A 281,830-nucleotide genomic window follows, 5' to 3' on the forward strand; every position below is an offset into this window, starting at 1 on the left:
AATATGTTTTACCATTGTACGCGTTCCTATTGATATCCACTGATATCCATCGTGCTGGACTGGCTCAGTTCACAGCTCCACTTGAAGATTTGAAAACTTGAAGACCACGAAATCCCAGAGCGTTCGAAAGAGAGTCAAAGATGTCGTGTTGGCGTCTTCCGGATTTGAAGCCGAAGACTGTTAAAGCTCCCTAACTCCTGCAATTAAATAGCACAACAATATAAGAGCAAACCCAGGAAAATGAAGAAGACGTGTGACAAAGACCCACACAACGAAGATCACCCACACGAAGAAGATCACCCACGCTGAAGACCACGCAAGCTTACGATCTAAGGAACAACACCACGCCAAAGACGAGATTGAGGTCGAGCATCAAAGCGGGAATCCAAAACCAGAGTTTTGTTTTGTTTTTTGGCTTTTTTTTTTTTTCAATATCAGTTCACATGGCATTATCCCAGATCAGCCGTTTACTCGCCATTTACACGGGATGACTAGACAAAGAAGAGATGTATAAATGGTGGTAGCGAAAAGAATGAACCGGATGGCACGTCATACTCCTACTTTTGAAAAACTTTCAAATGGTCCACTAACAGTCCAAATGACGATTTTACCCCTACTCTCGCGCAATCATTTCCTTCCCACTTTCCAAGACCTAAATCACCCCCCAGGCCCAAACACTCCTAACTTTTGGGTTACTCTTTCCCCACGAAAAATTATTAATATACAACATTTTCCATCACATATTTTACAACAACGTGTTAAACTATTCCCTTTCCAATTGCAGGAGACAATTCATATATTTTGGAATGTTCAAAGCTTTCAACGTTTCAATTACTTTCAAACCTGCTTTATGGTCTTTAAAAAATCGAAACTGTCTTGTACTCTATGTAAACAGTTTATTAAATATAAAGGGTATTTAAATCATTTATTTATAAATTGATGCAGACTTGTCAATATTGGAAAATTATAATGGTCCATATTTCAACTGCAAAGTCCTCCATAAAGTCTAAATTCTGAACCTCTCCTTCAAGCTTGTTCAACCTCAAGGTCCAGAATTCTCAGATAAGCTTTGTTCCAAGTGAAAGCAAGCAACTTTTTTCCACAGTTTCTATGGAAAAGCTTAGGTTCCACCAACTCCATACGCCTCTGTTCGCCCTTCTCTTTTCTCTCCTCCAGTTCTCATCCCTCATGTTTCTGTCCGTGGCAGATTACTCTCTCCCGGATAAGTATTTCATCAATTGCGGCTCTGCTAACAACGTCTACGCCGGCCAACGGAATTTCGTCAGGGATTTGAATTCCAGTGACTCGACTTCCAATTCCATTTCCTTTACGGATCAGAACAGTGTTGCGATGGACAGCTACCAGTCTTCAACTACATCATCCCTGTATCAGACAACAAGAATTTTTATGCAGAACTCTTCGTATGAGTTCGATACCGACACTCATGGTACTTATTTTGTTCGCCTCCATTTCTTTGCTTTCTCATCCCCAAGTACTCAAACAAATCTCTCCACAGCGCATTTTGATGTCTGGACTTCTGGGTTCTTTCTGTTGCTTAATTTCACTGCCAAAAACAATAGCAACTCTCTTATAACAGATGAATTCTTACTTAGAATACCCAATCCTAGCTAATTCGAAGTGTATTTTGTTCCCTGGGGATCATCGTTTCCATTTATAAATGCCATGGAAGTTTGCCCCTGACGATCTGATCAATGATAGAACCCGACATGTTACTGCTGCAAGAAGCACCAATGATTACAAAGGTGTGTTGTCTAAGGCTTTGCACACCATTTACAGGATAAATGTTCGAGGCCCTAAAGTCCCACCGGAAGACGGCATGCTATTGAGAAACTGGGTTCCGGACAGCGACTACATCTATAAACCAGACAGGGCAAAGGTTGTAAGCCAATATTCCAATAGCCCTAATTACCAACCGGGTTTTGCCAGTTAGTATACTACCCCTGCTATTGTTTACCAGACAACAAAAGAGATAAATAATAGTTCTAGTGTGCAATCTGAGTTTTTCAACGTAACCTGGGCCTAGGGGTGGGCTCTGACTCCGACGGAGTCGGAGTTGTCATTTCCGACCTCCGACTCTGACAAAAGTCGGAGCCGAATTTCCCCTCCGACTCCGACTCCAAACGTAGTCGGAGTCCGATTCCGATCGGAGGTCGGAGCTTCGAACTCCGATCGGAACTCCGATCGGAGTTCGGAGGGAGTTCCGAACGGAGCTCGGAGCTCGGACTCCGAACAAAATTTCCGAACTCAATTTCGGAAATTCTTTTTTTTATTATTATTTAAATTTTATTGTTCAATTTCGTTTCAAATAGTGAGCAACATATATATTTTTTTTAAAAGTGAACGATCTACAAATATTTGGTTTATTCAAGAGTTTTCAATAATTTAAATATTCGTTCTGATTTTGTTACTGAATTTTGATTATATCTTTAATTTGTTTTATGTCCGCCTGAAATTTAGCATTAAAAGTGCTCATGACTCATGAGTTGAAAATTACATAAATTTAAAATTTTATAAAAAAGAATGATGGTACGAATTTCTATAATTCGATTAATTTCAGTTGGATAATAAATTCTAAACGTTTGAGAGAGGATGGATAAGTACTAATAGAAATTATAGAATAAAGAGTACTTATCTCACGTCTTTGCTCGAGATATAACTACATAAATATAACTATATAAATAGTTTAAAAAGTAAATAACATGTATGATGTAGCCATAAGTTATAATAGTCACATTTATAACGTAATAACAATATGACTATAATTTGAAATATAACTACAATTCGATTAAACACGGATTTCACTCAAATAATTTTTGTTCCATTAGTCATGCCTGAAATGAAGATAGAAAGTAGCAATCAATAGATGAAAAAAAATTGATAATAAAAAATTGAATACGGTAAAAGAATAATTTGATTCTTACCAAGAAATGAGGTTCTCTCAACTCCATCCCAACTCTCAAGTAGTGTCCGTTCCAGACTCTCAATCATCTGTAATTATGTTAGGGTTAACAATTAGATCTATAAAATTATAAAAAGTAGAAGTTAGAAACATTAAAATAATTAAATCATCATTTAAAAGCATATAAACTTACACGATTCAAGCCTATAGCTCTCGGCATCAACGCCAATGGTATCTAGTCCAATAGGCGTTTCACTTATCCAATTCTGTGTGCAAACGAGGGCCTCCACGGTTGACGGTGACAATGAACTCCGATAAGCATCCAACACGCGACCTCCAGTGCTAAATGCCGACTCTGAGGCAACCGTAGTGACAGGAATGGCTAGCACATCTCGGGCCACGCGGGAAAGGACTGGATACTTGGTGGAATTACTTTCCACCAAGTTAATAACTGAAATACATCACTAGGTGCCTCGACAACTTCCATAAAATATCGTTCAACCTCAGATATACAATGCATAATATTCCTTGTTGACATGAGTTGATGATACTGATGTATAATACGATTGCCTCTAACCCCTACAGATGGGTCAGTATCACTTGAGGAAACTGTCAATCCTGTCAGCCTCGAATGTGAGGAGATACCAACTGCGGATGAAGGCTGAGCACTAGTACTGTAGTGATGATATAAGTCATCAACATCACTTTTTAGCAATTTAATAAACTCTGCAGCCTTCACTGCCCAGAGGATGGAATTTACCTAAAATTCTAGAACGGCCAACTTAACTCGGGGGTCAAGGATCACAGCCACAAATAGCCATCTATTTATCTTCTCAATATTCTCCCAATATTTATCATATTTGATCTTCATCCTCGTAGCCATAGCAGATAACAATCCAGCAGAGTCAGTACAACTATTTTCCAACTGGAAGTGAAGCTCTGAGAACTCGCTGAAAAATGAGTTCGCAGTCGTATATTTGGATCCAGATAGCCGCATGGTTATCTCATAAAAAGTTCTTAAAAATTCAACAAAATAACTCACACTGGTCCAATCATGTGCGTCCAGCGCACCGAGCCCCTGTCCTGCTGGCTCCAACAAAGCATACCTCAGGCCCCCATCCTCGACCTCCATCCGCTCGAATGCTTTTTGGTACTTCTGTGCCACATCCAACATCATGTATGTAGAATTCCATCGAGTCGGAACGTCCAAGCACAGCATACTAGAACATTCAATCTTCAAATCTTCTGCTATTGCCTTAAACTTGGCAAGCCTTTGAGGGGAACCCCTCACACATCGTACAATGTTGCGGACTCGGGTTATGGAATCATGAATCTCTTTTAATCCCTCAACAACTATGAGGTTAAGATGCTTTCTAGGCCAATCGTTGGAAAGATAGTGGCGGATCACTAGATTAAATCGTTCAGATCTAACTTTTATGGCTGATTTCGAAGTCTATCAGAGTAGATCTAAACTGTAATTCGTCATTTTCACATCTATTTTTCTGCTTTCATTGTTGTTTCCTTTAGTTTAGTTAAAAAAGAAAAAAAAAAAAAGATCATCGCTTAGACTTTTTTCCGTAGAGTCCTATGGGGGGTGGGGTATGAGTTTCTATTTTAGGCAGGGTGCTATCTTTTAGATGATTTGTCTATAAAGAGTTACAACAGTAGTTAAGACCATACCAATTATAAAAGAATTTGTATGCTGGTAGAATTCCAAATATAGTAATTGGCTTGTGATCTGAGAATTTTCCTGTATGTATCTAGTCATGAATGTAATTTTTCTCTAATTAATGAATGAACTCAATTTTTCATAAAAAAAATAATTTAATTTGATTTATATAGTTATCAAATCACTTTGATATAATTTTAATAATGTTTAATATATTTATTGTATCATCTCAATGTAATTTCCATATTGATAAGGACGTATGATTTATATTCAGTAACAATTAAAAAATTAAAGGTATAGCCATCAAAATTCATTTCCTTTTTTTTCTCTTCTCTATCTCTTTTTATATTATATTTTATTTTCTATCCCTTTCAACTCCATAGTATAGGAAAACAAAAAGCAAGTATAACAATCACTATAAATCAAAGAAAGAAAGCAAAAAACAAGTCAATTATGGCTATAAAAACTGCTAATGAGACAGTCCAACTGAGAACTGCGAAATGGGGGAGAAAGAAAACAATTTTACACGCTGCACTAAAGTTTCATAATCCTTTTGCAACACAATTTCCTTGATATTTTCATGTCAGGGAGTCTGTCTCCTCCTGAAACTTTTATAATATTTGCCAAGAAAATATACTTCAATTGTTTTGAAAAAGGTCTATTCATCATTTTTATTTTTTATTTTTTTTCATATTCTATCCATCAATACCTGCATATATATATATATATATAAAGGGTGGTAGCAAAACGAATGAACCGGATGGCACCTCATACTTCTACTTTTGAAAGCTTTGAAATGGTCCACTAAAAGCCCAAATGACGATTTTACCCCTACTCTCTTGCAATCATTTCCTTCCCACTTTCCAAGTCCCTGTCCTACCACACTTAACACAGTGAGTGCGCGGCAACATCAACGAAATTCAGATAAAATAAATTGAGATTAAAATTAAAAATTAAATAAAATATTATTAAATTATATTTTTTAATATTATTTTTATTTTAAAATTTAAAAAAATTGAATTATTTCTTTTATTTTATTTAAAAATTTAAAATATTATCTGGAGTAGACGGAGCAATCAGGAGGGTGGGGAGTGGGCTCCCAAATTAATGCCAAAAACTATTCCCTTCCCAATTGCAAAGACACAATTCATATATTTTGGAAAGTTCAAAGCTTTCAACGTTTCAATTACTTTCAAACCTGATTTATGGTCCCAAAAAACCGAAACTGTCCTCTACTCTATGTAAACAGTTTATTAAATATAAAGGGTATTTAAATCATTGACTTATAAATTGATGCAGACTTGTCAATATTGGAAAATTAAAATGGTCCATATTTCAACTGCAAAGTCCTCCGTAAAGGCCAAATTCCGAACCTCTCCTTCAAGCTTGTTCAACCTCAAGGTCCAGAATTCTCAGATAAGCTTTGCTCCGAGTGAAAGCAAGCAACTTTTTTCCACAGTTTCCATGGAAAAGCTTAGGTTCCACCAACTCCATACGCCTCTGTTTGCCCTTCTTTTTTATCTCCTCCACTTCTCATCCCTCCAGTTTCTATCCATGGCAGATTACTCTCTCCCAGATAAGTATTTCATCAATTGCGGCTCTGCTACCAACGTCTACACCGGCCAACGGAATTTCGTCGGGGATTTGAATTCCGGTGACTCGACTTCCAATTCCATTTCCTTTACAGATCAGAACAGAGTCGCGATTAACAGCGACCAGTCTTCAACTGCATCACCTCTGTATCAGACAGCAAGAGTTTTTTTGCACAACTCTTCGTATGAGTTCGATATCGACACTAATGGTACTTATTTTGTTCGCCTCCATTTCTTTGCTTTCTCCTCCCCAAGTACTCCAACTGATCTCTCCACAGCGCTTTTTGACGTCTGGACTTCCGGGTTCTCACTGTTGCTTAATTTCACTGCCAAAACCAGTAGCGACTCTCCTATAATAAAGGAATTCTTACTTAGCATACTCAATCCTGGCAAATTTAAAGTGTATTTTGTTCCTCGGGGATCATCGTTTGCATTTATAAATGCCATGGAAGTCTTCCTTGCCCCTGACGATCTGATCAATGATACAGCCCGACATGTTACTGCTGCAGGAAGCACCAATGATTACAAGGGTGTGCTGTCTAAGGCTTTACACACCATTTACAGGATAAATGTTGGAGGCCCTAATGTCAAACCGGAAAGCGACACGCTATTGAGAAACTGGGTTCCGGACAGCGACTACATCTATAATCCAGACAAGGCAAAGGTTGTAACCCAATCCAGTAGCCCTAATTACCAACCGGGTTTTGCCAGTCGGTATACTGCTCCTGATATTGTCTACCAGACTGCACGAAAGATGGATACCAATTCTACCACGCAAGCTGATTTTTTCAACATAACCTGGGGTTTTAATGTGCGTAAGAATGCTAGACACCTCGTTCGTGTTCACTTCTGTGACATTGTTGGGACATCAGTTAATGTTCTAAGATTCAATCTTTATATTTATGGTAGGTTCAACAAGATAATCGATTCCTACGAGTATGTTGTCGAGTTAAATATTCCATTCTATGACAAATTTATGGTTGATTCTGATGATTCGGGAACTATGAATATAAGTATAGGCCCTAGGGATGATTCTCCTGAAATAAATGCCTATCTGAATGGGCTAGAAATAATGGAGATACTGGAGACGTCGGGTTCAGTTCCTGCAGTGAGTGAGCGGAAGAACAAACATACTTTTCTTGTAGTTGTTTCGGTGCTTGGAGGGTTGGTTCTAATCTGCATTTTGGCAGTTGGATTCTTTTTGGTTTTCAAATGCAGGAAGGAAAAGCCAGGGGAAAACTCGGACTGGTCACCAATACCTGTATTTGGAGTTGGGAGTACGCACAGCAGGGCGACTGAGGGAACCACAAATGGCTCCCTTCTGCCTAATTTTAATCTCGCATTGAAGGTACCTCTTGCTGAAATCCTATATGCGACAAACAACTTCGACACGAGGTTGCTGATTGGTAAGGGTGGCTTTGGGAATGTCTATAGGGGAACTCTCAGACATGGCCAAAAAATTGCTGTGAAACGGAGTGAGCCAGGGTCAAACCAAGGCTTCCCAGAATTCCAAACGGAAATCATGGTTCTTTCCAAAATTCGCCACCGCCATCTTGTTTCCTTGATTGGGTATTGTGAGGAGAGATCTGAGATGATACTTGTCTATGAGTTCATGGAAAAGGGGACTTTAAAGGATCATATATATGCTTCAGATTTGCCTCGTTTGTCTTGGAAGCAAAGGCTTGAGATATGCATTGGTGCAGCAAGGGGTCTTCAATACCTCCACAAAGGTTCAGCTGGGGGAATAATACACCGTGATGTCAAGTCCACTAATATCTTGCTTGATGAACATTATGTTGCTAAAGTTGCGGACTTTGGCCTCTCGAAAACAGGTCCTCTTGATGAGACCCATGTCAGTACAATTGTCAAAGGCACGTTTGGTTATCTCGATCCTGAGTATATTAGGTCCCAACAGTTGACGGAAAAATCTGATGTGTATGCATTTGGAGTGGTTCTTCTCGAGGTGCTATGTGCACGGCCAGCAATTAATGCCATGCTTTCCGGGAAGCAAGTGAATTTGGCTGAATGGGCAATGCTCTGCAAGAAGGAAGGGACGCTTGAAGAGATTGTTGATCCTTCCCTCAAGGGTCAGATTGATCCAAACTCCCAAAGAAGATTTATTGAGACGGCAGAGAAATGTTTACAAGAATTAGGCGCTGATCGCCCCACCATGGATGATGTGGTCTGGGACTTGGAATATGCATTACAGCTTCAGCAAACTGCAATGCGGAGAGAACCACATGAGGACAGTGCAGTCGATGGTTTAGCAGGATTGGCATTGCCCAATGTACAGCGGTTGGCTTCATTTAGCATTACGATGGATGAAAGCGATATGCCTGTTATGATGGATGATGGCTCCTACGTTAAAGCATGTGATGTTTTCTCCCAGATGAAAATCGATGACGCCAGATAATGAAACTTGGTCTTTCTGGTCTAGTAATAACGCAACTTTTAAGTTACTTTAAGCCTTATAAGTTTGTTAGGTATGCCTTTGTGAAGTCAATTTTGAATTTTGGGTCTTGCTAGCAGTGCCTCTGATTCGAACATGTTTTAGGAGATCCTAGTTGATTTCCTCAATATTGCGGATAGCTTTTTGCTTGACTTTGGATGATGGACAGTAATGTTCCTTTTGAAGTGTTGGCACTTTCACTCTCTCCTTTTGTATTTTATTTTCTCTTAAAAATAATTGTAAAGATGTGTTATATTTCTTGGTAAGTTACCAATTCCCTGTTTAATATATATAATTTACTGGTGAATAGAAGTGGTGAGATTTTATTTTTCAGGTGCTGGGAAAAGTTCCCTGCAGTGCTCCCAACCTATAGAATACCTAAAGAGGGAGCCGGAAAACGGGATTCTCTCTTGCCCTGTCTCTCAATTCATCTTCAACACCCACTAAATCTGTTGAATATAGATCCAAAACTATCATGCACAGCAAACTCTGGATGTTGGAAACTATTTTGACAGACAGCAGTGGACGACTCCAAAGTTTGTGGAGTCATTGAGGTTTCCTGGTTGTCTTGTCTGAATTTGTTGAGACTTCAATTCCATTTGGAAGAAAAAATCTTATTTGTAGAGATACTGCATCAGAATGATATTAATGGTTATTTCCATTTCTGAGGTCGTCAAGTTTCCAGTAAATCTGCCATTGATGACTTTTTTATTGCTTAGAATCGTGTGGATCTGCACTTTAATGACAAGTTTTTTCATTTAAGTGATTAGGTTAGAATTTACCTCCAAAAAGGCGGAAGTGAAGATTAAGAACTTCGAAAATTTGGGCCAAGAAAATGAAAATGTCCTGGATTTTTTCTACTCTTGAAACAGCAACCTTAGTTCCGCTGCTAAATGAGCCTTTCCTTGAGTATTGGACCATGGTTCTTTTAAGTACTTTTAAGATTGAGAGATAAGTTGAGATCATCTCACTATTATTTATTACTATTCACAAAATTTAACTCACAAACTCACTACTATTCATAAACCATCTCATCCCATATCTCAATCCAAATGAGGCCTAGTTACCTTTCAAAAGGCGTAACGAAAACTGTTATTAAATACCCTTCAAAGTTCTGGTTCTAGATTAGAAAGAATATATACATATATGATATATATATATATATATATATATATATATATGTATGTATGTATGTATTTTACCTTTGCGTAGGTCTACACCCACCCACTGCTGGGGCTCCTGTTAGGCCATTTCAATTTTTTTCTTTATGACTTTTTAATACTTTTAAATATTTTTAACGAAAGAAAAAAATTTATAATATTATTAAACAAAACTTTCTTAATCGCTAAGTAAAAAAAAATAATAATTGAGAGCGATAGCTTGGAGCGAGATCCCTAACTTTTTCCTCTACCTTTAGCCCACCAAGCCTTTGAAGGTGCAGGTACAAAGTCCATGTAACTTGGCCTTCTATTTGGGAGTGGAGTGGCAAACTTTTCCTCCCAAAACCGCTTATAACAATACAAAGCAACATGATATTACTTGTTTTCAGGATTTTTTGGACAGTCTTCAGTCTTTTGTTTCTGATTCTCACTATTATATGATAGAATCAATGGCAAGAAAGTTTCACACTAAAACCATAAATGATCGATCGTACAACACATCAGCTTGCTGCTGTGCTGTGCATGTATTTCATTCAGTTCTAAAAGTCGGCACCAAATTATATGAATTTGGGTGGTCGAAACCTTCATAGTTTCACATCAATATCACAAAGGACATTGATTTATTGCTAATACAAGTTGGAAAATTAGTAGTGCAAACTACTCCTTGGTCCGTTGATCATGTGAAACTATATAAATGTATTCTAAATTGAAGAATACTATACATCAACCACTATTCATCCTTATACATCACATCTGACAGTTTTTTCTTTTTCTTTTTCTTTTTTTCATATGGTGTTTTTCATAGAAAGCGTTGTGTGGAATAGTAAATAGTGACTGATGAGAAGAATTTTTCTTCTAAATTTATTGTCCACCATCTTGTTAGTTGAATCTCCACTTTATACAAAGTCTAGCTCCATCTCCATCTCCATAGACAAATCTAAATAGAATTGGGATGGGATGGAAACATGAACTCAAGGACTAAAAGTGTGACTTCAACTATCCCTACAACATTTATTATTGTCCGTGAGGATTTTTTTGGACAAAATTAAAATTAATAAAAATATTGTAGAACCCACTTCAGATATCAATCTCTTTCCCGTTTAAAATTGAATAAGAAAGAATTTTGATCCCCAAACTACACCCCTACCCATCCCCCCCTCTTCCACCTTAATGTTATTGTCATTTTCCTTTGGTGGTAATTGCCACTTGTTAACAGGAAGAAATTCTCATCCCAACTAGTTAATCTCTTATTTTCTTAATTTATTTTGTTTTATTCAAGGCTGCAAATATAGATCTACAGTTCTTCGGCACCTCTTGTGAGGTACGAGCAGTACAAGATGCTTATTAGGCCGATCGTTGGAAAAATAGTGGTGGATTACAGGATCAAATTGTTCAGATCTAACTTTTATGGCTGATTTCGAAATCTATCGAAGTAGATCTAATCTGTAATTCGTCATTTTCAAATCTATATTTCTACTTTAATTGTTGTTTCCTTTTATTTAGTTAAAAAAAAAAAAAATAGGATCATCTCTTGGACATTTTGTCTGTAGAGCCCTATGGTGGGTGAGGTATGAGTCTCTGTTTTAGGTAGAATGCTATATCCTAGATGGTTTGTCTGTAGAGAGCTACAAAAGTAGTTAAGACTATATAAGTCACAAAGGAATTTGTGTACTGGTGAAACTCTAAATGCAGTAATTTGCTTGCGATTTGAGAATTTTCCTGTATATATCTGGTTATGGATGTAATTTTTCTCTGATGAATGAATGAACTCAATTTTCCATAAAAAAAAAAAAAAATTAATTTGATTTTCATAGTTATCAAATCATTTTGATATAATTTTCATAATGTTTAATATATTTATTGTCTTATCTCAATATAATTTCCATATTAATATGGATGTATGCTTTGTATTTAGTAACAATTGAGGAAGTAAAGATTTAACCAACAAAATCTCTTTCCCACTTTTTCTCTTCTCTATCTTCGTTTATATTATATTTTTTATTTTCTATCCCTTTCAACTTCAAAGTATAGGAGAACACAAAGCAAGCATAACTATCACTATAGATCAAAGAAAGAAAGCAAAAAACAAGTCAATTTATGGCTATAAAAACTGCTAATGTTAAAAAAATTTGGAACTTTAGATTTATGCACAATGAGACAATCCAACTGAGAACTGCCAAATGGAGGAGAAAGAAAACAATTTTACCCGCTGCACCAAAATTTCATAATCCATTTGCAACACAATTTCCTTGATATTTTCGGGTCAGGGAGTCTGTCTCCTCCTTAAGCTTTTATAATATTTGTCAAGAAAACATACGCCAATTGTCTTATGTCCCCTTGAGTACGTTAAAGCGTTCCATCCTCTGCCTCCAGTATTGTTACATGAGATGGTATAGTTTTCGATAAAAATTGAATAAAGTATTATTGTTAGAATATTATTTTTAATATTATTATTATTTTAAAATTTGAAAAAGTTAATTATTTATTATATTTTATGTAAAAATTTGATAAAATTATAATGATGAGATGAGATAAGATGAGATGAAACTGTTTTTATATCTAAACGAAGCCTATTTCGACATTAAGGAACGTATAGACCTAAACCCTCATAAAGGCTTAATCCCTATTCTTTAGAAACCCTGATTTCTAAATACTATTTACTGAAGTTCAATAAAAACCACCATAAATACAAGTCAAAGGTTAGATCGATACTCATGAAGATTGAAAACTAATTTATGCAACGTTAAGTCGTATCTATCTGGTACAAGTCTGATTGAATTAAATTGTTTTATTCGACGTGAGAAAGATAAACTCATTATGTAATCCTAGTTATCAGCAGGGACCTACGTTAGGACTAGGGCCCCCAAATTTTTTAAAAAACTCAAGATATATCTTATATTTTATTCATAATTCTATAAAAATAAAAAATAGTCTCCCAAAAAATTTACGATCCTGGTGTGTTCTCTAAAATTTTCTGAAATTTTAATATACTTAAGAATATCTTTCTTCATTTTCTTTTTCCTATAGTTCTAAAATTTTATATAATTTATATATTATCTATTTTCAAGGATGTGGCCTCACTAAAATTAAATTAAAAGTAAGTTTAAGAAAAATAATAACTTTATTAATATAGATCTCAAAGTTTTTTGTTATACAATATTTACATTCGTAGTATAAATCTAGAGTGAAAATACAAGAAAAATTATTTAAGATTGATTATTTATATGAAAAATCGTTGAGAGGTTTAATCCTCTAGACTTCATTGAACAAGAAAAAAATTTATTTAAGGTTTTCAATTATACCATCATATGCTTAATGTAACACGAAAATATATAGATTTTGCATGAAATTTGATAAACTAGCTTATATACTAAATGAAAAGATGACATTCTAAAAGATCACTTGATAATTTTTATAAAGAAAATAAATTCTAAATATGTCATTACAAAAATAATAATGAATTAATATTATTCCATAAAATATATATTAAGTTGTGTTTTTTAGAATTTTATTTCTCTGTGTTTATAACAAATTATTGAGATATAATTTTATGTATATTTATATTTTTATAATTTTTTATTTTTTTATTTTATATAAACGTTTCACACATTAAAAAAAGTTCATGAATCTGCTAGTTGTGTACACACTACACATACCATAGAAGATAGTTTTTTCTTGATTAAAACGAGTGGCATCATTCAGAAAATAAATAATCGTCTGATCCACCAATGCCTCCATATATAAATGGGAAAACTGGTAGATACAGTCTACCCATATAGTCAATATGTAGACGGTGCTGACATGGGAAAAACAAAAAGAATCGTTTCATTCAAAATGAAAACCGCTTGCTTCATGTTCCTCAGTTCAATGCACCGTTTCGTTCAAAAATGAAAATCGCTGTTTCTCGTTCCTCAGTTTTTCGTCTCCTCGGCTTTCCTCTTCAGTTTCCCTCCCCAATTCCCTCCCTCTCTCTGTTTCTTCCGCACGAAGTTGGTAGAAATATATATCACAAACTCTGAACTAAAGTTGGTAGAAATATATACCACAAACTGTGTTTTTCTTTTCTCTCTTCTTTAAAACATTTTCTGGATCTTAAAGCAACCCCTATTTTCCTGCTTGTGTCAAGTTTCAAGCCCCATATCTTTTCTTTCGTTCTTTCTTCCTCTGAAATAAAGTAAAATGTAAATGACAAGTACATGAGAAAAAGATGTAGGAGCTAAGGGAATCCTTCAACAAAAAGGTACAAAAACCATTTTGTTTTCTAATTTTTTGTTTCCCCAAGTAAGTACAAAAACCATCTAAACTCACCAATCTTTATTGCATATTGATTCTCAAAATTGGAAATGATCTCAAATTACAATGTGTAAATTTTTTATTGGCAGCTTAGATTATCATGTGTTCAAGTGGCATAGTTTTTCATGCTTAATTAGCAATCACAAAGATCACTCGTAAATGTGTATTTATTTGTCATGGGAGATAACCTCTGGTATGTTGAACAATCGCTCACTGGGAAAAATTGTTTCAATCATATGAGAAAAATAAAATAAAAAAGAAAACCATAAACATAAAAAAAACATGAATTATGTGTTTTTTCATAAACTTGCAATATCATGCAGCGACCAAGTCTTATGCATTTCAGAAACTTGCAATATTATGTGATTTTTTTTTTTTACACATAAACATGAATTTCATTCACACATGAATCTGCATTTCCACGGCATAAACATATGACATGGAGCTGGGTTTCCAAATACACACAGAACATATGCATTTCTGATCAATAAACTTAACCAATGTGCAATATTGTTCCTACCAACATATTTTGTCAACATACTACAAAGAAATCATGAAAATTGAACAAGAAAATATGTTTTACCATTGTACCCGTTCCTATTGATATCCACTGATATCCATCGTGCTGGACTGGCTCAGTTCACAGCTCCACTTGAAGATTTGAAAACTTGAAGACCACGAAATCCCAGAGCGTTCGAGAGAGAGTCGAAGATGTCGTGTTGGCGTCTTCCGGATTTGAAGCCGAAGACTGTTAAAGCTCCCTAACTCCTGCAATTAAATAGCACAACAATATAAGAGCAAACCCAGGAAAATGAAGAAGACGTGTGACAAAGACCCACACAACGAAGATCACCCACACGAAGAAGATCACCCACGCTGAAGACCACGCAAGCTTACGATCTAAGGAACAACACCACGCCAAAGACGAGATTGAGGTAGAGCATCAAAGCGGGAATCCAAAACCAGAGTTTTGTTTTGTTTTTTGGCTTTTTTTTTTTTTCAATATCAGTTCACATGGCATTATCCCAGATCAGCCGTTTACTCGCCATTTACACGGGATGACTGGACAAAGAAGAGATGTATAAATGGTGGTAGCGAAAAGAATGAACCGGATGGCACGTCATACTTCTACTTTTGAAAAAGCTTTCAAATGGTCCACTAACAGTCCAAATGACGATTTTACCCCTACTCTCGCGCAATCATTTCCTTCCCACTTTCCAAGACCTAAATCACCCCCAAACACTCCTAACTTTTGGGTTACTCTTTCCCCACGAAAAATTATTAATATACAACATTTTCCATCACATATTTTACAACAACGTGTTAAACTATTCCCTTTCCAATTGCAGGAGACAATTCATATATTTTGGAATGTTCAAAGCTTTCAACGTTTCATTTACTTTCAAACCTGCTTTATGGTCTTTAAAAAATCGAAACTGTCCTGTACTCTATGTAAACAGTTTATTAAATATAAAGGGTATTTAAATCATTTATTTATAAATTGATGCAGACTTGTCAATATTGGAAAATTAAAATGGTCCATATTTCAACTGCAAAGTCCTCCGTAAAGGCCAAATTCCGAACCTCTCCTTCAAGCTTGTTCAACCTCAAGGTCCAGAATTCTCAGATAAGCTTTGCTCCAAGTGAAAGCAAGCAACTTTTTTCCACAGTTTCCATGGAAAAGCTTAGGTTCCACCAACTCCATACGCCACTGTTCGCCCTTCTTTTTTCTCTCCTCCAGTTCTCATCCCTCCTGTTTCTGTCCATGGCAGATTACTCTCTCCCGGATAAGTATTTCATCAATTGCGGCTCTGCTAACAACGTCTACGCCGGCCAACGGAATTTCGTCGGGGATTTGAATTCCAGTGACTCGACTTCCAATTCCATTTCCTTTACGGATCATAACAGTGTTGCGATGGACAGCTACCAGTCTTCAACTACATCATCCCTGTATCAGACAACAAGAATTTTTATGCAGAACCCTTCGTATGAGTTCGATATCGACACTCATGGTACTTATTTTGTTCGCCTCCATTTCTTTGCTTTCTCATCCCCAAGTACTCAAACAAATCTCTCTACAGCGCTTTTTGATGTCTGGACTTCTGGGTTCTTTCTGTTGCTTAATTTCACTGCCAAAACCAATAGCAACTCTCTTATAACAGATGAATTCTTACTTAGAATACCCAATCCTGGCTAATCGAAGTGTATTTTGTTCCCTGGGGATCATCGTTTGCATTTATAAATGCCATGGAAGTCTTCCTTGCCCCTGACGATCTGATCAATGATACAACCCGACATGTTACTGCTGCAAGAAGCACCAATGATTACAAAGGTGTGCTGTCTAAGGCTTTACACACCATTTACAGGATAAATGTTGGAGGCCCTAAAGTCCCACCGGAAGACGACATGCTATTGAGAAACTGGGTTCCGGACAGCGACTACATCTATAAACCAGACAAGGCAAAGGTTGTAAGCCAATATTCCAGTAGCCCTAATTACCAACCGGGTTTTGCCAGCCAGTATACTACCCCTGCTATTGTCGGTAGACAGCAAAAGAGATAAATAATAGTTCTAGTGTGCAATCTGAGTTTTTCAACGTAACCTGGGCCTTTCAAGTGTGTAGAAGGGCTAGACACCTCGTTCGAGTTCACTTCTGCGACATTGTCGGTACAACTTAAGCTGTTCTTTCCTTCAATCTTTATATTTATAGTAAATTCATTTGGAAGGTCGATTCAATCGACTTTGACGGCACGAGTGTCCCTTTTTTCCTTGACTTTGTGGTCGATTCTGATGGCTCTGAAACGATGAATATCAGTATAGGCCCTAGGAATGATTCTACTGAAACAAATGCCTATCTGAATGGATTAGAAATAATGGAGATACAGGAGAAGCAAGGTTCAGTTCCTACAGTGAGCGTGCGCAAGAACAAACATGTCTTTCTTATACTAGGTTCAGTTCTTGGAGGGTTGGTTCTAGTCAGCATCTTCATTTCCGTCCTCTTTTTGGTTTACAAACGCAGGAATCCAAATCCCGTAGAAACTTCAGAATGGTCACCACTTCCTGTATTTGGAGGAGGGAGTTCTCACTCAGGGGAGAAGGGAAGTATACCTAATTTGAATCTCAAGTTGAAGAGACCTCTTGCTGAAATCCAATTTGCAACCAACATCTTCGACTCGAAATTGCTGATTGGTAAGGGTGGCTTTAGGAATGTCTATAGGTGAACTCTCGGGAATGGCACAAAAGTAGCTGTGAAACGGAGTGAACCAGGGTCAAACCAAGGCTTCCCAGAATTTCAAACTGAGATTATGGTTCTTTCCAAAATTCGCCACCGCCATCTTGTTTCCTTGATTGGGTATTGTGAAGAGAGGTCTGAAATGATAATTATATATGAGTTCATGGAAAATGGGACTTTAAAGGATCATCTTTATGCCTCAGATGTGCCTCGTTTGTCTTGGAAGCAAAGGCTTGAAATTTGCATTGGTGCAGCAAAGGGTCTTCAATACCTCCACAAAGGTTCAGCTGGGGGAATAATACACCGTGATGTCAAGTCCACGAATATCTTGTTTGATGAACATTATGTTGCTAAAGTTGCTGATTTTGGCCTTTCGAAAGCAGGTCCTCTTGATGAGACCCATCTCAGCACAGTTCTTAAAGGCACGATTGGTTATCTTGATCCTGAGTATATCAAGTCCCAACAGTTGACGGAAAAATCTGATGTATACGCATTTGGAATTGTTCTTCTTGAGGTATTATGTGCAAGACCAGCAATTGATTCCACACTTTAAGGAAAGCAAGTGAATTTAGCGGAATGGGCAATGTTCTGCAAGAAGGAAGGGTCGCTTGAAGAGATTGTTGATCCTTCACTCGAGGGTCAGATCCATCTAAACTCCCAAAGAAAATTTATTGAGACAGCAGAGAGATGTTTACAAGAATGCGGTGCTGATCGGCCTGCAATGGCGGATGTGTTATGGGACCTGGAATATGCATTACAGCTTCAGCAAACTGCAGTGCGGATAGAACCACATGAGGAAAGCACAATCGATGTTTCAGCTGCATTGTCGTCGCAGAATGCTGGGCGGTTTCCTTCGATTAGCACATCAAAGAGCGATGATATTGCTGTTATGTCGGATGATGGCTCCTCCTTTAAAACGAGTGATGTTTTCTCCCAGATGAGAATTGATCGATGACACCATATAATGCTATTCAAGTTTTTTAGCATCTACACTACTACTACAAACTTCGGTTAGGTGTTGCCTCTGTGAAGTACTGGTTTTTTGTATTTTGGGTTGTGTATCAATTGAGTTATGTACATTGTAAAGTTGATGTAGACTCGACTGATTGTCATTTTTAACTATAGCACTTCTTTTTTATGGGATTTCTTTGTAATTAAAATATTTTTCTTCAATTAACTTGAGAGTCTTGAAAGCTTTCCAATTCTTCTGTTGAACGTAATATCAAATCAATAATTTAATTTGATGATCGTCTCTTAAACTCTCTCTCAGAAATCCTCCAAATCGCTGGAAGAGGAGGAGGAGTCCTTCTCCTTTTTCCTTTGCCCTCTCATTCCCTCCTTTCTCTTCATTTTCCCATCTCTTTCCCTCCTATCTCCATCCCTCCTTCCCTCCTATTCTCTCTCTCCTTCTCTCATTTCTCTTATTTTCTTAATTTATTTTGTTTTCTTCAAGGCTGAAAAATAGATCTACAGTTTTCCGACACCTCTTGTGAGGCACGAGCAGCACAAGATGCTTTCTAGGCCAATTGTTGGAAAGATAGTGACGGATAACTAGATCAAATCGTTCAGATATAACTTTTATGGCTGATTTCAAAGTCTATCAGAGTATATCTAAACTGTAATTCGTCATTTTCACATCTATTTTTGTGCTTTCATTGTTGTTTCCTTTTGTTTAGTTAAAAAAGAAAAAAAAAAAAAAAAAAAAAGATTATCTCTTGGACGTATTTTCCGTAGAGTCCTATGGTAAGTGTGGTATGAGTCTCTATTTCATAATGTTTAATATATTTATTGTCTTATCTCAATGTAATTTCCATATTAATAAGGATGTATGATTTATATTAAGTAACAATTGAGAAATTAAAGGTGTAGCCATCAAAGTTCATGCACAATGAGATAGTCCAACTGAGAATTGCGAAATGGAGGAGAAAGAAAACAATTTTACACGCTGCACTAAAGTTTCATAATCCATTTGCAACACAATTTCCTTGATATTTTCATGTCAGGGAGTCTGTCTCCTACTGAAGCTTTTATAATATTTACCAAGAAAACATACTTCAATTCTTTGAAAAAAGTCTATTCATCATTTTTATACATCATACATAATTTTTTATTTTTTTTCTTATTAAATATGTAGTATATAAATAATGAGTAAAAAAGTTAAATTAGTTTAGAAAGAATTAAATAAAATAAAAATATGTATAATATATGATAATGATGAGTAATAAAAACTCTTGTATCCTGCACCCGCCGTCGTGTACACACTTCACATACCATAGAAGATAGTTTTTTCCTAATCGTACTTGATTAAAACAAGTGGCATCATTCGGAAAATAAATAATCGTCTGATCCATCAATACCTGCATATATATAAAGGGCGGTAGCAAAGCGAGTGAACCGGATGGCACCTCATACTTCTACTTTTGAAAGCTTTGAAATGGTCCACTAACAGCCCAAATGACGATTTTACCCCTACTCTCATGCAATCATTTCCTTCCCACTTTCCCAGTCCCAGTCCTACCACACTTAACACAGTGAGTGCGCGGCAACATCAACGAAATTCAGATAAAATAAATTGAGATTAAAATTAAAAATTAAATAAAATATTATCAAATTATATTTTTTAATATTATTTTTATTTTAAAATTTAAAAAAATTGAATTATTTCTTTTATTTTATTTAAAAATTTAAAATATTATCTGGAGTAGACGGAGCAATCAGGAGGGTGGGGAGTGGGCTCCCAAATTAATGCCAAAAACTATTCCCTTCCCAATTGCAAAGACACAATTCATATATTTTGGAAAGTTCAAAGCTTTCAACGTTTCAATTACTTTCAAACCTGATTTATGGTCCCAAAAAACCGAAACTGTCCTCTACTCTATGTAAACAGTTTATTAAATATAAAGGGTATTTAAATCATTGACTTATAAATTGATGCAGACTTGTCAATATTGGAAAATTAAAATGGTCCATATTTCAACTGCAAAGTCCTCCGTAAAGGCCAAATTCTGAACCTCTCCTTCAAGCTTGTTCAACCTCAAGGTCCAGAATTCTCAGATAAGCTTTGCTCCGAGTGAAAGCAAGCAACTTTTTTCCACAGTTTCCATGGAAAAGCTTAGGTTCCACCAACTCCATACGCCTCTGTTTGCCCTTCTTTTTTATCTCCTCCACTTCTCATCCCTCCAGTTTCTGTCCATGGCAGATTACTCTCTCCCAGATAAGTATTTCATCAATTGCGGCTCTGCTACCAACGTCTACACCGGCCAACGGAATTTCGTCGGGGATTTGAATTCCGGTGACTCGACTTCCAATTCCATTTCCTTTACAGATCAGAACAGAGTCGCGATTAACAGCGACCAGTCTTCAACTGCATCACCTCTGTATCAGACAGCAAGAGTTTTTTTGCACAACTCTTCGTATGAGTTCGATATCGACACTAATGGTACTTATTTTGTTCGCCTCCATTTCTTTGCTTTCTCCTCCCCAAGTACTCCAACTGATCTCTCCACAGCGCTTTTTGACGTCTGGACTTCCGGGTTCTCACTGTTGCTTAATTTCACTGCCAAAACCAGTAGCGACTCTCCTATAATAAAGGAATTCTTACTTAGCATACTCAATCCTGGCAAATTTAAAGTGTATTTTGTTCCTCGGGGATCATCGTTTGCATTTATAAATGCCATGGAAGTCTTCCTTGCCCCTGACGATCTGATCAATGATACAGCCCGACATGTTACTGCTGCAGGAAGCACCAATGATTACAAGGGTGTGCTGTCTAAGGCTTTACACACCATTTACAGGATAAATGTTGGAGGCCCTAATGTCACACCGGAAAGCGACACGCTATTGAGAAACTGGGTTCCGGACAGCGACTACATCTATAATCCAGACAAGGCAAAGGTTGTAGCCCAATCCAGTAGCCCTAGTTACAACCCGGGTTTTGCCAGTCGGTATACTGCCCCTGATCCTGTCTACCAGACTGCGCAAACGATGGATACCAATTCTACCAGGCAAGCTGATTTTTTCAACATAACCTGGGGTTTTAATGTGCGTAGGAATGCTAGACACCTCGTTCGTGTTCACTTCTGTGACATTGTCGGTATAACTCAGTTTGTTCTTTCCTTCAATCTTTATATTTATAGTAAATTCAGTCGGAAGGTCGATTCAAACGACTTTGGCGGCACGAGTGTCCCTTTTTTCCTCGACTTTGTGGTTGATTCTGATAATTCGGGAACGATGAATATCAGTATAGGCCCTAGGATTTATTCTTCTGAAACAAATGCCTATCTGAACGGGCTAGAAATAATGGAGATACTGGATACGTCGGGTTCAGTTCCTGCAGTGAGTGAGCACAAGAACAAACATGTTTTTCTTGTAGTTGTTTCGGTGCTTGGAGGGTTGGTTCTAATCGGCATTTTGGCGGTTGGCTTCTTTTTGGTTTTCAAACGCAGGAAGCAAATGCCAGGGAAAAACTCGGACTGGTCACCAATACCTGTATTTGGAGTTGGGAGTACGCACAGCAGGGCGACTGAGGGAAGCATAAATGGCTCCCCTCTGCCTAATTTTAATCTCGCATTGAAGGTACCTCTTACTGAAATCCTAGATGCGACAAACAACTTCGACACGAGGCTGCTGATTGGTAAGGGCGGCTTTGGGAATGTCTATAAGGGAACTCTCAGACATGGCCAAAAAAATTGCTGTGAAACGGAGTGAGCCAGGGTCAAACCAAGGCTTCCCAGAATTCCAAACGGAAATCATGGTTCTTTCCAAAATTCGCCACCGCCATCTTGTTTCCTTGATTGGGTATTGTGAGGAGAGATCTGAGATGATACTTGTCTATGAGTTCATGGAAAAGGGGACTTTAAAGGATCATATATATGCTTCGAATTTGCCTCGTTTGTCTTGGAAGCAAAGGCTTGAGATATGCATTGGTGCAGCAAGGGGTCTTCAATACCTCCACAAAGGTTCAGCTGGGGGAATAATACACCGTGATGTCAAGTCCACTAATATCTTGCTTGATGAACATTATGTTGCTAAAGTTGCGGACTTTGGCCTTTCGAAAACAGGTCCTCTTGATGAGACCCATGTCAGTACAATTGTCAAAGGCACGTTTGGTTATCTCGATCCTGAGTATATTAGGTCCCAACAGTTGACGGAAAAATCTGATGTGTATGCATTTGGAGTGGTTCTTCTCGAGGTGCTATGTGCACGGCCAGCAATTAATGCCATGCTTTCCGGGAAGCAAGTGAATTTGGCTGAATGGGCAATGCTCTGCAAGAAGGAAGGGACGCTTGAAGAGATTGTTGATCCTTCACTCAAGGGTCAGATTGATCCAAACTCCCAAAGAAGATTTATTGAGACGGCAGAGAAATGTTTACAAGAATTAGGCGCTGATCGCCCCACCATGGATGATGTGGTCTGGGACTTGGAATATGCATTACAGCTTCAGCAAACTGCAATGCGGAGAGAACCACATGAGGACAGCTCAGTCTTATCAGGATTGGCATTGCCCAATGTACAGCGGTTGCCTTCATTTAGCATTACGATGGATGAAAGCGATATGCCTGTTATGATGGATGATGGCTCCTACGTTGAAGCATGTGATGTTTTTTTCCCAGATGAAAATCGATGACGCCAGATAATGAAACTTGGTCTTTCTGGTCTTGTAATAACGCAACTTTTAAGTTACTTTAAGCCTTATAAGTTTCTTAGTTATGCCTTTGTGAAGTCAATTTTGAATTTTGGGTCTTGCTAGAAGTTCCTCTGATTCGAACATGTTTTAGGAGATCCTAGTTGATTTCCTCAATATTGCTGATGGCTTTTTGCTTGACTTTGGATGATGGACAGTGATGTTCCTTTTGAAGTGTTGTGACTTTCACTCTCTCCTTTTGTATTTTATTTTCTCTTAAAAATAATTGTAATGATCTGTTATATTTCTTGGTAAGTTACCAATTCCCTGTTCAATATATATAATTTACTGGTGAATAGAAGTGGAGAGATTTTATTTTTTCAGGTGCTGGGAAAAGTTCCCTGCAGTGCTCCCAACCTATAGAATACCTATAGAGGGAGCCGGAAAACAGGATTCTGTCTTGCCCTTTCTCTCAATTCATCTTCAACACCCACTAAATCTGTTGAATATAGAGCCAAAACTATCATGCACAGCAAACTCTGGATGTTGGAAACTATTTTGACAGACAGCAGTGGACGACTCCAAAGTTTGTGGAGTCATTGAGGTTTCCTGGTTGTATTGTCTGAATTTGTTGAGACTTCAATTCCATTTGGAAGAAAAAATCTTATTTGTAGAGATACTGCATCAGAATGATATTAATGGTTATTTCCATTTCCGAGGTCGTCAAGTTTCCAGTAAATCTGCCATTGATGACTTTTTTATTGCTTAGAATCGTGTGGATCTGCACTTTAATGACAAGTTTTTTTCATTTTAGTGATTAGGTTAGAATTTACCTCCAAAAAGGCGGAAGTGAAGATTAAGAACTTTGAAAATTTGGGCCAGGAAGTGAAAATGTCTTGAAACAGCAACCTTAGTTCCGCTGCTAAATGAGCCTTTCCTTTGAGTATTGGACCTTGGTTCTTTTAAGTACTTTAGGATTGAGAGATAAGTTGAGATCATCTCACTACTATTTATTATTATTTACAAAATTCAATTCACAAATTTCATTATTATTCACAAACTATATCAACTCATCTAATCTCTCAATCCAAATGAGGCCTAGTTACCCTTCAAAAGGCGTAACGAAAACTGTTATTAAATACCCTTATCGTTTTGTGAAATGGATAAGCGCTAATTTCATATGACATTATATTATTAACAGTTTTTAACTACCATAATTTTGCTCTTGGCTCTCCATTCTAAAACTGTTTTGGGTTCAAGTTCAATATAATGAGTCATTTATAAAGCCTAAAAAGCACATGAATCAGCATGCAAGATAATATCTTCACATGCTAAGAGAGAGTGTCTAAACGTTCTCTACAAAAAAATTTCAAGAATCTATACCGGTACATAAATCTTATATGGTCATATGTAAAATGTGAAAATCTCGGTTAGCAGCAAAGTTCTGGTTGTAGATTAGAAATAATATATGATATATATACATATATATTATAATATATATATATGTATGTATGTATATGTATGTATGTATGTATTTTACCTTTGGGTAGGTCTACACCCACCCACCGCTAGGGGCTGCTAGGCCATTTCAATTTTTTTTTTTTCATATTACTTTTTAATACTTCTAAATATTTTTAACAAAAGAAAAGAATTTATAATATTATTAAACAAAACTTTCTTAATCATCAAGTACAAATAAAAAATAAAAAATAAATGAGAGTGATAGCTTGGCGAAATCCTTAGCTTTTTCCTCTACCTTTAGCCCACCAAGCCTTAGAAGGTGCAGGTACAAAGTTCATGTAACTTGGGCCTTCTGTTTGGGGAGGGGAGTGGCAAACTTTTCCTCCCAAAACCGCTTATACCAATACAAAGCAACATGATATTACTTGTTTGCAGGATTTTTTGGACAGCCTGCAGTCTTTTGTTTCTGATTCTTTAAGAACAAAGGAAACAATGAACTCACTATTATATGATAGAATCAATGAAAAGAAAGTTTCGCACTAAAACCATAAATGCCTAGTCTAAAGCTGCGATTCCAACAGTACATAATTTACAAATTGCAGTATGACACAACAGTACATAAATATATATATATATATATGTTGCTAATGGCCAGAGCCTTTCCTGCTAGGTCCAGATGCCAACGTAAAGACTCCGTCCCTCACGAAAACCCGGCCGCCACCGATGCTGTCAGCACTACTTGTGCTAGTAAATGAAGCTTCTCTCACTGATTCACGGCCATCAACGGCCTTGGGATCGTCGGTCTTCCTCTTCTTGGACTCCGGTCCGAGGGTTCTACTATCCACTAGACTCGGATGTGTAAGAACTAGGATCATGATCAATACCAGCAGAACCAAAAACAGTTGCTGTCTCATTGGTGATGATGTTCCGGGGTTGGTTTCCTTGAAGCCCATGTTTTGGTAACTCTTTCAGCCTTAAATATACATATTCTCTCAAACCAAAAGGATGGAGCAGAGAAAAGATTGCGTTTTGGAATCTCCAATTTCATAAGCCAATGGCCTTTATGTAGGGAGTTGGTTTGGGTGGCCAAGGAGAAAGAACGGAGAATGACTTTCTGGGTATGGGACCCTTTTGAAGTGGGTATTTGACTCAACTTTTTTTTTCTTTTTTTGTTTTTTTCCCATTGCTAATGAGGCGCCGAGATGATTGCAAATGAATTCCACTTTTCACATTTGGGTTTTGTCCAAATTCCTACTTTACAACCGACCAATTTTGTAAACTCAGGTGATCGATCGTACAACTTGCTGCTGTGCTGTGCTGTGCTGTGCATGTATTTCATTCAGTTCTAAAAGTCGGTACCAAATTATATGAATTTAGGTGGTCGAAACCTTCATAGTTTCACACCAATATCACAAAGGACTTTGATTTATTGCTACTACAAGTAGGAAAATTAACAGTGCAAACTACTCCTTGGTCCGTTGATCATGTGAAACTATATAAAAGTATTCTAAATTGAGAAATGTTATACATCAGCTACTATTCATCTTTATACGGTTACACCCCACACTTGACAGCTTTTTCTTTTTTATTTTTTTCATTGAGTATGGGGTGTGAGGTAGTAAATAGTGACTAATAGGATGTGGGATAGTTGAACCTTCACTTTATACAGAGTCCAGCTCCATCTCCATAGACAAATCTAAACAAAATTGGAACGGAATGAGAATTCGAGGACTAAAAGTGTGATTTCAACTAGCCCTGCAACATTTATTATTGTCCAGAAGGATTTTTTGGACGGTATTAATTAAAATTAAATAAAAATATTATAGAACCCATTTTTTATATCAATCTCTTTTCCGTTTAAAATTGAATAAGAAAGAATTTTGATCCCCTAGCTACACCCCTACCCATCCCCCTCTTCCACCTTAATGTTATTGTCATTTTCCTTTGATGGTAATTGCCACTTGTTAACAGAAAGAAATTCTCATCCGCAACTAGTTAATCTCTTTTTTCCTTTTCCTTCCCAAACCATCCGATAAATCAACGGTGCCACCAAAATAAGGCTTGTCAAAGTCGATCGAGAGAACCCAAAATTGATGGATATGAAGAAAAGAGGCGATGGGTGTAAGATTCTCAACGCTTTTAGTGAAGAGAAAACAATGGAGGATCTCTCACCTGTCGAGTATGTCTCTCTTAACATTATGCTCAAATTGGTTCTCAAAGCATTTTATCTTTGCAAAGTTAAGGATGTTACTTAGGGAATGAGAATCGATAATTCAAGCAGTCCAAGATTCAGTCAATAAAATTATTATCGTAGAACGAATATTTTTTTTTTTTTTTTTTGCAAAATGATTGATGGAAATGCTTGCTGGTTGGTTTCACGCTTCCAGCTATATATGTCCTTAATTTCTCATTGGCAAGGGGACACTTGTCCTTGAACTTGGGAGTAAGATTTGGAGTGAGTTATGCTACTTTTAAACTAGTGTAAAGATACTACTTAGGCTGGTTTGATTACACAAAACTAAAATATCTCATCTCATCTCATATAATCATTATAACTTGAGTACTACTACATCCACAAAAGAATTATACAAAAACGATTTCACAAACTGACCTCATCTGATCCGTTAGATCTATTTTATAATAAAAATAAATTTATAATCTGACGAAGCACATCAAACTACCTCAGTTTGTAGGATTACTTTTATATAATCTCTTTATGGCTAGAATATTTCTCTTATAACTTTTCCAAACTCTTATACAAAATATAATAAGTAATCTAACTTTTTCAAATCTTAAAATAAAAACAATATTAATAAATTATATTATAACAATATTTTATTTAACTTTATCAAAACATATCATCTTATATGAACTACGTACGTAGCCAAATTACCAAATTAGGCTAATTAAATTCATCCAATTCGATGACTTTTTGAACTCAAGACATCCGAATTATGCAGCTCGCCCTAAAATCCTTTGTATCACTCAGGCAAAAGACCAAACCAGGCATTTGACTGAGTTGGGCAGAGGACGGGGAATGATCATGGACTGTAGTCTGTTGTTCTTTTTTCTTAATCTAATAGTTGCAACTTTAATGAATGATCAAGCTTCATATTGCATCTTATCGGTTGGTTTTTTCTAAGAGCTTGTTTTTGAGATTTCTATGATAAATCCTTTCTTATTTTGTATAAAGTTTTTTACATTGGAGTACCGTCATCGTCTTTAAAAACAAAGTCATTTTATTTAAGTCATCAAAATGAAATAAAAAATCTATTTTACCTCCCAATCTATCATCTTTTAAAAACTGATCATCAAAATAGACAAAAAATAAGTGGTATATCACGATCTTAATGATTAAATAAATAAAAAGGTCCAACTTATATTTCAGACAAAAATAACAATAGCTTGGGAGTAAAATATAATTTTTCAAATTAATTGAAAGACTGGATTTGGGCCACGTGAAGTCAAGAAACAAGGGAGAATTTGGAAAGGGATTTGGGCCTGTCTGGAAACAACAGCCTACTTTTTTTGTTTAAAAATAAAAAGATTAGCCCATAAATCAACATGAAACTAGACTTTTACTTGATATTGATCCAATATATTGGACTTTTGCTTTTAACACCGCCTCTATTTTTTTTAGTTTTGCAAAAAGATATTTATAACTGTAAATTATATAATTATCGTATAATTATTTTTAAAAAAAATAAATAAAATATAAGATTCACATAAAAGAAATTAATTTTTTAATAGTAGACTTCATTTATTTTTAAAACGAGATATTTACGTATTTCACAGTTGTATATAGAATTATTCTTTATTTTTTGTTTAAATTCTATTTCATCCACCAATGAGTGATATTTGTCAGAGAGCAAGTCCCCATAACCAAAAATTCTCCCATGAAGCTGCTACAAACAAACCAAACTGGTCCACCCCAATTAATGCCAAAAACTATCCCCTTTCCAATTGCAAGAGATATTCATATATTTAGAGAAGTTCAAAGCTTTCAACGTTTCAATTACTTTCAAAGCTGATATATGGTCTGAAAAAATCAAAATTGTCCTCTACTGTATGTAAACAGTTTATTAAATACTAGTAAAGGCGTTACGTGCAAGGCACGTATGCTCGGTTGGAAGAATAAAAAAGTCATATTAGAATATAAAAATCCTTCAGTAGAAGTAAACAACAGTAGCAATTGATCCAAAAAAAGTGTCAAAATTAAGTAAAATTAGAGAAGATTCATGATAGTTAAGTTAAGAATATAGAAATGATGTTCCTCATTTCTCATGGATATGTTAATCATAAAATTAGCGTGTGATGTAAAACAAATGAAAATAATATTATCAGTAAAAAATATCATTATAAGAACCGACTTTCTTAAAATGACCACTTGTTTAATGTTTACGTTTGCTCACTCAATAATCTCAACAAATGCTAATTACCATGACACCATATAGAAATTAATTTCTGTAAAAAAACAAAATTTCCTTTTTAGCTAGTGGCAACAACAGAAGCATTGAATCATATATTTTTACCTCTAGTTGCATAATCTCAAAAGCGAGGCTAAGATCCGCTATGGATGGTTGAAAGCCACCCAGCAAGAAGCGTCCATTCCCCTTGAGTCAAATGGAATAAGCTTGAGAAGTTGCTTGTGGATTGAGAGTAAGGTGGAGCGAAAATTTGAAAATCCGACTTCGAATCTGGTTCTGTTCTGATTCTGCTCAGGCTCCATTCCGACTACGGAGTCGGAGTCGGAGTTGGAGGTGTCACTAGACCGACTCCAATCCGATCCGACTTTACGTTCCGACTTCATCTCCGACTCCATTGTACATATGTTATAAAAATATATATTTATCTATATATTTATCATATATACTAGTATAGTTATATAACTAAAATTTGTATTGTTAAATTTAATAATATACTAGTATGGAATGATTATTATAAAATAATATAATTATACTATAATATAAATATACTAATGATAGTTTAGTATATATAAACAACATGGTATTACTACCATACAATATATATAATCAAGTATAGAAATAAGTTAGACATTAGTATTTAAATAAGTCTAGTAAATAATAAGTTAATAACACATATACTAATTTACTAAAGTATAATAACATGTAATTAGATACTAGAAATAAGTCTAGTGTATAAATAGGTTATAAATAAGTTAGACACTAGTATAATATAATAACAGGTAACACTATAGTATAATTCTAGTATAAAAATAAGTTATATATTAGTATAGAAGTAAATTAACAGTAAATGATTTAGTTTTAGTTCTTAATTTTTTCAAAAAATTGAAATTTAAAATCTCACAAAAAATTCTTTTTTAAATGGGGGCTAAATAGGAAGCTAAAAGAAAGAAGCATAAAACTGAAAGCCCAAATTCGACTCTGCTCCGACAAGTTGGAGTCAGAGTTCGGATTTGAACTGTGACAAATTTGGAGTTAGGATTGGAATCGAATATAAGGGAATCTGACTCCGACTAAATCGATACTCACCCCTAATTGAGGGGAAACCCAACTGCAGGTGCCAGTACAGTAGTAAAAACAAATAGAGCTGAAATGATCAAAGTCAAGGAAAAAAACTCTAGCCTGTCAGAAAAGAGAAAACTTGGTCAAGTGCATTGAAATGGTAAAGGATTATACAAAAATAAATCCACAAATTGACATGATTTGATGTACCACATCAAATCATATAGTTATTTTTATTGTAAAGTAGATCTAATGGATCTCATGAAGTTACATCGATTTGTGAGTTTATTTTTATATAATCTCTGTGTCTGTAGCAGTTCTCAATACCAAATGTGTACATGTATTGCCACATTTTGAAGGAATAACCAGACACAACTAATATATACAGTTGCATATTACATAGAGCTTAGGGGGGCCATGCTGATTGCTGAAGATTCAAAATAGCCCCTAAATTTTATACACAATTCTATGTATATAGAATTTGACCACCAAAAAAAAAAATTATAATTTCTATATGCCCCCTAAAATTTTTTAAAATTTCAATATTCATAGAAATGTCTCCACTTTTTTCCCATAGCTGCTGAATTTTTTTATAATTTCTATATATTATCTAATTCCAAGGGTGTGGATGAAATTAATATGGAATTTAAAGTAAAAATACAAGAAAAATTATTTAAAATTGATGATCTATATGAAAAATAGTTTAGAGGTTTTATCATTTAGACTTCATTGAGTTAAGGTCTCAATTGTAACATTTTATGCTTAATATGATACAAAAATATCTAGATTTTACATAAAACTTAATAAACTAATTTAGATACTAGAATAAAAGATGAGATTTTAAAAAATCACTTGATAATTTCTTTAAAAAAAATAATTTCTAAATATTTCATTACAAAAATAACAATGAATGAATATTATTCCATGAAATATTATCTTCAAAAATCTGAAACAGACATTAAGCTGTGTTTTTTAAATGTAAAAATCACTGAAAAAAAAATGAAAAACAAAAATCAGGAACACACCACCAACGAGGATCAAAATAACCACAAGACACAGCCATCGTAAGAGCACTAGTATTAATTTCTTTATATGTATCTCTAAAATCATATCTTCCGAAGATTGATTTTGCATATCAAGAAAAATTATCACATTGAATTATGTATCTTTAAACTAAATAATAATAAAATATTTTTTTTTATTTTTTCTTAAAATTATTATTTTTATATATTTTACAATTAGCACAATGTGCTTAAAAATACCAATTTTATATATCTAAATATTACCAATTTCATATATTAAAATGATCAATTTATCAATAAATATTAATATGTACTAAAAAACACTTTGTATCATCAACTTAATACAAATTTTATATATCAAAATTATCTTAATATAAATTACACAAAGTTGATTTTAATGAGTAGGAGAGAAAAAATAGTAAAATAATGGTTGGAGAGTGAATAATATTTTTTTAAATTTGAAGAAATACCATTCATAGCTATGTAAAATTCTGAAGATGCATAATCTAATGTAGACCAATTTAAAAAGATATTATATAAATATAAATATAAATATGAAGGTGTATAAGCATTGAGAATGCTCTAAGTTAATCGATTCCTCTCATTACTTTTTTGCACAAAAACTTCCGACACTGTTAATAACTAATAAACACGCATACGCAGGAAACGATTATGGGAGGTGTCCAGAATGGGATAACGAGGAGTATTCGGCTTTGGAGTTTAATAAAACGAGTCCTACTAGGGGCGTGGGGCCTAGCTATGAAGATTTTTATTTTTATTTTATTTTTATATTTTTTGAACATATTTAAATATTTTTAAAAAGTCTAAAAAATACATCAATATACTAAAAGTTACATCTTTAATTATTAAGTAAATAAAAAATTATAAAATAAAATAAAATATATGAACAATCAAAATAAAAGAACAAACTCATATGGCATTGGAGAAACATTACTTTGCCCTCCCATTTGTACCGCTCCATTTGACCGTTTGACAAGATTTTTTTTTTTTTATTTAGTGATTAAGGAAGTGGCTTTAAATGTATTGGTGTATTATTTTTTATTTTTTAAAAATATTTAAATATATGAAAAAAATATGAAAAAAAAAATTTACACTAGATTGTATTTCCAGCAGTAAGAGTGGGACGACATAATAGCCCACTCATGGCATAGTATCATTTTTCTAATAAAATATAAAGGTTATTTAAATCATTGACTTATAAATTGACGCAGACTTTGTCTATATTGGAAAATTATACTTCAACTGCAGACTCCAGAGTCCTCCAGAAAGGCCAAATTCTGAACCTCTCCTTCAAGCTTGTTCAATCAACCTCAAGGTCCAGAATTCTCAGATAAGCTTTGCTCTGAGTGAAAGCAAGCAATTTTTTTCCACAGTCTCCATGGAAAAGCTTAGGTTCCACAAAGTCCATACGCCTTTGTTTGCCCTTCTTTTTTTTCTCCTCCAGTTCTCATCCCTCCAGTTTCTGTCCATGGCAGATTACTCTCTCCAGATAAATATGTAGTTAATTAGCAAGATGGTTTTAGGAATATGTTGAGTGATAGTTAAGATGTTTCTAATATTGGAGTGTTTTGGGAATGATGCTAGACAAGAAGTGATACTTTTTATGAATCTTTGGCTATAAAATGTAATAACTACTAATTTTGGCATATATTTTTGGATTTGTTCAAATGGATTATTTTCGGTGGATAGCATTCTAGGATTTTAAATGATAGAATTTAGTTTTTATTTTAAAAGATAAAATTATTATTCCCTCCTCTACAGGTAAACAAAGTTAGTTTCAGATTTAGTTTGTTGCATTCATATGTCACAATTCTGTTCTTTTGAATGTCAATAATTATTTTTCAATTAAAAACATTGTGATATGAACTCGTGACAGGCCATCTTGGTTCCCATCATTTCCGATAAGAAAGAAAAAACATATTTATGAATGCTACTGAAATAAACCAATTTCAGATTTTTATACTAAATTTTTATGATACTCTAGGTTATCCTATTTTCAACACATTTTATTAACTATTTATAGACAACATTTCTAAAAAAAAATTCACACAATTGGGCAAACCTGCCTTGCACGTTGCACCACTAGCTAGCATATATACATAATACACGCATAGAGTGGGCCTTGCTTGAGAAAAACAAGAAAGATGAGCCAACTGAAGTCAACAACTCAAATACAGAAGCGTGACAACATATGCAGCAATGAGCTTTAACGGATGTTTGCATGGTGAGTTAAGATAAATAAAATAAAAGTTAAATAAAATATTATTTTTTAAAAATAATAACCTCAAGACACGGCCATCCTAAGGGAAACGATTATGGGAGGTGTCTAAAATGGGATAACGAAGGGTATTTGGCATTGGAGTTTAATAAAATATAAAGGGTATTTAAATCATTGACTTATAAATTGACGCAGACTTTGATCTCGTTTGTTTTTAGAAAATATTTCATCTCATTTTATCTCATCTCATTTTATCATTATAACTTTTCTAAATCTCTACATAAAATAAAATAAACAATTTAATTTTTTTAAATTCAAAAACAAAAAAAATATTAAAAAATATATTCTAACAATATTTTATTCAATTTTTTAACTTTAATCTCATCTTATCTCATCTCATCTCTTCAAACAAACGAGCCCTTTGTCTATGTTGGAAAATTATACTTCAACCACAGAGTCCTCCAGAAAGGCCAAATTCTGAACCTCTCCTTCAAGCTTGTTCAATCAACCTCAACGTCCAGAATTCTCAGATAAGCTTTGCTCCGAGTGAAAGCAAGCAACTTTTTTCCACAGTTTCCATGGAAAAGCTTAGGTTCCACAAAGTCCATACGCCTCTGTTTGCCCTTCTTTTTTTTCTCCTCCCGTTCTCATCCCTCCAGTTTCTGTCCATGGCAGATTACTCTCTCCCAGATAAATATGTAGTTAATTAGCAAGATGGTTTTAGGAATATGTTGAGTGATAGTTAAGATGTTTCTAATATTGGAGTGTTTTGGGAATGATGCTAGACAAGAAGTGATACTTTTTATGAATCTTTGGCTATAAAATGTAATAACTACTAATTTTGGCATATTTTTTTGGATTTGTTCAAATGGATTATTTTCGGTGCATAGCATTCTAGGATTTTAAATGATAGTATTTAGTTTTTATTTTAAAAGATAAAATTATTATTCCCTCCTCTACATGTAAACAAAGTTAGTTTCAGATTTAGTTTGTTGCATTCATATGTCACAATTCTGTTCTTTTGAGTGTCAATAATTATTTTTCAATTAAAGACTTTGTGATATGAATTTGTGATAGGCCACCTTGGTTCCCATCACTTTGGTTAAGAAAGAGAAAACATATTTATGAATGCTACTGAAATAAACAAATTTCAGATTTTTATACTAAATTTTTATGATACTCTAGATTATCCTATTTTCAACACATTTTATTAACTATTTATAGAGAACATTTCTAAAAAAAATTCACATAATTGGGCAAACCTGCCTTGCACGTTGCACCACTAGCTAGCATATATACATAATACACGCATAGAGTGGGCCTTGCTTGAGAAAAACAAGAAAGATGAGTCAACTGAAGTCAACAACTCAAATACAGAAGCGTGACAACATATGCAACAATGAGCTTTAACGGATGTTTGCATGGTGAGTTGAGATAAATAAGATAAAAGTTAAATAAAATATTATTTTTTAAAAATAATAACCTCAAGACATGGCCATCCTAAGGGAAACGATTATGGGAGGTGTCTAAAATGGGATAACGAAGGGTATTTGGCATTGGAGTTTAATAAATATAAAGGGTATTTAAATTATTGACTTATAAATTGACGCAAATTTTGACCTCGTTTGTTTTCAGAAAATATCTCATCTCATCTTATCTCATTTCATTTTATCATTATAACTTTTTCAAATCTCTACATAAAATAAAATAAATAATTTAATTTTTTTAAATTTAAAAACAAAAAAAAATATTAAAAAATATATTCTAACAATATTTTATTTAATTTTTTAATTTTAATCTCATCTCATCTCTTAAAACAAACCAACCCTTTGCCTACGTTGGAAAATTATACTTCAACCACAGAGTCCTCCAGAAAGGCCAAATTCTGAACCTCTCCTTCGAGCTTGTTCAATCACCTCAACGTCCAGAATTCTCAGATAAGCTTTGCTCCGAGTGAAAGCAAGCAACTTTTTTCCACAGTTTCCATGGAAAAGCTTAGGTTCCACAAAGTCCATACGCCTCTGTTTGCCCTTCTTTTTTTTCTCCTCTCGTTCTCATCCCTCCAGTTTCTATCCATGGCAGATTACTCTCTCCCAGATAAATATGTAGTTAATTAGCAAGATGGTTTTAGGAATATGTTGAGTGATAGTTAAGATGTTTCTAATATTGGAGTGTTTTGGGAATGATGCTAGACAAGAAGTGATACTTTTTATGAATCTTTGGCTATAAAATGTAATAACTACTAATTTTGGCATATTTTTTTGGATTTGTTCAAATGGATTATTTTCGGTGCATAGCATTCTAGGATTTTAAATGATAGTATTTAGTTTTTATTTTAAAAGATAAAATTATTATTCCCTCCTCTACATGTAAACAAAGTTAGTTTCAGATTTAGTTTGTTGCATTCATATGTCACAATTCTGTTCTTTTGAGTGTCAAAAATTATTTTTCAATTAAAGACTTTGTGATATGAATTTGTGATAGGCCACCTTGGTTCCCATCACTTCGGTTAAGAAAGAGAAAACATATTTATGAATGCTACTGAAATAAACAAATTTCAGATTTTTATACTAAATTTTTATGATACTCTAGATTATCCTATTTTCAACACATTTTATTAACTATTTATAGAGAACATTTCTAAAAAAAATTCACATAATTGGGCAAACCTGCCTTGCACGTTGCACCACTAGCTAGCATATATACATAATACACGCATAGAGTGGGCCTTGCTTGAGAAAAACAAGAAAGATGAGTCAACTGAAGTCAACAACTCAAATACAGAAGCGTGACAACATATGCAGCAATGAGCTTTAACGGATGTTTGCATGGTGAGTTGAGATAAATAAGATAAAAGTTAAATAAAATATTATTTTTTAAAAATAATAACCTCAAGACATGGCCATCCTAAGGGAAACGATTATGGGAGGTGTCTAAAATGGGATAACGAAGGGTATTTGGCATTGGAGTTTAATAAATATAAAGGGTATTTAAATTATTGACTTATAAATTGACGCAAATTTTGACCTCGTTTGTTTTCAGAAAATATCTCATCTCATCTTATCTCATTTCATTTTATCATTATAACTTTTTCAAATTTCTACATAAAATAAAATAAATAATTTAATTTTTTTAAATTTAAAAACAAAAAAAAATATTAAAAAATATATTCTAACAATATTTTATTTAATTTTTTAATTTTAATCTCATCTCATCTTTTAAAACAAACCAACCCTTTGCCTACGTTGGAAAATTATACTTCAACCACAGAGTCCTTCAGAAAGGCCAAATTCTGAACCCCTCCTTCGAGCTTGTTCAATCAACCTCAACGTCCAGAATTCTCAGATAAGCTTTGCTCCGAGTGAAAGCAAGCAACTTTTTTCCACAGTTTCCATGGAAAAGCTTAGGTTCCACCAAGTCTATACGCCTCTGTTTGCTCTTCTTCTTTTTCTCCACCAGTTCTCATCCCTCCAGTTTCTGTCCATGGCAGATTACTCTCTCCCAGATAAGTATTTCATCAATTGCGGCTCTGCTACCAACGTCTACAGCGGCCAACGGAATTTCGTCGGGGATTTGAATTCCGGTGACTCGACTTCCAATTCCATTTCCTTTACAGATCAGAACAGAGTCGCGATTAACAGCGACCAGTCTTCAACTGCATCACCTCTGTATCAGACAGCAAGAGTTTTTTTGCACAACTCTTCGTATGAGTTCGATATCGACACTAATGGTACTTATTTTGTTCGCCTCCATTTCTTTGCTTTCTCCTCCCCAAGTACTCCAACTGATCTCTCCACAGCGCTTTTTGACGTCTGGACTTCCGGGTTCTCACTGTTGCTTAATTTCACTGCCAAAACCAGTAGCGACTCTCCTATAATAAAGGAATTCTTACTTAGCATACTCAATCCTGGCAAATTTAAAGTGTATTTTGTTCCTCGGGGATCATCGTTTGCATTTATAAATGCCATGGAAGTCTTCCATGCCCCTGACGATCTGATCAATGATACAGCCCAACATGTTACCGCTGCCGGAAGCACCAATGATTACAAGGGTGTGCTGTCTAAGGCTTTACACACCATTTACAGGATAAATGTTGGAGGCCCTAAACTCACACCGGAAAACGACACGCTATTGAGAAACTGGGTTCCGGACAGAGACTACATCTATAATCCAGACAAGGCAAAGGAAGTATTCCAATCCAGTAGCCCTAGTTACAACCCGGAATCTGCCAGTCCGTATACTGCCCCTGATCTTGTCTACCAGACTGCACAAACGATGGATATCAATTCTAGCAGGCAAGCTGATTTTTTCAACATAACCTGGGGTTTTAATGTGCGTAGGAATGCTACACACCTCGTTCGTGTTCACTTCTGTGACATTGTTGGGAAAGCAGCTGCTAATCTGAGATTCAATCTTTATATTTATAGTAGGTTCAGTCGGATAATCAATTCCTACGATTCTGTTGGCCTGTTAAATATTCCATTCTATGACAAATTTGTGGTTGATTCTGATGATTCGGGAACTATGAATATCAATATAGGCCCTAGGGATGATTCTCCTGAAATAAATGCCTATCTGAATGGGCTAGAAATAATGGAGATACTGGAGACGTCGGGTTCAGTTCCTACAGTGCGTGAACGCAAGAACAAACATGTTTTTCTTGTAGTTGGTTCGGTGCTTGGAGGGTTGATTCTAATCTGCATTTTGGCAGTTGGATTCTTTTTGGTTTTCAAATGCTGGAAGCAAATGCCAGTGGAAAACTCGGACTGGACACCAATACCTATATTTGGAGTTGGGAGTACGCACAGCAAGGTGACTGAGGGAAGCATAAATGGCTCCCCTCTGCCTAATTTTAATCTCGCATTGAAGGTACCTCTTGCTGAAATCGTATCTGCGACAAACAACTTTGACACGAGGTTGCAGATTGGTAAGGGTGGCTTTGGGAATGTCTATAAGGGAACTCTCAGAAATGGCCAAAAAATTGCTGTGAAGCGGAGTGAGCCAGGGTCAAACCAAGGCTTCCCAGAATTCCAAACGGAAATCATGGTTCTTTCCAAAATTCGCCACCGCCATCTTGTTTCCTTGATTGGGTATTGTGAGGAGAGATCGGAGATGATACTTGTGTATGAGTTCATGGAAAAGGGGACTTTAAAGGATCATATATATGCTTCAGATTTGCCTCTTTTGTCTTGGAAGCAAAGGCTTGAGATATGCATTGGTGCAGCAAGGGGTCTTCAATACCTCCACAAAGGTTCAGCTGGGGGAATAATACACCGTGACGTCAAGTCCACTAATATCTTGCTTGATGAACATTATGTTGCTAAAGTTGCGGACTTTGGCCTTTCGAAAACAGGTCCTCTTGATGAAACCCATGTCAGCACAATTGTCAAAGGCACGTTTGGTTATCTCGATCCTGAGTATATTAGGTCCCAACAGTTGACGGAAAAATCTGATGTGTATGCATTTGGAGTGGTTCTTCTCGAGGTGCTATGTGCACGGCCAGCAATTAATGCCATGCTTTCCGGGAAGCAAGTAAATTTGGCTGAATGGGCAATGCTCTGCAAGAAGGAAGGGACGCTTGAAGAGATTGTTGATCCTTCACTCAAGGGTCAGATTGATCCAAACTCCCAAAGAAGATTTATTGAGACGGCAGAGAAATGTTTACAAGAATTAGGTGCTGATCGCCCCACCATGGATGATGTGGTCTGGGACTTGGAATATGCATTACTGCTTCAGCAAACTGCAATGCGGAGAGAACCACATGAGGACAGCGCAGTCGATGGTATTTCAGGATTGGCATTGCCTAACGTACAGCGGTTGCCTTCATTTAGCATTACGATGGATGGAAGTGATATGCTGTTATGATGGATGATGGCTCCTACGTTAAAGCATGTGATGTTTTTTCGCATACGAAAATCGATGACGCCAGATAATGAAACTTGGTCTTTCTGGTCTAGTAATATCGCAACTTTTAAGTTACTATAGCCTATACAAGTTTGTTAGGTATGCCTTTGTGAAGTCAATTTTGAATTTTGGGTCTTGCTAGCAGTGCCTCTGATTCGAACATGTTTTAGGAGATCCTAGTTGATTTCCTCAATATTGCTGATAGCTTTTTGCTTGACTTTGGATGATGGACAGTAATGTGCCGTTCGAAGTGTTGGGAGTTTCACTCTCTCCTTTGTATTTTATTTTCTCTTAAAAAAAATTGTAAAGATGTGCTATATTTCTTAGTAAGTTACCAATTCACTTTTGGATAGAAGTGTGGTGAGATTTTATTTTTCAGGTGCCGGGAAAAGTTCCCTGCTGTGCTCCCAGCCTATAGAATACCTAAAGAGGGAGCCTGAGAACATGATTCTCTCTTGCCTTTTCTCTCAATCCATAATTTCACTGACTCTACAAAGGGTAGTAGAAATAGGAATAGTTGATAATCAATTAAAAAGAGAGCGATAATAGATTCATGGGTTGAGCTGCAAACCTAAAAAAAATCAAATTTCTAAACATCAACATTCAACAACACCCCCCTTGTCAGTTGGGCTTCTCCTTCCTCTACTCATCTAACTTCATCTTCAACACCCACTAAGTCTGTTGAATATAGAGCCAAAACTATCATGCACAGCAAACTCTGGATGTTGGAAAGTATTAAGACAGACAGCAGTGGACAGACCAATATCTCCTGGTAGTATTGTCTGAATTTGTTGAGACTTCAATTGGCCTGGCCTGGGTCATTTCCATTGGGAAGAAAAAATCTTATTTGTAGAGATAGTGCATCAGAATGATATTGTTGATTATTTCCATTGCTGAGGTAAATCTGCCATTGGTGCCTTGTACCTGCTGTGAATCGTGTGGATCTGTTACACCCTGCACTTTTAGTTACACTTCAAATACCATTGCGAAAACTATTATATTGAATCAAATTTATTTGGAATGTCCATCTTTATTGCCTCGTGTTTTTGTAAAATCACCACTTATCCCATCTTATTTAGCATTTAGAATAAGTGATGATTTCATATGGAATTATATTCTTAACAGTTTTTAACGGTCATAATTTTCCTCTTAGCTCTCCATTAGAAAACTGTTTTTGGGTTAAGTTCAACCTAGTGAGCCATTTATAAAGCCTAAAAAGTTCATTAATCAGCACAAAAGATAATATTTTCACATACTAAGAGAGTGTCTAAAATTCAAGAATCTATATCGGTACATAAATCTTATATGCTTATATGTAAAAGGTGAAAATCTCAGCAAAGTTCTGGTTCTAGATTAGAAAGAATATTATATACATATATATATATATATATATATATATATATATATGTATGCACTACCTTTAGCCCACCCAACTTGAGAAGGTGCAGGTACAAAGTTCATGGAACTTGGACCTTCTATTTGGAAGTGGAGTGGCAAACATTCCTTCCAAAACCGCTAATAACTATACAAAGCAACTTGATATTACTTGCTTTCATGATATTTTACAACCTGCAGTAGGGGTGTAAAAATAACTCGGAAAACACAAAAACCAGTCTGGGTCCAAAACCTATTTCCGAAATGGAAACACTGGCTGGAACCGGTCCAGTTTCGGTTCCAAACATTTTTGGCCCAGACCGGTTCTATTTAATATATTTTTTTAATTTTATATATAATATATTTTATATATAATATAATTTTTATATATAATAATATAAATTATAATTATATATAAGATAATGTTATTATAATTTATAAAATAAAAGTTTAATCTTAAACATGAAAATTTAATTGGTCATATGCTTTAAACATAAAATATATATATTAAATTATTAATAACATTTTATCATAAGAAGTAAGAACCAAAAAAGAAAGAAAATCATGCAAATATTATTACTAAAATTTTGATGGCCTAATAAATTAATATTTATAATAATACTATAGTCTAATACTATATTACTATTAGTAATATACTTTAAGTCTATATATAAATTAGTATATAAATCACTACACTAAATAATCACATATAAAATAATGATATAGTAATACTAATACTAAATTACTATACTAATACTATCACTATAATAAATTACTATACTAACACTATCACTATAATGCTATCAATAATATAGTTATAATAAATTAAACTTACTATAACAATTAAAAAATACTAATATAACAATTAACAAACTCACTATAACTATAGTTATACTTATACTAATATACTTATAGTAAATCACTATAACTAATACTAATAGTCTAATATAGACTATAGTTATACTTATACTAATATAGTTATATTAATATAGACTATAGTTATACTTATACTAATATAGTTATATTAAATCACTATAATTAATACTAATATATAACTAATACTAATATATAGCTATACTAATAGTCTAATATTAATACTATTATATAGTCTAATATATTATATAGCTATAACTAGTACTAATATATATACTAATACTAATAGTCTAATATTAACTATAGTTATACTAATATAGTTATACTAAATCACTATAAATAATACTAATATATAACTAATACTAATATATAGCTATAATAATAGTCTAATATTAATACTATTATATAGTTATACTAATCACTATAACTAAATCACTATAGTCTATAACTATGTATTAAATGTATTACAAATATATATAAATTATAATTATCAATTTTTCAAACCATCAGAAAAATCATTTTAATGATCATTTAGAAAAAATGAACCAAACCAATAGGAAACGACGTCGTTTCCTCTCCAAGGACCAAGACTCCAAGTCTTCAGTTTATACGAAATTCGAATAAACCCTAAAAGCTAAAACAAAAACAAATGTGAAACGGTGCCCCTCTCTTCCAGTCTTCCTCACTCTCCGCCTCTCAGTTTTTGCCCTCTCTTCTTTGTCTCTCTACCTCACTCTATGAGTCTCTACACCTCCCCTCACGACCGTCACACATCTCGCCATCAGCACCTTTCTCAAGTTTTCAATGCTGCATTGCCCCTCTCTCAAGTCAGTGTGCCTGTAAGATTATCGATTTTTTAAGAGGATTTATTACCGATTGCCTTACATGTCATCTTTATGCTTCTTTATTTTTAATCTTTTTCCCAAATGACTGGGGCATGCTCGATCTTTTCTGATTGTTTGGCCTGATTATTAGTACAAATTATATTTTCTGCATGTAGTGTTTGGTTAGGTTCAATCGAAATATCAGTAGCCTATATATAGGAAACCATTGGGTTGGATTGAGGTCCTGGTTTTATTTTTTTTTATTGGAATAATTTAGGGTTTTGAAATTTGATCCTGGATTGTTTGCGAAATTACTTTGAAATTTGGTAGATGGTATTTTTTTTATTAGGGTTTTTGAATCCGAAATTTAGGATTTTTGCGATTGTATTTGTGTAATTGTATGTAATTGTAATTTGTAATCTGTGTAATTTATAATTGTAATTGTAATTTTTGTGATTGTGTTTGTGTAATTTTGTGATTGTTTTCTACTTGAATGACATATGTGTCATGTTTATCAATTGGGGTTAAGGATTTGAATAAACTGGGAAGGCTCAACAAAAATAAATAAAAATAAAAATAAGGAATAATAAACTCATATGAAGTATAAAGGTATAAAATGTAATGACAAATTTACAGATTTTGGAATAAAAGTATAAAACAGATTTTTTTTAAAAGCAATTTTCTTTTATAAGAAGATTTTTAATGAAAATTTTACATTTTAAAAAAATCTAAAAACCAAAAAATCAGAAAACCAGACCGAACCGAACAGGAAATCGGTAAAACCGAAGGTACCGGTTTAGGAGAGTAATTAGTACCAAATCGATTTTGAAAAATGTAAAACCGGTACATACTAATTCGATCCTAAATTTTATCCAAAATCGGACTAATTACACCCTTAACCTGCATTCTTTTGTTTCTGATTCATGAAGAACAGAGAAAGCAATGAAATCACTATTATGATCTGATAGAATCAATTAAAAGAAAGTTTCACACTAAAACCATAAATGCCTAGTCCAAGGCTTGGTTTAGTTTCACAAACCTTTGAAACCATCTCATCCCATCCCATCTCATCTCATTTGATCTCAACATCTAAACATCATTCAAATATCATTGGAAGTATAGAGGAGACGCATGAGATATTGGAGTTCTAGGCTAAAAAGGGTTTTGACATCAATGGTAGATGTAACGTCCCGTCCCCGTTGATCCGGTGAGTTGCTCTTGAAACCTAAAATCATCTCTCATAACATATTTATATACTCCAAATTCTCATAAAATACAAATTCATTAATTCAAACCAAATATATATATGTTCCTCTACCAAAATACTAAAGAAATACCTCAATAAAATAAATTAAAAACTCCACAAAGATTCAGAAATATTCATGACTCAAAATACCAAAATAACATAAAATAATAAACCTACTAAATAAGACTCTCCAATAAATACTTGCACCCTTATGCACTTTTTCCTCTACGATCATCAAATTTTGCTAATACATATTCATTATTTTGCTAACATAAAATAACTGAAACATCACATCAGAACAGAATTCTATGTTTAACCCTCGTGGTAGGGTTGTGCAAACCCCGGCAGCCAACCGAGCAGAAACAAAATGTGAAATCTTCCATTTATTCATTCTCAGAGCCTCGAGTTTGCACATAGGAAAGACCACGTAAAAATGAAAACATAAAATTTGGTACCAACCCGAACAAATACCACAGTTTTACACCAGTGGTAAGGTTAGAACATAACAGAAACAAAATGTCATGTTAGAGGTTTTCAGAAGTCACATCATATCATATCAAAGTAAAAAATATATTCGAAACACAACAAAAGCATATCATAATCATATAATTATGCCCAAATTTTTATATTAGCTCCTTGTTGCACAGTTCATAAACAAAATGTAAAAAATAAGCTCATGTCTACACCAGTCATGATAGAAAGTACTTTCTTCTTATACAAAGTCTCATGAGTAATGCAGAACACATGACTAAGATTGTTTTCAAGTTTTCCTTTCAAAACATATAATGCACATTTTTCATAAAATCAACCTCGGTCCATTTTTTTTTATTGCAAAGTCTAACATAGGAACTCCGTTTATCAGGATTTTTTCAATTTTTCAGAATTTTTTCACAACAGTGTCGAATGAATATTAATCGTCACCTATAAAATAATCACGTAACTTTTGTAAATTTTCAATCGAACACGTATTTCGGTACTTCAACTTGAAATGCTAAATTAACCTATTTTCCTAAAATTCTAAAATTCTTGTAATCCTAAATTATCGTTACTTCCCAAATTCGTCGATATCCACTTAACATTCACTTAACCTAATTCCAACTCAATCATAGCTCTATTTAAAAATCAAACCCAAACCGATACTATTGGTGTTTTGTAAAAATTACGAACTGACTCAAAATTTGACCAAAATCCACTTGAAACAATTAAACACAATCTGCCATGACTTCCAACAGAATGGCAAATATGTAATTAATAAAAAAAACTTAGAATCTTTCATTAGGAGCTATACATGTGATATTGAGGATATTTAGGTAATTATGTAATATTAGTGTAGAACCCAATGGCTAGAACTTGGAGAAGTAAACTTCTGATCAGGAACTATATCTGGTGAGGGAGGGACGGTGCATGATACTCACCGAGAAAGTAGGCTACAAAGTGGCGGCGAGGTGGTTGAGACAACAACAGTGCACTATGGAAGTGAGAGAGGAAGTGATGAGAGAAAGAGAGAGAATGGAGAGAGAGAGAGAGAGAGAGCTACCGTGAGAGAAAGAGGGACGAAGAGAGACAGTGGGGGAAGGTTCAGGTGTAGGCTTACCGAGAGGATAATGACGTACTTGGAGTGGCTTGAAGTGACTGGCGACACTTTTTGTGCAGGTGGCGACGACGTGGAGGGGGGCTAGCGACATGGGGTGGCCTGTTTGTGGTTCACAATGGGAAAATAATTCCTCTGTTTTGGGGTGGTGCAAAGAGAGCACTCTTGTTAGTCGTTTTCGGTGGCTAGGCATAGAGGTGTAGGGCGGAGGTTGGTTGAGTCAAAACTGCTCTGTTTTGGAGAGCAAAAATAGAGGTATTTGTTGTAAGCCACCTACTCGGAATTTGGTGATGGTGATGGTGATGGGTGTGCGGTAGGGTGCTAAGGAGGGAGACGACAGCAACAGAGTGGCTGAAGAGGGTTGCAACGGCAGCAACATGGTGGCTAGGAGAAATGGCTGCTGGACTTTACGCGGGAAGGACGTTCTCAACGACAATAGCTTGCTGCTGCGATTGAGGTCATGCAAGGAGGGCTTGTCATGTGGGGTTGCGGTGTGGAAAACCTTGGCAGTAGAGCTACCTTTCGATGGTGGTGGTGCAAGGTCGGCAACGTGGAGAGGCTTGGCTTTGGGGAGAAGGCTACGGCTAGACGGTGACGTTCTTGAGCATAACAAAGAAAAGGTCTAGAATGCGGCAACCCTAGTTTTAGGTTGAAGCTGATTTATGTGGAGGGTATGTGTGTGAAATGTGTAGCGTGTATATACATATATATATATATATATAGTACCTGAAAATTCTAGTGAAGGAGGAGACGTGCATGACATGGAGTCTGATTCTTGGTTCTCACAGGCTTGGGCTTTTTGACTCATTCCAAAATATTTGAGCCCACGTCTTGGATAGTATATGGAATTAATAAATGGGCTAGACTAGTTAGCATAGTCCCAATCATCTATTTGGTTTAACAGTATTTCCATGAGTCGGGTATTTAATCAACACTAATGGGCCTCAACTCAACTTCTACAATAATCCAACTTGTCCCAAAGAATTTTCGGCCCATAACTAAAAAAATAATCCACCTGATCCATAAAATATCAAATGATTTTAACCTAATTATCAAGTTCAATAGGAATCCACATCCTATAAAAATAAAATTTTAAACCCATAGCCTATCCCAAGAATTAATCATTAATCTCCAGTGGGCTTTTCATACATATTTTGTAATGATTTCGTCCGTCACAAAAGCTAAAATCTAATATAGTGAGTCAAGAAACAAGGGAGGGTTTGGGAAGGGATTTGAGCCTATATGGAAACAATAGCCTACTTTTTAGTTTAAATAAAATAAGATTAGCCATAAATTAACAAGAGACTCCGACCTTAATTTACTTGATATATTGATCCAATATATTGGACTTCTGCTTTTAACACCTCTATTTCTTTTATTCTTTGTTCAAGTTCTTTTTCATCAACCCGAGATGAGTGATCTTTGTCCAGAGAGCAAGTCCTATAACCTAATTAGTACCCTCTATCCAAAAATATTCATAAAAATATCCTTTGTTATGCTCAAAATTAAATACCAAATTCGTCTCTTCCATCATATTTTAAAATATATATATATATACTCTAATCATAAAAAGATTACATAAAATTAATTTTATAAACTGATGTGACATGATATGGTTCGTCATATTATAAAATTACTTTTATTATAAAATAAATCTGACGGATTACATGAAATTACGTCAGATTGTAGAATTAATTTTATTAATCCATTTATAGCTGTAGCACTCTTCTTTTAAAAAACCAAATATTTTCATTGGTATTTTACCATACGTAATTTATTCTCGAGTTTGGCTTATGTCCTTTTCACATTTTCCTACTATATGCAAAATAAAATAAAAACTTGAAAGAAACGTAAACATAACAACGTAGAGCCATTTCTCATTCACATGACAACAGATTATATCATGCATCATCTTTCAAAAACCGGGCCACTAGTACCATTGCATTCTACTATGACCGCTGACTAGTCTTAATGCGACTACTCCAAATTAGACCACCAATCTAGCTAACTCCTTTGTTTGGGAAAATTAATTCAGATATCATGATCAATTTCATGTAGTCCTCAGTCTCCCTAGAGGACTACTGTATATATGGGAACTTTCCGATGACTTGTGCCTTCGGCAAAACCTTACACTACTCATCAAGATATTAGATTTTCTACGCATGCACCCACCAACTTGGACTCGCAGTCTCTTATTTTCCTCCTCCATGCCTCGATATTTCTTTTCTTTTATTTTATTTTTTCCCTTGTTCCTAATATTTCAAACCAGGAACCTCCCGAGCTGTTTCCTTCAGAAGAATCCCGCTCTCTTCACCTTCCCACCAAAAACACTATAAATATGACGCTCCAAGCTCGCTCTGCTGCATACCACAGAGACTAGCTTTCTTGCATCGACAAGTTTGTATAGTGAAAAGCCTGTATCTCGTTTGCCATTCAACATGAAAACCACCTGCAAATACTATTACAGCTTCTTTGTGCTTTTTCTACTGCCTGTTTTCATGGCGACAGTACTCGAAGCTCGAGATCCCTTCAATGTCATGGAGCCTCGAAGCAATAGTAGGACTGTTGATGGAGGTCTTGAGGGTTTCTTTGATGGGTTATCTCTTGGAGCCATCAAGCAATCGGGCCCGAGCCCTGGCGCCGGACACAATTTCAAAGAACACCAGACCCTTGGAGGAATTAAGGACTCTGGTCCCAGCCCTGGTCAGGCTCACAGCCAAGTTAATGGCGCACACCATTGACTCAGCTACGTACCCTTGCAAAGATCTCTGATCTCTTTCTACGTTGATGATAATTTGGTCGCAAAAAGTTTTTTTATTGGTTCGATTATTTGTTGGGGACAAGCAAAGATTTCTTATATGGTTGGTTATTTTTTGGGTTAATATATACTCTTTTTTTTTTTTAATTCTATGATCTCATGATCTAATATTAGGGGCTTATGATATGCTTTTAGGAAAAATCTAATTGTAAGCGATTCTGCGCACTAATACGCGCACTCATTCAATATGATTGGTCAGAAAGTAGATTTTATTGAAAATAGTGTTAATTTGAATTTAGAATATGAAGACAACAATATTAATACGTAAATTAGTACGCAAACTTATTTATACATAACAAAACTCATGGTTCTAACCCTTCAGGTTAAGCGTTGAAATCTACGTAATTAACATCTCTTAAAGAAAATTTAGTGACAATTAATCCCGGTGACAGTGCAACTCCAAATCAAGATCTCTATGTCACGTCTTAACCTTTTCCACCAAGAGAAATGCAAAAAGAAAGGAATCAGAAAAATATCCATTACAACAAATACGGTATATGAAAATAAAAAATAAAAAAGAAGTAATGATATTAATAAGAGATTGACTATATATCAGCCTACACTCTCCACACACTTTACGTGGCATCACTTTTTTTTTTTTAACCTACAATGCTAGCCGCAGCACACAGTAGGCTGCTGTAAATATTTTCTCTACCAATAATATGGTTTCGAAGGGAAGAAAATAATCACGTCTTTTTTTTTCTTATACAATAATCCCATTAAGATCGGGCATTCACGTTGGACTCTCTAAAGATTTTGCCAAATTCTAGTAAAAAAAAACACATTTCCCTATTTTAGTTACTCACTTTCCTAAAGCTTCCTGAATCCTAGCTATACTATGATCTATTGTTTCTTTTTTTATTAAAATAATATTTTATTATTATTTAGCATTATTATTTTTTAACTTATTTATTTTCACGTATTCGTAATTATTTATTTTTTTTGTGCACATGTTTTGGACTTTTCATCTCTAATGAATTTTTTTTAAAATTATTTATCTCTTCAAACAAGAATATTTTCAAAGTCAGTTCTGATAATATTTTAAAAAAAATCATCTTTCCCCATATGGTCAAATTTTTTTAAAGAAAATGGATTATATCAATGGTGACATTTTTGTCAAATTTCAACTATAACAAATATAAGCAAAAAAGAAATTATAGATAATTTGAGGAAGAGTTTGTTTTCTTGGTCAAATAAAATATTTGTAAAAAATAATCTATGGATGAATAGTAAATCTCCATATTTAAGATTTTACTGTTCAAAGGTCCAGATTTTCTCCAATTATAGTCAGCGAATGTAAAGCCTTTTTGTTTTTGCTAAATTTTAGCCGAAGTGCACTTATACTCAGCCGGATGTAAATGCTAATTCCATAACGGAAAATATTTTAGATATAAAAGAATTATACAAAAGTAAATCTATAAATTGATGTGATTTGATGTGATATATCAGATTATAAAATTATTTTTATTATAAAGTAAATTTAACGGATCTCATGATATCACGATACATTAGATTTGATTACTTTATAGATTTGAATGGACTCTCTCACGCCATCATTCTATGTATCCTCAAAGAAAAAAAAGGGATAAACGTATGCTTCAAGCAAAAGAGGGAATATGGATGTGTCCCTTGGAGGAGGAAGGTTTTGTAACGTTACACACAACATAACTACACTCCATAATCATATCACTAAAATTTTCAGCTCTGCTTCAAGCAGTTCTTTAATTCAGAGTTTGTAAATGTGGTTACAGCTGAAATAAAAGCCATGCCTTGCCTAGAGAAAGAGTTGCAAGCTAGAAAACATGCACAACTTTTCTTAAAATTATATATTGTATTTTAGGAAAAAAAAAAAAAAAAAACAGGCGATAGTGAAATGAAGTTGCCATTGTAGATGGCGTATTATTGTTTAGTTCCAATGGTGTTTGTAGAAGAGGAACTGAAATTGGCATTGCAGACAGAAATATTGGCTTCGTCAATATTATTCCAGGTTGCTGCCAGCCACGTCCAGCACAAACCTATACCTCACGTCATTCCTTTCCATTCTTTCAAATGCCTTGTTCACGTAATCCATTTTCACTACTTCTACCATTGATGTCAAACCCTTTTCAGCCCAGAACTCCAATATCTCCTGCGTCTCCTCCATACTTCCAATGAAACTACCAGATATCATCTTCTTTCCTGTATAATGATAAAGAGTCACCACTATTATATGTTCTATGATCGAAATGGTTCGAATTTTATCACGAAATAAGAATGATCTGGGAATGGAAGTGGTCGAGAAATTGTTTTGCTTATAGGACTAAATAGATGTTACGGGGGACTAGGCGTACCTAGAATCAGGTCGACGGAACTAAAATGCAGTGGTTGAGGGGCAACCCCAACTAGAATTAGCTGCCCTTCAACCTTGAGAAGTGGAAGGTAGGATTGCAAAGGGTGCACAGCCGGCACGGTGTCGAGGATATAGTCGAGGCTGTTCGCTGCTCGCTCCATTTCAGCTGCGTTGGTGCTTACCAGAAAAGCATCTGCGCCTAAATGCTCTAACGCCTCCACCCTCTTCTTATCTGAAGAACTTATGACAGTGACATGATGCCCCATTGCCTTTGCTATCAGAACACCCAGATGGCCAACTCCCCCTAAACCCAAAATCCCTGCATTGAGAGCCTTCTTAGACCCCCTGAACTGTTTCAAAGGACTATAGGCTGTCACCCCAGCGCACAGAAGTGGTGCTGCCTGCTCTGGTGCAAGCTTTTCTGGAATCCGAACCACAAACCTGCATTAATCACTCAAATATTCATTGGCGCTATTTTTGAGTACTTGAAAGAAAAATGTTCAAAGGAATATGTAACAGTTTGATCCTTGTTTTTGCATACTTTTGATCAACAACCATGAGAGAAGAGAAGCCTCCCTGAGTTGGCCTTCCATCTTTGTATGTGCCATTGTAAGTGAGGATTCTGTTGTCGCAGTACTGCTCTGTGTTGGATTTGCAGGATAAGCATTCCCCACAAGACCCAACAATGCACCCAACTCCCACATTGTCTTGAACTCTGAACTTTTTTACCTCTGATCCCAACTCCACAACTTCTCCCACCACTTCATGCCTGCTTAAAAGCAATTACAACGAGTTAAGAAAGGGAAGACCCATAATTCTAGCAGAGAATACGATCAACCCAGAATATACAGGGTGGTTATTTTGATTAATTTTTTTTATCCATCCAAGATAAACTAGCAACTTGTTGCATTAGTTTCTCTACTTCGGTGTTTATAGGCATAAACCAATTTACAAATTGGATCTAAAAAGTTGCCTACCCTGGCACCAGAGGAAGGATAGTCATGTGAATCTCATTCCTCATCTGATGAAGATCTGTATGGTCCATCCCACAGTACAAAACCTTGAATACAACATCTTCTGGACCCGTTTCCCTGTTAATTGAACATTAGAATTGAACACTTGAGAGAGAGAGAGAGAGAGAGAGAGAGAGAGAGAGAGAGAGAAATACCTGAGAGTGAATGAGTAAGGAGAGAGAAGTCCAGATGAGTCTCTAGCAGCCCAACCAATGACCCTTCTTCCCTCCATTTCTTATGCTTCAAAAACCAGCAATACACCAGACACCAGACGATTATTCAGACTCAGAGAGAGGACGGAGACAGAGGGAGAAAAATAGAGAAGATAGCACTCAGAAACTTGAAGCTGCAGAATGATTAACATTAGATTTTATAATTAACATTAGATTTTATAGCCACTTAAAACAGCCGCATGGTCGTAGAATCTTGGTATATCTTCTTTAAGATGTTCAAACAAAATAATTCATACATCATACTGTAATAATTAAGGAGGTGCACTGCATTCAACCCAGAAAAGGCCACGTAAATGATGCAGTCTTAGAGAACTCAGACTGTAGTGCATGGCGGCCCTGGGGATCACTTTTAAAACTAGCTAGTTGCCCCTAAGCACAACCCTAACAAGTTTTCATCCTCTTATTTAATTCTTTTTATAGTCATCTGATTGACTGAGACAACATGTTTATGTTATCTTGAAATGCATATGAAAGGAACCCATGCTTGAATTTTTTTAAGGATTCGGCACCTGGCAACTTGGTGTGTGAGACAGGTGGACAGCTAAATCGCTCACCACACACGTCATGGCTTACCTTAGGAGGTTCATAACCTTTTATAGTCTTGGGGCCTAAACCAAAACATCATTGCCCACTAGGCTCCCTTGCCTTGACTGTCTTCAAACGTAAGGGTATAATATGTATTCTGCGAGGTTGCATTTTCCAAAGATCAATCTTTCAATAACGATTAAATTCCCAAATTGACTGGGTCAAAAATGGAAATTGGAAACTTCATTGGATTGACTGCAAATTACCAAAGCATTCCCCATTAGTACAATCGATAAACGTGGAAAGTTCCTTTCTTCATCTAAGCAATGTGTGAAGGCACCGTTCGTGGGTCTCTTCTGCACAGCAACTGATTCTCTCTCTTTTAAAAAAAAAATAGAAAACAAATATCAACTCAAGTTTTATTAATCAACCAATTACTGATTAATAAGACAGCAACTCATGATTCTCTTAAGTGTATGTAATTACCATTTTAAAATCAACCCTGTATACACTATTTCTTCGTGTGAAAATTCTATTGAAGTTGTTAGGAATAAAATTGTGACAATAATTATAAGGGAAGAGAGGACGACTTTTGTCTTAAATTCTTTGATTGTCGTTTATCAATTGGATTTGAAGGCACCCATATTATTCTCAATTATATTGAGGATCTGATTTTGATTTCTTTCTCACCAATCACATTAAAGTATTGCAAATCGTGACCTTTCTTCAATTTCTTTTTTTTTTTTTTTTTTTTTTCTAAGCAAGCGTCATTCATTAAAGTAACACTGAATGAAAATACAGGAGTATTTTAATTATATAATACTAGTGGGAGGGTCTTTGTCATTGTGAAAATTTAATAAACACTGGGGAATTCAGATAAGGGGTATGATTCCATAAGCCTGATTGGAAGCTGCCCATTGCACAATATTATACGCACATCAATTTTGAGATTGATAAATTTTTTACATTTTCCATTCTTCGAAGTAGCGTAACAGATATTTTATATCTCTTGTAATAGATTGCATTGACCAATTTGTTGCATACTTTGTTTTAGAAATTGCTTGCATTACCTGCTTTGAATCTCCTTCAATGAGAATCTTTTTTCAAGTTCCTCCTTAGTGCTTCTTAGATTGCCATTCGCGTTTTTGAGGCTTCTCTAATATTTGGATTGGTGTTGTAGATGAAACATGTGTGGACAAAGAGTGGAGTTCCACCATAGATCTACAAACTGTTGTTGTTATTCTTCCATTGTTTCTAACTGCTACATTAAATGAGAGTGAATAGAAACCTTCTGGTGGGGATTGCCATGTTGCCTCTTGCTGATGAAGTTTAGTGATCCATGCTCTGCTGTGTTTAGTGAATATTTTGGAAACTTTTGACACAAACCAATTTGGTGATCGACTAGTAAAGTTATGGACAACCTGATTTCTTAAAAACAAAATATTATCCATGGCTAGTGTGACAAAAAGTTGAAAAGGATGGATATCCTCTTCAGGTATTGCTAAACCAGAAGAAGGATTAAAAATGATTGCAATCCAATTTGAAATAGGTTGCAGGGCAAACTGTGAGATATTGATGGGTCATTTTGATTGTCTCCATAGAATTCTTGAGAATGAGCAATTCAAGAACAAGTGAGAAAGGGTTTCTTCTTCAGTATGACAAAGAGGGCAGAGTGCTTGGCCATCTTCGAGAGTTAGAAATCTTTTTAAAGGAGATCTAGTTGAGAGGATGTTATGGATGACCTTCCAAATGAGAAGTTTTAGTCTGTCTTGTATCTTAAGTCTCTAGAGTTTCTTCCAAGTTTCAATAGTGTGTTGCAATGAAGTGTAATTTTGGGAATTAATCATTGTAGTATATGCAGATTTGACTAAGAATTTTCCAGCAGAATGAAAAGTCCATTTGATCCCATCTCCTAAGGCAGAGTAGTTGTAGTTTGAGAGAGGAATTTTTAAGATTTCATTGACCGATTCTAGAGAGAATAGGGCATGTTCCATCTTCTTGGCTCTTCAAGTGTTAACTCAGACACTTTCAAGTTAGGCTCAACTAAAGCATTGTTCTGATTGGGTTGAGGTCTTAAGGACTTTAATGTGGGAACCCAGGGATCCACCCAAACTCTTGTTATGACTCCATTACTGATCTGGAATCAGATACTGGATTTGATGAAATCTCTTTGTTTCAAGAGACATTTCCAAAACCAAGAGTCAGTTGATTTTAGACTCACTTTAAAAAAAGAGTAGTTCCTCAGGTATTTACTAGTTAAGAATTGCTTCTAGAGACTGTTTGTTCCATTAATGAAGTACCAAGCAAATTTTTAGATAAGGGCCTTATTGAATAAATAACTATTTTTCAAGCCAAGTCCCCTTGATGATTTTGGCATACAGATCGACTGCCAGGATTTTGGGGTATATTTAGGAGTGTAACCGGTCCAGTCCGGTCCGGTTTTGGACAAAATCTAGGACCGAACCGGTATGTACCGGTTTTATATTTTTCAAAACCGATTATGCACCGGTTACCCTCCTAAACCGGTACTTCCGGTTTTACCGGTTTCCGGTCCGGTCCAATTTTTCAATTTTTTTAAAATGTAAGTTTCACAATTTGTCATTAAAAATTTGTTTATAAAAAAAAAAAAAAAAAAAAAACTGATTTAAAGAAAACTGTTTTATACTTTTATTAATATATTAGACTATATAATAGTATTAATATTAGACTATTGGTATAGTTATAAGTTATATATTAGTATTAGTTATAAACTATATATTTAATATTAGTATTAGTTATAAACTTTTAGTAAAAACTTTTAGTATTAATTATAAATATAACTATAGTCATTAGTCTATATTAGACTATTAGTATTAGTTATAAACTTTTAGTGATTTAGTATTAACATTTTATGTAATAATTTATAAATTACAATAAGAAATTATTGCATATATGAATATATATAATTATATATATTATATAGAAAAATTTCACATAAAAATTTATAATTATACATAATATATAAAACTTATATATATTAATATATATATAATATTTTGTATAAAACTTATATATACAATAATACAAATATTATTTTTTATATATATTTTTTATTAACCGGTCCGGTTCAGTTCAGTCCGGTCCGGTCCGAAAAATCCTAAAATCGGAACCGGACCGGAACCAGCCGGTTTTCACATTCTAAGAACCGGTCCCGGACCGGACCGGTTCAAACTCGATAAAATCGGTCCGGTTTTCCGGTTTGAATTTACGCCCCTAGATATATTTATGGATATTTTGAGTATCAATACCCCACCAAAACCTTTGAAATGAGGTATCATCCATTTGCTTAGTGATTTAATTAGGCATCCATATAGTAGACATGAAGTATGATGGAATTGAGCTGGCTACAGATCTGATCAGTGTGGTTTTACCAGCTTGGGATAAGATTTTTTATTTCCATCCTTGCAATCTATTTTGGATTTTTTCTTGAACTTCTTTGAAAATATTTTACTTTGAAGCACCAATGAAGAGAGGTAGGCCCAGGTATCTAATCTTAGGAGGGGACACTTCAAAATTTAGAAAGGTTTTTGATCGGTTGGAGGAAGAAGATTCAGGCTTCCTTGGTAATATTGGAGATGACAATAATGAAGATGATGCGGTGAATAGAAGAAAGTCAAAGAAGTTATGGCTTCCCAATGCATCTGATTGGGAGAAGATAAAATTGTTTGTGAGGTTTCTTCAATTATTTCATGATATAACTTTACGCTTCTTGGGGGGTAAATATGTAACTTATAATGTTTTTTTTCCGGAGTTGATTACTATTAAATATGTCATTAATATGGAGTGTGAAGAAAGAAGCCCCGTGGTGGTATTAATGGCCCCAAATATGAATAGAAAGTTTAAAAAGTATTGGGAGAACTTGGATAATCAGAATATGTTGTTGTATGTTGGGATTCTTCTTGATCCTCACTACAAGATGTGATATCTTGAGTTTGAGTTGGGACAAATGTATGCACATAATCATACAAAAACCATTGATTTGAGTTGGAATGTGAAAAATGCATATATCCGCATGTATGAGACATACATGGAAAATGAAAAAGGGAGTTCTCCTCAGCGTACAAGTTCCCCACATGAAGATGTAAGTCCTTCAGTTGGTAAGATTGCGTGTAGAAAGGCACAGTTGATGGCTCAATTTAAACAACAGTTACAATCAGAAGACAGTTTGAAAAGCAAGTCAAAAGTTGATAGATATCTAGCTGAAAGATGTGAGAATCAAGATGATAGTTTTGACCTTCTATATTGATGGAAAGTGAATTTAATTAGATATCGCGTACTTTCAAATGTTGCATGCGATATACTCGCAATACCGGTATCTACTATGACTTCTAAATCTACATTTACCACTGCGGGTCATGTACTTGACCCTTTTCGAAGTAGTTTAAATTCGATGATGGTTGAGGGTCTCATATGTGCACAAAATTGATTTCGTTCTTCTTCTACTCCAATAAGCCTTAGGACTTTAATAGATAAAGTGGACGAATTTGAGAAGCAGTTGGATATGGGGATGTAATAAATTTACTTTTGATATCTCTTGTGGTTTATTTTGTTTTATCTTCTATGTTATATAACTTTATTTAACTTGTTTTGTTTTAAATTTTTATGGATAGAACTTGTTGAGGACTTTGCTGATTCTGTGGAGGCATCAAATTCAATACCTACCAGCCCTACACCCAATGCTAATTAAAAACTAAAGATGTGAGAAGATTGTTGATAATGGTTTTTGATATTGTTGATTTTTAATCTATTATGATTACCTTTATCCTCGATTTTAAAACTCTAATCATATGTATTGAATCATCATTATTTATACAGTTGATAGATTTATTTTGCTTTTACTCGCTGAATATGGTTTGGCTTGATTTTTGGCATTTTGTAGATAGGTTGCTAAGGGACTTGGCTTTTGGCATTTTGAGTTTGCTTGGATCATCCTATAATTGTATTCTTCTTAGTCGTTAGTTATGTTAAGTTGCTAACTCATTTTATTTAATATCAGTGTTTACATGTGGACACTGTAGTATCTTAGAAAGAGTGTTTTGAATTGTAATTTGTAATAACTTTTGTTTTTTTTTTTTTTTTCGTAACTTCTTTTTTCTTTTATTTGGACTCTTGGAATCTACATTATCTTTTTTTTTCTACTTCTTTTTTATATAGATTATTTTTCTTTTATCATTTTTTTCAAGAGCAATTTTTTACTATTTTTTAGCTTAAAAATGTACAAAATGTGAAGTGGGCCGAAAATAATTGAAATTAGGCAAAAAAAAAATACTAGATTTGGATTGGGCTGAGTGGCCCATTTTGGGCATGGTCCAGACCGAATGGACCAACCGAACCGGACTGGACCAAAAGGGACCAGTCTAGTCCGGTCCTATGTAGTACTCGATCCAATCCAAGGTGGAAAAATCCTGGACCGAATAGGTTCGGTCCAGTCCACAAAACCCCCTGGGGACCTACCAAACCGGATCGAGATCACCCTTAGCTAGCATTGATCTATGGTAAGCTTCAGTGAGTGAGTTTAGGAGATCCCGAAATTGAGGTTTTTGCACATTTTGGGCTGGCAGTAAACTAGATTCAGAAGCCAAGGACAACAAAGAGGATCCGAGTACACTAACATAGCAATAATATTACTAGAGATATTAACAAGTTCAATATCCAAACCAAGACACCATATAAACAAAACACTTACCAAATGGGGGAAAATGTACCTAGTGCGAAAAACCTAACCTATTCACAACATAAGCAGTTTTTACATTAAACAAAAGAGTTTCTGACAGGAAAATAGCTTCAGAATTATGAATCCTGATATTAGTCCTAAGATTTTTTCTTGCACGGGGACGCGCTATTACCCGACAATTACATGTCAAGAGCTTCATGGATAATTTGGTGGTAGTTTTGACCCTGCCACATCAATCATTGGATTTAGAAGGAAAAGATTCAGTACTTGGGTCTAAGGCTTTTACCCGAATGTTCTGCTTGCTTGTATGGAGAGAAATGATTATTTTTTTAGAGAAGCATTGGAGATCCCTTCTTTTTACCAGCAATCCTGACTAATTGTGCAATCAATACCTCCTCCTGGTGTTCTTCTCTTTGCTCACTTTTCTTGATTTCAGTTAGATGGGTGTTGCTTGACGTTTCTTCTTCCTCGATGGGAGCCACTAAAATTATTGAACTGAGATAAGATTTTTTTTCATGGGTTGTGGTTGGGCTATGATTTCATATGAGTGATTCTTCCTCTTTTTCAAGGTTTGTGTTCCGATTAGGTGTTCTTCTGAGAGGAAAGGTTCATTTGTGAGTTATGGGATTTTTGTTTGGGTTATTGGGCTTTCATAGAGATTTATGTTTTGTTTTTTACGATGGGTTGGGCGTTTGTCCGTTTGGTACGGATTGAAAGAGATGCAGGCTTTTCCTGATGGACTTACCAAGAGGGAAATTTTGTGACTGTGGGACTAGATTTCAGTTGGGCCTAAAATGTTTTGGAATTGGGCTATTATCTGTTTGAAGACGGATGGTTCTAGACAGAGTAGTGGGGGCTCTTCAGGTACTAATTTTTGGCACAAAAAACTTATGGAGGGAATTAAATGTGTTGTTGCAGATGGAAGGATCGCTTGCAGTGGCACAATGTATGGATTTGTTGTGTGAGTTTTTGCAGAGGCCACGTGTTTGAGGGAATGAGTTTTGTCTGCTGTGATGGGTTGGTTGAGTTGACTGAATGGGTTGTAGATCTTTTGACTGGTAGGTGACAGACTCTAGGTTAGTACCTCATTTTTGCAGCTTTCATTAAATTCATTTGAATGAATTGCCTGGTACCTTGGATATGCACCACGTGATTAGGAAGATCTACATGGAGTTTCAAAGAATTTGCATGGCTGATTTCCAGGATGAAGAAGCGCAAGATCATACTCTATGATTGCATTACTACTGTCTTTGGAATTGATGGGTTGTTTGAGCTTGAAATGCTGACTGTCCTCTGTTTTATTTGGCTCAAGGATCAATTTTCATTTTCCTTTGTATGTCGGTTGATGCATTAGTTGTTTCCCAACAGAGTGGTTCATTTCAGGGGAATTGTTTTGGATTATAGTTCTCTGAATCTGATAGGAGGAAGCGATTGAGTTCTTTCAAAGGTTTGGAGTTCTGGTATAACTGGTTCCATCACAGGCTCCTCTGCTCTGACATTTTTTTAGCTCACATCCATTATCCATATGGGGGTACATTAGCATTACCATGATTCAAAGGACAAGATTGGTGTATATGACCTAAACAACCATAACTATAACAAAACTCAAAAAGTCTTTTATACTTAAAAGTTACTTTTGTATGGGTTCTGTTGAGGCATGGAAGAGAAAAGCCATCTGGGAGTGGTTTTGAGATCTCAATTTCAACTCTGATCCTTAAGAACCTTTTGATGAATAAATTAGAAACTATGTTGTTGTCAACTTCTAGTAGATTTTCCATCACTTTTCTTATCTTTTCTACATTCTTTAGTGTCATCATTTCCAAAGTCAAACCATGAAATTCAACCCAAAATGCCAAGTGCCTAAGATCAATTTCTTGTAGGCTTTGTCCTGGCTGCCATTCTTTAAGGATCATGTGGAAACTTTTAAAATTCCTGGGTCTTTGGTTGAAAACTCAATCTTTTTCTTGTGATGTAAGGAATGTGAACAGGAAATTGTTGATGCCAAGATCCTCTATTTTGAGGCCAATGATGAAACTCCATAATGCTTTGATGGTGGTGTGGAATGTGTTTGTTTAAGGGTTTTGATGAGATTAGCTTACCAATGAGGGCATGGTTAGAGATTATTTCAACTACTTCCATGGCTGGTTTTAGGATAATATCATCTCAGGAAAGTGCTTCTGTTTGGGGGATGAGAATGTCTATATTAGGTGGTGCTTGTTTCATGGCTAGATATTGAGGATGCAGAAGAGGTTTAACTGTAGGTTTTGTGAGGATTAGGTACGTAGTGACAAAATCTGGGAAGATTGGTTCAAGTGGGAAAAAAAGGTTTCGGGATAGGCTACAAAGAGAGGAAGGATACTTATCTGGAGAGAGAGTAGATCATGATCATTCTTCAATTTCAACACTATAGTTCATATTGTGAAGGGTCAAAAGACGTAAATAAATATATATATATATATATATATATAAAGTATACTGCTATTGAACCATCTAAATCTTATTGCTCGTATGATTCTCTTGAAGTGGCACAATTAGGGGTGTGCATTTGAACCAGATTTTTTTTTTAGTTTAGTCTGAAACCTGAAAATTCAAATGAATCTGAGTGGTCATCCGGGGATTGGACTCGAACGGGTAGAATATTTAACCGGATATAGATCCGGTTATTAAACTAGTTATCCGTAACCGAATATCTTTTTTAACAAAATTTTTGTTTGAAAAACATCGTTTTGCATGTACAAAAACTAAAGTTTAAAAAAAAAAAACTAGAGTTACAAAAAAGTAGAGTTAAAACTAGATACAAGTTACAATATGGATACCTGCCTGGGTTGTAACTAATTTTACCTAAGTGAATATCCACCCAATTTTAAAAACTCAGATACAAACCCGGATATTCACAAATTCATATCTGGATGCACATCCCTAAGCACTACCGTGATTTATTAAAAAATTAAAAAAGTATATTCAAAACAAAAGGACATTCAAAAATAAATTAAATTCCTTCTTACACTTTTATATTTATTATTTTAATAAACTACCTAGCCGCAAGTTGTGAAATTTGGGAAGGCAAAACGAGGACGTTTCACTGGTGAAACGTGTGTTATTTCAGCATATGACCGGAGTGAATGAGCTCATAGTGTGGGGTGGATGGCAACAACAACGCCTGGTTCATATTTGGCACTGCCCACTCTTCACTAACCTTACACTTTCCCTCTCCCTCGTCTCTTCCTTCCCCGTTCATTGACGATGCCCTGAGCATCGAATATTCCCAATCCCTTAACGCAATAATGGAAACCCTCCCTCGTCCAATCGCCGCCAGATTCCACCCTCTCCCAATTCTCAAAACCCGCCTCCGAGTCAACTCCTCCAAACCTATCTTCAACTCTGCCCTCCAATTCCCCTTAATTCGCTTCAAACCCCTATCTCCTCAACTCAATTCCCAGACTCTCCGCCTCTCCCATAAGTGCTGCGTCTCCAAGGCCTCCGATGACAACCACGACCATCATCACCATGATCACCACCACCAACACCACCACCACCACCATTGCCATGAGGACGCGAAGCTGAGCGGGGCTCAGGAAGCGTTCATCGGGTTCGCGAAAGCGATTAGATGGACGGATTTGGCAGATTTCCTGAGGGAGCATTTGCAATTGTGCTGCTGTTCCGCGGCTCTGTTTCTAGCCGCCGCCGCTTGCCCTTATGCTGTGCCGAAGCCCGCGGTGAAGCCTCTACAAAACGCTTCCATGCTCGTTGCTTTCCCTCTTGTCGGGGTAATATATACTTACATATGTTTTGCTCCGGTTATATGTTTTTGGCCATACACTCGGAGCAAATTTGAACTTACTCGAAATCAGGGCGTTCTGTTTATATAGAAATTTCATTATTTAATTTTTGTGGCATTGCATATGTCAACTGCTAGAGGCGACTGTTTTCTGGGTTATGGCGGTAGGTAGCTTATATTTTGGGTGTAACAGGTCCGGGTAAATTTCATGTTATATTAATCTTATGTTATAAGACTAAAATTTATATGTTATATCAAATGTTATATTAAAAATTATAAGATTAATTTTATGTTATATTAAAATTTTATAAGATTAATTTTATATTATATCAAGTGTTATATTAATTTTATGTTATAAGATTAATGTACATTAATAATAAGATTAAAATTTCATGTTATATAAATTAACAATTTAGCATATAATATATATAATATAATATAAAAAATTAAAAAATATATATACCGGTCCAGTTTCGATTCAAGCCAGTTTTTAAAATATGAAAACAGGTACCAAACCGGTTTCAGTTCTTAAGAACCAATACCCGACCGGACTGGTTACGAACCAGACCAAACCCACCGGTTCGATCGGTTCAATTGGTTTTCCGGTCTTTTTTACACCCCTACTTATATTTTATTAAACTTGGGTTTTACCTTCCTTCAGCATTTGTCCAGTGTTTTATGGGGATTTTTTTGTGGTTAGAAAAAGGCAAAATATTAAACCCCTGTTTGGATAGTAAGATGAGATGAGATAGTTTTAGATAAAAGTTAAAAGTTGAATAAAATATTGTTAGAATATTATTTTTTAATATTATTATTGTTTTAGGATTTGAAAAAATTGAATTGTTGCGGGAGTGTAGCCTTTCTCCTTTCTTTAATCATCATCAGGACTCTAGTTTTTATGGTTATTGGTTGTGCATACTCTTTTTGTTTTTTATATGAGTTTTGATCCTCATCATCCCACAAACCGCACTTTTTTTATTTTATTTATTTATTTTTTGTTTTGTTTTATTTATGCTAAACTAACTAAGTTCTTCCACTCATTATCCTTACACCACATACTTGCAAGGGAAAAAAATAAAATAAAAAATCATGTGTGGTGTGTGGTGTAGGGATGATGAGTTGAATTTTTCTTTATATAATGTTGAGTGTTCTCTATATTTTCTTGACAGTTTAGTAGGTGATTAAATACATGTCTCTTGTGTATCAGGTCTCTGCATCACTTGATGCTCTTACTGATATTGTTGGTGGAAAAGTAAATATCCATGTGTTAATGGCTCTTGCAGCCTTTGCATCAGCATTTATGGGGAACCCCTTAGAAGGAGGGTTACTTCTTGCCATGTTTAATCTGGCCCATATTGGTAGGCAATCTAAACTACCATATTCGGAAAGAACTTTGTGGGCGTGTGTGTGTGTGTGTGTGTGTGCACGTGCGCATGCTCATGCATGCGTGAATGTGTATTTGGAGACGGAATTTAAGTTTTATTGTTTAAAGTGTATGGTGACTGCAGCTGAAGAGTATTTCACCAGCCGCTCAATGGTAGATGTTAAAGAATTAAAGGAAAATTATCCAGATTTTGCCCTAGTGCTGGACATAATTGATGATAAGCTTCCCAATACTTCTGATTTGGCATACAAGAGGGTTCCTGTGCACAACATAGAAGTTGACTCTTATATCTTGGTTGGAGCGGGTGAGGTATGTGATAGCAGATGTAGTACCTCGGTTTCCTTTTGGCTTTGTAGAATATAATCTCTATTCATTATAATTCCAGCAGAAATGAGGAAAGCATGAGGGTGGTTCTATGTTTGTTGCTGAGGCCTTTGGTAAATCTAAATTAGACATGTATGCTCTAGCCAAACTCATCACAATACAATAGACATGATGATTAGTATGTTCCAGCCCCCATGACTCTTAGGACTTTTTGGTACTTTGAATAAAATTGAAATATTATGTGTACTTCTCTCAATTCTGTATTTCTGTTTTGGTTCACTTCGATTTCTTTTTTTTTTATTGGTGTTTCGGGCCAATCTAAATTAGACATGTATGCTCTAGCCAAACTCATCACAATACGATATACATGATGATTAGTATGTTCCCCCATGACTCTAGGACTTTTTGGTTCTTTGAATAAAATTGAAGTATTATGTGTACTTCTATCAATTATGTATTTCTGTTTTGGTTCACTTCACTTTCTTGTTTTTTTATTGGTGTTTTGGGCCACTGCACTTTCCACATGTCGATGTTAAAAATTTTATGGTCTTGTATATGTCCCGTATACTCCGGCCTTTGTCTATTTTATGATCAATAAAATTTTGTTTACCAATCAAAAATATTTTGAAGTGTATCCTTTTTGTGCTTCCAAGTTTCATTGACATGCGTACACTACATATCTGTAGTATGGATAATCTAGGATTTTTTTATAAATAAATTTTTTTATTCATAATGGAAAAAGTAGGCATAGCCCAAGTACAGAGGATCTAGGATTATAAAATACTTTCTATTTTGTTATGCATGTGTATCCTTTATGTGATATTTTAAGTATTTCATCGTATTTAATGGCATATAAACCAAAGTGTAAGACTGTAGGGTCCTATGAATTTGGTGTTATACGCAGACTGAGCACTGCTGAGTTTTAGATTCTTTTCAAATATTTGCGAAAAGATGATTTGATAGCATCTTGAAACCAATTTAAGAAACCTATCCTTCTGTCTGAAGTATGTTTAGCTTGCCCATAGAATTTGATCTTCTTTCTGAGCTTCGATCAGTTGCTTAGTAGGTCTGTCCATAGTGAGTTTGGTTTCCTGTTTGCTTGGTATTTCTCATCTTTCTGTGCAATACATTAGAATATGGAAGCATTGTAACGGTGGATGGTATTGTGATTAGTCTGTGCCTGTAGATTGTGAGGTTTTCCAAGGCAATGCCACCATTACCATTGAGCATTTGACAGGAGAAGTCAAACCATTGGAGATAAAAGTTGGAGACAGGATTCCCGGCGGTGCAAGAAATTTGGATGGCAGGATGATTGTGAAGGTATGTTTTTTTGTATGTCCTATAGTGCATATAAATTTTTGGAAATTGTGTTTTATTAGCCAAAATCAATAAATAAGGTCAGAAAGTTGCATGGTAGTTTTCTCTTTACACATCACACTGTTGATGCTCCTAATGGCTTAAAATTCTGATTTCTTTACTCAGTCTTGTGTGCAAGATCAAGCCCCAATTTTCATTTTTCTTGTTTGGGTTCTTTAAAAGTTTACTTTCAGAGTGTGAGTTATTTCCCGAGTATATATTATTATAGTGGATCGATGCTAGAGGTCCTGATGCTAGATGCCCTTGTTTATGATTCTACTTGGTAAGTTTGCAGTATATTTGGTGGATTCATTCTCTTTTTCTTCCTTGCCTGGTTATGTTTTAATTTTGTTGCAGGCAACAAAGACGTGGAAAGAATCAACACTGAGCAAGATTGTGCAATTAACTGAAGAAGCACAATTGAAGAAACCAAAGCTTCAAAGATGGCTGGATGAATTTGGTGAACATTACAGCAAGGTGGTTGTAGTGTTGTCCATTGCTGTGGCTGTCATCGGGCCATTTTTATTCAAGTGGCCATTCATTAGCACACCAGGTAATTCGGAGCAAGTGATTATTATTGTATTGTTCTTGAATAATCAATTACTTCTTGCAAGTGTTGAACTGTCTGATTTGGGTATTTTGATAGTTTTGTTGGATGTACCCCTTCGTCTTGCCAAATCAATCTATCATATGTATTCCCATCCATGTTTTTCCTTTGATTTACATGTTTCCAGTAATCATTTTTGCCCCCTTTTGGTAGGCAACTTTCTTGAGCTTTTGACTTGCCAATTAGTACCAATTTCCTTCTCAATAGCTTGGAGGGAACTATATGTACAGTAATTAGGTTCCCAACCTTCCTAAAAATAAATTTCCTGGTTGAAGAGATACAACCTGATTAGTTTTCAAGATAAAATAGAGTTCTTGAGACATCTTATCAAAAAGAAGTTCTCGAGACAGAACTAGAAACACTTGAAAGAAAACTGCTACGGATTTTTTTTGGTAGAAACAACGAGAGCCTTATCTGTTCACTGACCTGTTGGTCATGGTAATATTGAAGCAATGGCCAAGATTAAGATGTTCACCAACCTCTCTCTCTCTCTCTCTCTCTCTCTCTCTCTCTCTCACTCACTCCATTTTTTTGGCTCTGGATTTACATATTAGAGGAAGGGTTATGCTACTCATCATTCCACACCACACACCATACATATTTTAAATTTTTTAATTTTTTATTTATTTTATTTATTTTATTCTTACTAAACTAATTGAGTTGTTTTACTTATCATCATACACCACATACTTGTTATGGGAAAAAGGAAAAAAAAAAAAAATTAAAAGAGGGGTGGTGTGTGGGATGCTAAGTAGAATTATTCATTAGGGGAATGCTTTATCTTCTACTTGTTTGATATCTGGTTAATTATGTAGCTTGCAGAGGATCGGTTTACAGGGCATTGGGGCTCATGGTGGCAGCTTCACCATGTGCTTTGGCTGTAGCTCCATTGGCATATGCTACTGCAATTAGTTCCTGTGCAAGGAAGGTATCAATCGTCAGAGTTCCATTAATAAGGAATCTTGCAAGTATGGTAGTATAAAAAAAGTTCCTTTTTTTTTAATGAGTCAGTATGGTCTTATCAATTAGATCTTATAACATATATGTTTGTGCATTCCACCACATGTCAGTTAGAAAATATCAGAGACACATTCCTGAATATAATACTGATAATTAATATTCCTGTGTTTCCCTACTTTCATCCAACTACTGATACATCATAACTACTTCAATAATTCCCGTCCATGCTGAATTGTAGGTCATTTTTGGCATAATCTAAACATTCCATATGCTCAATGCACCTCTGCTAATAGTCATGACCCTATGTGTTTTTTTTTTTATTAGGGAATACTGCTGAAAGGTGGTCATGTGCTAGATGCTCTAGCGTCTTGCCACACTATTGCATTTGATAAAACTGGGACATTGACAACTGGGGGGCTTGCGTTCAAAGCCATTGAACCGATTTATGGACACCATGTCAGAAACAATAGATCAAACTTTTCGTCCTGTTGCATTCCCAGCTGTGAAAAAGAAGCTCTTGCTGTAGCGGCTGCCATGGAGAAGGGTACTACTCACCCGATCGGAAGGTAGCACTTTTGAAAAATTAAATGTCTTTTCAATGTGAAGGGTACCACTCACTTTTTTTTTTTTTTTTTTTTATAAGTAAATAGATAGATTTATTGAATAGAATGAAACTAGGCAAATGCCCAAGTACACAGGAAGTATACAAAGTGAGACACCTAATTACATTCTAGTGAGCTGAAAAGAGGATAGAAACTCATGGACACTCCCACCCTTCAATACAATAGCAGAAAACCACTGTAAAAGAGAGAATACAAAAAAATTCCAGATTTCTCCCACTGCACGCTCCTTGTTGTTAAAACACCTATCATTCCTTTCTAACCATAGACACCACATTGATGACAAAGGTATCATACGCCACGCTGCTGCCAATTGTGCACTGTTATGCCTCCTGTTCCAGCACACTAGTAATTCCACTACACTCTTAGGCATTACCCAACTCAGTCCAGCTCTATCAAGGATACCAGCCCATAGTTCCCCCGCCACTTCACAATATAAAAGCAAATGATCTATCGATTCTCCATTCTTTTTGCACATGTAGCACCACTCCATGACCACCATACCCCGCTTCCTTAAGTTATCAACCATCAATATTTTTCCAAGCGTGGCTGTCCAAATAAAAAACGCAACTTTAGGCGGAACTTGTGCTTTCCAAATACTCTTCCTCAGAAAAAAGGCCGGTTGTTGTACTATCAAAGCCTTGTAAAAAGATTTAACAGTAAAAATTTTTCTCCCCGTGTGAATCCACAACATACGGTCTCCCCCATTTCCTCCTACCTTTGCTGAATACAAGTGGCTAAAAAAGGTTGTCATCTCATCAAGTTCCCAATCCTAAGCATTTCTAGTAAAAGTGACGTTCCAAGTTACCGTCCCATTGGTACAACACAATAAATCTGAAACTGCCGCTTGCTGATTTCCAGCCATGTTAAAAGCGACTGGAAAGATAATGGAAAGAGGTCTCTCCCCACTCCAAGCATCGAGCCAAAAACGAAGTCTTGCTCCATCACCCACTCCAAACCTAATATGTTTTTCAAAGGTGTTCCACCTCTTGCTAATAAAATTCACAGGCTCACTCCATATGACCCCCTACTCTGCTTAGAACACCATCCCCCCCACTCACTACCATACTTGTGTTCGATTACCTCTTTCCACAACGAGTTCCCTTCCATTTGATACCTCTTCAACCACTTACCAAGAAGGGATTTGTTGAAGATGCTCAAATTTTGCACCCCTAATCCCCCATTCACAATCGGATAGCACACCATTTGCCAACTTACAAGGTGGAATTTGGTTTCCTCTCCCATGCCCCCCCCCCCCCCCAAAAAAAAAAAAAACAAAACTCTAAACAACTTTTCCATACGGTTAGCCACTCCCACTGGCAAAGGAAAGAGGGAAAGATAGTAAGTAGGAAGGTTGGAAAGGATACTTTTAATAAGTGCTAACCTCCCCCCTTTCGATAAATATAGCCGCTTCCACCCTGATAGTCTTTTTTCAATCTTCTCTACTAGGGGTGTACAGGAACTGCCGAAACTTGCCGTGAACTGATCAGACCGACCGCCAGAGCACGGAACCGGCAAAAAACTGGTCGACAGTCGAGAGGAATTGAGGGAAAACCGATATCGGTTGTTCGGCGTCGGTTTGAACCACTGGGAAACCGCTAAACCGCCGATCTAGTCTATTTACTCTTTTTTTTAATATATGTATATAAAACAACGCCGTTTCACTTAAATGAGTGAAACAGTGTCGTTTTAGAGGCTGAAAGTTTAAAAAAAAATATAATAGAACGGAGCCAAACGGCGCAGTTTCAAAATGGCTTAATAACCCCCCCCCCCCCCCACCCCTCTTCTTCTTCCCTGCGTCGTCTTCTTCCTCTTTGCAACTCTCTTCTTCTTCCATGACAGCGATGGCGTGAGGCTTGTTCCTTCTTCCTCAGTTACTCCTTCACAGAAGACGCCAACGGTGGACCGAAGACCGCACCGACGCACGTAGAGACCGATATGATTGGTTTTCTCTCCCCAAACCCACGGTTTCAGTCGGTTCCATAGACCCATGGCAGACGTCGGTGGTGTATCGGTTCTGTGCCGAAACCGACGCCGAACCCATCTGTGTACATCCCTATTATCTACCATCCCATCCCAAATGCTCTTTGTTTAAATGACGACCCCAAGGGGAGTCCAAGATATTTCATAGGAAGTGGAGCAATTTTACAACCTAACAACTCAGCTAGAGAAGCAATATTACTCACAACCCCCACGGGTACCAACTCCGACTTCCCCAAGCTCACATATAAAAGATCCATTTATATGGATTTGATCCAGTAATTGAAAGCACTACTACTCTAATCTGCATGATTCCTTGTGACCCTTTCATTTTTTTAGTATTTTCTGTGGATATCCATCATGTAGTTTGAGTAAATGAAATTTTTTTTATGTTTAGATATGCACAAAAATTGTTTGTGAAACTCAATTGCTGTCATTCATGTTTTCAATGATTGTAATATCTTGATTGTTCTTTCAGTCTCACTAATCTAGCCCTATTTTACCTACTTTGTTTCTATGTCAAGAAAGGGGATGAGCAAAACTACTTTTATAACCTCTATTTTTTTCCTAGTCTTCTATTCCAAAGACCGTTTGCAATTCAAGTTTCTAAAAAAAGAATTGCAACAAATAATTCTTCGATCCTCATTGAGTTGTATTTGCTCATTTGTATCTCAAGTTTGTTGGTTATGATATTTCAAACGTTAGCTTTTCTTGTTAAACTATTTACCCGTTACTTCTATTGTTTGTTTCAGAGCTGTTGTAGACCAGAGTGTTGGGAAAGATCTTCCTTCTGTTTCCATTGATAGTTTCGAGTATTTTCCTGGTAGAGGTCTCATTGCAACTCTAAATAGCATTGAGGTATTGCATTCTTTCGTAATGTATATCCTAGCAGTCATTCGTCGTTCATCTCGGCTTTAATGATGAAACAGTAAGCATAATGGCATATACAAAAAGACGAAGTTCTTGTTCAAACCTCTATATTTCATCACTCTCTACGTGTATTTATTAGCACGTGATGAAAATCTTTACTGTGATATGTGTATACACACACACACACACACACACACACACACATACTGTTAGTATTTTATGATTAATATTCAAACTTTTTTCATTCTTTTACATGTTTCTTCTATATTTTTACAATTTCCTAATTACTTGTCAAAAAAGGAAACCCTAATTCTGTATTAGAATGCTATGGAAATGACATTTCTCTTATGTTATGGCTTTTGGTTGTCAAAATGGCCAGTTATGTGTCTTGGTAAACCGTTTCTACACTATAGTTTATGCAATGCATGTTGATTGGCTTTGAGAGTAATGCAAAGTTATTTCAGAACTGCATCCGATGTGGTAATAATTAAGATTTCTGTGCATATGTATTGTTCCACCCACCTGCATTTAACTGTGTTTGGTAAGTGATGGATAGAGGGACTTACATGGATTTTTCTCTTGTTATAGTCAGGAACTCGAGGGGTTAAACTTTTAAAAGCATTACTTGGTTCTGTGGATTTCATCACTTCATTTTGTAAATCAGACGATGAATTAAGAAAGATAAAAGATGCTGTAAATGCATCTTCATACGGAAGTGAATTTGTTCATGCAGCTCTTTCTGTCGATCAAAAGGTGATGGTCTTTTATTATTGCTTTCTTTACTTCTTTTTTTTTCCGGGAGGAGGGGGTGGGGGGGGGGGGGGGGGGGTGGCGGGGATTTTATAAAATGATGATCTTTTTAGCAAACAGCATTGAAACACCTTTCTGTCTTGGCATTGAAAGGTGCACCCCATTATTGGGGAATGCTGCCCTCCAGCTCATTTCTTATGGTGCGCTACTTAAACAAAATACTGGCTATAATCTGTCTTCCACCTTATTTTAAGATAGATTGATCATAATAGAATTCAATAATACTTAAAACTCCTCTAGGACCATAACCAGTGACTTCTTAATCATCAAATACTTTGCATTTTTAAATTTCATTATCTTAAAAATAAATTGACGAAAGAGAAAGGGAAAGTCACCTAAGTATGCAGCTTGTATGTGGGAATGGTTAGCTATGATCGTCATGATTTTAAGCACCACTGAATACTTTTGTAATGGTTAACTTAGGTAATATCTTCTTGTGGTTAAATATAGTGATAATATGTAAGGGATAGTATCAGCCTATATTAGAGATTGTATCAGGGAGACATTAGATACTGTGAGGATTAATTTATGGCCATTGTCACTACCGTCATAATGATTGTTGTACGTCCGATTTTACTCTAGTTTTTTAATTTTCAGGATACTCATCCAATCAATGGGAATCTAAATAATTGGAATTGAAATCCACAAGATTTAAATTCCATCTATTTGAATATATGAATTCATCTACTTCATCTAAACACCCATAAGTGACGCAAAATGCCATTAAACTGAGTTGCATTTACCACTGAGTCCGTGCAGGTGACACTGATTCACCTAGAGGATAGACCTCGACCCGGGGTTTCAGACGTCATAGGCGAATTACGTGATCAAGCAAAGCTTCATGTAATGATGCTAACAGGGGATCATGAGTCAAGTGCGTGGAGAGTGGCAAATGCTGTGGGCATCAATGAAGTTTATTGTAGCTTGAAGCCTGAGGATAAGCTAAGTCATGTGAAGGATGTCTCGAGGAATATGGGTGAGTTCTCCCATCAACAATCCCAAAAACTTCATTATTTCATGTCTTAACTATAATTGTGACTTGCATACAGCATATATGTATGTATATACACGTGTAAGCTAAGTCATGTTTTGTATGTGCTTCAGATGACAATATCATTTGTAATAAACTCCTAATTATTATCTTCCAAAATATTCATTATATGCGGCCATTGTATAAATCTAACAATGGTAAAGACAGCAGCTGTCGTCCATATCCATAAAATCTTGGGTAAAAATGTCCTCATAGATAGGTATATATGGATATATTGTGTTCATGAAAACTTTTGTAAAGATTTATGTAGAACCGAGTATTATTATTACATGTCTTTTCTTTGATTGGGCTTTCTAAGAGGGTGGAAGCTCTTTAATTTATTTACATTTCCTCTGAGAAACATGCTCATTATTATGTTATGGCCTCTACTCAGTTATTTTGTGACACATTTTATCAAATGGCAACTATGTTTTGACCGTTATGGTTACAAAAAGCCCTCCCACTTCTTTAAGGATTTGTTTCACAACTTTGGAAAATATTTTAGCCACAAAGAGATTACACAAAAGTAAACTCACAAACTGAAATTGTTTGATATGGTACGTCAGATTATAAAGTTACTTTTATTATAAAGTAGATCTAACGGATCCGATGAAGCCACATGAGTTTGTGAGTTTACTTTGTGTAATCTTTTTATGTCTGTAGCAGTTCTCTCTCACTTTAGCTTAATGAGCTTCCCATATTATTTTCTTTTTCACTCAGCACTTTTTCTTCTCTCAAAGTTCATTCAACTTACAATGTTTTGGGATTTTAGGTGGAGGTCTAATCATGGTTGGTGAAGGTATTAATGACGCACCAGCACTTGCTGCCGCGACCGTGGGGATTGTGCTTGCTCAACGTGCTAGTGCAACTGCTATAGCTGTTGCAGATGTGCTGTTACTACGGGACAATATTTCTGGTGTGCCATTCTGTATTGCCAAGTCCCGTCAAACAACTTCGCTGGTATTTGCTAACATTTGGCCTCGTATAATCTGCTGGTTTTTTATCTTTAGTCTTTACCCTTACTGATTTTCTATTACATGTAACTGCAGGTTAAACAAAATGTGGCCCTTGCACTTTCTTCTATATTTCTGGCATCTCTTCCATCTGTTCTGGGATTTCTCCCCTTATGGTTGACGGTACGAATCGTTTTGATGATTTGATATCTTTGCTTTCAATGTTCACGTGTTTTGGTATCTCCTTTCGAAACAAGGACAATGACCCTAGTGAACAGTATTGAACCTTTTCTGCTTAGAAGCACAATTATTTTTGTTTGTCGCTAGAAAATTAGTCTCAAGTAAAGATAGTTGAACTACATTTAGGAGATTTCTTGCAATACTCTTGGACTGATGTCTCTTTTCCAAGCAATAAAAATAACCAGCATCAAAGCGTATTGATGACTTGACTGTAATAAAACCACTAACTGAGTTGTCAGACTTATTCTGTTGAGAAATGCTGTTTTCACATCGAAAAGACCGTACAATTCAAAATGCTTATAAAGTTTTTGGTCTCCTTTCACTCACTGTTTGAGTTAAGAAATAGGAAGAAGCGCAATGTCCCTTTCGTCCAGTGTTAGGATATCATGTTTCTATCGGCACCCCAACCTCTAAAATTAAGTGCACAGTTTTCTGCTCTTTGTTCCTGTTGGATTTTTGGTTGCTTCTATATTAGCCTATTGTCATGTGATTGGTCTTGTACTTGTTATGAACTTGCAGGTTCTTTTACATGAGGGCGGTACTCTTCTTGTTTGCCTTAATTCGGTACGTGCTCTAAATGATCCATCATGGTCCTGGAGGCAGGATTTATTGCATCTGATTAATGAATTCAAGTCTAGATTACCGTTATCAAGTAGACGTAACGCTAGCTCAGACTCCATCCAGGCCACTGCTACTCGGTAACTTTGCCTTCTCTTATAGTTCCTTTTTTTTCCCGTTAAGTTATTTTTTCCCTCCAGCTGATTATTATCAAATTTATGTATGTTATATACGAAGATGGTCAAATCAAATGTGTGGATACTGATTATAGAAAACTTCTGTGTCTTTGTCCCTAATTATAATCAGGCGATTCCACTCGACATGATAAACAGACCTAAGAAAATATGAACAAAAAAGCTAAACATCATAAGGGTTAATGGGGGTAACAAAAATATGAATTTGGTTTCTTTGGGATTTTTGTCCACTCGAAGGTTTAGAGTGGGAGACAATTAGACATAAAATGGGTCTCATAGTATAAATTGATCATTCAATATTATTCGAGATATTTACTTGGGCAGCAAGAAATGCTGCCTATCTTTCATTATAGGGCTCCAAAGTTCGGACAGCATTTCTATGGATTCAAATCCCAAAATATGAAAAAATCATTCAGCACTCCTGAGTATAAAAATGGCATGGTAGCTGTTTGAATAGCAATCTTCTCCAATTACCTGACCAAATTAGACAAGTCCAATTATGGGTAGAGATATATCATGTGGACCATAAAGTATTTAATATTGTCCATGTAGGATTTTCTAGCAGTGTTGACCTTATAAGGTTGTGTCCTTCTCCTTCATTGGACTACTTAATTCGATCAAGCCATAGTGGAAGATTTCAATTTCGCTCATCCAAGAAGCATATGCCGTGCTAGGTCATTAAAATTGCTTGTTTAAACATTAACTTCGAAATACAAGGCATTGTGTTACAATGAAATTTCCATTTATACATACTTTAGAACTACCTAATAATTACGCACCACTATTCGAACTTATAATGAAATTAAATTGAGAGTTCAAGTTGAATTATTAAAAGTCATTGGCATGCTACGCTGCCCACCAATCTCAAACCCATCTTCATGTATAGCTTTTTACACAGAGTTATTTTATTTTCAGTGTATAGAGCATGCTATATATAAGAATTGATTTATAAGATTCAAATTTTAAAAATTATCTTTCAAATCAAATTATGTCATGTTGGAATTTAACTTGGTGTGTTTGACGCACCGGTTGGAGAATTGAATTAATGAGTTTTGTATGGTATTCTATTCTGTGCTAAGATAATACAATTAAATATGATGATGTCTACAAAATGTCATATTTTAGGACAAGTAGTCGTATGATCTTATCTTAATTCACGAGAAAACAAAATGCAAGTCAAATCCAGGTAAAATATAATTAATAAGTCTCATTTTCAAAATTCCAGTCGTGTGGAGCAAGTCTTGTAGGATTACTTGTACAAATTGCTTTTAACAGAAAATAGAAGACTTCTCAAATTCCATGCGGCCGGCCTTCTCTTGGGTAAAAGGCCGAATGGAAAAAAGGTTAGGTTGGTGGGTTTTCTTAAGTACCATTGGACGGAGGCGGACCTATGTTGACGCCTATCTTCCCAAAAAATAAATAAATAAAAAATATTATGTAACGGTTGTAACTTATCTAGTTCTTCATATTTAAATTTTTTACCCCCAAAAAATTAGTTTCGATACTTTTGCCCCAAGATTTTAATTATATTTAAGACTAATAATTTTCTAATTTATACAGAACTATCGACGGTGGCCAAGAATTCTAATTTCGCCCCTGCTAGTGGACCAAACTCTGATACTAGGGTTGGGTTCTATTTACATCAAACAAAAACTGATGAAATAATAAATAAATAGCCATCTTTTTAATAAAGCTTCTCTGCTTCTTTCTCACTATGATACCAATTTAATAGATCATACTGGATATAAATATTATAAACATTGGCAAAAGAGATTAACAGTTAATAGTCATTATCAAAGGCCAAAGAAAGTGAAATTATAATTTAAAAACGAAAAAAAAAAAAAAAGTAAAGGATCCCAATAATTTAAAAAGCTCGGCGGCCACAAAAGAACAAATAATACCCGCCCTAAGAAAATGATTGTAGACCCTACATTACATGAGATGTACAAAACTCGAATATAGAAAAGAGAATGGAACTAATGTCTATCCATTCACACTCATCACACGCCCCCACAAGACCAAATCTACCATCCCATAACTCATCATTCAAATCATTATTTGGGTAGGCACTGTCTAGAGATAGAGATTTTTTTAAAAATAATAATAATAATAATGCAGTGAAAGTCCACATGTTGTATCTATTTCTTGCTGAATTTTAGAAAATATTCAGATCAGAAAATTGTAGAAAATTTTTATCCTATTTAGGATTCTTAACTGGCATGCTAACATTCTTCTAAGTTCTACCTTTTGGTTGTCAAGAAAAGTCTATTATAAAAGGGAAAAAAAGAGCAATGCTGCAATGGCATTTGACAACCTTGCCATTAGTCTATGACAGTGTCAGCTAATGAAAAGCCCAAGTGAAAATTTATGCAGATTCTTGGCTGAAAAGACATGAAAAACTAGCCATTTCAAACTGTTTATAATGGCAGAAGGAAGATTATATTTATAGCTGTATAAAATCCTGGATCACATATGATCAGAAGTTTGAAGAAGTTCAGATGCTCCAAATAAGAGTTTAGGATTGGGTCTGCCAAACCAAAAACAGAACATTGATACAGTCTGTTTCAAAGGGACTGCCCAATCAAGGAGTGATTATGGCCTGATTTTATCATGACTACAAATTTTCATGGACATTTTTGGATTATTACAGCTGCTATGAGTTTAGAGATGTACTCTTGAATGACCCCTAACCTAATCACAATTCACAGTTCAGTTGAAGAGGGACATGGGGCTCCACTCCTCTTTGACAAAGTAAAAACATTGTTCAATAGGCTTTGATAAATCCCTTTCTTAACATAAATGCTTAGCTTCTTTTTTTTTTTTTCCAAAACGTGAGTATTGGTTTGATCCTCAACCACTCCTTCACTATGTCATAAAATAGAGACAACTAAAATTGTGGTCCACTTTTGGACCAAAATGTGACCCTTTTGGGTGTCTGTACTGTGACGTTATGCAGAACTACTGTTTTAGTTTTTGTCCATAATCATCCATTTCAATAGTACTAAATGAACTTCTTTTCTTTCCATCCTCTCCCATATCATATGAAACATTATATGGTACAAAAAAAAAAAAAGCAAAAACCACACTGCTGGGGTTGCTCTCCTACATTTGTTGCTACTTGTTAGAGACATCCACTTCATCAGCAACACACATCATCAGCCAAAGATCAATTCAACCAATGCAGCAAAAAAAAAGTTCAAACTAAAGATATTGATAGTGATGAAACTGTGTCTAGTTTATCCATTGCAAATTATTTAAATTCACTATTCCCTCTCAAATCCCACGCCTATAGATTTTTTATGGGTATGAGGTGTTTTTCATAGGGTGTAGAGTATGGGGTGGTGAATAGTAACTGATGAGAATAATTTTTCAACTTATAATATAATTTTATATCGCTTACAAGTTATTAAAGAAAAGAAATTATGTTGTATTGTGTCCAACCTGTGAGTTCATTTAACATGGCATCCAAACACCTCCAAAATCTCAAATTCCACCATCAGTGTAGTCAATTAATTTTCTTTTTTAAAAAAAACAAAAAGATAAAGAAAAAAGAAACAAAAAAGTGGGATTCAGTGTTGCTTAGATTCCATCATGATGTCCGGACTTTGTCATGAGGAGGAAGGAATGCCACTAAGATTTCAACTGCAAACGAAGAAGAAAAGAAGATGATTTATTTTTATTTTATAAGTAAAAAGTAAGCCTCTTGTCTTTGATTAATCATAAGCTAACACTCTAAATCATAGATATAATGACTTTTTAATCATAAACTCATACCCCTAATAGAATATTAATACAGCAAAGCAAAAAGACTGATGGAACCTCCCACAGACTCACTCTTTGCAGTTGATTTGGATATATCATTGAGGACAAAATAATAAAATAAAATATTATATTTAAACCAAAATCTTCTTCCTTCATATTGCCTTACAACTGTTAGCTAGCTTTATATTCTTACTAAAGAAAAAGGAAAACTACTCAAATATGGCCCCCTCTCAGCCTCTTCCCGGCCATCGGATTGCTTTGTTCTCAAATCCAGCGGCGCTAGATCCAGGTGGCCTGCCTCCCCACCCTACCTTCCACCACCCTGGCCTCCTCGCATGGAGAGGGCCGGAGGACTTTGTTCACAAATATATTTATATTTAAAAGTTTTGAGTGACAGGCCTCCAACGTTAACTAGTGCTGTCGTGGCGCTTCTAACAAAATTAATAATGGATTGTTGATGACAGATACCAATTTCATCATCTTTTTCATACTGCAGAGAGTAAAAAGTTCTAGAAGTCTAATTTTGAAGCAAACCTCGTGGACTATTTGTGTTTTTAATCCTTTAAATAAATTTGAAAAAAATGAGTTTTTCTTCTTTATTTGTTGTTATATGTACTTATAATTTTATATATAAAATTAATTTTTTTTTAAATTTAAATTTTATAATTTTTAACATATCAATAATTGATACGTCAGCACATATTGTTATAGAAATAAAATTTCTAAATACAAATAGCCTTTTCCATGTCATATTTATGCACCATGGTAAGATTTAAGAATTACTCTAACTTATCGCATCTCTTTATTACAATTTTTTTAAATTTTTACATAAAATATAACAAATAATTCAAATTTTTTTAAATTTTAAAACAATAATAACATTAAAAAATAATATTTTATTCAATTTTTATGTAAAGTCATCTCATTTTATCTCACTATTCAAACCGTACCAAGTCTTTAAACTTCCATCATTCTCCGAGATCTTGAAACTCAAATAGACAAATTTAATTTTAATTGCACATTTAATTTGTGGAGCATAAATTAATGAAGGCTCAGTTATGTTCATTGAATTAATGCAGAACAATAAATCGACAGCCATTTAGAAACTGTTAAAGGTCCAATCTCTTTATTATACTATAATATATATGTCATAAATCATTCGGGCTTTATCATTTATGTGTTACGTTGAATAATAAAAAATTATTATACTATAATATATATATATATATATATTACTATGCCACAAAAATATTTTTAAAAAATAAATTTACAAACTAACGTCACTTCATATAATACATAAAATCTAATTTACAATAAATAATTTTACAACCTAACCTACTACATCAAAGAATCGTTACTTTGTAAGCTTAATTTTATAAAATTTCTTTATGACTAAAACCATTCTCATATATAACATATTATATCAATTTATAAAAGAAAAAAGAACATTTCCAAAGAATAGTAATAGAGCAGAGCAACCCATTAAAAAGAGAAAAATTATTTACATCAGCCGCTTAAGCCACAGCACACCATGTTGAGAAATAAAAAAAAACACTACATAAAGTGTGCGGAGAATGTAGCTGATATATAGCCGTGGTCTTAAAAAAATACAAAACAAAAAGAGAAGGAAATAAGTATAATGAAAGAGAAAGGAGTGGTTGGGTTGGCAAAATCAGAGTCCCGGAGTCTGGGTGCCATAAAACTATAGGGGGGATTTTCATGACCTCAATTTTGGTGTTAAAACAGGATCTTATAAAATCTTCTTTCACATTATTTATACATAGCAGCAAGCAATAGCATCAACCATGAACCTTTTAGAGCCATACACTTGCCTTTATAAACTAATATGGATCACATCTCTCACCTAACATATTAAAACTCTCTCCATTATAAAAATAATATTCAGATGGATTGATTATAAAAGTCCAAAAAAAAAAAAAAAAACCAACGACTCTCGATCATTGCATGCATGCATGCATACCCACTTCTTTTCGTTTCTTTTCTGAGCATATTTGAAGGATGTACCTTTTCTTAGCGATGGAGGATATCGCGAGAGCAACGTTTTTCTTTATTTTAAAATTTTATTTTCTTCTTTTATATTTTTTACTATGATACATATCGACCGACAAAAATAAAGGATGAAAAATCACATTTTTATATGCCCGTTTGGAGTGAGATAAAATAATTTTAAATGAGTTAAATAAAATATTATTATTATTATATTTTTTAATATTATTATTATTTTAAAATTTAAAAAAGTTAAATTATTTATTATATTATGTTAAAAATTAAAAAAATTGTAATGATGAGATGAAATGAAATAAGATCGTTTCTCTATACAAACAAGCTATCAATTATACTTTTAAGAGTAATTATTCATTTCATTCTCAATTACCTACACTTGACTATGCACACATTTTAACTGATTTTATATGTTTATTAGTTACTAGACAGTTATTTAAAATGTATCACATTAATAATAAGCGCTTTAATCTCATTCTCATTCTATTATGTAAAATGTAACAAATTTATTACTTTTAATTAGATCATTCTTTTTTTTTTCTTAAATGTAAAAGTTGATAGCCAATACCACCTCTTCAGGATGAGAGTGAGATGAAGATGTAGTTTATTGAATTTTATTACTAAATATAATTAGAGATGATAAAATATTGAATATAGACTATTTATATTTGAAAAAGAGAAATGATATTTGTAGTTGTAGAATACATAAGTGCTACACAATCATTTTAAACAATTGAGAAAATATACTACCCATATAAAATAAAAATTTTTTAATAGTACACATCACTTTTTTTTAAAAATAATTATGTATTTCTTAATTATATGTAGTATTACTCTTAAAAAAATGCTAGAGATAAATAAAATGCCACGTCGGCCATTATTAAGAAATAATAATAAATCAATAAAATGAGAAAACACAAATTTCAAAATTTCTAATTATTCATCTCTTATCCTCTTTAGTCTTTACTCTCAGTTTGGATTGCGAGAAAAAAAAAAAAAAAAAAAAAAAAACTCTTCATCTAGAATATTCGTATTATATTTACAGACAGATTCCAAAAAATATAAATTTATAAAAAAAAAAAAAAAAAAAAAAAAACATAGATAATGTTGCCCATTAAATTTATTTTTTTATTTTTGGTACAAATAGGGGTACAATGCGTGCATACGGATCGGAGAATAGCGGGAATCGTGGGGAAGAGAGAGAGAGAGAGAGATCTGATCACTTCGCCAATCCCAAAGCAAACCTACTGCTTGTTAAAGTTAACAGATGCTGTCTTTCTCGGTAAACTCGAAAAACTATATATAATAAATACATACATAAATAAATCCCTTTTTTTATTGGGGAAAATAAAAAACAACCCAAATAAAGAAAATACGTAAATGCGTTATAGCTGGCGATGTCCCCCCAAATGATGTGGCCTTCCCTTCCCTTATCCTCTATTTCTTCGCAGTTATAAAGCAGACAGCAACGGCTTTCTTTCCCAAAATGCCCTCCCTTTCCATATTTTATTGTCCACGAGAAACTCACCGTTTCCCTGTAATGATAAATAATTAAATCATTTTATATCTTTAAAAATAATAAATTATCTTTACTTTTTAAATTAATACTAAATATTTACAAAAATTAAAAAAAATAACCATACAATATTTAATAGAAGCAATGTTGTAAAATAAAAGTTTAGTATTCAGTGTCATGACTTTACTGGCTGTCTGGAGTTGACCCATCAATTAAGATACCTACGTGGCGTTCTATGAGCATTTAGCATGTGCTACTTGAATGTTGTCGTAACAACTGTCGTCCTTGTCAGTTACGGAACGCGGTGCTTCTGAAAACTTGTTTCCCACGTGTTCATATATATATATATATATTTTAGTCTGAAATCGGAGAGGTGGGAAAATAATTTAGGAGAGAGAAATTAATATGAAACATATAAGAAAATATACCGCGTATGAACCCAAATTTGGACGGTCAAGTTTGATAAAAGTTAAATATAAGATGAAAAAATGTATATAAAAATAAATCTATAAAATGACGTGATTTTATATAATATATTAAATTTATTTTAAAATAAAATTAATTTTATAATTTAATATATCATATTAAGATGTGTTATTTTATAGAATTTTATTATTTATAAGCAAGTTTGCATATTAATCTATGTATTAATATTGTTATCTTTATATTCTAAATTCAAATCAGTACTGTTTTCAATAAAATCTATTTTTTGACCAATCATATTAAATAGATGTGCGTATTAGTGCATTGAATCGATTACAATTAGATTTTTCCTATTTTATAAATTTATTTTATATAATTCGTTTATAGTTAAAGTATTTTTCTAAAAATAATAATTCAGACTTCATTAGCATCTTTCATTCATAAGTAATATTACTGATGTTTTGCTATTTTCATTCAAATCACTTGTGAATAAAATGTAATTATTTAAAAACTTTTTCGTATTTTGATTTTTTTTTTTATGTCAACTGTTAAAATTAATTAACTATTTGAAATAGACTATATCAATGAATATGATTGACAATTAAAAATTTATTTATTTTTTAAAATTAAGAGGGAATTGACCTAAATTATTTATATACTTTCACGCTGACTTTTTACAAAAATAAAAACAGTATTGGGATTGCAATAATCCTGTAACTAAAGCTTTTACAAAATTATTAGGCTTTTTTTACTTTTTAATTTCTTTAAAAGATATAGAAAAGTAAACATTTTGTTATGTTTTTTTTAAGTGTGAGATATATTTGTGAACAAAATAAGGTTATTTCTTTAATTGATGAAAAAGAAAGCGGAAAATCGGAGTTATATAGTCTTGGAAACTTTAATATAAAGCTATGGCACCGTCTTATTAATTTAACCATATTCTATTCTCGAGTTTCAATGTTTTGAAGCTTCTTTATTGTTTAAATTGGGTTCACGTGATAGGACTTTGCAGACAAGTTTTTTTTTTTTAATCTCAAGTGTAATCTTGGTGGTAGTACTCTTATTTGGGTAGGATTGTTTTAAGAAACGCTACATTTACAAATAAATTATATAAAAATAATTTTATAAATTTACGTGATTTTATTTGATTCGTTAGATCTACTTTATAATAAAAATAATTTTATAATCTGATGAATCATATCAAATCACGTCAGTTTGTAGAATTACTTTGTGTAATCTCTTTATGACTAGAATATTTCTCTTGTTTTAATACTTGGATGAATGAATCGACTAGGTTATGTTTGGGAGCTAGAATCACTTGTTCTCGGACACTGAATGAAAAGTATTCACATGTCATATCGAAATTTTACAAAAGTAAACTCACAAGTTAATGTAGTTTCACATAAGACGTTAAATTGATTTTATAATAAAACTAATTTTATAATCTAACGTACCACATAAACCTACATCAATTTATAAATTTACTTTTATGAAATTTTTTGTGGCTAAAACATTTTCAAATATTTATAATAGAAAACATCAACTTCTCAATTGTACTTGGAATAAATACTATCCATTAGTTAAAAATATGAGATATTATATTATATTTGGTTCCTATTATTTGGTTCTTAGATTAATATTATATTTGGTTTATTTTAATTATTTTAATTTTAATTTTTTAAAATTTATTTATATATTTTACTCATCATCTATATAGTATATATTTAATAAATAAAATTATATATAACATGGGTGTGAGAATGTTGAATAGTTATCCAGCCATAGGATTGAGCAGCAGTACCTAAAACCAACCTCAATTATACAAATGCAGGAAACCTCCGCGACTGTTCTCTATCACGTGACCCACGAGTTAATTAACCAACCATATCAGCGATGCAGATTTTAGGCCCTTATTTTAACAATGCTACACGGCCGCAGTTCTTTTTAAATATTTTAAATATATATATAATTTGATAATTTTTTTAAATATTTAAAATATACTAACAATCAAAATTCAGGAACAAATTAAAGGGCTGACCATTTTATATTTTTATATTCCATGAACTGACTTTAAAGCTCTTTGATATCCTGCAAGGATTAGTTGGAACAGAGGGTAAATGTGTAATTAAGAGATTTGCTCGCTCCTTGCTGGTCCGGAAGTGGCAATTCGCACGTGTGTGATGTGTCTCCTTGGCGCGAGACTCGAGCACGTGATGGAGTCTACTTTGCACATGCTGGACTGTTGAAGAAGATAAAAACAGGATTCAAGAAAAAGGAAAAAAAGAAAAAAAGGAAAACAAGGCGGACGGGATGGGTTCGCGGATGGGTTCGCTCACAGCTGTCCCCACGTAACGGTTACTGATCTGAAAGTACGATTCTCCATGAATGCAAAATCTTTCCTTTTTTTTTTTTTTCTCTTTTGACTTTTTTTCTTTTTTCATTTTTTTTTTCCCTTTCGAACCAATGGCTCACATTTCTTCTTTAAATATTTGGGTTCTCCATAGTTTTTCTTGACTGAATTTACGGGTAATGTGAAAAGAGATAAATTTATAAGGTAGGTTTTATGATAGTTATTAGATATTTAACATCTATTTTTAACAAAAAATATTAAATATTTTTTATTAGATCTAATCTATGCCTACCTCCTTCCTACTATAGATTTTTAAAATTCGGTTAATAATTTTAATATTGTATTTAGGTAGTAAGGTATTTTTTTTTATGTATTTTATAAATAGTAGTAAAAAATAATAAAAAATTAATAATAGAATATTGAATAATAGTGAATAGTCATAAAAAATAAATAAAATAATAAATAATTTTTAGTACAAATATTTGATACTCTCGTGTTATTAAAAGGTATTAAAAATGCATAATTCTAAATAATAATTATGCATATAATGGATATCACGACGATAAGCTCGCATGAAAAATGTTTGGGTTGTTACCTGTTAGATTATCTCTTCTTTGACGTAAAACGTTGGCCGGGAATTGGTCAATGCATCCAGGTATAGGAATGACAATCCTCTTACCAAAACTGTCAAAGTGACAATGTCCATTACTTGAGTTTGTAAAACTAGCAGTAGTACTTGTTCAACGATCAAGACAGCCTACTTACCGAAAAAAACGATAAGGACATGTTGATAATGTTAAACAAATAATTAAGAATACTACAGTTTACAAGTAATTAAAGTTGCGTTTGTTTGTTAAATTAAACTAAACTCATCTCAAATTAATTATTGATAAGTTCTATTAAATTTTTAACTTTTTATAAAAAAGTTAAACTAATTTCAACCTATTTCAAATTTTAACTTAAAATTTATCTCAATGAGACTCATAAAATACTAAAATTCATAATTCAGCTTAATTTATCTCAATATTTAAATGTAGTCCATTTATATTCAAACAACATGTTCCATTCTTAATCTTTATTTTTATTTTTATTTTCCACACAAAGCAAGAGGCATATCTTTTATTTTAATTTTTAAGTTACAGATATTGAACTCAGTTAAATTTTTTATAAATAATAATAAATTAAAATAGTAGAATGAGTTTTACGAAAATACTGAAAATAAAAACTGTTTCATTGGCAATTAAGTAAAATTTGAAAAGTGTCGAGGAAGCTTTTAAGGCTGGGTAGAAACTAGGAAAGTGTCCCATTGTCCTTGTCAATGTCAGGGGAGGAGCGTGCGGATTGGATGACCGGTTCCGTACAGGAAAAGGTTAGAAGGAGAGGTGGTTTTTGGGTGTCGGGGAAAGGAATGGGTGACCGACAGGTGTCGGTGGGAAGAAGAGACCGTTAAAGAGGGAGCTGGTGGTGGACCTGGTGGCGGTGGCAGTTTTACAGGCTGGCTTGTTGGGACAGAGCAAAGTAGCAATAATTCCCTTCGCCCCTTCCTCATTTTGCGACCGCTCTTGTCGTTTTGTTCTCTTCTGCTTTTTTCGTGTGGCCGTTTTTTGTGTTTAATTTTATCGACGTAGGAATTCCAAAATTTTCCGTTCAGATTCTGTTTTAAAAATATATTTGTCAGTTGATAAACTGAAAAAAAAAGAAAGAAATCCCACACAGAACACGACACGATAATGCTCTACAGCCTGGCTACTTCAGTCAAACCCAAAAATCAAATACCTTACGCCAACTGTTCTCATCTTTATCTACTTATAAATATCATCATTCTCTTTTTCTCTTTAATATTTTATCTTTCCAACCCTTTCTTTTGTCACTCTATTTAGGTCGTTCATTTTTATAAAATTTTTAATTTAATTTTATCTTATTTTATTTAATTATTATAATTTTAAAATAAAAATATTATTAAAAACTGATCTTATCTTATTTGTAAAAGAACAAACGAGGCATATATATATCTTTTAATTCAGTTTAGATTATTATCCTCCATAATTCTTAAATTTCACAAAATATAATCTGAAAATAATATTATAAAACTGAGACGATAATATGGATTTATAAATTATAATAACATTGAGTTAAAAAATACGTAGTAATCAATAAAAAAATAAAATATGGAAACTTAATTATCATGTTTATCTGTAGTGGTTTTATCTCGGAGGCGTTACGAATAATCATAAAATCTCACGTGCCAAGATTTTCGTTGAGATAAAATTTTCGATTTAAAAACAAAAAAAAAGTTTTATCGTAATATTGTTTTAAGTTAAGAGTAATAATATACTCATATAATATTAAATAACATATTATAAAATAAATATATTTTTAAAAAATAATATTAATAATATACTCATATAATATTAAATAACATATTATAAAATAAATATATTTTTAAAAAATGATATTATTTTTACAAGATATTTTATAAAAATATTTTTTATTTAAAATATAATTATATAAAATATTATGTGTAAAAAGATAAATAGTGCGCTTTGGCAGACGCTCCCTCGTATTATAGCATAGTGTCACAGGATAGGAGCGTCCCATTTTGGGGAAAAAAATTTATAATAGATAGTGAATTTTATTATGTGTAAATCAGTGCAACTCAGACGTTTTGACGCGTGTCCATTATCCAGCTGTAACGCAGAGTCCTTAAAACCGCTTCCCTGGTAGAAGCGGTACCGATTACTCTTAACGCCTCGTTCTTCACTTCCCAAATGTTTACTTGCTCAACCCGTGGGCCGTCACCCCTGTCCCCCCTCTCATTTATATATCCCCTCCTCAGCCTTTTCTTCCATTTAAATCCGCTCTCCAACCAACCCATTTTCGAATAACCTAAGAAATCGAAACTAGAGAGAGCGAGAGAAACCAGCCATGGCGGTTTGTAAAAACGAAATGGATCGGATCAAGGGTCCCTGGAGCGCCGAGGAAGACGAAGCTCTACAAAGGCTGGTCCGGAAGCATGGCCCCCGGAACTGGTCGCTGATAAGTAAGTCCATTCCCGGACGCTCCGGGAAGTCGTGCCGCCTCAGGTGGTGCAACCAGCTTTCCCCGCAGGTGGAGCACAGGCCGTTCTCTCCCGAGGAGGACGACACCATAGTTCGGGCCCACGCTCGTTTCGGGAACAAGTGGGCCACCATCGCCCGCCTACTATCGGGTCGGACCGACAACGCCATCAAGAACCACTGGAACTCCACGCTCAAGCGCAAGTGCTCCTCGTCGGGGACTGAAGATGGCTGTGGGTACGATGGGAATTTGACTCAGCAGGAGCAGCCGTTGAAGAGGTCGTTGAGTGCGGGTTCGGGTGTGCCCATCCCCACCGGGCTTTACGTGAACCCGAGCAGTCCATCCGGATCCGATGTGAGCGATTATTCTAGCGTTCCTGTTTTGCCACCGTCGTCTCATGTATACCGGCCCGTGGCAAGGACCGGCGGTGTCGTACCTACCATGGAAACGACGCCGTCGACAACCAATACCAATATTGACCCTCCGACATCGTTGTCCCTGTCCCTGCCGGGTGTCGCCGATTCTTGCTGCGAGCCCTCGAACCAGGCTTCCACAGAGTCAGCGTCGCATGCAGCAAACGTAACGACAATACCCTTATTCCCGGTACCGGCGACGAACCCGACACCGGCGGCAGAGATGATCCGGGAGGAGGATCGGAGCATTGGGTTGGTGCCATTGAGCGCGGAGCTAATGGGGGTAATACAGGAGATGATAAGGAAGGAGGTGAGGAGCTATATGCTGGAGCAGAGTGGTGGGTTGTGTATGGGTGTGAGGGAGGATGATGTGTTTAGGAATCTTGCTATGAAGAGAATCGGGATCGGCAGGATCGAGTAGTAGTCTTAGTTGGTGGGAATATCGGATAAAATGGGGGAAAGAAAACTGGGCCTTTGTTTTCTTCTTTTCGATGGTGTTTAGGAAAATAAGTTTGGGCATTGTACAGAGAGATGTCAACGAGAGAGAGAGAGAGAGGTTGAAGCAGAATCCAAGCGGAAGAAATCTGGAAAGGAAAAAAAAAAACTGGAACTTTGATCTTTCTATGGCCGTCTTGGCCTCAGGTTTAGGAAACATAAAAAAAAAGCCACCGGAAAAGAGAAAAAATGAAAAAAAAATAGAAAAAGGTCTTTTAATTTCTCGTATTGGTCATTTCTTCAGTCGATCATTTTTCTGTACATTTTTGCTATTGTTTTACCACAATGTTTTTGAACTTCAAAATCTGAATCCGACGCTAGAAACCTAGAAAGAAATTTATCTATATTTGAAAGAAAACTGGAGCACGACAGTGAGTTGACTGGAGTAAAGCAATAAATGGCGACCAAGAGGACGACAGATAAGGTCCGATAATACAATTCCTACCGAATATTACCTGGGGCAAACTAAAAGACATTAACCCACTTGCCCACAATCGACTGCCTGTCTGATTACAACTGGAGACTTTTCTTCTTCTCTTTTGGTATTTTCTTTTTTTAATAATTTTCATGGTTCTGGCCTTCTGGGTCCTTAATTTAAACGGGTTGTGATGATAGATAGTCATTTTGGTTGTGGCTCTAATGTATGAAAGTGATGGTACACATAACTTCTCCAATCCTACGCAAACAGTAAAATACGTACATACATACATACAATAATACCTTACACAAATTTTCACACGTTTGATAATAGTGACCTAAGAATATGTCCCTTTTGTACTTTAGCTACATTCTTATCCAGATGTGGGTTTTTTTGATTTCACATCTAAGTATTTAAAGGAGCAACTCTCTTGAGTCTCGATCATATATATATATATATATATATATATATATATTATGAAAAGCAGTTTTTATGGTTGGAGGTGAACTAACTGGATAATTATAAGTGGGGGTTTGTTGGGAGTTGAGAATAAGCACGGATGGTGTTGGCAGTTAGAAAAATGAAAGACATATTTTAGAGTACTTATTATTTAAATCTCATGTCATTACAAATTACAGTCTATCTTCAAACAATTTGCATGACATGTTATTTAGTATGATACGGTAGGAGTACCAAACAAATTACATTATTTACGTGGTTTTATGTGATTCGGATCTGTTTTTAACTTTACAACTTGACAAATCACTACATCAAGTCATATCAGTTTATGAGATTATTTTGATATAGTGAAACTGCTTGATTATTATTTGAATAAAACAATATCATCTTTTTCAAAAGATTTGCTAAGAAAAAAAATCTATTTGCAGAAGAAACTGATTAATGCTAGTCTAGTTTGACACCTCCACTCATTCTAAGTACGATATAATAAGAGTTAAAACGAAATCGAATCTCCAAGGGAACTGCATTTTCTAATTACTTAATGAAGAACGTGTGAAAGCAGAATTGAAATCTGATTTTCTGCTCACCTGTGGAAAAAATGAAGGGATAAGTAATTAAATTATGTGGGGACCTCAGAAATCCCAATCCCAGAAAAACATTGAAAGAAAATTCCAACTCGATATTTTGTCCAGAGAATAACGTGAAAAAAGAAACTGCAACTTGACATCAAAAGTCAAGCAAAAATTGTCTTTGCTCCAGAGTGAAAACATGCAGCAAAGGTTTTAAGCCTCTCAACATCATGCTCTCATTGGAGACTGAGAATGCAACATGTATGTTAGATCCAGAAGGTTGATCTTGCTGTTCTGGTTAGCACTATAAATAATATATATATATATATATATATATATATATATATATATTGTTCATTTCTAAAGCACTGATCGGTGACAAAAGAAATAATTCACCTACCCCAACTTGATGGAGGATGCTACTAAGGCTACGAGCATTTCTTGTCGCCTTAGTGCGCATATCAAGTCTTCTGGGTCCTTGCAAGGGACGACAATTATTATACAAATGGTGACGCAATTTGCAGACACAAAACAATACAAAAGCTAAGCTTTGCAAGCTGTAATGACAATAGATGCAAGTGATTTTTGCATGAGTGACTCACTCATTTCAGATTATAACCAAAGGATAAAACTCGTGGCCAGGTCATAACCCACTAGTCATGCACTTCTACTTTCAATGATTCCAAATAATTAGGTCCATTTCATTCTTGTTTGAGAAATGATATTTGCAGTGCGTAAACGCAGTAAGTGAGTAAATACCAAACTTACATTTAAAAAAAAATTTATTTTTTAATAGTGGACCCTACTCTTTTTTAAAATGATTGTGCTGTGCTTGCGCACTCTACAACAGCATCTAACATTACTTGGATTCAACATATGCCCAAACTAAGTTTTTAGTTTAAATATCAATGTGTCCATTATGGTCAAACCCATTGTTAGTTGGTACAAAAACATAAATAAAAAAAGTTAAAAACGATTGCTATCATTAGAACTATGTTTTAATTGTACGTGATTGATAATTTTTATTTTGCTTTTATATGGCTTTGTATTTGAGTTAACATGTGTTTATTTTGGAAACAAATTGGGATTTTAGTTGGGATCCAAGTGTACCTAATTAAAGTTTTTATGCATAAATAAAAATGAGTTGATCATTCATAGGAAACAAATTGCAATTTTAGTCGAATAACTACCACAATGAAAATATGTGACCCATGTAATATTAATGGGCCGAATCTATCGAATGTTATATTTCCACTGTCTCGGAAAGCTGTGTCCAGATCAACCAATTGTCGACTGCTTATTGGGCCTGTGTCTCGGACTGAAGAAGATTTTCGAACACCATTAAACTGGGTTTATTTGGGCCGGGGCCTACATATTAGTGTCAGATGAGCCACGGCCGTTCCTTTGCTAAGAGCATTAGCTTTTACCTCATCAAAATCATTTTGAAAATTTAATGAAAGATATATGTTTTTTATAAATTCAAAATCTCTCCGATTATAACCTCTTAGATTAGTAAAAATAATAATATAATATTATTTTTTTAATAATAATTTTCTTTTCATATTTTAAAATTATACTAACCGTATATTAATTAATAATAATATTTATTCTTTTACATATTTCAAAACTAAACACAAAAATAAAAATGAAATGACATTTAGAAGAAGTGAAAATCATAAGAATTGAAAACTAAAAAGTAAAGCAGTTGAAATAATTTTTATAATAAAATATTATAAATTTAAAGATATACTTAAAATTACTGTAGCTCATAGCTCAAATTTTTACTTTTTGAAAAAGTTAATATAAATTATTTTATCTATATTTTTTTAAATTTTGAAGATGAATTAAGTTTTTGAAGAAGTCAATGTCATGCTCTAAACTGGGCTTACTTGGGATGGGACCTATATCTTTGTAAACTGGGCCGAGACTGTCTGTTCCTTTGCCTAAAAGCTCCGGTAAATAATCCCACGTGTCAGTCCTCCGATGAAGAACTGTGGCAAATAGATATGGTGGTCGTGGTGATATCATCACCGCCTTCGTCGCTATCCCCATTTCTCCTCCAAGTCCGCAACTCTAGAACCTTCGTTTGCACCTCGATCAGATCATCCTCGTCATCTTCGTCACTCATGGACGAACACCCAAGGCGCGTGGTGGTTTGTGGCGGTGGAGTCATCGGCGTTTGCACAGCTTATTTCTTAGCCAAGAAGGGTGCGTGCGTCACACTCGTCGAGAAGTCCTCCGTGGCCTGCGCCGCCTCCGGGAAAGCCGGTGGTTTCCTCGCACTCGACTGGTGCGACGGTGGGCTCGTTTCTGCCCTGGCCCGGGCCAGCTTCGATCTGCACCGTTCGCTTGCCCAGGAACTCGACGGGCCACAGTCCTACGGCTACAGACCCCTCACCACTCTCAGTCTCTCCATTACCGAATCGCCGGACCCTCCATCAGGTTCCAAACCCTCCGGTAACTCCAATATCGTTCCAGGTTGGGTTGATGGGCGAATTCGGAGCTCCAGAACCATCGGGACCCTCGAGACCACAGCACAAGTTCACCCCCAGCTCTTTACTCGGACCCTGATTACCAAAGCCGTCGAGAGTTACGGCGTGGAGGTGGTGATCGGGAAATTGGAGAGCGTTGAGGTAGAGGGAGGCCGAGTCAGATCGGTCGTGCTCGAAGGTGGCCGGGTGATTGACTCGGATGCTGTGGTATTGGCACTTGGACCTTGGTCTTGTAAATTGGAGCTTCTATCGTCGCTATTTAGAGTGTACGGTCTGAAAGCTCATAGCATTGTGTTGGAGCCGAAAGAGACCGATGCTATAACCCCGCATGCGCTTTTCCTCAGCTACTATCCGTCTCAAGGGGGAAACCCCTTGGACCCCGAAGTATACCCTCGTCCCACAGGTATATTCTTCACTTCCTAATTTCCACATTTTTAATCATTATGCATGAATTTGGACAATGCCTAGCTCCAGTTCAAGAATGGAAATGTTGAGCTGATGACCAAAAAGAGTGTTCTAAGGCCCGAGTTTGGGGGTGTAATGGATTTTCAGGGGAGGTGTACGTATGTGGGATGTCGGCGGAGGCGGAGGTGCCAGATGATCCGGAGCAGATCGCCGGCAACCCGGAATCGATACAGGTGCTTAAGAGGGTGGCTAGGACGGTGTCGAGCCATTTGGGTGAAGGAGAGGCGCAAGTGAAGGCAGAGCAAGCGTGTTTCTTGCCTTGTACCGATGATGGTGTGCCTGTGATCGGGGAGGTTCCTGGAATTCAAAAGTGTTATGTGGCAACTGGGCATAGTTGCTGGGGTATTTTGAACGGCCCAGCCACTGGGGCTGCCATGGCCGAGCTTGTGTTGGATGGGCATGCTAGCATTGTTGATCTTTCTGGGTTTAGTCCTGCTAGATTTGTTGGGAGTAAGAAAGCTTTGGTTTAATTTTTTGGTACATATGAAGATCAGGACTTTATGGACGATGCTGTTGTAATAATTGTTGCTAAATAAAAGCCGAAGATTTTGTTTCTACGGTTCTACCAAATGCTGCTACAACATTGCCGGTTCTGGGTGGCTTCTAATTTTGAATAGCTACCCAGTTATGCACCGAAAACCTTTTGCCACGGTTCTGCAATGAAAAAAACTTCACCCCCAAATCTGATCCACGGCAACTTTAAAATTTGGGCCTCATTTATTGGTATGGATATCCCTCATTCAACATTCCAATACTGGGCCTGTCTCTACTAAATGCTCAGTTTCTGTCCTTAAGCCCATAACGCCTTGGATTGCATAACCAACAAAGGTCAGTTTGTTCGCATTCAGCTCTGTTGGGCCTCATTATTTAGATAGCATAAGGCTAAATTCGAGGTTGGCCCACGGAGACCATGACAAGGGAGCCAAATGCAGTTTGATTGACTCAAAGACAAGACAAGTTTGTTTGGGTCTTGGTGCAGACACTTAGACAGGAACACGGACTCGTGCACCGATGTGGCCGTATGTATCACAAGAATAGCCATTAGGGGCAGTACCATTCATTCGGAGCCTTTGACACCAAACGTCAATGAATGTGACATTTTTCTTGTACATAGAACCCAACATTTGAGTGCTGCTAAAAAGTCTTTCTCAAAGTACAATGAGCTTTTTACCACTCGTCTCTTAACAACAAGTCTAAGGTCTGAAATGCAATAATGTTCTTCCCAAAATCCTTTCAAAACAGAGTTTGGATATGCAGATCAATCAATGACTGCCAAATTTGTAAAAGGCTTTTTTAATTACAGTCAGAGTATCAGATCTCATTATTATTCCCTATGAACTGGCACTTTGTGTACCTGGGTGTAAAGTGTAGAGGTAATAAAGAGAGCTGTCCTTTCTCTTTCATAATCAATTCAATTGTTTCCTAATCCCAATCTGGGGACAGAAATCAAGACAAATTCAATAGGAAAAAAAGAACCATGGTGTTGACGAACTGGGAATTCTTCATCGATTCCTTCCTGCAAAAGCACCGGCTAATGACCCGGTTGAGTTATTAATTAACCTCATATTATCTAAAGATGTTTGAATGCTTCGTGTCTTAGAATTCACGGGGCTGACTCTTTGGAGGAGTTCCAGGTCGTAATTTCCTGATCACCTCGATCGATGTTCGTTCTTTTTTATTTCCTAGCTTTTTAAAAGATGAATGCTTTATTATGTCTTATCTCTTTCTTGGGTCTGGTTTCAGACCCAAAAACACGTTAGTAATTTGGATTAGTGGGCAGCACGTGCAATTACAGATCATGGCATTAGCTTTTTGACGAGATTCATTCAAGTCATTTAATACGAGTATATGCGATGATAAAGTTTCATGAGCTTTGAGTAATGACAAAGGAAACGGATGGTTTCCTAAAAGGCCAAGACAGTGAAATTCAATGCTTCTCAACTGAGCGCCATATATAATTTCCAATTTTGCATCACAAATCATGATTCTGTGTTCGTATTCTGGTTGAAATGCAATGCATAGACTTTCTACTTTCGTAACCATGAAGAGAGGGCAAAAGAAACAAGATCCGTTTAGTAGGGGAAAGGAGTGGAAAAGCTGCTGAAGTTCAAGCAAAGCCCAGCTATGCATTCTGCAGTTTTCACAAGGGTTTTTACCCAAGCCACGTGCACATTACAGAAATCATATTATTTTCTGGTTGCCTACTTTCTACCTCTGTACATTTTCTCAGTTAAAGGTTTATGCCCTTGTTGTGCCATTTTTGTTTTTTTCATGAAATTAGGGAATATTAAGTTTAATCCACAAGACTCAAGCAAAGAAAGTAGGTTTTATATAGTACATTAAAAAAAATGGGAAAATCTTTAAAGAATATTCAATCCCTTCTTGGCATTTCAAGTTGACGTGACACCATTCATATAAAACTGGCAGCAATACCATCACATAATCAAGATGTCATTTTTCCTAAGATGCTGTCAAAAAATTCCAGATGATCGTTTGCACTGGTGGATCCAAGCTGACCTTTCCAAAAATTTTTCTTTTGGTAATCTTACACAATCAGCCATGGCCCAACCTCCACCTCCAACCTCTCCCTATAGCCAAGCCATTACCATCTTTTCACAGAAAAAGAAAAAGTTAACTGCTTTAGAGCTTTTCCAACAGTTTTTCTATTTCGCTTGGAGAGAACAGATAAAAAGGAGCTTTGATATTCAAATTGAGTGTCATACTTCCCTAAGAAAACCCTAATCTTGATTGGGCATTCCAAGTGAATCGTTCACCAAACAAGGCACTAGGCACTAGATCTTTCAACCTTTGGTGTACTAGTTATAATTTGATATTATAAAAGGGTTCAACTACTTTTATATTGACAAATTATTTTTTAATGTGGCAAGTAAAGCTGCCACAGAATTTTAAAAAAAAGGAAAAAAGGGAAAAAATTAAAAAAAAAATAATTAGTTGATGATGGATGAGATCATGATGCATTCCCATGTGTATGGCCTGTTAGCTCTGGTGCCTAGAAGACTAAAAAATTAAACCACAATCAAAGATGGGTTATTGCCAGTAAATCTAAAGGCAAATCTTCTGCATGTATTTGGAATTTGCATAAAAAGTCCAAAATGAGACAAGGTGTTCCTCATGGTCATGTCCACCGTCACAAGATGACAACTTGGAGAAGAATCATAGCACCATCTAAGTGCATTTTGCTACAGTTCAGGTCTTAAATTAATGGGGAAAAAGAATTCTGCTAATAAAAGTAGTTAACCACCACAAAGAAATAACTCTGCAAAGTTTTCAAGTCTTCTCTGCTAATTCTGAAAACTCAAACTATCTAATGCAAGCAAGGCAGACATAATTAATACCTACTAATCAAATCTGGAACGGTAGAGCATTGAATGAAGACCAAATATCTCATCAATTCCATTGATGATTCTGTAATGAGACAACATTAGGACCCTCTTTTGCCTCCCACAATAATTCTTAGTCAAGGTGGTTGGTTTCTCCTGTTTCTCCCTTTTGGAAATGAGCATTCTGTGACAGTTTGTTTATTCTGCAATTTCTTTTTGTTCTTTGATTCTTGAAATCACTCAATAAAACTTCACAAACTTTTGCTTCCTGTTGCATGTTGTATACGGTTTATAGAAGAAGGAAGAAGACAAGACATCAAATATGGAGAAAAAGGTTAAAGGTAGGTAGTACTCTTAGCATTTTCACCTGTAGGGTCATTCTTCAGCGTAACTTCTGTTCATCAAGTGGGGAGAGAGAAAATCATACTGTTAGCATTATTATAATGATGAGAACAATAATTTAAAGAAGGCTAGGAAAAGTCAATCCGAGAGAGGGAGTTTCCGAGACTTTCAACTCCACCTAGGTGTCTCGTAGCAAAGATGCTATTCGTGTACCATATTTCTTCTTCTTTATTGAAGTAAAATAGGCGTACAAGAAGCAAAGGGACAGAGAAGGAGAGGAACAAGACATTTGTGACAGCAATTAATCATTTCAAGTAAAGCCTTAATTACTAGCGCAGAGCGCATATTGGTACCAAGTTTGGTTTGGTGAGCTGTGTATTTCTGCACCCATTCTCATTTTTATAGCAGTCTTCAATCACATGGCCCCTGCATCATCATAAATCTCATTTACCTCTCTCTCTCTCTCTCTCTCTCTCTCTCTCTCCCCTGAGTGAAGATGTAAAATCAGTGTGTAAAATCATGAGCTCTGAGAGTAGTTTTCTTCTCCATTTATGGTGGAGAATTCTTTCACTTACTTTACTTTTAGTTCATTCTTCTGGACTAAATACAGATGGTAATCTCTTGCTTTCTTTCAAGTACTCTATTCTCAGCGACCCTCTTTACGTGCTAGAGAGCTGGACAAAGGACGACGAGTCGCCATGTTCATGGAAAGGAGTTACATGTGCAGCTCCAGGCTTAGCTGCGGATACTCAGTACGCTGCAGTGATCGCCTTAGCTCTACCAAATTCGCAGCTTCTCGGTTCGATCCCTGCCAATCTGGGCATGATTGAACACCTCCAAAATCTCAACCTTTCCAACAATTCTCTCAATGGGTCTCTTCCTTCCTCGCTCTTCAACGCAACTCAGCTTCAGTTTCTTGATTTGTCAAACAACTTGATCTCTGGGGATCTACCAGAGACAATAGGCCATCTTAAAAACGTCCAGTTTCTTAACCTCTCTGACAATGCCTTGGCGGGAAATGTACCCAACAGCCTTACTACTTTCAGAAATCTAACCTTTGTTTCTTTGAAGAACAACTACTTTTCCGGTACCATTCCAAGCGGATTCGAAGCTGTTCAGGTTTTAGATCTGTCCTCGAATCTGATGAATGGATCTTTACCGTCTGACTTTGGTGGTTCTAGTCTACGTTACTTGAACATCTCCTATAACAGGTTTTCTGGGAATATCCCACCAGGGTTTGCCGAGAAAATTCCAGGTAATGCTACTATTGACTTATCATTCAACAATCTCAACGGAGAAATCCCTGAATCGGATGTTTTCATGAACCAAGATTCCAAATCATTTTCTGGGAATCCTGATCTGTGTGGAGAACAAACCAAGAATGCGTGTCCTATTCCTTCTTCTCCTTCCTCTTCTCCGCTTAATGAGTCTGCTCCTACTTCTCCTCCTGCAATTGCTGCCATTCCAAAGACAATGAATTCAACCGAAGAAAACTTTGCACCCGGATCACCAACTGGATCGTCTCAGCAAGGAAGTGAAAACGGGCTGAGACCAGCAACGATCATAGGAATTGTACTCGGAGATGTTGCAATCATTGCAATTCTTGCTTTGATTTTCCTGTACGTGTACCGACTGAAGAAGAAAAAGAAGAGCGCCGAGAACACAGCGAAGCAAGAAGCTAACACAGCTACGGATAATATGTCATCATCGTCCTCCGAGTCAAGAGGGTTCACGAGGTGGTCATGCTTGCGAAAGACAGCGGGAGAGGAAGATGGCTCAGAGGCAACGAGCTCTGACGATGGGGAATTAGGAGAACACCAAGGCGGCCAAGGGGGTCAAGAAAATCAACATCATCATCGGCAACAAGAGCAGGAGCAGGGCAAAGGAGGGACGCTGGTGACCTTCGATGGTGGGGAGAAACAACTGGAGCTTGAGACGCTGCTAAAGGCTTCAGCCTATATATTGGGCGCCACCGGTTCGAGCATAATGTACAAGGCAGTGCTCGAAGATGGGACAGCAGTTGCGGTCCGGAGGATCGGCGAGAGCAGCGTGGAGCGGTTCAAAGACTTCGAGAACCAGGTCCGTGTCATAGCTAAGTTGGTGCACCCCAACCTGGTTCGCATTCGTGGCTTCTACTGGGGGATCGACGAGAAGCTCATCATCTATGACTTCGTTCCCAATGGCAGCCTCGCCAATGCTCGTTACAGTCAGTCCCTCCCTCTCTCTCTCTCTCTCTCTCTCTCTCTCCCTCTCTGTGTGGCGCACGTTAACATGGTTTTTGCTAGAGTACGCCGTAAAAAGCAGATTTTTTGACGATGAAGTAGGCGTAGCTGGAATAGTTTTTAATGCATAGAAAGTCAATACGTTAGCATTTCGGACTTGGGAGTGTGATAGCGATACACGTAGTAGTCGTAATTCGGAACACATAAATGATAGAAAACATGGGCAGTCGTCTCGTCTCTCATTTTAATTTTAGTGGAAATGTCTCATTTTAATAGAGACAGTTTACCAACTTTTTTTGGTGACTACTAAAGTAACTGATGAATGGGACTTTGAATTTCAGGGAAAGTGGGCTCCTCGCCTTGCCATCTACCATGGGAGTTCAGGCACAAGATAGCCAAAGGTGTGGCCCGCGGCCTTGCTTACCTCCACGACAAGAAGCACGTGCATGGAAACTTGAAGCCTAGCAACATCCTCTTGGGCTCCGATATGGAGCCCAGGATTGGGGATTTTGGGCTTGAGAGACTTGTATCCGGTGACACAAGCTATAAAGCTGGAGCTTCGGCTCGAATTTTTGGGAGCAAGAGATCCACAACCTCGCGTGATAGCTTTCAAGATATTGCAATTGGGCCTAGTCCTAGCCCCAGCCCAAGCTCATTGGGCGTATCGCCTTATAATGCACCGGAGTCACTTAGAAGCCTAAAGCCCAATCCAAAGTGGGATGTGTACTCTTTTGGGGTTATGTTACTTGAGCTACTTACTGGGAAGGTTATAGTTTTAGATGACATGGGCCAAGGGATTGGGCTTATAATTGAGGATAAGAGTCGGGCTTTGCGGATGGCTGACGCGGCAATCCGAGTTGATTTGGAAGGAAAAGAAGAAGCTTTGTTGGCTTGCTTCAAGCTAGGGTATAACTGTGTCTCTCCAATCCCACACAAGAGACCCTCAATGAAAGAAGTCCTACAAGTTCTTGAGAGAATTCCATCTTCATCTTCTTCGTCACACTACTATGGTTCCTAAGAAGATTGTAACACTTTTGTAGATCAGAGTGGTGTATGTATGATTGATTCATAGGTTGTCATACGGTCTCGATGTTGTTTGAATACATCTTGTGGTGAGAAACTAATTTCCCTGCTAATTTCAGAGTCGGTCCATACCCCTTTTTAGATACAAGGAATTCTTGGATTTATGTTTTCTTTTTTCTCTTGTATCCTGTAGATTTTAGTTACCTAGGTAGATCCTTGTCTAGTCCGATGTTTAATCAATTAATAAAACTATGGTAAATGGCTTTGAGATCGTCCAATAATACTTAAAATATTTGAAGTTTGTGAATTATTGACTACTTGACTAAATGACCGAAATATTCAAACTTTGTGAATTTAAAGTGCTATTTTCTTCCTTAGGCTCTGTTTAGATACTAAAAGTATCTCTAATGATTTGTAAATAGTAGTAAATAATTTGTAAATAATAGCAAATAGTAGTAAAGTAGTTCGAGATTATCTAAGAACAGTTGTGTTTCCAAACAACCAAACAAACCATATACTACCACCTCGACATCATAGTTCTCACTAGTATGTCAATCATGTTTTACAACATTACATATAAAAGGTTTTCATATAAGGTTGTTGGTTTATTAGCAGCTTATTTTTCTCTTTTTAGGGGGTTTATTGGACTCTTCAAGGCTACTACCTACACTAAATAGGTGAATAGAGGCCTAACACGTCCTTTGCCCCCATTTTGGGCTAGGTGGTAGTTTTCGCCCTCACTCCCATCTTGGCCTCCACCTCCAACAAGACTCCTTTCACCCGATGGGTGACGGGTAGCACATCCTACAGTCCGGCTACTTGTAGGATGTGCTACACAAAATATAGGTAAACTTCTAAATCTAAATCCACACAATTCTACACAAAATCGACCTAGACAAAGACAGATGACCCAAATCAAACAAAAAATGCCCTAAATCAAAGTAAAAGATGATGGTACTCACGGTAGACTCACGACCAAGCTATGAGTAAAGGCTCATGGCAGACCCATAGTCATGGATTTTTACCTCACAACACTACATACGCCTTGAATGTTTTCCTCACAACGTTGTGCCTGGGGAAGAAAGTAATCCAAAAAAAAAAAAAGAATGAGAGAGAAGAAGAGATTGCCGAGAAGAGAAGGGCGAAGAAATAAGAGAATAAGGGGAAGGAGATAGATAGAAAATAAACGAAGAATAAGAGACTTATTAAGGAAAAAGATATTGACCAAAAATAGAAGTTGTAACAGCCAAGCATATCCAAGATTTCAACAATCTGTGACAGCCAAGGAAAATCAATTCATACATTTCCTTACATTCATTTGTTGTATATTTTCAAATTACAGATTTTATATACTTTCATAAGATAGAACATGAATGATGTATATATCTGTTCAAAAACTAAATCAATAAAATTGAGGATTGTTTTCCATCAAAGGTAGTGTGTTATTTCTTATATGGTATCAGGAGGCCTACCTCTAACCAGATTAAGATCCAACCATGTCTTCAGCAACAAACCCAAATACTCAACCTTTCTCTACCTCTAAAAATCCCTTGGTTGTTCTTAATATTGCTATCCAGATTAATGAAAAACTCATCCCCTCCACCTTCCCTCAATGGCGTGCTCAATTTGAAGCACTGCTAATTGGGTATGATCTGATGGACTATGTTACTGGTGTTTCCCAGTGCCCTCTCTCCAACCGCACACTTACGACTTCCTTTCCAAAAACTCATTGGGTTAGGCAAGACAAACTTATTTTTAAGTGCTATTCTAGCATCTACCTCTTCCATTATAACCCCACTCACTGCCATAGCCAAAACCTCTCATGAAGCATGGAAGAAATTGAACAATATGTATGCTAGTCGTTCGCGTACTAGGGTGATGCAATTAAAGGAAGAGCTCACCTTGATTCAACGAGGAAATCGTTCCATCCCAAATTACCTCCATGCTGTCAAGGCTTTGACTGACAAAATAGCACTCATAGATCATCCAATTTCAGACGATGATCTCACCCTCTGTCTTCAATGGATTGGGACTCGATTTCAAGGAGATAACTACTCTTATTCGGGCAATGGAGAATTCCCTCATGTTTGAAGAACTCCATGATCTTCTTGTCGGTCATGAGAGTTACCTCTGTCACATGGAGACGACTTCCAAGCAGCTCGTTGCTGTTGCTAATTTCATAGCCAGAAAAAATGGCACCCCTGGCAGACAGCAACAGAGAACCTCCTCCAAGCCAAATGGGTCTCGTAACCCTAACTCTTTTCGCTCGGGAAATAATTAGTCCAAGGATAACCGAAACATTAACAGGGGCTCGGGCCGAAACACTTCAACTTAGAAACTGATGGGCCACACAGCAAAGGCCTGTCCACAACTGCAATCCAATGAGTTCAGTGCAAATTGTGCTGCTACGTCCAATATCCAAACTCTAAATGGCTTCTTGATTCCGCCGCTTCGCCCAATATCACTAGCGATCTTGCAAATCTGTCAATTCATTCTGAATATGATGGAACTGATGATGTAATGCTCGGTGATGGTACAAGTTTAGTTGTTTCACATATTGGTTCATTGGCCTCAAATTCTCCTAAAAAAACCTTTTACCTTCGTGATACACTCTGTGTTCCTAATATTCACAAGAATTTAATTTTTGTGCATCATTTCACAAAACAAAATAACGTTTTTGTTGAATTTTACCTATTTTATTTTCTTGTGAAAGACCAGACAATGAGGGCGATACTACTAAGAAGTGCATATGAAAATGACGTCTACATGTTTTCGAACTCACTGGTGACATCTAATTCCACAATGGTTGCTAATGTGTATGAACGAACTTCCATCGATGGATGGCACAAGCATCTTAGACATCCATTTATGAAACTTGTTCAAAGACTTGTCAATCTTTTTTCCCTTCCGCTTTCTTTAGAAACTTTACCATCTTCATGTACTTCTTGCAATATTAATAAAGCACATCAACAACCGTTTGGCTTGACTAGTCTTCAAAGTTCCGTGCCTCTTGAGATTATTTATATAGAAGGAATTCGTTCATTTTGCTGGTCTTGATTGCTCCCGTTACTATCTCATCTTTGTCGATCACTATACAAAGTACATGTGGTTCTTTCCCATGGCTACAAAATCGGGTGTTTCTTCTATTTTTCAACAATTCAAAAATCTTGTTGAAACTAGTTTTGAGTAAAAAATTAAAAGCTTGTATTCGGACAATGGTGGTGAAGTTTTAAGCCTAAAAAAATACTTGTCCCTCCATGGCATAAGTCTTTACACCACCGCACCGTACACCCCACAACAAAAATCATCTTATGGAAACTGGACTCACTTTATTACAAGATGCTTATCTCCCATTAACATATTGGCCTCATGCTTTTCAAATTGCAACTTATTTCATAAACCGCCAACTCACTCCTCTTTTACAAAACAAATCACCATGTGAAGCTCTTTTTGGTCAAAAGCCCAATTATCTTAAACTCAAAAAATTTAGGTATCTTTGTTATCCACTCACAAGGCCTTACAATACTCACAAACTGCAGCCTAAGTCCATACCTTGTATCTTTCTTGGCTACTCTCAAAATCAAAATGTATACAAATGCATGGATCCACTCACCAAAAGGTTTTACATGTCATGGCATGTACTTTTTGATGAACCCAAAGCCCACTCAATTTGCAAGGCCCATCGACCCACGACATCCCACACAGAATATTACCTTCGTCCTTCTCCTCTCCGTAACAATTGAGCATTTCCTCTTCAAGAAACTTCTCCTTTGTTCCAGTGCAAGGCAGCAGCCCTCCCAATAATTTGTAGCCACCAGTGATGTCGGAAACAGTCGCCATCATTGAAGCATAATCTCCAAGTAATATTCCTTCAACCTCTCTTCAAGATCACACACAAGTACTTGATGCCCTAGGTTTCGAAAATTTTAATTTGATTTCTCAATCTCACGATTCCAATTTAAATTCCATACCTATGCATGTACCGTCTCCACTCTCACCCACAACAATCTCATCGTCTGGTCCTATAGCTACTGTCCCACCAGAAAATCAATCTTTCTGCACCCACTCGATGACCACACAGTCAATGAACAATATATTTAAACCCAAGAAAATTCACACCATCACAAAACATCATCTCCCATCAACTCTTGAACCAACTTGTGTTACCCAAGTTGTAGCTCACCCACAATGGCGTGAAGCTATGTCTAGTGAGCTCACTGCTCTCATGAGACATGGCACATGGGACTTGGTCTCTGCCCCTGAAAATTGTAACCCTGTTGGATGTAAATGGGTTTTCAGAGTTAAAAGGAAGTCTGATGGTTCTTTAGATTAGTTCAAGGCCAGACTTGTTGTCAAAGGGTATAATCAGCTTCCTGTACTTGATTATAAGGAGACTTTTAGTCCTGTAGTTAAGCCGGCAACTATTCGGACAGTTTTGACAATTGCCACTATGAATGGATGAGAGTTGAGACAAATGGACGTCAATAATGCATTTTTGCATGGGAAATTGACAGAAATAGTTTATATGGTACAACTCCTTGGTTTCAAAGACTCCTCAAAACCTGATTATGTGTGTCGATTAAACAAAGCAATTTATGGGCTTAAAAAAGCCCCTTGTGCATGGTATTCAGCCTTGAAGAATGCACTTGTTCAGCTTGGTTTTATAATTCGAAAGCTGACTCTTCTTTGATCATATATCAACATGACTCAATCACTTGTTTAATTTCTTGTCTATGTTGAGGATCTTGTTATTACGGGTAGCGAAAAAAGTTTGTGGACTTGGTTATTTCAAAACTTGGAGCTCAGATTTCATTGAAGGATATGGGTGCTCTTCATTTTTTCTTTGGGGTCGAAGTTATTAATACTTGTGCAGGTTTATTCCTTTCATAACACAAGTATATTCGGGATCTACTCCAAACAACAAATATGAGTGATGCTAAGGATGTATCAACACCTATTTCAACCACAACTTTCCTCCATTTGATTGATGGTACTGCGACTGTTGATGGTACATAATTCAAAAGAGTGATAGGCAGCCTCCAATATATCTCATTGAGTCACGCTAACATTTCTTTTGCTGTCAACAAACTCTCACAGTTCATGCACAAGCCGACTGTTACTCATTGGATAACAACTAAAAGGCTTCTGAGATACCTAAAGCAGACAATATTCTATGGCATTCAACTAAAAAAATCAGTAGCTCCATGCTTGACAACATACAGTAATGCTAACTGGGTAGGAAAGAAGGATGATCGCACTTCCACTTTGGCATACATTACCTTTCTTGGCTCCAATCCTATCTCATGGAGCTCTAAGAAACAAAAAGTTGTTGCCCGCTCCTCCATCGAGGCCGAATATCGTGCACTTGCAAATGCAGCGTCGAAAACTACCTGGTTGTTAGCTCTTTTTCACGAACTTGGTTTTTCGCTTAAGGCACCACCTCTACTTCTTTGTGACAACCTTGGTGCAACTCACTTGAGCTTCAATCCAGTTCAACATTCAAGGATGAAGCATATTCAAATCGATTTACATTTTGTGCGTGACTTAGTTCAAAAAGGCACACTTCATGTTTGTCACGTTCACACTGAAGATCAACTTGTGAATTTACTGACAAAGCCACTCTCAAAGCAGCGTACACAATTTCTAAGACTCAAGCTTGGTCTAGCCAATGACAACCCAATCTTGCGGGGGCGTATTAAGGAAAAATATATTGACCAAAAATATAAGCTGTAACAGCCAAGCATATCCAAGATTTCAGCAATCTGTGATAGCCAAGGAAAATCAATTCATACGTTTCTTTACATTCATTTGTTGTATATTTTCAAATTATAGATTTAATATACTTTCCTAAGATAGAACATGAGTGATGTATATATCTGTTAAAAAACTGAATCAATAAAACTGAGGATTGTTTCCCATCAAAGGTAGTGTGTTATTTCTTATAAGATTGATGCACAAAAGAAGAAGAAGAAGAAAAAAGTAAAAAAAAAAAAAAAAAAAAGAAGAAGAAGAAGAAGAGAATTTAGAGAAGAGAATGATGAAGAACATAAGACCTAAGGAAGAGATAGAGAAGAAACGAAGAAGGAGAGACAAGCGGGAAGAAGAAGAAGAAGAAGAATGAGAGACGGGCAATTGGGAGATAAGAGTTAGGTTTATGAATTTTTTTTTTTAATGTACATATGTGTGTGTAATAAGCAAGTGAGCTAAAGCCAAATCTGTCATGTCCATTTGGTTTTAATTTTTAATGAAAAAAAAAAACCTTAGTATCAACCACTGTTTGGCAGCATCCTTCGCACACCTTACATGTCGGTAAGAGAATTTTTTTCCCTCTCTTAGTTCACAATGGACAACTCATTTTGAAAAAATTTTGTTCCTCCCTCCTCGCGTCGCCCAGCTCTCCTCCCTCACCCCCCTCCCACCCCCACATGCGTCGGCATCCTTTCCCCCACCCCCACCTCGTGTCGCCATCCTCTCTCCCACCCTCACCCTAAGTCGCCATCTTCTCCCCACCCGCACCCTCGCGTCGGGCATCTAGGCCAAATGGGAGGCATGACTGAGCATGGAGGGTTGAGGGAGGTGCGGTGGAGCTGGTGGTGGTGAGGGGGAGGTAGCATGGTGGCTAGAAGGCAGCAGATTTAGGCAAAATGGGTGGAGAAACCCATGGGAGAGTGAGGGTGCATGGGGCAGAACGGGGCTATGGGTGGCTGGGGTAGGTTGATGGTGGTCAGGGGAGGCTAGAGGTGGGGATTGGAAGCCATGGGTGGCGCCGTACAACAGGCAAGAGAGGGGGAGGGCTACCGTGCTATGAAAGCTCACGACAACTTGACGGTGGCTAGGGGGAGGTCAAGGGCTCGGTGGTGCTCAAAAGTGGGGCTGGAGGCTAACAATAGCCGTGGTAGCAGCGGCAGGAGGGAGAAACCGTGTAGAAAAACCCATTTCGGGTTAAGAGAGGGGGTTGCGCGTGGGTGATGTCGTGAAGGCTTGAAACTGGCTGGAGGTGGCTGGCGTGAGGGGGAGCCAATGGTGGTGGCCGGTGGCATTGCAGGTGGCGCACTACAGGGTTGGGTGAGCTGAGAAAGGGAATCAGGGTGGGAAAGGGGGTGTTGCTGCGTGTGACAGGGGGAGGGGGATTCTTTTGAAACGCACATTTTGTTTTGTTTTTTTGTTTTTGTTTTTTAAAAAAAGAGAGAGACATATAAGGTGTGCTATAGATAAGCCGTGAACAGTTGTTGATCTGTAGAAAACTCTTTAATGAAATTCGCTTGCCTGCTTGAGCTAACGTATTATTTACTCGTTATCCTATAGGATGAATTTCGGGAGCCTGCGGTCCAGCCCTAGACTCTTTATATCCAAAAATGAATTTAAAAAAGACACATTATAAGCATAAAAAATACTGCTTTTTTTTCTTTTTTTTTTACAACAGTAATAGAAACACATGATACAAGCGCCTTTATAAGACTGAAACTCGTCTGAACAACCCAAATGGTAGCGACTGGCAAAATGTATAGCAAAGCCGCTTTGAAGCGGTCAAGCTATTATTTTGGCTTTAACCGCCTCTAATGAAAGATTGTCACATCAACAACTCTACCTAAAGGATTTTGAATATTATCACACCCAATAATTTCAAGTCCAAGAGTCCTGAAATGTTTTCATCGTTGAAGCCTCTCTTCCGATTTCTATTTTTTCGTATGGGTCAATAGATGATGTTTTGAAGTTCTCATTCCCACTGTCACTTTATGTTTTGAAGTTCCTATCATTCTGCAGTCTCTAGAGAGAACAGATTTTTCTTATATCCACATTCCACAACAACTAAAGTAATACCTAGGTAGCACATTTAGACGCTGGTGCTTGCCATTGAGTGCTTGCTCACCTAAACCAAAGAGATTCAGGATACTAAGATTTGAGTGATGGAAACTTTCTTAAAACCAAAAAAAAGAAAAAAAAAAAAGAAATAGAATATAGCTTGTAAATCCATTTTGTATGGGTCTGATTTAGACATAGGAATATGGGTTTAGGTTTATTTGATTTTTCTTATTTTTCTCAGCAACCAAACAGAGTTGCTAAAGTAAAATTAAAGAATGTTAATTTTCCAAACAGAGTTTTTCCATTTTTCTCCCAACAGCGAAACTAAATTACAAAAAGAAAAAATAAATAAGTTTACAATGTCTATTTTCCAAATCGTAAATAATGTTAAAAACTAGTTTTAAAGTTTAAACCAGTTTTAGGAAGCAAATGTTAACAAAAAAAGGAAAAGAAAAAGGTTGTCGTAGTCTCTTCCTGCGTTGCCTCTCTATCTTCTCTTTCTCGACACCCCCTCTCATTTCGAAAGCAAAACCAAACCTCTCTGTATCTACCAAAAATGAACACAATGCATCTCCTATCTTCTGGCGACAGGGCAAGAGAGTTGGAGGACATACGACGATGGTTTTCTTGTTTATGTCCGAGAGGGGGGCGAGAGTTGGGCGAGGAGCTCTGGAGATCTGAGTGTGAGAGGGGGAGTGAGGGGCTGCAATAGGGGACTGCGAGATCTAAGTGTGAGAGGGGGAGCGGATTTCTTAATGTGCGGTCACATTGTAGTTCCAATTAAAAGGGTACGTGACATTAATCTATTGGGAGGCTGTTTTTCGATGGAGGACAGACGGACCGATTATAAGATTTTCTCAATGTATAGACATCATTAGCCTTAATAAGTTGAACAGTCGGCTCAGCCATATAATGACCTTACTTGTCTTTGGGCTTCTAAGAGTTGGGCTTCTCCTTACAATTTATATCTAGTAGCTGGGCTCCAAAAGCCCTAATAGGAACAATCCAGATTCGGATAAAAAGGGTTAAGTCGGTCCAATTCCGACCATCTATTTTGAATTTTGAATTAGGAAAATCCCGCTCCTCTCTTGTATTTTAAATCTTCCTCTCCTTTCCTTTCCTTACCGTTAGGAAAGAGGAAGTACAAAAGCAAAGCGATTACACAGGGGGAGGAAAAGAGACTTCGAGGAACCGAAAAATGGCGACGAATATCGGAATGATGGACTCCGCTTACTTCGTCGGCAGATCTGAGATCCTCGCTTGGATCAACTCCACACTCCAACTCAATCTCTCCAAAGTCGAAGAGGTTCGCTCTACCTTCTGCCATTCCTCTCCGAACCCTAAATTTCACAATTGTTTCCGATCAAATTGTTTTTTTATTTATTATTATTTGATTAAAAATCTGTTGACATTCCGGATCTGTGCACCACAGGCTTGTTCCGGTGCGGTTCACTGCCAGCTTATGGACGCTGTTCATCCAGGGATGGTGCCGATGCACAAGGTCAACTTCGACGCCAAGAGCGAGTACGAGATGATCCAGAACTACAAGGTTCTTCAGGACGTCTTTAACAAACTCAAGATCACTAAGGTTTACTCTTTTTGGCGCTTTATCCCTTAATTCTCTTTGAATCTATTTTCCGTGTAGCCCTATAAATCCTAAATCTGGAAATTTAAATGTAATTCCGTAGTAGAGTTTCTTTCATTTTTATTTTACCTTTCTATATTTGATTCTCACTCGTTTAAATTTTTTTCTTTGATTCTTTTTGTTCTGGTACGTAGCACATCGAGGTGAGCAAGCTTGTGAAAGGAAGGCCGCTTGATAATTTGGAGTTCATGCAATGGCTGAAGCGGTACTGCGATTCCGTTAATGGAGGCATCCTGCACAAGTAATTTTAATGTTTTAGTCCCATTTCTTGTCTTGTTTAATTAGATTAGCATAGATATTGCGATTTTCTTGTGCTAACTGGCTTGATGTGTGAACGTCAATTTCTCGAGAAACTTGAAATTGAAATTGCAAAAAGAAAAGGCATTGATTTCAAAATCAATGACCCTAGGGGCTAAGATCATATCTACAACGAAAACTTTGCTTCAGGTATCGACAATAGCATACTCAGTTTTGAAGTAAAATTTTAGCGAAAAACAATAATGCAAGATGTGTTCCTAGATGACGAAGGTTGGTTAGTAGATATTTGTCAGACAGAAGCTGTTTGAGTAACACAGGCAAAGTTTCTCTATTCTCCGCACATTATGTTCTTTCATCCTAGAGAATTTTGTTTTCTTGAAGTAGTTTATCCATAATCACACTTTTTAGGATTTTTTTTTTTTTTTTAATAATCAAAGTATGATTTTTTGTTTGGGGACTAAAGACTTTTTTTTTTTTTCATGGTTTAGTTACGTGTTTGAGCGTCAATTTTTTCGGAACAGATCAATTATTAAGAATTCGTGGCTGAGTTAAATCGCTTTTACAGTGAATATTAAAGAGATTAAACTCTCTGCATTTGGTAAAGCTTTTAAATCAGTGCAGAACTTCTCTTTTATCTATCCAAGAGAAGTTATTCAAATGCTGATGCAGTTTGTATATGTTACTGTTATGAATAGGTTGGTAATACTATTTTTCCTGTGTATCTACTGTATGGTGGATGCTGAATGTGTAAAGGTGAATTTTATATGTATACAAACCTTCAATTTTGAACTAGACAGGCATTTGAAGGTTTGGGTGAATGGCTTGTTTTCACTCGGTGAGAGAGTTTCATGTGGTAATGTTCTGCATTTCTAGATACAATGCTTTGGATAGGAGAGAGGCTAGCAAGGGAGGAAAAGAAGCAACGAAGAAAGCTGCCGCTCCATCACAATCGTCAACCAAAGGTTCCACAGCCGCCGCTAAATCTCAGTCCTCGCACAATGCACGAAGGAATGAAGTGTCTTCAGCAAACCCTTTAAATCAGACGGTAAAGACCTCAAGACCCACATCTAGTGGAGGCCCGGCATATGATGAACAGGTACCAAGTCTGTGCAGGAAGAGAACTTTCGGTTCAGTGTATAAAAAGATCTAATATTAATCTTGATGCAGATCACAGAATTGAAGTTGTCAGTGGATAGTCTTGAGAAGGAGAGGGATTTCTACTTTGCAAAATTGAGAGACATAGAAATTCTGTGTCAAAGTCCTGAGATAGAAAATTCGCCTGTATGTACTTGAAGTATTGTGGCATTCTTAATGATTTCTACCAAGAATTGGAAGTGATGAGTTCCATTCATTTTGCAGGTTGTTGAAGCAATACAGAAGATTCTTTATGCTACGGACAATGATGCATCAGTGGTGGCCGAAGCTCAAGCCATACTGTCCCTTCGACGGAAGGAAGCTGAGGCCTTGAGTCCCATAGCTGAGCTTTCAGAGGAGAGAAACAGTTCAGAAACTCAGAAGAGAAAAAATATTGTGAATTTTGATGTGGATGCTGTTGGCATTACCACATTGTCGCCGAGGCAAAGGATTTCTGATGCTGCCGATGTCCATTGCAGTGGGTCACCCCTTATGACTTACTGATTATCCCTTTCTTTCATGGATGTGATCTTCCATCCTCACAGAACAATTTTTGTAGAATATTGCTACATATATTTCTGCCCTCTCTGATGTGTTGTCCATTATAGTTACAAGTAAATGGAAGAGACGGGGGTTTTAAATGCATGCCTTTTGGTGCTGGGTATTTTGGTTGAGTTGCTTTGCCTATTGTTTTGCTATGGTGAGAAATTTAAAATGCAGTCCTTTTGTACTTTAAAGGGTGATAGCATATCCTGCAGTACTGAATTGTTTATTTCTATCTGTTCGAGAATCCTATAATTTGACATTGAAGGGATTGGCTTTGTTGTTTTGGTGAGAGTCAGAAATAGAATCTCTCCGTTCTGTATTTGATTTTGGGTCGTGTCCTTTCGCATTGAAACTTTGATATACACCCTTTTTTGCAATCTATGAGATGATTGGTAAATGGTAATCTTCATTTTCATGGAGTTGGTGGGTGGTTTTATGTTAGGATGGGATGGGATTTCATGTGGATGTGTTTGCTTGGTGAGTTTTGACCACAATTCCAGGTCCTCGTCTTTTGGCTAACCAAACATCCTTTGAAACTAACCAACAACCAACTCCCCTAAAATTAGGAAGAGAAAGAGACAACAATTCAAGTATATAAGTTCTTTATTATCACATCCAAAAAGCTCAAATTAAATAAATCACAATCATCTTCAATAGTTCCATTTTTTGGGTCCGAGTGAAATTCAACATGAACAACCAAGCCATTAAGGTTTTGTAACGAACCTTTGCTTTCATACATTATTCTTTATTTGTAATTTTTTGATGATGTTGCTCTCACAACTTTCTGAATAAAACTTGATGAATTCAATTACTAGGAGAAGGAGGAGAGTAAGAATTCACTGAATGCAATGGAAACAAGGGTTGACACGGTGGATTACAGGTCTTCAACAGGGCAAGGCCTAGAGCAGAGGAACGTGCAGGTGATTCACCAACCCCATTCCTCTGGAAATTCAACCACTGGTGGTGGCGTCTTGGCCAGTACTGCTGCTACTGTTGCATCTACCCTTCAATCCGCCAAGGAAATCTACTCAGGAAAATAGCAGCACATATCTCCCGTGTAACAAACGATATAAAAAAACAAACCCATATCTATGATGTTTTGTTATGTCTCATTTTGTTTCAGTTTTTTGCTTAGCAACTGTACTATGGGCGGGACATTGAGATGTCATTGATCGGATTCTTTTTCTACCTTCAATCTGATTACGGAGCCTTGTATATGCATCTCTACTATCTAGTTTGATAAAATACCATTCTTCATTATGAATTTTGTTATCTCTGGTGTGAGTGGCTTTTCATCAAGTGATTGGCCTATGAAACTACTTAAAATGGCCAATGATGCCGTGTTGCATCATGTATGGGGCAGCTGATTTGTATATGCTGCTTACCAATTCGGAGAGAGGGATAACAAGTATATAACCACTCGCGACCACTGCTGCCATGTGTTTTTGCAATGATTGAGACTAAATTCAAAGGGGAATATTGCAAAGTAGTAAATCAATCTATACGACCAGAAAACCAAGCCATTGAAGTCTTTCTGCAAGCCTAATATACACTTCTCCCACCTACCTATATATCATGCACCAGATTAATTGATTCAAGCACATTCTTTTTTTGCGCACAACTTGCACCCCTTCTCCCCTGGCTGCCACCAATACAACAGTAGATGGCTCCAAAATGTATGCTAAGTGACAATGAATGGGAACCACCGAAAGTTGAGACAAAGCTAGTTTGCTTTATTCTTCCCCGATCGTATTGGAATTGGAATCATATTCTCTTGCCACTTCATGCCTTACTCCACGTCCTTAGCCCTTTGCAATTGCTTAAAAACTACAAAGCATATATGATTCTATTGTTCCCTCTGCTTCACACCCCATTTGAAGGCAGGCTCAACTTCTGTTTCCTCCTCAAGAGCTTCTTTCTGTTCATGTAAGGCCAGGTCTTTCCTTGCTTCTTCATAGATTGTGTTAGTTTGTAAGCACTATAACTACTTTGATCTTGAATTTACCCTTTTTCTTTAAACCAGAAGCTGCTGGAGAAATGGGTTTGGCACTTTCTCGATTCGTGAAGATGCTTTTTGCAAGGAAGGAAATGAGGATTCTGATGGTAGGTCTTGACGCTGCAGGAAAAACCACCATCCTCTACAAGCTGAAACTTGGAGAAATTGTCACCACAATTCCTACTATTGGTACTTATTCTTTGCTTATTATTACGCATGATTTGGTATCACAACTGCTAAGGCGACAAAGCTTTATAATCATGTTGTACCATGCTATTCTAAACTGGAAAATCCGTTTCTTTACCTCAAAGCTTTGGCAAATACTTTTTTCTTCAAAAGATATTGGTATATTGATGTGTTATCAAAGGAGCTAGTAGAAAAAACAATGAAACAAAGCTGGCTAATCAATACTCCAATCCTTCTGTTCTGTCAAAAATGAATTGCTTAGCCAAACTTACACATCAGTTACCATAAAAAAGTTTTTGTTTATTGATTTTTTTGTACTGGTCCACAATAAATGGTGTATTTACACACCAAGTAGCAAAACTTCCCCTAAAATATCAGATCTTGAATAATGGATTAATGTTTTATGTGCCAGGTTTCAATGTGGAAACTGTTGAATACAAAAATGTTAGCTTCACCGTTTGGGATGTAGGAGGGCAGGACAAGGTACAATACATGATCCTTCGAACCATTTCTTTGTTTTTTTTTTTTTCCCCCCCTTCCTAATACCCAACAACAAAGATGACATTTTCTTTTGAAAAATTCTTCACATCAGCCATTATTCACCATCCCACACACCCCACACTATGAAAAACACTTTCATACCTTGTGAAAAATACCTCCACACCCTACAAAAAAGCTATAGGTATAGGGTATGAGAGTGAATAGTCTGATGCATAGTTGTGTCTGGGCGTGCCTCTTAGTTCATATTATTGTTATCATAAATGCATCTTCTTATTTCAAGAACACCCAGGGTCTCAAAATAATGAAGGTTTATTTTCTATTGGCTCAGATTCGACCACTATGGAGACACTACTTCCAGAACACCCAGGGTCTTATCTTTGTGGTGGATAGTAATGACAGAGAGAGAATTTCGGAAGCTAGAGATGAACTCCATCGGATGCTAAGTGAGGTGACTATACCTTTCTTTACACTTGATATTGATGAATCCATTTGGGTTTTCCCTTTTGGTTTCCTAGAGAATTGATGCCAAAAGCTACTAGAATTGCATGGTTACAAGGTTGGTTGCATGCATGCATGCCTCGTTGCTAATAATACTCAAGTTCACTTTGAATTCGTCTGTCCTTGCTGCAGGATGAGCTCCGTGATGCAATTTTGCTAGTATATGCCAATAAGCAGGACCTTCCAAAAGCTTTGACTGTTTCTGAAATCACTGATAAACTAGGCCTGCATTCACTCCGCCAGCGCCGATGGTAATCTATCTTCTGTATTAAGTAATTGCTAAATAGTCAGTCTTGAGATACCGATAACTCTCATCTTATCACAAAAAGTCATATTATTACAAAGAGTACTGCTATATCTACAAATGAACTACACAAAAGCAATTCACAAATTGACGTGATTTCATTTGATTTGTTAAATCTACATTACAATAAAAAAAAAATTTATAATCTAACAAATCACATCAAGCCACATTAGTTTGTGAGATTAATTTTGTTTAATCCCTTTGTGACCAAAGTATTTCTCTATTATACAAAGATGAATGCTTGTAAAAAAAATTTAATATGAGGACGTTTTGTGATGGGATAAGAACATCTCAACATCCATGCTTCCTAATTTAAGTAATGGAACTGGAAATTTACAACTACAGGTACATCCAAGCTGCATGTGCCACTAATGGGCAAGGACTTTATGAAGGACTTGATTGGCTATCCAGCAACATCAGTAGCAAGGCAAGATAAGGCAGACTCTTTCCATTTAACAACTCCTCTTACAACATTTTGATTGATATGATTTTACTGAGAGTAACATTTCATGAACTGTCCTTTCTTGTTTGTGTTTGTTTTCAGGCATAAATTTAGGTCTTATGCACCTTTATTTTTGGAGCCATTTTGCCATAAAGATTCAGCCACCCACCCTGCAATTGAACTTTGTGACTTTTACGAAGTGAAAAAGGCATATATTTTAAGCTTTATATGTGTATGTGTGTGATTTTGAAAAACTACTGTTATCACAATCACAATACGGTTTGGTGCTATACCAGTGGGGTGGGGGGCGTCCCTTCTCCCAATGCACAGTTTACTGATATTTGCCGACAGAAAAGGGGAAATAGGTCTAAAAATTATGTGCTTTTGAATTAGTTGGAGGGAGACTCACAAACTTCCAATCTTTTATTATTATTATTATTATTAAATAATAGACACTCAATAAAATAAAAAAAATTTTATTCATGATCTTCACACACTATTCTTTTTTTATTTTTTATTTTTATATTTTTCTCTTACCAAATGTATGGTATATGAATAATAAGTAGAATAATTCAATTAGTTTAAGAAAAATAAAATAAAATAAAATAATTAAAAAAAATATAATGTGTAGTGTATGAGAATGATAAGTAACAAAACTTATAAAATTATACTTCTTTTCTAAGATTTAAAAAATCCAAAAAAAATTAACAAAATTTTTAAAACAAAAACGGAGCCGTGGGCATCGATAAATAAAGGCATAATCCTTATTCTATATGATTTTTCAAGAATTTCTATACTATAAAGTTTTAAAACATGGAAATTTACTCTCATAAAACCACATAATCAACTATTTCAGCATACTATTATCAACTATTCCATCACCATTTAAATTTTTGGGGATGTGGTTGAAGCACCAAGGCAGTTGGGCTAAACTTGCATATGGTTAAAAGTAGTTGTGCTGGTTCATAATTTCAACAAGGGAGTGCTAGTCTTTTGACAATTTCAGGCACAAGTTAGCCTTTTGATGTTTCTAACCATTTCTAGCTGTTCCCCCAACCACTTCAGGGTTATGCTGTCTGTCTCAAATGTGTACCATTCAGTGTTGTTCCATCATGTCCATCTCTTGCCTCTACTTTACTGTATCACTTATTTTGTTTCTTCTGGATATCATAATAATAAGATAAAAGATATTACATAATCATGGAACAAACAAAAAGCCTCCTAAAGAAAGTAAAGACACAAATAAATACACATCCATTACTAATCGCAAGGGTCAATGGAGTTTCCTTAAAGATTTAGCAACTTTTTTAAATTTTAAAATAATATTAATATTAAAAAATAATATTTTATTCAATTTTCTAAAACTATCTTAACTTATTTCTAAATCCAAACTGAGTCGTGTTTGAGTAGTGGAATGATCTGTCTCCACTACCCAAACATTATTTTTTATCATTATTTTTTATTTACTTTTTACTACTATTCATTGTGAAAAATTCTATTTACAGTTCTCAAGTGAGGACTGAGTGTGCAGATCCATTAATATATTTCATTAAATAGAAATTATTGTAATTTGATAGGGATATTATTATAATTTTAAAAACCTTTTAAAAACAAAATTATCCAGGCTTACATAATGAGTCTCCAAAGACTGTACCTAGTATTATTCATTCACTATTATTTAATATTTTATCATTATTTTTTATTACTATTCACATATGATCTAAAATTTCCCGTTACCCAAACTTAGCCTAAATGAAAGCCTGGCATTCAAGAACATTTAGAGTGAAAAGAAAATCAAACTCTCTCACAAACGAGCGCGTGCGCGCGCGAGTCAAATGTGAGTTGTGACTGAAGATAAGAGTCGATCCATGCCAACCTAAAACAAACTAAAGCGTTAAAGCCAGAGCAGTGCCACAAGAACAAGCAATCCTCACAACATAAAACAAAAAAAGGTACAACCTATTCATTGTCGACCATGAAAATCTCCAATATTCTTCGACCTTCAATCGTTTCAGCCTTCTCAGTTCTTAAAACAATCAAAACACATACGCAGAAAACCTATTTGATTTGATTTTATTCTTTCTAAACTAATGAAGTTATTCTTCTCATCATCCATATACCACATATCTGGTATAAGAAAAAAAATTAAAAAATTAAAAATTATGCGTGGTATGTGATGCGAGGACGATAAGTAGAATTTTTCTAAAAACCAATTACCATCCTTTGTACTATTCATGCATATAGACTTTCCTGAAGTACCACCGTATAGTAAAAAAAGGGTCTTGTTAATAAAAAATAAAACAATAATTTGTGTTAGATTGGTCAATAAACAATAAAACAATAATTATGCATCTTATTAGCCTACCTCTGCATTCCGAGAAAATTGTGTTGGTTTCATATCTTTATATAATACTCCAGCTAGATTAGAAAAATGTGCACAGCAAACTAAAACCTGCTGTAAATCACGTGGAACTCTTCTTCCCATAACATACAAAACCTTACTTCTAAACAAAGAACAGGCTCCATGGCACACAATTGGCAGACTTGGTATAATGTAGTAATAGGATACTCTTAATTCATCTGAACAGCAAGAACTCAGGCAGAAGTAGATGGCATACTATTTTATTTACCAATTAAAACAAAAAATCAGGGTTACAAAACTAAGAATAAAATGACATTCTAAAAAATATTTTTCTACCCTCCACAGTCCAGCTTATTATATGCTAAGAACAGCTTACGTTTTGGACCAGTTATCCACATAAAAGATTCCTTATAGATGCAAGACAGAATATATAGAATTGGATTATTTTATAAATTTTTAACACAACAGACATGTCTACACTATTATAATTTAATCTAAGTAGTTCTAGAAGAGAGAGGGAAACAGAGATGTTTTCAGAGCAGGAACAAATTGTCAGCCTGCATAGACTTCGTTGTAGTTAACTAAGACTTTTGCTATTGAGTTTCACCTTTTTGAAAGATCTCACAAATCTAGTTACCTAATCTAAAGACTTAATTACTATAAATCTTAGGTGTTGGGAATTTCAATGGATCTATCTGCCAAACAATCCAACCCCTTCCGCGGGTGATACAGAAGTAGTGAACCACTTCTTTGTTTTTGTTTTTTTTAGCTAGTGTCCATTGATGAAAATAAAATACAAAAGCAAGGGACCCAACAAACATCTCATAACAGCAATCACAGCACAAATAAGAAATGGGAAATAGAATCAACAAGTTTAACTTGACCCATCTTTTCTTGGCTACAAGGGCTAGAAGTGCCACTATGAAAGGGGATTTTCGAAGCAATTCATACGATATAAAGGCGCAGGATACTTCCAACAAAAGATAAGGTATGCCTCCAAAATTGGTTGAAAAGAACAAATGCCGCAAGGCAGTGCTTCTATGACCACGCCTGTGGGAAAGGGGATCGAACGACCATTACATTAAAGGTGGATCAACAGATGGATATTCTATTTGTGGGGCACGAGCGTGGTAGGTGAGCAAATTGGAGAAAAGAAGGAAAGGGAAAGGAAGGGAAGAGGGAGAGAAAGGAGGAGTATGGGAGTGCTTCTCCCTTTAGGAACGATCACTATTAAGTGTGCAATAGTGACCCTTTTTAGAGTAAAAAAAATACACTTTACTTCCTCAAAGTACTACTTTTGCACATGAAATTAAAATCAAAGTTCTAAAGATTTTTAAGATTGTACCGCTTCACCTATTTTTCATGTCTGATGGTGAGCATTTCATGAGGTGGTAAAATAGTTGAAGGGTGAAGGGCAAAGTGACAACGTTGATAGTTTGATGGTTAAATTACAAAAAGAGACGAGGTGGAGTGTAATTTTCTCCCTTTTATTTCTTTGAAAATCTACCAAGTAATTAGCGTGTTCATCTGAAAGAGTGAATCAGTGACTTTTTATTGCCTATCTCAATTAAAGTTCCACCAGCACCTAATATAAGAGTGATTTGCATGTATTAAAAAAGCAATAAATGCAGATAAAGAGAATGTATTCGAATCTATAAGTATGTCATATTCAAGTCATCTAAAAATGAAGTCAAGGAAAACCATGAAATGAGTCGACCAAAGAAACACATCCGCCTTTCTTTTAATTCTAAAACCACCACGGCAGCTCCCAACCCAAATAAGAAAATGGGGAGTAAGATGTGATCTACAAATTCATTGTCATAGATTCAACCAGACTGCAATGATAAATCATGGAACAAAATATAATTGCAGGTTGAAAAGAGAGATTGCCGATAATATGCGAAAGAGGAGTTCAATGGTACCATGTTTACTAGTAGACATTAAGACAGTGAACCCTTAAGGAGGGCTACTAAGAACACCAACAGACACACGATTTAGTGAAGGCAACCGCATTTGCTGATCCTGTGCTTTGCTCCTTTTGAAACGAGGCTCTGGGGACGATGAAACCAATGATGCCACGGCCCACGAGTCATTGGAGCTATCAGAGCTAAAATATGCATCAATAACGCCCTTTGGGCTGCTGGGTATGGAGACATTCTTACGCTTGCGGCTTTGATTGTGAATGCATTGGCCATGGCTCTCTGATATCTCCTGGATGAGCTTACAGCACTCATTTACTTTTTCCTGCTAAGGCATCATCAAGCCCTTAATTCATAGATCATCAAGTTCGGAACATGTTTGCAAAAGTAAGAGTGACACTAAAATATAGAATCCATATAATTAGATACATACCTCGCTGATTTTAAGTACCCTCATAAGATGGTTCTGATATTCCAGTAGATTAGAAAGCTCAATATCCTCAATAACATGGAGCATTGTTGCAGCAGCCAACGTAGAAGGAAGATGGGTCATAACCCTCGAATCTGGAACCAAAGCCCAATATTAAAGACACAATTAGAAATTAAGGAAGATCGCAAAGAATACACTCCTTCCTCCCGTATAGGCTGCGTAGGAACTATCCCAATAACTAGAAACAAAGCAATGAACAGTTTATATAACTTACCAGCAATGAGAAAGAGAACAAGGCGCTCACACCTCCACATAAACTCCCAATGCAAGTGGTTCTTCAAACCAAGCCTCCTGATAATGTGATCAAAGAAGGACATTGGGGTCACCGGATTCATCCTCCATTGAAGAGTGGACAGCACTAGAAGCTCCATTCTCTGAATAGTCCTTGCTTCAAACACATACTTCGATTCCTCCACCTAAAAACAACACAGAACCCCACATTTTATCAATATGACAAGTCCAAGAAATACAGCATCACATTTTAACAAACACACAGATTGCATAAATAAATATCACATACTTGTAGGTCTAAAAGAAGGGGCACTTGGGTCTCCTCAACCTTGGCAGCCAAAGAGAGGCAAGCCACGGCAACGAGTTGACTCATCCAGGGCTTGTCCCTCTGGAACGTCGGCCTTGAAGCAAACCTATCAAAGTAATTCACCGCAAGAAAAATGGTCAAAGCAGAGAACCCATAGTGCGGTTTAACCCTCAAAATCCAATCCACAGCCTCTTTCCGAGCCACCATTAGAGACTCATCTGAGATCAGACTCCTCAGACACACATGGGTTTCTCCTTCTTTAGAGATTAGGGACACAAGCTCATCATCATCCCATGCCATGTCATTCTCTACCAGAACGAAACGAAAAAGTGAGTGCTTTTTCATTTTCTCATCAGTGTTCTCATTCCCGTCTTCCTCAATACCATTCTCTTCCTCAAAACTCTCCTCCTCACAGAACAGAGCATCAAGGAGCATTGGAGGGCTTAGTAGCCTTCGGGGTTCAAGTTCTTGCAGAGCCATCTTCTTCTGAGAAGAAGAGGTTGAGACCTCTGCTCATTATACAGTTAAAAGTTACTTGGACTCAGACCCACATCAATGTTCATCCTCCGCATGTCTCAGAGAGAGAGAGAGAGAGAGAGAGAGAGAGAGCCAAATGAAGTAAGCAGATGGAAGGATTTTATCTGAGAAGCCTTTCACGCCTGTCCTTTCCTTCTTATTTTTCCTTTCTTTTTTGTATTATTCTTATTTTTCTTTTCTTTTCTTTTCCCTCCTAATTCCTATCTTCAAGCCACTTCACGTATTTCTCTTTAAATTGAGAAATACTTTAATTGCATAGTTATTATAAGAAAGTAAATTTATAGAATTAAGTGATTTAATAGAAGTATTGCACCACACACTTTCATCTAATTAATTTGTTATTTGTCATTTTTGACCTTCTAATTTAATATTTAAATATGTGTGTTTAAATAGAATGACAAAAATGACATATTGATTAAGTGAATATGTATGGTATAAGGCTTCCTTATAGAATAATTATATATCATTTACCTGAGTTTTGCCATAGAAGTAGCAAAAATCTCCTAGGCCCAGTTTGAATATAAAAAGTATTTCATCTCATTTTATCATTACAATTTTTTTTAATTTTTTCATAAAATATAATAAATAATTCAACTTTTTCAAATTTTAAAATAATAATAATATTAAAAATAATATTTTATTTAACTTTCAACTTTCATCTTAATTCATCTTATCTCAACTTACTATTCAAACGACACCTTATATAGAATTACCAAGGAAAATAGGTCGAGTTCGGACTTATTATTGATACTTATATTAAGAAATACTTCGTGATTAGGTTAATTAATTTATTCTTTTCTTAAATAAAATAAATCTTATCCATTGAGTATTATAATTTGCATAAATCCGCATCACTAATTACTTTTCTAATTATATTAAACTATTCAAGTACTAAACAGAGTCCTCATGGTGCACATATTTGGTTGCCAAGTGTCTTGGCAAAATTAATAGATCCACCAATTCACCTCTGTGGTACCAATTAAAAATATTTTTTTAATGAACTATATATGAACAATTATCACAAAATAAAATGATAACTTATTTATATATTAGTTTAGAACTTTATTGAAAATATTTTTTACATAGTTTATATATGAAAAACTCTATATACTACAGTACTATCGCAAGTTGTAATTTTAAAGAGTTGAGTGATATATCAAGTCCATTGAAAACATCACGATTATCTCTAATATTTTCAGATGCATAAGCTTTTCTCATTATAAAGTTAAAGCATTAATATATATAAATAATAAATTTAAAGTTTTATGAGTTTATAAAATCTTTTAATAATTAAACAGCTTGATAAACTAATCAATCTTGATTCAAGTGTGTATAGGACTCGAGTATAAGCTATTCGTAAACATCTCATTAAGTTTAGCAAAAAAAACTCCAAGGGCAGTATTTTTATAATTATTTATTTATATCACTACTACTTTTACAAGATTTTAGCTTTGATAGGACCAACATTAATCCCTAAAAACCCTTGTATCGTCCATGCTGAAAAAAATTACTAATGCGCTAATAAATCTTTGCTGCTCACAAGGGTAAAAAAATAACATGCCAATATTGTTTGTTGGAATTTGGAACAAAACGAATAGAGAAATGATATATACTAGCCTGCACAAGTCCCGTGCAAATCCTTTTATAAAAAAGTGGATCTCACTATTTAAAGTGTACAAAACTCACTTTTTCTTGACGGAGTCTATATTTTTACAAAAGCCTTGTATAAGACTTTAAAAAAAAAAGAAAAAGGACATAGCCCCAATTTATTAATATCTCTCACTTATAACAAGGGAAAGTCATGGTAACACAAAGTCCCCACTAACAATCATCATCATTTACAACGTAAATAAGGAAGGCATAATTTATCAAGTCTCAACATCTCCTTAAATTTGCAAGGAAGGTCATGAATCTCTAAGATATTAGTTGATTGCTCTTGAGCTCCAATTTTTGCTAATCCTTCTGCCACCTGATTGACTTCACGGTATGCATGATGTACCTGAATAACCATGTGGTTAGCAAAGGCCTTTGCTTGATCCCAGGCGCCCCTCACTGTCTAGATAACCTCATAATCGTTTTGCCACCATGAACAAATCAACTTAGAGTCAAATTCCACTTCCACCTCATAAAGATTAGTTGCCTGCGAAGTTTCAAACTATCTATGAAAGCAAAAGCTTCCGCTTCTGAGTTGGACCAAGTCCTATAGTGCCTATAGAATGCAACCACAAACTTTCCATTCTTATCTCTGATAATCCTCCTCCGGCCTGGATTCCCACAACTGCTCCCATCTATGGACTATGTTCAACTTGATGTATCCTCTAGTGGGTCTTAACCACTTCAAAATAAGATATTTCAATCTTTTAATAGGCAGTAAAGTTATGCCTAATTGCTGCAATACACATAGATTAAATCATTTTATGAAAGACAGATCTTGCTTTGCCATCAATCGCTTAGCCAGGAAGCTCTTAATCCTAAAAACAATGGCCGCTCCTGATTCCACCATACCCTCCATGATTGCATTGTAACGCCTAGTCCACAAGAACTAGCAAATAAGGGAAGGGAGAAGCCCAATAATTAAACTGAATTGGGAGGCTAGGCTTGCCTTTCTAAACCACCAAGCAATCATCTCCACCCAACCCTGGCAAGAACCCCTTCCAATACATGTGATACTTGCAAAGTAGTTCAGCACATAAGTCACCACCTCACCTTGGAGTAACACATGGTTCAGGTCTTCAAGAGCAGGGGCACAACAACAATCACATTTAGAAGCAAGAGCTATGTTCATATTCTGAATATTGGAATCTAATGGCAGACCTTTGTTCATACTTTTCCACATGAAAATAGAAATCTTTTTCAGCAAAAATTTATGCAAAATCCGTTTTCCCCACCAAACAATCAACCCCTTTCTCGGATCACCATCCAAGCTAATTTTGTAGAGAAGATTCCATTTGCAGCAAGCCTTCAAATCGGTTGATCCGATCCAACCCTCATTGTCAATGGCTACTCCAAAACTCATTGACAAAGACCCGCCCCTAAGAGTTGCCTGAGGAGATTCTCATTCCACCCCTTAGCGTTAAACAAATCTGCCACCACACCCTCATGCAGCCCCCCAATCTCTGTCACTTCTTCAAGAGCCCCTAAACTTGTCCAATCCTCATTCCAAATTGAGATCATTCCTTCTCCAAATCTCTAGCAGGTGTTTATTTGGACAACAAGGAGTAGAGCTTGAATGGCCTTCCAGAAGTGTGAGTGGCCAGTAGGCCTGAAGATCAAAGGTTGTTCTTGAAGCAAGTACTTATCTTTGAAAAATCTTGTCCATAATGAGTCTTCATGGAGAAACTTCCATGCAAACTTCATAAGCAATGTCGACTTCACCTCCTTCAAATCTCTTAGCCTGAGACCTCCTTTTTCAATAGATTTGCATGCTTTCATCCAAGCCACCCATCTTATTTTCCTCTTACCATCATTGCCCCCCCCCCCCCAGAAGAAATCAGTAAACAAACTGTTAAGCCTTTTGATGATCATAACAGAGACATTGCAAACCAATAATAAATGAATGGGAAGACTTGAAAGCACATGTTTAATCAGTGTTAGCTTCTCTCCAGAGGATAATAAGCCTGATTTCTAGCCCGCCAACTTCTTTCTCACCTTATCCATAAGTGATTCAAATGAGTTGCGCTTAATCTTGCCTGAGTGAATAGAGGCTCCAAGGTAGGTACATGGGAGTTTCGCCTCTGAAAAGCCTAGTGTATGCAGCCCCACCGCTTTCTTAGCTGGAGTTGCTTTGGTGGAAAAGACCAAAGCTGACTTCGAGTGATTAATCTTCTGGCCAAACATTTCTTCGTAGTCTCTCAAAACTTTGGCACGGCCCATGAGCGATGTTTTTGATCCATTGAAAAATATGACTAAGTCATCTGCATACAGTAAATGGGAGATTCTTGGGCACCCAGACCCAGTGGGGAAGGCACTAATTTTCTAGTCTGCAAAAGCTTTGTTCAACATTCTACTTAGAACTTCCTCAACCAAAATAAAAAGATACGGGGAAAGAAGATCTTCTTGTCTTAGACATCTAGATGATTTGAAAAAGTTTCGGGCGGTCCCATTCATCATAACTAAGAAAAAAGGGCTAGAGATGTAGCAGTGAATCAAGGCATTCCAGTGATTCGAGAATCCAAAAATCTCCATAACTCTTAGTAAGAAAGGCCATTCCAGCCTATCACAGGCTTTGGCCATATCCACTTTGATCATCACATTACTCCTCATCACCTTCTTGCTCAAACTTTGTAGTAGCTCTTAAGCCAGTGAAATGTTCTCATGGATACTCCTCCCTTGTAAAAAGGCACATTGCTCTTATGAAATCAATCTAGGTAGGACAACAACCAATCTATTAACCAATATCTTGGAAAATATTTTATAGGCTATTGAACATAAACTTATAGGTTGAAACTTGGAAAAGTTTATGGTGTTATCCTCCTCTGGTTTCCCCCAGCATAGTTTCCATGAATGAGCAATGTGTTACAATAAAAATACTTGGTCAATGTGTTTTCAAACAACAGTCCCATGGTTATTTCAAAGAAACCACTTTTTAAAGCATACAGCCCTGCGCTTTTCAAGTTCTTAAGGATGTGGAGCACTCATCAAGACTTTCAGAGAGTCATAACAGAAAGTTGGTCTCAACCTGTACATGGTAGTGGGCTGAGTAAGTTGGCAGCCAAACTGAAAAGATTAAAACAAGTTTTCAAGAAGTGGAACATAAAGGTGTTTGGCGGCTTTGGCCAGGTTAATAAAAATATACAAAAACTTGAGGATAAATTGCTTGGAATGGAAGTTGGGATGGCCGCTAACCACGTGGTGGAGGATGATTTCCTTAAAAAGAAAGCGGACTTGGAAACATGCTTACTACATAAATAAATTCGATTAAAACAAAAGTCTCGGATAAAGTGGCTGAATGAAGGGGAATCTAACACAAAGTTCTTTCATCCAACATTACAACAAAGGAGATAAGTAACGACTGATAAGTAGTTTTATATTATTTAATGCCACATGATGATGAAAATGATGGAATATAACATTTTTCTTATGGAACGATTAGGTGAAAAATTGAATGAAAGTCATATACAACCACATAAAGAATATTAAACTGGTGAAAATAAATTAATATTCTCATAAAGACATTGAAGTGGAGTAGAAATATGGATGTGAAAATTATTAATAAGAAAAATTATACTCATCATCCTCACACCACATATAATTTTTTTTATTTTTTTCTCTTACCAAATTAATGTGCGATGTATAAATGATGAGTTGAATAATTCAATTAATTTAAGAAGAATAAAAAAATTAAAAATTAAAAATAAATAAATAAAATATATGATATGTGTAAAAGTAGTGCTACAGAGCAGCCACTGTAGTGTGTGCACACACTACGTGGCTGCTTCTGGTTTTTTTTTTTTCCTCTCTCTATCTCCTCTGGCCCGATTCTCCCCCACGCCCGATTCACCTTCAGCTCAGCCCAGCGCCACCGTGCGCCGTCCAGCCTCACCGCCACCACCGGCAACTCCTCCTCACGCCGGCGACCAAACTAGCCACCACCGATCTCCCCTACGCGCAGCTCTCTCTCTCTCTCCCCTGTGGTAACCCAACTGAAATGGATTTCACCCATTTATCTCCACTTGCGCCGCCGTACGTGGCCACCCAGGTCACTGCACCTCCACCACCTCACACTGGCAACCACCTCTCGCAGACCCAGCCACCACGAACCTCCCTCTCCCTCTCCGTCGCACACACGTAAACTACCCATAAAATGGGTTTCACATGAGCTCGGGACCACCGACGGTCCTATCGCCGCCGTGCGTCGGTTCTAACCCTACCGAGGAGCTCCCCTGACCACCGTGACTCCTCCCCGAGCACCTTCGAGCCAACCAAGCCCTCCACCTCTCTCTCGGTCTCTCTGTCTCGCCCTCCACGTGTCTCTCGCTCTCCACCTCTCATTCATCAGCTCTCTCTCTTAGTCCGGTTTGGATGATATGTGAGAGATGTGTAGTTTGGATGATGTCACGTCATGTGTGTAATAGATGCAGTCAAATAGTGGCTTCTCCCAAAATTATTTCTATGTGTAAATAATGAATAACAAAATTCTATTAATAATGTGAAGTTGAAGGTAATGTCTGTTGCAAAGAGAGGCAGCAGCTTCGTATGTTTTGTTTTCTTCGTAAATACTATTTGTACTTTGAGGGTGTAACTGATCATCTTCGTCGCACTGACAAAGCAGAAGCAAGAAATTTCGTATAACATGATTCATATACAGCCAATATCTCTGGTGAAATTACATCAAAACACATATGATCTCTCCAATATATATAGAGCAATAATTTATATAATTTTTAAATAGATAAATTTTATATAAGTTTTTGTAAAATATTATGTCATATTTAAAAAAAATATAAAAAAATATTATTATTTATTAGTAAGACCCATTCTTCTACAAAAAATTTTAAAAAATTTTGTCCATTTAAGATTTTTACTTAGCATTACTTTTATATATATATATATATATAATATATAATATATATATATATATATATATATATAGGCAAAACATAGAAAAAAAAAAGTAAAGATATAAATGGAATCCGACCAAAAAGGAGGGTAAATCTGATCAAGATCTATACGTACGTATATATATATATATACACATTTAATTAATTAATTAATTTTTAATTTTTTTTTTTAAGATTTAACTCATCTCAACTCATCATTATAATTTTTTCAAATTTCAATATAAAATATAATAAACAATTCAACTTTTTTAAATCTCAAAATAATAATAATATTAAAAATTAATATTCTAACAATATTTTATCATCTCAACTCAACTCAATTCAATTCAATATCTAAACGCAACCATTCCTATGGATTTAGGCGTTGATCTCCTATGTAAATTGGAGTCCCTTTACACGAAACAAAACCCATTTGTCATGTTTTAGAGTGTGTTTGAGGTTGTATTAAGACTCTTAAAAAATATTTAAATAGTTTTATAAGCTTTTTAATTAAAAAAAATTAAATTGTTTGAATGTTAAATATTAAATTATTTTTAATTTCAAAAAAGTTAAAAAGTACATTTTTCTCGAACGTGATTTTCTGGATGGGAAATGCTAGTTGTTCCAAGGATGGATCCCGTTATAATTTTTTTTTTTTATTTAGTGTCTAGTGATTAAGAAAGTGTTTTTTAATGATATTATAAATTTTTAAAAGAAAAATGTTTAAGGGTATAAAAAAATGAATGAAAAAAATAAAATAAAAAATGCTAAATGGCATTATCGAGACTCATCCTCAATACACCCTTGGTGGGTATAGCACGACTAATTCCAGATAATATAAAATGTAATTCAAATTTTAGAAAAATTCTCAATGGACGAAAATATTTACACAACTTTCAAACTTGGCCTGTTTGGAATTTGGACTAAACTGAGACCAATCCAGTTCAGTCTAATTTTAAGTCCAACATTCAGCACACAACTCTCAAATCACTAAACTAAATTAAACTCAACTCATTTTTACACGTGAAACCCACATTCTCAATTTTTAACATCTCTTTACACACGGGACCCACAATATTTTTCGATTTTCTATAAATATATCTAAACTCATCTTAATATCTAAACACATCTAAACTCATTTTAGGTAGGCTTCATAATACTCACTCCATCATCTCAACTCACTACTATTCATAAATAATTCAACTCAGCTCAACATCCAAACGGAGCCTTCTTTTGGTGTCTTGATTGCACTTAACTCAGCTAAGTTCAGTTCAAATTTAGACATTTTTTAATATTTAAACACTTAACTCTCAAATCATTAAACTCATCTTAATTCAAAACCTCTTTACACGTGTAACTCACAATATTTTTCAACTCAACATTTCTTTACTCGTGGGACTACAACTATTTTCAATTTCTCATAAATACATTTAAACTCATTTTAATATTCAAACACATCTAAACTCATTTTATGTGGATCTCACAAAACTCACTCTACCATTTAAATTCATTACTATTTATAAAGAATTCAACTCAATTCAATTTAACTCAAAATTCAAATATTGCCAAAGGATTGGTTTGGATTGTGAGATAAGATAAAATATTTTAGATGAAAGTTGAATAGAATATTATTAAAATATTATTTTTTAATATTTTATTTTGAGATTTGAAAATATTGAATTGAGATTTATTTATTATATTTTATATATAAATTTTAAAAAATTGCAATAATAGGAATATAGATAAAATAAGATGTGATTAAACACTTTAAATTCAAGCGAGTCCAAAGTGTACAGTATATAAATGACGAGTAGAATTCTCCCCAAAAGGAAAAAAAAAATGATAATATAGGACCATAGGTAGGGAAGGTAGAGAAGGGACAGCTGATACGAAAGATAAGAGAGGGGAGGAAAGCAGACCAGAGGGACTGACTTATATTGGATAGTTGAGAAAGAAAGAAACAGAGCAATAGATAGGTGCACATCGAAAACAGAGAAGAGGGACCATTGATCAGGTAACCCTAAATAAGTGTTTATCTTATATCATAAGTGTTTCCCCGTCTTGTCTGCCTGAAAAACATGCCGTACGCCTCCTTTGATGTCCCCTCCATTCCTCGGTCTCTGCACTTTCTCTCCCCCTCTCCAAAGTTTTGGCTATAAAAAATAGAAAAAAAATTACTTTGCCTTTCAATTATATTTTAGTTTAGGATTTTAAGATGAAATAAGATGAATTAAGATTAAAATTAAAAAGGTAAAAATTTAAATTTAAAAAATTTAAAATTTTTATTTTATTTTGTATTAAAAGTTAAAAAAGTTATAATGATTATATGAGATGAGATGAGATGTTTATCGAAAATAAACAAAGCCTTAAATCTTCAATTCCTCTCGACTCATTTCAATTTATTATTATTATTTTTTTAAATTTTAATACAAAATATAATAAACCATTAATTTTTTCAAATCTCAAAATAATAATAATATTTTAATAATATTTTATTATCTCAACTCAACTCACTTCAACATTCAAACATATTAAAATATTTTTTTTATCAGTGATTAAAAAAGTAATTTTATGTGGGTTAAGATATTTATTTTTATTTATTTAAATATTTAAATATATTAAAAAATGTGAAAAAAAAATTAAAAAATAAAAAGCTGTCAATTTGGCGGCAGAATAGTCGACTCTAAAAAATAATTCTTTATTTATTTAGACTTGTGCGTTAAAAAAAGAAAGAATTGACAAACAATTAATACGCTACTGCCTGCTTTGCGGCCAATGTTTTATAGATGAAATAGTTTTAAATAAATAAAATAAAATATTATTAAAATAGTATTTTTTAATATTATTATTATTTTAAAATTTTAAAAATTATATTTTTTATTAAATTTTATATAAGAATTTTTAAAAAAATTATAATAATAAAATAAGATAAAATAGATTGAGAGTCTTTTATATTCGGACGGACGGATTTCATGCTGCCAACTGCTTAGAGCATTCTCATTGGATTAGCTAAAGTTAAATGACATTTTTTATGAATGTAAGAGAAATTTAACTTTTGATTATTCTATTTACATAAATCTCCATATTGAAATAGTTATTTTTTTATTATATAATAATAAAACAATATAAGGTGAATTTGATTTTAGTTATTCACATCAAATTTTAACATTAGATTATATATTTATTCATTATATAGTAATGAATAATTAATAATTTTAAAATATTTAATTTTTTAAATATTAATTTAATTTATTTTATCATATTTTATTATTTTACCTATTATATATTAATTAATAATCATATTCTTATTAAATTAATATATTATTAACTCAAATTAATATATCAATTATAATAAAATATATGATAAAAAGAAAGAGAGAAAGATAATTAATAAAATAATTATTTGATATATATACAGTAATTTTTAAATTTAAAAAAAATTTTAAAAATTATTATAATTAAATTTTAAATATTTAAAATTTAATTAATTTAATATAAATATATTTTACTTTCTAATAATTAAATAATCATTGAATTTAAAATACAATGAGAGTGCTCCTACACGTATCCATTCCAACACTCACAACTGGTACGGTTTTCATTTAATTTGGTATTTGCAGTGCAGATCAGATAATCGACAAGCTAGAAAAAAGCTGCTTATCTTTAATGTAAATGGAAAGACAGAAGACTACAACTTTAATGCTCGGAAATAAATAAATGAAATAAAAGAGAGAGAGATAATATTGACAGATAGGCATCCCTAGCACATGCATTTGTTTTTATGTTCTTTAATTTTTGAAAAATGAGTTCTACAAATTTTAAAAAGATAAATTTTATGTAAATTTTTGTAAAAACAACAGAAAAAGTATAAAAAAAATTAGTTTTTATTAATAAAATCTATGTTTTACAGAAATCTTATAAGAAACTTCTCTATTTAAAATTTATATCTAATATTACTCTTAATTTTTTACTACCTTAATATAGCATTAGTACTTCTTCAAAAATACCTTTTAATTTATTTTCATTTTAAATTTGGATTTTTTTGCTGAGGTTCTCAGATAACTCTTAAAGCAAGCAATATATTTGGGTTTAAATTGTCTTTTTGAAAAGAGAATGAAATTTTATAAAAATAAATTCACAAATTAATATAATTTATTATAATTGTTTTACAACAAAAAAAATTTTACAATCTAAAATTTATTTTTATGAAATCTTTTTATAATTAAAGTGTTTATCTTTGTAATAAATTGTAATCATAAATATAACATTAATGCATTTCTAAGTAATGGTACGTTAAATACTCGGTGTGTCATGTACTGTGTGCGCGTATGCTTATTCCTTTTTGTTTTTCCCACGAGCAATGTGCATTTTTTGAGAAATAAAACCAATGGAGGGGCTTGATGATTTTTTCTATGATTTCATAATTATCTGAACTTTGATATATAAGTTATATAAAATATATTTTCAACAAGCAAAAAACATTATATATATATATATATATACACCATGCATATGTATAACGCATGCATATGTTAGTGAAGATCAAACAATCATGATAACCCAAAACTTAAGTCTATATGATTAATGTTATAAATTGTTGTTATAATGTTTTAATACTCCATTTGTACGTACGGCCACAATGTCTCCTGGAAACAAATCTCCTAAGGTAGATCCAAAGAGTACTTAGCTAATTGTCTCCAACACTTCCGATTACTTTTTCCAAGTTTTTTAAATGAATAACCCGATCGACCCATGCTCAATGTTTTGCTAGCTAGGCAGATCGAGTTTGAAACGTGACAATATTTTAGACCTTAATGAATTTTGAACACGTCAAAATCCTCTAATTTAGATCAAGTGGAAATTACATCTGTATGAAAGTGTGTATATATATATATATATAAGTGCTATAGATACAAAAAGATTATATAAAAATAAGGATAGTGCTAAAACTACTAAGAGATGTCTCGACACTATCCACCGATAAGTGCATTTTACACCTTTTTTTTTTTTATTTTGTGCGTTTTTTTTTAAATATTTTTTAAATCGCTTTAATTGTTTAAAATAAATCATAAATTCATTAAAAAATATTTTCTTAATTATTTAATAAAAAAATAAAAAAATTAGGACCCATTATCAGTAGGAATAACTTTTTCTTAAAAGTAAACCCATAATTCACTTATTAAAGTATTTCTCATATATTTTTTTTTGATGATAGTGTTGAATATTTTTTCTTCCAAATTAAAGCAGATTAGCTAGGGACTTTTGCCAGGGCTAGCTCAAATGTCAGTCTTGATCGATTCCGTCTCGAATGTATAATCAACGAAACAATATGCCAACCCATAAGTCATAACAATCGAAAAAGAATTATTGCATAAGAGTTGTCTTGTTTTAAAAACAAAAGAAAAATTAAAAAAAAAAAACCCCCGCAAATTATAAAGCAACCTGTATGCATGCATTTTATGTTAGCTAGTAGGTTGATGATCATGTCGTAGTCAGTAGGAAAGGAGAAGCTATATATACTGTACCTCCTTGGAACTGCATGCATGCATGGTTCTTGATCATCAGTCTTTACCCATATTCACATGATCATCAGTCTTCACCCATATTCACTACAGTAATTTATTACGTACGCCAATATTACTACGTACGTACTACTGATCGATCAAGAATTATCGGAAATCCATGATAAATTAATCCCCGAGGAGACCATGAGGCCGTCATGAATGTTATAATTGCACACGCACGCACACAAACATACTGCATGCATATATATTAATATATATATGTTATATGTATGTATGATATTGCAGAAGCCAGCTTGACCGACATTACTCGATCGTTCGTATCGATTATAACTAGTCTTGGGTCTGCAGCAATATTTAGATCTATCATTGTCCTTTGTTCAACATCTTTTTACAGGCCCTCCATAATTGTGCATGCAATATCTGATCATGACCGACATTTAGTTTCAACAGTAGTAGTACGTACTACTGCCGATGATATCATTGATCATGTCATTACAACTCCTCCCTCCTTTGCATTAATATATATATGGTCCAAATTAACCTGGCCATGCATGCATATATGTCAGTAATCTTTCATTTCTTCGATCGTACTTGAACGGTACTACTCCGGTAGATCATTTTTTGATTCAAGAATATGATAAGATCGATGATCAGTAAGTTTTAATATGTTTTAAATGAATCATGATAATGGTAGTTCTAAAATAGCTATAGAAATACCTGATCGAGTTCATGAACACCCAAACAAAAGGCATCATGCGGACTGTCAAAGCTCTTGTATTAAAATGATTTGAATTAAAATGAGTTATGATTTACTCGAAATCATTGAAATATATACGCATTGGATGGATGGATGAGAAGTGTGCAATTAATTTAATAAGATCTTAATTATGATTGGATCTTAAAGAAGGGAATTAATTAAACATTATATATAAAGAAAGAAAGTACTTTAATTGTTTGATGATCATATTCGTAGAAAAACAGTAATTTGTGAGGAAAAAATTATTTTAATTAATATTTCCAATTAATCATTAATTATGACTTACTGGTTTGGATTCAGAGATGGGATGTGATTGTTTTAGATAAAAAATAAAAGTTAAAAAAATTATTGTTAGAATATTATTTTTTTAATATTATTATAATTTTATAATTTTAAAAAATAAATTATTTATTATACTTTATATAAAAATTTTAAAAATTATAATAATAAAATAAAATAAAATACTTTTCAAATCTAAACGCAATCTTAAAGCTGCAATATGCAGGAATTTGAATATATATATTTTTCATATATATCCTCCAACCTTTTAGAAGTGAAAAGCTTCCGGCCAAGATCATCACTTTGAGAAACCATTTAACAGTGTGCTTGGCAATTTTACAGGTCGGAAGAACTCAAGGTATTAATTATGTCGTACGTATACAGGCAAATTGACATTTATTTCTTGACCTAAAGGCACTACTGGATATTCATTCTAGACTAGATCATCTGGTACAAATTGTTGGTGTTCATTAATTATTGGCATCTTTGCCTATATACGTTCCCATGCACACAAATAAATTTGCACTGTCTTATGGATTTCCCGTACTGAATTAAAAGCCTCTCTGTAATTAATGTATGATCACTCACTCAATAAAAATTGTAAAGAAAGTCCAACTAATTTTTACAATATATCATATTTATCTATTTTTTTATATCATTTAAATATTATATTTTTTAATATTTTATGAGAGAAAAAGTATAAAAAGAGAGAAAATAATAATAAAATATTTACGTTTGTGCACAGTCCATACTACATGAAATGGCAATACTGTAGAAAACTTGAAAATAGATATGAAATACATGATCATCCGTTGGATGGCATTTTTGAACTACTTTTCTTCAAATTTTACAGAAATATGAGTTTTACAAAACAAAACTCATTAAAAATGCTCTTATATCGCTCTCATCAGAAATATTTCACAATGACCTCCCAAAATGAAAAACCTCGATGGATTATAACTCAGAAAATTGAATCCTCGAGTCCTTAAAAGGCTTTAATAAATCCATGAAATCCTCCCCAAGCTAGCTTGATCATGTAGGGTTTGATGTGTATAATGGTTAGAGTACTCCTTCAAAACACATGATCATAATGACAGTGGTCCTCAAGCCGAAGAACGTCACGAACATCATGAAAACGCTACGTACCTCTGCCATTCACTGGATTGAGCAACAACATCCATCAGTTTTAGCCATTAAAAACCATATATACCAATCATGACACCCTTAACTTTCACTAATTTATGTAATTTAATATGATACGTTAAATTATAAAATTATTTTTATTATAAAATAAATATAATACATCATATAAAATCATATAAATTTATAAATTTATTTTTATAAAATCTGCGTCTGATTGTAACACTTTTCTTGACAATATCGAAAGCCAGCACAAATCTTCAAAACACCGTTTCTTTCGTTTTTCATTGGGGGACAGTGAAAAGGAGGTAAAAGCCTAATGATTTGACCATTGAATTTTCTAAGAGATCCTAGTCTCATAATTGTCTTTTTCCTCTCAAAGTTTGACTTTTCTCGCAACCAAGAACTTGTCTTGTTCATGCGACGTGATCAATAGGAATAGGAAATCAAGATTGAGGAGAGATACACGTGATCATCGTGATCAGATCTATGTTTCGTCTGAAAACATTAATTTTTTAAAAAAAAATTTAAATGGTCTAGCTATAAGCTAAGCTAGAATGGTTTTCCTCTCTGAGCCATACCCAAATCCAATCCAATTAAAAACCTTTGACCCAATTGTTGAGGATTATTTTCTATTCAGAAAAAATGGGCCTTGGCCCAACAAATAGAGAATAATAATAAGATATGAGGTTGGATGGGCCTGAAGAGCATAACCATTATGGGACTAATACTTATTTTTTTCTTTTCCACTTAAAATTTTGTAATAGGTGTATTGGGATCTGGCGAGCCAGCTTCGTTTGGATCATCAACTTATCTTAATTTATTATTATAATTTTTTTAAATTTTAATACAAAATATAATAAATAATTTAAATTTTTTAAATTTTAAAATAATAATAATATTAAAAAATAATATTTTAATAATATTTTATCATCTCAACTCAACTCAATTCAACTCAACTTATTTTAACATCCAAACACAATTCAAAGCGGCTAATACTTCTTGTAGTTTGGTACTGTCATGTTATAATAAAATTATACAATATTTTTAATAAGGATTAAAAATTTATTATTTTAGTGCCACGTAAACGAATTGTATAATAATTACGTCTAAGTTGTTCTTTTATTATTATTTTTTATCACTTTGTCCATAAATAGTATATTCCTACAAGAAAATTATGTTCTTTTTTTTTTTCTTTAAAGTAATACCCATAGTAAAAAGGGTAAGTGTAATAAGGTGAGGTTTGGATGGTAAGTTGGGATGAGATAAATTGAGATAAAAATTGAAAGTTGAATAAAATATTGTTAAAATGTTATTATTATTATTATTTTGAGATTTGAAAAAAGTTGAATTGTTTATTATATTTTGTGTAGAAAAAACAATTTTACGTATAATCGTGAAGTGCGTAAATGCTGCATAATTACTTTGAAAAAGAGTGAAGTCCATTATAAAAAAATTAATTTCTTTTCATATAGATTTCATATTTTATTCATTTTTTTCAGAACGATTATTCGATAATTACATAATTCACGATTATAAATATTTTTTTCTTTGTATTTGTTCTAAAAGAATTTGCACGAGATTTGAATACTCTCAACTTGTATAAATTATTTTCTCTGTAGGATACCGTTTTCGTTGGAAAGTTCCTCGGGAAGACTTTGACAATGGAAGCCATAGACCTCATATGAGGAATTGAATCATAATTTGATCTTAACCTTGTACATATATAAGCTGGGTGAACATGAATAATGGACTTAGATCTACCCGATAAGTTGTATTAAATTATGTTTTGATGCAATACTATTCTTTTTTATTTTTTGTTTTTTGTTTTTCTAAGCAATGCAATACTAGAAGTAAATTTTCAAAATCCAATATCCGCCCCCTTTGTTCAAAGTCGTCGGTTTTGGGTGAGTTGCCCATACATAAACCTTAATTTGGACGTTTTCCAAACGTGGAAATTGCATAAAACATGTTAGATACACGAATACTTTCAATTTATTTTATCATTATAATTTTTTTTAAATTCATTTACAAAATATAATAAATAATTTAATTTTTTCAAATCTTAAAATAATAACAATATTAAAAATAATAATTTAATATTATTTTATTTAACTTATTTAAAATTTTTTTTTTTCGTCTCACTATCTAAACGAGGGAAAATGACCTCACCTCTCTTCCAAACAAATTAATCGGACACTTGAGCCTGCAATGCGATGCCTTTGTTTGTTTTTAACAGAATAATGGGGTCGGAAGTTGGAACCATGTTGTCTCATCGCCTGTAATTTCCCACAACCACCACCACCACCTCCGATTTTTAACGTATTTGACTATCGGTCGAAGTAAAGCGTTGACCGTTGATTGTCTTCGGTCATCTTTTAGGTTAATTCAAAGTTTTTCCCTTCCCACTTTAGCCTGCAATACCTTTGTTCTTTTGCTTTTGAATAATTCCTCCTCTCTCTCTCTCTCTCTCTCTCAATTTTATTTTTATAAAAATAGTTTCCCTTGATATTCCTTAATTAGCATTTGAATCAGCAAATGTTTATCATAGATTCTTTATTTGACAATATATCATGATTTTATAAATTATTCGATTAAAAATGGCTTCCCATAGTTGGTTTTAACTTATTTTGAAGTACTTCACCCGATATATTATTAATTATCATCGCTCACAAGTTATAAGTATTTTATAAGAAAAATGCTTTAACCAGTTAGAAATTTTATAAAAGTAAATTCACAAACTAATATGATTTGATGCGGTACGTTAAATTGTAAATTTACTTTCAAGGTACTTCTATAGAGATCAATGGTATACCGATAGAATGCACCTATAAGTGCATTTTTGGTTTTTTTTCTCAAACATTAAGAAATACAAGAAATAAACCAATTAAGTGCATTCCTTAATGTTAAAAGAAATAACAGAAATGCACCAATCGGTCTACCTAGTATTTTTTTAAATTTTTATTATAAAATAGATTTAATAATATGTTTAGAATCTAGATAGATGAGTTTGAAAAGGATCAGGATTTGGATTTGTATTTTTTTTTTTTTTTTTTATTGAAATCCAAATCCTTCACTTGAGAAATAAACTAAAGATTGGATTTAGATATAGATAAAATCAGGGATTTTAAATCATTCCAATAAAAATGTACAATGAATTTCAAATCCATTCAAACGAAAAATTTTAAAATCAATAAATTTTAAATTCAAAAATTCAAATTAAAATATATTTTTTTAATACAAAGTAATGCAATTCAAAATCTGATATTTAAAAACGAGATGGGGGCACCTTGGAGTCTGGGTCAAAGGGGAAGAAGTCCTTTTCCCTGAAGGCCGACTGCTCCAGCATCTTCTGGGCCTTTTTTGAATATTTAAAAAACAAAAGGGCCCATATTAAGTTCCATTAATGAGTAATCAATTTGAACGGTTCTGATGCAGAGACGCCAGCACGAAAATCACACGCGAACGCAAGTACGCAAAAGAAAAGTAGGAAATAAAAAGCGCGTTGGTGTGAGTTCCGAGTGCGTGATGAGTCGGCCGTGGCGATCGCGACGAGGACAAGCACCCCGTTACCCCAATACGATATCCTTTTGACGGGGCAAAGGCAGTTTCTTCTTCTTTTTCATATTCTAATAAATAATAATCGCCGTTTCATTCTCCCTTTATAACAATCAACAAAACCCAGTCCTCTTCCAGCCTCAGAAACCTCTTCTCGAGTCCGAAAATCACATCGCTCAAAACCCAAGCGCTGTCGTCGTAAAATTAGTTTTTAGTGCGGGTTTTCTTTCCTTCCTTTTTGGATGGGCCAGTCGTCTTCGACCGTCGGGGCTCCGACGGAGTTGAATCGCCGTGAATTCTTCCCGAGCAATCGTTTTAACTTCCGATCTTCGGCTGTTGTCCCAGAGTTTGAGTCCAATGAAGAGTTTGCCGAGGCTGACTTCTTGGAAAACGTCGTCGCCGGGCTTGACTACACCGCCGATCTTCCCGATGAGTGCCTAGCCAGCATTTTTCACTTTCTCGGATCCGGCGACCGGAAACGCTGCTCGCTCGTCTGCCACAGGTGGTTCCGAGTCGACGGTCAGAGCCGCCATCGTCTCTCGCTTAACGCTAAAGCTGAGATACTCTCTTTCCTTCCCTCTCTGTTCGCTCGCTTCGACTCCGTTACCAAACTTGCTCTCCGATGCGATCGCAAGTCGATCAGTATAGACGACGAGACTTTGGTCTTAATCTCGCTTCGGTGCCCGAGCTTGACACGCCTCAAACTCCGTGGCTGTCGGGAGCTCTCAGACCGAGGGATGGAACTGTTCGCTCAGAACTGCAAGGGTTTAAAGAAGCTCTCCTGCGGCTCGTGTATGTTCGGAGCTGGAGCCATGAACGCAATCCTTGACCACTGCACAGCTCTCGAGGAGCTTTCCGTCAAGCGGCTTCGAGGCCTCCACGACGCTGCCGATCCAATCGGCCCCGGAGCTGCTGCTTCTTCGCTGAAATCCATCTGCTTGAAGGATTTAATTAATGGTCAGTGCTTCGGACCCCTCATAATCGGCTCCAAAAAGCTCAGAACTTTGAAGCTCATTCGCTGCTTGGGTGAGTGGGATAAAGTTCTCGGCATGTTAGGAAATTTCAACCCTGGTTTAATCGAAATCCACCTCGAGAGGGTTCACGTTGGTGATGTAGGACTTTATTCGATTTCAAATTGTTCAAATTTGGAGATTTTGCACATTATTAAGACTCCGGAATGCACGAACTTCGGGCTCGTGTGCGTTGCTGAACGCTGCAGGCTCTTGAGGAAGCTTCACATTGATGGTTGGAGAACTAATAGGATTGGTGATGAGGGTTTAATGGCAATAGCTAACCAATGCCCCAATTTACAAGAACTTTGTCTGATTGGAATGAACCCCACGTCTTTGAGTTTGGCGCCGATAGCTACCAATTGCCCAAAATTGGAGAGATTAGCACTCTGCGGGAGTGCCACCGTTGGCGATCCCGAGATGGCGTGCATTGCCACAAAATGCGTGGCTTTGAAGAAGCTGTGTATTAAGGGCTGTCCCATTTCAGATGAGGGTGTCGAAGCGCTTGCTTGGGGATGTCCCAGTTTGGTGAAGGTAAAGGTCAAGAAGTGTAGGGGAGTAGGTGGCGAAGTTGTGGAGCGGTTGCGAGAACGCAGAGGGTCATTGGTTGTGGTTCTGGATGCTTGTGAAATTGAGCCATTAGATGGTAGTGGTAGTGAGGTTGGAGTTCAAGAGAGTGGTATGGAGTTCCCACTAATTGGTAATCAGATAACCGATGCTTCATCGAGTTTTAATGGCCGGTTGACAACTATGTTCAGGACAAAGTTTGGATTCTTTGCTAGTAGGAATCTTGTGGCATGCACCTTCAGGAGGTGGTCAAACGCTGATGATGGTCTCAATGGTGACTCATGATGGACATTGTAAGAGTTGGCAGATTTGTTCTTGCTCTTTATCACTCACGCAGAGATCTTGATATGATTGCGTTGTGTTTATTGCCTGTTAGTGGCTTGTGTTATTTATTTTTATTTTCCCTTGTCGAACTGTATTAGCAATAGAATGGCTGCAAAAAATGTAGGCCTGGGAAAGATCTCTTCTTGCTCCTGCTTAACAATATTTGCACTTTTGTTATAATATTTGCTTTTCACCAAGTATATTAACAGTGTAGCGAGATTCGCTACAGGGTCGATTAAATTTTGTGTAGTTTTTGGTTTCCTGATGTTTATAGTTTTATGTGACCTTTCTTGCGCAAGTCTCTGCAAAACCATACAGTAATAGGAAGCTATGACTTGTTGAAGGTAGTTTGGGACCTTTGCTTCCGCATAATTGTGGATGCCGGAAGCTTTTGTTCTCCGCCCGCAGGTATTTGTTGATATGGAGCGTCTATGCGTCATAAATCTTTATTTTTGGAACTTGTTCTCTCTCTCTGTTGAATCAGTCTGAAATTGAGGCTCGTAAACTCCTCTCTGTATTTTTTGCTTGAATGGTCCCACGAGATTTTCTTACAGTTTAGTTATTGCGTGTTTGTAGAAAATTTAGTTGCCTTTAGGAATGGCAGATATTCTTTGTTCTTGATGATTCTTGTGGTTTGAAACCGCGTTACACTTTAAAACAGCAACAATTGAAAAGTTGTGCAGTATTATGGACTGTATGTTGTAGTTCCACTGTCTTGTAGAGAAAAGGTAAATCCACAAATTGACGTGGTTTGATGTGATATATTAGATTGTAAAGTTACTTTTATTGTAAAGCAGATCTAACGTATCACATCAAACTACATCAGTTTGTGAGTCTATCTTTGTAAAATCTCTTTGTGGCTATAACACTTATCTGTCTTGTAACATTGCTACTATCACTTTCCATGGAAGGCCTTTGCAGCTTTCAATTGCTTTTGTGTGGTTTGAGAGGAGAGTTACCCCTGATTCTGTGTGGCTCAATAGAAATTTGGGTCAAGCCAAATAAATGGCTTTCGCAGAAATATTTTCTTTTTCTGCTCTTGGCCTGCCAGCTGGTCTCTCAGTTTGAATTGCATTTGAGAAACTTGCAAATGTTGATTGCCCCTCCAATAGAGGCCCTGTTAGCAAAGGATTTTAAAAAAAATAGTCATCCATCGTGTACAGAGTTACCCTCCGTCCAGCTTATAGACATATCAGACTGCCAGGTAAACGGATATCTGAATCGTTCCAAATAGAGAGGGCCTCCATATCTCAAGTCCTTGTCGACTTTTCTGCAATATTAATGTAGGCGATGCCTACATTAATATTTCTGGTTCCTTCTCCCACAAACTCACTCTCCTCTCCTTGGCTGCTACAATGTTTTCAAAGCCTAACACTGTTTCAAAATTTAGTATATTTTGGAAAAATCTATGCTATCAACGTCAAAAGTTTCTTATGGAAATCTTACTCAAACACCAGTGCATTGGTACATTATCTGCTTTCAAAAGCTCAAGTGCTCAGCATTTTTTGTTATGATCTTAACTACTAATTATTAACCAGGCCTTGCATAAAGGTGGCTGGGCTAATATTAGGGTATGTTTAGGAACACAACTCTTTTTAGATTTTTTCAGACTATTTTACTACTATTTGCAGATCATCTGAGATATTCTAAGGCTCCGTTTGGTTGTTAAACTTATCTGAGTTCAACTCAGTTCAATCTAATTTTAAGTTAAGTTTAACATCCAAACACCCAACTCTCAAATTACTAAATCTATCTCAACTTAAAACCTCTTTACATATGAGATTCATAACTTTTTTCAATTCAACATTTCTTTATACGTAGGACCCACAACCTTTTTTAACTTTCTATAAATACATCTAAATTTATTTTAACATTCAAACACATTTACTCATTTTAAATAGATCCCATTAAACTTATTCTATCATCTCAACTCACTACTATTCATAAAAAATTCAACTCAGTTCAATTTAACTCAACATCTAAATGCAGTCTTAGTCTACCCGATCAAGTTCTGCATATTGACCAAAACAATTTCAGGTTGCCATTATGTTTAGAATGAGAGAAGTGCTTGGAAGAATATTCACAAAGAACAGTTGGCTGTTGCTGTTATAAGACTTTACTATTCTTTATGATTTGAATTTTCTAGTGTTGAGAAAGACCGTTTCCATATAGATTAGAGATTTAATCCAACTGTAACATTGTTTTTGCTAAAACTATGGCTTATTTGCTAATTAATATCATATTTTTGTTACGAATTATGATTGACAAAAAGACCAAAACTTATCAAGAGTCCTCACGCAACAGAACTAATGTGTCCAAAACCAAGTGAAATACGAAAATGAATGTGAAAAAGACTAGCTTTGGGTTAGTTTAGTTTAGTTTAGTTCGATTCTGTCCAAAATGTTCACGGTTCAACTTCAATTCTCGGATTAGGGTATACCAACATCATCCGTATCGTATCCATCTCTCTCTCTCTCTAAAAAGGATGTCCAAGAAATCGAACTAAACATTAATTGAAAAATATTAGTTTTAGATTGATTGACTCCACAGGAGAAAAAAAATGAATTGGTTGTAAGTTGAACTTTAACCAAACCAATTTGACCATATTGTATTTTTCAATACTCGGATTTTTTCCTTATTGAAACACCTTGGAAAAGTACGTGGCATAGCCACGAGGCCCCATGCACGTGGCCGAAAACTTCTTGACCCATCCCAACTGTGGCATAGCCGGCAGTCCACATGCCATCGTCTTCTATCCCTATCGCAGTGTCCACATGCACCAAGAGGCATGGCCGATAATGGATGCGCGCAACACATACCTAATGAGGACCTCCCCCATGGCCACCGCAGGCTGGCGGGCAAGGCCAGCCTCCACCAAGACTGTTGGCAACTGAGGCACTTCACATCCCAGCCAACCTCTCAGTCACGCAAGCAGGCAAGCTTCCCGCCATGCACCTCGTCGTGCGTGCAGAGCACTATCTCTGCCAACATCTCGTCCTGGCCTCAAAGTCAGAGAACCATCCTAACTCGACCAGCACCATCTTGACTCGGCCATGCAGCCACCATCTTGACCACATGCACATAGCGGACAAAACCATCTCTGCCAATATCCCGTATAACCCACTACATCCTGTCCCAGCCTCAGAGTCACAAAACCATCCCGACTCGGCCAGCACCATCCCGACTCGGCCGACGCCATCCCGTCCCAGCCTTTGCATGAGCATCACAGACTGCGCATGGCTACGTGCAAACGACCACATTGGCCACATGCACTGGCAGCAGCACCATCCCGGCCAACCCCTCAGCACCCCGCCATATATCCCGTCGTGCATCTCGGCCATACGCAAGCGGGTAGTCGATGCCATGTAAGTGGCCAACACGTCTCGGCCATGCAGTCCAACATACACCTCAAACGCATGCATCTCGGCCTAAACTTAAAGTTGCACAACCATCGTTCTCCTCGGCCAGAGTGGGTCACTCGGCCACGGATCCTCTATCCGTAGCACCCAACCATGAAACTTCCTTGACCACACAGGTTTATCGGCCAACAACCCCTCAACAACGGGGTTACTCAGGAACAAGGCCTTCGACCACCGCAACTTGCTCAATCCACAACTTCCTCGGCCCCACGACTTCCTCCACTACTGAAGTATTCAAAGGCAGACAACTCCCCCAGCGTAAAAAAAATAAAATAAAAATAAAAAAGAAAAGAACCGAAACGAAAAGAAAAGAAAAGAAAAGAAAGAAGAAAAGAGAAAAGAAGAAGAAGAAGAAGGAGAGAGAATGAGAAGAAGGAGTGAGGAAGAGTGAGAAAAAGAATGAACAACAACTAACAACGGGCAATTTCAGTCAAGCGAAAATGGCTACAACGGGTAAAATACCTCGGTCTGTCTCTTTCTAAAATTTATGTGAATTCCATTTTCACTAACATAATTTACTCTTGTGGCCCAAAACACTGGTTGCACAACTCCACTCGGGCACTACTCGGACGTCCGATATGTCTCCATAAGAAGCGATTTCTTCGCATTAACATGCATGTGGGCACTACGGACCTCCGTCATCGCCAAAGCATGGCTGCTCACGGGCCTCGCCAACACGCTTCAAACCTTCGTCACACTCCAACGGGATGATTATGGTTTGCAAATTTCACACTTGTGATTGTAGATTATTTGCGCTAACCGATTCAACTTCTTTAGCACGATCAAGTGCTCTAACTACTTACTTCCCTCACTTCTATGAGGGTCAACGAGGTGAGTCCAGTCTTATGAACTGCTCGACCTCCCAGCGAGTTCCCTCACATTTATAAGGGTCAACGAGACGAGTCCAATCTTACGAATCGCTTGACCTCCGTGCGAGTTCTCTCACATCTACGAGGCGATTCCACTCTTACAAACTGCTCTACCTCCACCCGAGTTCCCTCACTTCTAAGAGAGTCAATGAGGTGAGTCCAATCTTATGAACTGCTCGATCTCTGCCATGTCAACAAGGCGGGTTCGGTCTTACGCACTGCCCGACGTTACTCCTGGGACAACATCTCCACCAACAAATGCCGGGTGTCCGCACTCGGGTCATAACTGCTACCAGCGGGTTACCTTCGGGGACGAGTCTTTGTTTACCTTCGAGAACAATTCGATGGGCTCAGCAATAGCTTAAGGTGGGTTTAATGGGTCGACGGGCTCTCTGATCACTTTGCGTGAGTTATAACAAACAAACTCTAACACTAAAGGCAAAATAGAAACGTTAACAGCAATTTACATTAGAAGAGAAAAATTCACCAACACCATAAAAAACAAAAGCGTCGGATGAATATACACTTTTTGATAATGACAGACGTTCAAACAGACAAACTAATCGACTACCTACCTTCCCTTGAGCGTCACCAGGAGAGTCTAGTCTTACAAAGTGCTTGACCTCCCTTATGGCAACAAGGTGAGTCTAGTCTTACGAACTGCTCGATCTCCTTCACGGCTACGAGGGCAAACGAGGCTGGTCCAGTCTTTCGGCTGACCGACTTATCACCACTTTCATAATGAGCCAATAGGTGGGAAACGTCAGGGACTGCCCGACATTCACTTGACTGCCCAACCACCCTTACGCGCATAAATATCGAGCTTCACGCTCACACCTTACGCAGTCGAGTACATCTCTCGCCAAAGCTAAGCTCCACGCTTGAGCCTTACGCGGTCAAGTATATCTCTCGCCAAAATTAAGCTCCACGCTCGTGCCTTAAGTGGTCGAGTATATCTCTCGCCAAAGCCAAATTTTGCACTCGCAACTTACGCGATAGAGCTCATCTTCCGCCTAGCCTCGCACTTGGAAGTCTTTATAGCTTAATGCAAGTGAAACAAAAAACCATGGACCCTCCCAATTTTTTTTTCTTACAGATTTCTACGGACTACCTCTGTTGTATATTTTATCTTGAAAATTGTCAATGCCATCTTTCGAAGTGAATTGGCCTTAAGAATCGTGTGCAACTAGAGGAGATAAAATATCCCAAGCCCATAATGGGTTTCTAAGTCCAACCCAAGATGAAGCGCCCCCACTAGAAATAAACAGAAAAAGAGAGGACGAAGAGACAAAGAGGCAATAGAGGCTGAGGAATGACAGGGTGTTAGGAGGAAAAGGAGAGAAGTGAAATAAAGGAGACATGTTGTGATATAAAAGAATGAGGGACTACAAATAAAAGGGCGAAACCAAGCGACTTGAGGGGGACTTTTGGGGGCTTCCAAACTTAAACTTCCCCGGGAGCTTCTTCAACCTAAAGACCAGGACACCAATGACAGGGCCATTATTAGAAGATAAACCTCTAATTTTCATTGTACAACGAGGATAACAGACTATGAGAGGCTGTAAAATAATCATATTATTGTCGATTCTCTCCCCCTAAACGATCCGTGGACGTAGACATTATGTCGAACCACATAAATCTGTGTGTCTTCATCTCTTTTATTTTTCTTGCATTTAGTTTCCCTTCACCGCTATGGATGTAAGCATCGGCGTCGTACAACCGCAGACTATCCCCAGGGGCTCCAGACCGCACTGATCGAGGCTCAAATTGACATAATGGACCGAGAATGATTCTTTCGCCCCCTTCGACCTGTTGTGCCATTTTTAGGCGTTAACATATGTGACATGGTAAGATCAGATAACATATTTTCTCGTTGAAGATTGAATCAGAGGGTTAATTAAATTACAAAAATTTAAATATGTATTTTCATTAAGATATGTTCCCTAAAATTATGTCTAATATACATCAAGATCATCCACTTTACTGTACCACCATGGCACTATTCATCAATTACTAAATTGTTGATCTAATAATTTTTAAGTAATGGCATATCAACACATTGTGATGGAAGTGAAATGAGAGAAAGATAAGAGTATGGTATATGGCATAAGTCATACATCAAATATATATTTAAATTATATTAAGACTGATTAATAGAAATAAAACAAATAAAAGAAAAACCACAATTGAAGAACTAAGAACTGAGGAGTAACATACATAAAGTCATTATTCTTGGGGAATTTAGGATTGAATTGGAGCTTGAATATATCATATAACATGTTGGTGTCTGAACTTCCACATAGAAGAACTAGATTGAGTGAAGTGATTGCACCAAGAAGTTGCTAGTTGGGCTGTTGATGAATCGTTTAGGTTCATATTTGCCGATCGTGTTGTTTATGGAAGAATGAAGACTCGCTAATCCAAACACATTCACCGTCGTCATCATAATTTGTTGGCAGATTGCGAATACAATACCTCCATTCGATGGGATAACAAGAAAAAAGAAACCAATAAGATTCTCATGATCTTGTCTTGGCAGCCTGAAACTCTCTGGTTTGCATATACATTTCTCACACTCTCAACTCTCGAGGCTTCTTTTCCCTTTGAATTTATCTCGATTTATGCGCTTTTGCAACTTTTTGGTGCATACATGCATATATTTATTTTTTTTAAGAAGAGGACGAGATTGTAATTATGCCTTCACTTATAGCAGAGAAATACCATAGAATCGACCAGTCATCTTGACTTACAAAGACTACCAAAATGTAAAGTAAACTAAAATAAAAAATAATAAAACTAAAGCCCTTAACTATGAACCATACATATTTATAAAATCATAGCATATTACTTATAACGTAATACCGTGTTAAGGCATCCACTCCAAATGAGGAAAAAGTAGTCTCGCCTAGCCTTGTGCCTCACGAATCAATACAACCAACGGCCTCAACAAATTCTAGAATGCCTTCTAACAAGAATATCAGTCCTCATCTCTAGAATATTCTCTTGTAACAAACTTGTTGATATGTAGCTCTAGGATTGGTGACTTGATTTTATTCTCTACTGCACACTAGTATACAGTTGAAATCTGATTGTATTCGGTCATTGAGAAATATTAAGAATCAGTAGAAAGGCTGGTTCCTTCTAAGGAGCCTTTTCACAAACAATGTGTATGCATTTCGTTTTCTTCCTGTTTTAGCATGGTACCAGAGCCCAGAAAGGACTAACATTCCTTTTCCTTTTTTTCTTCTTTTGGCCACTGTCATGGCATCTCCAGAAACTTCCTTAATATGCCATCCCTCTCACCCACCCAACGCAAATTCCTCCATCATTAACTCCTCCACTCACTTTGTCACCATTAAACTTACTCTTGAAAATTACTTCCTTTGGAAGGCGCAGATTGTTCCATTTCTCAAGGGTCATCAGTTGTTTGGTCATGTTGATGGGTCTCTGACTATGCCTCCTCCCATGGTTGATGGCAGTGTTAACCCTGACCACTCTAAGTGGCTTCTTCAAGATCAACTAATCATTTCAGCCCTCAATGCTTTTCTGTCCGATATCGTTCTCGCTCAAGTGTTAAATTGCACCACTTCACAGGAAGTTTGATCTACATTACATAGTCTCTTTGCCGCCCAGACCTCAGCCCACATAATGCAAACTCAATTTCAATTTGCCACACTTAAGAAAGGATCCTCCTCCATAACCTATTATTTTCACAAGGCAACCTCCCTGGCAGGCACTCTTGGTGATGCGGGGCCAACCTCTTTCCTCTTCTGAATTTATTATTTATTTGCTTGCTGGTGTTGGAACTGATTATGAATCAATTGTGACCTCGATTACAACTCGGCCAGATCCTCTTACTACTCCTCAAGTCTATAGCTTTTTGTTAAACCATGAATCAAGGTTGGCTCGTCAAACTAATAGCTTACTTGTAGAAACACAGATTGTAGCTCACACTACTGCTTCCCGTCTAGTTCCCTCTAGTTTCTCATCTGGTCGTGGTCAAGGTTCCTTTCCCTGTGGACGAGGTTGTGGTCTCTTTACTCCCTTCTCCAATAGACCCGATACTAAGCCTCTTTGCCAAGTTTGCCACAAACCGAGCCACACAGCCTTGGCTTGCTACCATCGCTTTAATCAAGCGTATCAAGCTTCTCCTCCTCCCTCTCTTGCCACCCACTACACAGCCTTAGCCACCCCTTCCTCTCTATCCACAATTTGGTTCCCAGACACAGTAACCACCAACCACTTCACCTCTGATTTCTCAAATCTCAACTTGGACTCCATCTCATACCAAGGATCAGATCAAGTTAGCATCGGGGATGGTTTGACACTTCCCATTCACAATATTGGATCTGCTCATCTTCCTTCCTCCTCTAGCAATTTTCTCCTCTCTAAATTACTTCATGTCCATGCTATTACTAAGAATCTTCTTTCGATTAGACAATTTTGTTGTGATAATTTGGTATTCTTTGAAGTTCACTCTGGTTCTTTTTTTGTGAAGGATTTGCACATCGGGTGAATACTTCTACAGGGCCATGTTAGGAATGGCTTATATGAATTACCAACTGAAGCACTGGCTCCTTCTACTACCCCTGTACTCTCTCAACAGGCCTTTGTTGGTGAGCGCATATCTTCACAAGTTTGGCACACACCTCAGTCATCCATCGCCTAGAACCACCTTCTTTATCCTCAATAAGTTTTGGCTTCCTCTCACTTCCAGTACCTCCATGCCGCTTAGTGAATCTTGTCCTCAAACAAAGTCGCATGTTTTTGCCCACCCCATGTCTCCCTCTAAGTCTGTTAAGCCTTTTAATTTACTTTTTTGGATGTTTAGGGCCCTACCATTGTGCCATCATCTAATGGATGTAGATTTTATTTTTCAATAGTTGATGATTTCTCAAAATACATATGGATTTTTCCATTGCAATCTAAATCCGATGTCACCTCTATCTCTCTTTTATTTTTAAAATATGTCAACAATTTTTTCTCCTCTAATATTGCATCCATTCAATCTGACTGGGAAGGGGAGTTTCGACGACTCCATAAGATTTCTCAACCCATTGGCATACTTCATTGCATAACTTGCCCATATTCTCACCCTCAAAATAACATTGTTGAATGGCGTCACCGCCACATAACTGAAACTGGACTCTCTTTAATGGCCCATGCCTCCGTCCCTCAACAATATTGGTTGAGGCATTTCAGACTGCAATTTTTTTAATCAATCGTATGCCTTCTCCCGCGCTAAAAAATTTATCTCCTTATCAAGTTCTTTTTCATTTACCACCCAACTACAAATTTTTACACACTTTTGGATGTCTATGTTGGCCCAATTTGAGACCATTCAATAAGCATAAAATGGACCTTAGGTCTAAGCTCTATGTATTTTTAGGCTACAACCCAGACCACAAAGGCTACAATTGTCTCCACCTCTCTACGAGTTGTCTATACACCTCAAGGGATGTCCAATTTCATGCGTCCATTTTTCCCTTTGCTAATACCAGCCCACCAGCTTCTATGTCTAGCCTCTTTGCGTCTCCTTCACTTCTTCTTTTACCACAACTCACTCCAGCTGGTCCAATCTTAGCCCACCTCACACCCAAACCAACCCAACTCCACCTGTGCTATCTACTCCTTCCCCGTTATCTTCACACAACTCTATCAACACCAAGCCCATAACAGAAGTCCATGATCTCAGCCTCACTTCCAATCCAAATATCAATCTGAATACAAGTCTAGATTCCTCTTTGTTGCCAACTAGGGCACGCAGAACCTATCACTCGTGCCGCATCCCTTGTCTTCAACCTTCCCTCTCTGCATCTTTAACCCCCTAACCCAAAACCATCCCATCCGATGACTACTCGCTCCGAAAATAACATTCAGTGTCCCGTTTTACGCACATATGCCACAATGTTGTGTCCAGTGTCCAAACCCTCCCTCCATCTCACTGTTTTCTCTATTTCTCCTATCCCTGAAGAACCTTCATCTTTTACTGAGGCCTCCAAACATTTCGAGTGACGTTCAACTATGGCCATAGAGTTCCACACCTTGTTACAAAATCATACCTGGGATTTAGTCCCCTTCTCCCCCAATCTTAATGTTGTTGGCTCGAAATGGGTGCTTAAGACTAAACACCGTGCTAATGGCACCCTTGAATAGCACAACGCTCGTCTTGTTGCCAAAGGGTTTCATCAGTAGGCTGGTTTAAACTTTTCTGAAACCTATAGTCCGGTTGTCAAACCCGTGACTATTCGGTTACTGATTTCTATAGCCATTTCTTTACACTGGCTGCTGCAACAGTTGGATATTTAGAACATTTTCTTGCATGGTGACTTCAACCCCTGGCTTTGCAAATCCAGACTATCCCAAACACATTTGTAAGTTACGTAAGTCTATATATAGTCTTAAACAAGCCCCTAGGGCTTGGTTTGCCAAACTGAGCAATCGGTTACTGTTTCTTGGTTTTTCTGCTTCTAGGTCTAACAATTCTCTTTTCATTTACAAAAATTTATGTGATTTAATTTTTGTCTTAATTTACGTAGACGATATTATCGTTACTGGATCAAATGTCACTCTTATTACTGATTTCTTAAATGCACCTAAACTTTCCTTTCCTGTTAAAGATCTCGATCTGATACACTACTTCTTAGGAATAAAGGTTATTCGTACTCCTTAGAAATTATTCATGACCCAGTCAAAATACATATCTGAGTTGTTGAAAAAAACCAACATGCAAAACAACAAACTTGTTTCTACACCCATGGCTACCTCAGTTAAATTAAATGCTCTTAAGGGTCCTTCATTTGAAGATCCTTAACTTTATCGGAGTATTATAGGTAGCCTGCAGTATCTGGCTTTCACTAGACTACATATATCCTATGCAGTGAACAAAGTCTGCCAATATATGCATTGCCCACGAATTTCTCACTGGCAAGTTGTCAAACGGATCCTTTGATATCTTAGGCTCACTCAGAATTTTGGCCTTTGCTTCTCTGCATCTTCATCATTTTTATTGTCTGTCTTCTTCGATGCTGACTGGGCTGGCTGCCCAGATGATCGAAAAAACAACCCACTATAGATAGATCCTCTACTGAGGTTGAATACAAGGTTATGGCTAATACATCTTGTGAACTTATATGGCTACAATCTCTTCTTGGTGAACTTTGTATTTTTCTTTAGGATCCTCCTACTCTTTGTTGTGATAATTTGGGTGCCACATATTTATCTGTTAACCATGTTTTACATTCATGTACAAAGCATGTTGAACTTGATTATCATTTTGTACGTGATTGAGTTGTTACCAAGTCGCTTAAAGTCTCCTTTGTATCAAGTAAAGATCAACTTGCTGACATTTTCACAAAGCCACTTTCAACTGTTCATTACAATTTTTTGCGATCAAGTCTCACAATCACTCCTGTGCCGCTTGGATCGACGAGAGTTGTTAAGGCATCCACTCAAAATGAGGAAGAAGCAGTCTCGCCCAATGTTGTGCCTCACAAATCAGCACAACCAACAACCAACAAATTCTGGAATGCCCTCTGACAAGTAAATCAATTCTCACCTCTAGAATATTCTCTTGTAACAAACTTGCTGATGTGTAGCTCTAGGACTGGTGACTTGATTGTATTCTCTGTTGCACACTTGTATAAAGTTGGGAAATCTGATTGTATTCGGTCATTGAGAAATATTAAGAATCAATAGAAAGACTGGTTCCTTCTAAGGAGCCTTTTCACAAACAGTGTTTATGCATTTCGTTTTCTTCTTGTTTTAGCACACCGACAATCATATCCTATCAAGTCTCAAAAAACCATCTCCTTTGGAGTCAGTTCAAAATCTGCCATATTCCCTTTGGCTTATTTGGCAAGAAAATCAGTAGCTTAGTTTATCTTTCTATGTGCATGCCTAATTATTAGATTCAAATCCTTTGCAGATTTAGAAATTTTCTCTCAAACCTCTTGAATTGACTAGTGAACCTCACCCTTGCCATTCTACGAATTGCTCAACAATCGAAAATGTGTTTCAAAGACAATATTAATTTGCTGCAACATAGTGCAAATTCCCAAGCCATCAAACAATGCCTTAATCTCAGCCATGGTGTTAGAGTCGCAACCATAATAGGCCATACACCACCAAATAGATCCTCTTTAGAATCTCGAACACCACCTTTACCACTACATTCACCAGGATTCCCCAAACTACACTTATCAATTTTTAACTTGACAAAATCTAATGGTGGGGAAGACCATTGTAGAGTCATAATTTTTTGTGCTTTTAAACCCAACACAGGAAGTCCTAATCTATGTAAGATAGCCTCGTCAGTTATGCTTAACTTTTTGCAAGCAGACACTTTCACCATATGTTGAGACAACATGCTTTTAATCCTAAAGAGAACCACATTAGCAAGTTCTGCCTTTCCTTCCATTCAAGTTTTGCATCTTCAAATCCATATACACCAACTTATAATTGATGGTATTAAACCCATATGGTATTATTACCCCCTATATAATTGATGCTATGAACTTCTTATTCTATCCAGTTTTAGACCCGACAGCCCTGCAAAATACCCCACATTTCAGTTGCTAAATCACTCAACCATAAAACACGATTTAGTGTTTCTACATTTGGACTTTCACAACAATTGCATTTAGGGGCCATAGCAATATTTACTACTAGAGAAATGATAGTTGTAGTCATCGAGTGCGTAAGCGCCGCGCAGTCTCTTTGAAAAAAGTGAATAAATACAGACTCATATAAAAAAAATTAATATTTTAATGGTAGACCCTACTCTTTTTCAAAACGATTGTGCGGCGTTTGCGCACTTCACAACTACATCTAGCATTACTCTTACTACTATTGAGAGATGAGTTGATATGATCAACTTACTACTATTCACAAACCATCTCAACTCATCTCATCTTATCTTTGAATCCAAACGGTGCCTAAATCTTTGTCTATTGGAATCAATAGGCAAGTTTTTCTGGAAGCATTTCATGTTGGGAAATGAAATGCTGTCCAGACACTTTAGTGGGAAGTGCCACGTGCCATACCCATTTTGCCCAATCCACTTTCACTCTACATGTTCAGATGGTGGACCAGGTAGACTTGGTCGAGAAACTAACCCGAGATCGAGGCTGTCCAGACAGGGTGATCCTTTTTATTCCTCATCCATAGATTCATGTTCATCAATTGATCGGCTAAACCTTCACCAATAAAGCCTTTTAATCTGTTGGGAATTCCAACCATGTTGACCCCATACTTCTTTCACTAGTAGCTCAGTTTGAGTAACCTGCTCTACTCTATCTGCTAATATATCTAGCAGTGACTACTTATCAAACCAAAAGGAGATATTGTCCTGCTTAACAATCCAGCATATGCCTCTAATTACTTCCGGTAAAAGCGGTCTGATGGCTCTCCAAAGAGCAGAGTCCTTCTGTGAGGCCTGAATAAGAAAAGGATGAGACTGGTTTAAATATTTATCCTTGAAAAAGTGTTGCCCACTTTATGCATATATGCACTTTATTCATTGCCTTGCGAAGTTGTAACATGGTGGGAATGGTTTTCTCCGGTAGCCATTTAACAAAGCAACAAGGAGACAAGTATTCTACATCTTGCTATGCATCAGAACCACATGCAAGAGTCACGTCAAGCATAGAAACTGTCTGGTGGCGAAGGAAAGGTACGAACTTTTTTTTAACACGATTCTTTCAACTTACTATACTACCTGCCTGACATCCCTATTTTTGTTGGTTTTTAGCAATTTGAGAACTAGATTTTCTATTACTAGTGAAAGTAGATGTTTGTTCATGGCAATGTAGCGAAGTCATATTACAAGGCATTGGGAATTAAAATTGAAAACAGAACGTATGGAATTCGATGAATATCCCTTGCCCCCTGACATTCATCAACTCCACGTTGTTACTTGAAAAAATTGTTCATGTACAAGTGCTTTTGACAAAGTTACAGCCAGCAGCGAAGCTCAATACTGCTTCAATCACTTTCAAAATCTTCATCATCCCCAAAACTGAATACTGAAGCATCAGCAGCAATAGCTTTGATATCACTTGCCCCTGCTGAGTCCATGTTAGGGGTCTTAAGGCCGGAGCCCGGTTTCCCAGTTACATCACTATTTGTTGCTGTGGAAGCAGTACTTTGTGTGGGTTCCTCGCTGCTCCTGAGGGAGAGCTGATCGGTTCTACGTGCCATATTACCGATTTCCTCTGCAGTGGCATTGGATACATGACCAGTTGCAGCAGATCTAGCTCCAGAAGCGGCATGATTTTGCCTGCTCTTTGAAGTACTAGTCTCCTCTCCCTCGCTATCTGAGAACACATCATCGTTGTCGTCACTCCCAGAGACCTTACTTCTGTTGGAATTAGCTATAATCCCAGCATTTGAAGCAGGAGGATATTCTGAGCAACCATCAGATTGCTTGTTGACAGAATCTGCTTTCGACCTACTCAGTGAAGAACCATCGTGGTCTATCATAACAACTTCAACCTGGAACCCCGGAGAAGGCAATTTTCTCTGGAAAGCATAGCCAACGGCTCATTAATAGACTGCTGACAATGGGAAAGTGAAAGAACAGATATGGGAGAAGAGAGAAAACTGTACCTTATTACTTACAGAATAAAGTAAAAGCAATATCAGAAAAGAATGTCATTTACCTTATCGAAACCATCAAGATCAGAGGTGTTCAGCATTTTTCTGTTTTCTGTCATTGTTGTATTTAACCAACTGAAACAAAAATCCCCAAAAATTAAGTAAACGAAAAAACACATTTTTTATAGGTATATCCCTATAGAAAAAGAGTTCATGCTATTTCCACATCTTAGCAGAAAACAGAAAAGAAAGAAAAAACTAAACATTTGGATTTGAAACGTTTTATTTAAAAAATGATGTTCTTAAAATCATCAATGAAAAATTTTTGTAAGGCATTTCTTCTATTTGTTGGTTTTTGCTGATGATCTTCAAACCAAATGATCGAAGGTCAGATCACGGGTCACATCCTGTAAGGATACACCTTTTAATTGCACAGATGGCATGCTGGCACAGGGAGACCTACGTTTCAAACTGTTAAGGAGAGAGATTCCTAAGGTTAGGGAAACTTCAATTGTTTGGCCAGAACGAAAACACAACCCACAGGGGCCAGGGAGTGGGGAACAGATGAAATCAAGTTTACATGCATACCAAACTGGTAACAACGATTGTGAAAGGAAGGTAGTAATATACAGACCAATAGAAATCTCCTTGGTGGTCATGAAAATGAATTTTGAAGTCTCCCACCAACTCAGTCAGACCAGGCTCTCCTGGTAGAGCGAAGACAACAATCCCTTTCTTTGATGCACTGATCCAGAAATCTTCTGGCTGCAAAAATGAATTGGTGGGCTCATATTAGAAATTTGATTGATTATTTAGCATGAGATCCTAAAAGATTGAACTAACAAAAAAAAAAAAAAAATCCATTAGAGGGAGACCAGATTAAATAAACATTCACCATTAGATCCTTTGTTTTTGGATGCTTTCTTGATGAGAACAGAATTCCTGTGGATTAAGGAAAAGTACCATGTCAAAAAGAAAAAAAGAATGCTAGTGAGATGAAACAATGAAAATGCAAAAAGGTCCCTTTCTCTGCGAATGGCAACAGATAAAAGATAGAAAGTGAGATGAAAACAACGGAAAAAAGATTCACTAAATTGAAGGCACTTCTAAAGACCTATCCCTATTTTCATGTACTTTTAACTCCTAAAACGAGTTGACAGTTATAAAAGGTCCATGTTCTCTGCAAACAACCAAAGATCATAACTTTACTCAGTTCGAGAAATGAAACTTGACGATACACATACAACATAGAGTCTCTATCATATCTTAAATATGATACATTCTTTTATTAAGTATCTTTAGATATAACTAATATTGCAAGGATGAGTACAATGAGCCATAGCTCAGAAACATACCATTGTGATTGGAGATGGTAATGGATGGCCTAACCCAATAAGGACACTTGTGTAGCCGAAATCCCCTTAGCATGCACCTATATAATTTTTAATTTCAGTAACCTTTTGAAGATAAAAAGAAAAAAATTAAGCATCATGGGAGAAAAATCGGGAGGATACCTACGCGCAGGCTGAATTTCACCATTGAAGTATGTTAAGACACGCTCAAAATATTTGACATACCTCTGGGAAAATCAGAAAAAAAACTAAATTATTAGAAATATGTAAAGAAGATCAACCCTTGAAAAGATAACAGCATTCTCTAAAACAATGGACTGACAATCTGACTTGGGAGAACCAGACCCTTCCCATCAATGCATCTTTTCTGGTTGTAGTAATCAATGGCCTCCTCGGCTGTTGGGAAGAACTGCAGAGAGATATCAAAACAAAATAATAATAGTAAAAAAAGCAATGAGATACAGGACAACTGTTTCCATGATACAAAACTGAAAACATTTAATGTGGCTGACTATAAGATCTAACCTTAAGGAACAAGAGAAGGCTACAAATCATCAATCCAGTCCTCGCCATACCAGCTTTACAGTGAACAACCACAACATTCTGAATGTCTTCCTTCAACCATGAATATGCACTTTGACAAAATGATTTTATGAGGTGGATAGGAGGACAATTATGGTCATCAAATGGGAAGCTCGCTACCTGGAAAACCTCCAGACAAATCAGAACTTGAAGAAGCTTACATGCCCAAATAATTCATGGACAACATTACAGCATCAATAACCTAAATCTGTCTATTTATAGCACATTCTTAATTGGTTAACAACAACTAAAGGTAGACAGAAGTAGTGTCATTTATACTTCTTCTTCTGTAAATCTGTCTACTTCATCTGTGTTTAAATCCCCATGACATTTAATGTTTTCTATAAACAAAAATTACTGGTGGTCAAGCAATATAATGAGCACATTTTTGCCTGGTTTGGATAGAGAGATGCTTTCATCTCATCCCATCTCATCTCAATATCCAAACATCACAAACACAAACACTTTTCAATTTCAAATCTTCAACTTTTTGATTTAATCATTACCTAATTATTATAAATTTTCCAAACTTCCAAACAAAACATAAAAAATAATTCAACTTTTTCAAATCTCAAAACAAAAATAATTTTAAAAAATTATGTTCTAACAAATTTTTTTTTTTTTTTTTATAATTAATAAGAGTTTTATTACCAAGAATAGGCATAGCCCAAGTACACAGGAGGTATACAAGAGGAAATACCTACATACAGAAGCTAAAAAGACAATAACAAACTAAAATAACTCCAGCTTATCTTCACCATTCAATACAATAGCCTTAGCCCATAAACATAAAGTTTTGAGAAAAAATTCCCTAATTTCTTCCAACGACTGTTCTTTGTCTTCAAAACATCTCCCATTCATTTCTAGCCATAAACACCACATCAAGCACAAAGGAATCATTTTCCAAATGATTTTAACTTTATAATATTTTTATTTAACTTTTTCTCTCTTTTCCCAAAACCCCATAAAACATTTTAACTCAAACCATTTCTAACTCATCTTATCTCAACTCAAATATCTCACTACTATTCACAAACCATCTCAACTCAACTTACTATCCAAACCAGGCATAATGTTTTCTGTTGTTTGTACTTTGTATGCTCAGAATGTATTTAGACAGCCAATCCACCAAGTGGAAACTAACTCTACTTTCACGTTCATTTCAGGTATCCTAAGTATGAATCTTATCTTACATTATACAGATACCTTCAACTTTGATAACTAATACAATGAAAGAAATTGAGAGTTAAATGAAATCTTTTTACTTTTAATCTTGAATGTACTGAACACTAATAGTGGGAGCAAATGAACTATAATGCCTACAATATTTTTCTAACTTCAATCAATAAACAAAATAGAATTTGCAGTTCACATGTTGCACGAGGACCAGGATATCATCTTAAAAACTATTCATTGCAAAGAGTATATAATCAACCATTAATATTGAAAACAAAGAAAAAAAGTCAAGGTCTGATATCTGCACAATAGACACGATAATGCAGACTTCAAATTCTTATGATATAAATTGAGCATTTGACCTTAGTATTTTACTTAGGCTCTGACATTGACGTTGAACATAACGATAATATTTTTGTACGAACATGATGGTAATACCAAAATGCAATATAGATTAAGGCTGTACCTTCCCCTCAAATAGTGATGCATCATACAACCTCTCTGAACAAAGATTGTAGACTTTGTATTTTCCCTGCATGTGAATGGAGGAATTTTGATAACACAAATTTGGAAGCCAGAAATAGGCAAATCATATTTGAAGTTCCAAATTTTATGGTTACTAACGGTGAACTTTTTTCCTAGAAACAATAACTAGATACCCAGCCATTGCATATAGTCGGAAATATCCAACCTCAAAAACTAAACCATGTTTTACCTTGTGGTGAGTTTCAAAAAACTTAATCACTTCTTCCATATGATTCCGATAGAATCCCTGCACAATATTTTTTTCAGTTAATTTTTGGTCCCAACAATACAGATGAACTTGCCTAATTTAACATCAAATACAAAGCACATAAGTATTTTACCTCAAAATATCCAAAAATCCCAGAGCTTATATCACCAGCTGGGAATCCCATAGCAATTATATTCTCAGTGATATATGCCATGTCCAAATCAAATCCTCCCTCCTGTCAATCAGGTATAGAATCTCTTTATATCAGTGACATTTTTGGTCCAAACATATTTTGTGAAAAAGAAGGAGTATTACAAAGATAGTATAGGATAATTGAGTTAAAGTTACCCGAGTAATAGAAGATATTCACGACCAAGTTATCACATCATTTAGCACTATAAATGAAAAAGAAAATCAACATAGGTAATAGAATGGTGAGCTACCATGTATCTTCGTTTGTTTTGAGAGACAATATGACGTGCTTTGACCTGCATAGCCTTCACTGCGCTTCGAGATGAGTCAACCAACCCTTTTGTGAATGATTCAAGAACGCCAGATTGGGCAGTTTCTGTCACTCCTTCACTATTCTCGGCTGGTATGTTTGCCACTGGACTGATCCGCAATCCTAACCCACTAGTGAAACGTGCAAATGTTGATGTCCCAGCATTTCCATTTTGAGAGTCCTCTTGTGCTGCCCCAAAGGATTGCGGAAATTTCAGACTTCTAGTCCAAGATGATATCCCAGAAGAAGATGAAATAGATGGTGTTTGATGTGCATTACTATCTTGCAGAGAGACAGCAGCAGCAGAATGTTCATCATCAGAGGCTGTAGCCAGAGGTTGAGATGATGAGTCGGCAGATACCGGATCCATTCTGAAACCGAAGGCCATAATTAAATCAATCCACGTTAAATAGAGGCTCAACCATGGAGCTTGTAAACTTAATATAAACAAAATGGGATTCATTAGTCGATAAAACTTGAGAGGAAAAGAAAAGATTAACCAGCTACTAGCAATTTAGATGAAAGATAAAATTATAGATTTCAAATATATCATTGTGCACAGGGCAAGCTCAACTATGGTTGTAATTTGTAAATGAGCCAAGCTGCCATGCAGTTTATCCTCAACAGCCTCCACAAAAATTTTGCATGGGCAAGCATGTGCTAAAGCTAATGTATGCGACAAACAAAAGTTGGCAAGAAAAGAAATTTTAGCAGATTTTCTCAAGGAATGGGCGCTATGTAGATACATACCTATCATGTAACATTTATATCATTCCCCTGTACTTGGGCCATGCCTATTATTCTCACCATTAATTTTCTTATTTACCAATGAAAAAATGTACCATTTATATTACATAATATTTACTTGCCAAAAATAAATAAATAGCACAATGAACTACTAAGCATCAAACTGCTTAAGGAATCAATCGTTAATCCTTTAAACCAAACACAATGGCAGGAATAATGAGTAAGCAATTTAATGAAAAGTAAAGGACCATATATTCTGTGGACTGTTTCCCGTTTGAGAAAAAGATTAATTGTACCTCACATTTAAAGGTGCATGCATACACGCAAACCAATTAAATCGGCGAATTGACCAATTAAGTGTATAAATATGTCATCTTTTCAAATCCTCCAACCAAAACCCACAATTTCAATTGAAGCTTATCGTTTCAATCTCATTTGGCCAAATAAATAGATTTACAAAACGAAACAATGAGATCTGGAAGGGAAAAAAAAAAAGATTCAAAATGTGATCAGAAAATCCACTCAATTACATTACGAATCTACGAGTATATGCGGATAGTGAAACGCGTTCGTAAACGTAAACGACCATACTGAGCAATGGTTTGGGATCATTTACCAAACAAAATGCAGGCGTGCTCGGGTTGACGGAGGATCTGAGAGTGGGTTGAAGAGGTACAGCGGCGATTTCTGAGAGTGTGAAGCCTTTGGTAGAGACGGAAATGAGAATAAGCGAGTAGCAACAATTGCAGGCGGTGGCCGTGGTAATAGCTGCGAGTCGCCGCGTCAAATGGTTTTGAGTCTTTGACCATTTATAAGCCATTTAAACATTCGAAAAATTGGTCTATAAAAAAAAGAAATGGAAAAATGGAACTATTATTTCATGGGATATATCAACCTTTGTAGTTTTGAAAAAAACAAATATTTATTATATGATAATTTTGTATACACTTTGCTTATTCTATCTTTAATTTCATATTTTACCTTTGATGTTCTTAGTGAGGTTTGAATATATAAACAAATTATAACCATTTTAAAAGAAATATTCAAAAGATTATTGTTTGAAAAAAAAATTACATCTTAGAACACTTTGAAATTCGTATGTTCTTGTAATTCTTAGCATTTTTAATATAAGAAATTATATCATTACTCCATTTTTATTCTTAATATTCAAGAAGAAAAATCCCCATTAGTATCCCTAAAGATAATTGTTATATCTTTTTCACATTGGTATTTATCAGTTTTTTCTAAATACATATATGAAAGAGAGTAAGGATAGATATAATTTTGGTTACAAAAAATCACACTATCTCATTTTATCTCTTCTCATATAATCATTATAATTTTTCTAAACTTCTACACAAAATATAATAAACAATTCAACTTTTTCAAATTTCAAAATAAAAATTATATTATAATAATATTTTATTCAACTTTTAACAAAACATCTCATCTCATCTGAGTTGCATAACTAAACGAGGCGTTAGAATCTGTAAATTTATTACACTCCCTTTAAAAGAAAGTAAAATTCACAATAAAAAAGTTGGTTTTTCCACATAGCTTCCAAATTTTTTGTAATTTTTTAAAATTGAATATGCGGATATTATATACTCTAAACATGTATATATTATTTCATATATATAAAAAGAAAATCTATTACACATCACATCGCTAATGTGAAAATTTTACACGTTAATTATGCTAAAAAAATATTGATATTTTAATTTTTTTTAAATTATAGTGCGTTCCACTATAAATGATATAATGAGCACATCAATTTATACATAGCAAAACTCCTATATACCGTTGAAGCTTGAATTAAAGAATATATTTTTGAAAACTTTTTAAATTTATGGAAAAATAAATTATAAGATTTTTGAAGTTTTTATCTATCACAACCGTTGTCCTAGCCTCTTTTTTTTTTTTTTTGAAGAAATAATATCAACTTACTTGCTTAATAAAAGTCAAACACCACCGGTCTTTCATTTCACCTTAGAGGTATGTAATAAAGTTATCCACCCGGATAATCCTATCCGGCCCAAGCTGGCACGTACGGAGCTCAAGTCTTGCGGCAAGTGGCCGAAGACGAAGGGTACAAACTACAAACCCACACCTTAAAAGGGGCAACAAGAAATTAAAGAAAACACATATTAAAAAAACAAAAATAAAAATCGCATCCTACGGCACCAAAAACGATCGCAGTAAGTCCAATCAAATGGAGGGGGCACCGGCCGGCGGCGATGATGTCTCTCCGGCCACGGCTATCTCCCGGTGGAGTTTCAGAGTGTCGCAGCGGTACCAGCATCTGCTCGACAAGTCGACCCCGCACGTGCTCAACCGCTGGGTCGCCTTCCTCTTTGTCGCCTCTGTCTACGTCCTCCGCGTTTACCTCATCCAAGGGTTCTACATCGTTTCGTACGGCCTCGGAATCTACATTCTTAACCTCCTCATAGGGTTTCTCTCTCCCCAGGTGGACCCCGAGATCCAGGACCTCTCCGAGGGCCCCTCGCTACCGACACGTGGCTCCGATGAATTCCGCCCCTTCGTTCGTCGGCTTCCGGAATTTAAGTTCTGGTGCGTCACCGTTTTCATTTCGCCCCCAATCATTTTACTTTGACTTGTATCTTTTGATCGGGGCTTCTAACCGTGGTTCATAGTATTGATAGCTATATATATCTATGTGCGGGGATTGAAGTTTGCTTCTTGATTGGTAATTGTAGGTACCGTCCAAAGTTTATGTTGCAAAAGTAGGTTAGTTGGGATATCCAATCATTCCATGAAACTACCACGGATTAATTAGATTCAGATTCTTTTTGGGTATGATATCTGCAAAGGGGATTGCAAGCAATATTGGATTTATTTTTAAAAAAATAGAAATAGTTTCATTTTAATTTGATTTTATTGATTGATGTGTGTGGAGAAGACGTTGATAATCAGTGCATGCATTATATTTATTGTGTGCACTTGTTTGTGGTTTTGTTAGCAAGTGGTTCAAAGTGAGAGGTTAGCGTGCATAGCATAAAGACGAACTTGATTAGCAACGGATTCTTCATGCAAAGCAAGGGTGTTTAGTTAGGAATCATCCTAGTATGTTAATTCAAATTAAAAGGTTGCATATCAAGTGTGTAATCATCCTAGTATGTTAGACCATAAATTAAATTATTAAATTTTCTTCTTCCCATGGGAGTCAAACTCTCATTAATAAATCGGTCTAACCCGTAGATTATTCATTGAAGTGTGGAGTTAGGTTTCAAATTTAGAATATCTGCTTTAATTTTTTTGATCGATAAACAAAATTTTATTGAGTTTAAAGTAGACAAAGGCACAAGTATACGGGACATATACAAGAGCGTTGCCTATATATGCGAGTTTAGCGATACAAGGAAGTCATGAAAAGATATTCCATTAAAATCAATTACAATCGACCAATGGAGTAAGTATTGAAAAATAAACTTCTAAGCACTTCCATTGACCACTCTCGATCTTCAAAGCTTCTTGCATTCTTGTCCCTCCAAATACACCACCATAGAGAACATGTATTAATAACATGTTAAATCAACATTTGTGGCAAAAATTGAAGCTGATGAGAAGAAATGTATTTAATCTTTGTATTTATATTCTAACATTAATGAACTTATAGTATTATAGTACACTAGCCTGATTTTTGTCGGATGGTTACACACAATGGCCTATAATTCCAATGTTATTCTGCCTCTTTTATTTGTCAGGGTGCTTTGTAGGTAAGCGTTCTTAGGACCAATACTCCAACTTATGCTCTTAGACCAAAATATATTTTTATGATCATGGAAGTATTCATCTATGATGCTGTCATTTTCGTTCTGTATTAGTAAATCACTTAAAAGGGCCTCTATTCTTGATTCTTCTGTGTACTGAAGTTCCCTTGTTTTCCTCTTTGGAAGGTACTCTATCACAAAGGCATTTTGCATTGCTTTTGTGATGACATTTTTCAGCGCATTTGATGTACCTGTGTTCTGGCCAATACTGCTTTTCTACTGGCTGTCACTCTTCATTCTCACCATGAGGCGACAAATAACGCACATGATTAAATACAAATATGTTCCATTCTCACTCGGAAAGCAGGTATCTAAGGACCCATCTTACTTGGAGTTTAGACCAACATGGTTTGTAGGCTTGTGTGATAATTGGAATTGTGTTTTGGTTTTAACAATATGTTCATTTTATTTTACTTTTCATAGCGGTATGATGGAAAGAGAGCATCGCCAACTGAAAGCTCAAGCCTTCCTACAGATTGATTGATTCAGGTAGATTGAATTGTATTTGCTTCTTTTACACTGCACACACCCATCTTCCTCAATTTATTCTGCCTTGTTGTGACACAGTGGAAACTTTCGGAGAATGTGTTTACAACTAGATTCGGAGTCATGGATGATTGTTCATTTTCCCTTGATTTTTTCCAAGCTTCTGTATGCCTCCTGGAAATCTATTGTTGGGGAGATGAAGTAGTTCATGAAACCTTTTTTCCTTTTTGCTCATAGTATAATTATCCTCATGTATAGAAGGCACATGCTACATTCCCGTTGCTGAGATTTTTAAAATCTAGCAGCATATGTTTCACAGAGCCTTTGCTGTGAGGAATGAGTCTAGCTTCGCAATTGGGTTAATTCAAATTTAGATTAAACTGTACTTTTTTCCTGCATTTACTTGAACTTCCCTTTTCTATTATGCAGTGCATTTTCAACAGTATAGTTACATAAATTTTCTTAGCTATTGGCTCTTATTCTTAGATCTATTGTGAGGATTATATTGGAGGGCAATTTCTCTGCCTTATTGTTGATGTATGCTGTATTTGTAGTTAATTGGCTTTATGTAAGTTTTGTTTTGTGTTTGTAATGCTCAAGTGTAAGAAGTCCTTGCATGATTTATTTCTCGTTTCTGGCCTGATGTCATTCCTTTATTATTAACCAAGCCAGTTTTTCACGGGAAATGGTTGAAGTGGGTTAGCCTTGTTGGTCATGGCTATAGTGCGCTCAATCGATATTGGAGTTGGATTAATAACTGAATCGCACACATTTGTAAATTTTTGATACTATTGGAATTTTAGCATAGTCTCAATCAATTGTCCGGGATCAACTGTTGCACGTAAAACGTTATTTGTTCAAGATCTTTGCTGATTATGTGCCAAGTAGTTTCTGAAATAGATGGCTTTAGAATCCAGCAGTTTTTTGTAGGGTTCACCTATGAGGAACACGAACTGTGAAATTGTTGGAAGAGTGTGAATGGCAGCCAATACATTTTGGGGGTAGGTTTGAGTTACGTAGAAATGAACGTGATTACGTGAAGCCAGCCTTTATCTGTGCATGTTTTAGTCATGCTTTTGATTACATATTCTGGTGTTTTAGCTTGCTCGGTTAAAACAAGTTATTTGGCAACCAAAATTGCCATATTTGGCAAACAAGGTATTCTGGAGTTTTATAGTCATGCATTGATTATTCACCCCTCAAAATTGCCACAAACGTAGAAGATAGGTGACTGCTTGGTTGAAATTTATTTGGCAACCAAATTTCAATATTGAGACCTCAGTAAGTATCTCTGCAAACCGAGACAAACACATTCAAACATCTGGGCATTCATTATCCGGACTCTGTAAGAAAAAAACTCAAACCAAAGACCAAGCTTCAAGCTTGGACACAACCGATTCACCTCGGCTTGTAATAGCCATATATTCCGTAGAAACTCTGTCCAAAAGTAAGCAGCAGCAAGACAACAGCAGCAACTAATGAGAGAATGGCCCAAGGATTGCTGAAATAATTATGCTTCAAACTCGCACGCCAAGTATTCCACCTATGGTTGTAATACCGATTTACATTCTCGGACAGACTAGAAAGGTAACTGTCATTGATGTCAAAAACCACCTCTTGACAGAGGCGGTTGAAGAGATCGGCAACTTCGGCATCACTGCCGAGCCAGTGCTCAATTATTCCGTAGTAATGGAGGTAACTCACATCCTGATGAGAGTCGATCAAGTTGTCCATGAAAACGACATATGACGTAATGTCATTGCTGCAATCAAGATGACACTGCTCAAAGGCAATCAGGTTGAGAAAAAGCGACTTGGTACCATCGTGGATCAAGAGCCGAGGGATTTGGAGAATTCCATTCTTGAATTTTATGTCCCAGAAGCGATCTGTTCTCCTTTTCGTAAACTTGATTCCAGCCTCCTTGAGTTCTGTAACACAATGTATCAATTGTTGCCTTCGTTTATCTGCAACGCGATTTCCATGAGACCATCTCTTGATCCAAATCCTGGGTTCCGCTTGAGGCCCTGTGCGCAAAAGACTTCGTCGGAAAACATCAAGACAATGAACGCAACCTTGATCTGATAAAGGGTCAAAGGTGGTCTGATGTCCAAGCGATGACTCCAATTTGTTCCTATCACTTTTTGACATTGGCTCGTCTGTGGGCATCAAAGGGTCGAAGAACTGGAGGGTTAGCTGGGCTACAAGTCCTTTCTGGTCTGGGTAGCCTAACTGAATTTCCAGAAGCCGATCAAGAATAAAGAGTGGAAGCTGATTCTCCAGCATTATCATATCTCTCTGAATTGAATGCATTGAGCCACGCATTGCAAAGATGGGGTCGTTTCGAGAGTACCCCAGTTGCTTGAATCCTTCAGCAGCACCCCGGAAGAGCTCAAGCACAAAGCAACCATCTAGCACCATCATTTCTACGAATTCATTGCTGCTAAGAGAGATCGATCCTTCGTAACAGGTGCGGGCTTTTTCTTCAAGTTCTTTTACAGCATCGAGATAGACTTTAATGTCATGGTTAGTACGCTTGAGGACATGGTGAAGGGCACGCCATTTGTGGCGATCCATTTGGCGTAACCGTCTCTTTCCATGGTGGTAAGGCCCCAAGGAAACGATCTGGGGAACATAAGCTTTGTCATCGCCTTCTCGTAGGTAGTGAGGGATTCTGTAAATGCAGAGCTTTGCCCATGAGCCTGCAACATCGTCTTGACGCGCTTGCTCAAGCTTGTCCTTGATAGATATCACCCATTCCGAATCTGTTGGATTGTCGTCTTTCTCTTCATAATTTTCACCATCATTTGGTCTTACCACGATTTGCAGAGATTCTGATGGTTCCTGCTGTTGTTTCTGCAGCAGCTCCCGAGTTTGTCCTGGAAATCCCGCAGGCGTTGTTGGTACCCCAGATTCTAAAGCTTCTCTGAGTTTGAGGGTGATGAGGTACCAACTCAAGTGCTCCTTGTTGAACACAGCCACCATCTTTTTGGTGGAGAAACCTACTGATCTATTTCTGGGTTTGGTTTGGCTTGGCTTGGCTTAAGAGATACCTTTCTAGCAACTAAATCACAATTGAAATGTTTATTATTCCTAAAGAAATAAAGGAGATGACCAGTTTTAATTGGCCTGCCCCCAGTTTATCCCCCACATGGACCCTTTTGTTTTGGAACAGCAATTTCCAGACAACTTTTAGGTGTAGTGTTTTATTCCTACTTTTTGAAAGTTTTATATTCATCCATTCCCCAATGTTCGAGTGTATCTGTTTCATGACCGGATTCTGAGGCAGCAATTGCTCAGAAGGAAGGAAAAACGAAAAATCAAAGTCAAGTTATTGTGAACTGCCTGAAAAGTCACTTCTAAGGCATCAGAAGGAAATGGATAATGTCAATTTAACGAGAGAAACCCATTAATCTCTCCAATACAAGATTAGTTTCATGTGATAGCATTGCAAATATGATTCAACAAATAATGTGGGGATTAGTGAAAAAATAACAAGTTCCATAGATAGACAAGCCAAGTGAGTACTATGTTATCTATAGTTGTCTGTGTAAACTTTTCGAACATCATTAAATATTTAATGTAGAGTCCATTTTATATGTCTATCTCTATCTATTTTCCAAACAAAACCCTTAAATTTTTAAATTTAATTAGAGAAATGAGGCAATTTGATTCAAGATTTCTCAGTCCAGTCTTCAATATCGATTCACACGTTCAAGTAGCAACCATTTTTTAAAGGAGCTTATGAATGGCAACTAAAGGGACAATATTCAATAGATGAGGTGATAATGATTATTAATTATTAAGCATCCTGGGAGGACATGGTTGACAACTGAGAAAGATATCACACATTTTTCTGCACGTGGAATTAAGGTGGGACATAAACATTGCAATAACAAATAAAAAAGGAAAGAAATCTACGCCTTAACTTACCTCAATTATCATTGGGTATAGTATTTGAAAATAATTTTCCATTTACAATCTTCTTTTATCTTACTAGAAGTTTCATGATTTAGTATAATTTGAGAAAATTAAATCAATAAGAAAATACATTTATTTTTAAGAACTTTGTTTATTTTGAAACAATTTAAAAAAAAAAAAAATCTATCAATTGTTGTGGGACAGGAATATTAAAAAAAAAAAAAAAGTTGTAGTGACACCTAATTGGTCACAGGCTACAGCTAAATTCTACTGTGCATGAATGAAACCAAATTAATTCCAATCACCACGTGTGGTCATTAATTGTTCCGGCAATGATAAGAGTGATTTTATGAGCTATAAAAAGTTGTTTTTTTTTTTAATAATTAAGGAAATATTTTTTAATAATATTGTAATTTTTTAAAAATATTTAAGAGAATTAAAAAAATGCATAAAAAAAAACAATACTTGTCAAGACCAATTATCAAAAAAATGTGTCGGAACGTAGCACTATTTAAAGAATAATAGCACCTGAAAAAATCGTTAGAAGCATTGACTGAGAATTAGGGCGGTATAAAAAATTGAGAAACTGATCTAGACCAACTCAGACCGGTCGCTGGAACTTAGAATCGGCCAAAATTGGTGGAAAACCGATCGGCATGCGGCAACAAATAGGAAAAACCGATATCGGTTGGTTTGAACTTAATTCAAACCCTTGAATCAGCTGACTAAATAAACTATTTTATATATATATATATATATTACGTACTCAAAACGATGCGGTTCTACTTAAGTTTAAGTGGAACGGCATCGTTTTAAGCCTGTAGTTGTATTTTAAACATAACTTAAACTATGTCGTTTGGTATTAAACCAAATGACATCATTTAATTCATAATGTATTAAAAAAATTAAGTAGAACGACACCGTTTTGTTTAAACCAAATGACGTCGTTTCGAAATAACTTTGTCTTCTTCCTCGCATCATCTTCCCAGTTCTCATCCCCCCTCTCTCTCTCCTTTGCAACACTCTTTCTCTCTACTCTCTTAGAGGAAGCTTGATCTGAGAACCGACCGTGAACTGCCAAAGAAATGAAGCAACAGTTTCGGCCGGTGTTCTCTTCCTCGTCGACCGGTTTCGACCAGTTTTCTCCCCTAAAAATTAACTTTCGGTCGGTGTCGGTTTTGCCTAAAAATCAAACCGAATGGGTCTTTTTCACCCCTACTGAGCATACATTTACTTCTCCTGCCCTACTAATTTTATTTCCTGCAAAACCAAAGAAAACTAGGATATCTTAAAAGATCTTATTTGAATTCATAACTCAACTCAACTTATCTCAATTACTCTTATCTCATTTCATCATTATAATTTTCTTAAACTTTTAAATAAAATACACTAAATAATTTAGTTTTTTTCAAATCTTAAAACATAATAATATTAAAAAATAATATTCTAACAATATTTTATTTAATTTTTAACTTTTATTTCAACTCAACATCCAAACCTCCATTATCTAATAAAAAAATATTATGTCCTTAAATTTAGTTCACATAAATATTAATTTTTAATAAAATGGCATACCATGATAATATGTCATATGAGTACTACGTATCTATAGTCAGAAACTACTTAATGGTTACTCATTTATGTGAAGGAGTGATCTGAAGGAAGTTCTAAGAGACGGGGGGGGACATCATCTTCTACTCTATGAGACTCAGAGGATTGAAATTCTTTTGGATCATAGGAGAAAGATAGGTGGCTTCCTAGTTGAGATTTATCACAACCCAATTTTTAACAGTGAGATGTGTTTGTTATGCTATTTTCTTCCTTGAATGTGGGTTTTGGTTTTAGACATATAATCTGTTGGGAGTATTTCATATATTCCCTCCAATATGATTTTTATTTCTTTTGAAGTTTCTATTTAATGTGATTTTTTGTTAATCCCACACGTTGGAAAGACAAACATAATTTTAGTAGTTTATAAGTGAATGGATTTCACAATATATAAATTGGAATATAAGAGTAGACACATAATATTAGAGTCACCCATTGCCAAGCACTGACCACACGCACACGCACACGCGACCCATAGACACACTGATGCTTTAAACGCACTTAGACACGCGACGCATTGACACATACATGTACGCATCATCGCAAGTGACAGAATTATTTTAATTCAAAAGAAATGATGCATTTTTTTCGTCTTTTTTTACAAATATTATTAACTGTCAATAAAAGTTATTTCACACATTTATGATAGAAACCGTTTTATTTATATTTAAATGAAATATTAATACTACTGTTATTACATCTGTTCGTTCTAAGATTAGTCTTCAGAATTTGCAATTTGCACACTATATAAATAGTATTATATCCTGAGGACATTATTTTTGCCAGATTCTCTTTTGCAGAACCCAATTCGTGAGTAGGAGATAATATTTGTCTTGGAGACAGATTAACAATCATCTCACTGTTTGCCATTTTCAATCTTTGTTGCTCTTCATTTTTCTAACATAATCCATGATGGTATTGTGTATTGGTGGGTGATCACCATTCTCCAAGTCTATTTATATTAACTCTCAAGGTAATAGTTTGATATATATTATTCATTATATAAATTAATATCAATTTTACAAACGTGTTTGTACTTTGAAATTGTTGTGCAGCCTTCCATTACAGAACAAGGTATGACCGGAGGAGGCTGGGAGCCGGAGGGTTTTGGCCAGAACCAATTTCTAAGTACACTGGAATATCATCTCCTACTCTAAGCAAACCATCAACATCGGCAGATAATAACAGATGTAACTTCATTTAAACCCCTGGACAACTCGGAATAATATTGCAAAAACAAATGACATTGAACTACAACAACATCAATTCTTGAGAGTGCACAGTTCGACAGGGTATGTACAGAGATGATCAATGACCAAATTTAAAAAAAAAAAACAAAAAACAGCATCACCCAATGAATAGCATATGCCACACTCAACCATGAGGGGCTTAATGGGTTTATCAAGCAGAAGAAGAAGCAGAAGCATTAGCTTTCAAGCACTGCTGACCATCTTGATAACGCTCTCAGAAGCGCGACTGTAAGGGTTATTTGGGTTTTGGGGAGTAGTCTTAATGGGATAGGACGCCTCCATTGCAATTCCACACTTGCCAGTAAACGTGCCGACGGCGTTGCGCTCTATCTTGATGTATCCATCCTCACCCCAGTTGGTTCCCCAGGAGTTCCTCACAAGCCAGTAATCTGCCCCATTCTCTGTGCCATATCCAACTGCAACCACTGCATGGTCTAGCTCTGACCCACATTCACCTGTAAATACACCCTGAAATACGATTTGAAGGCAATAAATACCTCATAGTATGAATGAAATTACACTCGAGCCAATTCATGAAAAGAACCAAAGATTGAACAAAGCTGTCCTTTGAGAAACATACAAGCCTACCCCTAATGCTAAATCCATCTTTATATAGTCACATCAGGAAACCCAACGAGAAAGAAATAGAACAGCAAGTAAGCTTACCGACTCGTAGAGCTGTAGAGCCCTGCCACTTGCTTCAATTGCAACACTCACAGGCTGATGCGCCACAGCCTTCTTCAACGCACTCTCATCATAGGGTGGGACATCCTCGTACCCATCAATGCTAACTACCTTTGAATTCTTCTGCAATAATCCAATACCAATAAACCCAAAAAAATATAAATAACAAAATAAACTTCAACAAAACACAAAAAAGAAAAACTGAAAATAAATTGAGAGACTTGGATACTGACCCTGGCCGTGTCGCATTTGCTGTTAACGCCTTGGTAAGGATAGTCTGCTTCGGTGTCCATGCCTCCATTGTTGATAATGAACTCGAACGCGTAATCCATGAGACCTCCGTTGCACCCGGCGTTGTATTCTCTGTCACAATCCACAAGTTCTTGTTCTGATAGAGAGATCAATTCGCTGGTGACGATTTGGTTTATGCCTTCTACCGTTGCCACGGTAGAGAACGCCCAGCAACTTCCTGCTCACCATTTACAAACAGAGTGTTTTTATTATTTTTATGGAACAGTTTCATTAAAATACTCGAGTTTTAGATTGTCATTTCGACAAACACATTCCCACAGTTCCTAACGTGAAGTCCAAATATAACAGTACGCTTTCGGCCACCAAAGAGTCTCAACTCAATGCTTCGACAAGCTTTTTCTTCGCTTTCCTTTTAATATTAATTGTCTTAATTGGAAATAAGAAATTAAGGAAAAAAAAAAAAAAATTGCTTACCGCAACTTCCTTGATCCTTGACAGAATTAACAGCACCTTTCACCCTCCAATCCACGGACGCCGGCAACTTTTCACCGGCTCTAAAAGCGTACCTCTGGCTGGGGTTCTTGGACTTCATGACCCTTCGTTTGGGGTCAGTCCTGGTGCCCAAGTACAAGGCACGGTACTCCTCGCTGGTCAAATCAGCAAAACGATTCAAGCCAACCTTGTAAGTGCGGTTTTGGGTGTTGTGCTCCTCGATGAACCTCAGATTATCCTTAAAAATCTCGAACCTCTTCTCGTTCTCTCCCAGCCCATTGTAAGCTTTCCCATGCCTAGCCAGCCACGACATGTACATGTCCTTCAACTCGGCGTCGGTTCGCCGAGTCTGTTGCTCGTGATTTTCGTTGTTGTAGCTGATGATGGACATGTCAGAGGCGGAAGAGGAAACAAAGAAGAGGAAGAGAAGAGTGCTGCTGATGGCTACGGACATGGTTACCATGCTGGAAGAAAATCGGTTGGGGGCCATTTTTCGTGGAGAACAGGAGAAGAGAACAAAGGAGCGGGCGTTTGATGAAGAATGTAAGGTGGGGTCGAGCTTATATAGAGAACGAATTTACCAACCAGAAAAAAAAAATTACACAATTACTCGCAAGAAAAGATAAGATGAATTTGTTAAATATCCTGGAATGATTCATGGGTATTGAGAGAGAGAGAGAGAGGAGAGAGAGGGGGGGGGGGGGGGGGGGGGGGGGCCTAACTCCTAGAAACAGGGGCACAGAACTGCGACACCATGTGGCCTCGTGGTTCTCGTTGGACATTAGAAATACAAGGCGAAGCAGAAGCCCGGCAGTTGCGAGTAGTTACGGAACCTCAATGCTGGGGAGTTGGGGAAGTTAAGTGAGAGCCTCCTATTTCAGCGAATGAAATATTGCCACGCTGGACGTCTTTGCTTAGATCAGAGGTAAGGCTTTTTTCTGAAACATGGCAGCCAACTTGAACTCCGTGCCACACTGATCTTTATGGGCAAAGAACTGAACAAAATTATAAAAAGAAAAAAACGAATGGCCGCCGAAAGCAAAAGAAGGGTTGCAGCCATAAAGCTCTACGATGACAAAAGCATTAAACACCCTTTTGTCCTCTTGATTAGTCTTTTTTTTTTTTTCTAGGATAAACCATCGTTCTCTGGATTACAGATTGCTGTGAGTTAAGATTGATTTTCGTAGCGCCATCATCAGGCATCAGACGAGACAGAAGAGTCTTTGGATTCTTTTTAGGCTTCTGAATACTGAATGCATCTCTCTGGAATCCTCACTCTAGAGATGTCTTAAAGACAGCTCTTCATGTATTAATATTGTTTGTGTCTCTCCACGACAAGGAAGACTTGCAAGGCTTTCAACTCAAAAACTTCTGGGAATTTGTTTGTTGTTGTTTTCAATCCAAAACAGAGTGTCGGGTCCTAAGAAATTTCCTTCCTTATCGCTTGGCACAATCAGCCCATAACCTGTTTTGAATTTTCGATAGGTCGTTCTCAATCCTTCTCTCCTCTGAAAGTTAGATCCAACTAACTATCAGCAGAGTCCCCCATCATGAAATGAAATCCAGCTACTCTGCCCACCAATCTCCCTCCCTTTATTCATTCAAAAATAAATTAAACAGGATATTTTGCCACTATTTTCAGTTTACGCCCAAAAAGATGGAGTAACTATTTTTGGTTCCCTTTTGGCACTTGTTCATAAATGCGTCTTCTGGGATTCAAAGAAAATGAACGGGAACCCACTACCCAATTGGTAGAAAGATCTGGAGAGGTTTTTTGAAACATGGGGCACCTGTTTCGGTTTTGATTCTCTCTGAAATTGCCCACTGTTTTGCAGTGAATGCTGAATTTATTACACTTGGTATTGTCTCCAAGATTTTTATCTCAAACGTCCCGTTACATCTCTCCATATTTTGAGATACGATATTTGTAATAATAAAATAGGCAAATCTCACACCTTTTTAATTTATGAAAAAAATTAAGAAATTAATATTTTAATAATAAATTTTAGTTTTTTTTAAATAAATTACGCGACATTTCTACACTCCACGGCTATATCTAATTGTACTCATCTTTTTTCAATCACAGAAAGATACCATAACTTGGGAATCTCACACTATATGGGGCGAGATTTGCCCCGCTCAGGGCATTCACATCTGTTGCCGTAAAGTATCGGATTCCTTATAATTTGAGATTCATTTTACGGTTTTGATCAAAATATCCCTATATTTGAATCCTTATTTTAGGAAAAATGTTTAGGAGATGAAACTATTTTTTTTCAATATTTTATTCTAATACATAAAATAATTTCTTCTTCCAATCATCTACATTTTCTCTAATATTCATATTTGTTATAGTTTTAAATAATAATTTTAAAATAATTTAATTAATTACAAAAATTTTAAAAAAAAATTAAAAATATTATCATATCCACAAAAAATAATTTAAATTTTTGTTTAAAATATTCAATAGAGTAATAGAGCAAAATATAAGAAAAAATATTGAGTAGTTAAGTTTGTAAATGGAAGTGAGAAAAAATAATTAATAAAGAAAGAATAGAGAAATATTATTTTAATAGAATAGAGAAAGGATAAGAAATGAGATGCAGAAAGTTTTTAAAAATGAGTAAAATTAAAGAATGTATTTTTTAACTAAATTACAGGAAATTTCATTGGAAATGAGATGGAATGCTCTTACAACTTACAAGGGGACGAACTATGTTGCTTCTGCAGTCATCACTGCCCCATAGGGAGTCCGCCCACACCTGTTCTAATGAAGGGATGGCGAAGGGGCTAGACTCACTTGGGCTCTTAAATTAGGCTCTAGAGACTCGTAGTTAAGCCCAACAAGCTATCAAATTTCAAAGTCCCGGACCCTACAAACCCCAAAGAAATACCACAAATTTAATCGAAATTAAGCCATTCAAAGCCAGAGTTGGCCTGATTGGCATAACTTTTAATCTTCAAAATGAAAGTTTGGATTAAAAATCCTCTCTAAAAAATAAAAAAAAGCCAGAGTCTATCCATATCCATATTTGAATGCTGCTTTTGGATTGAGTGACCCAAATTGTCCTGTTGGTCGCTCTATAGTACGAGGAACATGGTACGAACTAGTTACAGGTTTTATTTGTTTTTATTAAAATTGTCAACTTTGGCAAGTACGTGTGTGTCATCTCCGTATAGTCATTATGAGATCAGTTTGTCCCAAAGCTTCGACACTTCTACATATGATAGGTGATTCTCATATCCAATCCAACCAAGATCTGTACCTCCCAATTCCCTCCTTAACACTTCTACATAAATGCTTCCTAGGGATTGACAAATAAAATGATGAACATAAACCGGGTTGCCGGCTACGACTGGAGTGGTTGGGGGCATCAGATGTTAGTCCAGTCAAGTGTCAAGCACAATCGCAACAACAATGTTTTGTAATGAATGATGATTTTATTACATTTTGGTATCGTTTCTGAGAGGCCCAACTGAACGCAACTCTATAATTCCTATTTAGAAACGATTTCTGTATAAAGATTTGAAGCCTATTGGATACAAGCTTTCTACAAAGCATGAGACTCGTCAGGATCCAGTGAATATACCACTTTCATGAGGACCAGAATATGAATCACCCAACCAAAATAGAAAATCAAAGGCGAAAAAATGCAAGATTCAGGTGGAATTCAGGCTGAATCGCGTGACTGACCTGCTGTAACCAGTGCATTCGCTATGTACCCCGTAATACCTTGCTTCTCTGCTATATCAATTGAATCTTGAAGCTGAAAAGCCAGGGGTTTCAAATTCACACAGCATTATATTATCATTAGATGTACCGCGGTCATCTTTCAATTTTGTTCAGAATGCCTCACTGGAAGCCGTGTGTCTACTATTTTTGTGTCATGCTTTCTCTTACTACGAGTGCGTTTAGATCTGGGTGTTCGAGTCCTTGAAGAATGCTTCGCTATTTGCTCTTGGACACCAGTCACTACTTTTTCAGTAGATGGGAGTTCAGGAGGAGCATCCGGCCATGGTGTGCGTTTTGACGGGACAGTGATCTCCAAAGGAGGGTCAATTATCCATCTGTATAAAACACACCAAAAATCAATACATATTATGCATGCTGGACAGCTTCTTGAGTTAACAGAAATTGTAAAAGAAAATATAGATCCAATTACACTCGTTTGAGACATGCATATCATCGCAAAATTTATGCCTTTCATGTGTTCGTATAAAAGGAGTATATAAACTGGAGATAAAATCGCTCAAGATGACCAAAATATTGAACATTTTTAAAGAAAACAATTACACTTTCAACTTTGGGATTAGAATTTTTTTTAAAGTCGCATAATTTTTTTACGACGCAAAACCTCATCAAGGCAAGGCCTTTTGAACCAACCAAAACCCAAACACCATGCCACCCACCAAAACTCGGGGTGGGCGATGAGGCCCCGCAGCTCGTCCATCCACCCCCCCCCCCCCCCCCCCCCCCCCCCCCCCCCCCCCCCCCCCGCGTCTGGCCCCCATCAGCTACAAGTTGCAGTTGTAGGGCATCCACCCACATGGTGAAGCCATGCAGGGATGGGACCCAGGCTGGGCCCAGGCCTGCCCAGGATTATCCCTTGTCTGGCCCGCACACACATATTTAAAAAAATAGGTTTATAATGATACCCAAAACGGCGTCATATCATTACAAGATTACAAAACCCTACGTATAAATATTACATTTTCTCTCTCCTCTCATTTCTTTCATTCCAGACTCCCAGTCCCAGCCGCCTCCCTACCCCCCTCCCCTTCTCCGCTCCTTTTCTGATTTTTCTCCCCCGTCCGTCAAGTTTTCACGCCTCAGTGCCAATGGCCATGGTCCACGGCCACCATCCTTGACTTCTCTCTCATTTCTCTTCATCTCCCCCCTCTTCCCTTCTTCTCCTCTTCCTCTAAGATCGCAGAGATGAGAGAACTTCTCTCCGTAACTTCATTGTCATGGGTAACGGATGGTGGCTGCAACTGTGGGTGAAACTGGAGTCCGTGACATCGTGACAGGTATTAGTTGGACACGCAGGCAGGGGGGCGGGGACGGAGAGTTGGGCCAAGCCGCCCCCCGGCAGGGTTTGGGGGCCCAAACTGTCCCTTCCTCCCGCCCAAACAATATGGCATAGATATTTCAGTTCGCAAATTTAATTGGGGAAGGCCTTTTAGTTCACATGGCCAAGTAGCATTTACCTCGTGCAGAGTCTTAGAATCAAGCCCTAGGACATGGATGAGTTGAAGTAAAATGCAAAATCAATAAAGTTTGTGCTTATGGCTGAGAGTTCTTTTATGTAGCATACAAGAACAAAACGAAATTCTAATGAAAACCAAAAGAATGCATTCTGTCTCACATAGCATTTCTTTATTTGCTAGGCATTCAACAAAAAACTTGGTTGCAGTAAGAGGATATCATCACCACAAACCAAGTTAACTAGAATGTGACTTGTGAGTAATCAGAAACCTAGTAACTGGAAAAGGTGACTCATGAGCACCTATTCACCAATATCCATTTCACGAGAGTCCTTTGGAAGGACTGTAAACTGCCACTCAACATCCCATCCTTTCACTGCCACTCTCATCACCGAATGGATTAAGAGCATTCTTGAACCAACTCCTCTTAACATTCACCTTTGCACTTATCAATAAAGATTTCTTACTTATCAAAAAACACCTCTTGGCCATGTTGCACACAGTTGCATGAGAGCCGCATCTCTCTCTCTCTCTCTCTCTCTCTCTAAATTACCATTTCAGATTCATACTGTCACTCCAAAATACGCTAACCAGCCACAAAACCGTGTACTTTTGTGAAAGAGGACATTCTACTTTTGGGATTGCGATACAATTATTATGAATGCACAAAGATTCTACTCAAAAGTTAACGGACAGGCTCAATATAGCGTTATTCTAAAAATGCATAATTCCCAGTTAACATCAGGCAACAGTTTTCTAATGTATTTTGTTTTTATCAATAAATTTGTCAAATGTTTACTAAAACAATCAGGCCACAGCAGTTACCGATAGAGTTGAAATGAGCATAGTTCATATACTGGGTTCTTAAGCAATTTGTCAGGATAGAGGCAATGTCAAGTCTTGATTCATTGTTGAGCATTGGGAGATCACAAAAGGCACACAGCCAAAAGACAGTGAGCTACTTCGGACCTTATTTTATGTTTAAAAATAAATATAAAAATAAGGTGGCACATTAAAAGTAAGGTCACTTAGTTTCTGCTTCAAATAGCTTGCATTTATTTTCTTTGGCAGATTCTCTCCGTACACTGTTATTTTGCAATGGTGATTGTGGGTGTTTGATTTTGTTTTCTCTTGATCATACGGGAAAGAAGATGGGTCCTTCGAAACTGGTTGTCATTGAGTTGAAATCATTTGAGGTGTCAAGGGAGGGCCATGGGGTGCTCATTACGGAAAGAGGATGGAAGTTTGTAAAACACATGCGATTGGGGTTGGCTACAACATGCTGGTTCATCAAAGCGTTAGAGGACTGCCTGAAGATGGAAAGAAAGGAATTTTATACAGGCTATCGGGAAGGGGATAGTGGTTTCATATAGGGGTGGCAATATGTGATACTACCCGTTAACCCAACACGAACACGACACGATAAAAGCAGGTTAGGGTTTAGCCTTAACGGGTTCGGGTCAAAACGGGTTGACCCGTTAAGACACGATTGCTTAACGGGTTGATAACGGGTCAACCCGTTATGACCCGTTAAAAAAGTTAAAGTTACAATTATACCCTTATACCTAAAAATAAAATTGTTGAAATTTTAATTTTTATATTTTTATTATTTGGATTGTAATTTTGGACTTGTAGTTAGTTTTATATTTTTTTTTATAGATATTGAGATTTTAAAATTTATATAAAATTATGTTAAACTTAACTAGATCAAACAAGTTAATTTCGGGTCTGTTCAACCGATTTACATAAACGGGTTAAAACGTGTTAACACGACACGACCCGTTAACACGATTTGACACCCCTAGTTTCATAGCACAGAGGTGTTCAAACTCCCAAGGTGTATTCATGGCTCTAGTGGAGTACAGAGGGGGTGGGCGCCGAAAATGTATCTTTATACCAGAAGATAGAGATGGAAAGGGTTGGAGGAAGCTGGCAGAGATTTTGAGGGAGGTTGGAAATGACGGTGGCGCTGGGAGGTCCGGATTGCCAGAGACGATGGTTGTCTTCTACACAGACGTACATGGAGGCCCTCCAGCAACCAAGGGCCCTGGGCTATCATGAACAGGCCAGGCTAGGTGTTGTCTCTGACATTTCGACGCGATGGAGAGGAAAGGCAGCACTGTAGAGGTCAGGAAGTGGAGCTGTGTCTGTAGGGGCTCTGAGTATTGAGGGTGGTGGCGAAGCTGTTGTCGGGCCAAATAAGGAGAAGATGATTCGAGTGCTGGCTGAAATGCAAAAGCAAATGAATGAGCTGCAGATTAATATGAATTGGGTGAAACGGTGCATTGAGGAGGATAGTGTGATGGGGGTGGGCTTGGTTTTGGGTGATGGGCCAAGTGAAGATGAGGCTGGGTTGTACATAGACGGGGGTTTGGGTAGAAAGGAGATACACACGGGCAGTGGGCCTGGGCCTAAGCCCGTGAGCTTGAGTCAGTCCATCTGCGAGAGAGGGGGCAAAGCCCGTGAGCCAGCCTGTATGCGGGGGGGTGACAAAGCCCATGTGGAAGCCAGTGTCGAAGGAAGGCCTTGGGCCTTCGACTGGCGGGAGTTTGATACCCTCGCTGATAACTGCTACGCCGCACATGCACCTGGTAGAGGTGAGCTCATCGGAGTCACAAATGGCATAGACGACGGCGGGAGTGGTGACAGAGACCCCTCTCGACTGCCCTTCTGAGCCAGAGGACGCCGATGAGTGCGTTGGTGCTGTTTCTCTGGCTCATCTGAACCAGATAACGCCGGCGAGCGAGGAGAAGGAGGATGCAACCCTTCTGTCGACGGCAGCAGCTCCAACAAAGGCTCTAATGCAAGTGGAAGACACGGTTGTTCCCAAAGACACTGTTTCAAAAGAAAAAAGGGACGTGGGGGCAGATGAGGGGTCGGATATGAGCATTATTCCGATACAAGGACCTCCAGATTGGGAGTATGAGCCGACAGTCTCGCAATGGACTAACAGGGAGGGGGAACCATGTCCTTTAAACTGTTTACTTCCAGAACAGTTCAATGCTTCGAATTGGGTCTTACAAATGGTAAAAGAAATTCAACATATTGTTGGGATGGAGTGTGAAGGTTATGAGGTGTAGTTTATGGCACTGCTCACAGCCATTGAAGCTGGTCATCCCAAAAAATCAGTTTCAAAACAGCAGAGGGAGCTAAACAGGCTCATGTGGTCTCTTAACTATGAGGGTAGTGCAAGCCGAGAGAGATCCAAAGGGAAGGGAAGAGCACTTATTTCATGAAGCCGAAAATTGTTTCTTGGAATGTGCGAGGGCTCAACGAGGCAAATAAATGCTTTCAAATAAAAAACTTACTTCGTGAATGGAGGGCGGATATTGTATGTTTACAAGAGACCAAACTGAAATTTGTTACAAGAAGGATTGTTAGAAGTATTTGGAGTTGCACATATGTGGATTGGGCTTATCTTGTAGCTGATGGGGCGTCAGGGGGTGTGTTAGTGATGTGGGATAGAAGAGCAGTAGAGAGAATGGAAGACTTTATAGGGGAGCACACAGTGGCAGTGTCTTTTAGAGATGTGGAAGATTACTTTATGTGGGCCCTTGCTGGTATTTAAGGGCCAAATTTGGACAGTAATAGAAGTATGTTATGGGAAGAATTAGCTGGAGTAATTAGTTGGTGGGAATTACCATGGTGTATAGGAGGTGATTTCAATATTGTAAGATTTCCAAGCAAACGCTCAGGTGATAGTAGAATGAGACCAGCAATGCGAGAATTTTCAGATTTTATTTTTGATTTGAATTTGGTGGATATCACTCTCACAAGAGGGGCATTCACGTAGTCTAATAATCATACGTGGTCGAGATTGGATAGATTTTTAGTATCTTCGGAGTGGGAAGCTCATTTGAATTTGAAGGAGGCTGTCTCGTTTGGGCTCGGATCATTTTCCAATCTTGCTTGATTGTGGAGGTATCCAAGGTGAGCGGCGGTACTTTAAATTCAAAAATATGTGGCTGAAGACGGAAGGTTTTGTGGATAGGGTTGGGCAATGGTGGTCCTCTTATCATTTTGAAGGAACTCCTAGTTTCATTCTTGCAGGTAAATTGAAAGCTTTAAAAAATGACCTGAAGCTTTGGAACACACACTCTTTTGGCAATATAGGGGAACGAAAGAAGTCTATTTTGGTAGAGCTTCAAGAGCTAGAGAGGACACAGGAGGGGCGGGCTCTTTCCTTGGAAGAAGTTTCCCAAAAGTCAGAGGTGGCTAATGAATTAAAGAGGGTCATCTTGTTGGAAGAGATTTCGTGGCGGCAAAAATCTAGAGCTTTGTGGTTGAAAGAGGGGGATCGAAGTACAAAATTTTTTCATAAGATGGCAAATTCCCACAGGAGAAACAATACTATAGAAATGTTGAACATAGAGGGTGTAGCATGTACTGAGGCTCCTGTAATCAAAGATCATGTTGTTGGTTTTTTTGAACGCTTGCTTACAGAACAAAGGGGGTGGCGTCCTAAGATCGATGGGCTGGCTTTTGACTCTATTGAACCACAGGATGTCTTGAGATTGGAGAGGCCTTTTGGGGAGGTGGAGGTCCTTGATGTGGTGAGGAAGATGGCCAAAGATAAAGCACCTGGGCCGGATGGGTTTTCTATGGGATTTTTCCAAACTTGTTGGGAAGTGGTGAAAGAAGACTTGATGAAGGTGTTTCAGGAATTGTTCATAGCTGGAAAATTTGAAAGAAGCCTTAACACCACATTCATAGCTTTAATTCCTAAGAAGATAGGTGCATCAGATGTCAAAGATTTTTGGCCTATTAGTCTTGTGAGTGAGGTGTATAAGATTATTTCTAAGGTGCTTGCAAATCGACTAGGGGAGGTGTTGGGGAAGATCATCACAAAACCCCAAAATGCATTTGTACAAGGAAGACAGATCCTAGATTCAGTCCTTATTGCTAATGAGTGCATAGATAGCAGACAAAAATCTGGTAATTCTGGAATCCTGTATAAGTTAGATATGGAGAAGGCTTATGATCATGTTAATTGGGATTTCTTAATCTACTTGCTTGGGAGATATGGGTTTGGGGAGAAATGGTGCACGTGGATTAGATGGTGCATATTGACAGCAAAATTCTCAATGTTAGTTAATGGTAACCCAAATGGTTTCTTCCACAGTTCTCGAGGTCTGAGAAAAGGAGATCCTCTATCCCCGCTCCTCTTTGTCATCGTTATGGAGACCCTGAGCAGAATGATTTCGGCGTTGGTTAGCAATGGCTTCATGACCGGTTTCTCAGTGGGGGACCCCTCTAGGGGTATTATTAACATCTCTTACTTGTTATTTGCAGATGATACACTTATATTTTGTGAGGTAGAACAAAACCAATTGCGGACATTGAGGGCACTCTTACTTTGCTTTGAAGCGGCATCGGGGCTGAAAGTAAACCTTGAAAAATCAGAATTGGTACTAGTTGGTAATGTCCGTAATATCAGACAACTGGCTAACACTCTAGGATGCAAGGTGGCTGCCCTACCTTTGAAATACCTGGGCCTACCAGTGGGGGCTGCCCCAAGGACTGCAACAATATGGGATACGGTGATTGAGAGGATTGAACGCAGATTGGCTGGGTGGAAGAGACTGTACTTGTCAAACTTTAATCAAAAGTACTTTCTCTAATCTACCAACTTATTTTCTATCTCTTTTTCCAATTCCATCAAGCGTGGCGACCCCAATTGAGAAACTATATAGGGAATTCCTTTGGAGTGGCATGGGGACCGAATTTAAATTCCACCTTGTCAATTGGAGTAAGGTATGTTCCCCACTTCCCATGGGAGGGCTGGGTGTTAGAAACTTAAAGATTTTCAATAGGGCATTACTTGGAAAATGGTTGTGGTGCTATAACACAGAACCGGAAGCCCTATGGAAATCAGTAATTGACCACAAATATGGAAGCATGTGGGGGGGTGGTGTAGTAGAGAGGTAAATGGGCCCCACGGATTGGGGACTTGGAAGTACATCAGTAGGGGATGGGAGGTGTTTGTTCGTCACACTAGAGTAGTGCTAGGAGATGGTTCTAGAATAAAATTCTGGAGTGATGTATGGTGTGGAAACAATAGACTAAAAGATTTATTCCCCTCAGTTTTTAGGATTGCACGTCAGAAAGAAGCTTCAGTGGCGGACTTTATGGTGTTAACTGGAGATCTAGTACAGTGGAACATTGTTATTAGTAGGGCGGTTCAAGACTGGGAAGTTGGTAGCATTGAAGAGTTCTTTCAATTGTTGTATTCCGTGAAACCGATCATCCAAGGAAATGACAAGTTGTGGTGGGTACCGGCTAGTAAAGGCATATTTTCAGTTCGCTCGTTCTATAAGTCTCTCACACAGGCCCAGAACATTCAGTTTCCATGGAAAAAGATATGGCAAAATAAGGAGCCTCCCAAAGCAACCTTTTTTGCATGGACAACTTCATTGGGAAAGATCTTGACAACGGATAATCTGCGAAGACGTGAGGTGATCATATTAGATTGGTGCTGCATGTGTAAGAAGAGTGGTGAAACGGTGGATCATCTTCTATTGCATTGTGATGTTGCTAGAGCGTTATGGGCTGAGGTGTTCAACAGGATAGAGATAGCTTGGGTTATGCCCGCCACAGTGGAGGCACTCCTGGCTTGCTGGACCACTATAGGAGGTTTATCACAAATCAAAGAGGTGTGGAAAATGGTCCCTATTTGTATTCTATGGTACTTATGGCAAGAACGAAATAACAGGACGTTCGAAGACAAGGAGAGATCTTTTGAGGATCTTAGTCTTTTTTTGTTAGGATGTTATTTGTATGGTCCATAGCTATAGACTTTAATGGCTTAAACTTGGCCGAATTTCTTGTTTCCTCTTCTTCTTCCTAGATAGGTGTTTTCTCTTTTTACACCATCTTGTGTACTTTGGGCTATGCCTATTCTTTAATACAATCATTTACTTATCAAAAAAAAAAAAAAAGGTTTCTGCTTTAATGTATCAGCTTTTGTGGTTAAGCAGAAAGGATGCAAGGTAGGACAGCCTTAGAATTTCAAATGGGGAAGGACATATGAAGGAAGGTGGTGAGATGGCTGCTAAATGTTCTAAGGTGATGGAGGATTGATTGAGCAGGACAAGGAGGCTTTATGTACCATGCAGGTCCGTTTAAAGAAGTAACAAATAGCTTCTGCAGAGAGCTTAAAGAGTCAAGTGCACAGAGAACCACAGAAGAATAAACATGGGATCTGTAACGACAACTAGCAAGGAGTTTAGGTCCACAGGACATTCTACCAGCAGAACCCTACAAACTAGTCCTGTGGATAAAGCAAATAAATCCTGCAGCCCCAAACTCCTTGCTGTTACAGATCCTCAGCTACTCAGCAAACAATATTAATCCCCAAGTGAGATATCATTTACAAACAATCAGAATTCAACATATTCCGGTCTGTAACTTCATTGCAAAGCAACATACACATAACTTTAACCAGACAGCTTGTATTACCATGAACAAAGCATGATCAAGATAAAATGCTAGCATATAGATTCAGGAGATTTATGATATTCAGGCTCGTACATGCATACAGAGGCAAATTTTTAGATAAAACCTCAAAAAAAAATAGTCAGCAAGCATTCTACTCAATTCGAGGTCAATAGATAGAGGAGTAACCATCCATTAGTTTCTAAAGATATTCCTAGACACGTGTACACAGTTGATGCATCTTATAACTCAACATGAAGCTGTGCCCAACATATCAAAGAAGGTAATGTAACAAGGAAAAACGATCAATAAAACAAAACACATGACACAACTTCTAGAGGTTTGACCATTTTGAGGGTAAAACATGAAACAATCAATCCATTCAAATGCCCCTACAATCAAAGACAAGTAGAAAACGGTTTCTTCCCAAAATTCCATTCTCAATAAGACGAGACAAGCAAGGAAAGGTTGGTACTAGATCAGCCACCGTATTTCACCTTCTCGATAAGATGTTATAAATTAGGAAGTTGCATATGGGCTATATATGGTACACTTAAATTAATATAGATAAGTGAACTAAGACTTGGATTATTTCACTCAAACTGCAACCCCAGCAGATCAGAGGAACTTTGAGGCACAAAAGCATCTAGGAAAGATAAATTGCATACTTGATGCTTAATTCTCATGTGGTCCACCTTCAAAAAGTATGTTTTTTAATAATGTTTGATTTCCAAAACTCTTAAGGAGCAGTGCTTGAAATAATAAGTAATATATGGCATTCAATCAGCTTAACTCTACCGAGAAGTTCACCTTGTTGTCTAAAACTAGAAAGTCGTAGATGCCCTTTCACTGATGTTCCAATTTCAACTTATAAAGGAATAAACAAATAAGTTGTTTTCTATAGTATCAACATGATCTTTATACATTCAATGACGTTGGGAAGATAATCATCAACAATCAGGTAAAAAGAATTCTAGCATGCAAAAAATGAGACAAAGGTCAGCACATCAAAACCTTCAATAATTGATATTTATTTCGGGCAACATGACAAAGATCTAAAATGGCTTTGCACTGCTCACCTAACTCAGCTTTTACACTAAACAAAGCAGATATTCCAAAAGGCAAAACTCAATTATGTCAGAATCATTAGGAAGCAAGACATTTGCAATAGCAAGAGAGAAACGACTCACCCAGGAGGAAATTTGCTGTCCGCACGAGCTTCAACTCGAAGCCACCAGAGCAATATCTGCCGCCCACAGCTTCCAAGTGGCTCCACCATAGAAAAATCCTTTAGCAGAAATAAAGGACTCTCTATGTCCTCATCGTTGTGAGTTAATGCATCTAGATCCTTGACCCACTCTGGCCTGTCTTCAGCATCCTTCCAAAGCAACTGGGAATTCAACACAAACCCAGCCCATTCAAGCTTCCTGGGCAACACAATCCCTCGATCACCAATGTAAGTAGCACTCTTCCCGAGATACGGAAGAGAATTAAAGGTGTGCCATCCAGCCAATTGATTGGATGAGTTACAGGCAGGACCCTGAACAGGCAGTGATGGGTTCTCCTCATCCTCGTTTTTCTCAATTACAGACGCAGAGGACTCATCTGCATCGCTCGAATGTGCAAGTATCCCAACCGAAAGAGCACCAACCCATCTGACATTCTGAATCTCATCAAAGAGCTCCATACTATGCATATTACTATCATCTGCAAACATCACGATCCCATCCAGCTTCTTTTCTCTCACAATTCTGCTCAATCACAGACCCACTGGATGAAATTCATATTCTAACAACAACCGAAATCCCCTACTCAATTAATAACAAAAACCAAGAAAATGAAGCACATAGCTTAATTACATTACAACGTTTGGTTAATCTTAAGTTTATTTTCCAGTCTTCTACAGTAGAGAATGTAGAAGTTTTCTCAGCAACCAAAAATAATTACAAGATACAAGCAAGGCAGAAAAGCAAGAACATTCACCTCAAAGCGTGAAGCCGCATCCGAGCCTCCAAATGGTGCCGTCCCTCCACGAATTCGGCATCCGCTGACGGAATCCAACGTGGATAGTCCGAAGCCCAGACTTAGCGAAGAGCGAAGCGGTCTCGTTGGTGGTTCCACCGGCCTCAACCACGATCCAGACGAGATCGTACGGAACCAGCATGAGCGAGTGCATCACGCCTGTCAAATGCAGCGCCTGGAACGTCCGTACATAGGTCGGCGTGATCACGATGACTGTCCTCGGGTTCTTGAGCCCGAACTGAAGTCTCTGCTCCTTCTGGACCCTCTCGATGATCTGATGAGCCCTCATGACCTCGACGGGGTTCGGGTGAGGCCAGGGCCGGATTCGGATCCCGTGTCTTCCGACCACAACTCGACTACTGCCAGAGCTCCCGCCCGCCATGGACGTTATGTTCCCCGGCGGAAACTCGAGATCCCGAATCGGAGTGGAGTGAACGGTGAGGGTCTGGGCGAGCTCGGAGGCGGTGCGAAACGGCGAGGTGTAGAGGTTGGTGGTGGCAGAGGTGGAGAAGAGGAACAAGAAGACCAGCCGTGAGAAGCGGAAGCCGAGAAAGAGACTAATGAGGCAGCAGAGTCCGTGCAGTACCAGCCAGAAGATCGCAGAGGGGGACTTGATCGAACTGTCAGAAGAGGAATCCAACGGCCCAGATGACCTGAAGCTGTTGCTCCGACGGTTCAAGTAGCTTTGCTGTAACGCCGAGAGCTTCATCTTCTCTTTCCCTCTCTCCGGCACTGTCTTTAGCTGTCTCTTTGTTCTCTCTTTGTCTGTGTATGCGTCTGAGAGCTGTGATTTGTGGGGCTACTTGAGTTTGTTTGGAAGTTTGGGTTCGATTTGGTGGTGGTGATGGTGGTGGAGGAGGAGGTGGTGATGCGGATTAGGCTGGTGGGGTTAGGGAGTGGTTTGATTTAATCAGAGTTTTCTTTGGGTTTACGAATGAATCGCTGTGTCCGCCTCTTTTCTTTTCTTTTCTTTTTCTTTTCTTTTCTTTTTTCTTAAAAGAATTCATTTCTTTCTTACTTCTTATAACAACTACAACGACAACAACAGAAAACAGCGAGGTTGGATAGACAGTGGAGCCCATTAGTGTAGGGACTAAGGCCCCTCGTGATGGGCTCACTTTCGGACAGTGAAGTTTTGGTTTGAAAGACCAGCACGAGGTAATTTTGAATGTTTTTTACTCGGTCGCTTTTAAGAATGTGTTTGAACGTTGAAATAATTTAAGTTGAATTGAGTTGATAAAATATTATTAAAATATTATTTATTATTATTATTATTATTATTATTTTAGAATTTAAAAAAGTTGAATTATTTATTATATTTTATGTTGAGATTTGAAAAAGTTGTAATGATAAATTGAAATGAATTGTGTTTCCAAACGAAACTGTTATATACACGACTTTTGACTTATTCCATTTTTCTTTTTTTTATTGAAACTTGACCGATTTGATGATGACACGTGTTTCTTGTATTTTGTTACGACATGCATACTTGTTGACATGTGGATAATTATTACAGTCTTATTTTATCCATGGATAGTCTTTCTATCTATGTATCTAATAATTATAGCATTTTGAAAATATAATTCTTAAGCATTTTTATCGGAGGAATTAAAGCCTCCAAAGTCCGGATTCAAATAAGTAAAAGCTTTGAAGTGGTGACAAGTCGATTGAGTGCTTGAGAAAAGAGCTAGGAGTTTACGGCAAGGTTGGTAAAAACAATGATTTGGCCGGTAAGAAACCAAACCGATTTTAATCAACATTTTAAATCATTCACTGAACCACTTCAATTTATTAATTCTAACTGATTTTAAATTGATTTGAGTCGATTTAAAATTATATTTATTTTTAAGTTGTATAATAATTGAGTTTTTCTTTTAATATTTTGCACAAAATATGATAGAACTAAACCTATATTAACTTTTAATCATTGTATTCAATAAGAATTACATAAAAATTCAAAGACAAAACATATAGCTCTTTATTTTTTTTAGTTGAATGAAAAATTAAGAAGATGAATGAGTATTTTATATTAAATTTATGGTTGTGCATAAAATACTACATTTGCCACGTATTTATAACTCATGGTTTTTATATTTTTTCATATATAAGGCAAAAAAAAAATGTCTGAGTATTGAGGTTAAATACTTAAATTATATATTTATTGAAAAAAAATTAGACTCATATCATATTTTTATTGAAATTAGTCAATAAATTTATATTTAACTTTTTTATACATGATATAAGATGCTTGAATTGCATCAAAAATATGATTTTTAATATTTTTTTTTATCAATATTGAAATTTTCGATTTAGAATTGTCATGAATCGTTGATTCATTGAATCAATCTTTGCTCAATGCAGAACCCGATTCCAATTTTTCAAACCTTGATTTATGGGTAATTTAAAACTTGGACATCTTAATTTGGGCTAGGCTTTTAAAGTTAAAAAATGCTATTTATTATTCTCACACCACGTACCAATATATGATTTATTATTTTTATATTTTTATTTAAACACATATATTTACAATATGTGTGTTTAAATAGAAGGACAAAAATAATAAATCATATGTTAGTACGTGGTATAAGGAATGATAAGTAGATTTTTTGTAAAAAAATAATAAATAAATAAAACATTTTTTATATTTCGAAAAGATATAAATATATATATATATATCACGTAGATGTCAATGTATATAATGTTTGGTATACGAATAGTGTTTAATATAATAAGATTCACATATTATATTTATTTATTTTCAAATTATAAAATATATTTAAATTAATAAACTACAAGAATGCTTAATTTATTTTATTTGTAGCCTCAGTGACCATGGTAGATTGGTAAGTAGGGATAACAATATGTGATGCGATATGTTAATCTAACACAAATATAATGCGAAATTAACTAATTTGAGTTTGATGTTAACGGGTCGGATCAAAACATGTTAACCCATTAAGACGTGATTCATTTACGGGTCAATCCATTTAATCCGTTAGTGACGCATTTACATTCGTTAATTTTTTTACTTAAAATTACATTTATATCATTTTTAACTTAAAAACAAAAATACTATAACCCCATTTTGTATTTCTTAACTCTCTCTTAGACCCTCACTCTTTCTCAGTTCTCACAAGTCACAACTACCTCCCTTACTTCTTTTAGATTGTAATTTTAGATTTATATAGTCAGTTTTATATTTTTAGGAAATATTATGATTTTAACTTTTATGTGAAATTATATTAATCAGTTCAAATATATTATTTGGATTCATTCAATCCATTTATATAAACAAATTAAAACGAATTGTGTCGTGTTAAAATTTAAAAATTTGATCCGTTAAGTTTACCTGATCATATTCGGGTTGGTCGAGATCATATAATATACACATAATAACATGATTTATCACCCCTAAATTAGTAGGTTACAAATTTTAAGAAACACGATACACGTGTTGCCTCAATTTTCTAGACAGTTGCTCGCTTTTTGCTGCGATTTTGTCGGCAACCAGTAAAAAAACTGGACGCAATTCAAATAAAAGGATGAGTCTTCGAAGCAAAGTAGAGAGTGGAATATGGAGAATTGATGTTTGCCCTTGTTTGACAGATGCCCTGCCAAACAATGAAGTTGGACATATTGACCCATGTCACACTGCCATGCACCAAAGTTCACTATCTCTCTCTGTTTTCGTTCTCGTAACAACTCAACTGGGCTGTGCGATAAAAGAAGGTGGGAAAGTACGAGAATGGAGGCTGACCCATTTAGTTATTAGTAAGAAAAAAGCTTTAGTTATATAATAGGAATTTTATAAAAATAAATTTATAAATTAATATAACTTCACGATATATTCAATTATAAAAATATTTTTATTATAAAATAAATTTAATATATTACATGAAAGTACGTCAATTTATAAATTTATTTTATTAAATTTTTTTATATATATATGTAACATTTATCTAATATTAATAAAACAAATAATGCACGGTTGGGAAAAGGGTTAGAACCAAACCCCGCCCGAAGGTAGAGTATGGAACAGGAAAAGGGTTGCGGATTGGGAGGAGGGGTGGTTGGGGTTGGTGCTTGATTAGCATATATCACCCGAAATGAGTTTGTTTCCTTTATAGGGAGGCAACAAGTCAAGGTACCTTTTTTTAAGCATCATTTTAATTCCGACTTTAAATATGTTACGTTTGGATGTTGAATTGAGATGAGATGATAAAATATTATTAAAATATTATTTTTTAATATTATTATTATTTTAAAATTTGAAAAAATTAAATTATTTATTATATTTTATGTTAAAATTTAAAAAAATTATAATAATGAGTTGAGATTAGTTGAGAGAAATTTAAATTTCAAACGTAGTTTTAACACCCACCAACTTAGCCTGAAGTCAATTCTAGTAGTTTTTGCCACTGATGCTTGGTAGAAAAGCTCCACCCTTCATAATTCTCAGGAGTCTCAATTTTCAAAGAGTATTTCTTTCCGTTAGAGATTGAGAAATAGATTTTAAAAAAATAAAGGACATTTAGTCACATTGTGGTTGATTGATGATGATTGGAAACCAAACCAAAAGGGACAGAATTCAGTTGGAAAGTCAAGTTAATAATATTATTTTTTTATTAATAATGGGGAATTTTCTGATAATCCAATGCGAAGAAGAATAATAATTATACTCATTATCTATACTGCACATATTTACTTTTATTTTATACTATTTTTTTCTTAATAAGTATATGGTGTATAAATAGTGAGAAGAAGAAATCAATAAACTGGGCAGCATTCTTCATGCAAAAAATACTACGATGGTGTAGATTTTGAGAAAGTCTATTATACCGTCCCACTTTGATCGTTCTATTTGATCGCTGGTCAAAATTTTATTTTTTATTTTTTATTTTTTTTACTTAGTAGTTAAAGAAATGATTTTAAATGTATTGATATATATTTTTTTATTTTTTAAAAATATTTAAATATATTAAATAATATAAAAAAAAAATTACTAAACAGTATGCTCAGCGGTAAGCTCCACTCTTAGATTTTTATTTTCAAAGCCTAATGGGCACACAACTGAAGCCCAAGCTTTTTGGCACATTACTCAAGCCGTCAAGATTGTGAGCCCAGCATCAATTCGTTAGGCCCAATGGTATATTTAGAGGATATGCATGCTTAACTACTTGACCCAAAGTGATTGGGGAGCAAGATTAGACACCACTCAAGAAAAAAGAAAGTAGAAAATAGAGAGGTAAAGAGCTGAAGTCAGTGGGTTAGAAATAAGAGTGGCAACATGCCCGACAGAAATGGCGCAATCAGATTCTTCATGTGAACCCCCCAACCACCATGTTTGATTACTGTCTTTGAGAATATGTTTAGTGCAACCACTACAATAGTCAAATCCTCTTTTCGTATTTGGATCTCGACAGCAATCTTATCTTTATATCCCCAATGTATGTTTTTTTGTAATGAGTCATCTTTGAATTTATCGTTTAAACTAAACTCTATAACTTAGACAAATGAAATAAATATTATAAATTTATGATATATTTATGAAATAATATTGAATGAAAATATATTTATAACCGTAAATTGTGTAATCGTAATCGCTTTAAAAAAAATGAATAAAATATGAGACTCACATAAAAAAATTAATTTTTTAATAATAGACCCTACTATTTTTCAAAACGATTACACAATATTTACGCACTTCACGATTATATGTAACATTACTCATATTGAATATTCAATAAATTTAATAAATTATGATTTATATGTTTATATATCTCTCGCTCTAATTCTTAATTTTGAATGTTATTGATGTTTGAAAAATCTGTTATTGAAGTTGTTGAAACATAGCACTTGAACTAAAACAGATTTAAGATAAGGGAATAGCTTGGGCGATGTTTTAGCAAATTTAAGATTAGATTTTATTATACATCAGTTATTATTCATCCTCACATCTTATAATTGAGAGTTTTTTTTTTTTTTTAATAAGGTGTGAGGTGTGGATAATGAATATTAACTTATAAGAAGATTAATTCTTATTAGAATATATAATTTTTGCAAAGGTATTAGTTTCGAGATTTATGTAGTCTTAAAGCCCTTATTTGTAAAAGCTAAAAAGTATTCCGCCGTTATAAAAAAAAAAATATTAATAGAATTTTTTTCTCTTTATTAAAAAAGAAACATAACCGTTAAATAATTTTTACTTTAATAATTACTTAATTAATATCGTAAAAAACAAATTTATGAAAGAATGCTAAGGGTGTGTATGGATATTGAAGTGAGTTGAGTTGAATTGAGTTGTGATGATAAAATATTATTAGAATATTATTTTTTAATATTATTATTATTTTAAAATTTGAAAAAGTTGAATTATTTATTATATTTTGTATTGAGATTTGAAAAAATTATAATGATGAGTTGAAATGAGTTAAGGTTAGTTTAGTAACCAAACACATCCTAATAAAAGGACAAGTAAAATAATATGTTTAAAAGACTTTTAAGGTGGGAAGTCAATAATTAAAAGAGAGTGGAAGCCAACTCGAGCACGTTCCTCCTCTCTCATCTATATTCAGAATTTTTAGTTTTTAAAAGCTTTCCGTCATTTGACTTTGGTGGCTGCGACTACGAAATCGGATCTGAAACCTGCCTCAGTTTTCAAACTTATCGTCCAAATACGAACACACTCTTTTGTTATTGTCGCTGTACTTGTTCGGGCAGTCTGATAATTGCCTTGCGCATTAAAAAAATGAAGTCCCTGTCCAAACTGCAGATATTCCAATCACATGATCGACGAATCAATTTCTCCATGCAACATTGCAATCCCGTGACTCTTCTTTTTCCTTTCCATCCGCTCTTTCATTTTTAGTATCAGTTTCGACGTTAAGTGAGATGAGTTAAAGGTATCATTTGGATTCAAAGATAAATTAAGATAAATTATGAATAATAGTGAGATAGATTATAAATAATAGTGAGATTTATGAGTTAAAATTGATGAATAATAATAAATAATAATGAGATGAGTTAAAATAATTTACGAATATAAATCAGACTATTTATAAATAATAATAAAATTATTAATTAAAATTAAATGAAATGAAATAAAATTACATCTATATCTAAAAGTATTGGTGAAAAACTTGTGCACTTTTTAATTATTCAAATTTATATATTTTTCTCTTTATTGATACATTTTTTTAGTTAACAATATGTTCGAATGATCCGTAATGATGATTAGGACGTTGATATGATGTTCGAAAACTTGGTCATGTAACAAATGATAAATAAAATGTATAAAATATAAATAAAGAGAGACAAATTTTACTTAATTCAAAATAAAAATATGTCTACGGATTATATGAGAGCAAAATTTATTATGTTTGGTGATTTACTCTCTCTCTCTTAATCTCGTATATCTCTTAATATAATAAATCCCATCTCTTAATATAATAAAGAAAATAAAATTGAAAGAAGAAGATTGAAGAAGATGTCGTAGCTGTAAAAGCCTTAACAATTTTGATGGCCTAATCTTACCAAAAATTGTGAAGTGTTAATTTTAAATATTTTAAAGTACAATTTGTAAAACTCTTCAATTTTAATAGTCTCGAAGTGTGAATGTATTTATTGATTTAATTATTTATTTATTGAGCAATATTACGTATAGTTTCTATTTAGAAATTATATTACAAGTCTAGTTAATTTTATTTTTAAATTACAATAATATCTTTATCAAAATGATATTTTTTTTTATTTAACGAAGGACTTGCACATGCAATCTCTATTTAGGAACTGTAAATAAAATTTATCTTATTTATTTATTTATTTTTACAATGATCATTAAAGAAGTTTTTGAATAATTGAAATAAAATTCCTAATTAACTCTAACGCTCAAAGAAGGAAGAAAAAATTAGTTGCTTTTACCATGTGGTTGCTTTATTAAGGCTGTACTGCGGTAGCAGGGGATTCTTTCTTGCACGCAAAACGAGCCAGCCACATGAACTTGATCTTTGAGCAATGTAATTATAAAATAATTAAAGAAACAAAACGATAAATCATAATAATAATAATAATATGTTAACCAAAATTATATACACCAACTACTATCTTATTTTCATTCTACTAAATATGATATGACATATTTATTATCATTAAATGATCATTTATTGCATTTTTATTTATCATCTAATAGTAATAAATGTGTCACATACCACTTAGTATGATCAAAATATGATGAGAGTGTGGTGTATAACATTATTCATGTATTAATATAATCTCCGAGCTCACTATAAATCGGATAATGACTTCCTATCATTTTCCATTTTATACACAACTAACTATTATTTTAAATAATGTAAATATCAACCTTATATATATCATGGGGTTCATATATTATGTCGATTTTTAATTCTAAATATATTTGAGATAAGATTTTTAAGATTCCAAAAAACATCTTCATCCCCACTAATGTTCTCTTCGTCTTTTCAACTCTTGTCAAAACACATTGCATTACCATTGTAATAGCTGGTCGTGTGTATGAAATATCTTTGTCAAAGGAAATCAAATCCAGATTAGTCAAAGCATAGGAAGGGACCTCAATTTGCGGGTGGGCACAGTAAAATAAGTTTAGTATAAAATAGCATTGACTACTCTACGACTAGTCTCTATTTAAAATTAGAAAAATAATATTTACAATTTTAGAGTATACAGATGAGTAAGTATGAAAGATCTACATGTAAAAAATTAATTTTTTAATAATAAACTCTACTATTTTTCAAAAAAAGTACGCAGAATTTACATATCATAAAACTGTATATAGTATTATTCTTAAAATTATAATGTGCAATTTAATCAGACAATTGGAGAAGTCATATGCTCTTAATCTACATTTAATTTGGTCTGGTTGGTTAAAAACTAGCGATAATTACAGAAAATGTGTAACAAATACAATCAAGTTAATTGATAATTTGGCATAGGTTTGTTGATATTGCAGAGAAAAAACAGACCGTTTAGAATGGAATACATGTAACGAATCAAATATGTGGTAGAAAAGGAAATGAAGAAAGGGAGATTTAAGTACCGGAAAAACAAGAACAAAACAATAAAGACATCCTTATTATTAACAACTCCAATCAAAGTACTGTTGCAAATCCCAGCATTACGAAGTCAACTCTACCGTGCTGGCAGGTAACAACAAATTAACCCACTTTCCTTCTCCAACACAGATCGAATGGTGAATAGCCAATGGTTTGACCTCATGTACGCCAATCTCATCTCACAACGTTCGTAAAGACTACATTAACCTTAATAGGCCCCACATCGATCAGATGAGGTCAATGTCGTGACTATTAAAAAAAAAAAAAAAAAGCTAAAAAATAGGAAATAAAATTAAAAATTAATTTTGTGAACGGTAATCGATGAAAATTGTCATGTAGTTGGGGGCCTGATTCGCACCTACGGTTTGACAGGGGCCGCTAGCGTGACAGGTCGGTCACGCTGTGGGCCAGTAGGGGACTAAGAAGGGCTAAAAATTTAATGGGCACCTCTTTGACCAGAGACCCACCTTTCGTTTTATTAGCTCTCCTTGTTCCCTTTTACCCTTTTTCTCTTTCGTTCTCTGTCTTTGATGGTTCTGAGAGATGGCCGTGGAGTTCATGATGGAGTATAGGAACAGCAATAGCAGCAGCAGCAGCGATTTCAGGGCGAAAATGGAAGAGAACGCTGTGCAGGAAGCGGCGTCTGGGCTCGAGAGCGTCGAAAAGCTAATCAGATTGCTTTCCCAGCAGAGTCAGCAGCAACAGCAATACCAATTGTCGTCTTCCTCTAGTTCGAAACCTTCGTTGGAAATGGAGATGGACTGCAAGGCCGTGGCGGACGTCGCCGTTTCGAAGTTCAAGAAGGTTATTTCTCTTCTGGGTCGGGCTAGGACCGGCCACGCTCGCTTCAGAAGAGGCCCTTTGGCTAATTCCCAAAGTCAAGAGAAAGAGAAGCCTTCGGCTTCTGCACCCAACAAAGTTTACTACGCCACCCCGATCCAGCAGATCCCACCTCTTCCTCACCACAACCTCAATAATCAATACCAGTACAGCGACTCTTTGATGCCTAAAAAGATCAGTGCGATCGAGAAGAAGGACTCGTCTACCACGATCAATTTCTCCTACTCTGGCGGGACCTCGTTCATGTCGTCGTTGACGGGCGACACCGACAGCAAGCAGCCGTCGTCGTCTTCGGCCTTTCAAATCACGAATCTGTCTCAGGTTTCCTCGGTAGGAAAGCCGCCCTTGTCTTCTTCATCGTTGAAGAGGAAGTGTAGCTCCGAGACCTTGGGTTCCGGCAAGTGCGGTGGCTCCTCCGGCCGATGCCATTGTTCCAAGAAAAGGTTGGTCACCTCCTTCCCTCTGTCTCTGTCTCTGTCTCTGTCTCTCTCACACACACACACAGATATATATATATATATATATATATATTGATTTTGTATTTATGTCTCATTATATATTTTCATTTTGCAGAAAATTGAGAATGAAAAGGGTGGTGAGGGTTCCGGCGATTAGCTTGAAGATGGCAGATATTCCACCGGACGATTATTCATGGAGGAAGTACGGACAGAAGCCGATTAAGGGTTCTCCTCATCCAAGGTATATAGATAACAAGATAAGGTTCCTTCAGTTTTTAGATTTCACTCTGGTAACTCTGTCGTCAACACTGTCATCAAGATGCTTAATTACTCGTTGACCTTTGTTTCTTTTCCAATTTTAAAGATTACATTTTTAAAGTACGACCATTTTTGTTACCAAAGATTGTCTTTTTAACTCAAACAATAATTAGCGAATTTTCAGCAACAAAGTTCTTAATCAGAGTTTTGATACATATGCAATATTTATATGGAACAGGGGTTACTACAAGTGCAGCAGCGTGAGAGGTTGCCCAGCACGTAAACACGTGGAGAGAGCTCTGGATGATCCAGCCATGCTAGTGGTGACATACGAGGGCGAGCACAACCACTCGCTGTCTGTTGCCGAGGCCTCCAGTCTGATCCTAGAATCCTCTTGAAGATCACAGATTCACAGCGCTGCAAGGAGCATTCCGCTTGATTTATGTTTCATTTTATTTAAAGGAGCTAGAATAGTAGCAGTTTAATGGCAGCAGTATATCTGTTGGCTCGATCGCTCAGACTCAACTATATCTCGAAGGAGATTAGTGGGGTTAGTTTAATTCCTGTAACATATTGGATTCCTCTCTCTCTCTCTCTCTCTCTCTCTGTATCTCTCTCTCTTGGAGCACTGTGGAATCGTTATGATTTTAAAACAAGGAAAAAGGAGAAGATGGTGGATTTGGTAATAGTTTCTCAGTATGAAAAGCAGAAAACAAAAGTGGGTTATATTCGCTTTGAAATTGTAATGATTGCTTTAACTTTGGTTTTTGTATTTGGAGGCCTACCTCTTTACTTTATTTTCCCATCACCCCCAAAGTTTTTCTTCGATTTAATAGTAGCAGCAATACAAACAAATAAAGAGACATTAAAGGAAAGAAAATGACTAGGTCAAACAAATAGAAAGAAGTGGACCAACATGTCGTGCTAGGGACGGTTGACCAAAGGGAGGGGAGATTTGGAAAGAGTAATGGTAACTTAAAGTTTTATATATAATCTTTTTATTAAAAAAATAGCTCTTACTAATAAAGAATAGTTTTTTTTAGGTGAGGTCTATTTTTTTTTATCGGAACTTGTATGAGGCCTATCTAAGGGGTTGGCGGTTGCTGGTTTGGGACGGCCAATTTAGTGAAGAAGGTGGGTGATGGGTGGGGAAAACATAATAAAGAGAGAAAGAGAGTTTTTAATGCAAAAAAAAAAAAAAAAAAAAAGTTGCCCTGTTTGGCTTGTGGGAAAAAGGTTGGCTGAATTTGGAGGGGACTTGAGAAAGAGATGGTGAAAGGGAAAAATCAAATCGACAAAGTCAAAATGGGTGGGTGCGAAATTGATAAGTCCTAGGCATTGCCCACTGGTGATGTGGGGACCCCATCTACAACGTCCACAATTTTGGTTCTTTGCCTTTGCCTTAACGTCAACCCTGTTGTGCATTCGTGGTCCCTTCCTCAGTCCTCCCACATATTTCTAGGCCCTCCTCCATTTTAAAACTTGGGTCATCCACACACGTGGATGACTCATTTACACGCTTTAAAACACAAAGAATCAAGAGAGAGAGAGAGAAGGGTGGAAGTTTCTCGTTGCTTTCCGCAATCCGAGTTAAAAAATAGTAGAATGATGTTTGCATATGAAGTCAAGCATAAACTCGAAAGCATTTGGATTTTTGTGGGATCTTTGCACCTACGTTACATATAGAGACTCATCGGCCTGTATTCCCACCAATGTGATGTCCGCGTTGCTGCTAAACATGTAGAAAGTCTTCCAAATGCTAAAATAGTAAATACTACTTGAATTGAGCCGAGTTTTAACTTTTATTTTCAGAATAATTCTTATTATCAGTCAGTATTTACTATCTTACACTTTATAAAAAAAAAAAAAACTGTCAAGTATAGAGTGTAGAGGTGAATGGTGACTGATGTATAGCAAAATTCAATAAGTGTACCAGATTTATATGCTCTAAAATTCAAAATATTATTTCTCTTATAAAATTAGTACGCATCTCTGAGTACATGAGAAATATATATTTTTTTAATAAAGAGATGTACAACAATCTTTTCACTTAAAGACCAAGATTATTCAATCTTGTAAAAAAGTTAGTGTAAATAAGAGTAATGTCATATATCACACTCACATTCTACTTTCATCACATTATGTAAGAGGTGACATATTTATCACGATTTAATAATAAAAAATCATCCATTAAAATATCATGTAATAGTGATAAATATAGCATATCTTATATAGTAAGCTAAGAATTAGAATGATAGTATGGTGTATAAACATTTTCTATAATTTAATATCTGATATATCACTGTAAGAGCAGCCTATTACCTTAAATGAAAAACATTTGTTGCAAGCGCCTGGTATAAACAGCGTGCAAACGAGACTGACGTGGAGACACTTGATAAGAGAGACTAAGCTGATGAGAGAGAGATGAGGAGAGAGAGAGAGAGAATTGATGAGAGAGAAAGATCGAGCTGATGAGACAGAGAGCTGATGAGAGAGAGAGTTGATGAGAGAAAAAGACCGAGCTGATGAGACAAAGAGCTGATGAGAGAGAGAATTGATGGGAGAGAGAGACGACCCGAGAGAGTTGATGAGAGAGAACATATGCGTTTAGAGAAAGAGTAAACAATTTATTTTAAATCTGACATGGTATGGACGATTGCACACCGATTATATTTAATGACTGTATATAGAAGAACTATACCTGAAATACCCATCCCAACTTCCATGTGGTGAAAAGTGAAAAATATTAATCTTTGGAAGACCATATTTATCTTTCCATATTCAACCTTAACTTGCCGGCAACCGTCAATGATCATAAATATTGACTCGGCTGAACGAAGTTTGACAAAGCTTCTTATTGAACAAATTGAAATGATACGAAATATCCACTTCTGGACTGGAACAACAAAAATTTGATGAAAGCTTCTGAGTTTGTCTAGTCCACGCAACAATACGTTGGGAAAGCGTGTATTTTGTATTTTGTCTGTTTAAAACAATATAAATATTTTCATAAAAATAAATTTATAAATTAATATAGTTTGATGTGATATAAATTATTTATATTATAAAATAGATCTATCATATTATATTATATCATATTATTTTATAAATTTATTTTTTTATGACATCTTTGTAGCTATAACACTTCTTTTAAAACAGATATAATTTATTAATTATTATAAAATATACGATTGGCATTATTTTCGGTCAATATTAATAAAAAAATAATTTGGAAATTATGGAGACAATTTAAGAATAAAATTTTTTGTTGCTTTCTGTTTTAGTTTCAGTCGAACGTAAAAAAGAGATTTGCTTTCAATATGATGGAATTATGTGCTCAATGCGGAAATAATATAAATTGAATGTCGATTGAGACGTCTTTGACTTTATTTTACACGGTTAGGGAATCCCAACGCACGTATTTCCTTAAGGGAAAAATATTTCGCGCACGAATGGCTTACATTAATTAGGTTTTTTGTTTTGTTTTTGTTTTCACCGAAAATAATTAGTTGTCTAATTTCTTTCTAAGATTGAACAATACGGTGGAAATGGCTTATGATTGAGATGGCTTTGACTTTAATTTTACGCGCTTTAGAAAGTCGTGTTCAAGTTTATCCACACCTCTCTCTCTCTCTCTCAATCATTAATTATCAAAATATTTTTCAACAAGGAATTGGAAAAGGAGTAATGCGACTATGTTGCTACTTGGCTTATCAAGAAAATATATATTTAAAATAAAACGGTGCCCAAAAATATAAAAAGATAAATATTAAAATTAATTTTTCTATTTTCTATAAAAAAAATCATAAAAAATAATACGAAATCAACCCATTAAACATTCTTAAATTGCGTACCTCTTAACTAGAAGTAGTATTTGATGTTGGCGGTGACGATGACGGTCAAAAGGCACAAGGAGCGTTCAACGGCATCTAGGTTTAGAGAGAAAAAATGAGATCGATCGAGGATGCCAGATATTGTTTATAGTGTTATATCATTTGAACGTTCGTTTTACGTTCGAGCGATGATATTCGAACGTTAAAATAAAACATTCGAACGATGTCTATATACTATTTATATATAGTAGCCACTTCTTCACCACTTGAACTAGAGATATTTCTTTTTAGAAATCAGAAAGAGAGAAAGAATCACATTTTGTTTTTAGTTTAAGAGAGAGAAATAGTGAGAGAGATAGAGATAGAGTAGGTAAGATTAAAGGAGATTTAGAGAGAGGGTTGCACACAATTTTTCTAAGGTATGTTCTTTGTTAAATTTTTATGTTTTAACTCATGTTCTTCGTTGTAAAGATTTGCCTTTTACTAATTTTATTGTATTTACTATATGTGGTGTAGGTGTTTTGTAGTGTATTGGGTTGTTTGGAGTTGCATTGAAGGTATGATTTATAATTTTTACTCACTATGATATATGTATTTACGTGTTTGTAATTATTGTTACTGATTTGTGAGGTTGTGTTTATAGATATTATTTTTAATGGGCTGTTTGTTCACGTTATTCTTCGTTATTGTCTTAACCTGGGTTTAAACCGTGTGAACTATATATGTTACCATTCGAACGGTTATGATGCATTCGAACATACAATGTATACGTTTGAACGAAAGTTTGCATTACAGATAACACATATCATTTAATACTTAGAAACACTCAATTAAATTAAAAAAAAAATTATGTAAAACAATTAACACCTTATTTCATTACTATAGTTGATGTGGTAGAAAGTTCCCCAATATGTGAAAGAGCTTATCAAGAAGCGTTATTTGGTAATTTTTAAATAATTGATTTATAATATTATTTAATATGTATGCAAAATTTAGAATATGCAAGTGATAATATCTTTGTGTATATATTTTTTCAAAAATGATTTCGAACTAAATTTTGGTCGGAGAGAAGCGTAAGACTGTCGATAAGCTTATGTGTAATGCATTCCACAAATATAAGGCAAGGTGTCATGAGCATTATAATTAGTTCGAGAACAATGAAGATGCACGCTAACATCCTTTTAAGGATGTCTGACCTTCCAATTGAGAAAAATTTTGTGACTTGTTTGAAAATCAATTATATAAAGTAAATTAAATAAATTTGTGTACGTGTCCTATTTATAATTTTTCTAATATTTACAACTTCTATGCAAGAACGAAACTCTATAAACAAAACAAATAGATTAAAGTTGAAAATTTATCATCATGCAGGCCTAAGATCTTTCAATCGCGTCTCTAAAGAATTGGTAATGTTATTTTATTTTTTTATTGTATATAATTTTTTATTTAGAGGTATTATAATGACTTTATATCTCAACAAATATCTCTTGTAGCAAGAGTTAAATACCAATTATGATCTAACAAAATTATATGCTGCATTACTGTAACCCCCGCTCCTTTCTTCTTACGTAAGCTTCTCTCTTTCTTACGTAAGGCTCCTCCTTTCTGACGTAAGCAAATTCCGATGACGGAATTATGCAACAGTCTGCTATTCTTTCTGGCGACTGCGAGCATCGTCATGTGTGCCGAACCATGACGATGTGTCTCTCGAGATATTAGGTGACTTCTAAAGTACGCCCAGTGTTTAAAATGTACTGAAAATATTTATATGAGGTATTTCTAGTATTGTTGAGTTAAACTTGTTTTTAAATGAGACAATTATAATATTTTGAAGAGTTCCAAAATATTATAATTGTCGGAGATCATTTTAATATTAATTATTAAAATGATTCCAGTTATTTGAAATATTATTGGAATTTAAATTATGTTGAAAGCTTTAATTAAATTAAATGGTTCATCCTTTTAAATATATTAAATAAGACTTCATCATTTATTAATGATGAATAAATATTATTTTATAAACTAAAGTTAGTTTAAAATAATATTTACCTTAATTCCTCTGAGTGCTTTTAATTAAGTTAACGTTTACGCATTTTCAAATCAGTATTTTAATATCTCAACGTTAAATCGTTTTGAGGACCCTCAAGACGAAGGGACTGGATTAAATACCCAGACCCTCTCTCTTTCTCCCTCACTTTTCCCCAGCCCTTTCTCTCTCCTCCCTCTCGGCTTGCACAACACGTAGCTCGTCCCCCTCCCTCGCCGAATGCTCCATGCCTCAGCCCGGCACCGTCGTGCGTCGACAGCCCTCACCGCCAGCACCATCAGCTCTCCCTTCCTCCGACGAGCACACCCCCACCGATCTCTCCCTCTCACGTTCTCTCTTCCTCTCCCTTGGAAGTGCAAAGCCCGAATGGGCTTGATGCACGTAGCGCCGCCGTGCGCCGTCCTACGGCACCACCGCTCCCACGGCAGCTTCTCCTCCTGCTGGCCATCATCCTTCACCGAAGCCAGCCCCTATTGCGTAGCCCTCCCTCTCCTTCCACGGCAAGAACCCGAAATGGGTCTCTAACCCATTTCCTCACCGTGCGCGGCCGTGCGCAGCTCCCACGGCCACCAGGCACCACCGTGGACCTCTCCTTCCCTTCCCCTTCCTCATCCATGTGACTCGAGGCCAGTAACCTCTCTCCATCGCACGACTTTCTCCCCTTACACGCACGGCTTTGCACTCCTCCGCCACCGTGGCACCACCTCGACGCCATCACGAGATCCACCGCACCTCCCTTAGTCGAGCCCTAAGGTCAAACCACTATTTTATGTGGTGGGTAATCACTGCACGTGATGGACAGTCACACGCACTGCCACTGTACAACGGTTAGGTACGCTGCAGACCGCTCCTCACAAACACCAACACAAGGCCATCACGAGCCTTCCCAAGACCACACTTAACTATCCAAACGCCCAAACAGTCAACGTACGTTGGTTAGCCGCTACGTACGACCTTTCTAACGTCATCGGCTGTGACGATCAGCGAGCAACGCACGAGTTATCCCGTTGATGGTATAATCCTCTATCTCTCACTATTTATGTTAGATATTGATTAGTGGACTAGGTTGTGGACTGTGCTGTTAGTATTAGGGGATTCACTTTATAGTATGGAGGTGTGATCTACTGTGAAGTGTTGGGAGTATTTGTGAAGTGTTGTGGACTGTGCTGTGTAATGCAGTTGTGGAGTTGTGCCGTAATTATGGCATGGTTGTGCTGTGTAGTGTTGTTGTGGGGCATGTGCTGTATGGATGGCGTGGCATTGTGTGGAATGGAAAGAGTACACGCTGAGTGTACTCTATGTGTGGCGTATTGTGAGATAAGGAGAGTATATGTAAAATATACCCTCCTGGCATATTGTGTAATGGGAATAGTACACGTTGAGTGTACTTTGTGTGTGGTGTAGTGTGAGATAAGGAGAGTATATGTAAAATATACCCTCCTGGCGTATTGTAAAACGGGATGAGTACACGCGGAGTGTACTCTATGTGGTGGAGTAATGCATCGTATGGCAAGTATGCCATAACGGTGATGGGTCATGGCGTGTATGAAGGGAGTACATGTGTAGTGTACTCTATGTGGTGGAATGATGCATCGTATGGCGGGTATGGCATATTGATGATGGGTTCTAGTGGGTATGAAGGGAGTACATGTGGAATGTACTCCATGTAATGGAGTGACGCACTATACGGCAGGTATGCCGTATTGGTGATGTAGCGTAGTGTGTATGAATGGAGTACACGAGGAGTGTACTCCATGTGGTAGAGTGATGCATCGTATGGCAGGTATGCCATATTGATGATAGGTTGTAGCGTGTGGAAATGGAGTATACGTGGAGTGTACTCCACGAGGCAGCGACACTCCGTGTGACGTGTCGCAGAGATAAGGATGGTTGTGGTTGATGGACGTGGAACGTGATGAGTAGTGTCGGGAACTGTGGAACAGTATTCCGAAGTAGTTATGGCGCAGCTTGTAGTCTGAAGTGACAAGTGTCACCGTGATGGACTTATGGCTAGAGTATGCGTGAAGTAGCAGAACAAGTGTAAGAGTATGCAACGGAAGCATGATTGGGCAACGTCACGAAGTGACGTGGTTACTGATAGTTGTGCTTGTGATGGATGAGACGTTGGCGTAGAACATGGTGAGTTGTGTCGGGAACTATGGAATATTGTCCTGAAGTAGTTGTGACGCGGCCTGTAGTCTGAGGTGACAAATGTCACTGTAATTGACTTACGGCTAGGAGTATGGGTGTAGTAGTAGAATAAGTGTAAGAGTACGCAGCCGAAGCATGACTGGACAACGTCACGAAGTGACGTGGTTGCTGACAGTCAGGCTTATGATGGGTGAAGAGTTATTGTAGAAATGGCCTAACGGGAACGAGACGAGATGTCACGATGTTACGGGAGTACGTGAGGAACCGTACTCGTGATGAGTTAGAAGTTGGCATAGAAGTGACGTAACAGGATGTCAGGTGACGTGACAAGGTCACGATGTAACTTGAGAGTAGTCTCGAGCTATGTGACGTGACGCAAGGCGTAGTTGTGAATGGAGTCTTGTCGCGTTAAGTGTTGGGATGAACTGTAAGAAGGGACGGATAGCATGAAGAGTCATGCTAGCCGAGTTAAGGGAATCTTGGTATCAGAATATGACCCTCATCCCTACGAGCAAATGATCAACATGTTATATGTTGATCTTAGGTGATAAAGGGGTAGGGTACATGTGTAATCTGGTTAGACACATGTGCCGGATGGATTCACCATATATAATGGGTAATCTGTCCACAGTATAGTTACACGATACTTAAGCCTCAGAGTTGGCTTAGAGCCGTGTGACTTGTATGGATGGGAATGAGGATTAATATGGGCTAAGATGCATGAAGACAGTGATGAGTGTACTGTCTAAGGAAGGGATGCATGACTTAGTTGGTTTGAGTCATGCATCGGAACGTGGTTAATGAGAAAAATGAGACAGAGGTCTTAGTGTCTTAATCCTAAAGTGAATCATGGGTTCACTTTAGTGAATGGGCACTCGAGGCAAGACGTTGAGTTGGAAGATGTGGTGACTGTAAGTGGTCCCCGAAGATTTTAACATAGAAAATGGCACGTAAGTGCACGGGATAGAAGTAGAGTGTTTCAAGTATAGTGTAGTTCTATTTTTAGTTCAGTTGCTTATGCATTAGATATAGAATGACGTTAAGGTGATGTATGCATGTAGGTTGCCAGCTGACATGCGCATGAATGGACTGCATGATATGCAAATAGCATGGAGTCCAGGTAAATATTACGTTCATGCCTTTCTTGAGTTTTCTAGAAATCACGAAAAGAAAATGAAAAGCTCCTCTTTAAGAAAATGCTCACGAAAGAAGATGACATGCTTTCAAACGTATAAGTGCGTACGGCCCCTCCATGAAAGCCCCTTTTTACTCACCCAAAGTTATTAATTGTATGCATGCGAATGGATGACTATAAGATGTATCTATTGTATATATTTTCAAAGAAAATGAACTGATGTAAATGCACGAAAGACGAGCTTGAGCTGAAGCCTTCGTGGATCCTACGGACCGACGTCGTCGCGAGGTGATGCTCGAAGACGCCGCGAAGGCTGACGTTCAAGGTGATGCTTACGGATGTCGCGAAAGGCGAAGTTTGAGCCCGTGCTTTATGTTTTATGGACGGTATGAACTAATACTTTTGTGAATGCCGCAAGGTGATGCTCGTGGACGTCATGAAAGAGGATGTTCGAGCCCATGCTCACGAAATGACGTTTTCTCACGAAAAGAAATGTTTTCTCATGTTAAATGAAAGAAAGAACTGAATGAAAGCTCTAGCTCTTTAGAGCTGGCATGAATGAATGAATGAAAGCATGAAATGTATGAAGACACGCAACGGCCATATGAATGAATGAAAGGGTGCCAATAAATGGGCAGATTGCAATGCCGGGTAAGTAGTACTGGTAGTGCACCCAGTGCTGCCCCCTATAAAAAGGGATTCCCAACCTGTGGCCACGGGCAGAATTCAGGTCAAAGGGCCGCTAACGCTAACACACGGGGCGTAACAGTGTGTATCGGCCTATGAAAGTGAAAATAAAGAATGTATGTATGTACGTATGTACGCATGCACAAACGCACTTTAAGAAATGAAGGCACTGACGGGTGAAACGTTTTACGAAAAGAAAGGAAAACCCCGTCCAGTGACATTTTCAAATGAACGCACGTATGCATATATGTATAGTATGTACGAATGATGAATGCATAAATGAAAACCTACGTTGTTATGTTTTAACTGCATGAAATAATACTTACGAGTCTTCGACTCATTTTAATTTTTATGCATGTCCCTCCCCCCACAGGGAAGGAAATGAAGCACGCATCGGGACGGACATGGTCCATGGGGAAGAGCACGGAAGTCTAGGCATGAACATTTAAATGTAAGAGAGGCCTTTTTATTATTAAAAATGATGTTTTCCGCTGTAAACCTCTTTTATTGTAAAAACACATTTTTATTTTATAAACGTAGAATCTTGCACCTTGGGAAGAAGCAAAAAGTTTTAAATTGGACGGTAATTCCCGTCGTCTTTTCTCAAAATATTTTATAAAAAGACCCACCACAAGGACGGGCGTTATAATTACATACTGATCGTAATGGAGAGTGGACTCATCCCGATGCCCATGAAAATTATGTAAAAATTATTATCTGTTTTAATTAAACATATTTGAATATTTGTGGCAATATTAATTATTTCTCTTATGTGTAGAAAAAATGGTTGCTCTACATGCTAAATCTGCGTCAGATTAAAATTTCTTTACAGGTGATGTTGAAAATTTTACCTAAGTTCTAAGTCAACGATCAGGACATTTGAGGGATTTAGATCGTTGCGTAAAATCTTCTAGCTCTTCCTCATCGTCCGAGTATGCCTCTAACACCTTTATAATGTTAGAGAAATTGAATTCCAGGATCGAGGAATTGAGTACTAGGCACCATGAGTTAGATAGAAGCTCAATTGACAAAACAAGTAGACATGAAGAAGCATATGAAACAATAAGAATAACAAGTAGAGTTCAGGAAAGAGATACAACTCCAAATGCAGATACTTATGCAACAGTTCAAGCCTCCAAACAACTGATTTACATTATATGTACAAATTTTGGGATCTATTTTTCTACCAAGAATGCTAGTACTAAACAAATTGTAATGCATATTTTTTTTTTAAATATCATGTATGTCTATTTAGTTTTTCACTATTGAGTAAATAAAATAGTTACCATTTCAACTACCCAAATCGCTCAAACAAAATAAGTAAAACTATTCGAATATTGATACAGAACATTCAAATGTAATCATTATTAAATGTTCGAACAATACTTAAAAGCATTTGAACGATGCCATCGAACATGAAATAAACGTTCGGACGTCATCTCATAACAAATCGTTCGATCGTATCATGGTCTGATCGAACGTTTTACTTAACATGTTCAAACATATTTTACTGTTCGACGATCAAATTGTTTATTCGAATGTTTTTTCATGCCTATTTGGTTGAATGGACTTCACGAAGGACGTGTTCAAAGATAATTAACGTTCGAACGTCACGTTTGTACCATTCAAACGTGATTCTGGGATAAAATTTAATAGTAAAAATAAAATGTTCCGTTTGAATGCAATCGAACGGTTTTCCTCAAGTTAGTCCCCAAAAAAAGTGATATTTTCGTTCTAAAATACCTTTTGAGATATTGTTTTTTGAACGATCTTGGGAAGATTTTTTTTTTCATCCCAAGTAATATTTTGGGAAGAAATCACAGTTTTTTGGGATGAAATTTTTCGTCCCACCAAAAAACCACTCTGTTGTAGTGGGTATTGTCCTATTTGAATAACCAAAACAAAAAACAAACAAACAAACAAATGGTTTATATTCTTCATATGATAAAATCCATAATACTTTTGAAATTATGAAAAAATTTTATTTGTTTGTTTTATTGCTCTTGCATGAAAAAACATTATTTATTATGAATATGGGAAAAAATTATGCGGTAAATGCTACATTAACACCTCTCTCTCTCTCTCTCTCTCTCTCTCTCTCTCAAGAAGTTTCCTTTAACGACAGAAGGACTGTCGCTAGTTAAACATGTTTGGAGTAGATTAGACTGATCAGTATTGGCATAAGAGCATTACGATAGTTCAAGGTAATAACGGATATCACATATGTAAGAAGAAAAAATCAACGCACAAAGACAACAAATAAAACAAACATTTATTGAATGTTTGTTATTCAATGTTTCTCCATAATACTTCCAAGGTCATGGAAATAATTCAAGCTTCAACCACATAGTTCGAGATTCTTTGGAAATCTATTGAGATTTTTCTTCTTTCTTTTGTTGTCAGCATTTGAAAAAAAAACCATTTTCCACCTTTAAACTATAAGATACTTTGAACTTTGCAACATGGTTAATGAAGTCCTTATATTGCACTCTTCAACTATCAAAAGTTCACACTTTGTAACTTTGTTCAATTTTAATTAGGGGTGTAAAAAAATTAAAAAATTGATTGAACCGGACCAAACTGAATCCACGGTCCAGTTTGTACTTGGTCCAATGCGGTACTGATTTTCGTATTCTGAAAATTGGTTTAAACTGAACCAGATCAATATATATTTTTAATTTTTTATATGCTAAATTTCTAATTAATATAACATGAAATTCTAATTTTATTATTCAAGTTTATTAATCTTATAACATAAAATTAATGTAACATTTGATTTAAGTTAGACACTACTTATACTAGTATAATTAGACATCAATTATATTATTTTAATCTTATTATTCAAGTTTATTAATCTCACTAATAAGTTAAACACTACATCTACTATATTAATATAATTGAACATTAATGAATTAATAATTATTAATAATAAATACTAAATTCTAACAATTAAGTTTAGTATTGAAAAAATTATAATATTAAATTAATAACTTATATAGTGCCACACGTGTATATGGTAAACTGAAAAACCAGACCAGATCAGACCAAAAATTTAGGTTTCAGTGATGAATCGGTCCGTATTAATTCTTAAATTTTTAAAACCGATGCATATAGGTTCGATTTTAAAATTTATCCAAAACCGAATCGGTTACATTTTTAAATTTCATTGTTAAGATAAATAAAAAATAAGTAACTTAGCAAAAATCTCGATAGGTAGATTTTAACGAAGGATGAAAGTGTCAATTTCTTATAATTTGAGCGTGAAATATGTATACTATTATCTATAAATTTGAAACATGTCGGGTTTTAACGATGCATAGATTACAAAACTCTTAATAGTTTGAGGGTGTTAAATGTATTTGTTCATTTTAAAATGATTTTCTTTTTTCTAATCCATTTTAAAATTGTTTTCGATACATCAAGTTATGGTATATGCAACACCTTTAACTTATCCATATCTCACTGTGTTGACGTGCCACTCCCCATTACTCCACTAGTTATAGGACATGAACTTGTTTAGCAAAAAGATTTAGAATAGAGCAAGGCCTCGTTTGTTTTCGCAACTGAGATGAATTGAGATAAAAATTAAAAGTTGAATAAAATATTGTTAGAATATATTTTTTAATATTATTTTTGTCTTAAAATTTAAAAACTTTGAATTTTTATTTTATTTTATATGAAAATTTTGAAAAATTATAATGATTATATAATATAAGAATATTTGTAAAAACAAACGAGACTTAAGATAAAAGAAAGGAAAAAATCTATTTACAATCCTAAATTTTACACCTAATACACAGAAAATGTGGAATCTTTCAGATAAATTAGGTTAAAAACTGATTGATATTTTGATATTTTAAAATTATAATAGATTCTATAATAAATAATGTATTATAATAAAATTATAACAGACCTTTCGTTAATTCAGGCCTTAGCAAAATAGGTCTCGATATATCAACTGAGGCCCAAAATCAACGCAGCCCAACTTTGTCACACGAAGAATATCTCACGCCCATACTCCTACCGAATCATAGACGAAGTTAACCAACGGTGGCGATGATGCGTCGTTGGAACATCCCCATATCATGAAATTCATAATTCCCTCTCTATCCCTCCGCTCTTCGCGCAATTCCTGCTGCCCAGCACAAAAATCTATCATGGCCTCCCCTCTCGCCCAAACCCTAACCCTATCCCAAACCCAAACCGGAAGCTTCCATGCCGACCCAGCGCAAGACGACCTGGATGATATGCCCTGCTCCGACCCGCAACAAGAACGACAAGAGCGACAACAGTTGCTTCTTTCTTCCTCCGATTCGTTGCCGTTGGGATTTGGCTCGCCGAGCCGGTGCTTGTCGGGAGAGTCCCTCGTCGAGCGGGCATGGACTCACTGGGCCAAACTCGGTCGGCCCAAGTTGATCGTGGCCCCAATGGTCGATAACTCCGAGCTACCGTTTCGAATGCTCTGCCGGAAGTACGGAGCTGAGGCAGCGTACACGCCCATGTTGCACTCTCGCATTTTCACCGAGAATGAGAAGTATCGTAATCAGGAATTCACCACTTGCAAGGCAAATTCAAAACCTTCCACCTCGATGTTTGATTTAGCATTTGTTCAGGATTAGTTTTTTTTTTTTTTTTTTTACTCTGTACGTAATTTGCAGGAGGATCGCCCATTGTTTGTTCAGTTTTGTGCTAACGATCCAGAAGTTTTATTGGAGGCTGCAATGAGAGTGGAACCTTTTTGTGATTACGTTGACATCAATTTTGGGTAATAATAGTTTTGTTCATCGTTAGTGCTCAATTCTTGGACCTTTTTTTAAAATATATTTGTTTCCCGCTATGATGATATATAAGATAGTCTTTCTGATCCATACGTTCACATAAAGCTCAATGGCAATACTTTCTATGATACTAATCTATTTGAACCAAGATTTATGCAATCAAATAGTGAAAGGTGAGAAAGACTTCTAACTTATATAAAAAAAAAAAAAAAAAACCAAGGTGAGGAAGACTTCTATTAAGCGAAACTGATAGGAAATGGTGAATTAGATAACTTAAGCATTATTTAGGACTCCCTCACTTGCGAGCCTACACTTTGGAGCCACTCCATTGATTTTTTATTTATTTTTAAAATTTTTAAAATGGGAGGTAAAAGGAAGTTAGGATTTGAACTCCGACCGCCAGCTTTTATATATGATAAACTAACATTTGTTTCTAGAAAAATTATAAATAATTTTTGTATCAAAGCCTAAGCTGATAATAAATTGTGAATTGAATTAATCAATCATTATTTTAAGAGAAGTAAAAATTCAAAGTCATTTCAAACATCAACAGTGAAGGTGGAGAAGACAATAGTGGAGGTATCTACCCCTCATAATGTCACGAGGTCGAGGACTACCGACTGATCACACCTTTAGTAGTGAATGTTATTTTCTTTTCACGTTTAGACTTACCTAAAGGCTTCTTTCTGTAGGACAATATCAACTGACATATAAGTGATAAAGATGACTTTGTTAGCCCTGAAATGACATCTAACAACGGCCTACTTGTCCTAATCAATTGTAACATAAATTCTTGAGTAACTTTTACATAATGTAGTACGTGTGCTACTGTTGTTTTGAAAAGCTTTTACTCAAAATGCCAATTCCTCTATGGTCTTCATGCAGTTGTCCTCAGCGTATTGCTAGGAGGGGCAATTATGGAGCTTTCCTTATGGATAATCTTCCCCTTGTAAAATCACTAGTGCAGAAGTTGGCTCTCAACCTTAATGTTCCTGTGTCATGCAAAATCCGAGTATTCCCAGATTTGCAGGATACAATCAAGTATGCTAGGATGCTAGAGGATGCAGGTTGCTCTCTTTTAGCTGTGCATGGCCGAACCAGGGATGAGAAAGATGGAAAGAAATTTCGGGCAGACTGGGATGCTATCAAGGCAGTAAAAAATGCAGTTAGAATCCCTGTTCTTGCAAATGGGAACATTCGGCACATGGATGATGTTCATACCTGTTTGGAAAAGACTGGTGCTGATGGGGTGCTTTCTGCCGAGTCTCTCCTTGAGAATCCAGCTCTTTTTGCTGGGTATCGAACTGCTGAATGGGTAGTGGGCAGTGAAGGAAGTGAGAGAGATGGAAAACTGGACCAGACAGACCTGCTAGTGGAGTATTTGAAGTTATGTGAAAGATACCCTGTGGCATGGAGAATGATTCGTGCTCATGTGCACAGGATGTTGGGAGACTGGTTCAGGATGCATCCACATGTCAGAGAGGATCTCAACTCCCAATCCAAACTGACATTTGAATTTCTTTATGACATGATTGACCATCTTAGGGAGCTGGGAACAAGAATTCCACTTTATCTGGATGATAAACTTGGAGATAGAGTTCCTGCAGATGGGCTCGTATCCAGAGATGTATGAAGCGGATTGTTAGGTTGAAGGTATCCAAAATTTTGGATTCATAGCAAAATTTTTAACCGGCAATCAGATTGATTGTTAACTTAATGATTTTTGTTATTATTTTTTCACATTAAAGGTTTGCATTTGTCGGCATCTTAATTGTTGCTGCTGACAGTAGTTGTTGACCATCTAATATGCTGAGGAATTTCAGAGTGTATCTTATTGGAGGAAGAAGTTCTTTCTAACTGAGGTCTTTTCTCAATATGATTTATTGTGCCAGTTTTTCAGGTAGTTCTGCTGTATGAACTTCTCTCTGTCAGGAAATATGTTATAACATTTGCAGTGCTGCAGATGCATCAATGTTGGAGGCATTGATCTTTTCGAAGTTAAAAGACTTGCATTTGATTCTGTTTTTATGTTTTTATTTTTTTTGCTAGTCAGGATTTGTTTTTGAAGATCCATGCTATTGCAAGTGTAAGTGTAACTACATACGTAATTTCTGGGACAACAGTTTAGCCGGGACGTCAATGGCCTTCGCATCAACGAAACCTTCCTCCTTTGGAATCCATCACATTTATAGAAGTCCATTCTCTATTCAATCCTTCACCCGATCTATCTTGGCATTCTCCATCCCCCTAAAGTCTCCCCCGACAACTTACCGCTGGCATTTTCGTCTCTTCATGCTGTTCATCTTCATTCTTGCCATTCACATTCTCTACGTAAGGACTCCAAGGGCATCTCTTGAATGTTGGGGCACATCAAGAGAAGAAAACGAGAATCCTTAAACAAATGTTCTTACAACTCTGTTTTAAATGGAGGACAGTTATGTTAAACTTGAAATGCAAATAAATAAAAAAATTAGTAAATTTTATTGATTGTAAGATGAGTTGTAAAATAGTTGTATAAATACTATAATTCCCCTACAAGAGATGTCAGAATTCAAGAGATGTATCAATCAAGCCAAGACTCCGTTTAAATATTAAGAGTATCTCAGATCATTTATGAATAATAGTGAACTATTTGTGAATAATAATGAAAAGTCTGAGAAAGCCTGAGACCAATTATGTTCCTCATTTCAAAGGCATTGAGGATCACGTACGTAGCTGCGTAGTTCTCTCACACCAGCACAAGGAAAATAAGGAAATATAATTTTTGTTTCTTCGTCCTCAAAACTAGCAAAGCAATTTGATACTTCCCTTAATTTCTAAGAAAGCCTGAAATAGAAAAAATAGAACTACGTTTTGACCTTCATACCATCATAATATCATTCCCTGCTGAAGTTTGCACTTGCGTAAATAGTATTCTTAAGTCCAAGTAAGAAGTTGACACAGAGGACCAGTTTTCAGATGACAGATACCACTCAAATGACACAATTTATATATCATAACATTCATCTCCACAGCTCAAGTTTTCTAATCTCGTCATTTCAGCTTGAGGTATTTTACTGATTTATTACACAAAAAAATGACAATTTCAGCTCCTAACCGAAATTTGTTAGGACCTTGCTGACCAAATGCTCTCCATACACAGCTCTTCCGAACTTCTTAGCTCCACCAGTCCTCTGTTTACAAATTTCCAAAGGCTCTACTGCTGTGTCGAAGTTTGTCTGTACAACCACCCAATAACATGCGGAGAGGACAATTCATTTTAGGAGGAAGGGATAAAACAATACAGAAGCAAATAGAGAGACGGACTGAGACTGACCTCATAGAAATATGCTACACAGACCCGATATCTTGGAGCGTTATTGATAACTTGGTGCAAAGTTGAGTCATACAAACCATTTGAGTAAATCTGCATTCTTCCATGTTTCATTAGAATTTCAATTTACTCAGAAAGATACATAGAGAGTGCAACTTTAACAAAGTGATATTACCTTCAGCATGTCCCCAATGTTGCATACAAATGTTCCAGGAATTGGAGGAGCTGAAATCCATTCACCCGACAAGTTTCTTACCTTCAACAACTTATACAATTAATGTGGTGGAAACTTAAGTAGCAGGGTTTAAAACGGAAGAACGAATAAGAAAAGAGATAATAAATTCATGCAAAAGACTTCCCCCAACTTTGCAGATGCCAAAACTTCCACTGCTCTTTGATAGCATATATACTTTATTATCATAGAAAGGTTATATAATGCAACTATAATATAAAATTAGATAGCATATCTTAGATAGCTCACAAGAAAGGTTAAATGATACATGTTTTTTGGAATATCAGATAAAGCAAGTCCTTTCGTTATTCTCTTCGGGGGGGGGGGGGGGGGGGGGGGGGGGGGGGGGGGGGGGTTGGGGATAACTAAACGATGCCGATTTAAATGTATAAAGACCACATACTTGACATGCAACTGGTATCGCATTGTGTCTGCAAAATTAAAAGGAGACTCCTGATAAAGTGACTAAATGATTGTACCTGTAGTGCAGTTATCTCATCATCTTGATTAACCAATGTCAACAAACCTATGAAAGATTTTCAAATGAATGAGATTGATAAACAAGATTTCTGGGGCCTCTGATAGTCTAGAGGACAAGAAACTCACCATAGTCAGTGTGAGCTCCACTGAATTTATTTGTACGGAATGCATGGACAAAAGAAAAGACATAATTTTCATAAAATACTGTAATAAAGGGATAAGTACAGGCATCAACAGCAGCTTTATTGCATTACCATCCAATATCATTTCTTGGGCCATGACCATTTGATGTGGATACACCTGGGTAACCTATAATACGCATCACCCAAAATGCATCTCCAGCTCTGTCACCTTCAAATTCATCTGGTGATCCACCCAATGCTAAAGCAATTCCCCGCATAATTTTTCTTGAAAGGTCTGACAGCAATAAAAAAATTGTAAGTTGTAAGCAGAAAGCACATGAAATATAAGGTGAAAAGAAGAAAAGAGTAGTCCTGCAAAGCATGCCTGTGCATAGGCTGATATACTCCTCCATTAGCTCTGTATAGTTTGGAGGATTGGATGGCCTGCATAATGGACCTTTTGATGAAATAACAATCAAATAAGAATTCCAATTGAGTGTTACAAAAACAGTCATCGCGTTAATAAACCCAATTTTGAAAAAGAGAACCAGCATTTAGCTGCCTAGACTTGCGTTAAAACATTAAAACTACAGAATCAGCAATTAGATGATTCAATAGGATATATTTTCTTGGAGGTTTAAAAACAAATAGGAGGTTTAAAAACAATGGAACAGAAGTTGATATAATATATATTCATAATTCAAATTATAGACATTAATTAGCTATTCTCAAGATCAAGTAACTAGTAAAACATGTTTATACTGTTCAATAGCTTTTATTGGCAGATGGGTGTTTCATATTACCAACCACCATGTTAGAAGTCCTCCCCGAGTCCCCCCCACCCCCTTCAGGATAGGATAGAAGCCCTGTACCTCCATTGGCTCACTTTACTTATGCAAAGCAGGAACTCATACTGGAAACAGGCAAGCACTTTTGTTTGCGAAGTGTTACATCAGTCTCAACAACATGGTAATAATACTTTGCTAATAAGTACTAACTTACAATAACTATATTGTAATGTGGAATAAGTCTTCTATAGAAAAAAAATTGGAGAACAAGAGTTAGCTGAGAAACCTTAATTTAGACTTACCATTGGTTACGTCCTTCCATAGGTTTCCCAAGCTCTCCATACATCCCTTCTTTCACTTCTTTATAGCACTGTCATTGGCACAACTATGTGATAATATTATTAAGAGTAAGACTAATAATTCAAGCAGCAGCAGCAACAACAAGGGCGATTCTACCATACCATGAAAGATATTGGAAGTTAATGTAGATTTATTGATACCTCACAATTATGCACAAAAATAAAGATGGTAATATCAGAGCCTCTAGAAGTTTACATAGTATGGACTTCAAGGCAAGCAGTTTGATGGATGCAACATAACTCCAATTAACCAGCAAGCACAACATATTAGTGTGCCATATTTGTAATGTTTGATTGACAATTTCCTGAGTTGAATGAAGACAATGTAATAGGATCACATAAACAAGTTCTTCACTCTTAGTTGAAATCCCGAGAATACAGTTGAATGTTTTTAGAAGTTGTTATATTTTTACCTTGACACTAAATGCAGGGAAGTTTTGTGCTAGTCATGTGCATCATCTTCTCATTTTTCCAAGAATCTTTATTGCTATGCATGGTATAACATAGTAAACCATGAACAACATCATTATCTACCAAACAGCTTACACTACAGACTATCAAGATGATAACAAAATATCTCTACAAGAACACCTATAATTTGTAAAGCTTCTAGCATGACCTACATCAATAGCTTCGTGCATGTCTGGCACGCCTTTAGTTATATTTTCCCCAATTCTCTGATATCCTCTGCATTCAAAATTTACTTCCACTTAATATGAAGTCAAACATTTCCACGTCATAAATCAGAAACCGAGCTTAATTACAAAATACACATGTAGGACATAATTCCACAAGCAAAACCTGAACCCAGTTGCTGCAGTCATCTTGATTTTGAGTTTTTCTTCATATGGAAGTTCGAAAAATTTTTGCGCCACACTTTTCACCTCTTTAATAATGGAATCTGGAATACCATGGCCCTTCTACACACCCACAAGCATCTTCAGATGAAAAATTTGAGCTAAAACTCTTTACACGCACCCACACACAGTCAACAAAATTCTAAGTGATTTATCCATTTAGTGAAAACATTAATCAGTGTCCTAATATCTACGCTCAATATTGGGCAAATACATTAATATATACGATTTCTTAATATAAAAGATCTTCTTATGGAGATTACAAACTCTTTAACTAATGTCTTGAAGCCATAACCTCATTCGCCACCCTATATTACTATAAAAGAAGGTTTTAAATTTCTCTTTTTAAAAACCTTGTTCTTATTTTTTTTTTTGATCGGTAAACAAAATTTTATTGATCAAAAGAAGGCAAGAAGCCCAAAAAACCTTGTTCTTATGGACGGGGGTCATTGATTTTAATGGGCTAAATGTCCATGATTTTCAATTTTCAGTTGTAAACTCTAGTTAGCTACTTCTCATGTATACATTCTGCATATTTGGGCTAGGACTTCTTTTTTTAGGAATAAAACTTCTTGATTAACTATAAAAAAAGCAGCGGAGGTGCCATTTAGCCTGAAGAGCATTTTGTCAGCTCTTTGGTTTTAAAAGAATCCAGAAACGAAAACACATGCTAAGAAAGATGCATACCACATAGAAGAATCCCGCCTCTCGGCAAGCCTGGTCTAACTGTCTAACAACTTCATATACACCTGGGTCCTCCGCCATTTTTTGGGTCGTCACACTTGGCCAAAAGAGGACTTATATCTGAATCACATGAAATAAATAAATGATATCGACCAAATGACATTAACTTGCTCTTATTCTTCTCTCTCTCTCTCTCTGTTCTTTTCCCCCCCACTTGGCAATACTAAACTTAGTTTGTGAAGCTTGCATGATAATATGAAATCGGAGATTTAGCTAGTATTAGACAGTCAAAACAATAGCATATGGCATGCATACATCTCCACTTGATATGGGTATGGAGAAAAAAATACGATTTTCCACCCCACCAGAGAACAGACTTGTCTCAAATGAATAATGATTGCCAAATTAAACGGTGCGAGAGAATCCAATCAATTTCACATTTGGGAAAAACGGAGACAAGTTTGAGCTTTGGATATGATCAAAACATTGAGGAATAGGTGGATATAATCAAAACATTGAGGGAGAGAATTGAGATTAGTTTTACCGATAACGGGTATGAACTTGAAGTCGGTAGCCATGCGGATGCCTGCCTGGTAATTGCGACCCTATCAGGCTCTGGCAGTGGCAAGTACCAAATGAAAGAACAGAGAATCCCAAACGTAACGAAATCCCTATTGTCTTTGTCACGGGAGTATCTGAACTCATATATTGATTGATGTGCCTTACGTTGAGCAACGCCAAAATTAGTGTACGTTCTTAAAATATAATAGTGACAGTTATTTTATTTTCAAGTTAGTGCGTAGATTATAATTATATTATTCATATTAATGATAAGATTTAATTTTTAATCTTAATTTTTTATTTTTTAAATCAAATTATGTTATATAAGTCCTTCATTAAATATGTTATCTACACTAGTTTATATATATATATATATATATATTTTATGGTAATAGAATTTATGCCTTATCAAACATTTTATCCTACAGACAATTAGGAGTCTAATTGATCTGGTCAAGTTCGATTTTGAAAATTTAATAATTGATACGGATCAATTCACCATTGAAACCGAAGTTTTCGATTTTTTCGATTTTGGTCCGATCCAATCCGGTTTTCTTAATTTACCATTTACACGTGTAATACTACATAAGTTGAAAATATATGATCAAATGCGTAAAAATATATTTTTAAAAAAGAATATATATTATATTTATTATGCAAAAAATGTATTTATCCTTGATAAATATATGGATAATTCTATTTGAAGGCCTTTGTACCACATATCATCTACGTGACATAATTTGATTTGAAAGATAATATTAAAAGTAAGTTTATATTAATAATTTAATATTAATGTTCATGTTTAAAATTGAAATTTCATGTTATATTAATTAACAATTTAGTATATAATATAATATAATATAATATAAAAATTAAGAATATGTATAGTACGATTTTAGTTCTTAAGAACCGGTACTGAATTGGTTAAGAACTGGACCGAACCCACCAGTTTGATAGGTTCAATCTATTTTCTAATTTTTTTACCAAGATAAAAATAAATGAGATAGCTAAACGATGATGGGCAATATCGATTAATCATCAATTTTGCGTTTGTGGATGAAATTTCCTGGGAATGGATAGAATGCAGTTCCTAGGTCTTGGAAAGTACCAAATATAAATGACTACCCGAATGGAAGCCCAAATGACTCAATGTGGATAGAGCTGCGCAATTTCTTTATAACTCTGACTTCGGCTGACCATCGACTCTGATGGAGTTGGAAAGTTGGAATTCAAAGTCGGAGTTTTTGTCAAAAAATTGGTCAGAGTCAAAATTTAAGTCGATATTGACTCTAAACTCCGATCTTTTAAATGAAATTATTCTTCAAAATAACTATTACATCAGAGGATGCTTTTCCTTTTTATCTTCCTTAGGTTTTTTGTTTTCTTCCCAATGTCTACCACTTTTCTTCCCACTTTTCACACCATTCGAATTTCTCTTCCTTATGTCTACCTAGTACCACTTTTCTTTTGTAGCCTTTCGAACACTTTTCTGATTATGCTGCCTTTCATTTTTCTCTTGTATTCTTCTTCATTTTTTCTCTTATGCATTTTATTCCCTTTGTCCCTCTTTCTTTTTCCGATTCCTTGTTTCTTCACCCATTTTCGTGATGATGCTTATCAAAGTATTCTGATTCAGATAATATATTGACAAAGTGACGTGCAAGGCTCAAGCAATGGAGACTTCTCTCATTCTCTGGTTCACACTTCACTCTCTCTTTCTTTCTCTCTGTATGTAAAGGTGGAAATGAAGATCATCAATAGAGTAGTGAGGAAATGGAGTAGATTGTAGAGGCAAATAATGCCTTGTTCGTCTCTATTTTTTGGACCTCCGACTTCAACTCTGTCAACTCCAATCAGAGTCGAAATCCGCTTTAATTCAGAATTGGAGTCGGAACTCAAAATGACCTTTGACCCAAGTCAAAGTCAGAGGTTGAAGATCACTATTCCCACTCCGCCCGAGTCGGAGCCCAACCTTACTCTGTGGAACGACTCAAAACTTAGGAGTTGTCACTTGAATGGTATTGGATAGGAAAAAATGATTCAATTCATTTAAATAACTAAATTGCTATATCCGCTATTCAAATAAAAGAAATGAATCTGAATATTTTGATCATAGTCCAAAGAATTTAGCTCTTATAAAATTAATGAAAAAGAAATATTAATTATCGAACCAATTCGTCTGCCATCGTCAAATTCTGCGATCATTTTCTCAATTTTGCCAAGAAATATGGGGTCGAAATAAAATTTATGATATCGTTGTTTATTTCTATTTGTATTTATAGTAGTGAATATTTATTAGGGTGCTGGTAAAGAAAAAACAAAAGAAGTCCTAACCTAATAAAGCAACATGCACGCATGGGTTTTTTCCTTCCTTTCTTTTCTCTGGTACCAAACAAAAACCAATTAAACATTGTTATTATATATTTAATCCTGCTACCAAATTTCCAGGTAGGTAGGTCCAATTTTCGTGAGTGGGTGTACTTTACTCTCGAGCCAACCTGGACTTCTGGTTTTATCATTAACGAGTCAAATGCAGTAGTTTGGTATAACGAATATCACAAGTTAATTGTTTGCTGTATTAACTTGTTCTGTCATCTATGAGAACTGCTGCTTACACTATTGATTAGTCTACCAAATGCTTGACAAAAACCTTTGATCAGCTTGTTCAAAAGTCCATGTTTGGAGGATATTTAAATACTAAAAAACCATACAATTCATGCAAGTGTGAAATTTTGGGATTTTACGAAAACTATGTGGCTGATAGCAATGTTTTCCCCCAAACAATGCGTTGAAACTTACAGTAGCTAGCCATTAAATATTATGGTAGTTATTAAACTATATATATATATATATATATATATTGCTCCTCCAAGTCCAAGGTGTTAAACTAATCATTTAGGTCCGGTTTGGATTCAGAAAATGTTTCATCTAATCATTATAACTTTCTCAAATTTCATATAAAATATAATAAACAATTCAATTTTTTCAAATCCCAATTCAACTTTTTCAAATTCCAAAATAATAATAATATTAAAAAATAATATTCTAACAATATTTTTTAACTTTCATCTTTTATCTAAAATCATCTCATCTCATCTCTGAATCCAAACGGGACCTTAGTAATCTCTCTCTATATATATCTACTCTATTATAATAAGTGATTATCTAACTATGAATAGTAACTTTTGTTTTTTTCCGTTAAGTCCGTTAAAACCTGTTTTACCAAAAGGCCTTTAAAATCCTTGACTATTTGATGTGTAGCTCATTTGTAGAATTTAATGAAAGATCGTGTTTTACCAAAAGGTCCTTAAGACCCTTGACCATTTGATGTATAACTCATTTTAATAATTTAATGAATGATCATGTTTTACCAAAAGACCCTTAATAGTCTCGCGGTTTGATACTTTGCTGAAGTTTAGATTTTTTTTAATCTTATTTTTTGTCTTTCTTTAATTTTGTATTTTTTTCAGACAAATAAGCTACTGACTTTTTCACTTTTTTATTTTTATTTAAATCATTATAGCAGGTGCACCCTGAGGCTAACGCACCAGGAAACCAACGTTCCCTAGGATAGATATATATATATATATATATATATATATATATATATATCTCGCACCTCCAGTCCAAGGTGTTAAACTGATCATTTAGTACTCTCTCTCTCTCTCTCTCTCTCTCTATATATATATATATATTACACACTTTTTATAGATTGCAATGTTTCTCTTTCAACTAAATCAAATATTAATCATTGTATCATGAAATGATTAATACATGCCCCTTATTTTAGGATGTCGAATGTTACTAGCAAGAGTAGATTGTTTGAATCCATCAAAATGTACATAATATAGAAAATGTACATAATGATTAGTGCGTGACAGAATAAGGTTGATGGAAATGCCAATTTATTTTTTCATTTAAAGCAATATTGTTTATTCATTTTCTAATAAATTTCTAATAAAATTTTAATAAGCCAAATCTCATGCTATAAGGAACGGTAATTAACTGGTAAGATGAATTTTCAATTCGACGAAATTACACTTTGCAATGCCAAAAAAATTATTTTATACATTACCCACCCAAGAAACAAGTTTCGAAAGAGAAAAAAAACCGAAATGATTATAAATAGCCACCTTTTACCACTTTATGCCATTGATCCAGTACCGGGACTAAGCTGATGATTACGAAGAAGATCAACAATCCAAATAGCTAGGAGGATGAAGAAGCTTTCGATGATGTATTGTTGCGACAGAACTGAAAGCTATTCGCATCCATTCTCTCAAGAACATAATGCCCTAGAGTGTCACTTGCCTCAACCAAATTCTCTCTGCACAAAAACTCATCCCCACAAACCCTCTCTACCTCTCCATAGAAGTCATGCACAAACACATGGGTCTTAGCATTCACACCCGTTTTCTTGCTCCTCGCAAGCACGCCGGCGGTGAATATGGGTGACATCCGACCCGGAGCATCCGGCCACTCCCCGCGCGGTCCGTCCACCAATATTACATCCCAGTCCACCTCATACACATGGTTGGGAAGATCATTGAGCCCGAGCTTACACTCCGAGAACAACAGGTTCTGGACCGGCCGGCACTCGTTTCGTATCTGTTTCTTGGTTGATGCCACGAGCTCGTGCAGCTCCTTCAGTTTCGTCGTGTACTGCACGTCGTACGCGTCGATTTCTGGGTGTTTCTCTTCCATGTAGGCGGCGTAGTAGCGGTTCTCGTCAATGAACACGGTCCGGCCGTTGTGGTTGAGGGCTTTCCAGAGGAGAGTCTCTGGGGTGAGGCCGAATACGAGGAAGTTGCATGGGGACGAGCACTTTCGAAGTACATCGGAGATTTGCTTGAGCTCGGCGTGGGACATGTGGAATGTGTTATTGGATGTTGAGGCGTAGTAGAGGAGGGTGTTAATGACAGTGGTCGACAATCCGCCCAAGCCGGAGGAAGCGACAGTGGCTGCGGCGGCTGTAGAGGTGGCAGCGGTGGATGTAGATTCTCTGGTGTAGATGAGGGTGAGGAGGAAAGCAAGCGTGAAGAAGGAAACAAAGGCTAGAAGCCATAGACGATTGGAGCCTCCTTGTTTTTGGATATAAGGGTGGACGAGTATTAGCTTTGTGTTACTGTTGTTGTTCTTCATCTTGAAAGAGATAGCTAGAGAGAGAGAGATGATCTCTATGATCTTGTATTGAGGTGGGTGGAGTTGATTCTGAATCCTGAGAGTCAGAGATGAGGAGGAAGAGGGATTGATTTAAAGATATATGTGTGTGGCAGCAAGCATATAAAATTTAAGCTATGTATAAACTAATGTAGGATATATGAGGGTGACTTTGCAATGACCCTCTAAATTGTTGTCCTAGCAATTTGCTTTTTCATTAATGCCAATTAATGATTATTTTTCCTAGTTTCTGTTGGTTCGGTTGTCTCTATATGTGTAGGAAAGAAATTATCTAGAGTTGCAATAATAAATATTTTAATATTAATTTAACGTGTCTATCTTACTCATTCCTGCTTAAAATTTTTATCTTTTTTATAGAACTAATATTAGGCATTTCCATTTTTCGTTACTAATTCGATTGATTTTTGTATTTTTTTATTTTTTGTAAGGAATGGTAATTTAAGGAGGGTAATTGATATTAATTTACAGTTCTAAGGTATGGAAGTCACGTGCACTTTAAAAAAAATGAATAAATTTATAATGCACATAAAAAAAGTTATTTTTTTAACAGTGAATTGACCTACTTTTTTTTTTTTTTTTTAAGTGAGTATAAAAGATTTGAACATTTTAAAATTATATCAAACATTACTTTTTTAAGTAGATGTACTGGAGGAGGGTAGAATTTACAAAGAGGGTGGTTGGACCGGAGCTGGTGGATGATAGGTAGAAAAGGGCATAGAGTGGCGACCCAATAACTAATTGCAAGCGAGAAGTCGCTTTTCCTTCTTCAATTCAGCTTTGGTTCCTACGGAAGCTCTTTGAATATTTTGCTTTTCTTAAATAAGTAGTTACCTTTGAGGGAGACAAAGTACCTGCAACATATTCCAGATGGAAAACATGTTCTGGAAAATCAGAGAATTTTGACTGATTATTGAGCCAAAATACAGGGGGATTTGGTGACTTGTGGTGAACCCAACGATTTAACCAGAAAACTAATCAAATTGTACTGAGTGTACCTTAATTATACTTGAGCACAAGTTTCTTCCCATGTTGTAATTGTCCAACCAAGCTTTCTTTTGTTGTACAAGCTACAGAAATCTAAGGCAATGAAACCAATGATTGGGCCCGAGTATTGGAAATGGATTGGCTATTTTATTCTTTAAATTTTGATTAATATGTAACTTTTTCACTTTTAGCTAATCATTCAAAACTAAAGTTTACATTGGATTAGTCATCACATTCTCTATAATAATAAAATATTATTATTTTTATATTTTTATAATTAATTAATTCTATTTTCATAACCTCCTATAATCTCCAATAATTATATTCATTTTCATTTTTACAATCTAATAAATAAAATTTCATCACACGATATCAAGGAAAAGAGTCGCGGGAGAGAGAAGGAGCCGAAATATAATAAACAATGGGTTTAGACTTGCTACAGGACTTTTCATATTTGAAAAGAAAAATGAAATTACTATAGCTCATATTTGAGATGAAAAGTCTTTGGCTAATTCAATGTGGGCCAGTTTTTGTTAAAATTAGTCAAATATAAAGATGAAAAGGCATTTGGCCAATCCAATGCCAATGTTCTAACATGTTAGATGGAGGCCCAAGAACTGCCACCCGTTACATTTTGTGTTTTGTCCATTGATAATCCTAGGCACGGTTTAGATACACAAAATTATTTCATTTCATCTCATCATTATAATTTTTCTAAACTTTCACATAAAATATAATAAAAAATTCAACAATTTCAAATTCTAAAATAAAAATAATATTAAAATATTATATTCTAACAATATGTTATTCAATTTTCAATAAAATATCTCATCTCATCTCATATGAACTGTGTAACCCAACGAGGCCTTACTTATGGCTATTATTGTCGTTCGTCGCCGTTGAATCAAGTGGTGATTAGGCCTATTGGGTGATCCCTTATATTCGGTATGTTAAAAGGAAAATAATAGACATACAACTCTAAAAAACTTTATAAAGGATAGGCATGTGTCGAGTGGGTATCCCACACACCCAATTTTTACCTTACCCGCCTGTATACATAATATTTAAGGAAAAATAAACCTTAATACCCATATAATTCAAGTCAATAGATTCTCTCTCTTCTCTTCTCCTAGTTCCGTTTCACTCATCTTCTTTCTCCTTCTCATCTTCTCTTATTCTTGCTTCTCCATTTTCCTCTCCTTGATCTATGTAAGACCCACCATCATGGTGGCGGGTCGCTCAAGCTAGAGATCGATAGCCATAGCCTCTAGTCACTCGAGCTAGAGACCGGCGGCCATGGTTGTAGGTCTCTCAAGCCAGAGATTAGCGTTTTCGATTTGAATTTATGTGTTCTAGACCTAAATTTATGTTCTTGAGCCAAATCTATGTTTTATTATTTGAATTTGGTCTTTTTCAGTGTTGTGATGTTGATTTTGGTCAAATTTGTGTTAGGTCAATGGGAATGGATAGACCAAATAAGAGGGTGGGGGGCCATATTGCCACTCCGCCAAGCAGGGGTGGAGTACTACGGGAAGGGCAGTTGCCTACTTGCATAGCGTGGGTAGCAGGTCTAGTTGTAATTTATCATAGTGAAGAAAAAATAAAAAAGAAAAAGAGAAAAACATTCACCCCTCACATGCATCATGATGATGATCATACACAATGTAACTGTTTGAGAAATGTCTAAATCATTTGTAGGTCTATACTTCAAAATAACTAGTTAACGTTATAATTGATTAAAGTCTTTTAAATTTTATTATAAAGAGTAAAAATTTATCTCTTCTAAATAAGGTGAGATCTCATTCACTATATTTCTATATATCATTCTAGATATTAAGTCAAGCCAAATCCATAAAACAGTATTAAGAGAGAAAACAATGTTTGTCTACGTTTAGGTCGAAGAAGCCACGTTTGGGGATCACAAAGCCTTTTTCCGTATGCTTTTAGGCTTTGTCCAAAGAGAAAAGCTTCGGGCCGGATGGGTGTGAAAAACATCTTTCCACCAGCCAATAAAAAATAGACACGCAGGCGATTTATTTATCACTGAAATGCACCAGCACGTAGGCGATCTCTCCCTCTCCATCCCATCTTCACTCTCCCTCTCCCGCCCAGCCCTTTCCTTTCTCTCCCTCCCAGCTGCACTTCTCCACAGCTGATTGACCCCCGAAGCTCTCTCCTTTCTCTTTTCTACATGAGTATTTTATTTTTGTAATAAATACTTTTCGCACAGTACATATAGTAGGAAGTATTATGGAAGTAATCCCTCAGAACCCTTATGCCTGAGATGTTTTTGTTTTAGGATACTAAACTCATCTTATTTCCCATAGAAAAAGACGAATCATGAAAGACAAAATCCAATTCGAATTACACCCACACATGTGGATCTCCGATCCAGTTGCAAAATATATATATATCAACATTATTTGAACTCGATCGATCGATTTATTACTTGGCGAGACTTTATGGGTTTGGCATTTTCATTGGAGCTTCACTTTCTGGTGTTGAACTTGCATAATATTACTGCTCGTGCAGAAGGATGCAACGATACTTACATCTCTCTCTCGTATGTGTTTGTGTGGAAATATCATCACTAAGTAGCTTTTTCCAATGGGTTTTTATACAAATATAACAATTCTTTATCTCTTTCTGTTGATCGATCATTTTCTTTGTGTTGATTCTTTATCTCTTTGTGGAGGAGTCCATATGGGCTCGAGAGGGCTTCGGCGTGGGTTCGTCGGCGTTGGTCTGTTGGTGTGGAGCGTCGCATATTGGAGGGAGAGAAAGGAGAGGGCTGGGCGGGAGAGGCAAAGTGAAGATGGGAGGGAGAGGGAGAGGGAGAGAACGCTTACGTGCTGGTGCATTTCAATAATAAATAAAATGCCTATTTCAGTGATAAATAAAATGCCTACGTGTTGTTTATTATTATCAGATAGAAAAATATTTTTGACACCCATCCGGCCCAAGCTTTTTTCTTGTCCAAATCGTATGCATGGCAAATGAATCCGAGAATCCACAACCCAATCTGACAATTTTCATGTGCCAAGCAGAGCCACATTGACAGATCCCTCTTTTTGGTCAAGAAAGCATCAACTTTTGTCCTTTGAATCTGTGCATGGAATAAAGAAAGCAAGCAAAGGGGCCATTTCTGTTTTGATAAGGATGGCCCAGAATTTGGCGTGTGTTCATCCAAAGGTTGGGAAAGTGAATGGCTCTCCGAAAGAATGACAAGATCTCATCTAAAATGAACCGTCAGCATAATACCTCCCTTGTGATTCCTGCAACGACCAAACAATAGTACATAGAAACCCACCTCATTTTTTATTTTTAATATATATATATATATATATAATATCATATTATATTAAAGCATCTGAAGGAAAGTTGTCATATAGAGTTGTAAAATAATATTATTTTATAAAAATGTCCGTTAACTTCTACAAAGTTGGAAAAATAGTCTATGTAATATTGACATTAGTTTCATCAAATTTATATCCAAAATTTGATAAAAAGTACATATTTTTTATAAATTCAAAACCTCTCTAACCATAACCCACGTTGGATTAACTATTGGATTAGTTAAAATAATAATATAATATTATTTTTTAATAATAATATTTTTAATTTATTTTTTTTTTCATATTTTACAATTATACTAACTATATATTAAATAATAATTTAATTTGATACTTAAATTATTATTTTCTAACTTAAATATATTGTGGCTTAAAATTTGAAAACAATAATTTAAGTAAAATAATAGTTATAGAGTGTGAACAGAATGTCTTCAAATATGGAGATGAACTTAAATATACTATGACTCAAAATTAAAAATTTATGTGTATACCGAATCCAATGCAGTGATTTGAAAGAAAAACCTATTAAATTTTGATGAAAAGCAGCGTTTGAAGAGGCTGATTTAAGTACTAAATTGTTACCAGTGATAGACAAATTGTAAGATCAATTCCAACTGGGTTTATGACTGTATGTACTTTTCACTTGAATAAATCTAATCAGTCCTGCTGTGACGTAAGTTAACGACTGTATGTACATAAGGACGAAGTTTGGGGGAATCATTTACATGAACTTTGACTTTTGCCTCGGCAGAACAATTCCCTGTTGCCTGTAATTCTCTGAAGATTTTTGTTTTTGGGGTCAAGAATCAAGATCATGATATCAGATTCCTGAGTTGGTTAAAGTCGGTCCAAGCTTGGAAGTTCTAACTGGGCTTGTTCGATCTCTCCTTGATCGTATTCTTCACAAAAGCTAAGTACAAAATACAAGGGAAGAAGAAAAAAACATATCGGCATGACGAAGTAACATCACAGAATTTAACTTCCAGCATATCCAATGCTCTCTCTCACACTGGTATCCGCATTTTCCTACTACTTTCGTGGGAGGTGAGCCTGCCAGCCTGAGAAATGCTTCTGACATAATCTTCACCAATCAAATCCAGAAAATAACCAAAGATACCAAAAAATCCTCTTACCAATTTATGAGATGCCTGCATGCACAGCAAATGAATATAAGATGAAGTTCATTGATGAGTATGAACTTCCACAGCAAGTGGAAGTGGTCTGGTTGAAACATTGCATAGTAGAAAAGTGAGTTTGGTCACCCGGGGCAGCAATAGCATAATGCACATATTCAAGAAGTAATATTTTTCATTGAGAAAAATTATGCTTCAGCAGTATGCTAACATCAGGGATATTTATGTAGTCAGGATAATAACAAAGTCGTTTAATTTTTCCTTGGAAAAACATTTTAAATTCAGGAAACCATAAATCTGAAACTCTGTAAAGGAATAAATCCGTCTGTCCTGGTACCAAATTTGACAGGTTTGGAAAACAAGAAGAGAAAACTAACCAATCGAAGTTCCCACCGACCCATCTTTTGGATCCCACAGGGCAGCCCAGACATGCGCCAAAAGAAAGCTGATGAATATTGGAGTTATCACATGCTATCAACCAGAACCGGTGGGCGAGGCCTTGACCTTATGATTGTCTCATCACAATGCTTGATCCATTCTGAGAGTCTCCATGGTTTTTGCCATCTCCATTTGAACTGCAGTAGCCACTGGTGATGACTTCTCTTCCACCTCCAGAGTTTCGCAGCTTGTCCCACAGCTGCTAGTTTCTTCATTGACAGTTGTCCTACAGGTACCATCTGCAGCCAGAACCATCTCTACTTAATCAAACAGGAGGGAGAGAACCCAATAGACAGCTTGAGAAAGGTGAGCTACCTTTTGCGTCTGGTCCAGAAATGTTGCCGACTCCCTAACGGACCCATTAACAATTCCAGGTGTAAATTTTAGTTGCTTTGGTACTGGAAGTGACATGGGGGACAAGGGGCCACTCATATCATCCGCCAAATGTTTTAACAAAGTGCGTGAATTGCTCTGTTGATTGCATTAAGAAGTTTCAAGACAACATTCAAAACTGGAAGAGTCAATAGAGTAACAGTATTTGATCGTAGAGTTAATTTCTGACTTTTCGATTCTCAAGAAACCAGTGTACAGAATTTAGCCCAAATTATGATTTTTAAATGGGCAAAGGAACATAAGGTACTAGAAGTTTGTATTTTAGTTAATATGGGCACCATGAAAACTAATCCTACTCTATTTCAATATTGTAGATTTGCATTCATGTCTACTATGAAACAGGATGTTCAAGTTTAGAGATTACAATGCAGTTTAAGAAGATGGTCTCACCGAAGCTGATGAACCCGAGTCAACTGCAACAGCTTGTTCCCTCGCTTGTTGCTCCTTTATGAGTTGTTTTCTCTGTGCTTCACTCTGTTGTACAAGAAATACGAGCTCCTTCAGCTGCTCTTTCGTTTCCTTAATCTCCAAGTTCTTTTCCCACAACTGGCACCTGTTGATAAAAAAATGTAAGTGCTAACATAAACACTTCAAACTTGAAATCACTTGCTCCAGCAGAAGACTCTAACATCCAGAATAAGTGCCCTGTTTTTTTTTTTTTTTTAAGTAGAATAAGCTCTATGATTAACACTTCAGCTGAACCAAAACCCCAAATTGGCTCAAGAAGGAATGGACTTGTTGGTAAATAAAAGTTCGTGCTGGGCTTTCAGCACAGAGTTTAGCCTATCAGCTCCAATATACTTGGGCAAATATCAAAATGTATTTTATGTAGGTTTTAATTGCCAGATATAGAAGCCAATTTTTTAATAAGTAAATAAAGGCAAAATCTATCAAGCTTCATGCCAGGTTGTACAAGCACCTTGCTTCTGCAGCGGCATCAAACATGTATTGAAGCAAGTTCTTTGCATCTCCCATTGAGCGCAAGTGATTCCAACGTCCACGACCAATTGAGGCACGCTCCCTTTCTTTTGCTTCTGAAAGCTGTGTGGCCATTGCCATGAGTGCATTGGAAGACATGCTAAGCATGTTCTCCAGAGAAGCTATCCTTGCCATTCTTGCATTTGGTGGCATGGATACCAGTCTAATTGGTTGGATAGCAAAAGAATGTAAGAAAAATTATTTGTATCATCCACACATACTGGTAAAATTCCATACAACATATATCATATACATACACAAAAAGTAATCATTCACGACCAGTGGGATGAAAAGCTTAAGGAGATGATGCCATAGTTATATACCTGGAATATCCATTCTTCCCTCTTGGGGGACTCTGCCCATTAAAAGAAAACTGATCCACTTGTTTCATTAAGGCCAACTCTTCTGCCAGTGCAGCTTGTCTATGCAATAATTCCAAAGAATGAGCCAATTGAAGACATTTGAGAAAGCTTGCTTAAGTAGGGAAAATCTAAAAGAAAAAAAGTCCTGAATACATACACTTGGCTTTGCTTTTCATATTCAAAACGAACTTCATGCACATTCACCATGACTTCTAGCTCATGATCAAGCCACCTTTGCAAAGGTTTTTCATTTCCCTAAAGATGCAATTCATATTAAATTGGTCCCTTGCAAAATGTATAGCAGATGTAACATTAATTGAAGTCAGGAATGGGTTGTCTTTGTTGGCCGTGGGTCATGTTTAAATTCTCTAGTCCATTGGCAATCATTTTGAAAGAACCTCTAAATCAAACCCTGTTGGAATCCATTGAAACGAATGTACTTACTTGCTCATAGGAAATATAGGTTTGATAATTATGCATCACCATATATGTTTTTTTTATTGGCACCGAGTGTCCGAGAACAAAGTCTCGACTAATCCTAGGGTTGCACAGGCCATCGATAAGGAGTTTCCCGCAAGTGCACCCCGGGTAATTCATGGAGAAGTTCTCCTAGTATGACGGCCCCTAAAAATTGTTTGCACCCAAGAGGATTCGAACCTTAGACTTGGAAGGAGCATACCACCAAGGTCAAGGCCTTTACCACTTGAGCAAACCCCTAGGGGTTAGAATATATGTATGTTTGACAATCAAAAAGATATTTCAAAACGTGAATGCAGCTGGTATCACATTGATCATAACTGTCTTCTAGGAACCCAGCCCAGTCCAGCCCCAAGCAGTATATAAACTTGTTGCTGGTGTTTGAATGGAGGCTGCCAATTACAAATTGCACTATGGTACAGATCATTTACCTGTCCAATCACTGTATGTCCCACATATGTCCCTGAAATACACAACAAAAGATCAGAAAGGGAAAGTATCTAATGACAGAATAGTTTCAAGAAAAATATTCACCAGAATGGTCACGTGCAGCAGGCTTACGAGCTTCTAACAACTCTTTCAGTCTTCTAGTAGCCATAGCAGCCTCTTCTGTCTTCCTTTGAAGAACCTGGGGAAAAGATTTTTTTGATGGGAAAAAATTATAGTGATTAGTCACAGATAATAACCACACATATCAATCAGCATGAGAAGAGCCTGATTTGATTTGTTATCTTAAATATACACTATATGCAAATAAGGACGCTTGAATTGAGGGTTGGTTTGGTAAAGAATGATTAATTTGAATGGATACACCTTCCAATCCCAAAATTCCTGTCTGTATGGTGGCACTAATTTCTGTAGCATTTTTTTCCCAAAAGTTTTTTACTCTTATTATTCTACTCTACTTAAGGCAGATTTGATTTAAAATTGCCTTATCTTTTACCTTCTCCTGCAGGTTTTTCTTTTTTGAGTTTCTGGATCTTCCTTTTAAATGAAGTTCTAACTTCTGAATAATAGCCCCAAACCATCCAAATTCTTGTGTACTTCCATTATTTAATTGAGGTTTATATTCTTTTGGCCATATATCTATCTTCTATGTTATTGTTCTTTATCTAATTTTGTTTTCCCTCTAGAGTAGACTCATGCTGATGGTTAACTAATTGTTCTCCAACTTTTCCATAGATTGAGAGAGAGAGAGAGAGTTGGGTCCAGACTTGGGTTGCATTGAAGCATTCCAACAAAAACAGTCGGATCTAACTTTTACCATTTTCTGGCGCTGATTCAGTGATTCGAGTTTATGTCGTTCATACTCGTTTCTCCTTCCCTCCTTCCTTAGCTGCTTGAAAACAAATTTAAGAAAAACAACTACGGTAAATAACATAATCACACAAATAAAACACGAGGTTTAATATATCAAGCATGACAATAAAGTACATAACCACAAGAAAAGCCGGAACAAGGCGGTTAAAAGAGCACGACATCCTGGTACAAAGTATCCATTATGTGGAAAGGTTCAACCCATTGGAAATGTAAAAAAAAAGCATGAAAGTTTGAAAGAAGTTCCAACGAACATAAGAAGAACTCAGAAACATGGAAAAAGCTTGCTAAGGTGCACTCCACATACCTAGTAACACAACAGCATAAAACCATAAGAAAGCATTAAAGACATAGACAATGGGAAACATCTTGCCAGCTACAATATTAAGGTTTTGAATGACTTCTTGAGAAGAAAAGAAAATCCTAATGTCTGAAGATTTCAAATTAGTAGCCCTTTAGAAGTATATCTTGATAAGGAGACAATCTTGGCAAGTTTCTGTTTCAAATGTCCTTTCTAAGTTTAGAAAAAATTAGGTTTCTTATTAATATATTTCTATAGGTAGGTTTTTTATTAGCATATTGGAACATCTTTTGAAAGCACTTTAGTATTCTACACCACATGCAATAAACATTTTTAATAAAGATGGGCTCAATTGAAAATCTTGCATCAGATGCAACCCAAATGTATATCCAATGCTTCAGATTTCCAGTTTGTGGCAAACGACAGTGGAATACATGAAACATGATATCTCCAAGAAACCATAAGAAAGTAAGCAAATGAAGTTTTTGAGTATGAAGTGAAGCACCTGAAGCAATTCCTTTTCACGAGAGGTCTTCCATTGTCGAAACTGTTCTGCCACCTGTTTTATCTTATGCTGCAACTGGACCTAGAACATGGATGGAAAACAAGCAAGACAGAACCAAAAAGCATGAGATATCATAAAATTGGATGTGCGGTTTTTTTTTTTGGAAAGGTAAGACAAGTTTTATTTCAGAACAAAAAAGAGTAAGGCAATGATCATGAGAACCAAACCAGCCCTGTCAGCCTTAATACACCAAGAACCAACCACTGAGAAATCCAAATTCACATGACCTAAACTCTAATTTTTTTTTACAATTAAGATGACCTAAACTTGGCAATTACCAAAATGAAAACCAACCAACCAACCTTCTGAGCCTTGATACACTGTATTTCCGCTTGCAAGCGCTTTGCTGCTTCATCACTTTTTTGTTTTTGCTTCAAAAGTTGGACCTGGCTCTCCTGCTTCTTCTTAAGATCTAGAATCTTTTTTTTTTATAAGAAAAGACAATCCTTAAGATCTAGAATCTGAAGCTTGTAACAGAAAGTTTACACATCAATCAATGGTCCCATTTTCAAAAACAGAACAGGACTTAGTTATGAAAGTTTACATTAACCAGGAATTAAAAAAAAAAAAACTGAATGTCATTAACCTGTGCTTCAAGTGCTTTAAATTTTTGAGCTTGAGTTTCTTGCACTTTTGGTATCCGTCCATCAAAATTAGCAGCAAGATTCTCAACTTTTGCCAACAAACAATCCCTTTCTTGCTGAATTTATGCGATTGAACATCAGCCATAAAAGTGAAAGCACAGTGGACAATAGTAATTCATGAACATATATATATATATATATATATATTTAACCTGCATGATCCTTTTCTCTTCCTCAAGTTCCAAGATTTTCTTCCCAAGGCGCTGCTTGAGTGCTTCAGTGTCAACTCCCCCAAGAAGTTTCATCTCAGACTGCACAAAATATAGCACATTTTAAAACATAAAAAAGGTGTTTTAAGATAGTTACAAGCCGCCAATTTGATGTCAGTCCTCAGGTCCTATCATACAGTGTAGTCGACACATACAGAATTGCATACGTGCCAATATGGAAGCCAGGGTAAAATCTTTTTTTTTTTATAAGTAAGATAAAATTTTATTAAAACAAGTAATTCGGCATAGCCCAAGTACACAGGGGTATACAAGAAAGGACACCTAATTACAAGCTAGGATCTAGAAAAAGAAACAAGGAAATCATGAAAATTTTCCCCATCAAGAACAGTACCAGAAGCCCAAAGGAAAAATATATGGAAGAAAAAGCCTCCAATCTCTTCCAGCGAGCGTTCTCTGTTAAAACCAAGTTACTTCAAATGGGTAGAAGTGGCTTTTCAGATCAGCAAAACTATTGAGCCTTCATTAAAATAACATTTCCAAGCTTTTGTATTTTATTTTTCACTTGGGATAATCACATTTTAGAATTTAATCCGTAAAAGTTAAAAGAGAGCTTGCCAAAGGTAAGGGCCCCAAATATACATTTGAAAATTATCAGAGTGGCCAATGTGTTTCTCCCGCAGCAGATTGAAAGCCCAAGAGGCACAATGCAGAATGCATCAAACATAACGTTGGCTCCGTACGACAAGGGTTCAGGATTTCCTTCTGTCACCACTGTTTTTTTTTTTTTTCCTTTTGCAAACAATCATTACGTCAAACATGCATATTGGCTAATTCTTAAGTATTCCCTTTAGAGCCTACAATTTATATACATAAAAAGCATAAAAGAGGCAAATAAATTAAACCTCTTTCTGTTCCAAAAGTTCGTTCAATTCATTCAACTCTTTATCCATGGTATCTTGCAGAAGTGCATGCTCCCACTCTTTAGTTACTTCATCAAATTCCCTCAAATTTTCACCTGCAGAAATGAGAATAAAACGCGATCATTTGAAGCATTGGACTAGCAAACAAAAGCATGGTTCATGTAACAGAAGAAACCCGTTACCCAATCCAACCCCCCCCCCCCCCCCCCCCCCCCCCCCCCCCCCCCCCCCCCCCACACACTCACACACACACACACACAACAACACAAGAAAAAATAATTAAACAAGGAGAGAGATTACATTGGAGGATGCAATGGGACAATTTGGTAGTTTAGGGTTGCACATTGCAAAGTGCTGTTAGTGGGAGTATAAAGAGTATTTTCCCCTTTTTGTTAAATGACCACAACAAACTCTAATCAATTTTATATCTGTAGATGCAATGCATTGAAGCACAATCAAGCCAATAATTTACATCATTCTTCTAAAATGATTCAAACTAACAGCAAAATGAGTGAAGTACCTGTTTCAATTTCAACCATATCATGACAGGGATGCTAGTTAATTCCTAATTAAATGGTCCTAAGGGTGCACTATATTGAATGCTTAGTCAAGCCTACAAACAATCATTCTTCTAAGATTGCCCAAACTATAAAGCAAAAATCAGTGGTCACCTGATATGGCTTCAACTATCTGATAATCAGATAAGTCCATGCTCTGAAAGCCCCTCTTTAGTCCATCACTTTTTGTAATACCGATCTGGATTTCCTTAAAAAAAAAAAAAAACACTGGGTAATGTAGATACCAATGCAGAAACTTTACTCAAATATGTTATTAAAGGAATAAAGTGAATATAAATACAGGCACATTCTACTGATACCAAGAAAAATACTGGCAATTTACTCCATACAATTACGGAAAGGAAAGTTTTTGGGGAGAAAAAGCAAAACAAAGAAGAAGATAAAGAATTCGAATGTCTATTAACATACTTGAGCATCTATTTCATCCTGCTGTATGATGCCGCATCTGCTGCGGTATTCATGGAGTTCTTGAAAAATGTTCCTATTGGTAGCCTCAAGCCAACCGATCCGATCCTTAAGGACCTATACAACCAAAATAACATATAATGCAGTAGACACCATGATCAAACAACACTTCTGTATGGTACAAAGTAAGTACCTGCACTTCATCTGATGGCACTCCTTCCCCACGAGCATAAAGCTCTGCCTGTAAGTACTTTAACTGCTGCTGCATCTTTTGCATCTCATTGGATATTATATCTCTATTAATCTGCAGCCAAAAAAAAAAAAAAAGCATCAATGTTTTGCTCCGGAGTATATGGATCATAAAACCTGATAAAGTTCCCTCACATAAATCTTGAAGAACATGATGGGATCAGCTAAAAAACAAGTCATAACAAAGTCATCTAACAAACTTACAACAGGCTTATTTTGAATATTGCGAGCACGATTTGCATATTTGAGAGTATTAAGACTTTCCTCAGCATTGATGTCAGCAGGACTGATGCAAGCTGGAACAAGGATCATAATTAGTTCAATTTATAATAAAGGAGAAGTCCAGATCAAATGGTGTAAAAAATAGGAAGCACACACAATACAATTTCCAGAAATAGGGTAAAAAACCTGAAGTGAATGACACCTAGGGCAAAAGAAAGAAGTGGGGCGGATGCAGTTTCTAAATCTTCTGGAAAGAAGACAACATATCACATTTTGGAAAAGGATGTTTCTAAGGCAAGATTTAGCTGCCATGGCAAAAGGTGTAAATTGAATTACACCTGGTTCAAAAGAAATCAACCAAAGGCAACGATTATAAATTGTTGGCAACGATCCAAAAGGTGTAAATTGAATTCTGACAGGTGACCACCAAAACATATGAAAACTAAGGTGAAGAAACTCGCTTCTATTCAATCCTTTAGCAGGGCAACTCAAGAATATAGATCTGTGTCTATATGGGAAACTACAATACAATCACTTCCTTGGACCAAATTTTTTGAACAATTAAACAGTCACTTCGAGGTTACCTATCATGACAGTTTTGCTGTTTCCACCAAGTGAATCCTGCCAAGATGCAGAAAAGAAATTGAGTCTGACAAGTCCGACAGAAGAACAAGAAAATAGAGAGAAAGAAAAGAACATGAAAAAATTGAAAAGTTGAGCTTAATTTTAATCTCTAGTTTAGTTCCAATGCTAAATACCCATATTTTTCCTTATTTGTAAGACCAGAAAATTAACTGTATAATAGTATATTAAGGATTAAACCAAAATATTTAAAATCGCCATCAACTGAAGATCTCAACAAGCTGTCTCAATACTCAGCAAATCTGGTTGGTAAGGAGATTTAATGTAATCAAATCCTTCTAGGCTAACATCACTGTATCTGGAGAGTATTTGTGACTAACTGCTAAAACAAATGTCGAATCTGTCTCTCCCTAATTTTAAATAAGTTTAAGATGTTTTATTTAACTTACGAAGACATTTGTCACACTTTCCTCAGCTGAGATAACATATCAATGGCAAAGATAGGATCTCAGATATAACATATAGATCAACATAATGTTAATCCAACCTGCAACAATCGAGTTAGTTTACTGTCTCGGTAAGGGACATGCACACCCTCTTTCCGCTTTTTCTCGTCCCCCAGTGCACTAATGACGTTACCAAGGGCAAGAAGACCCTTATTAATGTGTATACCTATTCACAGAGACAAAATTTAGAAATTCCATTCTATTAAGATATAAAAGCACAATAGGAATATCAGTAAGCAGTTTTACTAACCTTCTTTAAAACGAAGACCATCAGAACCTGTCCTTTTTGCACGTTCAGATCCAGCGAGATCTACCAGATGGAGCTTTGCACAAAAATACTCTTCACCCATTTCCTCATCCGACGTGTCATTACGAGGAAGAACCAAACGTAATTTCTGCATCTGCTCTAATGTGATTGTGAAGATGGCGTGTGACCGACTAGTACAAACATGTAAATGAAAACCATACGCCATTAGATTATGAAGATTTAATCATAAGACATAACCCCAAAATAATCAACAAAAACTTTCTTAGCAAAATGAGCAAGTGCTTACTTTTAACACAATATCTTTCATTTTACATTTATGCGTCATCAAACAAGAGTTGATGACGAGCCAATGGAATCAATATCAATGACATTGGCAATTTTACTTGGTAACAATGACTATGATGAGATACCTCAACCCAGCTCTGCAACAAGCTGATCACTGGAGAAGTGAACGTTTTCGTTGTTTGCACATATAAACGCAAAGTTGATTGCATAAGTTGGCATCTAAACTACAATTAGGCAGAAAAGGCAGTTTTACCTGGACTGGTTGTTCATATTTGTACTCCCAGTTGCCCTGCTTAAAGAACCTTGCTCCAGACAGGTCGCCATTTCTTGTAATGTAGTAACAGTAACTTCAGTTGATCCAGCAAGTGTTATAGCTCCTTTTGATGTTTCACGAATTTGAATCAGCTGCCTACCGTCAATAGCAACTTTTCCAGCATGTCCTTTAGCAGTATCCAATTTGCTAATAGCTACAGAATCCAGCAAGTCCCTTACTTCTTCCTTGAGAATCTTCAAATTCAATCATTCTAATTATTTTCTATGGATATCAGGTACTAGAGGAATCTACAAAAAGAAAATGGTCAACCTAGCCATTGTATCACACTTGCATATCGGCATACTGTCTCAAGGTGGAATCTCTTCAAAAAGACCAATGGAATAGTTTTTCAGAAGAATTGGAACCAATTATATCTTAGGTCAAATTTATAAATCAAGAAAGCTTAAGAATTTCCCATTCTACTTCGTTTTGGGCCATTGAGTATAATTTCAAGTGGAAAATAAGTAGCTTCAGAGAGAACTATTGTGTTCTAAAGTGCATGACCAAGGGAATACCCAGGTATTAAGCATAAAAAAAACAACCATATAATGAATGACCTCAATGAAAGAAACATGCAACTGGAATTCAGTTTGATGATTCAATGTTTTGATCTTGTTGAACAGTGCATTCATAACTTGAGGAATAAGTCCTGTCTGGCAACCATCCTTAAAGCTAGTCCCCATGGTATACGTTTTCCCAGATCCTGTCTGCAGCATACATATATGCCGATAATCAGTAGAAATGAGACATGATGTGAGGTCTTGCTCCATTTAGAACATTTTATGTACAGGATAGAGATTACCTGACCATAAGCCAGTACAGTACCATTATATCCTTGGAATAAACCATCAACAAGTGCAGCAATGCATTCTTCAAACATGGCAGATGAAGGAGATCCACTGCTTCCATAGACATGATCAAATGTAAAGGAATGGGTGCCAATTTGTACCTGCTCCACGGAGACAACTAAGATCCCATTCTCAGAAATGTAGGTAGAAAAGAAAATGTTGCACAAATTATCGACATAAAATATTTCAAATAATTGCAAAAATAAATTGAAATAGGTTCCCCTGAAATTATGCTGCATTAAGGCCATATAACGTGCCTTTGCATTTTCCATTTTGAAATTGAGATATCATGTCAGCATGTAACACATACACATTTCACAAACTGAAATATGCACCTCTATTATCCACTCTTGTATTAATTAAAGTCAGTACAGAGAGATTACAAGATTTGTATCAGGGCCGCATAAACAAACCATATTTCAAATCTCATGTCCAGGTTCAAGTATGCAGGTGTATTAAATGTTTCGTTCTCAGCACAGCATACACAAAGTGAAAACGTGTTGGCCAAAAATGATCATCGGATCAGGGTAATGAGAAACTACTCAACAACCTACGGTTCAATAAATTAAATTGCCTTGGCATAAAGCAGAACGGTGATAAGTAGAAATCAACACTCATGCAGAAGAGCTCAATTTGTGAAACTACGGTTTGGTTTAGATGAGCGGCGGCACACGCCATTGACCCCGACTAAAATTGGCATACATACTTCAAAAGGAATATTTACACATGGGCAGGAGGTGGCACAATAAAAAGAGGTTGCATGCCAAGTATTTAAGATCATATCCAACTACTACTTAACCATTTTAGGAAATTTATATTTGTCAGTGAAACAAGTGTACATACAGAGAATAAGGAACCAGATTGTACTTGTTCTGAAAACAGTACTAGCAACAAGGACACAGAAGGATTCTTCAATCCTCCAAGTTCTCACCCAAAAACCAATTGAGAAAATGCAAAAATATGGAAAAAAGAAATAACAAACTAAACACAAGCTACAAACGCCAATAGACTAAACCAGAAGCTGGAAGTCGAAAACATCTAGAATTCAATAGATTCCCCGCCAAACGATAGAAAAGGTGTTAACTTTTAACCTTAGAGGGAAAAAAGCCCACTTGCTAAAATTTAGAACATAGCAGCTTCCAGTTCAATAATCCCCAGTTACTCTCGGAAGGCAAAAAAATGCGAAGTACCTGATTTTTCCGGGGTGTAACAGTAACGCATTCTTTACAACCGTGAAGGCGTTCATCGGCGATGAGGGGACGTATATGAACCGCAACCTTGACACAACAATTCTCAGGAGTGTCCATGCGTTGCACTGTGAATAAAAAAAGATGGAAATTAAGGAATTTAGGTGGTGGGTTTTTAACGAGAGAGGTGGCGGACCTGGCAATGGTGGTTCGAAAAGAGGAGAAACAGAGCGGGAGGAGCTAAATGCAAAGCGCAATAACAAATCAACGACTATTACCACTTCAGTTTTTATTTCAACTTTTTCTTCCTTGCTCTACACACTCACTCAGTCCCCCCCCGAGGCCACGGTGGTGATGTTGGAAGTTGGAACACTTCGCTCTCATTCGTTTCCTATATTGTCCTCAGCTGCACTTCAAGCATCCTCCCTCTCCCTCTCTCTCTCTCTCCCTCTCTCTCTCTCTCTCTCCCCCCCCCCCTTCTGTTTGACTAGGTTGGTTCTTTGCGCCAACTGTGAAGCTGCAGTCTCCCACGTCCAACACCAACTTCTCCTTTTCTTTTCTTTTTTTCTCTTTTTTTTTTTCTCCCTTTTGCGGGAAAATAAATTAAAATGCGAGACAGCTTTCCTATTTTTTTCACTTATTGAGTTCTTTTCTATCCTTTTTTTCTCTCTCGCTCGTTTCATACTAATATTTTTAAATAATTTATTATTTATTAGTTACTATTCACTCTCATATTTTACATTTATAATTTTTTTAAAGCAATATTACGTATAATTTTCAAATGAGGACTGCAATGCAAGTTTAAACAATTTTATTTTTAAAATTTTTTTAAATTATAAAAATATCCCTCCTAAAATAATATTTTTTCTCATTTAATAAAAGTTCTATACATACAGTCCTCAAGTGAATAATGTAAATAGAATTTCTTATTTTTTTATAAGATATGTAGGTATTTTTTATAGGGTATATATAAGAATATTTTTTTTATAAAATATAGAATGTGAAATAATAAATAGTAACTGAATAAAAAAAAAATTCTATTTTTAAGCCAGAATCTTTAAAGAAAGAATTACTCAATGGCAGGAAAAAAAAAATAATGAAACCTAAAAATTTAAAATTTAGAGAAATGAACACTCGGATGACAATGATGAGCATCAATATTATCAATAGCATGTTTATATTATCTTAGCTCAAAAAACTTCAAAAATATATAAATAATAGACAATATAATATTAATAGCTTATTTTCTCTTATATCAAGGGTTCTCAACCTGGAACACCATCTTTTATAATTGTTGACATCATTAAATATTACGAGATTATTATATTACATCTATTTATTTAATTATATAAAATATATAATTAATATAGATAATGTTCCTTTAACAAGAAAAATGGTGACCACATCCTGTAAAGTCATGCTCTTCTTCGGCGAGACACCATCAAAATGTTGAATTCTTTTAACTCCAATTATGTTACAAATCCATAATGTTATTCTATCATTTTTTAAGTAATTATTTATTTAAAATTTCTTATAAGTATGAAAATGTAATTACTTCTTGTCAGCCATAATGCAATAAAAGAAAAGAAAATTAGTTTAAAAATTATCAAGTGTTACAGCTATAAAAAAAAATCTCATAAAAACAAACCTTTAAATTGACCTGATTTTTAAATTTATTTTATAATAAAAATAATTTTACAATCTAACATAACACATCAAATCATGTCATTTTATAAATTTATTTTCGTAAAGTTTGTTTATATGAAATATTTTTGTAGTTAAAATATGGTTGGGATTTTCAATTTTTAAAATTAATAATATTTGAGAGTAAAAATACAAGAGAGAAAATAACATTTTAAGTACCAACAAATAAAAAAGGGCATTTTGGACAAGTGGAATGAGTTTTAAAAAAAAAACAAAGAGGTAGTTAGTTATTGGCACACTATACACTATATTTATTTTTTATATTTTTTTAAAATGTTTTTTATTTTATTTTTTTTAAATTAATTGAGTTTTTTTGTTCATCATATATATTTGATAAAATAAAAAATTATGTGTAATATATAATATATAATGCGAAGATGATAAGCAAAATTTTTTAAAAAAACAAAAGTTGGACCGAAAGCGACGGCCACGATCTACTTGACAGATGAGTAATAAGCAGCTTTTGGACCCTTGCTCACATGGTCTCTTATAGTTTACCTCTCGGAAAGCAGGGGGTCCCCACGGTCCCTCTCTTTAGTCCCGTTAACTCCCATTTTTTTTTATAGGTAACTTTCCATTTTCTTCTACCTTTTCAGTCTTTCTTTTTTCCTTCGCAATTATTTTTCAAACTCTATTAAATTATACTTATAAAACAACTTTGTTATTTTTCTATTGCCTCCATTATTACGAATGATGTAATTAATACTCCCATGTTTTTGTTTTGTAGTTCCTTTTTCTTTTCTTTTTTCCTCTGAGGGTACTTAATTTCTTCTTTAGAAGACATCATATATAGCCCCCATCCAAAAAAGAAAGAAATCAAGTGATTGTTTGGAATTAAAGATTATTAAGAGATTAATTTGAGAAATTAGAAATCCGAGTTTATTAATGTCTATATTTGTTTAATTTTTATACAAACGCGAGCTAATACATTACAAGAAAAATGAACATTTGTGACGGATTAGTTATAAAGAAAATAAACTCATTTTAGAAAAAAATAATAATTTTTATAAAAAATAACTGATCACAAATAAACAGTTTTATTATAGTGCGTGTCCGTATTCATCACCGAATTCATGCGTTTCACCACCTCGTATTATATTCACATGATTACTTGATGACCAATTACTTTGCGGTACAACACAAGTTAAGCAAACTGCATGGTGAAACACAAGTAAAGCAAACTTTAATTTTCACGCTTATAAACAGCTCAAAGTAACAGCTGCTTTGTTTTGTAAGTTTTGTTATGTACAAGTAAGTTTGCATATCAATTTATGTATTAATATTATTATCTTTATATTCTAAATTCAAATTAGTATTGTTTTTAATAAAATCTACTTTTTGATCAATCATATTGAATAAGTACACGTATTAGTGCATAAAATTGTTTATAATTAGATTTTTTCTTATTTGTTGTCTTATTCATTTATATAAACGTCAATGCAGGATATAATACTATATCATGTGCTGACAAAAATAGCTTGCAGTTCTTTTAATTTCCCCCCGACGACGTTTCCTTGATATTATTGGTATACCCATAAATTAAATAACGATAGATCGATCAAAGCTATATATATATATATATATATATATATATATATGTGTGTGTGCTTTTGTCTTTATATATATTATAATCAAATTGCTTATAATTTCTTTACGGTAAAACGCAATTGAAGCAAACTGTTCTGCACATGATGACGGACCTCAACTATCTTAGTGATGTGATTTTCAATTTCCTTAATCCAGAAGATCAATTACCTAGACAAGTATTACAAAGATCTCAACCTCAACTACTATCCTTGTCTTTTTTACCTCCCTCTCTCTCTCTCTCTCTCTCTCATTCTGATCCCCCATTTACTCTACCGCGCCTGTTAGCTTGTATACATGCATATATGGCAAGTCATTGACCAGTATGTTAATGATTTGATCAGCTTGCCCCAATTTAATTTGGATTGGTTTAATTGTTAATTTTAAGAATGTGATGATTAATTTAGTATAATCTTGTTAACAATATTCTTGGTAATATATATAATATAGAAAATGTTAAACGTACTTAAGAAAAACTTACAAAAAACTTCTGTTTCCACATGTCAGTTATTGATATGTTGAAAATCATGAAATTTGAAATTCAAAATAAATCTAACAAAATGAATCTTGTAAGTAAAAGTGTAAGTAAAAATATAAGTACATGTTAAATCACATGGTTAGAGCATATGGAAGCGAGGAGAAGGATCACAGCATGAAGGGTGTCTGAAGGATTGCGGAGGCAAAAGGAATTGGAGAAGGAAGATTCGAAGGAACCCTAGATGACTAAGTATGGGTTTGGGCCTCATGGGCCAGACGAAGGGAATAAGGTCGCAGGCTTAAGCAATGCATGGAAGTGGGCTGGAACTTCAACAACTAGGCTTATTTTTCATTCTCATTTATCTGATGTAATAGTTTAGTAAGCCTATAAACTTTAAAAGGGTAGTTTAGTATTTTTACTTGTAATAGTACTAAAGGTCTATCACTCTGACAGAGTTAGTCATGCTAATTTCCAGAACATTTTGTACCTTTCTGAATTTGGAGGTGCCTCCCTCGAAGCAGGCCTCAGTTCTTCACTATCAATATACACATTCTACAATTTCTGTATCATTTCTCCATCATCTTCCTTATTACATTCATCTACTATAATTCATCTGTTACAAGTAGTATCCAGAGCCCTCGGTCCTCTCCTTGTAATGGCAGAAGGCACACGCTTCACACAGCTCCTAGGAGGGTTTTCATTCCTTCAAGAAATCAACTAAGAATCACATGAAGCAGACTGAATCTCAGTTTACTACCATTGGAGTCGAAATGCAGCCTGTAAGGAGATAAATGGAGGCCACGATAAACCAGTTTGCTACAATGGCCTCAAATCTACAAAATGCGAATATGAAAAAGTCAACAAACACAAGTCACGCTGGAAATTTCAATCACAATGAACAAATGGTGCTACACACGGGGGAAGTGCATCCAAGAGCTATAAGGTTGGATTTCCCAACCTTCAATGGAGGAAACCCACATAGCTGGTTGTACAAGGTGAACCAGTTTTTCTCCTTTCATAATACATTACCTCAGCATTGTTTAAGACTTACCTCATTCTATATGGAGGGCAAGGCCCTCGTATGGTTCCAAGATCTTGATGAGTCGGGTGTGTTAACATCTTGGTATGAGTTTGTTAAAGTTTTACTGCTTAGATTTGGCCCAAGTAGCTATAATGACCCCATGGAGCAATTAACTAGGCTCCAACAAGTAGGATCTGTTGAGGACTATAAGGCTCAGTTTGAGGCCTTATCAAACAGATTACAAGGACTCTCAAAACAGTACAAACTAAGCTTTTTTTTTAGTAGCTTACACGATGATATAAGGTTGACAGTTTGCATGTTTAACCCACACAATCTAATCTCGGCATATGGCCTTGCAAAGATTCAAGAAGAAAATGATTCTTCAAACAAAAAATTCACTCCCAGGTTCCATAACCCCCACCATTTTGAACTAGATTCCTTAAAATCCAATCCCACCAAGCCTGAACAACAGAAACACAATCCCAAAACTATTGTACTTGTCCACAAAATTAGACCAACCTAAATGAGATATTAGCATGAAAAAGGCCTATGATATAATTGTGATTCCAAATGGCACCGAGGCCACAGGTGTCAAAGCCCTAAACTCTACCTCATTGAAGAAGTGTTGGAGGATGACACTTTACTAGAAGAACCACCTGACATTGTGACATTCCAAACTGAATGTTCAGACCTGTCCAAAACTGAAAGGGAGCTTGAAATCTCATTCCATGCCATTATTGGCTCTCTTAATCCTAAAACCATGAGGGTTAAAGGAAGGATTGGCAGCAAAGGGGTAACTATTCTAATTGATTCTGGAAGTACACATAACTTCCTAAATACTGTTGTTATATCACGCATTCCATTATCAGTTTTATCTAATGAAAAGGTGAAAGTCAAGGTAGCAATAGAGATCAGCTTGAGAGTGAAGGGAAGGTGATGGGGGTCAATGTTAATATTCAAGGTGAGCTATTCCAGGTCAACATGTATTTGCTGGATCTAGTTGGATGTGACATGGTTTTAGGAGTCCAATGGCTACAAGGATTGGGATCCATTCTTTGGAATTTCCAGGAATTGACTCTGCAATTCCAACACAATGATAGGGTTGTAACTCTTAAAGGGCTAAATGCTCGACACTTGCTTGAGGAAGGGTCGATGCACAGGGCTAATAATATGGAGACTAAGGGGTTGTTACTGCAGTTAATTGAAGACTCACCAACAAATCAACCTCACCCTCTCCTTGAACCGATACAACAACTACTCACCAATTATCAAGATATCTTTTCCACCCCAAAAGGCCTACCCCCTACCCGTACACATGACCATTCTATCACCTTGCAACCTGGAACAAAATCAATTTCTGTGAGACCATACCACTACCTCTACTTTCAAAAGGAAAAATTTGAAAAAATTGTGAAAGAGCTTATGGAATCAGGTGTCATACACCCATCACAAAGCCCCTACTCATCCCATGCCTTTTGGTGAGAAAGGTCGATGGGACTTGACGATTATGTGTGGATTATAGGGCGCTGAACAACGTTACTATTAAGGATAAATATCCTATCCCCGATGGTGGATGAGTTGATGGATGAACGAGCCAAAATTTTTTCTAAGCTCAATTTGAGATCGGGCTACCATCAAATCAGGGTAAGTTCAGAAGATGTCCTTAAAACTGCTTTTAGGATACACGAAGGCTACTACGAGTTCTTAGTTATGCCTTTTGGCTTAACTAACGCACCCTCAACATTTCAAATTCTTATGAACCAAGTTTTTAAACCCTATCTCCGTCTCTTTATTTTGGTATTTCTTGATGATATACTAATCTATAGTAGTGATGTTGAGATGCACATATCTCACTTGAAAGCCACTTTTGAATTACTAAGACAACACAAACTCTTTGCCAAATTGAGTAAGTGCTGTTTTGGTCAAGAAGAAATTGCCTATTTGGGCCATCTTATCTCATGCCAAGGCATTAGAGTTGATCCAAGTAAACTGAAAGCCATGGAGAATTGACCTGTCCCGAAATCTATCAAGGCCTTGAGAGGGTTTTTGGGACTCACGAGTTATTACCATAAATTTGTGAAGGGATATGGAGCAATTGCAGTAAAGTTGACTGAATTACTGAAGAAAGACAGCTTTAAGTGGAGTATGACAGCTCAATCTGCCTTTGACCAGCTCAAACAGGCCATGACTCAACCGCCACTTTTGGCCTTGCCTAATTTTCAATTACCCTTTCTAATTGAATGTGATGCCTCCAGAAATTCAATTGGGGCTATGCTAATGCAATAGGGGAGACCACTAACTTTTTTCAATCAAGATGTAAAGGACCGAACTCTAGCTATGTCTACCTACAAAAAAGTACTAATGGTGCTAGTTTCAACAATACATAAATGGCGGCCATACTTATTGGGACACTCTTTTATGGTCAAAACAGACCACCAAAGTCTAAAATTTTTGCTGAATCAGAGAGTGGGCACTCCAATGCAACCAAAATGGATTTTGAAGCTAATGTGGTATGAGTTTTTGGTAGAATACAAGAAGGGTAGGGAAAATGTAGTGGCAGATGCCTTGTCTAGGCAGGATTTGGATAATGAAGTGACTGTGGCTCTAATTACACGGGATTGACTCACTGAAATTAAAGGCCTCTATATACCAGCCAACACAGACCTCATTGACAGAATCCTACAGTTGGTGCATAACAGCCCTATAGGGGTCATTGGGGTTTGATAAAACACTGCATAGGCTTACAAAAGATTTCTTCTGGCCTGGTTTAAGAAGAGACTTAAAGTTTTTTCTAAGAGGCTGTGACACTTGTCAAACAATAAAGGTAGATCACACATTACCTGGTGGACTTCTACAGTCTCTCCCAATACCATCCAGCCCTTGGACAGACATCTCCATGGATTTTGTGGAGGATTTACCAACTTCTCAAGGATTTAATGCTTTGTGGGTAGTAGTTGACATATTTACCAAATATGCTCACTTTATACCCATATCTCATCCTTACACGGCTAAGGTGGTGGCACAGCTATTTGTTAAGCATATCTTCAAGCTACATAGAATGCCCTATGCCATTGTCTTAGATAGAAACCCTACTTTCACAAGTAAATTTTGGAGGGAATTGTTCTCATTGCAGGGTGTGCAACTGGCTTTCATCACTGCCTACCATCCTCAAATAGATGGTCAAACAGAGGCAGTGAACAAATGGGTGGAAAACTACCTAAGAAGCTATGTTAGTGACAATCCTAAGGATTGGTCTAATTGGGTTGCTTTGGCTGAATGGTGTTATAATTCAACCCAACATGCCTCAACTAAAATTACCCCATTTGAGGCATTGTATGGCTACATGGCTCCTAAATTGACTAGCTATCTACCAAATACAACAAGATTAGCAGAAGTGGAGGTTACCTTGCAGCAACAAGATCAAATTTGGCACCTGTTAAAACAAAATCTTGTTAGGGCTCAAGAAAGGAAGAAGAAATATGCTGATAAAAAGAGAAATGAGCAACACTACTAGGCAGGGGACTAGGTCTATTTATGATTACAACCATATCGACATTCCTCGATCCACCAGAAACAAAGCCTTAAATTGGCCCCTCGTTACTACGGTCCCTTCCAAATCCAAGACAAAAACGGGCGAGGTGGCATACAAACTCCAGTTACCTAGCACAACACAGATGCATAATGTTTTTCATGTGTCTCAACTAAAACAAACCCTAGCCTAGAACGTGAACCCACTTCCCATCCTACCACTAGTTAATTCCGTTTTGAAGCCAGAACCAAAAGAGATTCTTACAAGAAGGATGAGAAAAGTAAAAAATTTACCTTTAGTCAAAGTGTTGGTCCGCTGGCAAGGACAACAAGTGGAGGAGGCTTCATGGGAACCATATCGACAACTGTACGAGGACTTCCCTCACCTTGTGGACAAGGTTTTCTAAGGAAAGGGAAATTGTTGCATGACGTGGCTAGAGCATAGGGAAGAGAGGAGAAAGGTCACGGCATGAAAGGTGTCTGAAGGATTAAGGAATTGGGGAAGGAAGATTCGAAGGAACCCTAGATGACTAAGTATGGGTTCGGGCCTCATGGGCTAGACGGAGGGAACAAAGTCACGGGCTTCAGCAATGCATGGAAGTGGGCTGGGACTTCAACAACTGGGCTTATTTTTCATTCCCGTTTATCTGATGTAATAGTTTAGTAAGCCTATAAACTTTAAAAGGGTAGTTTAGTATTTTTGCTTGTAATAGTACTAAAGATCTATCACTCTGACAGGGTTGGACATGCTAATTTTCAGAACATTTTGTACATTTTTGAATTTGAAGGTGCCTCCCTCGAAGTAGGCCTCAGTTCTTCACTATCAATATATAGATTCTACAATTTCTATATCATTTCTCCATCTTCTTTATTACATTCATCTACTATAATTCATTTGTTACAGTACATGTAGCACTACTTTATACATATATATATACACACACACACATATATATACTATGGTTTTGCATCGACAAGTACTTTTACATACCTTCTTGCGCAAGCATGACCATGCAACTTATACAATACTCAAGAGTAGTACTGCTGTTAATGTGCCAATTAATTAAATCAATTATGTAAAAGTAATATATATATATATATATATATATATATCTTTCTATATATATAAGTGGCTATTTAACAGAGCCTAACGGAAATTCTTGTTTTCCATTAGTGCTCTGTTAAATCATCGTTGGTGCTCTGTTAAATCATCTCAGCTGATTCCACTGATTGAACTTGCAGAGCAACACCTGCATAAAAAGCATGCAATGAAAATACATGAAAGTGCTGCACTGCATAACTGAAAGCAGGAAAATAATAAACTCAAAATAATCTAATACTCAATGGATAATGTGGAAAACTGCCAAACTGAGCTTTCACATCTTTGAAGTCTGTTTGTTGGCAGTGTGGCACGCCAATAAAGAAAAGCAGAATTTGTTTGGTCTGTGCATAATATGGAATTTTTTCCTAGCTAACATGAGTATATGAGTAGTTTGTAAATCACTTTCACCACTTTCATATGTCACAGTAGTTTCAAGATAATCAACATATTTTAAACTACTAAGCTTATCTAAATCAAATAACCAACAGGAAAACATAAAAAAAGTTGTTCAACCCAATTAAAAAGCATGCAACGAAAATACATGAAAGTGCTGCACTGCATAACTGAAAGCAAAAAAATAATAAACTCAAAATAATCTAATACTCAATGGATAATGTGAGAAATTGCAAAACTAAGCTTAACTAAGCTTAACTAAATCAAATAACCATCATAAACAATGCTTCCTAAAAAATAATTTATTTGAAGTCAGTTTATTGGCACCTCAAATACACTACTGATATGGAATCTTTTTTCTAGCTAATATGAGTATATGAGTAGTTTCTTTGCATGATCATGATCATGAGTATGTACATATAGTATGATTGAGGTCGTGTTCTCATGATCATGCTTTACCTTTGATAAAAATGCATGGAACCCAACTGCACTGCAGTTTATGCATTTGAAAGGGACTTGTCAAATTTGTTGCTTTTCTGTCATCCAATTTGCTGGTGCCTGTTTACTGAGAAAGCAGGTTCAACCTGCAGATCAGAAAAAGTAGACAGAAAAACATAAAAATGTTGTGCTGACATATCTGCCAAATTATAAAGGATAAAAACAGTAAACCCAAATAAAAAACATACAACGAAAAAACATGAAAATAGTCAACTGGTATAACTGTCAAAACCTAAAGGAGAACTGCAAAATTGACTAAAGGATATGAAAAACATGAAAGTGGTGGACTGACATTACTGTAAAAACATAAAGGTGAAAAATAATAAACTTAAAATAACCTAATACTCAGTGGATAAGAAAACAAAAGCTGCCAAAGAAGCTGCCAAAGAAAACAAAATAACTTAATACTCTGGATTAAAAGATAAGAAAAAGTACGCATACAAGAAAGAAGCTGCCAAACAAAAGCTGCCAAAAACAACACTGCCAACAGGAAAAAAATTGCACGTTGTGATTTTGTGTTGTTATCAGGCAGAATAGTTGAGGAGAAAGATAAAATAAACATGTACACAAAAACTGTACTCTTGCTGAAAACAAAAGAACATATCCATCCATATTTGATAGTTTTTTCCATTTATGGTTTGAGAGTTTTTTTTCCTTGTGTCTGGCTTGGTTGGTTTTGCAGTTTTTACTTGGTCTTGGAGTGGTCGTATGGGAGGAGGCGAGACATTGCAGTTTATATATAAACTTAACCAAACCCAACCACATATATGCAGCCTCACTTCCAACTAACCAAATTCTGATCTTTGCAAAACATACAACTTCACTTCCAACTACACAAATTCTGATCTTTACTAAGGATCAAGCAAATTGTCATATAGGTGAATAAGGATCAAGCAGATTCTGGTCTTCTCTTCTCTTCCATTTTTTCCTTTTACTGTTTTTTTATGTTTACTGCTGGTTTTTACTGGTGATGATTTGTTTTCAGCTTCTATATATTTGGGATACTTCTTTTTTTAATTTTAAAAAATATTTATTACTTATGAATTTTTTGTTTTTAATATTGGCAGGGAGATTGTGAGCTGCCAGTACTGCAAAGGTGAGTTTGCGACTTCTCATAAGGCCTTTTCTTTTTGTACTTAATTCATTTGTCATGCAGTTTATAAACAATTTATTTAAATATATTAGTTTTTTTTTTATTAGTTGCTGCTTATATATTTTTGAATTTGTAGTTGTCTCTCCTCAGCATCATGAATTCTTATACACTTCACTTAGCAACCTAGATTGTTTACTGAACTTTATTATATTTGTACAACTACCAAATTGTTGCCAAGTTTTGAAAAAAATTACAAAGTGCAATTTTTAAATGTTAGGGTATTACACAAATTCGTGCTGCTTTTGCTGTATTTGTATGTTCATGGATATTCTTCTATTAATGGCTATATATACAGATTTCACCAGTTAACAACATATAAATAATTACAAAACCCTAATAGATGCTGACACAATAACAAAAATCTTAAATTAAAAATCCCAATAAAACAATTACATAATATCATCAACCAGAACATAGATTTTGAAGTATTTTAAAAACACACAAAAAAAAAAAAAAAAAAAAACTTACCATGGGAATCGAAGACAAAGGGTGAGGTGAGGCCGACGGTCCGCGTGAGGGTGGGTGAGTTCCGGGAGATGGATATGGCGGCGCAACCCTAATAAAACAATTAGGGTTTTTTCATCAACCAGATTTAGATTTTGAAGTATTTTAAAAACACAAAAAAAAAAAAAATTACCATGAATCAAAGACAAAGGGTGAGGTGAGGCCGATGGTCCACGCGAGGGTGGGTGAATAGCGGCGCAAGGTTCAACAACAACAACAACAAGAAGAAGGAGAAGAAAGAAGAGAGAAGAAGAAGAAAAGATGGGAGAGAGCGGAAGGAGAAGAAGAAGAAGAAGAAAGAAGAAGAAGAAGAAAGAAGAAATGGCAGAAGGGAGGGGAGGATTCGTGCGGCGCCGTTTCCCAAGGGTTTCGACAACACGACGAAGAAGAAGAAGAAAGAAGAAGAAGAAGAAAGAAGAAGAGGGTTCGGGTTTGTGCGGCGCATTACAGAACGGAAGAGACAAATAATGAAACCGTAGGGTTTCATTTGATCTGCGCAAAAACGGCGGCGTTTCAAAAGGGCTGGGCTCCCCTTTCTCTTATACGGGCTGGGCTTCAAATCATACCCACAAAGCCCAATCCAAATAGATCATTGTATAAAATCACTATAAGGCTGGGCTCCCAATTCACTCATACGGGCTAGGCATAAAATCATACCCACAAAACCCAATTCAAATAGATAATTATAAAACCACTATAAAAAGCCCAAACTCAAAGAAAAAAAAACAATACCAACAATAATAATAATTAAATCAAAATAAAAGCCAATAATATATAAAAGACTATCACAAATTATATTTATAATTGTAAAGTAAACAAACACTTCGTAATTTTAAAAAAAATAATAAATAATTACAAAATTTATATAAAAAACATTAAGTTTTTAATAACAGATCTTACTCTTATATAAAATAATTACATTACATTTAGACACTCATAACGGTATATAACATTACTTTTACTTAATTCAATTTGGTCTTTCATGTTTTGTTTTTGATAAATTATATATGAGTATCAAATAGATAAATTTGTCTAAATTTTTATAAAAAAAATATATATTTTAAAAAAATTATATTTTTAATATCGTTCACTTTTTTTTTATAAATGACTTAGGTGTAATTTATCTATTTGGAGCCAAGATTATTATCCTTTAATTTTTCGTCAACCTAAAAAAGAGGCAAAGAATACATATCTTTATTAGTTGAAAGTGAGCTTTATTGGATCTACTCAAAGAAAAAAAAACAATACCAACAATAATAATAATTAAATCAAAATAAAAGCCAATAATATATAAAAGACTATCACAAATTATATTTATAATTGTAAAGTAAACAAACACTTCGCAATTTTTAAAAAAATAATAAATAATTACAAGATTTATATAAAAAAATTAAATTTTTAATAACAAATCTTACTCTTTTATAAGATAATCATTACGTTTAAACACTCATAACAGTATATAACATGACTTTTATTTAATTCGATTTGGTCTTTCATGTTTTGTTTTTGATAAATTATATATAAGTATCAAATAGATAAATTTGTCTAAATTTTTATAAAAAATATATATATTTTAAAAAAATTATATTTTTAATATGGTTCACTTTTTTTTATAAATGACTTAGGTGTAACTTATCTATTTGGAGCCAAGATTATTATCCTTTAATTTTTCGTCAACCTAAAAAAGAGGCAAAGAATACATATCTTTATTAGTTGAAAGTGAGCTTTATTGGATCTACTCAAAGAAAAAAAACAATACCAACAATAATAATAATTAAATCAAAATAAAAGGCAATAATATATAAAAGACTATCACAAATTATATTTATAATTGTAAAGTAAACAAACACTTTGCAATTTTTAAAAAAAATAATAAATAATTACAAGATTTATATAAAAAAATTAAATTTTTAATAACAAATCTTACTCTTTTATAAGATAATTGCATTACGTTTAGACACTCATAACAGTATATAACATTACTTTTATTTAATTCGATTTGGTCTTTCATGTTTTGTTTTTGATAAATTATATATGAGTATCAAATAGATAAATTTGTCTAAATTTTTATAAAAAAAATATATATTTTAAAAAAATTATATTTTTAATATGGTTCACTTTTTTTTATAAATGACTTATGTGTAACTTGTCTATTTGGAGCCAAGATTATTATCCTTTAATTTTTCCTCAACCTAAAAAAGAAGCAATAATATATAATAATTATTCATAATAATAAATAAAATGAAATTACAGAGGCAATAAGAATATAAAATATTATTTAAAAATTGAAGTTTATCTAATATATATATTATTATAATACAGAAGGCCCAATTCCAAGAAAACACTTTAATACAAAATACACGATAAATAATTATTTATTACTCTATTTAAATGTTATTCTTGTTATTTAAAATGTTATTCATGTTATTTTACGTTTTGAATAAAATACTAGAAACAAATTTTAAAAACGGTTTAAATTTTTTTTCATCGTTCCAAAATGTTTGCAAAAGACATATTTGAATGATCTTTTTGTGCTTATATTTGTATGTATGTATACAATATAATCAAAACTTACAATATCATTTGTGTCTAAACAGGAATTATCCTCCTTATCAAGAGATCTAAATATATAAAAGATTCAACTATTCGTTACAAGACCTGTAAGTGCCTTTTTATATAATAAATATATATTCCTTTCTTTGTTGAACCCTGCTTGTAATTTTTAGTCGATAGGTACTTTGTTGGACCCTGTTTGCAATTTTTAGTCGATAGTTACTAATAGAAATTGCATTGTTTATAGCATTTAAAATGCACTATGGATGTATGTATTTCGCATTAAGTAGTTATTAATTATTCATTTAGTTTTGATTGTGTGGAACAGCATCCAACGTTTTGAAGAATTGTTGACTTCATTAACATAATGAGAAGTGGTAAGATTGTGTTAGTGAGTTATGTAGTATTTATTTTTAAATAATAATATTAATTTCATAAAAGTTAAGCTTAAAAAGTATTTTTTGAAGATCATGGAAAACAACCAGTAAAGAAAATCCTGTATAAAGATTTACCAGAAGAGAAAAAGGAAGAAGTCCGTAGAAAACAGAGAGAAAGATATGCTAAAAAAAAAGAGTCTAGAAGCAATTCTATTCAGTTAAAAGAGCCAGCTTCATTTAGGGATGATCAAATGACTACGTCAATTGATGGACCTTCAAATGATGATGTCCAACATATAAACATCATTCAGGACTTCAATGTTCTACAAAAAGTGTCAAAGAGACAACGAATTTTTCGTGTTGATCCTGACATCGAAGAATCGGCATCATTTCATAAAGTATGCGTTCCTCCTGGTGTTAATGTCTGTGTGGTTGATTCAGAGGCGACTTCATCATTAAACAATGTGACAAATCGTTCTGATTGTCTGAGTGATTCTATGGATTTCTTGACACGTAAATCAGGAAACACATACATAGATGAAACAACCATCTCTAATCAACTTTTGATTCAACAGGTTTTTTCTGAAATTATTTTTTTATTTTCCTTAAATTGAGCAGTCTTATATTCTTTTTCATTGAAATCTGGAAACATCCTATTCAAATAGGCTCCATGTGTTGTTCGGGAAGAGTCAACCTTTGAAACAAGTATACCGCCACCATGTAGGGGTAAGAAACAAGTATAATTATACTATTCGTTCTTCTGATTCTATTATCAACTCTTGTCACTCTCCTAATAGTGTCTTTAGTTAGATCATTCAAAGAATTCAATGGGTTTACACCTATTGTCTTGTGTTTATTTTTTAACTCAATAGGTGGAAGGCATCGCCGCACTGTTGGACTTAGACAATTATTACAAGTCGTGCCATCTGAAGCATATTCTTTGCCATATGTGCCTTGTTGTAGACATTGTAAAGCAAAACGTTTCTATCATGAAACAAAAGGATTTTGTTGTGCTGATGGGACAATTTCTTTGGTCACAAATGATGTCCCTGATCAGCTTTATGATCTTTTTACCTCCGACACAGATGAAGCCGTGCATTTTAAGACTTATGTTCGTACTTATAATAACAAGTTTGCGTTTACATCTTTTGGAGTTAAATTCGATAGAGATCTTTGCAGACGGAATAGAGGGATTTATACATTCCGAACTCAGGGACAGATCTATCACTATATCAATGATTTAGTTCCATTAAACGGCCGTCCTTCTTATCTCCAATTGTATTTCTATGATACTGAGCATGAATTGGAAAATCGCATTTCTGATTCAGACAGAATGAATTCATCAATTATATCTCAACTCATCGATATTCTTCGCATCAATCCATACTCTGTGTTCTTTCGGTCTCTTGGCGATTTGCCAAATTTGGAAAATCAAGTAACTCATATAAAATCAGATACTGGCCTAGATCAGCGTGTATTCAATGCCCCGACATCTTCACAAGTTGCAGCAATATGGGTTGAAAATGAAGATGCAGATCAGTTGGGAGGACGGGACATTTATGTCTTCAGTCATTCTGGTGGAAGTCATATAGTTCAATATTATTTTGGCTGTTATGATCCACTTCAGTATCCACTGTTATTTCCTTTTGGGGATACTGGCTGGCATCGAGGCATTCGTAGGGTGAATAGAGGAAGTGTATTAATATATGATGAAACAGCTCAATCAATAAATCCTCACCAATCAATGTCAGCAGAAGAGTTACTTACAAGAGAACAACGAGGTGAGAGTATAATCTTAATCTTCTTATTTTGTACTTAGTTTGTAGACGTCTAATTTTGTAATATTTCATTCTTCTTCAACTTTTGTAGCATTAAACAGAAAAATGAAGGATCCCATTGTTTCGTGTCGTGAATGTTATTGCTACAAATTGCAAATCAGAGAGAATATCAGATCAATTTTGTTGCTGTCTGGTCGTCTATTGCAACAATATGTTGTTGATATGTATGTTATGATTGAGACGTCAAGATTAGATTATTTTCGTGCCAAACAACAACATATTCGATCTGAGTTATATCAAGGTATTGTTGATACCATTACACTTGGGGAAACTAATGCTTCTAATGTTGGAAAACGAATCATTCTACCTTCGTCATTTATTGGAGGTCCAAGAGACATGCGAAAAAGATATATGGAAGCAATGGCTTTAGTTCAACGTTATGGGAAACCAGACATATTTTTAACAATGACATGCAATCCAAACTGGCAAGAAATTTCAAATGAATTACGCCCCTATGAGGAGAGTCAAAATCGGCCTGATTTGGTTGCTCGGGTCTTTCGTGCAAAATTAGAAGAATTAAAGGATCGATTATTCAAACGGCAGATATTTGGAAAAGTCTCAGCATATGTTTATGTTATTGAGCACCAAAAAAGAGGGCTTCCACATGCTCATTTTTTAATTATATTACAGAGGGATTGGAAACTCTATGCGCCTGAATCTTTTGATGAGATTGTATCGGCAGAAATACCTGATAAAAATGTGAATTTGCACTTACATAATACTGTTGTGAAGCATATGATGCATGGACCATGTGGGGTGCTGAATCCAACAAATGTTTGCATGAAGAAAAATGGTTATTGCAAAAATCAGTATCCAAGAAATTTTGCATCGCGTACGACTGTTGGAAATGACTGTTTCCCAATATATAGGCGTTCTGACAATGGAATAACTGTCAATGTGAGAGGTCATAATTTGGATAATCGTTGGGTCGTTCCATATAATCCATATTTGCTTGCAACATTTGACTGTCACATTAACATCGAAATTTGTTCCACGGTAAAAGTAGTCAAATATCTATATAAGTACATTTACAAAGGGTATGATCGTGTTGCTTTTAATTTGGTTTCTGAACAAAACCATCAACAAATTGATGAAATTCAACAATTTCAATCGGCCCGATGGATTGCTCCGCCTGAAGCTATGTGGAGAATATATGGCTTCATTGTTAATGAAATGTCTCCAGCAGTGTATAGCTTACATTTACATCTTGAGGATCAACACCAAGTAACTTTTCGAGCAAATGAAGACTTAATCAATGTTCTCAACTCTGATCGGTCTGCAAAATCGATGTTAACAGAATTCTTTGCATTAAACCGAGTGGATGAGAATGCGAGGACGTTGTTGTACAAAGAATTTCCAGAATTCTATATTTGGAACCAACAATACAAAGAGTGGACTTGTCGAAAAAATAAAATTGTTATAGGTCGAATTGTTACAGCAAATCCATTTGAAGGTGAGAGGTATTATCTACGGATATTGCTAAATCATGTAAGAGGACCTTTATCATTTCAAGATCTTAGGACAGTTGATGGTGTTGTGGCTCCAACATTTCGTGAGGCTGCAACTATGCGTGGTTTGCTACAGAGAGACAACGGTTTAGAAGATTTTTTACATGAAGCATCTCTATATCAAATGCCATCCAGTTTGAGACGGCTTTTTGTAACTATATTAGTTTATTGTAATCCAGCCAATCCGAGAGAACTTTGGGAACGTTTTGAACAAAATATGTCAGTTGATTTTAGGTTAACTGAAGATTCTATGTTCAATGTAAGAATGCAAGTTTTGCGCTCAATCTCTTTTACACTTGAATCAATGGGAAAAGACATTAATTCGTTCCATCTTCTTGATGACAATATTTGTTTCAATGAAGACCAATTCGAATCTAGGAAAATTGATGATGAATTGGCTGTTGAAATTCCAGAAGAAGATATTGCTGCATTAGAAATCCTTAATAGTGAACAACAACATGTTTATAATGAAGTTTTGGGAAAGGTTTTTTCAAATAGACCTGCCACATTCTTTATTGATGGCCCTGGTGGGACAGGGAAGACATTCCTGTACAAGGCACTTCTAGCAGCAGTAAGATCAAGAAAATTAGTTGCTCTTGCAACTGCTTCATCTGGTGTTGCTGCATCTATCATTCCTGGAGGTCGAACAACACACTCACGCTTTAAGATTCCATTAGATGCTAATGAACATAGTATGTGTTGTGTCAGTAAACAAAGTGCCCTTGCAAAGCTGTTGCGTGTAGCAAAGTTAATTATATGGGATGAGGCCCCAATGTCAAGAAAACAACACATCGAAGCATTAGATAAAATGCTACGAGACATTAATGATTCAGAGTTAACATTCGGTGGAAAAGTTATCGTTTTTTGTGGAGATTTTTGCCAAGTTTTACCTGTGGTTCGTAAAGGAACAAGACAAGAGCAAATAGACGCCAGTTTGGTTTCTTCCTATTTGTGGCCTACATTCATCAAGTTTCATTTAACTGAAAATATGCGAGCGAGATTGGATCTAATTTTTTCAGAATATGTGTTAGAATTAGGCAACGGAATGCCACCAATCACAGTTAATGAAACTATAAAAGTTCCTGATGGCATGCTTATTTCGTATGAAGATGACTGCACTTCTTTGAATCATTTAATAGATGCTGTTTTCCATGATATTCATGAATATTCAATAAATATTTCAGCTATGATGAATCGGGCTATATTAACACCAAAGAACAGTTATGTTGATGAAATAAATGCATCACTAATTCATAGGTTTCCTGGTGAGCTTAGACGATATTATAGCTTTGATGAAGCAATAGATGCATCTGAACAGTCAATCATGGAGGATTTCTTGAATACTCTAACTCCAAATGGACTTCCTCCTCATGAATTGTTACTGAAGATAAACTGTCCCATCATGCTGCTTAGAAACATTAATCCTTCAGAAGGACTTTGCAACGGAACACGCCTAATTTGTCGGGCTTTTGATCGAAATGTCATTGATGCAGAAATCGCAGTTGGACACCATAGCGGAAAAAGAGTCTTTATTCCAAGGATTCCATTCTTGCCAAATGTTGATGAAAATAGTGGTTTTCCATTCAAACGAACCCAGTTCCCTATCAGATTAAGTTTTGCAATGACTATAAATAAGTCACAAGGGCAAACGTTGGATTTTGTTGGGATATATTTACCTCAACCTGTTTTCTCACATGGTCAATTATATGTGGCTTTATCAAGGGCTAAGACTGCATCTACAGTAAGGGTTTTAATACGGCCAGTATCGACTGAACGATCAGAAAAGAACTACACAAAAAATATTGTGTATACGGAATTATTAAGATTAGCATGTTCAGATTAATATTATATAGGTAATTATTCAATTGTATAATTTGAGTTTAACTACTTAAACCAAACTACACATTTAATGGAATTCTCTTTTCTTTATGTTTAATATTGTATTCTTGAAATATTTATTGTATTCTTTAATTTTCTTTACAATTTTCTTTTTAAATATAGTATTGAGTTTATTACACTTACATGTTTAATATATTTGTATATGAACAGCTTTAAAGATGAGGACGATTTATACATCGATAAAAGATATCACTTCAAATACAAGAAATTGGAAAATAAAAATGATCGTGGCAGACAAGTCACCCAAGCGAACAGGGCAACGCTCACCAGTAAAGTACCAAAACTTAACATTGATTGATCCAGAGGTATAGATAAATGTTGATGGTGTTCCTTTCATTTAATTATTTTCTTGTAACACATTTAAAAAAATATTATTTTTTTAAAACACAAAAACAATTTAAAATTAAACAAAATTATTATACTCAATTATTCATAACAATTTTTTGTTTATTTCAATTTCTTATATTGTGCAGGGAAATCGAGTGCAAGCGACAATGTTTGATAAAGATATTGATTCACGGGATGATACTTTACATATTTTCCAGTCATATTACATCAGTAATGCATACGTGAAGCCACTGGATCCAAAATATAGAATTGAAAAATATGAATACCAATGGATCCTAAATTCTAGAACAATTATTGAGGAAGTTCCGAAGGATGAAGAACAATTGGAACCACCAAAGTACCAACTCATTCCGTTCAACGAATTAGATGCTTACAAAAACTCAATTGCAGAAATAGGTAATTGACTCTTTATTTTAAAATATTTAATTATCAATTTATTAAAAATTTAAATCTCATCTCTCAGATATTCTGGCTGTTGCAATCCACATCAAGCCATGTAGAGAGATAACTTCAGCGCATGGACCGACAACTATTCAGGAAATTTATGTCATTGATCAAAGGTAAAAATATTTTTTTGGTCGGTCACTATATATAGGTAATTATGTTTCATCATTTATTTCTTACATATTCTGTTAATTCTTTTTTTATTCTAATTTTGTAGCTTAAACCCCATATGTTTAACTATGTGGGGTCAATTTGTGCAAGATGAATGCAAAAAAATATCAGAAATGATAAAGACAAAGCCAATTATACTTGCAACAGGAATAAGAGTTGGTTCTTATAATGGTATTTTTAATTATTAACAATATTATATTTTATTTTATATTGTATATGTTTGCGTTAATTATGATCTCTATTTCCAATGAAGGATTGTCTCTTTCATCGCGTCCAAAAAGTAAATTTGTGATCAATCCTGTTCTTCCTGAAGCAACTTCATTGCAAGAGTGGTAATTATCACAAATAAGTCATTATTTGTTTCATGCCACTTGAATATTGAAATCTCTTTATTTTTATTTCTTATGTCATATTTGTTTTTATGAATTTTAAGGTCAGTGATTAATGACTTATTACTTGAAAGTATTATTGCAAAAAGCTTGACATACTCGTCAACATCTCTGTCTTCTATTGGTATTCGAGAAATAATCAAGAATTGTGATGTTGCTGAGGTCATCAAAAGTTTACAACCCATGCAGGTAAAATCCTATTTTTTGTAACAAATTCAAATGTTTATAGAATCAATTCACCTAAAAAATTGTTTGTAATGTAATGTAGAAAGCAAGATTTTGGATAAAGGCAAAGATATTTGTGGTTGACTTGCGCCAAATATTTTTTTATATGTCATGCATTGGCTGCAATAAAGGAACTGGGTATGATTACAATGATACTTTCCTTTGTTACCATTGCAAACATCAAAGCATTTCGCAGCCACGGTATGTATCTTTCAAATTTGTTGTTTTACACAATAAGTGATGTAATAGATTTAATGTATAACTTTTGTTAATTCTAACTTAAAATGACATTTCTATCAAATTTATAGTTGTCGAGCATATGTTGAACTCGACGATGGTACAGGAAGACTGTCTGCTGTAATGTTTGGTGAAGTTGTGGAGCAAGCATTTGGTTGTTCGGCAGTTGAGCTTATGAAGCACACTGGTGATGTATGTTTTCTTATTTTCCATTGTCTTTATCATTGTGAGCAAAAAAGTTCATCTTAAAATTTTTAACATGTTTACTACATTATCTATGAGCACATTGAACTTTATATTAAAAAATTATTAAAAACAAATTATAACAAAAATCATTTAAATTGATTTTTATATACTTGTTTATTATGCCAATTTTATTTTTATTTATAACATGCATAGTAATTTAATTAAGAACATTGCATTCAAAGATTTGTGTTAATTTATAAGACATCAATTTTTAGCATATTTGTTCTTTAAATTTTTATTAATCATGGAAACCTATTAAAAATTTCTTCTACAGGAGCATCTACCATATATAGAAAATCTTGTAGCAGAAGTTTCGCAAAAAAAATGGATGATTGAACTTTTGGTGGACCCTAATCGACTCAACCAACAGCAACACAAGAATTTCAACGTCATCTCTATTGATGCAGTACAAGATGACACAGAATGATGTATCACAGTAAATATGTGTTGGATTATGTTATATTCTAAACTAACATTTTATAAATATCGATATTTTACTGAATTAGGCAAACGTGCTTTGCACGTTATCCCGACCTAGTATATATATATATATCAGTACATATGTGGTTTTTTTTTTTTTTTTTTTTTTTTTGTAGGCAAGTTTCATTGTTGAAAAGGAATCTGTTACAGAGTTCTGGTAGTAATTAGATAAATAATTATACAAATAAAGGGGGATCCTTTCCATTGGGAAAGTCCAGGAGACATTTTGGGATTAAAATGAGGGGAATGCTTCCAAATTTGAGTTTGGATGCTACCCAATACTCAACTACTATTTATTTTTTATTATTTTTTATTTGATTTTTTTTAATTTTTAATTTTATGATTAAGGAAGTAATTATTAATAAAATTATATATTTTTTTAATTTTTCTTAATGACAAAAGATGTTAAAAAAATATTTAAAAAATAAAAAAAATAAAAAATTTTAAATACATTATAAATAATGAATAATCACTGCCCAAAATTAAAAGGGTGCAAGAATCGTACGTACGTACGTGTTGGTCCCTGTACTATATTGATCACTTTATATATTATATAGAGTAATGATATACACACAATAAATTATACAACAATGTTATATAATGAATTTATCAGAGGTCGATCGAGAGCTAATTAATCAATTAATATATCCAAAGCTGGCGCCGGCTCATCGTCAGGGAAGAAAAAAAAAATCTGAGGTGAACTGGTTTGGTTTGGATTTAGGAATGAGTTGAGATGATTTGTGAATAATAAAAATAAAAATTAAATTATATATTATATTTTGTATAAAAATTTAAGAAAGTTATTTTAAGATTTTAAAAAATTGAATTGTTTATTATATTTTATGTGAGAATTTGAAAAAATTATAATAATAAGATGAGATGAATTAAGGTGGGTTTTAAATTAGTTTCTAGTAGACTTCAAATTAATTAAATATCATATTTCTCTAACTTCTTAATTAAACGCGGTAATAAGGTCCCAAGACTCCATAATTAAGCAAGTACCATAAAATTTACCCACGATCTCAGGACATACGTGTGTACGATCGATCATGTTTTAAGAAAATATTTATTAATATATGAATATTTTATTTTATATTTTTTAAAAATTTTTTAAGACGATAAAAGTTTTTTAAAAAAATAAAAAGACGATTTTAATCGAACGGTAAGTTGCAGCGAGCAGCAGAGTAGCGCCGCTCATGTAAAATTATTGCAAGTCACGTGGGTTTGAAATCTTGCTGGCCTTTCTTTTGATTAATTGAAGTCTTTTTTTTTTTTTTCGCTTTTTCCACCTAGAGGACTACTAGCCACTAGGGCCGGCCTCAAAGTCAATCGAGCGTCTGAAGTCATTAAATTATAATTTATTTTTATCAAAGAGACATGATTTTAGAGTTTTTAACAGCGTTATGATTACGATGATTAAAAGGGAACGTAGCCTAGGTCGCATTCACGAGTTTTGGTAGGAATAATATTTGAAATTTGTTTTGAATTTAAATTTCTTTGTTTATATAGCCTTTAATTTATAAGGCATCCCGTGATTATTTATTAATTATTATCAAGAAGGTGCGTATTATTAATCTTTTATAATATGATCATAATTATATTCGAAATACTATTGAATGGATGATCACTTATTGTTTTCTTTTTAATTGTTCGTTGATCCCAAAACTGGATCAATTTTACAATTTTTTAAAAAATAAAATTTCATCTCATTTAATTATTATAATTTTTTAAAATTTTCATACAAAATAAAATAAAAATTTAACTTTTTTAAATATCAAAATAAAAATAATATTTAAAATATATATTCTAACAATATTTTATTTAATTTTTAACTTTTATTTCAATTCATCTTATTTAATTTTTAACTTTTATTTCAATTCATCTTTATCTCCAAAACCAAACGAGACCCTTCTTATGTACCAGTGCGCGCAAGCCACGCTGCATCATCACCCTCTTTCTCAGCTTATAAGTTCCATTACTCTTTCTTTTTTTCATCACGCTTTCTGCAAATGTGGGCCTTAAGACTTGAAGATCACATGCCCACGCTTTTTGATTCCATCACCCCGCGGCCTGCATTTTCTCATCCTTTTCAAAGCTTGATTGCTACCCACAAAACAGTAAACTCTAATCTGAGAGTGCATCAGGTTCTCAGAATCTCAGACTTTCTAATCCAATAGGAAGATTGCTCTGGAGTACTTGGTTAATTCGTCTTAATAATCAGTGTAACTGCCTTTATAACTTGGGAGTACATGATGGGATCATCGATTGTAGGGTGGCTATCAGGGTATAGAAAAAAAAAAAAAAAAAAAAAAAAAAAGATTTTTATTTTTTCTGGGTACAATAAATGGATTGTGGTCCTCTTATAAATCGTCCTGAACTATCCCAGTCACAGTTCTTAATTAGCCTTTCATTCTGAATCATGCCCTGTCTGGTCATCAACTGCATGCATGCATGAAATGACTCCAAGCTTTATATGACTGATCTAAGCTTTATCTTTCTTTTCCTTTCCTTTTCTTTTTTCTCTCTCCCTATCTTTCCAGCTCGAGTTCATGGCAATTGCCAACAGCTGCATGTGCGGCTAGCGCTGCAAATTCCCACCATGTTGTGCTTTGTGTTTGAGACACTTACCGTGATCGATCTTCTTTATTGGCAGTGTGTGACGACAGCACGTCAATGAAAAAATATACCTTTGCACCATATATACTTGAGCTTTTTTCTACTTTGAAACGGTTCATTATGAAAAATTATATTTGCAATCTGGCATATATAACAAGTATCATGCGATATTATATATTGACAAAAGAAAACAAGCTTAATTGGTTAATTACTCTACTTTCCTCAATGAAGTTTGAAATAATGGTTAATTTGGAGGTTCAACAACAAAGGATAAAATCAGATCATGTGTATTAATATATAAATAATTATTCTCGTCAATTACTATTCACTACTTCATACTCCATACCTTATGAAAAAAAGATTATCAGGTGTGGAGTCTGGAAATAAATAGTAACTGATGTATAACAAAATCCTTAATATATATATACACGTTCAAAGTGTCAAATGGGAATTTTCTTGTGTCTTGGAGGTCCTATAGCTTGGAATGACATAACACCTTAAGAATTAATGAAATTTGGAGACAGAAATAAATGCAATTAATTTTGGGAGGGGGTTTAAACTTTGAAAGACAGCAACCATGAGGGTCGGCCACAATAATCTTGGTCAAGGGCCTAAGCATTGGACTTCTTGTTAACATGTCCTTTTCCTTTACAGGTAATGTTTCTGAATTTCATGATCTCCAAGTTCCTCAACTCTCTCTTTCTCTCTCTCTCTCTATATATATATATATATATATATGTGTGTATATATATATAATATCCACCAATCGATTAAACGTTAATTAATTGTACTTGGGCATGCAGGAAAGAACATATATAATTGCAGTGGCTAATTTTGAATGCACCAGTCTTTATTTACACCTTGACCGTGATGTTAATAGTCCGGAATGCATTAATGTTAATCATTTGGATAACTATATCGGAGCCCTTTCAGTTTCAAAGACTTGCCTTTTTTGAATAGATTAGTTCTTTGATTGCAAGTATTAATGATTATGTACTAAAAATATTGGAGCTTTGCTATCGAAAAAGTGACACGAAGATGTGTCCGAATGTGTATTTCATTTATTTATTTATTTTTATGTATTTTTTTAATCATTATAAACATTTTAAAAAAATAAAAAATTCACAACGTCATTAAAAAATATTTCTTTAATCATTAAAAAAAAAAAAAAAAAAAAGAGAGAGAGATTGGGGACACAGTTTTGGGACCAAATTCGGACCCAAAGCATTTCTCAAAATATTGTTAGTACAAACGATCAGTTTTTTCTTTTCTTTTCTTTTATTCCGGATATTATCTGATCTCTAGCTGCATGATCTCTCTTTGTTTTTACTCCTTCTAATATGTTCACTATTCACGATAAAATAATAATATTTTTTTGTCATTGGTTTTAGGAAGCTGCTACAGCTACCGAGGATCTCGCCGAGCAGGCAAATTTTTTTCTTTTAAATATTTTTTTAAAAAAATTATAAATTTATTAAAAAATACTTTCTTAACTATTAATAAAAAATAAAAAAAATCCTCAATTGTCCAAGCATTATTCTAATTTTAGAGAGGTCCATGACTATTTGGGCTTGCTAATAAATCATGGACAGCTTGAGTTGGGCCTCTACTCGGCTGGGTGAAGGCCATTTTCTGCTGACCAGCATTACCAATAATAGGTTGATATATGGTTTAATGATTCGGCCTGGCAACGATGAGCATTCTTAAATCACTTCGGGTGAACCCTCAACAATTCTCTCTCTCTCTCTTCCAAAATGTGGGCAAACGGCTTTGTGGGCCAATTCGCCCGTCATCTTAACAGCCCAGGGTAGCCGGGGCGAGACCCGGGAGATATGAGTAGCACCCCTAATATTAAATCATCACTTGTCTAAAAAATTTAAGTTAATAAAAAGTTATAAATATAATTATATAATTTATATCCTCAACGCTGGCTAAGTCTTTTCAAGACCAAAGGCAATACAATTTTTGTTACTAAAAGTAAATTAGTTGATACTAAAATGACAATGCAATAGAGAACTAATTAGAAGAAAAATGAGTAAAAAATAAGCTTGTAGAATATAGCAATCCACATTCCATTTCCAAGATAATATTTAAACATCCAGTCTGGTATCAGGTTCCTATTAATACTCGGTCTCAAATAGTTGGGTTGCAAACGTGTATAAAAGAAAAATAACATAAACAAAATCAATTGTAGCTCATGGAAAAAATCTGCTAAAACTATCCATATTGTAGCTCACCCAGTGTTGAGTGTACAACCATAAAAAGTACAATTCTACCACAGGTAATCCATTTGGGGGACACCTTGAGCACCCCTACTCATGTGGCCTTAAAAAAAAACAATAGAATTGAAAAAAAAAAGGTTGAAAGCCTGAAAGGAAGAGAACCACGAGGCACGAAGAAGAAGCTTGGTTTCCTGCTCACGAACCAGTGCACCGCACCTACGTCTCCGTTGGCCCGTCTCTATTGGCACGTCTCCTCTTTGAACATCTTCACACCGCATGTCTCTTTCCCAGGAAGAGAACCATGAAGAAGCTTTAGCTTGCGTTGCGCTCACGAACCAGTGCACCATTTCTCATCTCCAATGGCCTATCTCCGTTGGCACATCTCCGCCACCGGCACTTCTCCGAACATCTTCACACGTTTCTCTCGCCATCGGCACTGACCACTTTATAGATAAGTCCAAGTTGTAGCCAGGAAACAATTATACTCATTTTCAATGTTTATCAGTGACGGTCAGAGAGAGCTCTAAGCTAGAGAAAGACGAAGTAAAGCAAGAGGTCTGAGCAAATACATAGATATTAGAAAGAGATACAAGAGACAACAAAAATACAACTGCACAATTTTTTGGCTCTCTTTGACCACCAACTGGAGATCATTTCCAATTGCTTGACCAAATTAGATAGACTAATGGAAAAAGATAAACACACTTCAAGCATGCTACGTGACAAATTCAAACACACATGATATGTCTTTCTCATTTTAAAACTGAATCATCTAATTTCAACAAATACTTTGAGAGAATTTTGGTGATAACAGAATTTCTCATAATGGTCCCAAGTCTATTTTTACATGTTTAGTGGAAAGCCGATACTTGTAAATTTTATGGTTTCAATGAAATCTTCACAGAGGTCTTTCTTCAAACACTTAACCTACGTCTCCTTTACTTCCTTTAGTATGGTATCAGAGCCATGTAAAGCTCACATCTCCAACCCTACAAAACTCACCAAACTCAGTTCTTACATTTGGTGATTACTATCAAACAAATGCATAAACTCCAACCGCAATAATGCTAAGGATGATAAATCTCACCCATGCTTCATAGTGTAACTGGCCAAAAAGAAAATTTCAGACATATCACCTTAGACATAAAAAGTCCTTTGATATTCAGTTCATCAACCGTAGTGCTAAAGGGTGTATTTCGAAGTATACTTGAGCAAAATTTTATTTTGTCGGACAGTGCAGGAAGATCTTTTTTTGAATAGAAACCAACAAATTTTTCCTAGGGCTATGGTTAGGGTTCGAACCTCAGCTACGAATTTGGAAAGGGAGACGCTCACTCACGATGGCAATTCCATGGAAACATCTTCGGTTCGATTTCGTTGATGGTCATGAAGAGAAGAGATGCGAAAGGAAGCTTCAACTTCATAACAATATGCAATTCTTCAGTACACACCATTTCGCAAGGCTGAAAGGAGGAGCACATTTTTCGTCTTCATCAACGAGCCCGTGCGCACCGTTTCATTTAACTCTTGGCAGCCACATTGATTTCGTGCAAAAAAGGGGTCCTCGAAATCAACTATCTTCAGCTTTTTCCTAAAAAGCATTATATGAACGCTGCTACTATGCCGCTTAGCATGTGTCATTGGGCGTGCCGTATAGTGTATTTGTATTTTTTTTATTTTTTTATTTCTCTTTTTTCTTTCAAACATTTTTTAAATATCTTTAAATATTTGTAAAAAAATATACAATTTCACTAATAGTTAATTCCTTAACTATTAAAAAAAAAAAAAAAAATTAACATAGACGAGTGATCAAACTGATGAAACAAACCCAGGCTGCATAATATCATTTTCCTAATAACATTGCTACTTCTTAACTCCCCCAAATCTCTTCTGTCAATTAAAATTTCACAAAGTAGGTGCAGTTTTTGGATGTCAACTTAATGAACAAACACACAATTCTTAGTGTACAACCACAATGAATGCTCTAAGCTATCTATATATTGCTAATTTCACAACAAGAGCATATCGTGTAAAGGGAACTATTAGCAGTTAGTAGTAGCAACAAAGAACATTTCTAGAATCAAAAATCAAGATAACAGTAGAACATTAAAGAAAAATAGACATTAACATCAGTTTTATTCTCACAAGTGTCTACAACTAGAATATGGTCTTACTCTTGGATTAGCTAGTTTTGTACCAAAATGAGAGATAAGATCATATAATGCAAAAATCCATATTTACCTGAAAAAATTATCAAGTTAAATAAGTTAGCCAGCAAATAAAGTTCTAAATAAAATTGTGAAACACAACAAGGAACTTCATGATCACCATAAGTTCAAATAGGGAGAATTCAAGTAATCTTCAATTGTGCTCGTTCAAAAAATTCTTCAAAGTTATCTCTACGTGAAAAAAATTATGTTAAAAATATAATTAATTGAAAGGACTACATTAAAATATTCTTCCAATATGAATCTTATCAGTTTCTAATTTGCATCTTTTAGCATCTTCCATTATTTTTAAGAGTCATAATTAATGGAGGGAGCCTTTAACTAGTTTTGTGTGCAGATAAAAGGTTTGATTGTTGTCAAGGCCAATAAGCAACATAATGAATCTAAGACATGACCTTCAACGCTAAATGCCAACTCAAAAGCAACAATAGATATGTGATTAGCTAACACATCTCGAGCTATATTGGCAAGGGTTGCAAAATTGGTTGAGTTTATATTCCACCACATTAAAATATTAAAGTTGGGCGTCAATCCTTCAAGACATCCAATAAAATACTGATCCAAGTATGATTTGGACTCTACACCAAGGTTTTGAATAATGTGCTGTACCGGCCGGTACGGCCAGTATTTCCCATGCCGAACCAATAGCCGACACAGGGGAGAGATGTGTTTCATATCAAGTCAAATACCGGCCATTTCGATGTGTTTCGGTCAATACCGGCCATTTTTCGGTGTATTGGCTGAAATTTTTTATTTTTGTATTTTTAGTATATTTTCGTAATTTTCATTTCAATTCTCACAACTGAAGATTATTTTTTTTAACTTTTTTCAATCTAATTTTCTCGAGGACTGAAAATCAAATTCTTACTCCCATTTTCGTAATGAAGATGAGTGATTATTTTCTTAAATAGTTGGATTGAGAACTTAAAAGTATTATTGAGTTTTATAAATATGTGTTTTAACTTTTTAAGACTTGCATTGATGTTATTTTAAAATATAATTTATATATATAATTAATTTATCTATATATAGACTATTTCGGTACCGATACTGAAATATTTCGTTTCAGTACCTTAACTAAAATGGTATTCAAAACTTTGCTCTACACAACTTTTGATGCTCAATATTTTTGATACCTATTATATAGATCATCCTCATCATCATTGAACGTTGTGTTGCTTTGGGTCTCACCAACACTTGATGGATCACTACTTGAACCTATATTGGATTTTGAATATTGTTTATACATTTGAATCATCCTCTTTACCCTTGTAACAAGTTCGGACGCTCACTCATGGCCAAGAAGATTTGTAAACAAAAACTCCAAAACTTCCAACTTGGAGTGATGATCAAACATAACCACAATAAATAAGATTTTGTTTACTTTCTCAAAATTCTCCTAATAGTGGTCGTATTTCAATAGCATCCTTTCCAACATAGTTGAGGGATGAATTTGAAGTTGCATAAATAGAGCCTCAAAACCACAAGGTGACATTGTAAAAAATATTCAAAAATCATACAAAAACCTTGACAACAAATCATATAAAGTTGGTGGTTCTTCTTCTCCAACCTCACGTAAATATGGGCCAAATTGATTGTATTAACCTTGCATCACCTCAAACGCAACATAATAATTAAGAGTCAAACTCAACATCAGATATGTTGAGGTCCACCTGGTTAGAATTTTAGGAGAAAGAAGCCCACCACCTAAGATATTTTGTAAATCTATGCATGACTTGAACTTATCAAGTCTTGCATGGGGAGAGTTCACATATTTCACTGCATTTCGAATCTTCACAATCGATCCATCAATCTCTTTCAAGTCATCAAGGACAATGAGATTCAAAATATGTGCACAACATCTTATATGCATAAGGTCATTCATTGTCTAATACCATACAATTCCTAAATTTGATAATTTTCCTCAAGTAATCGATATCCGTAGTATTAGAGGATGTATTATCTATTATAATTGTAAATATCTTTTTTATACCTCATCCAAGTACGGATGACTCGATCTCTCTTTCTATTGTTGTTTGTTTATGATCAGAAACTTTCATAAAGCCTATAATTCTTTTATGCAAGATCCAATTATCATCAATAAAATGGAATATTATGCACATATAGCTGAAATTTTGCACTGATGTCCATATGTTAGAAGTGATGCAAATCTTATAATTGGATGTCATGAATATGTCCTTCAACTTGTCTTTTTCTGACAAATACATCTTCATATAATTTTGCATAACAATAATGCGAGGAGGGATTGAAAATCTAGGCTCAACTACAGTCATAAAGTCTTTAAATACCTATCTTTCTACAAATCTAAATGGTAGCTCATCCACAATTATTATCTTAGCTACTGCCAACCTTATTTTCTATTCATTGTACTTTGCAAGTCCAACACTAGAACTGCTAGTTGTACCATCCACATCATCATTCTTCTTAGGTTTGGTCTTTTTTATTGGGGGTTACCCTTCTAATTATCAAAAAATAAAAGCCTTACATGTGTCATTATGGTACTTCAAGAATGAAATACCTTGTTTTTTAGAATAATATAATAAAATCGTAACACAGTAATTGCATACAGCTTTGTGCTCATTAGGATCTCCGTCCTCAATCCTAGTAAAATGATGTCATACATTTTTCTATCCTGAAATCTTTTGATAGGAGGGCGAACATTAGGACCAGCTATAGGCAAAAAGCTATCCAAATGAATCACATTGGGAATTGTTTCAAACCCTGACAAAGGCATAGTAGCACTAGGTTCCATAAGGCTCAACTACAATTTGAGATAAAGCAAGCATTAATAACAATTTAAAGATCAAACACTCATGCAACAAACTACAACATGAAGGCAAAGCACAAACAACATAAGGTATTCCTGTTAATATGTCGCACTTGCACAACGTAAAGAAGATAGAAGAGCAAAGTTGTAGGTATTTCTTTTTCTTTTCCATTCTTATTATTTTTTTAATTATCAATTTGTCACCCACATTTTATGGAACTTGAACCCATTACCTCACCCACCAGCCCAATCTTGTTGGAGGTAGAATTACCTTCTGGTTGGGTCGAATTACCATTTGAACAAAAGGTTGTGTGCTGTTATGGTTTTTCTTTTATTTTTATTTCCAATAATACACAAGCTCTGGTGCTCTAGTGGTTAAAAATCATTGGGAGATATTTGATGAACTTATACAATCTTGCTTGTAGTGCTCTACAGCACACTTACGACCTTTTTTGACCAACAGGTAAATACCAGTGCGGCCAAAATTTTTATATTTATTTTAGGGGAGAGTAACCTTTATTTCCTGTATGGTTTTTGGAGAGCGAGTGGTTTAAGTTCATGATACATGTCTAGCCTATCAAAGACTTGGCTTGTAGCTATAAGGTACTTCTAATATCAAAGTTCTTCTTTTCCCCTTTGTAGGCACAGTTTTCACAAATTCGTCCTGCTGGATGGCAATTCTTGCAGTCCCTCGCATGCCCTTATATCCCCAAGGTGCTTCAGGTCTGGGACAACAACTATTCCATTGCCAAGGCCCTCCTGCTCTTATCCCTCCTCAAGTAACTGCTTTTTTTATTTAAGCTAATTACTTCGTTTATATGTTCAATTTTGGTTCTATGTTTACACTTGGGAAAGTTCTTTTAAATCTATTTTCTCTTCCAAGTATTGTTTGCTTGCTTATAACAGTTGATATTTTACCACTTTGTTCTATATCTAAGGGCTTCCTTCTTTCGCAACTCCTTTCATTTCATATTAGAAGTCATTTTGGTACTGTTTCTCCTTTAATTTTCACAACGTGTTTCATGTACCTTCTCTTTGTCACTATCACATCCTAAAACCATCTTTTAAGAATGGATTACTTGAGTAAATTAGACATATTAGTTTTCCCTTTCTATTTGCCCATTCCCTTACCTCATGCGTTACTCCCCCATAAAGTAATCATTTTTGCTAATTTTTTATATTGATATAATGATATCAAACAAGCCCTAATCTTATGTTGAGACTCTCGCTCCTTGACCATGCTCTCTCTCTCTCTCTCTCTCTCTCTCTCTCTCCCCCCCCCTCATCTTTATATTGTATTAAATCAGGAGCACACCGTGCAAGCCACCTCATCTATGCAAGCTGACACAAGTCATCCCAGTAATCAACAAATCTTACATTTACAAGATGATTCCAGAAGCAAACCAGGATAGCATTCTGTTAGGATTTTCTGTAAAGTTTGTTAGTCATATATTCTTTATTCTTTTTCTTTTTTTGCTTCTTGCATATACTATATATAGAGTAAATGACCACAATTGTACGACCATAGTTTTTATCAATACAGAGCACATTCATTCCTCTACTTTCTTCTTTGTCAAAACCAAAACCAACATGGTACCAGAGCCATAATGGCTTCGGACAACAATAACCCACAGCCTCCTCCTCCCCCTCCTCCAACCAACAAAAACCCTAAAGATCCCTCTAGTCCATACTTTCTTAATCCGAACGATGGACCTGCAACTCTTCTCACAAGCCACCTTCTCACAACTGATAACTACCATTCCTGGGCATGCACCGTTCATCGCTCATTATGAATCAAAAAGAAATTGAGATTTATTGATAGTATCTTACGGGAACCTACTACTCCTAATGATCCCTTGTTAGGACCATGGCTTGAATGCAATGGCATGGTGATAACTTGGCTTCAAAATGCAATGTCATTGGAAATAAAAAATAGCGTCGTGTACATTGATACCACTCATGACCTATGGCTTGAGTTGGAACAACGATTTGCACAAAATAATGGTCCTCGAATTTATGAACTCAAGCAGTTCGTTAATTCTCTTGTTCAAGGTGATGATTCTGTCAGCCTCTACTTCTCAAAATTGAAAGGGCTTCTCGATGAACTTCTCAATTTTGAATCCCTCCCATCATGCACTTGTGGTGCCAGGAAAAATGTCTATGAGCACCAACAACGTGATTGGTCCATGAAGTTTCTCATGGGGCTTCATGATTCATTTACCAATATCAAAGCTCAAATTATCTTGATTAAACCCATACCAAGTCTAAGTGAAGTTTATGTCTTGGTTCAACAGGAGGAAAAATGCAAGCAACTTTCCAATCCTCCCACCCAGTGTATAAAAGAAAAATAACATAAACAAAATCAATTGTAGCTCATGGAAAAAATCTGCTAAAACTTATCCATATTGTAGCTCACCCAGTGTTGAGTGTGCAACCATAAAAAGTACAATTCTACCACAGGTAATCCATTTGGGGGACACCTTGCGCACCCCTACTCATGTGGCCTTAAAAAAAAACAATAGAATTGAAAAAAAAAAGGTTGAAAGCCTGAAAGGAAGAGAACCATGAGGCGCGAAGAAGAAGCTTGGTTTCCTGCTCACGAACCAGTGCACCGCACCTACGTCTCCGTTGGCCCGTCTCTATTGGCACGTCTCCTCTTTGAACATCTTCACACCGCATGTCTCTTTCCAAGGAAGAGAACCATGAAGAAGCTTTAGCTTGCATTGCGCTCACGAACCAGTGCACCATTTCTCAGCTCCAATGGCCTATCTCTGCTGGAACATCTCCGCCACCGGCACTTTTCCGAACATCTTCACACGTTTCTCTCGCCATCGGCACTGACCACTTTATAGATAAGTCCAAGTTGTAGCCAGGAAACAATTATACTCATTTTCAATGTTTATCAGTGACGGTCAGAGAGAGCTCTAAGCTAGAGAAAGACGAAGTAAAGCAAGAGGTCTGAGCAAATACATAGATATTAGAAAGAGATACAAGAGACAACAAAAATACAACTGCACAATTTTTTGGCTCTCTTTGACCACCAACTGGAGATCATTTCCAATTGCTTGACCAAATTAGATAGACTAATGGAAAAAGATAAACACACTTCAAGCATGCTACGTGACAAATTCAAACACACATGATATGTCTTTCTCATTTTAAAACTGAATCATCTAATTTCATCAAATACTTTGAGAGAATTTTGGTGATAACAGAATTTCTCATAATGGTCCCAAGTCTATTTTTACATGTTTAGTGGAAAGCCGATACTTGTAAATTTTATGGTTTCAATGAAATCTTCACAGAGGTCTTTCTTCAAACACTTAACCTACGTCTCCTTTACTTCCTTTAGTATGGTATCAGAGCCATGTAAAGCTCACATCTCCAACCCTACAAAACTCACCAAACTCAGTTCTTACATTTGGTGATTACTATCAAACAAATGCATAAACTCCAACCGCAATAATGCTAAGGATGATAAATCTCACCCATGCTTCATAGTGTAACTGGCCAAAAAGAAAATTTCAGACATATCACCTTAGATAAAAAGTCCTTTGATATTCAGTTCATCAACCGTAGTGCTAAAGGGTGTATTTCGAAGTATACTTGAGCAAAATTTTATTTTGTCGGACAGTGCAGGAAAATCTTTTTTTGAATAGAAACCAACAAATTTTTCCTAGGGCTATGGTTAGGGTTCGAACCTCAGCTACGAATTTGGAAAGGGAGATGCTCACTCATGATGGCAATTCCATGGAAACATCTTCGGTTCGATTTCGTTGATGGTCCTGAAGAGAAGAGATGCGAAAGGAAGCTTCAACTTCATAACAATATGCAATTCTTCAGTACACACCGTTTCACAAGGCCAATAAATCTATTCAGCCTCCGGTTCTGAAACCGCACGCCACACTCCTGATGTGGCCGAACCCGGTTCTTCTCTATTCTTCTCCACGTCACGGTTTATCCACGAGCTCCTTCATTCTCGAGTTTCTCTTCTACCTCAGTCCTCTCACCCTCGTTCTCCCTCAGTCCTCTCTCACCTTCGGTTTTTCAGAGACCTCTCACTCTCGCTCGTTCTCACTCAGACCTCTCAACTCTCCCTCTCGAACCTCAGACCTTTCTCTCTCATGCCTTCTTTCTCACCCCGACGCCCTCTCGACATTCAGTCCCGAACCCTAGAAAAATTCATCCTCTCACTCGACGCAGTACTCTCCGTCTGGATTTGCTGGAAGATCTAACTCGAAGCCATTCTCTCCCTCCTCTCACTCAACGCAGTACTCTCCGTTTGGACATGGGTAAGTTTTTTTTTTCATTATTCGTTTTAAATTTCTACCTTTGTGTCAATGTTGCGTCTCTCTATCTCTCAGAGTCTCTGCATTTTTTGTGGAGACTCACTTTAATGGGACTCACTTCTTAGTCGCACATGTTTACCCATTAAATTCAGGAAAGTCCCTCAACATGGTATTGGTAACTACAAGTCTGTATCAGTGTCCCTTTCCTTTTTTCAAATTTTGGGAAGCTCTGAATTCAATTGTTACGGGCCATTTATCATTTCTATGGTACAATGCACAAAAGCAAAAGCCGATTGAAAATCCTAGTATTTTTTTTACTCCAAATAAAAAACCCTTTAGATTGTTTATTACACAAAATCTTTGTTCTACCTAATTGGGCACGTTGGCTGGAGGGAATGAATATTTGTCAGAAGAAATTTGGAACTCTCGGAGCTCTAAGCCTAGGAGTTCCTCTCATGACTCATCCGCGATGTTCGAATATGGATCTGTTTGGGCGGCTGCCAAGACATATTCTGGTGACGGATTAGGAATATCTTCTACCTCTAAATGTGGATATATCCTATGTAGCATGAAGTAGGGCAATTTTCTTTTTCATTTTATTTTGTTTTTCCTTTGAACACTACTTATTAATATCTCTAATATTTTCATCATTTATAATTATATGCTTATGAATTTCAACTATTTTGATCAATGAGTTTTAAGAAAAGCATTAAAAATTTTGTTCCATGAGAATAATGTGATGCCCTCGAAATGGACTTTATTTTTGTTTTTCCTTTGTAAAAAAATTGTGGTGAGAATTGGGTACCAACAAAATTTGGTAAAGTATTAAGTTATTTCTTATTAATTATGTGAGCAAAAAAAAAAATTGATTGAGCTTACATCCACCAATTTCTCATTTAGATTGTTTCCACTCTTCCTTTCTTGTTGTGCATTGCTATTTGCTCTGGCTACATGAGATCCTCTTGTCACTCTTCTCCCTCAGTCCTCCCACCCATTGTTCTCCATATGTTATTTTCTGTTTAAATGGATACTCTCTATTTCTTATGTCAAGTTTACTCTCACCTTGCAATCCAAAAATCCAAAAAACCAAAAACCAAAAAAAAAAAAAAAATCAAATGTCCTGAAAACACAGAAACTATGAAGTTTTCTTCTCACATTTTACAATATGAGACCTGGAATCTCAATTCCTTTTATTGTTTTACTTGTATCCGGTGTTGCTTTCCATTTTGCAACTTGATGTGCCTGGAGGTTTGCCTCTCTCTGAGCCCAACAGAGCTGCCATTTATCTTATGTTCATATGTTAGTGATGAGAAACCCTATAACAATTTCATGAATAGAGAGAAAAAAAATAATTGTCCAACCTCTATCATGGTGTGCCAAAACAACTCTATCTATCAACAGTAACAACCTTTTTTTTTTTTTAATTCAATAACTCTTATGAACCTTTTGGTTAGAAAACTATATATAAAAAAACTCGAAGTTTAAAAAATCAAAAGGCATGCATTAGGAATTTTCAAGCGTAATAACTTTTGGAAAGTTTGTCGGTTATCAAATATCGTCAAGAAAAAGATGATGTGTATAAACAGAAGCAAAGCTTTGTGCTTCCATACACTTTATATTTAATAGATATCACATCCATAGAACTTTACAGATATTCATAGCTACATATGTTGACATTCAGAACTAATTTTGGGTTCCCAACAAATAGTTATAGTCAGTTCAATTTGCAAAACTGCAAAGATATAGCGGTATGAATAAGACCATCCTAACTGTAGAAGAAATACAAAACCAACTCGCACACTTACAATCGTCTATAACCATTATCATGCTGAGGAAAAAAAGCTCATTCCTACATACAGCAACAACATCAAGAACCAATAATTCCTCATTCTTCTAGCCTGAATATTGAGTCACTATGAAGCTTCACAGTCATAACCTTCAATTGCTTTCAGAAGGATTTCACTCAAGTTCTTTTAAGTTGATCCTAAAGTAATCGTAAATTAGTTAGAAACTTCTGCAGTGTTTTGCGACCCACTTGCATGTCATTTTGCAATACATCATTGTTGATTTATTCTGAGTAAGACTGCTCCTCTCTTTTTGGTAAATGAACTTTTGTTCAAATTCTGTCTCAAGCTTTTCTTCCTCGTCATTGAAAATTTTGGAAGATGCTTTAGAGTATGGTTGTTTATTTTCTCATTTTATTATTTTGTTTAGAAAGAATTCATCAAAATTCATGTCCACGACTAATGTAATGTAATAATTGAGTATTCTAGAAGAAAATCATTTAGAGATTTTTTCATTTTTTACAAGAACAAATCCATGTTCCACTAAATTAAAGTAGTCTAAAAAACATGGACATCGTTGAAAATATTGATTTGCTGTAGCATTATATATTGCTTAATCTTTGTATTGTTAAAGCAGGAAACATCGTCCATATTTTACCTGAATTTTCTTGATATTTTTGCTGTTCAGTTCTATATCACTTAAAATTTTCTTTTATTTTGTTTTTTTTTTTTTTGGTATGATAAAGCAGGAATGAAAGTAAGGTTGGATCAGTATTTATTTATTTCCTCAGTTGTGGAGTTTAGATGGGATAGCAAACCAGATCCTGTTGAAATCAGGATTGTGGGGTTGGATCTTTAAATTTCGGTAATTTTAAGTCCACTTAGGTTTATCTAGAGAACGAGGTGATAGGCAGGTTGATATAATCGTTTTGGGAATTGTCTCAAGTACTATGCCTTGTTCTGTTTTGAAAGAAATAAACTTTTAATAGGAATCGGGACTTTAGATAGTTTTTGGTGTCATTTTAACTGCTTTTAATATGAATCGGGACTTTAAAATGTTGTTAGCATTTTAACTGCTTTTGCTTGTTAGCATTTTAGCATTCGATCTTTTGAGGAGCTTAGACATTTTTTTGTTAGGATGTTATTTGTATGGTCCATAGCTATAGACTTTAATGGCTTAAACTTGGCTGAATTTCTTGTTTCCTCTCCTTCTTCCTAGATAGGTGTTTTCTCTTTGTATACCATCTTGTATACTTTGGGCTATGCCTATTCTTTAATACAATCATTTACT

General features: G+C 35.7%; 23 protein-coding genes, 2 long non-coding RNA genes and 1 pseudogene across 39 annotated transcripts; 15 read left to right on the forward strand and 11 right to left on the reverse strand.

Annotated features, from left to right (window-relative positions):
* The first annotated feature begins 5,964 nt into the window (after nucleotides 1-5,964).
* LOC121267025 (probable receptor-like protein kinase At2g23200) lies at nucleotides 5,965-8,896 on the forward strand. The gene is made up of 2 exons (XM_041170912.1): nucleotides 5,965-8,614; nucleotides 8,708-8,896. Exon 1 carries the CDS (start codon nucleotides 6,054-6,056, stop codon nucleotides 8,592-8,594), a length of 2,541 nt encoding a protein of 846 aa, XP_041026846.1. The 5' UTR covers nucleotides 5,965-6,053; the 3' UTR covers nucleotides 8,595-8,614; nucleotides 8,708-8,896.
* A 6,766-nt stretch (nucleotides 8,897-15,662) lies between these two features.
* Nucleotides 15,663-18,270, forward strand: LOC121234257 (annotated as a pseudogene).
* Nucleotides 18,271-20,271: 2,001 nt separating this feature from the next.
* Nucleotides 20,272-39,315, forward strand: LOC121252288 (probable receptor-like protein kinase At2g23200). The gene is given in 4 exon segments (XM_041151862.1): nucleotides 20,272-21,998; nucleotides 22,000-22,917; nucleotides 22,919-22,971; nucleotides 39,193-39,315. Coding segments are annotated over 3 exon segments (2,532 nt in total). The 5' UTR covers nucleotides 20,272-20,417; the 3' UTR covers nucleotides 22,952-22,971; nucleotides 39,193-39,315.
* LOC121252279 (probable receptor-like protein kinase At2g23200) lies at nucleotides 36,475-39,315 on the forward strand. The gene is given in 2 exon segments (XM_041151849.1): nucleotides 36,475-39,000; nucleotides 39,003-39,315. Coding segments are annotated over 2 exon segments (2,538 nt in total). The 5' UTR covers nucleotides 36,475-36,539; the 3' UTR covers nucleotides 39,080-39,315.
* Nucleotides 39,316-49,754: 10,439 nt separating this feature from the next.
* LOC121240899 (probable cinnamyl alcohol dehydrogenase) lies at nucleotides 49,755-51,350 on the reverse strand. Its single transcript, XM_041138424.1, has 5 exons — nucleotides 51,274-51,350; nucleotides 51,083-51,196; nucleotides 50,647-50,874; nucleotides 50,107-50,546; nucleotides 49,755-49,954 (listed from the first exon to the last, which is right to left on the reverse strand). Exons 1-5 carry the CDS (start codon nucleotides 51,348-51,350, stop codon nucleotides 49,755-49,757), a joined length of 1,059 nt encoding a protein of 352 aa, XP_040994358.1.
* A 9,357-nt stretch (nucleotides 51,351-60,707) lies between these two features.
* LOC121265468 (probable cadmium/zinc-transporting ATPase HMA1, chloroplastic) lies at nucleotides 60,708-73,342 on the forward strand. Its single transcript, XM_041169112.1, has 13 exons — nucleotides 60,708-61,356; nucleotides 62,575-62,725; nucleotides 62,876-63,060; nucleotides 64,249-64,395; nucleotides 64,789-64,984; nucleotides 65,854-65,966; nucleotides 66,323-66,564; nucleotides 69,351-69,456; nucleotides 70,057-70,221; nucleotides 71,038-71,254; nucleotides 72,081-72,268; nucleotides 72,358-72,444; nucleotides 73,021-73,342. The coding sequence occupies exons 1-13, from the start codon at nucleotides 60,874-60,876 to the stop codon at nucleotides 73,201-73,203; spliced, it is 2,463 nt and encodes an 820-aa protein (XP_041025046.1). The 5' UTR covers nucleotides 60,708-60,873; the 3' UTR covers nucleotides 73,204-73,342.
* On the reverse strand, nucleotides 66,621-77,815 carry LOC121265475. The gene is made up of 3 exons (XR_005940665.1): nucleotides 77,805-77,815; nucleotides 70,675-70,680; nucleotides 66,621-67,105 (listed from the first exon to the last, which is right to left on the reverse strand). It is a non-coding gene; the product is annotated as an uncharacterized LOC121265475 (long non-coding RNA).
* An 8,350-nt stretch (nucleotides 77,816-86,165) lies between these two features.
* LOC121268894 (transcription factor MYB44-like) lies at nucleotides 86,166-87,519 on the forward strand. The gene has a single exon (XM_041173166.1). It carries the CDS (start codon nucleotides 86,252-86,254, stop codon nucleotides 87,215-87,217), a length of 966 nt encoding a protein of 321 aa, XP_041029100.1. The 5' UTR covers nucleotides 86,166-86,251; the 3' UTR covers nucleotides 87,218-87,519.
* A 3,156-nt stretch (nucleotides 87,520-90,675) lies between these two features.
* On the forward strand, nucleotides 90,676-92,249 carry LOC121234842 (putative oxidoreductase TDA3). The gene is made up of 2 exons (XM_041130968.1): nucleotides 90,676-91,632; nucleotides 91,782-92,249. The coding sequence occupies exons 1-2, from the start codon at nucleotides 90,744-90,746 to the stop codon at nucleotides 92,162-92,164; spliced, it is 1,272 nt and encodes a 423-aa protein (XP_040986902.1). The 5' UTR covers nucleotides 90,676-90,743; the 3' UTR covers nucleotides 92,165-92,249.
* A 3,252-nt stretch (nucleotides 92,250-95,501) lies between these two features.
* LOC121240272 (probable LRR receptor-like serine/threonine-protein kinase At4g37250) lies at nucleotides 95,502-98,794 on the forward strand. 2 transcript variants are annotated; one of them, XM_041137672.1, is made up of 3 exons: nucleotides 95,504-95,743; nucleotides 96,048-97,583; nucleotides 97,941-98,794. In XM_041137672.1, exons 2-3 carry the CDS (start codon nucleotides 96,200-96,202, stop codon nucleotides 98,615-98,617), a joined length of 2,061 nt encoding a protein of 686 aa, XP_040993606.1. In that variant the 5' UTR covers nucleotides 95,504-95,743; nucleotides 96,048-96,199; the 3' UTR covers nucleotides 98,618-98,794. The 2 variants fall into 2 exon arrangements, with proteins under 2 accessions (XP_040993601.1, XP_040993606.1); XM_041137667.1 differs by having other exon boundaries at nucleotides 95,502-97,583.
* An 8,726-nt stretch (nucleotides 98,795-107,520) lies between these two features.
* Nucleotides 107,521-110,242, forward strand: LOC121241073 (microtubule-associated protein RP/EB family member 1C). The gene is made up of 6 exons (XM_041138677.1): nucleotides 107,521-107,731; nucleotides 107,858-108,013; nucleotides 108,205-108,311; nucleotides 109,202-109,424; nucleotides 109,496-109,609; nucleotides 109,688-110,242. Exons 1-6 carry the CDS (start codon nucleotides 107,624-107,626, stop codon nucleotides 109,964-109,966), a joined length of 987 nt encoding a protein of 328 aa, XP_040994611.1. The 5' UTR covers nucleotides 107,521-107,623; the 3' UTR covers nucleotides 109,967-110,242.
* Nucleotides 110,243-110,379: 137 nt separating this feature from the next.
* On the forward strand, nucleotides 110,380-111,272 carry LOC121241081. The gene is made up of 2 exons (XM_041138687.1): nucleotides 110,380-110,717; nucleotides 110,824-111,272. The coding sequence occupies exons 1-2, from the start codon at nucleotides 110,697-110,699 to the stop codon at nucleotides 111,046-111,048; spliced, it is 246 nt and encodes an 81-aa protein (XP_040994621.1). The 5' UTR covers nucleotides 110,380-110,696; the 3' UTR covers nucleotides 111,049-111,272.
* A 533-nt stretch (nucleotides 111,273-111,805) lies between these two features.
* On the forward strand, nucleotides 111,806-114,285 carry LOC121268263 (ADP-ribosylation factor 1-like). 4 transcript variants are annotated; one of them, XM_041172476.1, is made up of 7 exons: nucleotides 111,831-111,934; nucleotides 112,032-112,193; nucleotides 112,603-112,673; nucleotides 113,020-113,139; nucleotides 113,322-113,440; nucleotides 113,839-113,920; nucleotides 114,038-114,285. In XM_041172476.1, exons 2-7 carry the CDS (start codon nucleotides 112,046-112,048, stop codon nucleotides 114,041-114,043), a joined length of 546 nt encoding a protein of 181 aa, XP_041028410.1. In that variant the 5' UTR covers nucleotides 111,831-111,934; nucleotides 112,032-112,045; the 3' UTR covers nucleotides 114,044-114,285. The 4 variants fall into 4 exon arrangements, with proteins under 4 accessions (XP_041028396.1, XP_041028403.1, XP_041028410.1 ...); XM_041172462.1 differs by lacking the exon at nucleotides 114,038-114,285 and having other exon boundaries at nucleotides 111,806-111,939; nucleotides 113,839-113,929; XM_041172469.1 differs by lacking the exon at nucleotides 114,038-114,285 and having other exon boundaries at nucleotides 111,830-111,934; nucleotides 113,839-113,929.
* A 3,720-nt stretch (nucleotides 114,286-118,005) lies between these two features.
* On the reverse strand, nucleotides 118,006-119,914 carry LOC121268250 (cyclin-D3-2). 2 transcript variants are annotated; one of them, XM_041172442.1, is made up of 4 exons: nucleotides 119,227-119,914; nucleotides 118,921-119,122; nucleotides 118,650-118,780; nucleotides 118,006-118,541 (listed from the first exon to the last, which is right to left on the reverse strand). In XM_041172442.1, exons 1-4 carry the CDS (start codon nucleotides 119,722-119,724, stop codon nucleotides 118,254-118,256), a joined length of 1,119 nt encoding a protein of 372 aa, XP_041028376.1. In that variant the 5' UTR covers nucleotides 119,725-119,914; the 3' UTR covers nucleotides 118,006-118,253. The 2 variants fall into 2 exon arrangements, with proteins under 2 accessions (XP_041028376.1, XP_041028368.1); XM_041172434.1 differs by having other exon boundaries at nucleotides 118,006-118,544; nucleotides 119,227-119,890.
* A 17,560-nt stretch (nucleotides 119,915-137,474) lies between these two features.
* On the forward strand, nucleotides 137,475-139,680 carry LOC121265587 (F-box protein SKIP2). The gene has a single exon (XM_041169271.1). It carries the CDS (start codon nucleotides 137,822-137,824, stop codon nucleotides 139,439-139,441), a length of 1,620 nt encoding a protein of 539 aa, XP_041025205.1. The 5' UTR covers nucleotides 137,475-137,821; the 3' UTR covers nucleotides 139,442-139,680.
* A 13,862-nt stretch (nucleotides 139,681-153,542) lies between these two features.
* Nucleotides 153,543-160,218, reverse strand: LOC121236474 (phosphatidylinositol 3,4,5-trisphosphate 3-phosphatase and protein-tyrosine-phosphatase PTEN2A-like). The gene is made up of 13 exons (XM_041132912.1): nucleotides 160,073-160,218; nucleotides 158,651-159,080; nucleotides 158,341-158,442; nucleotides 158,190-158,246; nucleotides 157,941-158,006; nucleotides 156,242-156,418; nucleotides 156,039-156,125; nucleotides 155,879-155,943; nucleotides 155,720-155,796; nucleotides 155,260-155,306; nucleotides 154,999-155,129; nucleotides 154,430-154,499; nucleotides 153,543-154,289 (listed from the first exon to the last, which is right to left on the reverse strand). The coding sequence occupies exons 2-13, from the start codon at nucleotides 159,077-159,079 to the stop codon at nucleotides 153,753-153,755; spliced, it is 1,845 nt and encodes a 614-aa protein (XP_040988846.1). The 5' UTR covers nucleotide 159,080; nucleotides 160,073-160,218; the 3' UTR covers nucleotides 153,543-153,752.
* Nucleotides 160,219-161,590: 1,372 nt separating this feature from the next.
* Nucleotides 161,591-164,198, forward strand: LOC121234179 (protein RER1A-like). Its single transcript, XM_041130016.1, has 4 exons — nucleotides 161,591-162,027; nucleotides 163,374-163,554; nucleotides 163,671-163,736; nucleotides 163,815-164,198. The coding sequence occupies exons 1-3, from the start codon at nucleotides 161,669-161,671 to the stop codon at nucleotides 163,725-163,727; spliced, it is 597 nt and encodes a 198-aa protein (XP_040985950.1). The 5' UTR covers nucleotides 161,591-161,668; the 3' UTR covers nucleotides 163,728-163,736; nucleotides 163,815-164,198.
* Nucleotides 164,199-164,806: 608 nt separating this feature from the next.
* On the reverse strand, nucleotides 164,807-167,020 carry LOC121234174 (UPF0481 protein At3g47200). Its single transcript, XM_041130004.1, has one exon. The coding sequence runs from the start codon at nucleotides 166,713-166,715 to the stop codon at nucleotides 165,132-165,134; it is 1,584 nt and encodes a 527-aa protein (XP_040985938.1). The 5' UTR covers nucleotides 166,716-167,020; the 3' UTR covers nucleotides 164,807-165,131.
* Nucleotides 167,021-170,672: 3,652 nt separating this feature from the next.
* On the reverse strand, nucleotides 170,673-172,622 carry LOC121249654 (cysteine proteinase COT44-like). The gene is made up of 4 exons (XM_041148386.1): nucleotides 171,920-172,622; nucleotides 171,427-171,662; nucleotides 171,176-171,316; nucleotides 170,673-170,977 (listed from the first exon to the last, which is right to left on the reverse strand). Exons 1-4 carry the CDS (start codon nucleotides 172,425-172,427, stop codon nucleotides 170,693-170,695), a joined length of 1,170 nt encoding a protein of 389 aa, XP_041004320.1. The 5' UTR covers nucleotides 172,428-172,622; the 3' UTR covers nucleotides 170,673-170,692.
* Nucleotides 172,623-175,363: 2,741 nt separating this feature from the next.
* LOC121249492 (beta-1,4-xylosyltransferase IRX14) lies at nucleotides 175,364-187,591 on the reverse strand. Its single transcript, XM_041148200.1, is given in 4 exon segments — nucleotides 175,364-176,005; nucleotides 185,767-186,327; nucleotides 186,560-186,599; nucleotides 186,602-187,591. Coding segments are annotated over 4 exon segments (1,542 nt in total). The 5' UTR covers nucleotides 187,308-187,591; the 3' UTR covers nucleotides 175,364-175,770.
* Nucleotides 187,592-196,151: 8,560 nt separating this feature from the next.
* Nucleotides 196,152-197,934, forward strand: LOC121249769 (probable WRKY transcription factor 7). The gene is made up of 3 exons (XM_041148564.1): nucleotides 196,152-196,973; nucleotides 197,104-197,229; nucleotides 197,485-197,934. The coding sequence occupies exons 1-3, from the start codon at nucleotides 196,234-196,236 to the stop codon at nucleotides 197,642-197,644; spliced, it is 1,026 nt and encodes a 341-aa protein (XP_041004498.1). The 5' UTR covers nucleotides 196,152-196,233; the 3' UTR covers nucleotides 197,645-197,934.
* Nucleotides 197,935-211,142: 13,208 nt separating this feature from the next.
* On the forward strand, nucleotides 211,143-213,881 carry LOC121249552 (tRNA-dihydrouridine(16/17) synthase [NAD(P)(+)]-like). 2 transcript variants are annotated; one of them, XM_041148262.1, is made up of 4 exons: nucleotides 211,143-211,664; nucleotides 211,758-211,864; nucleotides 212,763-213,530; nucleotides 213,626-213,881. In XM_041148262.1, the coding sequence occupies exons 1-3, from the start codon at nucleotides 211,185-211,187 to the stop codon at nucleotides 213,508-213,510; spliced, it is 1,335 nt and encodes a 444-aa protein (XP_041004196.1). In that variant the 5' UTR covers nucleotides 211,143-211,184; the 3' UTR covers nucleotides 213,511-213,530; nucleotides 213,626-213,881. The 2 variants fall into 2 exon arrangements, with proteins under 2 accessions (XP_041004196.1, XP_041004206.1); XM_041148272.1 differs by having other exon boundaries at nucleotides 213,770-213,881.
* Nucleotides 213,882-214,848: 967 nt separating this feature from the next.
* Nucleotides 214,849-219,431, reverse strand: LOC121249784 (probable 2-oxoglutarate-dependent dioxygenase At3g50210). Its single transcript, XM_041148588.1, is given in 13 exon segments — nucleotides 214,849-215,095; nucleotides 215,194-215,283; nucleotides 215,366-215,446; nucleotides 215,902-215,948; nucleotides 216,029-216,048; nucleotides 216,157-216,319; nucleotides 216,410-216,468; nucleotides 217,115-217,182; nucleotides 217,795-217,858; nucleotides 217,973-218,091; nucleotides 218,716-218,796; nucleotides 218,798-218,832; nucleotides 219,257-219,431. Coding segments are annotated over 13 exon segments (987 nt in total). The 5' UTR covers nucleotides 219,291-219,431; the 3' UTR covers nucleotides 214,849-214,969.
* A 3,757-nt stretch (nucleotides 219,432-223,188) lies between these two features.
* Nucleotides 223,189-224,586, reverse strand: LOC121249830 (protein IRX15-LIKE). Its single transcript, XM_041148642.1, has one exon. It carries the CDS (start codon nucleotides 224,413-224,415, stop codon nucleotides 223,483-223,485), a length of 933 nt encoding a protein of 310 aa, XP_041004576.1. The 5' UTR covers nucleotides 224,416-224,586; the 3' UTR covers nucleotides 223,189-223,482.
* Nucleotides 224,587-229,390: 4,804 nt separating this feature from the next.
* Nucleotides 229,391-242,416, reverse strand: LOC121249282 (kinesin-like protein KIN-4A). Of its 9 annotated transcripts, none has more exons than XM_041147998.1 (28): nucleotides 242,129-242,411; nucleotides 241,936-242,060; nucleotides 240,700-240,846; nucleotides 240,455-240,604; nucleotides 239,838-240,091; nucleotides 239,282-239,469; nucleotides 239,073-239,197; nucleotides 238,528-238,564; nucleotides 237,926-238,017; nucleotides 237,666-237,776; nucleotides 237,476-237,589; nucleotides 237,161-237,254; nucleotides 236,472-236,584; nucleotides 235,552-235,650; nucleotides 235,342-235,455; nucleotides 235,058-235,174; nucleotides 234,696-234,776; nucleotides 233,837-233,908; nucleotides 233,107-233,200; nucleotides 233,004-233,035; nucleotides 232,253-232,350; nucleotides 232,057-232,155; nucleotides 231,675-231,896; nucleotides 231,146-231,308; nucleotides 230,678-230,806; nucleotides 230,302-230,601; nucleotides 229,925-229,939; nucleotides 229,391-229,705 (listed from the first exon to the last, which is right to left on the reverse strand). In XM_041147998.1, the coding sequence occupies exons 2-26, from the start codon at nucleotides 242,050-242,052 to the stop codon at nucleotides 230,389-230,391; spliced, it is 3,075 nt and encodes a 1,024-aa protein (XP_041003932.1). In that variant the 5' UTR covers nucleotides 242,053-242,060; nucleotides 242,129-242,411; the 3' UTR covers nucleotides 229,391-229,705; nucleotides 229,925-229,939; nucleotides 230,302-230,388. The 9 variants fall into 9 exon arrangements, with proteins under 9 accessions (XP_041003932.1, XP_041003928.1, XP_041003940.1 ...); XM_041147994.1 differs by having other exon boundaries at nucleotides 229,391-229,872; XM_041148006.1 differs by having other exon boundaries at nucleotides 229,391-229,939; nucleotides 233,134-233,200; nucleotides 242,129-242,412.
* Nucleotides 242,417-252,184: 9,768 nt separating this feature from the next.
* Nucleotides 252,185-254,262, reverse strand: LOC121249989. The gene is made up of 3 exons (XR_005937677.1): nucleotides 254,031-254,262; nucleotides 253,862-253,949; nucleotides 252,185-252,326 (listed from the first exon to the last, which is right to left on the reverse strand). It is a non-coding gene; the product is annotated as an uncharacterized LOC121249989 (long non-coding RNA).
* Between the last annotated feature and the right edge of the window lie 27,568 nt (nucleotides 254,263-281,830).

The sequence above is a fragment of the Juglans microcarpa x Juglans regia genome, chromosome 1D (genome assembly GCF_004785595.1).
Source record: "Juglans microcarpa x Juglans regia isolate MS1-56 chromosome 1D, Jm3101_v1.0, whole genome shotgun sequence".
In the NCBI taxonomy this organism is placed as follows: Eukaryota; Viridiplantae; Streptophyta; class Magnoliopsida; order Fagales; family Juglandaceae; genus Juglans; species Juglans microcarpa x Juglans regia.

Excerpts from the sequence above, each read along its gene's own strand:
- LOC121267025 (XM_041170912.1), top strand. The coding sequence starts at position 6,054 with ATGGAAAAGCTTAGGTTCCACCAACTCCATACGCCTCTGTTTGCCCTT.
- LOC121240899 (XM_041138424.1), bottom strand. The coding sequence starts at position 51,350 with ATGGAGGGAAGAAGGGTCATTGGTTGGGCTGCTAGAGACTCATCTGGA. Across the intron at positions 51,197-51,273 it reads CCTTACTCATTCACTCTCAG|GGAAACGGGTCCAGAAGATG; the intron begins GTATTTCTCTCT and ends TTCAATTAACAG. Across the intron at positions 50,547-50,646 it reads CTCATGGTTGTTGATCAAAA|GTTTGTGGTTCGGATTCCAG; the intron begins GTATGCAAAAAC and ends TGATTAATGCAG.
- LOC121265468 (XM_041169112.1), top strand. The coding sequence starts at position 60,874 with ATGGAAACCCTCCCTCGTCCAATCGCCGCCAGATTCCACCCTCTCCCA. Across the intron at positions 66,565-69,350 it reads ACTACTCACCCGATCGGAAG|AGCTGTTGTAGACCAGAGTG; the intron begins GTAGCACTTTTG and ends TGTTTGTTTCAG. Across the intron at positions 70,222-71,037 it reads CTCTTTCTGTCGATCAAAAG|GTGACACTGATTCACCTAGA; the intron begins GTGATGGTCTTT and ends GAGTCCGTGCAG.
- LOC121268894 (XM_041173166.1), top strand. The coding sequence starts at position 86,252 with ATGGCGGTTTGTAAAAACGAAATGGATCGGATCAAGGGTCCCTGGAGC.
- LOC121234842 (XM_041130968.1), top strand. The coding sequence starts at position 90,744 with ATGGTGGTCGTGGTGATATCATCACCGCCTTCGTCGCTATCCCCATTT. Across the intron at positions 91,633-91,781 it reads AGTATACCCTCGTCCCACAG|GGGAGGTGTACGTATGTGGG; the intron begins GTATATTCTTCA and ends ATGGATTTTCAG.
- LOC121240272 (XM_041137667.1), top strand. The coding sequence starts at position 95,897 with ATGAGCTCTGAGAGTAGTTTTCTTCTCCATTTATGGTGGAGAATTCTT. Across the intron at positions 97,584-97,940 it reads CCTCGCCAATGCTCGTTACA|GGAAAGTGGGCTCCTCGCCT; the intron begins GTCAGTCCCTCC and ends TTTGAATTTCAG.
- LOC121241073 (XM_041138677.1), top strand. The coding sequence starts at position 107,624 with ATGGCGACGAATATCGGAATGATGGACTCCGCTTACTTCGTCGGCAGA. Across the intron at positions 108,312-109,201 it reads AATGGAGGCATCCTGCACAA|ATACAATGCTTTGGATAGGA; the intron begins GTAATTTTAATG and ends CTGCATTTCTAG. Across the intron at positions 109,610-109,687 it reads CTGAGATAGAAAATTCGCCT|GTTGTTGAAGCAATACAGAA; the intron begins GTATGTACTTGA and ends TTCATTTTGCAG.
- LOC121241081 (XM_041138687.1), top strand. The coding sequence starts at position 110,697 with ATGAACAACCAAGCCATTAAG. Across the intron at positions 110,718-110,823 it reads TGAACAACCAAGCCATTAAG|GAGAAGGAGGAGAGTAAGAA; the intron begins GTTTTGTAACGA and ends TTCAATTACTAG.
- LOC121268263 (XM_041172462.1), top strand. The coding sequence starts at position 112,046 with ATGGGTTTGGCACTTTCTCGATTCGTGAAGATGCTTTTTGCAAGGAAG. Across the intron at positions 112,194-112,602 it reads CACCACAATTCCTACTATTG|GTTTCAATGTGGAAACTGTT; the intron begins GTACTTATTCTT and ends TTTATGTGCCAG. Across the intron at positions 113,441-113,838 it reads TCACTCCGCCAGCGCCGATG|GTACATCCAAGCTGCATGTG; the intron begins GTAATCTATCTT and ends TTACAACTACAG.
- LOC121268250 (XM_041172434.1), bottom strand. The coding sequence starts at position 119,724 with ATGGCTCTGCAAGAACTTGAACCCCGAAGGCTACTAAGCCCTCCAATG. Across the intron at positions 119,123-119,226 it reads CCCTTCTTTTAGACCTACAA|GTGGAGGAATCGAAGTATGT; the intron begins GTATGTGATATT and ends TGTTGTTTTTAG. Across the intron at positions 118,545-118,649 it reads GGGTACTTAAAATCAGCGAG|CAGGAAAAAGTAAATGAGTG; the intron begins GTATGTATCTAA and ends ATGATGCCTTAG.
- LOC121265587 (XM_041169271.1), top strand. The coding sequence starts at position 137,822 with ATGGGCCAGTCGTCTTCGACCGTCGGGGCTCCGACGGAGTTGAATCGC.
- LOC121236474 (XM_041132912.1), bottom strand. The coding sequence starts at position 159,079 with ATGGATCCGGTATCTGCCGACTCATCATCTCAACCTCTGGCTACAGCC. Across the intron at positions 156,126-156,241 it reads GCCTTCTCTTGTTCCTTAAG|TTCTTCCCAACAGCCGAGGA; the intron begins GTTAGATCTTAT and ends ATCTCTCTGCAG. Across the intron at positions 154,290-154,429 it reads ATCTTGATGGTTTCGATAAG|AGAAAATTGCCTTCTCCGGG; the intron begins GTAAATGACATT and ends TATGCTTTCCAG.
- LOC121234179 (XM_041130016.1), top strand. The coding sequence starts at position 161,669 with ATGGAGGGGGCACCGGCCGGCGGCGATGATGTCTCTCCGGCCACGGCT. Across the intron at positions 162,028-163,373 it reads CTTCCGGAATTTAAGTTCTG|GTACTCTATCACAAAGGCAT; the intron begins GTGCGTCACCGT and ends CCTCTTTGGAAG. Across the intron at positions 163,555-163,670 it reads CATTCTCACTCGGAAAGCAG|CGGTATGATGGAAAGAGAGC; the intron begins GTATCTAAGGAC and ends TACTTTTCATAG.
- LOC121234174 (XM_041130004.1), bottom strand. The coding sequence starts at position 166,715 with ATGGTGGCTGTGTTCAACAAGGAGCACTTGAGTTGGTACCTCATCACC.
- LOC121249654 (XM_041148386.1), bottom strand. The coding sequence starts at position 172,427 with ATGGCCCCCAACCGATTTTCTTCCAGCATGGTAACCATGTCCGTAGCC. Across the intron at positions 171,663-171,919 it reads CAAGGATCAAGGAAGTTGCG|GAAGTTGCTGGGCGTTCTCT; the intron begins GTAAGCAATTTT and ends AATGGTGAGCAG. Across the intron at positions 171,317-171,426 it reads GCAAATGCGACACGGCCAGG|AAGAATTCAAAGGTAGTTAG; the intron begins GTCAGTATCCAA and ends GGATTATTGCAG.
- LOC121249769 (XM_041148564.1), top strand. The coding sequence starts at position 196,234 with ATGGCCGTGGAGTTCATGATGGAGTATAGGAACAGCAATAGCAGCAGC. Across the intron at positions 196,974-197,103 it reads TGCCATTGTTCCAAGAAAAG|AAAATTGAGAATGAAAAGGG; the intron begins GTTGGTCACCTC and ends TTCATTTTGCAG. Across the intron at positions 197,230-197,484 it reads AAGGGTTCTCCTCATCCAAG|GGGTTACTACAAGTGCAGCA; the intron begins GTATATAGATAA and ends TATATGGAACAG.
- LOC121249552 (XM_041148262.1), top strand. The coding sequence starts at position 211,185 with ATGAAATTCATAATTCCCTCTCTATCCCTCCGCTCTTCGCGCAATTCC. Across the intron at positions 211,665-211,757 it reads AGGAATTCACCACTTGCAAG|GAGGATCGCCCATTGTTTGT; the intron begins GCAAATTCAAAA and ends CGTAATTTGCAG. Across the intron at positions 211,865-212,762 it reads TACGTTGACATCAATTTTGG|TTGTCCTCAGCGTATTGCTA; the intron begins GTAATAATAGTT and ends GTCTTCATGCAG.
- LOC121249830 (XM_041148642.1), bottom strand. The coding sequence starts at position 224,415 with ATGAAGAACAACAACAGTAACACAAAGCTAATACTCGTCCACCCTTAT.
- LOC121249282 (XM_041147998.1), bottom strand. The coding sequence starts at position 242,052 with ATGGACACTCCTGAGAATTGTTGTGTCAAGGTTGCGGTTCATATACGT. Across the intron at positions 233,201-233,836 it reads TGAATCAGCGCCAGAAAATG|GTTCTTCAAAGGAAGACAGA; the intron begins GTAAAAGTTAGA and ends TCTTTTCCCCAG. Across the intron at positions 232,156-232,252 it reads TATGAAAAGCAAAGCCAAGT|ACAAGCTGCACTGGCAGAAG; the intron begins GTATGTATTCAG and ends ATTATTGCATAG.